General features: G+C 37.0%; 1 protein-coding gene and 1 long non-coding RNA gene across 7 annotated transcripts; one reads left to right on the plus strand and one right to left on the minus strand.

The window, feature by feature from the left end:
* Positions 1-3,914: 3,914 nt before the first annotated feature.
* LOC133206731 (uncharacterized) lies at positions 3,915-8,186 on the plus strand. Its single transcript, XR_009723858.1, has 3 exons — positions 3,915-4,861; positions 5,814-5,861; positions 6,354-8,186. It is a non-coding gene; the product is annotated as an uncharacterized LOC133206731 (long non-coding RNA).
* Positions 8,187-38,066: 29,880 nt separating this feature from the next.
* ST18 (ST18 C2H2C-type zinc finger transcription factor) lies at positions 38,067-208,582 on the minus strand. 6 transcript variants are annotated; one of them, XM_061343075.1, is made up of 22 exons: positions 208,365-208,582; positions 207,926-208,061; positions 104,930-104,984; positions 103,009-103,039; positions 88,470-88,663; positions 83,506-84,303; positions 80,613-80,747; positions 78,783-78,873; positions 77,190-77,294; positions 75,597-75,802; positions 72,220-72,431; positions 63,369-63,614; positions 57,277-57,392; positions 54,243-54,305; positions 53,349-53,417; positions 48,195-48,257; positions 48,026-48,106; positions 46,786-47,007; positions 44,706-44,794; positions 43,820-43,923; positions 41,419-41,562; positions 38,067-40,623 (listed from the first exon to the last, which is right to left on the minus strand). In XM_061343075.1, exons 3-22 carry the CDS (start codon positions 104,982-104,984, stop codon positions 40,483-40,485), a joined length of 3,165 nt encoding a protein of 1,054 aa, XP_061199059.1. In that variant the 5' UTR covers positions 207,926-208,061; positions 208,365-208,582; the 3' UTR covers positions 38,067-40,482. The 6 variants fall into 6 exon arrangements, with proteins under 6 accessions (XP_061199059.1, XP_061199060.1, XP_061199061.1 ...); XM_061343076.1 differs by lacking the exons at positions 207,926-208,061; positions 208,365-208,582 and adding an exon at positions 137,353-137,545; XM_061343077.1 differs by lacking the exons at positions 207,926-208,061; positions 208,365-208,582 and adding an exon at positions 132,438-132,567.
* Between the last annotated feature and the right edge of the window lie 79,776 nt (positions 208,583-288,358).

Consider the following 288,358-nt stretch of genomic DNA (forward strand, 5'->3'; position numbering starts at 1 on the left):
GAACTGCAGTGAATCTATATTTTTTTTTTTAGCACAGTCATCAGAACCAGACATTCGAAATATTTTCTTTTACCCCAACAGATACACATATGAGAAGAAGAATTGCCCAGCTAGTGTTTTATGAAGGTTTTCATTTATTGTAGGAAAGGGGATTAAAAGATGATTGAAAAGATAAGCGAAGAATGAATATAGGCAACCTCTCCTCCGCAGCTCCAGTCCCATCCACCTGGTATTGTCTTTCTTTGAAAACCAGTAAGTAGAGGTGGTCATGAAAAAGTAAAGAAAAATACATCTGAAGTGGTAACTGGAAGTGGACTTCAAGCTGCAAGTAAAGGTACTGTCTCTGACCATTTTATTCCTGTGAAGTTACAAACCACAATAGTTTGTATGATTTGTCCACACCAAAAAGTACAACAGATATATACCTGGTAGATAAATTGATATTTTTTCTTGACCCAAATTTTTATACATGGTATTTATATATGGCTTATAAACCTACTGGCTTTCTAACAGAGAAATAACTTTCCTGTGACCATCCATCTTGCTAATGTTTACACCCAGGACAAGACACAAAGTATTTGCAAGACACAGCAGAAAAATGAAAAAGCCCACAACATTTATAACTTAACAGGATTCCAGCAGGGGAGAAAGAATAGCAGGTACATGAGGCTTTTGGAAAATTCAGATGTTGTCTTTTGTTCCAGTCCAGCTGTATTTAAGTGCTACTGCTACTGAAAGGTGTTGAGATTATTCAGCATAAACTGATCTAGACATTAAAGAAATCTTTGCCTTTGATTAGATTGTTAGTGACAGTGTTGTTGGTTGCAGTGGGCTGATTGTGAAATCAAGTGGACAACAGTAATTCAGAAAGTTCATTTTAACATGACAGAGCTTGCTGGAAGCTCATTATAAATACCAGCTCCATATAAAAAAAGGCAGGAGGGAATTGGCTTCAGTATCCTCAGCTTTTTTTATTCCCGGAGTTGACAGACAAAAAATGAAAATAAAAAATGAATAAATGAAAGTAACTTCTGCTTAGAAAGGGTCAAGCTTGTCTCATTCACACACCATTTTTATTGAAAATGATTAAAAAACTCTGTAATATTCCAGTTACTTGAACTTTTAAGTCGCTTTAACTGAAACCCACTCTATCCATTCAAAAATTAATCTTAACTTAGATCATGACTGTTACTGTGAGTCCTGTGAGTTCCCTGCTCATGTTTTTAACATCTCTCAAAGAAACTCTGTGAAAGCCCTGTTTTGGCAGTTAGCCTGAGATGTACTAATTGGCCAAGAAAAACTATGGGCCATTTTTAAGTGTCTGAATTTACCTCAATTTTTAAAAGTCAGAACAGCTCTTTGGCAGACTAGTTACAGAATCAGAGGATGGTTGGTGCTGGAAGGGACCTCAGGAAGTCATCTAGTCCAGCATCCTTGCTAAAGCAGTTAGTGTAGGTAGCTTGCCCGACACAGCTCATCTTCAGATATGACAACTAGTTTGGGTTTTTTTAGGGGGAAATAGTTCCTTCTGATTCCTCTGAACTGAGGAAAAATTGCATAGCCATATAAGACGAAGACAAGACAGAGACAGTATACCATCTTAGAGCCAATGGAGCCACTGTAAATAGGTTCTCACCACCCTCAAGCTGCCACATATTCTCTACACTTGGCAACTGAATAGTTTTATCTCTTGTTCAAGGCTAGCACAGTAACCTTGGAGTATGCTTTCTTCCTACTGGAAGCATTTGATGTTTTTGTAAATCTGTATATAAGCATCAAGTAAAAAATGTAATGAATGATCCAATGTTCTCAAGGCACTAACTCTGGCTATTTGTGGGGAGGAAGACAGGAGGATCTAGAACTTCCTACTTGAAAAGAGCAGCAGAAGTTGTTGAGAGTTGTGTTTGAAGGTTTTTAATGTTGCCTGTGTCAGGCATAAGAGATTAAAGGCATTTCTTCCAGAGTCATGTGAATGCCATTTGACATGGCAGTCTGAACAAGTCTGAAAAATCAGGATACTAGGACAGCAGAACAGTGACTGATTGCCTCTATGGTAAATCCCTTAGTAACAGCCAATCCTTATCAACCCTGAAAAGACCAGCTCAGGAAAGGCTAGGGGAAACAGAAACTCATGGCAAACATCACACTTCAAATGATTAATTGCTATCTAGATTCTGTTTTGTGGCTTAACATATTCTGGGTTTTGGAAAAGGTAATTTATTATTTGAAAGCTGGTTGCATTCATAGGGCGTTCCACCCCTGGATAATTTCATTGAAAACAGGTATGTGGTTAACCCTGTAGTTTCTCAGATGGTATTGTACTGATTACCTTTCACCTTTTATTGTGTACTCCTTAAAGATCAAATCACCTACAATACATTAAGGAGTAAACTGATTTTCAGTTGCATGCCTTTTTGTTACGCTAGGTGCTTTGTACTAGTGGTATGTTCATTGTGGAGTATGTTTACAACTTCCTTTACTGCTATACTTCCAGAATAGCTAAAGAAAGGGAAGCTGTGGTCTTACAAATAGAAATATTAAGTCAGTTTAGAGATAACTATTCACTGTACAGAGAACTTCATTGAGATAAAATATGTTTAAGTTAATGAAGCCAGACAGCAGTGAAATAATAAACACTTGTTTTAAACAAAACAGTTGCAAATCAAGAGAAACAAGGTGCAAATTTAACCAAATCAATCCTGAAAAAGAACAAAGTACAGTGTGAAACAAAAATATCTATATGTGACATACAAAAAAAAAAAAGAGGGGGAAAATGTCCACAAATAAAAATCAGACTGTATTTTAAAATAGATTAAGCTCAAAAAGGCCAAAAGCGATAGGAAATTAAAAAAGGGAACCATATATGGTACTATATGTGGTGAGTTGTACTTTAGTCACAAAATCTAGTCACAAATGTAGGAAGACTGTTACCAATTTAATATTTTTATTACCGTGCAAGTCCTGTCCCTCATCCTGTCCTATTTTTCTCTTCCTTATCGAGTTTTCCTGACCTGTCTCACTTTGTATTCTGTGGGAGTGGTGACCCTCACTTACAGGACTTTCAGTTCATTATGAGAGGTAGGGAGACTTAAGAAGTGCCAATACCTTGATGTAGGACCCAGCGAGGGGATGTGTTTTGGACAGGGTTAAGCTTTCAGATTATGCAGCATTTTTAGACCAACGCCATACTTGTGTGACACTAAATTACCCAGGACCTCTCTGAAGGTACAATACAGGTACTCAGTCTGTCTCCCAAGGCTGATGTTTCTTCTTTAGCTGCTAAGTGTACTCTGTCTCAGCAGGTGACAGGATGGAGGAGGAAGATGAATCATTTGGATTCTGCTGCTGTGGGCTGACTTATTGCTGACTTATCTCTGACACAGCTGATGCATCCTCCCAGAGATTTAGCTTGCAGCCCCTACTCCAGGACTGCTTCCTAACACAAGGTCTCCGCTGCTTCCACCCCTTGCAAGCATCACCTATGCCAACAGAAAACCCGGTGCACACCAAGCTGATTACTGGTGAAATGATTCAGGACACGTAAATCCCTGAAGACTTTGCTTGTGCAGATCATCACACTGAAAATTATTTTTAGTCTCTTATAGTAGCTTCTGGGCAGACCTGCATGACTAACCACAAAAGCAGAACTGCAAAACTTACTGTTCTACTTGTGTTTCTTCATTGTTTCCCATCTGCTTGGCTCTGTGTAAGCAGCACATGCTGATGAACATATGGCTCAGGCAGGGTGAGACTAGAAGGTGGGAGAAAGCAAAGTGCTTCCTACACTGGAGCTGTTTGAGCCTTGAAAGGACAAACCCCCTTTTTACTCATTACCAACAGTTAGAAAATCTTTTATTTCCTTTCATATCAAATGTTTACTTTTTTTTTTTTGGGGGGGGGGAGGGTTAGGGGGTGTTAAAAAGGAAAATTATACAGGTAGTACAGAGGATAGACCTGGTAGCCTTTTTCACCCTGTGCACAGGCTGGGTGGTTGGCCTAGAAATTCCCCTTTGGTGTCCTAAGTCCTGCACAAGCTGCCCCCAGCACCCCAGCATCCCAACAGTCCCATCTTGCTTGGAAGTTGTGCTCTCCTGCCCTTCCACTCTGCCCACACCACAGGCGAGCTGTCACTGAGCATCATTATGGAGATCCTGACAAAAGTACAAAAAGCACACTGGTATTTGTTCACCCAGATCAGGGTGCCGGAGACATTAACTTCATTACAAGACCACTAGGTGGCAATTTAGCAGCCCTGTTGTGAATGTTTAATGTATTCAATTTCTTTATTGCATTAGACACAAACTTGATGAATGGAAAACTGAAAAATTTATGGAAAATCTGTACTAGGTTTTCCAGACAGATATGCTGAAGTCTTTTTGTTTACTGTACCCCTCCCAGATGTTCATTAAATTCAGTGAGTGCTTCTGAACATTGCAGTGAGCACCTCTGGCTGGGTGGCAGTACAGGGAATTATCGATTGTCATGGAAATATCAGAGTTCTTCTAACTATTTAATGTTGCAGTCTGTATAAAAGTTGTAGCTAATGAGGAGAAGGACCCTGTCCACAGCCATAGCTGTATGATCATGAGATAGCTTTCTGCATATACTGAAGGTGTATTTGTGTGGCAGCAGGAGAGCTACAGTGGCTTTTGTCTCTAACTGCTGAATGTATCTGTGGTGATTTCACATACCCCTCTCCCTGCTAACCAAAGACCAGGAAGATGGCATGAGCCATTTTCCTAGAAGTTAAAAGCTGTTTTCCTTAAAAGCAACTATGATATGGTTGTCTGAGAGAATTAAATTGCTGCAGAAGACATTTCATGTGTGGAAGATTTAAGACTGGCATCTAAACAGAGAAGAGGTGAGCAACTCAAGTATATGTGTATATGACTGTACAGTTATTTTTATTACAGATGGTATGTAATTGATAGGAAAAAAAGCATAAACTATGCAACAAAACATAAAATTTACATTCAAGAGCAATGTTTTGATTGCATAGCCCTTTGTTTTGGGGATAATGTTTATTTTTAGCCCCCATCTTCAGTGTTTAGAGTTTTTATGGATTTAGCTTATCAGTGAAGTGATGCTCAAATGCCTGATCCCAGAGCTTTTGTGAAAAATATTCATAGTATCACCCACGGTTTATGATTCAATAAGGAGACATACAAAGTATTTTTTTCCCTAGTGATCTCAAGTGACACACACTAAAGACAGTGAGCTCTTGATGTGCTGACTTTTGTTCCTGGAAAAGAAGAAAAACAAAAAGAAAAAGAGCAGTAGCATATTATAAAATTTCAGCCTTCAGATGCTAAAAAAAGGAGGAAATATAAGAAAAGAACTTCTTCCATTGGCAGAATGGCAGAAATGGCAGAATGGCAGAAAAAGAACTGCTTCTGTAGCTTCAAATCAGGCTGACTCAGAAGCTAATGTTTTGGTAGAAAAGGTCAAGAAGAAAATGGTTTATGATCCTCAGTGATCTTTATATTAAGTGACTCTTAGGTCTCCAATTACAGAGCTGCTCTTCGATGGAAAAAAATTCAACCACTCTGTTAACAGCAGAAAATATTGCAAGTGAGCACAGCCTACGATTGCAGGGTGTGAGGAGGGGGGACAGAAGGAATAAAATGGATGAAAAGTAATGAAGGTTTTTGTGGAGAGTGCCTCAATCCAGATGAAAAATAGAGCAGAGGATGCTGATAGATAACATAATAAGAGGAACAAAATTTGTCAGTAAGTAACTGCATGGATTATTATTCTCTATTGAGAGATTGACACAACCATAGCATTTCCTTTTTTTCTGTGATCCCTTTTAGTTGTGTCTTTCATCTTTAAAGGAGCCAAGAAGGGGATTCTCACTTAAGGTAAGAATAGTTCAGCATTAAAGGGAGTTTGCTGAAGTGGGGCCAGGATTAAGAAGGTAAGGTAGTGTTTCAAAACAGCTAGATGAAAGGAAAACTTATTTCTTCTTTCATATGTAGCTTGGGAACTGCGTTCCTTTTTATAGTTAATGAATATGAAGGAAACAACTAACAACTAACATTGTTTTAGAGGGTTATTGGGATAAGAGGGTTTGAATAGATCTGAAACAGAGCAAAATCTTAAGCTTATAGACTCATAGAATGGTTTGGGTTGGAAAGGACCTTAAAGAGCATCTAGTTCCACAGGCAGGGAGGAGCACCTTCCACTAGACCAGGTTGCTCAAAGCCACATCCAGCGTGGCCTTCCCAAGTCATGGGGGTTTTTTGACAGCTTGAGACCTGGAAAGTAAGAAGAATATGAAAGTACTAAAGCATATACGTTTAGTTGTTTTAATCTCAACATTGTTCTACAAGGGTTCTTTTCTTTTTCTTCAGCAAATGAGAGCCCCAACCAGCACCTCCCAGTAACAACCAGTTATGAGGGCCTGTGTTTCAGGTGAGTCCTCCAAGGGAGCCCAGGGCTTTCTGTAAAGCTGCTGCCCAACCTCTTTTAAAAAACGGTCTCTTGTTCTCTGTGCTTAGGAGCTGGAGAAGCCCTGCAAATACTTATATTGTTAAAGGTTCACCCCTGCAATGGGAGAAAAAAGTCACTCTGTCTTCCACGGTTTTGTTGTGGAACAGGTTGAGGGAACCCAAACAGAAACTGCAAAGCTCTCTGGCAAAGGTTTTCCTTATTTGACACTGCTTCTTCCTGTTAAGTAGTTGCTAATTACATTTGAAAAGTCTTGTACTTGAACTTTTTCTTAGAAAACCTCAAGTACAAGCATGAAAAGCATTTTTCATGTGCACACTGAGAAGCTTGATGTTCAGTCGATAACCAGTAGCAGTAGGAACCTACTTTCCATAAAAAAAGTCTTAAAAATTCTTTTATCCAAAAAGCATTCGAAAAATGAGCATTTTCTGTACTTTGAGGAAACAAAGTGGGGGTTTGGTTTTGTTTTTTTTTATCAAATAAATTGATTTTGATCCCTGGCAGCTGTTTTTTTCTTTAACAAAAAATCAAATAGTTTCATAACATTATCGTTTTGACAAAGTAACAATATTCCAAACACTCCTTTTTTCCCTGTAAGCCAAAACAAGTTAGTATATATGGACATTTCAAAACATCTGGCTTTAAGCCACTCATTTTTAATTCATTTTTACAGAAATTGCTGTGTTATTTGTTGCCTATATTATTTCTTCTCTTTAGGTCAAAAAGAAATAACCAGCCAATAACCTCTTCCATTCTACATTTGAAACTCATTAAAAAAAAATATCCCTCAAATGCACTGTTATCTAAATAACATACTTAAAACCTGAACTCTGAATAGAAATTAAAGGCTATAGGGTAATTTTTTCCCAATTTTTTTGCGAATTATAACAGTTGTCTTCCTACTTTATAGCTGTCTTTTATCTTCCAGCAGTGACACCCACCATCTGACTTATGATCTCTCTACAGGAAGTCATTGAGTGACACAATAGAGTTAATGAATTGGTCTTTCACCTCCAAAACCCTGATCTAAATGCTAGCCTGAGATAATGAGCATGATGGAGTTCAGTAGTGTCAGCAGAGTATTAACTTCTGTTTAAAGGAAGAATGAGTACTGGCAGGAAAATGGATTTTAAGAGAGATTTGGAGCAATTGCACCTGCATGCATTATGGCAACTCTAGCCTTCCTTCATTAGAGTCATATTCACATTATCTCTTTGCCATTTGAATAGAATTTGGCAGAGGTTTATCTGCAAAGCCTGTGATTTATCAGGGTTCTTTATAGATATTTAAGTTCCATACCACTCTGTCTAAGCACAACACCTTCAGTACCTGGCGGTTTACTGTCAGGATAGTTCTATATAGAGAATCAGGAGCACTTTAACCGGTCAAGGGAAATATTTACTCTCAGACACATACATAATGACAGCATATCTCAGGAAAATACCCTGCTACCATCTAGTAAGCACTGGGTTAACTACAGAAGTCAGCAGGACTGACAGCATGTTCATCTTCCTAGTGCAAAAAGGCCAAATACAGTTTATTTCACTGAGGATCTCTATCCCTGCTGAAAGTGGATTATTGGGGTGCATTGGAAGCCTTTAGCATCTATAGAACTTGCTTCGTCTTTCCTTTTTGGAGAGACTAGTAAGAGGTCAGCAACACCCTTCCAAGCAGTTGATCATTCACAGACATACTACAGACTATCAAATCATCTGGCCAAAGGCGAAAAAAAAAAAGTATTCAAATTTGTTGGTGCATTTACACCATCTTTCCAGCTCTCCCTCTTTGTTGTTTAGGACATATCCCACCTGCACTCTTACCTATCACTGTTATCAGTCTAAAATGGGAAGCATCTCTCACACTTTTCCCAGGTTTTTGACAGGTTTGTATCTGTGCTGGTCCAGTAATGTTGTTAGCTATCTTAAGTCTACTTCAAAAAGTACTATATCTGGTCCATGTGCCAAGAGATCCGTGTGCCCATATCAAGTGCCCTCACCAACTTGCAAGCTTCCACAGGTTCTCCAAAACAACGAGGATGGTCTAGTTGTCTTGTCAGTTAAGAGAGTATTTAATCTGAAAAACAGCAGCCCAAAATGATAGATTGCAGTCAGCTTGTTATTCTCAATCTGCATTTTTGATATCACTTCCAGGCACAGCCCTGGAAAGATCAGCTGACTGCCAGTGGGCAATAGGGAAGGCTGCCACTTTGTTATTGAGGGTTTTTTGGTTGGTTTGGGTTAGGTTTTTTTTTAACTTCACAGCTCTTGATTCACTCCTAACTACCATCCATAAATAAACAGCTTTAACACAGCTTTGTCCTGCTCTTGCCCATTCTCCTTCCCTTCCACTGCTGCCTGCAATTCCCACCAAAAAGCTGGTTTCACATGCACATACCCAAGTTTATCTGAACTTAGTCTACGCCTGTCTCCAATCAAAAGTTAATTTTAAACTTAAGCAGATATTTGTCCCCAGTGTTTACATAGTTGATATCTTTAGAAGACAAATGTTCTCCTGGCTTTTGTTATTCTAGATTAAACAAGCCAAATTCTCTTTGGGTGTGACTGACAGAGAGCAGGCAATGGTGTTTGTGCTTAGTTGGTGCCAGGGGCCAGCTGAACCCATGGCAGACCAGGACCAGAAGCCAGGCAGATACGTGTGTGTGAATACCTGCTCAGTGATGCATTTGCAGCATTTAGTCCTGCCACTCAGGGGCTGTTTACACCAATGATCAGCCCAGGTCTGTAGCCCACTTCTGCACTGATACAGGGATAGGGCTTTCAGTCCTAGATGGCTTTGCTTTGATCAGAATATGGGCAGAAAAAATGCACCTGGATGTGTGAAGCAGGACTTCAATGTCTTCTTGGGCATATTCTCCAATCCTACAGTTTGCCAAGAAGCTTTTCACAAACTTATCTGTTAAACAGATGAACTCTCTTCTGTCCATGGAAGATTGTTGTTAGGTCTTAAGACCATGTCTGAACCTGGTAAAGCTGAGCTGGCTCCTGACAGGATTGAAGGTTTTATTTGTGTGTTTGCCTTGGGCTGAGGCTCAGAGCTGTAGCACTTGGTGTAGTTGACCTGCCCCAGTGGTATGACCCAGGACTTGCTCACAGACTGTATGAACAGAGCGGTCATTGGGCTACTGATGTGTCAAAATGCTGAGCAGGTACCGCTGAAATGCTGAATGTGACACATATCTCAATGTTCTTTGCACCAGGGGTTTGGTATCTTGCTTGGAGCCTACAGACACATGAGCTTGAAGACCTGCAAACCTGTCATGAGCACAGGAAATGCTGCTTTAGGGTGCATATGTATGGTGGCAAAGCAGGAACGTAAGGAAGCTTGGAAAGGAGTTATCTTTTGCTTTTACTGTCTGCCTTTTCACTCCATTTGTTCTGTGCTGCAGCTGAGAAGAAAACTGTTAGATGTATTAGTGTGTACTGTAATGGCACATTTGGTCAGCTCCATTAAGCTTTGGTTTATTTCTGTATCTCAGATGGCAGTCTTTTTTTTTTAAGTTGTACTTTTAAAGGCTCATTATTTTAAGAGTTGGGGATTCTTAGGGGATATGGAGAGTGTGAAGTTTGTCTATTAATTTCTTTCAAAAGTGTATGGCAGGTCAGCCATACATAGCTGCAGCATGCCGAGTCCTCCGCCTCCGGAAAATGCCACCTTCCCCAGTAACTCCTGGACATGGTCAGAAGGAGGATTCTCAATTGAAGGACACAACACACAAAAGGGAAAATGGAAGAGCCAGGAAGGAAACAGCTCTGCAAACATGGGTGGGTAACCCCTGAGGAGAATAATGTCAAAATCACACTCAAAAGAGGAGAAAGTAAGTCAGCCTTTCCTAAGGTATGAGAGAGGGTATAGTGTGCACTCAGAAAACCACCAAGTTATTAGTTTCAAACCAAGACTGGATGTGGAGGCTACAAAACTCAGGACTGGGAAGATCCTCAAGTTCTCTTCTGTCTTCCCTTTCTGAGTTTTCTCAGATTTATGAAGAAGAAAACCTGTACTTTCAAAAGTATATTTTCTTATACATCATACTTTATTTAGAAGTATGTTCTACTTCCTGTTCTGAAAAAAAAAGAAAAGCTTATAAATCTATAAAAGCCCTTTTAGTATTGGTGGTGGTCACTGTGGCATTTGACTGTGCTCCAGGAGGGTGCAGGTTCAGGGTCCCCAGCTTCATCCTGCTCCTTGCTTGCTGTAGTCATTTGGGTGTAGCAGCTGAGTAGACAACCTGAAGGGTAGTTTACTTGTTCATGCCTTCCTCCCAGCTGAGTATTTTGCATTCACAATTGTATTTCAAAATGTAGCTACCCAGGGTGTCTCATATCTGGATATGCTCAGAGCAAACGCAGAGCCACATTTTACATGGTACTGTGGTCAGGTTAATAAACCTTACAAGCTTTCCAGATAGTATGTTGTGCTTGAGCAGGGATTGCCACCTCAAGCATAATGTCATCTTAAATATCGTTATGTAGCTTCTGCTTCTTCAAAGATTTGCATTCAGCCAGCTGAAAACACAGAGTGACCAGGCTCAGTTTCCATCAGCAGAATACCAAATAATGTACCCTAAAAAAATTTGTATTTCTGCCAAAAACATGTACACAGACATGGTAGCTATTTTAGGTTTAGCTTTTAAGCCAGCTAACAAAATCTTAAAATCATCAGCCATGTCTATAAAAATGTTTGACACACCAGAAACACACTGAAATAGCCTCATGTGAATGAGCAGTGTGCTTCAAGTGATAATACTAACAATGTGTCTTGTGTACATAATCTTATTTGCACAAAGGACTAGCAGGGTTCTGCTCTTTGTGACCACATACATGGCAGAAAATTGACCAGATTAATATTCACCTGAAAAGCTAAACTGATGGGTGTTTTAATGACCAGTGTAAACAAAACCTGTGTTTTTAGCTGGCAGTGAGATGGCTCTGAACCTGTAGAACAGGAATAAAATATAGGCCATATTTGTAGGATGCTGAGGATAGGAGTAGGAAAAGGCAAGCAGTACTTACCAAGCATTGCTAGAATGTTTCCTATACCCAAGGTCAGCCACAAAGCCCAGGAAAATGTATTTTTAAACTTAAGTAGTGCAGCGTGTCCATTTCTTAGGGGAAGAAATCTGGCTCAGCAGCTTTTTGTTATGGCAATTAGGCTGTGGCCAGCTAGCACACAGCTCTCTAATCCACCAGCAGTTAATGTAGAGGCTGCAATGCAGGTATAGACTAGCTGTGCTTCCTGCAGTAAGGAAACTAACTTTTGTTACCTGAAATCACTTTTCACTTATGTTCAGTCAAAAGTTTGCCCAGAATTTTTCTTCCTTTCCCTTTTCAGTTTACTGTATCTGAGACACGGAGAAAGGTGGTTTTGTTCTAACCTAATATAGGTGTTGCCATACAGAAACATGCATGTACTTTGGAGTTTCCAGTGTTGTAAGAAGACATTCAGCATCCAGACTCCAAAAAGCCCTAGTAAGTATTTTTAAAAAGAAGGAAACACAGCAGCTTGCTCAATATTAAGTCTCTTTCTATTGCACACAGAGATGGAAAGTCAGAGAAATTATATTTATACAGTATGTTGTTTTTTTTTCTTGAAAATAAATCAATTTTCAGGTTATTAAGACCTAGAGAAAGGTGAATAAAAGATTTTATATATAAAGTTTTATAAACTTTCTACTGGCAGTGCTAATTTCTATGGAGAAGGAAGTTTTCAATTCTTTCTAAATTTGGGAAGACAATAGACCTGAAAGAAATGCTGTTCCTTATTCAGTGATCTGGATTTTGACCTTTACAATCATGCAATTTGCTAATTTAAATTTACATTCAAGTCATTTGGATCTCATCTTGAGGACAGAAAGCAGATCACAAATACAGCGTGGTTTCAAAAACTTCTTTGAAGTGAAATTTTATTTACACAGTTACTACTACTGTTTTTGTTGCTTGAGTTTCCCATATAGATGTATAGAAAATACTTTCTTAACAGCCAGTCCTTCCTAGAACATCTATAAAACTGAATCATACAAAGTAAATATCAAGAGCATAAAGCAAAGCTAAGGAATTTGGTTACTCTTAATAAGATAGCAAATTATGGAAACTGTCTAAACTGTGTCTTTTCCAGTTATCTAGAAAGGAGGGATTATTGTAACCTGAGTAATTCCTGTTACTACATCAGGATTTATTGCTGGTGTTGAGGGAAAAAAAATAAGTTTTAAGAATTTGGAGGAAAAAAATAAGTCTTATTCCTGCAAATTCACCAAAGTTACTGGTAGTATATGGTAGAGCCATGGCAGGCTACAGGATATTTAGTGAAAGAAAATAACTTCATGTGATGTATGTATGTCATGTTGATATTGCTTCCTTGTCTGAAAGTTCATTGCCCAGTGGTACCTCAGCCCAGGAAGAGACAGTACCATTAATTGCAAAATAAATGACACTGGTAAAGTTCCATTTGATGCGACTGTTAAATTCTGACTCTGCTACAAGGAAACTCATATACATACATTTTATCTTAAGTATTAACTTATTCCTCATTTTCTTCACCTGGAAAAACATATTACCCCCACTATCCCATAACCAATTCTGTCACCATATTTTTTTCATTACCAGAAACAGAAAATCAGTCCCTGTCTAAATTTAGAACTTGTCTTCACTGCAGGCTTCTCAATACAAAGGAAATCTTAGCCTCTATGTACATTTACTCAGAAGGAGTAAAAAGATCCAGAAAGATGTTTTTAATTTGAATTTAGGAACAATGTTTGAGTGGCTTCCTCCCTTACATCAGTTGTTAAGCATAAGGGCTACAAACATGGAGACCTTCTGTCAGTTTCCAAACTACAAAGACAGCTTGCTTCTCCACATTACACAGAGAGGAAACAAAGGCATTTATGTGGCGAGGGGAAGAAAACAGCCAGGAAATAGCAAACAAACCCGTACAAAAGAAATAGGGGCACTAGAAAGCCGAACAGGTTTCAGAGAGCCTTCTTTTTCACATGTATAAGCTAAACTGTTTTGTCTTCAGAGGGCTGGGATGGCCTGCCCTGTCCCTGCTACCTGTGGGTGGTGCTTCAGAGGTGAGGTGCTCCCAGGAGGTGAGGAGCAGCTCTAGATGAAGTCAGAGTACCCAGCAGCACTGCTCTGATGCTTCAGAGCAGCAGGGTTGAGTCTGTCCCTTAACTTTTCCCCTTAACTCAGGGAATCGGTACTCACCTGCGTGGGTGCATCATCTTCTCCACTGTGCTGGAAGGTGAACATGGCACATATCCCCAGGCTCTGGGCAGTGCCTCTTGACTGGGGAAGGCCTGTTTAAAGCTTTGCATTGTTATGTTTAGAAATGTTCTTTGACATTGAGAACTTAGAAATGAGAATTTCAGAAGGAAGAAGACTTTCTGCAGGGAGATGAGGTACACATTTGTTTCTCTGCATATTCCCCGCCATCAGACTATCTCAAAGTGCTTGCCTAGAACCTGGCTGTGTCGAGGAGTGAAATGAGGTGACTGAGTGGCTGACCCCAAATGTCTGTCACACACCAGAAGAGATGAGAGAAGGAAGGAAATTAAGAGCAAGTTCAGAAAAGTGGTCTGTTCCAGTACCATTTTATAGGTGTAAATTGTAGAAATGGTTGATTATATAGTCCAGAGGCAAAAAAGGAAAATACCCCATCTGGCATGGACTGTTCCTTCATAGACAGAACTAACAACTAGCAGAATTGTTATGACCAAATACTGAACAGAATACCTGAAAACGAGGTGAATATTTGTATAGATCTATCCACATAGTCTATTTGCTTTTCTTTTTTTTTTTTTTCATTTTAATTCCTTAAGTGGACATATGGACATTTGAGTGTTTCCTGCTAACAGTATATATATGCTGCCTGTGATCATTGCCCTGGAACAGGAAAATTGGAACTTAGAAAGGATTGTGTTAATAAGCCTTTCCTAAATGACACTTTTACAGTCCACCTCTCAAAGGACTACAGTGCCAACTTTGTTGTGAGGCAGATGGTAGTGAAAAAGGTGGATGTGACTCTGATCATTTAGCAGGAAAATTAATTTATGTGGTACTAACCAGCCTCCAAATTGGGTTTATTGGCTCATTAGAATTTCTCCAAAATGCCAAAGCTTTACGTTTTAAAGAAGCTGAAGGTTATTTTCAGGATATTTGAGAGAGCGAGAGAGGGACAGACCTAGGAAAAAAATGACTTAATGACTGAGGATCTGTATTAAAGGTAAGATGACAATTTTTATGCAACTTTGGATGACGGACTTTGCAGATCAGCCAAGGAATGTTGAGGAAATTCTCCTGTCTGGTGGTAAAGTACATCTTTATCCATCCTTGGCTGCTGTAGTACAAGTGTTCTTACCTTATTAGCATTGTACTTCTGACTTTGATACACCCATATTGAATAAAGTAAATTAAATACGCCATGGCCTAGTATCACAGCATGTATATATTTCACAATGCCTTTCTATAAACAAACAAACAAAAATTAATACACTTATAGCTGAAGAACTCTGTGTCTAGTTTAAAGTAAGGGAATTCAGGATTAAAGTTGGACATCAATATGAAGATTGTTCTTTACAGGTCACTGGTTTATGTCATATGAGTAATCCTCATATGGTACTTAAGAAGTTTATTCCTGGCTGTGACGAGCATTACAAAAATCATAAAAGAAAACTAACAGACCTAATTTATAGCCTAAATTTTACTAATTTGTGTTTGTAATAAGTCAATGTTTGTCCCCATTTAGTCTTATTTCCCAGCCCACACTGTGTTAACTTTTTTTCCCTAAGTACTACATTATAGCTTATCCACACAAGATTACGTATTTTATCACTGCTTGCTGCAGTTTATGGTACACTGTTATCCTAAGGATGGTTAGGAGCCCTTTAGTGCCAGCCTGCCTGGGGAAACTATAGTGTTCCTAGATCTGATGCTTTAAACGTCATTGCTTCACTTCCTTCAAAGTAATTATTTGTGCTTGTTAATGATCCAAGCTGAAGAGGAATCTATGTAATGCATTACAATATGCACTCTGATGAGAATCATAAAGATTCCTTAAAATTTACTCCTGAAGTTTTACTAGGCTGCTGTAGTCAACTGTTAACTTTAATATTTTTTGACATTTCATGGAATATACTGCAAGACTAATAAAACACTAGTCTGTGGTTTGGTTTTAGATCACTTTCCTTAGCCTGTGTTTACCTTAGTGTAAGTTATTTTAGTGGTATAAAATGAATTTCCAATAGATTTTTTCAAGAACAAGTGGTATTTGAGTCCTTCTATTTTTATCACTATCATTTTTTCTAACTTCATGAAGCACAGACTTTAAAAATATTAGCAGTTTGTATCCAGGCACACCTGCACAGTACCCACAGTCGTGATGTGGGTAATAATCCCAGATTAGTCTAACTCCTCCACATCCACTGATGGGCTTTTTATAGATCCTTCACTGCAACCATGATTGCTTTTGCATGATGCACATGATTGATTTTGCCACTCAAAACAGAGGCAGTCTCATGGTTACCTTGTTTTCATTTTGTGAGCTAGTATTTATCAGCAGAAAAAGAATCACAGAAAATTCTCAAAAGAGACAAGATCCTGTGAGCCAGAAGTCAGTCGGTGGCTTTTGAAAGTTTGGGGAAGGGCTACTTATATTATCAGACAATTTCAGGATTCTTTAAAAATAATGAGCAAAATTTCTGGTGTGTTTGGAAGTGGGAATGCTTCACACTCACTCAGTAGTGTCTTCTGTCACATTTCAGTCCTGTACTAATACTCATTTTCTCTGGAACAGATTGTCTGTAATTAGTTGAAATAAATACCTGCTATGGAGTCTAGGAAACCCTCCAGAAGGACTTGGCTAGAATGAAGGATTCCCAAATCCCAAATTGAGGCCTAAAATAGCCCTCCCTAATCCTGGGGATATTTATATTTGATAGCTTTAACTCTGTTTGACTTGGAAGTTTTTAAGGCAACTAGAACTCTGCTTCTGGTACCCAGGAATGCTTGTAATTGTGCAATGCAGTGTGTCTTCTGCCCAGAATATTGTTAGGATCCAGAAATTAAGTTTGACTCCACCTTACCCTGGTTCTGCCAACCTGAATGTGTTTCTTTCAGGAAGTCTTGCCTGTGGAATGTCCCCACAAAACCAGCTGTGATCACAGGATGTAGCAAATGGGAGGAAGTGGTAAAAGCTGTGCCAAAGCTTAGAGGCCTAAGTATCTCTGTAGGTGACAGCCACATACCATCTCTACAGGGAACCATCCACTCCCCTGGTGTTACAAGGACAAAGCCTTTTTCCTCCAGGCCTGCTTACAAGTGGCAGATGTAGATCAAAGTGGTTGAGGTGGTTGAGATATATTGGGCTAATAACAAGAATTTCCTTATGGTTGGTTATGCTTTCCTTTCAATTACAGCCTAATTCACTCATAATTTATGCTGAAGACAGTCTACCTGTCACAGTTGCCTGACTTCTTCCAACAATCAATATGGTTGTAAACTTTTAAAGGGCAATTAGAGACAAAAGAATTCTATATGATGCCTGGTGAAATTAAATGGAGCAGGAGAAAAGAAGAGCTGCTTGTCAAAAGTTTTTCAATAATACCATGGGATTGTGGAGTAGCTCTCCTTGAAAAGCTGTAGTAGTCCAGTGATCTGAATAAAATACAGCTGTAGTGAGCAGGGGCTGCATGAGCACATCCTGCAGCATTAATTAATCATGACAATGAGATGAGTGTGAATTATTAGGATTAAAAAACCCGAATGCTCTCCTACATACCCCAAGATGCACCACAAGTGGAAAGTGGAATCACTTGTGATTTATGCCTCCCCACAAAACATTAATCTAAAACTTATGGATAATGAGTATGAACTACCCATTAATCTCTCTTACAGCAGACAGCTACCAAAAAGGTTTAATATTTACGTAAAAATAAATTTTTTAGGGGAGAAAGAAGTATTTCTATAACTTAGGTTGGTGGTCTTCCTTTTGCAACTTACTTTTTTGTTTGATTGCTGATCCTGGTTTTGTATCAAACTAGCATAGTTAGCTGAGAAGTAAGTGCTGCAGCTTTCTTTAAGGTCACAGGTTCCAGACTGAGAAGAACACATGCTGCTATGCACAGCACAGGTTTCTAAGGCAATCCTATTTTATTACAGTTATCTAATTTTTCATCAACCCAGCCTAGCAGTACTTTGAAGGAGAATGGGGAGAGAGGATAAGAGTTGATAACACTTGTTTTTTCCAGATAAAGACTTTGTGGTCCAACTGTCCAGGCTAGATCTATCTAAAAGGTGCTATCAACACAAAACATGTTGCAGGACTAACCAGAAAATGTAATTTTCATCCACAGCAGTTTATGGTATAGTAACTTCATTGGTCTTTCCAGATCAGAATGTTTTCATCTTGCCTTCCTCAAAGACCATGCTTGAAAAAGCAACTTATTTTTCTAAAATAAAAAATCACTTAAAAGCAGATGACAGGTAATTTTCAGTGCAAACGAGACCTCTTCTTCCTTGTGAGGTAAAGGCTGACTTTCAGTGCCAAGTCTCTCCAGATTTTGAGGTGGAACCTTGAGGAATCCAGAAACCAGCACCCAAAACACAGCAAATGCTGCAGGCTTACTGGTCCCTCTAAATCTATGGCAGTTGCCACTGTTCATTGCCTAGAAAAGATAGGTGGGCCTATGATATACTCTGAGATCCCATGGGAAAATTTTGTAGAATAGTATAGAACATTTTGCACTATAGTATAATTGAAATTCTACACACTCCTTCCAAATGTTCCTTTCCTATTCAAATGCTAATCTCCACTTGCAGCACTATATTGTCATTCACTAGGGAAAAAAAAAAAAAAAAAAGAAAATTATTAAATACTTTTAAATGGCTTTGAAAAATCCTATACACCATATTCTGGATGATCTTCATTTTAACACATTATCTGTTAGTTATAAGGACTGTGGCAATTCATAAAGCCCAGACCACACTTTCCAGAGTCATCTAGTAGTCATTGCCACCCCAGGTTTTACGTGACTATTTGAGGCACGTCAAAGACAGACTTTCAGAAAATGGCAACCTTTCCTTTAAGAAGTCAGATCTGTTTAATACGGACTGTTTTAGTTACACCAGAACATTTTCAGTGAGATTCCTGTAACATTTCTACAATAAGCAGTGCAGTGACAAGATGTACTTAGCCATTTCATATTGCATCATTTAAACAAGCAAGGCATCATTTAGTCCAGCAAGGTTTACTATCTGGCTGGAGTAGACCCATGCTGATAAAGCACAGAATTATTATTTTTCCTTATACTTTATAGCATTGCAGACCTGGGAGACCAAACATCCAAGAAAGACATGAAGAATGAGGTGGTTCCTTGCTAATTCTGCAGGGACCCCTGTGTAGATACAGTAGACCAGCTATCTGTAGATTCAGCCTGTGTCTGCTGTCACTGATGGTACTCTAGAGCTAGTAGAATGAGATTTATTAAACTACCTAATTCCCACTGGGTTAAGCCCAGTGTGTGAAGAACCTTTGGGTTGCCTTAGCACTACAGTACAGCATGACACATATTCTGGGAGGATTATTCGCTTAAGGGCAGCACATGATTTGAACTCACTCCTTGTGCAGGTGTCGTGCTTCAACACTACCTGTCAGTCTACCCTGAAGATAAAGTGTTGACTGCTGGGAGAACCACACACCACAGTGTTTCTGCAGAACCCCACGACTGTCCTGAAGAACCGGAGGTAGGCCATGGAATTGTTTTTACAGACATCCTTGGGCACCTCTATGCTTCCTAGTTTTCTGCTGTTCTGCTACTTCAGTACTATACTACCAGTCTGTGATCCCTTGTGCTCTTTCAATACCCCTATTAGCTCTTCCTCTATGCCATTGTAGCTTATGCACTAGTCCAGAATCACAGAGCTGGCAATAGTAGCTCTGAATTTAATTTCACTTCTTTAGCCCCAAGATAGAATATTAACTATGTTTTTTCCATTGTCAGGGATATACACTATCAAAGTCCTTAGAATTGCGTATTTATTTACCTTAGTATATAAGGTTGACTGTTTGCTAACATTAGGAAGTACATGGGAGTCTATTCATTAGTGAGATTTTTTTTTTCATATGTATCCTGGCTTTTTAAATGGGCTAAAATCAACTAAATTCTTGACTGTCAATCACCCATTGTCTTGGTTCATTACACAACCCATTTCTTAAGGCTCACCACAGCAGGAATTGTTTTCAGTTTTGTTCTGCTAATGGAACCCAATTTGGAAAAACTCAATGGAAGTCATTTAAGAAGCCTTAGCTTCAAGTGAAAAATATGAAACAATTTATTTCCCGGTGGGGAAAAATGTGGGTTGGAGAAAGAAAACAGTAGTGAAAGAAAGAAATGCAGATAGATACAGAATCACAACTCAGTCCAGAGTCTGGGAGCCCAAAACACTGCAGGAGTAATCCATGTAATGAACTAACAGTCTGAGAAACCCACAGGGAGTTTCCAAAACAGTTTTCCTTTGGAGAAGATAAAAATAATTTACATAAGAATTATAGTCAAGGGCTTATAACCAACACAAAGATAGCACATTAGGTTCTTAGCCAACTGTTTCTCCACTGTGCCTGAACAAAAGTTGGTAAAGCTCTGCTCCTGCTCTCAGATAATGGACTTTGTTCTGCAGCTCATACAGCAAAGATATCTTTATTTGAAGTCCTAGTGTCACATCCCTAAAAAGTGTTGCTGTCTAGATTTCTTGACACACATGCATATATCCAGGTGACAATAATGCTACAGCGTTGGGGTTTTTTCTGAGTTGAGCATGAAAAATACTTCATTACACTTTTAGAAATGTTTAATTTATCCTTTTCTCTCTTAATAAATTTGCCACAAACAATTCTGTAGGGTTTTTTCATATTCATTTAAAAAAACAATATATTCCTTAGCATATTGCTTACAGCAGAAGCAGGACATTCACTATTTGTGGTTCATTTTCTATAGTTCTGTAACTGGCTTTTGGTTTTATATTCATGTATACTCACTATTGTAGTATCAAAACGCCTTGCACTAACAATTTTTTTCTTTCAAGGATAAATTCTCAGTAAAAAAATCAGGAAAACATCACAGCTCTAAGGATTAGATGCGCCATCCCTAGAGATATTCAAGGCCAGGCTGGATGTGATTCTGAGCAACCTGATCTAGTTGATGATGTCCTTGCTCATTGCAAGAGGGATGGACTAGATGACCTTTTGTCCGGGGTTCAGCCCACCAACTAGATGTCTTCAGGTCACTAGCGACTGCCCTGACTTCCATCCGACCATCCTCCCAACAAAGAATGAGCTTTGATATTGCCTGCAGTGTTATCAGCAGGCACCAATCCAACACTTCACACAGCCTCTCCTGCTCTGAAAGACTGTTACAAGAGATAGAGCCTGACATCATGGACCAGATGAACTCAGTAGCTTATAGTGATTGGTCCATGCACTAAGGAATGATATCTCTCTCTCTTTGTGTGTGTGTGGATGTGTATATAGATATATATGAGACAAGAGTGATGGTATATTGAAAAATGTGAGATCTGAGCATGACATGAATGGTATGGAATAAGGAGTGGATACTGTCCTGGATTCAGCAGTAGCAGTCATTTTTCTCCTTCTCAGTACCTGGTGCAGTGCTGTGGTTTTGACTTTCAGCCTGGGAACAGCGCTGATAACACCAATGTTTTTAATTGCTGCTCAGTAATGTTTACTCTGACCAAGGACTTTCTGAGTCTCATGTTCTGACAAGGAGGAGGGGAAGCTGGGAGGAAGCAGAGACAGGACACCTGACCCAAACTAGCCAAAGAGGTATTCCATACCACAGCATGTCATGCCCACTCCACTATATAAGCTGGGGGCAGTTACCTGGAAGGACTAGATCAGTGCTCGGGTCAGGCTAAGTCAGCGGGTGGTGAGCAGTTATTATTATTATTACTGGTGGCAGCAGCAGTGGTTTGTGTTATACCTTAGTTACTGGACTGTTCTTATCTCAACCCGTGGGAGTTACATTCTTTCGATTCTCCTCCCCATCCTTCCAGGAGATGGGGGAGGAAGTGGGGGGAGTGAGCAAGTGGCTGTGTGGTTCTGGGTTGCCGTCTGGGCTTAAACCACAACACCTTTGAAGATCCCTTCCAACTCAAACTGTTCTATGATTCTGTGATTATAAAACTGTGGTTAAATAGTTGCATTATTACCAATGAAATGATAATATTTAATTCACAAATTTTATGAATTTTGTGAATTACTATGCTTTTTTTAAAAAAATGATGGAAGCACTGAAAATAGCATGTAATGTAACCAAAACTTTAAATCTAAACAGGCAGGTCAGCCAAAGCTGTTGTTGAAAGCAAAGTGAACACTGAAATACTTAAATCCTTCTCTTAAGGTAGTGGTTTGAAACCATGAGGAAAAGAGTTCACAAAAAAAAATAAAACCTCCAAAGAATCTGACCTCGCACTCCTTTAGTGAGGGCCTTCTTGCAGCTCTTCATACTAGGCAAGGGCCTTCAGCATGTCTTTGGACCATGACACCACCACCAAACCCCCAACTGTGATGTTTCTACATTCAGCAAAATCCAGATGGATTCAGAATTCAAGAATATGAGATAATTAACCTTGAAATCTGTTTCTGTCCTCTTACTTTGAAGTCCTGTATTCCCACCTGTCAGAAACTACAGGTAGAAATACTTTTTAAACCACGAGCAAATACTTTCTGTGCTGAATGCAGCCAAGGTCATTCACTTGAGTACCTGCTGTAGCTGTGGAAGTTGCCTAAGGGTTTGAACTGAAGGAGAAAGAGTTTGCAAAACTCAGTTATACTGGTATTAATAGAATACAGCCAGATGGTGCAGTCATCAATAATCTAAAAATATCCCTGGTGCATAGTCAAAAGCAAAGTAGCATGAAAATTAAAGTAAAAAAATTGCACTCACCAATAATGTCCTAAAAACCCTTTAATGACAACTCACCCTATGTTTGCTGAAAGGTCAATGCATAAAGACAGTGAAAGCCTTTTGCAAGGGGTTTTATTTAGAAATGCAGCATTTTGATATGAGAAGTCATTGAAAGAGAATTTTGCCAATACCTGACTGATTTTAATGCCGTGCTCTTCTGCAACAGAGTTAAATTTAATACTTTGTACATGGGCTTTAAAGGGCTCTCAAATTTTATTAGAAAAACGCAGTAGTCCTCCTGTATGCCTGCTCCACTAATGAGTCAAAATTCCTCTGACAAGCATGATTCATCATTTTTGTGTGGATTTCGATCTTGTTTATGTGCCCTTGTGCAGAACAAGCAAGAATTTACCACTCTGATGCTATTCTATTTGTGCAAGTGTTGACAGCTGTCTAAGGTACAGATGTAATAAAAATAATTTTCATCAAAACCAGAATGTATTTATTTATACTTATATATAAAACTAGGAAACTGCCATAACTCATACATATACAATAGTTCAGCCAATGTATACATATATATACACATACATATATTTGTAAGCCATGATCCATTCTGTCATCTGCATAGAAATAGTTCTAGTCCTCAGCTGTTACATATTTGCGTTACTATGAGCCTTGCTAAGACTGTGGTTGAAGCTGAATGAAAGAAGGTAAAATAAGCACCATAGCAAACATTTATTTCAATGTTTATTTAAATAACAATAAGATTTTCAGTAGTTTTACAAACAGGAAGTCCACGTGTAAGACATAGCAGTTAGTTAATGAAAGCTTTACATTTAACAATATTGACTAGAATGAAAAATTACACATTTTTAAAAAACCCTTACCTAGGCATCGTCTGGAGGTTTGATTTCCTCTGGGCCCAGGGGGAGAAATGCCACCAAAAATAAATCAATTTTCTCTTTGCTAATCTCCAAAGAAAAAAGCTGATACAGTACATTTTTATTTTGTACGCATAAGCTATTTTTTACAAACTCAGTCCTTTCATAGTACATGTCAAAAGGCCAGTAGAATGATTTTTGTTGGTGTAATTTTTCCCCACAGGTATTCCCAGCAATGATTTTAGGAGACTTTGTTCTACACAAAGTCAAACAACTACTACATGCCTTCAGAGATTGACATGCACAGGCTCTGTAAAAGAAAGAGCACACGAGATTTCTCAGGGCATGTCAGCTTTTATGAGATTGAGCATCTCTTCAGTAATAAAAGAAGCAAATGGAACAAGACATGGCAGGAGATTATACTTGTCAAGTGGAAGAAATAGTACAACTGCTTGCCACAGAGCAACTTCAGCCCCATGAGCGTCTGTATGGCTCAAAGAGACAACAACTTAGACTAATAGTGCTTCAAGCGGTGTCGTACAGGAATGACTCCATAAATCTTCAGAGCAGGAGAAGATCTGAGAAGCATTTTCTTTGGGTTTTTTTTTTTTGTCTTGGCTCACTTTGCCCTCCTGCTTTGTACCACCAACCTTCTCACAGATTTCCCTTCTCAAAGGTGGCTCTAACCTAGGTTGCTGAGAGCCACTTGGAATGCAGGAGAGAACAGAGCACATTGCTTTGGCAGTAGTGGCTTTCCTAAAGTATTGGGATAAAAGGTCCTTTTAGGGGTAATAGACACTGCAAAAATGGGAAGTGAGGTGGAGTTTGAGATGTAGAGTTTGGGGTGTGTTAGAGATGACAATACATGTAGTATGTTCACATAGGAGACCGTAAGGGGGCCCCAAATTGTTAAAGAAAAAAAGTGCCCCATTTAAAAATGTTAGAGAGCTGCTGAGAAGAGAAGCATTTGGAGGAAATTAGTAGATGTGCAAAGGCTGCTTTTGTTGAAGAGATCAGGAAATTAGCAATACTAAGACAAGGTGCTGTGCTCAGCCTCATATCCCACCACAGGTGCATATTATGGAAATGCAGAAACATTAGGAGCATGTGTAAAAATCAGACTTCAGCTGACTTTTCAGTGGTGTAACGAACACTTGAATCTATCCCAATTTATCAATTTCTTTCAATGATATTCAACAGCTACTTATGGGAATGATACTTCTTTTACTCAAAAATACTAATTCCTTGAACTATTTCAGAGCAGAAGGAGAACCCCTAAATCCCATCATTGAAGACAGAAGACTAGCACCGACTGAAATGTAGGTAAAACATATATTTTTTATAGAACTTTATTATTTTTTTTCACACAGAATAAGACTTGGGGTTTCAGCACTGTTCTTACAGTAAAATGCTTGAACAGTTATAAAATACCTGAGACTTCTTTTTGGCATCACACAAGAAAACAGTTCAAAGATCCAAGATATCCTTTCCAGGATCCGTTAACTGAATTCCCATAACACCCATCTGGAAAACATGCTAGCTTTCTATGTTTAAAAAAAAAAAAATAGAAGGAACATATTATGCTTTTTTATAAACCCAATGAAAACCTATTTATTTTAAAATGATTCATTGGAAAAGCCCAAACACCAATATGGTTTTGGACCTGGTTTATGCTTCATTTTTATTTAGACAGATGGTGATACCCTTATATCTATGAATAATTTTTATTCATGCCCACTTCAGGAATAATTTCACAAAGTTAACAGTGGTACTTGGGAAGGAAATCACTTTGTAGCATCCCCCTTTAAGGGTAAATTTTTCAAAGGCACAAAACTTAGGATCCTACATAATTTTCAGAAGTGATTTAAGCCTCCCTAGCCTAGTTTTCTCACAGCCAGCAAGATTTAGGATTTGAAGGGATTTATTTAGATGGTTTTCAGCGTTGTTTGGCAGAGGAGTATAACACAACTCCTCAGCTGCTTGCAGCTTGGAATTTCAGCACGAACTTGAGTGTCTGTTTGCAGCTTGTGATCCCTATATGGGAATTGTTAAGCTGGTAAGAAAGGGATTTTCAGCTTTTTAAGGCAAACAGCTGAGCAGGGAGCTGCCTAAATTAGACAGTAGTGCAAGGCTGAAGAATGAGGCTTATGTGTCTAAGCAACTGATGTGATGCCAGTTTAGAGGTGGCTCCCCTCGCTCAGGATCCTTGGCTGTGAGCTGTCTGCTGGACGCGGGCACTGCAGCCAAGTCAACTACTTAAGCAGCCTAGTTGTCAAAACCTCTGCCTGTCTTGCAAGCCATTTCTGCTGAGCTTATTCTATTATTCTCATTATCCCTCAGCCATGTCATAGGCTGGATTTGGGCTTTCCTTCCATCTAGAGGTGGCACGTATTTATTTTTCTGCTGTGTTCCTGGGAGACAGCATGCCTCAGGCATGCTGAGGACACTGCTGGATGAGTAAGCCACTAATGAAAGGGTTGGTTTTGTATTCAAGATAAAACCCTTGTGTCAGGGCTTGCAGGACCTCAGTTTGAGGCAGGGCTCAGAGCAGCTCATTACTGTGGTGTTGAAGTTGTGATTAGGCTGATTGGAGTGCATTTGATAGCAGCAGGTGGAGAGGTATTATTACTGATATGCAATGATGTCTTCACTGTGATGTGGTTCTAAAAGTCCCAGTGAAGCCTTTTCAGATGCATAACTTGGTTTTATGATCTGGCTCAAGGGAAATAAATTGTTTTTGAAATTGGGGTTTATTATCATAAACTATTTTTGCTGGGACCCCTAGAGGTGATCAGTACCACATCAGCATAAGTAACTAAATAGGATCACAGAACAGTTAGGGTTGGAAAGGACCTTCAGATCATCTAGTTCCAAGCCCCCCACCATGTGCAGGGATGCCTCACACTGGACTGTGTCACCCAAGGCTCTGTCCAACCAGGCCTTGAACACTGCAGTATCAAAATATTTCTGTGAATCTGAATGTTATATGCTTTAAAAACCATGGGTGCCTATCAGCATCCTCTAATACCTAAAAGCCCTTACAAACTCAGCACATAACACCCCTGAAACAGTTTTGTTAAAATAGCAGGGAGTTTTTGTGAGCATTTGAACTGCAGTTCACTGGCTGAACATTGAATAAACATAAATATATTCCAAACACTCTAAGAAGAATTTCTTCTCTGAGTTAACCGTTACATTGTTAACTATTGAGACATCTGCACTTTCTATTTTAAGCTTCGTTATAATGGAGCACGGCTTTATTATTTCACAGTTTGCTTTGAAGTTCTGCCACCTATTGGTTTATCACAGCAATGATCAGACCGGCTGGATTTCTCCCTGTGAAACCAAAAAGGAAAACGTGTCTTACAACATCAAACCCCTAAGCAGTAAGAAATCTAGTAAGAGATCAGAAGTAATTTAGCCCCTTTGCAATTTCCAGATAATTTTCTCCTGCTATATTAGCACCCAACATGGACAAGGCAATTGCTAAACTTTGAATTTGGAAAATAAACAAATCCTCTTCAAAGACTGAAACACTGAAGCCCTGGAATCTTATTCACAGGATTTCCAGACTACACTAGAAAAGTGTACATGTTTATTGATGCAAAATAGATTTAAATATGCAGCTATGCATGCACTACATTTACTTGTTCCAAGCCAAGTTGCACATAACTTATTTCATAGCTGCAAACAGATCAATCACTCTGCTTTTATTTGCAAATGCATTCTTCTACACCACCAGCATGCTGCACTGTGAGAATATTTTAGAATTCTCTTTTAGCTTATGTTGTCTTGGTACCGCATTACTTTCAAGGTCCTTACTACTCACTCATGTCAAGAGCACCTGGGGAATGACAGCAGAGCAGAGACAGAATCTAAGAGGTACACGAGCAGTGAAGTACAGAAATCTAAGCTGTAAGGATTAAGAAATAACGGTATGGAACTGGAAGCAAAAATTTGGTGAAAAAGTTTATTTCTAGACCTTCTGGTACTGAGATTTTTGAAATTTTATTAGGAAAGTGAAAATTTTTCAAGACATAGCTGAACCTGCTTGCAGCATCAACTTTTTGGGAGGCTTTGTGCAGGAGACGTTTCACGTTTAGATAGTGACATTTGTTACCTCTGTTACCTGATTTCTGCCTGGTGTCCTCCAAGGCAAAATAAAACAAATAATCAGCAGAGGGGATGATCTTTGCAGCTAATGAGGGCTAGCCACCCAGCCCTCTGCTTTCCCTGCTAGTACCAAAGAAGCTCAGGCAAGGAGGGTTGTGCAGAGGAAGCAATGATCAACTCGTCGCAGCTGCAGCATAGGCTGTCTAAAATAAGGCACCATTGTCAACATAGCTTGCCGTGACAACTCAAGCAACTTGTGTTGTGATTATTCATGAAAAAGGGTCTGGGTGGAGAAGACAAAATATTTTAAGAAAAGGTCTTGAAAAATATATCACCAACAAGAATCTTCCAATACGTTAGCAGTTTTTTAAATATTGGGGATATGAGACTGCTTAATTCACAAGCCTTGCTGTCTTCTGTTCATTATTTTGTGTACCCAAAAGAATTCACTAAAGTGCACTCCACACGATGACAGTGTGACAAGGGCCAATTTGTGAATAACTTGTCAACAGCTTGAATGAAACTCTAGAAATCCATAACAGGTGCTCGATAGCTATAATCGAGTGACAGATGGATTAGATACATGAAACCACAACAAACTGACTGAATGGGAGAGGGAGAGAGAATGAGGGTGAAAGTGGGGGAGGTTCATTAACTATAGAAGAGAGCAAAAATACATGAATTATTAAAGAAGCGGCATGAGCCAATTTGTGTGGATGCTTCCTGCTCATCTTCAGCAGGCCCGGGAAGAGGAGCTACAATGCCAGCTACTACACACAGCACCAATGGTCTAATATCTTGACTCTAGGCAGGGATGTACCAGAGCTTGGCACTGGCCTTGATTGCAGAAATCACTGTTATATTTTAATACACACATAAGAGCTGATTCAGCAATGTACTTCAGCGCACGCCTTGCTGTAAGCGTGTCAATAGCGCCATTAAGGTCAGCAGAACAACGGCGTTCAACTCACACTAACATGTTTAAGCATCTTGCCAGATTTTTGTTCTCTGTTGTGGGATTTAAAATGCATGGGGATGAATCCCTGCTAGTGAAAATTCTTACAAGCCCCTTGGAGCCCTGTGAACTGCTGCTGTTAGAGTCTCAAGTGCCGCTCAGGACATGTCCATGTGCATGGGCAATGGTGGACCAATGTTTCCCTGAAGGCTTTAAGCAAGGGGGGTGCCCTCCAGGCCAAACCAGGGCACTGGAGATCTATTCCCTTGCCAGCAAACCCATCCTGCTTTTCCCAGGGGCAAGAGGCTGCTTGCACTCACCCCATGCTTTTACCCATGTGGGGCAGGAACACCATGAATGCCAGCTGTCTTGTGCTTTAAACAGCCAGAGTCATCAATAGATGCCCACTGCCCAAACACATTTGTGCCAGGTTTGTCAGGAAATTATATTTAGGCTCAGCAAGGACCAGTTATCCTTAGTCTGTGCTCAACCTATGTCTTCTATCTAACTGACTGCAGGCAGGATTAATGCTTCCATTACCACTCTTCAGCTCACTCCCTCTCCTTCTCTAGTGGATTTCCCTTTAAATTAATTTTCTCATTTTAAATTAAACCTTCAATTTCTTTATTTTCCTCCCGTGCACATCACATAATGCCACAATCCCAGATTTGCAATAATTCTATCCAAACAATGCTTTTCCACGGCTACCTATTAAGGGAACAAACAAAACCTTGACAGCTGGTTTGCTTTTATAGAGTGACCTATCATTTTTTTTTCCTCACAAGTCTTGCTGTGCCTAGTATCTTCCCTTGGAGAAAAAACTGTGAAATTTTGGAACCTGCTTAGATAATGGATAAAATAGAGTTACTGGATATTTCAGGTGCAAAACTGAAAAAAGGTGGATATTTTCAGGTGCTTGCTTTTGGTAAAAAAAATCCCACACTAGTAACTTGACTCCTATTCTCTTCATCACACATGTCCTGTAAACACATGAACCAAACTACTGCTTCAAAAAGGAATTTGCTATGTAGTCATTACTGTACCAGAACCCACTGTGATAATTTTACAATAAGATACAGGATAGAACTCCCAACATTGTTTAATCTTTTTGTACTTTTGCATAATTCTTATGTTTTATGATATATTCAGCCCTGCCATAGTCTGGGATGCTCTGTTTACCTGCAGTGAGACTGTTCTCTCTGGCTGAATGGGCAGTGATTCCCAAAATATCATGTTAGCACACTCATATTTACGTGTGAACCTTGAAACAACAAGCACAAAGTGTCAGAATTAACCTGAGGAAGGCACTGTTTTATACTTTAATGCCTTTCAGCTCCTAGCCATGAAAAAGAAAGGTGAGCTCATAGATCCAGAATGCAGGGAAGAGACAGTCCTGTATAAGCACACAAGGTTTATGCATTAATTAAATCCCATTTTGGCTTATTTAAGCTCTACTCTATAGGCTTTTGCCTTGGGTGAGAGAAAGATTTCACTGTAGGCTTTTCACACACCCCCCCCTTTTTTTCTCTTTTTTCTTCTTTCTTCCTTTTTTTTTTTTTTTTTTTGGTTTGCCTACAATAGTGTTCATATGAAGGTATGACCAAGTGGCTGAAAGCATAAGGTAAGAGATGAAAAGATAATGAGTTCTGATAAGGATACTCAGCTGTCACCACTAACCTGGTAAATAATGATAATGGCTGATGCCACTGCCTAAGATAAAGCGGGCAGGCACATGTAGTAAGCAATAAAAGCGTATTAAAGCAAACTGCAAATCCATAAAGAATCAATTGTATTTGAGTTTCTGGAAGAGTTTGGGTGCCTCGGGTACTTCTTAACCATTGCTTCTATAGAAGCCGAACAGAGACTGGGAAAAGTGTCCTGCTTAGTAAGTAAATTTCCTAATGTTGTTCAGATCTGACTAAATGTTCCTCTGTGTTGGCTGAGAAACCTATTTTGTGTTTATTAGCCTTGAATCTAGCAGTGTTACCCTGTTCCAAAGTTAAAAAAACCTAAACTGATTGCATGCTCTTATGACTATGCCTGCTTTGTAACGCACACTGTAATTATCAGAGAATTTTGCCTGTCTACTCCACAGCTGCTTGTGGGTAAAACAGCAACTCTACGTGAGTGAGCACACAGATGTTCAGCTATTGAATCACTTCTTTGCAATCCAGACCTAACAATAATTTGGATGTCAGTGATCTTCAAGCATCTGATACAGTGTTGGCTTTCTCATTTTGAGAAATCAAAGCAAACTTTGGCCTTGCAGATTTTAAAGAACTAAAGCAAAAATGTGAACCTCCGTGTCAACTGCGTAGAATGGGAGAGACTGGCAGTTGCACCTTGGAACTTCAATGAGATGTTATTTTGAATTTTTCTGCTTTGCCTAACCTTTTTGAAGAACATCGGTAACACAAAGTAAGCAACGGGACTCTTTCACTGGAATGGGCATTTATTGAACAAGCATTGGACAGTGGTTTTGGGTTTTTTTGTGTCTGGTAAACCAGGTACAAAAGCTCTGTCTGAACTCTGCCAGTCTCTGTGAATGGCTGTGTTACTAGTGATTTACACTTAGGATTTCGTTGAGAGCATCCTAGAGACTACTGCAAATCTTGCTCAAGTCTGCTGCTAACAGCAAACTGAAAGGAACATTATTAATTCCCCCATTTCACAACTGGAAGGTGAAACGGAAGAATGACCTGCTTCTTTGCAGTTACAGATTCATGCACTTGTGTAACCAAATGGCAGATGAATGCCTGCACGCATTTTCACTTCATCAATAGGAGTGAGAATTTGCACATGCGCCATTTGCACCTAGTAAACCTAGGTGTGCTTAGGTTTATTTTATAGGTTTATTTGCACCTAGTAAACCTAGTGAAGTGTAAATGGTGTTTAAACCATGCATATTTGTTTTTCAGACTCATCCTGTTAAGAGACTTCTGCAAGATCTGTAGGTTGTAAGTGTTAGAGCAAGGAACAGCTGCAGAGACTAGGTTTTCCCTGGCATCATGAGAGCAGCTGCTGAAAGAGGTGTTCTATTGATTAGATGCTATAAACAGAAACTAGAGACACCATGAAATGTTTCAGAGTAGAACTTTTGTAAAATCTTCTCACATAGATGATTAACCTCCTGGTAGCCCATATGAACAAGTGAAGGACACTAGAAAGCCATTACTTTAGCTTAAATAACTCTTTCCTTTAGCTGATCTGACCTGAGGACATCAATTTTTCCAGAGTTTCATTTGAATTAGTGCTTTCAGCCTGAGCCAGTGGGGAAAAGGAATAGAAATGCCCTACAAAAGGTTTCCTATATAATTCACCATCTTCCCAGCCAACTCGTGTACGATTTCTATGTCAAAACAAAAGGAGTTGTTTTGACAACAGAGAACAGTTTTTACCCCAAAATATTTCCTATATTGGTTGTATATTCTGGCCAGAAAAGAAAAGAAACAACCAAAACCAACAAAACCATTATAAAACCTTTAATTGAAGGAATCTTTATTACTGTCATGTGTCATTGATGCAAAGTCCTAAGTAAGGATGCAGTCCTAAGTAAGGACTCGGTCCAGGTTCTAAATTTACAAAAGTTGTTTATAAAAGACCATGAAGCCAACCATAAGCATAACCAGACCTCCTTATATTTAAACCTTAAGCTGAAAGTTGACCTTAAGCAAAAATCCATGCATAAATTGTAATTTCTAGGTCAGTTTGAGACCTAGAATAGCAATACTTGGCTGGGTCCTACATTACAGTGTTAGAGCTATACCTACCTGTATTACTGAGGTGCATGCCAAGAGGCGCATGAAGGTATATTAGGAGAGCTGATGCACAAACTTTATGTTAATTTTCAGCTTTTCTGCAGCTTTCTGGGATACCTTATCTTACTGACTGATTTTGATACTACATATACTTCTGAAGTGGACAAGAATTTTAAAGGATGAAAGACCTCAATCAGATTTCAAAGTATTAATATTATAAATGAAAGGAGATAGTATTAAAATTTTGGAGGCTGAACACTTGTGCCCCCAGGCCAGTGCTGTATGTTCAGCAGAAGGCTGTCATACCCTAATTGCTAGTACCCCTTTGTGAATCAACATCTCTGAGAAGCCAATTCTCCATGATGCTTCTTTAATATACATTTTCTCATTTGCCCCACGTATATTTCAGTTTGCCATCTGATAATTGGAATTGTGTGGGTAGCAGCCGGTACCATCTGGCTTGTTAATAAGTAGAGGATAAAAATGTCTAATGCCTTGCTCTACATAAATACAAGAATTACCCTACAAATAAACAGCTCCCTAAAACCTCAACTGATGAGAACAAAAGAAAATAGTGTGGCCTTAGCTCATTAAAAAACGCTGAAGAGAGAATGAGAGAGCAGTGGGAAAGCCTCATCACTTCCCATCTGAAGTTTTAGTGTAACTAAAACATATGGGAAAAATAATGCAAAATTAAACGTGATAATGCACTTTTCACACCAAAACATATTGGGCCACTACACAAATGATGCAATTAAAACTGCTGCCTTCAGGAGCCAAGCCCTAAGCTGAATAAGTACTGTACAATTAAAGTTTTTTTATTTAAAACCAGTGAAAGATTTATCATAATGAACCTCAGAACTGAGATAATATGACTTGGGGGCATCAAAGCTAAGCTATAGAAAGCCACATGTCCTACAACATGGAGTTAGAATTGGAAGACTGACATCAGCAGATTTTAGAGCACAGAAAGGCTTACAAGTTCATTTGCACGTGAATGGCCAAGACCATGCAAAATCTTGCATGTAAACAGTGTGGTATTGTAATCACTACTTTAATTAACAGGAAAGCAGTGCAAAGCTGTCTGCATTGGGGAAATAAACTCTGATCCCGTAGGCTGGATGCGAAAGCCACGCTGTTGTATTTGGAACCTGCTGGAACTTGTACAGCGCCTTATCTGAAAGGCCTCATACGCATTGTGACAATGTCCTCTAATCTGGTAATAAAAAGGGCATCATGAACGGTGGCAGCCAGGCCAGCCAGCAATGGCTGCAGTCACGCTATGCTCCCAAGATGGTGAAAGGAGATTTAAACCTCTCACAGAAGAGAAAAACACAAGGGTTGCCTCAGTCTGGCCTGGATAGGGAGTGGGGAAAAGGGAGGAAGCACAGCTGGGCTGCTGCTACCAGTCTGGGGACAGCAGCACCTAGGAGGTGCTAACAGGCAGAGTAGAAAAGGCACATAGCAAGCGCCTTGGTTCCTCCCTGCCACAAGCCATCCCTGTGGAATCTCAGCCTGTGAAAGCAGACGCACTGGCAGTAGGAGTTCTGCAGTGCTGGGGAGTTCCCCCAATGAGGCTTTGCCTTCCCAGCACCTGCTGTGAAATATTCACCTTCATTCTTCCAACCCATCCCAGGATGAGTCAGAGCTCAGAGGTAGTGTGTGTTTCCCCAGAAAGGTGGGGTTAGTAACACTGCTCATGATGGTACCACAGCAAGCTGGAGAGAGTATTCAGTTTGAAACAAGAAAAAAAACATACTGGAAAAAGAACCAGTTCTGCAACGTGGGGAGCTGATGTAGCACAGCACCCAATAGACTCCTATGGATTTCTGCCCTCTGCCCCTGACCCTATCAGTGCTGTTATAAACATAGGGGCTTTAGTCACTGCTTGCCCACCTGCTTTCTTGCTCAAATATTTATACTCATGCCTAAGACTTGTACGGTTTATACACTTTGACACCACACCAGGCATAAAAGTGCAGTTCTATGGCCAACCTTGCTCTAACTCTTGCTGCTAGCCTGTGTTGTACATCTTGCTAATCAGGAGCTGGCCTTTGCCAAACAGAATATGTAACAGCTGAGCCTCCCTCCTCTTCCCTCTTAAGGGTGAATCATAATTTTGCTCTCATAGCAATCAGCTGATTTTTCACAAAATCTGTAGGAGCTCCATTATCTCAATAAAAGTGCTTCTGTTTTTATAGCCTTTGCTTCTGTTGTTTTGAAATTCAGTTTCTGCATTTTGAAAATTTAGTTTCAGACAGACCAGCAACTCTAACTGGAAGATATCTTCAAGGGAAACAATGTAAGAAGCATAGGAATAAAATGAAGATTGTAATAATGTCTTAGGAGAGGAAAAAAAAAGAGCTAAATCTATATTGTGGGCTCAGCATAAAAACCGAAATAGGAAATATTTGAATGAGTTTGAAATAGGAAATGTGTGGATTTCTACTGAAACTGTGGTGTGCAGAGCAGAACCAGTTCTGAGAGGCAGAGGAACTAAACCAGAGACAGTAGACCTGAATCATCTTAGCTGTTAACATGCAGTGCCTCTAAAATGCAGGGGATGAAGTGAATTGCATCAGGGTTATAATGACCACCATCAAGGCATTTAATATATAGTGTGGTATTGTAGATATCTCTTATCAAACACAGAAATTGATATTTTGAAATTGATAGTGTACTGCCAGTCTTATCTACTATATGCTCTTACACATGCTGTGCTTTTTCTCCCTCACTGTATGTGCATGCATGTACTGCATACTTCTGTGTAAGACATATTGCTCATTTATAATACACTTCTGAGTCTTCAGAGATATAAAAACAGAGCAAGAAGCAAGTGACTTGCCAAGAGTTACCCAAAAGGTCTAGAGGAGGGTTGATTAGGGCCTAGAGGTTGGTTTCCTGGTGTGCTGTTTTGTCTCCTGCCAGGTGGGAAACACAAGACATCCCCTCACAGCCTTTAATACCAAAGCTGTTTGCATGCAATGCCTCTGCCATAAGTCTGTGCAAAGAGCGGAGCTTTTTAGTCTATGGAGATGGCACTGCATTTTTCTTTGTGGGAATTCAACTTATACATGTTTTCCTGGTAGCTTTTTGTGAACTTTTAAAAGCCTTCATTCCTTCCCTAAAATCGTTTTGAGCAGACATCAGGATTTCCTTCCCAAAGGAACTAAGCTCATCCTGCTTCTAAAGGATCAAATAAATTTCATCTCACTAAATATGAAATCAGCATAGAATGCAGCTCCTAATCCAGATTTTGCTTACTGTGTCAGGAGTAAGCAGGGGATGCACATGATATGCTGCATATGACTGTAATTAAAGAAGATTGAAGGCCAGATACTTTAAGCCCCAGCTTCAGCAGAAGTAACAGGGTCTGTTGAGACAGATATCTTCAGTTAAATAAAGACTTACGTTTGGTCCTTTGTTTCTTCTTCTTGTATTATTTTCCTTAATAAATCTTAAACCTTAAAAAACAATTGTGCGTGGAGTAAAAGAGGAGTTTGGTAAGGGTCAGAATTAAGCTTGGGGTAACACCAACGATGTTTTATTCTTCAATGCCTGGGACAGGTAAAAGTACCCACCTGGAGTTTTATGGTGCATAGTACATGCAAATAGGGGCTAACAAGATATATATAACAATTCTATGAAATAATAAATACAAAACTTTGTAGCTAGTCATTTCAATTGGTCAGAGAAGGGAATCTTGCAAAAGACCTGCTTGGCAAAAATAGCTGTGCATTTAGCTTCTAAAAATGAAGCCCCTTCAAGGGATGCGAAGCTGAGCACCAAAATCTGGTGCTGGGCACCAAAAGCTGGTTTGGAAAACTCTTGTGCAGTAACAGTTTTAAGAGCAAATAGAAGCAACCTAAATAGTAATTGTTATCACATAACTGAAAAGTCCAGAGATTTACTTGGACAGTGTCCCTGGGAGCATTCGTTAAGAATGAAATGCAGTTGAAGCAATTTGTACCATGAAGTCAGACAGGAAATCAAACTAATCCTTGATGAAATTATGTGTAAGCTTGGCTGTCTAAGATTTACTAGAGCAAAAGAGACAGAAGAAAACCAAGCCAGAATGAGATATTGAAAAGTACTGAAACTAGGTCACTGTCCTACATTACACAAAAGCTAAATGAAGCTCTATCATCCCACAATATCCCAAGTGAGATGAACAAAGGACTTTGTCTGGTGCAAATCTCCTAGCAGCATCCAAGTTACGCAGCTGCATAAATCATAAAAAACCTTAAAGCATAGCAGAAATGCCAGGACAGGTAGAATGTGTAGAAGTGAAGGAACACAGGAGGAAACAAAGGGGATGGGTTCTGTTGTAACTCTGCATCACTGCCTGATACCAAATTCCCATCAAGAAATCCTGTGACTTATTAAATAAAAGAAAAAAATTAAGTACAATATGAGTAGGATGAAGGGGTGCTGAGTGGAAGAGCCATGACATAATCAGATAGATTCACTAAGCCAGCAGGAGACAAGATGTGTTTAATTAGTAAACAGAAATAAAATTGCAGTAGAAAACAGAATCTGTTTTCTACACTGTAGGCTCAGAAACCTGTCATGACTAGTTACATGGTAGACTTCCTGAGCTTATAGGACAGCAAATATTGACTGTTCTTGCTTCCCTTCCTTCTTCTTGATATTTAAATCTTCAATTCCATGCAAAGTAATTCAGTCAGTGGAATCTATATATTTTTATTGAATTAAGCACTTTCCCCACTTCTATAGACAAATCACAGTTATTAAAAATGGAAACTTCAGAACATGGAAATGGTTTGAAAGTTTATTTCAAGCACAACGGGTTTTGTTATTCCTCTCTCCCCTCCACCCCCTAAATGCTTTATATTAGTTTAGTAATAAATACGGATTGACTGGTTACATTATTCTTTTTTATGGAGAAAGACCATCATTTCAGCATTGAATAAACATTGTCAAAGGAAGTGTTTAATAATGAATGCAGCAACAGTAATTTTAAAGGACCCTGAAAAAATATTATTTTATATTCATTAATAATTATTAAGAAATATTACTTAAGTAACTATTAATCACTTAAGAACTAGTTTGTGCTGTCCTTTGATTAGTGTCCTAAAGCAAAGAAAACTCTGTACCGAGCTTCCCAGGATAGGCTTGTCTCCATCCCAGTCACTTGCTGACTCTATGGCTTCAAAGTCAGAAAGATTTGTGAGTAGTCAGGATTCATGTCATGATACAAATTTTGAGCCTCTTCTCTATTTAAATGCAACGTATGCTAGTTTTTCTAGTGTTCAGAGTCCATTTTAGTTTATCTATGTCTATTCAAATAAATAATTACCACCTACTTTATGGGCTGTAAATTTACCATGTATTCTAAATGAAAATTATGCTTGGTCTATCTGTGGAAGCTGGAACCTGAGGCAAGAAATGCTCCTCAATCCATTAGCATGCATTCTAAATAAAACTGGCCTGTGTTTGCTACAATGGGCAGTGAAAAAAAGAAAGTCCATTAGATACTGGAAATATTGTCTTTCTAAAACCAGCAGATTTTTATTTGCACAACAGCAGAAAATTGCAGTGGAACAGTGGGCGGTTCCAAATTGCTGGAAACTTTACAATGGCTTTTATGTTTAAACATAATTTAGCAGCTGTTAAAGGTCAGCACAAATCTTGTACTTTATCAGTATAAACGAAGTCTATAGCTGCCAAGAAAAGAATGCATTAAATAATGCAGTGATTATAATCTTGATTTTTTTCCCCATTCAGAAGTGAAAAGGACCCCTTAAGCAGTTTCATTTTTTTTCTCCTTATTTAAAATTGATAAAGTAAAACACTAATTAAATTATTTATACCAGAAATTTACTTACAGGGATGACACATTTTGTACACAAAGCAAGAAAAACATCTGACACATTGTATAGTGCCAGGTGCAGTTAAGAAAGTGTAATACAAGTCGGCATCTAGAGGCTAAAAACCCAACAAACTTGCTGCAATGTTTCATTATCAATTTTATTTTCTACCATACACCAAATGTACAGCACAGAACACAATTTTGTTGTTTTGATGTAAGAAATATTAATTGTATGAAGAAACAGTATACAAACTACTCCAAATTAAAAAATGCATACATCATTGCTCTTTACAAAAGGTCTAATTTACAGTATAGCTCATCAATGCATTTAAACACAAAAAAAAAAAAAAGGAAAAACAAAAAGAAAAAAAATCAGTGCACGTTACAAAACACATCAAGTACAAGGGAGGCAAATAAATACATACTTCACAGAACATCCTGAGCAAACAATCAAACACACATAAATTAACCTGAAGCCATAGTAAATCATAATAATAAATACATAAGTCAGTAAGAGATTTTTTTTACTTAAATAAAATATATAACAAATTTGTTAAAATATTTAGTAAATTAAATTTTAGTCTTTGTAATGAGTGAACTCATTTTGTATGCATTTAACAAGTATAACAAATGCTCGCTTTTTGTTTTTTTAGCAAGAACAATAACTTTAATAACAAATTTTTGTTTGGTGTCCTCCTATTTATATTAGACAGCACGTATGGTAGCTTTTGAAAAATCGATTTAAAAATAAACACAGCTTCTAAGAACATACATTTTCCCCTGTCTAAACTAGGATCGGAGAGTTGAATCAACCCTCAAACAAAAAGCAAGCCCCACCTAACGCAGAACAGTGACCACAGTGCATGAGAGTCGAATCACTTTTGAATAGTACTTTTGTGCAGGAACAGTAATAATATAATTGTATATGTCAAGCCTGTGAATGCCATCATATTCAATCTAGATATAAATGCGGCTAATAAAAATAAACACTTTCATTATAGCACGGAAAAATTAAACACACGCTAGATCCATGTATACATTTACACTGAGGCACATATGCACATGAGGTGTGTGTGCATACAAAAAAGGCAGTTTAGCTGGTTGTTTATACCTTTTTCTTAAAAAAAATAAATATAAAAAAAACTTCTGAAACAATGCTTAATTACTTACAATCCCTGAAATAGACATTGCCTCTGTTATAGCAACTGCTTCTTTCTGACAGATTCAGAAGTTCCTCATCCAAGCTAATCAGATACCGAGGCACATGCCAGCACCTCTGTGCAAGTGCTCATGTGTCCACACCTCCATCTGTCTGTATGCTCTGTAGCACTTGGTACCCTACCAAAAGACTGGTAACAAATTTAGAATCAGCCTAGCCTTAGTGAAGAAGGATGGAAGAAACCAGTCACAGTGTTGCTACTTTTCATTCAAAGGGAAAAGCAACCACCGTTGCTCTGGAGTGGTTTTATTCCTCTCCAGACCACTGCCTTCTCAGCTGCCGTTAAGTTCAAACCAGTATTAAATGCCATTTCAGGGGAGATGCGTTCGATTCATTATGAACAAAGCCTTCAGCCTGGGATGTGTTTGCATTTTTCAGATCCAAATCCATAGCAGTACTGGTCACTTGGTTAAAACCTCAACGTTTCGTACTAAAAAAGTACCAGTCCTATCAAATTATCCTTCTTGTTTAGAGATAATTGTCATTTCCCTCCATGAACTAATTCCGAAAAAAAACTGCAGTGGTAAAATAAATCTGAAGTTCTCTTGAAACATTTTAAATAATCATTCGCATAGGCTAAATCACACAGCCAAGTCAAGTGCTTTGCTGATTGCTATATTTCATTATTGCTAACGTATTCTTTAACACACTGTTTTCCAGCATACTGTGCTTTTAAGAGCCCGAGTTCCCCACTAGTGGGCACCATTTATCTTTTCATTCCATGTATCTTCACATCTCACGTTACTGCAAACACATTTCTGATACAAAGCCATTATAAAAAAGCAGGATGTGAGGAAAATAAAACTAGAACCACGGTTCAGTCATTTGTTACTTTCATAGGTTTTTTTTTTTCTTCCTGTACAAACCCAGCAAGTTATATAATTTACAGTATAACTTTCAGTCTATTTAAAATCCCATTGGAAAATAAATTAATAAACACATTTGTAAAAATATGGCAGGCCACAAAAATGCTGTTAAAAGATAAAAAAACCAACTCTTTGATTAGAAATAAATAAAAAATATAAAAAATAGTCGCACACACTTTTTACATTCACTTTACAAAAAACTGAGTGCAAAAGAAGAAAAAAAAAGGAATCGTACTGAAATAAATACAATATACTAACAGAGTGCATTGCTGTTAATACAAATAGTCTGTTGTGTTTTTATTCTTTTATTTTATTTTTTTTTATGTCAGCTGGGAAAAAAATTAGTGCAATGTTGCAATTGTAAATGCAGCATGGCAACCTACACCCCTTAGCAGTACATGAACTCCTAACAGATCCATCTGGAGTTTACTGCTGTTAAGTAATTTCTGTTGCCCAGCAGCTTTCACATCCTACACATGGATGCCCTTCACTGCCTGTTTGATACTTTCCAGCAGAGCTTTGCATTCGGGGGAATAGTCCCGTTCCAGATTGCTGTACATGTCTGTGAGTGTATTTACATATGCTTCAAAATTCTGCTCACTGATTGGCCCCTAAATGAAGACAAAACAGATTTTAATTGTAAGAGAGAAAATTAAGGCCAAGAAAACCCAAAGACCCAACCCCAAAACACGGAAAAGCAGTGATATGGCAACTGGGGAGAAGTCAGGGCAGCTGTCCAGATGAATGGAGGGGTTGTAGAAATTAAGAGAGTTTCATGTGCTGGGGGAACCACACAGTCTCCAAGCAAGAAAAGTGGTTGGAGATATTATTGTCAGTGTAACTTGCTTTTTATTGTGACCTGTTTGGCTCTGAGATTGTGGCTGACATCCCCTTAACTGTCCTCATGTAATCTCCCAGTGGCACTCTTGAAACTGGGCAAGGGTACTGTAACTCTAAAAACCCAAGTGCCTTTGTGGGTTTGGCCTGTGCTTGCAACTAAGACATAGAGGACATGGAGTTTTGAGAAAGTAGAGCTTTGTTGGCTCCAGAAGAATCACTTGTAGAAACAGGTTAAAGTTTTGATCTACAAGCAGAGTAAATAAGGATTCTTTGTGTGAAGTTTTCACTCTTTGTGCAGGATGGACAGACAGAGAGGGATGAGGGAAAAGCCTTGTCCTGCACATATGAAACAGCAGAGATAACAGGGCTGGTTCAGTCCTGGAAGAAACTGTGCTTGCTATCACACAGATTTCATGATCTAGCATCTCTGCAAAGTAAATTAGCCTAAAAGAGCTCTCTTCTAATGCAGCTCCAGTGTTCCTGCTGGTCCCTGGGCTTGCTCATCTGCTTCAAGTGCTGGCAAAACAGTCTCAAAGAAGGTGCGAAGCTGATGGCTGTGGTCTTACCATCTGTGGAAGCTGAATGTCAGCGAGGCTGGAGATGAGAGCTTGGCTAAGGCCAGCTAACTCCTTCAACAGACTCTCGTTGTTCTGCTCTATGAGTTTGTTCTCTTCTTCTATTGTTTTCAAATTGCTCTCCATAGATGTGATCTAAAAGACACAGGCAGGTACAAACAAACAGACTCTTAGCAGCACTGCAGCTGCAGTTTGAACTCCAAAAGGCAGTAGGAAGAGGGGCAACGATGGATCTAAAACTCAGGTATGTTCTTTTTAGGATAATTATAATTTCCCACCGAATATTCAGAGCAAGGAAAAGGTTGTATTTGCTCTGAACTGATGGACTCTGATGCTGGTTCACAAAGAAACCTTGTGGCAACAAGGCACTGGAGAGTGCTGGGCACTGGGAGGAAGGAATTGAGCTCAGGTTGGAAGGTGACTGAGGAGCTGGGATGGAGAGTGTGGCTTTAGGGCTGGTGGAGGGGAGGAGAAAGGTGGCTGATGTTTACATTGCTGTCCTGCATCTGCATCGTCCCTGTTAATCAACTACAATAGAGAAGTCATGGGTATTAGCTGTCATGCTACTTTCCTGCCCTGCTCTTGGAGGGAGGGTAGAGGTGTGAGATGGATGGGATCAACAACAGGACTGCACTGGAAACAGTAGGAGAAAAATAGAGTGCAAAGGAAACTGAGTAGTTGAGTGCACACCAATCATCGCAAAGATGATGTCCAACCAACAGAATGGAACCCAAGGTTTTGGAAAGAGCAGGAAAAAGGGTCCAAAGTAGCAAAATGATATATTTTTAGCATGAGCCCACTGGGAATATATTCAGCCCTGAAGGCTTGTATGTCAAAAGCAGTGCTGAAAAGCAGAAGGCATCAGTGGCTGGGTATGGTTCCCTGCTGCCCATCTCCTTGCCCTGCAGCAGGCAGCGGGGCAGGGCAGAACCACGGACTGCCATCCCTGTGCCCGGCCACAGTTCCACAAGGCACAGAGAGACGGAGTCACGTCCACAGCTGTTATACCCACCCCGTCCTTGTTAGGTTCTCTGCACTGCTTAAATGTCTCTTGCTGTGGACACTTCTCTTCCTTACACACTGTGACACAGCAAAACAGTTCCCAGGGATCCCTTGTCAGCCTGAAATCCACTACAGCCACTCCTTTGGAATGTGCTTGCAGCATCGTGGCCTAACACCTGCCCAGGCTAGGTTATAAGCAATAGAGGAAACCAGGTAGGGATGTGTTGCTTCAGCTGTAGCTCAGTTCAGGCTTTGCTGGTCAGACTGCCTTCACCAGAGAGCAAGTCTGAGGATAAGAAATCTGACTGCATAAATTGTGCAATGTCTGTGCAAACAGCATAGTGATCACCAGAGAGAACTGAAATAAGTGTCCTGATAAACACCACCCTCCACACAGTGCAATTTGGGATAGACATCCCCACAACCTTTGCAGTGTGGAGCCTGATCCAGTATAGGTGCTATACACTTCACCCACATTTAGAGCATACACACAGTGGTTATTGCAAAAATATTAATCAACACGTACATTCCAGTGTGGTACAAATAAAGAGGAGTATGGTTACACTCAGCTTGTTTTAGATCAGTTTAAACTTATATTCAGTTGCCAGATCTCATTTAGGAACTTTATTCTTAAACTCTTATTCCTAAAATACTGACTAAGCTTCAGCTCTTGCTTTTACCTGCTTTGCCCAGGTGAATTCCCAGGTGCATTATAGGAGCCCATGTGGGGATGAGCATATTCAGCTCACTCTGTAGAACCACTATCAGCATCTTAAAGCCAATTTAATCTCTCCAGTATAAAAAAGAATGACAGAGAATGACTCTTTCTCATAGCTCACTTCAAACTCCTCTGCTACACAAATTAACAAAAGGCATCCTTTCTTTACCAGGTGTTACCTGGAGGCAAAATTCAAACTGTTTGAATAACTGACAGTGGGTGAACTGAACTAGGGAGATTTTCTTAGTGACACATAAGAACAAAGTCAACTTCTATTAAGAGTTATAGTGTGCAGGTAAGAGGCAATATCCTCCCTAAAAAGCACAGTCACGGGATTCTGTACAGTTTGGTCAACAAAGAAAAATGGATGTTTTGTTTGGTAAATATGGTTTTTCTGCTTGCCAAAATTAGCTACAAACTACACTGAATTTGTCATTCACCAGATCTTTAAGACAATAGCCAGGAATCTGGTGCTTATTTACAGATAACAAACAAAGAGAAACTTGACAAAAGGGCATATAGGACTTTGGTATTTTTAAGTGCCATGGAAGGACGGAAAACAAGTGTGCAGGAAACTAGCTATGTGTAAGCATGAATTTGCACAGCATGTCATTATTGATTTTGCTTAAGTGTAGCATAAGAAAAGGTAAAACTTTCATGTCAATGTCATACCTGGGTTTGAAGTTTCATCATGTCAGCTTCAATTTTAAGATTGGATTCATTCAGTTCTTTTATTTCCTCATCCAAGTGTCTAATTTCTTCATCACTCTCAATACCTGCAAATCATTGAAAATACCAATATCAGATTTAAAGTCCACATATAAATGGATGTATTAGCAACAAACTGCATTACCTTTTACCAATCAAGAGGAAGATAACAAGCTTTTGATCAAATGATTGATCCTTAAATTATCTTAGAATCATAGAATAGTTAGGGTTGGAAAGGACCTTAAGATCATCAAGTTCCAACCCCCCTGCCATGGGCAGGGACACCTTGCTCTAAACTGTATTGCCCAAGGCCTTGTCCAACCTAGCCTTGAACACTGCCAGGGATGAAGCATTCACAACCTCCCTGGACAACCTATTCCAGTGCCTCACCACCCCTTATAACTTTTTGGTAATTGTTCCTGTACACTTGGGTTAGCAAAATTGCCCAAGTTTTGCACAGATACTAAACCATGTAGTATTGAAGTTAAGGAGAAGAGTCAATTTTTGCTCACAATATTTATACCTTCTTACCTTAGTCATCAGACAGCTAAGTCCTCCTGATCTGTAGCTAATAATTTATTAGTAATAACAATACAGAAAGCATCTCCAAATAAAAAAATGCTCTAATACAAGATGAGAGCATATCTTTAATGCTGAGATATCATGATGTAAATGAGAATTTTTTATAATCTCTTATGCAAAGATTTTATTATTCAAGATTTGTTATTGCGGGAGACAACTGAAAGGACTGAGAATTAATGCCAGAATGGCACAAAGGGGCATAAGTATAAATGGGAGTCAGGGCCCTTCTATCTAAATAAATGTCATCATCTTTTACAAATCTCCTTACCGCCACTTGCTTTAAGCTTGATAGTCATTAATTCTTCCGAAATTTTGCCCTTTTTTATGGTTTGTGCATTCAGAGGACAACCAGACAGGCTGAAACGGATAGGAAAAAAAACATTAGCACCCACTTGAAAATGGCAACAATCCTTTCAGGAAATATTATCATGCACTTGGACAGACCTTTGTACGTAAGGTCATATCAGTATCTCCATTATAGCATAGCTTCGGAGGATGACAAAACTCATAAAGAGCCATTTAACTGTATATTCCAGCTTGAAAATTGGCACAGAAATCTCAGCCTATAAGCAAACAACTCTTAAGTACATTTCAGAATAATCAAAATAGCGGTGCCAGACACTGTTATGTGAAGATGCATTTACAGAATTCTTGAAGTTCTAACACTTACAAATAAAATCTCTTTATTGTTTTTATTAATGGCTCGTGCTCCAGAGGAGAGGGCCAACGTGGGTCCTTTAAAATGGCAAATTTACAATCCTAAAAATATTTGGTTAGTGGGACGATTTCCACAGTGTACAACTATTGCATCATTTTTTTGATATGTAATAATGATCAATACAATAATAATTCTGAATACACCCTATAGGCTGTAATAGCTTTTTTGAATGGTTCTATTATATAGTCAGTTTGCTTTTTAACCACTGTTCACGTTAAAGTACATTTTGCTATTTCAAAGCTTACAATTTCATCAACTGGTAATTATCTGAAGCAATTTTTATAGCCCACTAAAGGGCTAAGATGAATTGCACTGTCTTAATACTATCTTTATAAATAACAAAGCAGAAATACACATATGCTGAAGAACTGGCAGAGAGATTTGTATTCAGATGTAGCCAAGTAAGGAGTGAAGAAAAAATTTGTTCCACAGGAAAAAGGTTAATTTTTGTGTAAAAACTAACCCAAAAAATCCTAGCAGACATGGTGTTTCCACATTCAGAAAAAAAAGAAAATGATCTTTGCAGGTTAAAGTTACCTTCACACTTGTCTGGTTAAAAGTTACATAGGAAAGATGCTAATTCTCCAGTTTTAATATTCTGCTTTAGTATCTCTGTTCAAAGCAGACAACTAACTGGAAGAATGTCTGAAAGCCATGGTTTTCTTATGTTTCAGATCTCCTTGGAAAGGATATCATTTCGTAAAGCTATATTTACTTCCTTATTTTAACTAGCATGATCTTGAGTGTGTTCCAGTATTATGTAGGACAGAAATCATCTGTAGGATGTGTTGCAAGCAGACAGCATACTATTTATGTTATTTGCTTAATTAGCACCAGTTTAGAGTAATGTCCTGATGTAAAGATTTTAACATGAGATTACAAAGTCAGGGTAAAACTGGACTCTGAATTTTTTCATGTCACTTTGTACATTCGTGTATTGGGTAAGTTGCTTCAGAGTGTAAGAAAGCAAGCAAAGGAGGTATAGAATGTAGACTTTATTCCTTCTGCAGACAGAATGCCAAATATTGCCAGCTATTAATTCAGATTCTATAGACAGATTCTTTACGTAAATATTGACTGAATGTGGTCAAATGTTTTTACAATGATATATAAAATCACGGTGTTTATTATTACTTATGTATGGTTATATGTGTGATTCCTGCTTAGGGTAGTTTCTTTGTTAGATTGTTGTAAATTCAAACTTATGCAATCCATGTTTATTTCTTTGTGTGGCTATAGCTACTTAAATACAAAATTTATAAAAACAGCTTTTCTACTGGTAGAAAGGTGAAATTAACACAGCCACTGCCCTTATTAACTGTTTTCTGCTGACATTTCAACAATATTTGCAGTTTCTGTAAAAGATATACAGCTATTTGCTTAGGAAAGAACTCTTAAATTTTAAGCTGTACAGACACTGTGGTAATCTGAAGAAAAGTCCTGGGAACATGGAAGAAGAGGTTAAAAGTTGATTCCAGCTCTCTGAAAGTTATTCTGATCTGTATTATTTCAGCTGTAATGTAAACTATGTTGTTACTCAGCACAATTTATTCAGACTATAACCTCACATGTTGCCAATTCAACAGTGGAACATTAAGGAAAAATGAGAAGAGAAAACACAAAATTATACCTTCTGTGGGTGACAAAAACATTATTAACATGACCCAGTCCGTTGCAGCCTGGCAAAGGACAGTGTGGCAGCTCTTGTTTGTTCAGTTTCCAGGATAGTGAAGACCCATTGACAGGACTCTCCTTCTGTCTCTTGGCAGCCAAAGGACAACCAGAAGCAGTGCGATGAGAAGTGTATTTACCTGATATGTGACCTTGGCCATCACAGCCTATGACTGGGCATCTACAGAAACACAACAAAAAAACCCATTTTCACTGGAGAGAGCAAGCAAAGACAGTCTCAAGAAAGCCTGAGAAAATAATTTCAGGTGCCTGTGCCACTTTGCGATAACGGATTAAGACTTGGTCCTTGGTGGCACACTGTACCCGAGCGTCTAATTCACATCAAGCTAAATTGTGGGGGTTCAGCTAATTTTAAGATTAGGAAATGTCAAATACAGTTGGACAGCCTAAGAAAATAAAACATTCATTTAGATAGTATTTTACCAGGAAAGAAAATTCAATTTCTATCACAGGCAGTAAATCACACTTCTTAAAGTGTATGGAAAGTCAGCATCTCTCCTCTCTATCTAGGTTTCTGCTATGAAACAGAGACAGGTACCTGTACGTGGAAAACTTGTATCAATTCATGCAAACACTTGCAAAAGAAAGGTTTGTGATTTTTTTGTGCTGCTCTGTCAGTATTATGTAGCTTCTCCTGTGTCATTAGCAAGTATTAAAAACAATTAAATCTTCATATCTACATTCTGTCAGCTATAGTTTACTGATTTTAAGGGAATATGTATTCAAGCCATTAATGTAGTGATCTCTATTAGTTTCCAGGTTTCACTTTAAGTGAAATTTTAATTTATACGTAGAGAAAAGACATGAGACTTGCATATATTTGAATTCTCTGGAATATGATTTGAACATGTCACTCTGATTTAATTAACTGACATGTTTCACTACAGGGAGAAATAATTTGTTTTCCTCTGGTTTGCCGATTTTTTTCAACCAAGTGGCATTTTCTTAGCACTGTTTAAAGTAATTGGAACAATGCAAACAGGGATAGCAGGTGCTCTTCACTGTTCAATCTCCAAGGTGATGGACTTCACCAGCTTCACTAGAAGCAGAAATGCTTGGTTCAGCTCCAGCTCTAGGCCCTATTCTCTCATGGCTGGGGTATCTCCTATGATCCCTCAATTCCTGAGCTCTTATGGGCTTTTTTTCCCTCTTTGTTGGAGTGCTGCTTTTGTACTCACTTAAGTTCAGGGTCTTCTTTTTCTTCCTTGGTAGGAGTCACTTTGATACCTCCTTTCCTGGCACGAGGACAACCAGATAAGCTGAAAGAAACACACAGAATGAAAACTACTTTTTTCTGCTGCTGCTTGCCAAGATCCCTGAGCTCTGTAGCCCCGTGTGCTGGATTACCTTCTGTGGGATGCATAGTTCCCTGTCACGTGGCCAGAGCCATCACAGCCAGGTGTCGGGCACCTATAGAATAATACAGAGAGCTTACAAAATTCAGCTTCCAAAACACAGAGCAAATGTGCATATATTTTCCCTTTTTTTGTAGGGCGGAAGAAAGAACAGCAGAGCTTTGCTGCATAATTAAAGCAAGGTTTTGCTGATTTTCCCTTAAATGAGCAGACTCCTTTCATATACTTTTTCTTTTATAACAGAGTTTTAGTAAGAAATATGAAATATATTGCATATCATGTGTAGATTTAATTAGTTTATAACAGTTTGCACCAAACGTTTTTACTTGTATATGATCAACATTAAAAAAAAAGAGAAAAAAGCAGCTTGATATAGATCTATTTGTAAATTTACCGTTAGGTGTTTGTTTGCTATTCTTCTGATGTTTTCAGGTACAGATATAAATAAGCACTTTGCCAGTATTTACAGAAGGGAAAACAGAAAGAAAGAAACAGTTTCTCTTTTGGTCATCAGTAAATGATAGCCAGAATCTGAATTTAGTAATCTGTATATTCTACCACTGTAAGCATATGACAGGACCAGATCTTTCTAGCACTAAATTCAATTGGGTATTCAGCTTGGCAATTGAATTATACTTCAGTCTCATAGTTAAGGGGTTTCTGTGTGTGTGTGTGAAGCAAACAAGCATTTTTAAGTCTGAATGTTTAATACTAAAACATCCATACAATGACAAGAAACAAACCTGCCTTTTACTCTGTTTTTGCCAGTGGTTTGGGAGAGTGGCCTTGCTGCTCGTATATGAAAAATGTGCTCCAAAAGCCTACTGGATTCAGTAGATCTTTCTGCTGACTTTTGTGTGGTTTGGAGCGGGGCCTTACTGGTAGCACCTTCCTTATAAGAAGTTCTTTTTTTTTCCCATTAATTCATTTATTTATTTTATTTAAGGCTATTCTATTTTTTGTGGGGCTTTTTGGTTTTGTCTTATGGTTTGGTTTCAATTTTGTTGGTTGGTTGGTTAGTTTGTTTTTTTTTTTTTTAAGAGAAGAGAAATACCTCAGCACACAAATCAGCACAAAAACCAAAATATCTACCTTCTACCTTTAAAAATCATGCCAGCCATTTCTATGTTTCTGTATTATACAGTGCAAAGTTCTTATTCTAAGCATCCTTAGGGGCGTTCTGAATGCTATGCTTTTTACAGAGTATCAGAATTACAGAAAGTTGTGGCAAATAATCTTGTACTGAACCATTACGGAAACTTGCATTGTTCAGTACTCTTTTAAGGGTCTCAGTTGTTACTGTATCTTTCCTGATGGGTGATTTAATCTAGTCATTGGTAGACTGCCATGGGAAACACCTACAAATAGAATTGTAATAGCACATCTGAGTGTGCAGGTGTACCTCTTCACAGAATATTTAAAACTATTTTTCTGTGAACAATTAATTTGTCAAAAATGTGATTTCTTTTGGACATGACCAAATTTATTCACCTATTCAAGTAGAATTCAGCAAATAATTTCAATTGAAGAAAAAGGAGACTTTTTTTTCCCTAAACATAATGTCAAAACATTTCATGATGACATTTTCTGAACAAAATATTTTGGCAGAATGACATGCCTCACAGTGACAGCAAAGGTAGAGGTGTGGGTTGCAGATTGCCAGATATGCTCAACTGTGTAGAGCTTAATGTTGACCTGTTTAAGTGTGGGACAAAGACTGGGCACAATGTCATGTGGAGCAGGCAGCAAGGGCAGATGTCTGGAGAGTGAGAATGCTCACAAGCAAATCCAGAATATCAGCCAAATACTATGGGTATTAATTTTGGCTACTTGTTTTATCAGATGATCACAGATGGAAGTTGTCTGCATAGACTAGACATGGACTTTAATTCAGTAAGAGCTCTCTGTGGGAGAATCAAAGTGTTACAGACTCCAAAAAGACACAGAACTAAATTTAAATCTCCCCATCTGTATTTATCACTTCTGGCACCACACAGATTTCACAACCAGATCAGGGTCCAAGGTATTCTTGAGGTCATTAAAGGTTTGAGGCTGAGATTTTATCTATACTGATGATATTTCAGGTGGGCTACTGACAAATTAACAAGAAGATTCACTAGCAAGACTGCTAAGCTTGATCACTGGGTTGGGTTTTCTGAATATTGGTTATATCTTTGTATGGACTGTGAAATTCCACAATACAAGATACACCAACAAAGTATTGCCTTATAGTCAGTAATACTGTGAATCTTCATCAGCTTTTAACTAGCTGATGATGAGTTTGGACTAGTGCCCCAGCTTAGGAAGTCATCCCCTCTTATGGATTCCTGTGCAGAGCCAAGAAAATCAGATTCACTTTGGGGGACCAAAGGCCTCAAGAGCTCTAGGTAAAAGGTGTCAACTCTCAAGTGGATGTAGGTTAGAGATTCTTTTACAATTAATTTTTTTTTTTTTTTTTTTCCCCAAGAACAAGTCTCTCAGTTATTTCACATAGAAATTCTAGTAACTGTGCATCGTGTACATGCAATTTTTTCCCCTTCTCTAAGAGGGTTGCTTTGTCTTTAAATAGATGAACTACAGTTGCACATAAAATTGGTACACTATGCTGCAGATCTAGGAGCCTTTCTGGTACTTTTAGTGCCTAGAAAGATCACAGGGATGGTTGTAATTAACTGTAGTTAGCTGTAGTTAAGCCAACTGACCATAGAGGTCAGCTAAGAAAACTACTGAATGAAGTATGTCATGCTGCCTAGGCAGTATGCATCAGTATCTATATGTTGTGTGAAACCTATTGAGAAGAACTGTTAGATCTCTCCTGAAAAATGGACAGTGCAACAAACATGTCTAAGGATAGGACTGATTACTTATTCTTCAAATTTTCTGAACTGCAGGTAAATATCGTAAATATCTTTCTAAAGCATACTTTTAAAATTCTTTAAGGCTCGATAAGCAAGCTCTTTGATGAAATAGGATAATCAACCATAATTATCCCTCACAGCTATAAAATCTGAGTCGCCACCAATTTTGGTGTGGTTTAATTTGACCACTTTAGATTGCTCTGTGCAGTAAGAATCCTCAGATAAAATATTTTTTGAATCTGAGTCAAAGGCTCGATTTCTGAACAGATCTTCCTTATTTCCAAACTGTAGATCACATGGAAGCCTTGTATCTTTGCTGGCTTAGAGTTTCGTAATTAATGCCAAAATCATATCTTGATTCTGGCAAATTAAACGTGAATAACATTTGGAAAAAATACACAGCTTTTTCATATTCCTGCCTAACTACATGGGAGTATTTTTGTGGCCTTATTCTATGAGCATTTATGCCCTCTGCTCACATAGCAATAGTAAAATTAACTATTGATATCATATAGCATACCAGTGCAAGCGCGGTTGCAGTTTTTGGCATAAGATTCCATTTAGGCAATATTTATCAGAAGCAGAGTTTTGTTTAAAATATCACCTGAACTATGTTCACAGGAGCTGAAATAAAGTGGTATGCTCATAGAAAATAATTTTATTTAGCCCTTTTTCTTTTTGCGAATTGTCTATGAACAGATTTTGATTTTTGCTCTTTTTCTAGTTAATTGAAATTAAATGCTAAGTGCGTTATGCAACATATTTCTGTCTGTGAAATGTCCATGAACTTTGACTTTGCCTTTCACAACTCACTTATTATACATGTCGTACAGTGTGCAGTTTGTCATTTAAGTCATATGCTGTTGCTCCTCTTTCCTTATGGCATGACCAAAACTCTAGAAGCTTTAGTGGAAAAATAACCATATTGGTATGCAAATTTCCTTGTTCACACATGAATATGGGGGGGGGGGGCTGCATGAAGAGCAACTATTCAAAATATTTGTGTGAGTGTCTATGTATGGCAGAAAGCCAACAAAAGCAGGGACAAATATATATGACTCAGCAAACGATTTCAAATTTGTCAGCATTTTTGCAAGTCATTTCCTTGCTTTTTGTGCTGCTCCTTTTAAAACAAGCTAAACCTGAGTTTTATACCTTTGAGACTCAGCAATGGAAAAACTGAAGCACTGTGCCAATGTGTCAGTTTACCTACTGGCTTTGGGAACTGCTTTGAACAGCTGCCCGTACAAATGGCCTTTCTTTGCCATTTTGCTGCATCTCCACTAGGTTCAACTCTGCAACTACCATCAATTCAGCATTTTGTTTATAATACAAGTTGACAGACTAGGGAATAAGACTACTAACAGATGATCTGTGGAAGTTAAACACTGAATCAAAGGTAAATGTAGTCACTTCTGCTATAAATACCATCAGAACAGCTTAATAGTGCCATGATCAAAGTTTATTTTCTTCTATCTGGTCTAAGGATGAACCTAAAGGACATAAAGGACAGTCACAGGATTCTCCCCTTTTTACATGTATTCATGAGTTTTTCCAAGCCATCTATTATGTGATCCAATTTACAAGTTGCAGAGGGAAAGCTATGAAAGAACTCTAATTATGCTTTCCTCTTCCCCACATCCTTATTGACAAAGCCAATTCAATAACTAGATGACTGGTTGCCAGTGCCTCTCTTGACTACAGATTTTTGAAATATTCATATGTCCCTATACATCTGTCTATATAGCAGAGCCTGCACAGTCCTTTTGTAAGTGACATTTCATGGTGAGAATTATGCCAGCACAAAATCATATGACTTGATGTCTGCTTCAGTGACATTAAACTCATAGTATATGGTAATGAATGATAAAAAATGATTTTCAGGAGTTGTCTCATTTTTAGACTTATTCTAACTAGATTTATTATAACTAAATAATTCTGAGTTTATTCTAACTGGATCAGACTAAGTTAATTGCCAGATCAGTTTCCCACATTAGGTATTTTCTATTTCTCTCTGATTCAGAAATAATATAGAATGGCAACTCTCCTAGAGTTTACAGTTTTTCCCCAGGTCCTGGTTTATTCATGAAAATGAAGCTTTACATAAATGAAAAAGAGAAATAGAGAAGAGTGAGCTCTTTTTCCCTCAAAAGCTTTCAAACTACTTCAAGTTTTAGACAAAGGTTTGATGGAACTCAGAGCAATTAAAATGAACAACTGCATTAATGTTGGGAACATGTTGATCGAAGATAAATTACAATAACATCTGTGCTATTATCAACACTTACTTAAGCTCCTGCGAGTTAGCAGCCATGAGGGATTTTAATGTCTTGTCAGCTAATGGGCATCCAGAAACGCTGAAAAAAAACCCGATGTAAAATGTTTTACTAAAACAGAACCTTTTTTTGTTTTCCTCAAACAGCAACATCCAGACACTCTATGACTTAAAACGGGAAAAAAGAAATCCTCAAATATTCACTCTTGGCAAAAGAGGAGCTGTCAGTATCAGGCTGTAGTTCTTAAATTACTGGAAAGATACATGGTTAGGGCTAAAGGTTAATAAGCCCTGTAAAATTTTGCATGGGGAAGCACTGGGACACAGACTTCTGCCTTTCTGTTATCTACATGAAAGGCAGGTGGGGCACCTGCTCTATGTGGCTCAGAAAAAGCAGCAACAGCTTCCAACCTGCTCCCAAAGGGAAAGAGAAGAGGTTATTATTTCAACCCCTTGGTTGACAGTTGCCTATTCTGAGGAAAATATTTAACATTCACAGATTATGTTATCAGATCTATCAATTTCAAAGCTTTTCATAGAGATATCTGCAGAAACAAAGCCATTCATAAAGATACCTGAAGAAACTTCATTTAAAATCTCATGTACCAGCATCTGTACAGAGAATTCTTGTACAGATAGGAAAATGCAGACTTTACTAAATGACTATCTGTAGTTCTTAACTGAGAAATGAAGCTACAGCAATAAGCATATGCTGTATCCATCAGTCAATTGAGTCCAGACCTTCAGAAAATATTGCAAAACCAGGAAAACCAGGCACATTTCTGTACGCATTATTTTCTACAAATTACTTTTGAATATTCATTCATGGGTAGTATAAAAATATTCAAAGATTACAGTAGCTAAAAATAGCTCTATTTCCTGTTTTAGGCTTCCTGTTGTTTCTTACCTGCGGTGTGAGGCATAGTTTCCTGTTACATGACCGCTACCATCACATCCTGGAGTTGGACAACTATGCAAAGAACATGCAATTAGAAATTAGAACATATATAAGACACCACATCGCTCACCCTATGTTGCAGTGAATGATGTAATGGTCCTTAGGGCAATTATGTTTATCTATACACATCTCAAGACTGTCATGACATTGCAGAAAACGAGTAAAATTTATGTTACACTTCTAGTTTTCAATTACTACTTGAAGCATAGATGGAAAATAAATTCCTATTTCTACTATACAAGTAAGTCAAAATGTTTGGGGTTTTTTCATCTATGTAACATGAAACCACCATGCTTTGCATAAATGTTTTGGATTACTAATTGGGTTCTTAAAAGGACAGTTTCATTACTGGTACCAACTTTTGACAGCAGTTCATAAACATTAGGGCTGATCTCCCTATAACACAAGCCAGAGAAAAGTAATATCCAAAATAATTCCCTTGAGTTCTGACTAAAATAATGCACCTTCTTTAAAAACACATCCAATATTTATTTGCTGACATAAGTGAGAAATTATGTGTTACGGTTGCAGAATGGACAGAACACGTGTTGTGGTTTCAGCTGGGTTAGAGTTAATTTTTTTCCTAGTGGCTGGTGCAGTGCTGTATTTTGGATGTTAATAGCACATTGATATTAGGAAGGAGTAGAACCAGGACAGCTGACCTGAACTAGTCAAAGGGGTATTCCATAACACAGCATGTCATGCTTGGTCTATAAACTGGTGGAGTTACCTAGAAGGCACTGATCACTGCTCAGGTCAAGCTAGGTATTGGTCAGTGTGATGAGCAATTGTACTGTGCAGCACTTGAGGGCTTTAAGATTTTTGTTTTGTGTTGGTATTTGTGTTGTTTTATCCCTCTCTTTATAAATTTCCTTTTATTTCTATTATTGTTATTATTATTATTATTGTTATTATTATTATTATTGTTTTATTTTATTTCAATTATTTAACTGTTCTTATCCCAACACACTTTTTTTACCTTTTCCAGTTCTCCTCCCCATCCTGAATGGGGTGAGAGGGGAGTGAGTGAGTGGCTGAGTGGTACTTAGTTGCCAGCTGGGTTAAACCATGACGACATCAAGCTCATATAGCTTAATTACAGAATGGGTGCAAAAGTTCTCCAAGATATTTCTTATCTGAACTGAGAAGTGATAAGAGGTGAGTGATAACATATATATTTAGCAGGACAGATAGGCTCACTTATATATGATTATATCACACTTCTTTTTCCAAGAGATGGAAATATGTTTGACTTGGGGAAGATGTTATAGCTTCTGTTTTGACTCAGCCCTTCTTCTGTCATAGCACTGAGCTCATTTATCAAACTTGGATAGAGTTCTCTGCAAGAGGGCAAAGATAGCAAGAAATGCAATTTGTGCATGGAGGGAGAGAGGGAAATTAATTAATTATACCTTTCTACAATATTCTAAAGCACCAACCCTGCAAAGTCACTTTATAAAGAGCTGCGTTTCTTTCACTGGGCACTTGGATAAGAAGGGCAAGCAGAAGCTGTACAAATACTTCTAGCTAGCACTTCATACCAATGAGTAAGGAGTATTGATATCCCAGCCTGGCTATTTTCTCTGAGCTGGCAGAGTGTTAGGAAGTTTTTCAAATCTGTTAAAAAGCCTTAAGAAACAGTCTCATTTTCACAGACCATTTCAATATGAGCAACGCAGCTATGGTCAAGAGAATTAACATGAAAAACTAAAAAGCACACGCTAAGAAATGGTATTCACACAATAGCTCACTGCAGCTAAGCTAACCATGTCAAAAAGTTTTTCTATGTGTTTATGTCATTTTAAGAACTTCCTCATGATGGAGCCAACTGTATTGAATTGTTCTGCACAAGTTCTGAGCTTAATGGGACCATAGAAGTGCAGTATGATCCCTATATTATCTATAGATTTTTCTAAAAAATTAAAATTATTTCTTATTTAATTTTATGCACAGTTACATTTTACATAGCTGTTTCTACTCACTGTTTAAAAAAATACAATAAAACCACTGTAAGTTGACCGTTGCCCTAGTATTATTATTTAGGAGAGCAGAAAAGTGTTTTACGGACATCTCAAAACAGGTCAATATCACAAAGGCATAACTATTACAAAAGAAAAGCCTTAGTCTTCAACAAAAACAGCGATTTTTTGTATGCATTTGATTTAGAAGGGGCAAAACAAACCTGACCTGTGGCAATTTAGATTGTGAACTACAATTACAGATACAACCCGATGAGTAGACAACACGTAGACTGCATGGCATGAGAAGAAAGAATGTCTCTCCACAGCAGCTTGCATAAGGAAGTGTAAATTCTAGAGACAGAGGCAGAGCTAACTGCTTTAGTGCCATAAGATGATGGGATGCTACACATTTATTTATGGGTGAGTCTGCAGTGATATGTTATGGACTGTCACCACTAAGTGATATGGAGTGCACTTGTCTAGAAAGACCTACTGTGGGTTGGGACAAAAAGAATAGTGTCATAAATGATTACTTAGCCGCAGATGACTATTAGAGTGAAAACACCATATTGATATCAAAATGGTACTGACGTGAATCCAAGGGGGTTTTGTGAAGAGTCTAGATGGGAGTTTTAAAAGTGACTAGTGTTAGGAACTGGCTGGGACAATTTTATTGACAAATTCTAAACTGAAACAAGCTGTTGCATGCAGAGAAATTTAATGGAATTTCTTTGCAATTTTAGATAGCAAAGTTTTGGAATTTAAAACAGAGCAAGGTTGCTCTCTAGGAGTGTAAATTTGTTCAACTACTGGATTTTAGGCATGACAGAGTAACTCATCTTTGAAAGAAGCAGATAAAGGACTTAAACATAGATTGCCTTCAGTTTGGAAAACCCTGGGACAGTTGCGTACCCCAATAGCAAATCATCATGCGTGTCTCCCTGTTCAGCTCCTGAAAATCTACTCAAAACCACCACTCAGAACAACAGGCAGAGCAAATCATGGCATTTTTTGTGACTCACGTGATGAGCTCCTTTTTGAGATCTCTTGAATGGAGCTTGGGTTTAGGACTTGGTATGGAGACATCCCCTGGATACTTCTTTTCCTCCATGTTTTCTGGAGAGCTCACTGGATCTTTCTGAAATATTAGATGAGAATGTGACAAAAAGTTTCTTTCTTCAAAGCCTCCCAAATATGCAACAAATAACTTACTGTGACAAGAGAACCTCTTGGAAAATATTAATAAGAAAAAAGTCTTAAGAAATAAAGTTTAGTACCTCATAATTTCAGATTTTCATTGGTAGACTTTTGAAAATGTTGTGCAAGTATTTTTAAAAGCAGATGCTGGATTAAGTCATACATAAGCAAAATTTTGTTTAGATTTATAAAATGGTGATAAAGGCAAAAGAAAAATACAAGGAGAAAAGAAAGTTGTCGTTGAATATATAGAACCAAAACAGACTTTGGCAAGTATGCTCTTGTTTTTTTCTGTGCAAGTACATCACTAAGTTTTGTATACAGTTGAAGTGAGTCCTATTGTACTGTGAATTCGTAAATTGCAAGCGTAAATTAAAACTCCCCTATTTTATGTAAACATATATAAATACAAAGCTTTTCATGTCTGTAGATTGGAATGGCTATTCAAAGAGCAGATACTTGTTGACATAAAAGTGATAAGAACAAACTGATTTGGAATTTTCTTAGTAGCAGACTGCTAAGGGTAATTCTTGATTTCTACTGTTCGTAGGTTAAAATTATCACTGCTACAGTGCTGTCTAATGGTTGGTATGGACCATGAGCATTCAATCCCTCAAGAAGGAGTTTGGAAATTTGGAGTCCTGAAAGGAAATTTATTTTTGCTTTCAAAAAAATCTGCTTTAATTGCTCAGAAATAGCTTGGTTTATACTGTTTTGAGAACTAATTATTATTTTTATGAAATGTAAGTATTTCCTTTCTGGAGGAATGCTTTGTGGATATTGTATCATTCAAGAATTATCCAAAGCCCATAGCATCAATTATCGAATCTTAGTTAATCCCTTCTGGGACTTCATGTTGGTTTTGTGACTCTGTTCCAGTACTTATGTAGGTATCACCCAGAGATTGCTGTCCGTAGGAGCAGAAACTGCTGCCTGTGGTTGAGAGGAGAAGCCCCCAGCTCCTGCTAAACTTACAGGGCTGGTGCCATAGATACTCTAAGCTTGTGCAGCTGACGAACATGCCAGGACAGAGGGTCAGGAATGTCTGCAGAGCTGTTAATGCAGAGCAGAGGGCTGAGGAGAATCTGGACTGAAAATGGAGATTCTGCCTAACGGACTTGTAAGCTCTGCAGGGGTGTTTCTTCTGATAAAGCTTCCATATGGTCCTCAATTCTGGCAGCTCATCTTTGCCTATTTGGAGACTCGATCCTCAATATGACTTCCTTCTGTTTTCTGGTGTTGGCTACCTACTGTCTTCTGAAACTCACACAACACATACATATAGAGACCATGCCATATTATTGTTATATCAATTACTACCGATTTTTGCAACCACATTTGTGGGGTTATTTTGTTTCGGAATAATCTAATCTGCTACAAATATGGAAATAAAAAATACGTATATACATCTTTTCTAAACACACTTTTATAGAGATTATCAATTAATTAATTTAAATGAAAAAGCCCTGATCTATTTCAGGCTTTTAGAATTTTATTTGTAAAGGAAAATCAGATAAGGAATAATACAGAAAATTAAAAACAATGAAAGATGGTGCTAAGATGTTAGTACAGAAATAATAACGAGTTGAAAGTCCTCCAAACATGGAAACTAAAATGCTAAAAACCAAAAGTGAAAAAAAAAATGGGTGTCAGTTTTGCTCAAGATTCAAGATACGTCAAAGGCTTTTTTCCACCATTGAGTTAAATCCTGGTTCCAGTGGCATGAGGGGTTGTTTTTGCCACTGGATCCACAGAATGGGGATTTGAGTTCCTGTTTCTCTGTTCACAAGTTCTGACAAACCTTTTTTCTATACACATAAATTGCAGGGTCCTAGAGAGATCAGCAGCAGTGTAAGTCACTGTATCTAAAGTGCCAAAAGGAAACAAAATAGTAACCCTTTGTTGCCAGCTGAAAGGGATTAGATGTCAAAATAACTTTAAAAAACACAGGTAAAATGGTTTACACCCAACAGAATGGAGGTTGAAGAAGTCTTTCTTCTCTAACAACTACTCTATCAGGCTACATCTGTATCGCTGAGTGGAGGACCAATGCTGTGTCTCTAAAAATTTAGTGCATGTCTTGCCTGGACCCTAACTATGTATCAAAACCAGGCACTCATCAGCCTCTTCCATTTCTTGTCAATGGTACAGCTGAGAGGAACCTGGAGCATAGGGTGGTGAAAAGACTGCTCTGGCTCTCCACTGGGATGCCGAGATGTGTGATGTACCTCAGGATGCACCTGCAGCAAACAAGGGTAGCCATCCCTTTTTGTGCTGCAAGGTATATTAATAGATTAATATGTATGTGCTCATATGAAGGATATCTCTTGATCTTTTGCTAGTGATGGACCAGAAACTTGTGTGTGTATGAGATATTCATCATGTCAGTCTCTGACACTTGCTGCACAGAGAAGACTGATCGAGAATTATGTATATCAATGCATGCAAATATGCTACAGTATTGTAGTTCACAGCTTCATTTAATAATGTTTCACTGAATCACTTAACAAAAATAAGATTGTAAGGTGAAGTTTGCCATGAATATATTTACAGCCACCAGTATAACTGATAGTAAAGGGCTTAGAATTGTAGTATTTTCATTTTCCGTCTTTGAAATAATTCATTTCTTTTCAAATTTTAATTGTAAACTTCCTGAATTGACTTATTAAAATTTGGTTGTTGTTTTTTTTTTAAACCAATAGTTATGCACACATATACATACACAAACAGCTACAATTTCATAGTAACTGGTCTTTCAAAAAAGAAAGAATCTAGTAAGGACCAAAGTAGGAAAACAGTTTATTTCCTAGTTGACATCCCTTAGTATATTTCCTAGGAATGAGTGAGACATATAGAGATTTAAACAGGGGATTTCTTCAGCATTGAGTTAACAGCTTGTGCAGCTCTTGGTATTATTCAAGCAGTATGAAATTGTTAGATGTAAAAAAGCTGCAAAAGGAAGACAGTGCAAAGGGAATGTAGGGAAAGGAATAATTAAACTGTGACTTTCTACAAACTTGAATCAGTATACATGGCCCAAAAGGGGTTGCATCTGTCTGAAAGGACTAGGCTGGACCTAAAGACTAAATTTTTTTTGTCCTCTACTGAATGTAGAGCTTCATGTCTTTCTTGGCTTGCATGCTTCTCTAGGAATTTAACTTTAGAGGGAGAGATAACGCTTTGGAAAAACACCATTATCACTTCCCACCTTTTGGTCTATTAGGTGATGATCATCACAGATAGTCAAGTCCAACCATATGTACTTTTCTTCCTTTCCCATTTGAATGGAATTAAAATGAAATGACATTAAAATTCTGAAGAACTCCAGACTAAAATAAAAATCAGAACCAGCCCAATTGGTCTGAAACTACTATTTTCTGCAAAAAGCATGTGTGTATTCATGCGTGTACACTACAGAAAGAAAGCAAGCAATGAAACTCCATTAATGTACAGATGGAAGTTTATATTGATTTCAGCAAAGACCAGAACATAATGGTAACATGAATAACAGATAATAGCATCTGGCACTTTTAACATTTTTAAGCCCTGAAATCTTTGGAGAAGTGACAGTTGAACTAACTGACAGCTCTAGTTATTTCTCAGCACTTTCCTTTTGGAGAGATTTTGAGCTTTTTCCAAATTCAGATTTTTCTTTTTTCTAAGGGGGCATCTGGACAGGCTATTTTTCTGAGAGAGAGAGAGACAATATTTTCTGGAAATTACCACCAAAATTAAGCAACTGTTGTGCATATGAAGCAGATAACAATGAATTAGAAATAGATATAATCAGTCATTTTCTTTGCATGAGGAAAACTGCCGGTCTTCGGTTTTGAAAAGAGAGCCTCTGACCCTGAGATCACTGGACATGTCAACACTCCCCGGGATAGCAAAAGCTCACAGAAAAGGTTTAGTGTCTGATCATTGATCAGGGATGAACTGCAGAGTGTCAAAGCACTGAGTGTCAAAACAAAGGGCAAGGTTGCCTGAACACAGACATTTATGTCCTGTCAGGTAGCTTGCCGATGCCTGCAGCTCCCTGTGCCAGTAAGGGACAGGGAAACAGCCAGCCACCCATTACAGTCTTCTGAAAGTCAAGCAGGGACTAGAGGGGATGTGGAGGTGCTCCTGACACGGCTCTTTCACTGAGCTGCAGTGGCAGCAGGAAGGAGGAGTAGCAAGACAAGGTCCCCTGCCAAGTCTGTGACACCAATTGATCCCCTGCAGCAAAGCATTCTATCAAAGCTGGATGTACTTGCTCAATATGTGGCATGAATGGGGAAGAGCGTGAACCCTCAGCTTACTGCCTTGTGTTAAACTCACTCCACAGGCCTGATGTAGGGATCATGGTCTCATTGCTGAGGTAAGGAGAGTCATCAGCCCACAGAGGTGACTGCAAAGGGCTCTTCAAGACAACTCAGACTCCAGGAAATGATTCTCCATCGTTCAAGCTGTTTCAGAAGTCACATTATGACAGACGTGTCAGCAGTGCTGCCAGATGTTTTTCTTCACACAACTGAATTATCTTTTATTTCCAGGTATTTTTTTAATTGGTGGCCTGGATCTCCTAACCTCAGTCCTAAATAAATTTACACCTGTCTGTGTTTTCTTGAAGTGCTGGTTTTGAACAAAAGATCATTTTGTAATAAACATAATGTAAAAATGCTATTATTTGATATATAAAACCAAATAAAGTATTTGAAACTGCATAAAATATCCCGTTTGGGACATCCTTTAGTCTGTTTCAGAAAGCTATCACTTATTAATTAATTACTATGATTTTATCTAATTAGCCCTTAAAGGTGCTGGTGGTCCCTTCTTGATTTAAGGAAAATACAAGCAATCCATTTTCTGACAGCCAGGCTCAACAGAAAAAAATAAACCCAAACTCACCAGCAAAGCAGAGGAATAAGAAAGAAAGGCAAAAGGAGACTATGCTGCCTTGTTGCCAAGATAAGATAAACAGACATGAAAGAATGAAACAGAAACAAAACCCAAACCAGCACAACTATCAAGTTCAAAGTAGCAGTCTAGAAGATTAGACATGAAAGTTAGAAATTTGCTAAATAAAAGTATTTGCTGAAATTTTAGTTGCTCTTCTTTGTTCCTGGAACTGCATTTTCAAATTTGGGCTTTTACATTTCCTAGGATAGGTTGAAAAGCGAAGACACTTTACATACTCATCTAGTTTTCTATGTTGTTTATCAGATACAAAACATCTCAACTGGTGGAAATCATGTACTTATCCTCCTGTGTTATTTTTTATAATCAAGAGCCTCAAAAATTCCTAACTATTTTGAATATCTGAATTTGTGCTTTCAGACTGTTTTCTGGACCACTGGACTCACTTAGTGAAATCTAAGACTCACTGGCAGAGATTTCTTGAAATATGTTACATGTAAAATAAAAATTTTTCCACTGAAATAATATTGTAGGCATGGTTCTAAGCATGTGTTTAAATACTTAGATAATAAATTATCTACAATTAGAAAGAGTTGATGTGGAAAAATTACTTTTTGTTTCAGCATGTAAAAAGATATCTTGGTTTGGGTTTTCTTCAGTTTTGGGGTTTTTTTTTTTGTTTTTTTTCTTTTTCCCCTAGGCCATTTGGGTGTATGTGCTACAAAACTGAGCCATCAGGAAAAAAAATTAAAACTCAGTTTCTGTTGATGGATACCTTTGATTTCCTGATCTTAGAGACTAATAGGCATTCACAAGTAGGCTCTGAGAGCAAATTTTTTCAAAGTGAGTAGTGATTTTTTATGTCATATCCAAGATGGATTTAAAGCCAGCTCAATGTTCACAAACTTCTACCTGTGGAAACTGATTCCCTTTAAAATGCACTAGACTGGTCATCCCAAAGACCATCATATGGCCACTCATCCAAGGGAAAAAGTCATCCAGAAACAGATAAAAATACCTCTTTTTCTTCTTCTTTCCTGCCATGGGTCTTGCTGTAGTTGATTGGTGTATCCCAGCCTTCCTGTTCACAAAGAGCCTGGTAGAAGGCTGCATTTACCAGGATGCTGCTTGTTTTGAAAGGAGAAGAGGAAGGAGTGGGAAGCACTGTGCTGGAAGAAGTGAGAGGCATAACTTTGTCTTGGCTTCGGTTCTTTTTCATGCTCAAATCCAGAGTACCATTTTCATCCACTTCTATCTCAGCTCCCTGACATGCAACAGGAAACAGAGACATGTTCAGACACGGACATGGTGAGGCTGCAACATAACCATGTGGTGCTTTTAAAGGATAAATATAAATGTATGCTTTTATTTAAATTTATCTGAATCTAAAACCAGCTTTTCGATTTATTTCAGTTAATGTCCAACTCTTAGGCAGACTTAAGCGTAGCTTCAGTAATGATATCTGTGCATCTCAGCTTAAACATAGCAAGTAGAATTTAAATAAGATGCCTCTTAACCATAACCTATACACCCTAAATCTAGTTTTATTTAAAAAAAGTTTAGCTTTAAATCTTCTTGATCTTTTCACTCTTACAGAGAACTATGACCCCAATTCACAGTTAAAAGCATTAATGCATTGTTTAGGTCACCAACAGCAATACTATTATGTATCCTCCCTTCCCCCCACACCACAGAAACATTACATCTGCAGCATGGGGGAGAGAAGGAGGGGGAAAGAAATATGCCTAAAAGTAGAACAGTAGGAAAAATTTTCACTAGGGTTTTGTACATCACTCAAAATAACATAATGCTTTAATCACTTTTTTCCTAGGCCACTAAGGCACAGGTCTGTACTGAGACCACTAGACTGGGAGCTATAAAATGATCTTTAGGAGGTTCTCCCTGATGGCGACCTTAAGCACAAGCTGCCAAAGCCTTTACTACCTGGGAAGTACATCAAAAAGCAGCCTTTGATTACAAGGGTGTGTGCAGTTAGGGGAGAGACTCAACTGCTCTTTCCAGTTTGGGAGAAGATCTCAGAGGAGCTCCTGCTTAGCTGTACAAGAAGGACAATGGAAAGAAAGCTCATTGTTCTGCCTCACCCTCTCTGACCACAGAAAAAGACTGTAAACTAGTCTTCTTGGAATGATGAAGAGCTCCTGGAAGTGCAACTTACTGATGAAAGCTACCAAAATTTCATGTTGACATACTGTGTATATAAGAATGAACATAAGACTAGTCCTTGCTATTCCCAGTAATTACTGAAGTTGAGTATGGCAAGAGGTGAAAGGTGGCTCTGGAGGAGCACTTGGTAGACTAGTTGCCCTGAATAAGGTAGAAATCATTAGGACTGTAGAGGACTAATGTCATAGATCTGCAATGTAAAATGCTGTAATTAGCATTGCTATGTGTCTTTTTGTTATTGTCATCACTACTGTTTTTTATTTGCAACATAGCAAAGCTCAAATACAACTTGAAAATTTGGGGCTAGGTATGTTAGGTGCTGTTTAACTGGAGGAGACAGTTGTATAAATCCAGATTGGAACTTGCTACCTTGAGTAGTGTAAAAGTAAACCACTAGCATAAGTCATTAACCTAGACTCTCTGTTGGAAATGGAAAAGAGGCATGTATGTCCAGGACACAAATTTTCCCGTCATTATTAAACCTCTTCCTTAGGGAGAGATTAGACACTGGCACAAAAGGTCACTTTCTTTTTTCCCATGAACGGTTGCTGGAGCTTGGAGATTAGTCAACTATTTAATAGCTAAAGATAGGGCAGTGAAAATTCTCCTTGCTTGAAATCTTATAAACAGTTGTGGTGTAACTGGGAATTATTTTTGGGAATCCCTGTGCTGAAAGTGTGACATGGCCACCCTGGTTGGACTAAAAATACAAGCTTCCTTCATGCAGCCTTGTCTTCTACCACTGCCAGTGGTGATTCATTTAAAGGTAAAACGTGCCTGATGAAATCTTTTTAATCAGAAGGGAAATGTTGGTAGAAAATGAAAATTTAGGGCCCAACAATCTCTCCTTACCCAGACAGCTTGACTCCATTTTATATCCATGGGTCTAAGACAGATGCCCACCTAGACTAAAGCACTACCAAGCCATCTGCTTGTCCCCCATTCAGAAACTCAGGCATCTCTTGTTTGCGTCTCCTGCATAGCAAAGTTCACATTTTCAATCATACGGCTTAAAGAAAGAGATGTTTTATTATATTTATGGGAAGTAAACACACTTCTAATATGTTCATACTAAGACGCTTTGGTTATATCTTTCTACCCCTTTTTAGTAAATAGTTTAATCTCCTGTGATAGTTTTAAGCCCTGAATTTGACAGTGCAGCTTATCCTGGATAATAACTTAGTAACCACAACATCTTATGCCATCTGTATAATATCAAATACATTTTTATACCAGCATTAATAAACCTTAGTTACAAAAATCCAAGATATTAACCATATCAGTGCCAAGTACATACTCCAGGATCCGACAATATAGCTCTGCTATGATCGCCCCAGTGTTTTTTGGCTTCATAGTTGATATGTAACTATAGCAATGAAACAGAGCTACAGTAATCAAGTTTAATGGCCAATGTAAAGTAAAATGCTAAATATTGTAGTTGATGACATTTTTCATAATAAAAAAACTTGGGTTAAGTCTGCACAACCAACATTCTCATAAAATTCCAGACCTCTGTGACAGATGGCTTAGGAAAGGAAGCCATGTGACTGGGTTGCAGTAGTTTTATAGTGCAAACCCCATAAATAGTGCAGATTCTCTGTCACTGACAAAATATCAGCTACTCAGAGGGCAATAGAGACAACACAAAGGATGTAAAAGAATGAAGGTCCCCTCCTTGGTGAAACTAGACATCAAAAAATAACAGGAAAAGCTTCGTGTCTGGGAAACAGGTACCAGTAGCCACAACAAGGAGTTCTGGCTCATAAGCAGAACATTGACTAACATGGATATTTAAAGCTTTCTCAGCACTTTACTGAAATTCACATAGAAGTTGGGTTGTCCAACGTGTACGTAATTCTGATCAGGCAAGTCTGGGTTGTGTGTTTGTGAAGTAGCATACAGATGGGGTTTAAGTGAGCTCACAGATGCACACAACAATTAAATATAGTCATGGAAAAAATATCCCCTTTTACCCATTGCAGGATGGATCACAGGTTTACAACATGGCTTTTTATTCAGGGTAGTATAAAAGAGCTATCACTTTGCTGCCTTCATAGCAAACTCCAAATGGCAGAGCAAAATGATAGGATAGTCAGAGATACTGCTTCAGTTTTCATTCCTACTCTCATTCCACCCTCCTTTCAATATGTCTCCTTTGCTTGTTTTACCACGTTTATTTTTACATTATTTTTAAAATGGAACTAAAAAGACAAAAATGGCAAATGGCAAAAAACCCTAGAGCAGTGCTATGACATACTGACAGAAAATGGCACTTACTATGCTTAGCTCAGACTTGTAAAGGCTGTGTTCTCAGTGAAGGCAAGATCTTGTTACTGTTGACTCTACTGCATGTGTGAACAGGCCTATATTTATCCATTTAGCATGACATATTTAAAATATAGCTACCAAAACAATGTAAACTGTTCTGATTCTACCTTAAAAACATAAGTAAAATAAAGATGCCAATATATCTTATTATTTCCTAACTTACGTAAGTTTGAGGTTGTGTAAATCTTGGGAGTCTGATTTTGATGTTATTTACACTTAACGCTGGTGTAAAACAGAAAAAAAATCCACTGAAGCAACAATGAAAAATCAATGAGGGGTGAGAGGATACACACAATAGTTAAATTCAGGTTACTCCTTATCTACTCCCACATCAGTGACTGTGTAATCACCCCCACAAGTTTCACAAGCAGGTGTAAAAAAGGTTCCAGAATTAAAAAGGAGAGAAAAATGGCTGAAGTGTATTTTCTTTATTCCAGTATCTATTCAGTGAAAAGATAAAGTACAAGTAGCACTATACTAAGATTATATGTCTAAAATGAAGACTAATATAAATATGCTCCATCCCTGGCTGTGTTCAAGGCCAGGCTGGACAGAGCCTTGGGTGACATAGTTTAGTGAGAGGTGTCCCTGCCCATGGAAGGGGGGTTGGAACTAGATGATCCTAAGGTCCTTTCCAACCCTAACTATTCTATGATTCTGTGTAAACAAAAAATGGTCTCTAACTTCTTCAAGTTCTTTGTACTTCAACGTAAAACTTTTTCAGCCTCCCTTTTATTTTGTGACATATATATTGGAGAATATTTTTGAGTACATTACTAAGTCTTGTTCTTAGAACTGAACTACATCAACTAGAACAATAAAGGAAGTAGGGTTTTGTGGCAAATTACTCCTGCATTTTTTCATATGCTTTTGGTCTATCTGATCACTCACAACATTTAATACTCTGTAGTATGTCTCCAGTAATGATTACAAGTTAAGTTTTATCTCATATCTGGATCAGAAAGAGTGAATTATTGTGTCTTATTTCAAACCTGTGACCTTACAGAGATTGTACCATTACATATAATGGGGTTTATGCATTCTTTGGTCGGCATCAGCCATGTAACCTAATACTAAGTGAGTGCAAAGAAACATCATCATCAGTGATTCTGCATTTCCATTAGCAGTTCAGTCTAGTTTGGAAAGCTGGAAAGAGCTCTTCAGTTCTGGTATTTGGAGTAATTCTGAAACTAGTATCTTGCTGTGCATATGAATACTATTCTTAATACAACACCATCCAAAAGAGTACAGGTTCTTTTATGCCCAGCCAATAAATATACATGCACCTGAACCTCAGTTCTTCTGACTTATATTTAAGCAATTGAGCTCTTCAGCAGCAAATTAAAATACTAATTTGGGTCCAAAAAAAGAAAATTTATAACTACCCAGCAAAGTCTGAGACAAAAAATGAAGTCACATCTTCATCTCAGAGCAATTCACAAATTAAAAAAGGCTAGCCAAGAGTGTACTCGAGAAGCAGTATGCACAGCAGTATAACAGGATGGTACCTAGTGATACTCTTGGCTGATTTTTCATCCTGTATTTAGGCTTTAAGGTATTTGGAGTAAAGGACTGCCTGAAAAACGTGCTGAGTACTAACTACATTGTTGAAATAATTGACGTGATTATCACCATTATCAATATCCAAGAATGGAGAGATGACACACTTTTGTTGAAAACCAGAATCTGAACTTTAAATAATTTTAGCAAGTGTAATTTTTTTTTTTGTTGTTTTCTTTCAATGCATAGACTGCATATGCCATTTTGTCTAAACAGGTGGGAAAAACACCAAAACAGTCAACAAAATGTTTGGCAAGCACTAATGGTGAGGATACAGATAAACTGTATTGCTTGCAGCTATCTCTGTGAGACATGAATGTGGTGAGGGTTGTAAATAGGGAAGATCCCTGGATGTTACAATGATGTAGGCTCTTGCACTATGCTAGAAATTGCAGGCTAAGCTGTCAAGGGCAATCCTTCTCCTAACTTCAATGCAAGTTGAATCAAGCTACTAAACTGCAATCAGGAGTTAGGGGTACTGGTTGCATGAGAATTAGGGTGATCAGGATTATATTCAGGGGAACAGTTTACTCCAGTACCAGGTGAAGATTGAAAGGCTGATAATGTAAGATTAAAGTGGTTTTAATTATTTTTGAAAGTAGAATCATCAAGGTATCTGATGATGCTAGTATTTTGTATGCAGCTGATAGATAATTCATAGATAAAATTTAGGATCCATTTTAATGCTCATTTCAGAACAAATTTATTCTTTAGATTGCTTAATTTATAAATTCATAATTTTAATCTTGAGAGAGTTGGCAGCTCACCTTTGTAGTTTTGGAAGTTTTGCTTCCCAGTGGTATTATTAATGTGCAATCTATTTTCTCTATCCTTGCTACACTTCCCTTTCTTTTTTTGGCTTAAACTCTCCTTTTTGAACTGATACATAATGTATTTGAAAGTCCATCAAAGTAGTGAAATTTGGAACTGTGCTATAAAACCATACTTTTTCATCTAAGCATTATCTATATTTACAGAGAAGTAGTTAATATTTAAGGTAAAAAAACCAATTCTTACTAAAAAATTGACAGCACTGGAGGTCAAGAAATAAAATTTGAGACAGAAAGATAAAAAACCTACTTACAAAATACACTTGTGCTAAAAAATGTTTTGGTCTTTTCCTCACCTGTTTAAGCAAGGCGACATAAGCATGCCCTGAGCGAATTCAAGAAAATGACACTTTCTTGAAATGTTTGTAGTTCAACTTCTGCTTTTAAAACTTAGAAGAAAAACCTTTACAGCCCTGACAATTGTGTAATTTGCAAAGGATTTCCACCAAGTCCAGGAAACCCTCTGCAGCCCCCTTGTCCTTGCTTTATCACCACACTGCCTTCCACCTGCAAAGTGTCATGGCTTGGATTGCTGGGAGGTTTCCTAATGCTGCTGCTATAAGAGCAAACACCTTTACAAGTCAGGAGTTTTGATCTGCTAAAACATAGATGATGCTAATCAGTCTTTCTTATGCAAAGGAAGAAAAAATTGTGGCAAAGGGCAGGGCTGAGAAGTCTGGTTTTATGGGGCTCTGAACTCAGCCATGCCACAGGTATTTTCAGGCTTGGTGAATGTGTGTGCTATCAGGATCAGAAAGAGGAAATCATTAACTCTGTAGTCGTCTGTTGATGCTGCATTATTTGAGTCCAAGCACTGGTAAAGTATCAAGAGATGTTTTTTATAATCTAAAAATTTGTAAGATATTCTTGCAGTTAAACATTTACCTTTGTGGCCAATACCAACCACATAAAAAAAAAAAAAAATCAGAAACATCAATAGATGGATAACAGCCTGTATAAAAAATAGCCTTATTTTGTCCTTCATATTATAAATCAGAAAGCATATTCATTGACGAGAGCCTGATGATTTATTTCCACAATTTTTTGTTTGAATCCTGTATGATAAAGCTAATAGATAGACAAAACCAAATAAAAAAAGGTTTTGTCTAGTTTTGGCCACTGAATCTGTTTGGGACTTACTTGACTGTGTTCTGGCCAGAAGCTAATTCCGATTCTTCTGTCAGATGTTTTGTAGCACTATGCCCTCCAGCAAGTTTGGCAAAAGTGGAGGCAGGGAGATAGCAAGGTATGCAGGTGATTTTCTTTTAGGCTGGATTCCTGGCTGTGAAAAAGGAGTAAGCTATGTGCCCCAAGTGTCCCTACATATCATTACGATTATGTTCACTTCCATTCAAACCTTCCCCATGATTTGGCAACTGTGAAGCAGGTACAGAGGAGAAAATCTTTGGGTTATGCCTGATCCCTTTACTGCTCTTCTCTGGCAAGAAAGGTCTATTGCTGAGGTCAGCCAAAGGCTGCAGCAGCAATTTAATCCAGCCATTGGCATCCGTTTCCATTTCCCTGCTAGAAGCCTCTGCTGAAGACTGGTGGAAGAAGCTTTTTGCAGCAGATATCAGGCATGGATCGGTCATCTGGGAAAGGTTCTGTGAGTAATCCTTGGGGCAGATTATGTCTGAATTACAGGGAATGCATGTGGGCACACCCTGAAAGTCTACCCCTTGACATTTCTCAACATCAACCTCAAGATCCAAGACTTCACAAGTAGAAATCAAAGGCAGCAAAACAGGGGATAACACTCTGCAAAGGTTCAAGGCTTGGAATACCTAACAAGGTGTTGCTCTGATGGTGAAATTAATGGTTCCACTAAAAAAAATTTGTCAACCTCTTAGCAATGGTGAATGAATGCCTAACTAAACTGTAGACCGACAGCTCAGGAAGCCATCTCTAGCCACACTGAGCTAAAATAGATTAGATAGAGTGACACTGACTTACAGAGAAATAGGTCATTTGTCTTGTGGAGCACACATAATGACTGAGAGTCCCACAGCAAAAGCACACTTGCTACTCTGTGTTTTAACACATACTCCCCTTTTCACTCCCCAGTGGTTTCTTCTCAAGTTTTTGTAATAGCACCTTCTCATCTACACAGAGCTCTAAAAAGTTTCCTTGCAGTGGAGCACATGTGACTTTAATAGTAAAAATAATCAACAGTGCTCCCACAACCACAGTCATCAGAAGAAAATCTTGTCTGTTTTCATCAGCAATATAATACTATGTAATGACACAGAAAATAAGGCTCATAGCTCACACAGTACCATTTGTAAATCATAAAGATCTGTGAGGAAACGCAGAGCAGAAACCAAAACATGAAAGCCACACAAACATCTACGATATTAGGCAGCTTTCCATTATGACAGACTTGCCCAAATTATCTATCTCCAAACGCTGTGGGCCTGATTCTCCTTTCTTGCCAGCAGAAAGGAGAATTTTACCAGTCAGTTGTTATTTCCCTCCCTACACCTTGTTAAACTGACATGAACTCCAAATACAACAGACTCGATAGGTGTAATTCTGTTCCACTGCTAGCAAAATATCACTTTAATTAATAACATGATTTTTATTTTAATTTTTTTTTAACCAGCCTCCAAATTGATTGCTTATGGCAGGTTTCTGAGGGAGGAAAATTCCCTCCTGAAATAGATCTAACTCATTATCTACCACAGACCGTTGATGGATTTCAAATAACCTTCTTTTTTTCCTCCCACAAAACTCCCCCCTTGTATTTAAGGCTCAATTATGAAAAGAGTTAACAACATAATTCCTGCTATTTATTTATTTTTATCAGAACTGGTCACTGCATTACTAATTTTTTCTCTGTCTCTCTTCAAAAGAGCATGCAAACAGAAGCCTCTTTTTTTGGGATTTAATGCAGTCACTAACATGAAAGACAGTTTATTCGCACAGTTCAGTAGCTAGCACACCCTCCAGGTTCTTGGACTACCCTACCTTGGCAGACAGACTCTGTGGTTTGTTGGAGAGGATCTCTGCTGCTTCCCTGCAGCGGGTGGAAAGGTTCAGGATAGCAGCAGCTGCTGCTATGTGGGTGTCTTCACTACATTGACCGTAGCTATAAGAGTTGGCATGGCAAGGGCTCTGTGTGTGGGCGCTAGCACTAGGCAGTCGATTAGAAAATTTCACTGGATTTGAAAAATGCTTTGCTGTTGAAGAGAGATTTGATTAGCAATCACACATATGAGATTTTCCCCATTAAATAGTTTTGTTTCTCAGATTACAATTTCATAGCATTAAAATGTTCAAATACATTTAAGACAATCCACTTCCTATTGGCAGTAAGGGTTTGCTGTAAAAATGGCTTCAGAAACACAATAATTTAATTTCTAACTGACAAATATACATATTTCAAAAAAGAACCCAAAACTTTTACTTAGATTTTACTCATTCTTTACACAGGCACTGAAAGCAATGATGTCCAAGGAAAGACTGAACAAGCCTGAGTGCGTTATCCATCGTGACCTGAAAACACTGGTGGGCAAATGCAATTGTAAATGTATGCTTATAAAGGATTCCTCTTGGAGCTCTATTGTGTAAAAAAACAACAGTGGCTTGTCCAGTCTTAGCTAAAACAACACTGCTTACCCTACTTCAATAAGTCTGTTATTTGAATAGTTTTGCTTATGTAAGTAAGGAGAACAAGACCAGATGAACCAGAGCAATCAGATAAGAACATTACCTGTTAGGAATATGCAGTTCTTATTTTGTGGAAATTTTTAGAAATTTAAGTCTACACTTTAATAAATTAAAAAATATATTGACAGTTAAGATCTAGAATATTAGTGATCTTGGCTCTCTGTCTTACGTTGGCTATTTTTTTTTAGATTTATTAGGCACAAAGAGGTCAGCTGAGAATAAAAAATTAACAGGTGAACAGAGAAGCACTTTCACAAATAGAAGGTGTGTGTGTAGCTCTTTGTTTTCTGCTCCATTGTAAATATTTATTCTAAAACAGGTAGAAAGAACTCTGCTCTCTGGATTTTAGATTTTGAGATGTTGCTAGCTGTTATAGGAAAAGCTCAAGCACCATGGTTTCAGCTTTTAGGAAGCAATAATCACTTCTTTTGTCTGTAGCTCTCACAGTGTCCTACAAAGATAAACTAAGTAAAATCCAATTTCTCGGCCTACACCCAGATAAAACAAGAACATTTCTGCGTGTGGCCATCTGCTCGCTCTGTAAAGATCTGAGCCCCAAAGCTCTGGATCCCTTTGTATGTAGAGCTTTAGATGAGTACATTTTAATGCTGAAGCCTACACAAGACACCGAAGAACTCATCTATCCTCAAACTTGGGATGCTCTAAAAGAAATGTTTGTTTGCGTGCACTGACTGTAACTGAATGCCATATTCAGTTGTTCTAAGGACAAGAGGCATCTCACTAGAGCAATACATAAAAGCCTCCTGATTCAGTTCTCCCTTTCTCCAGTGCTGCTGTAAAACTGTAGCACAAGCAAGGTTTACATTTTTAGCAGTTACCACACCTAACTTCAAGTTATAATTCAAGAGAAAAAAAAAGTGCATGTTCCATTATGCACCCCAAAAGATAAAAAAAAAGTAAAAAAAACCCCACAAACCATAGGCTATGAAACGTGAATGTTTTGTTAACAAATCCAGTTTGTAAGTGCAGAATCCGCACAGGGTTAATGATGGGCTTTTGGCTAGCTACATATTTACACAGTATGCTAAACCAGTCACCACATCATCAGCTTCTTATTGTCAACTTTTGTATATCTGCATAGTTAAAGCACTCACCTGCTCTTTTACTTTCACCTTTTCATTAAAATAATAGGTGCACACTGCAATCTTTGCAAGAACAACAGGCTGCAAACTTCAGCCCTAATATACATTATACATAAATTGCATATGTATGTATTTGCATTTGTATAAAAACATTTCAATCATTTTTTCCTTGAAATAAACCTGTGAAATAGGCATACATCTGTGCAAAGAGACAGCTAATAGAGGATATTCAATTTTATAAACAAAATTGGAAAATCTACCACCCAAGAAACTGGCAATGCACATATTTGCTTTCATTTGAACAAGCCTATTTTCCACACCAGATAAACATCTACTTTGCATTTGCAATTTTAAGATGAGTATTTACGTATACACACAAACACATAGATACCTACAAACATATATATATGTGTGTGTGTGTGTGTGTTTCTTGGACAAAGACACTAATAAATATATAGATATACAAATTTTATAAATATATGAAATATAGTATTATATTGAATTAGAAACCTATTGTATTAATTGTATTAATTATATTGTACTAATTATATTAATTATATATGCATATATACTTTACATAATTTTCTGCTTTTCTGTTCACCTATAAATGTTCTCCTTTGATAAGTGGGATGTAATTTGTTTTTCCTTTTTGCTTCTCTTTCTGAATTTTTTTTTGTCATGAACAAAAGAAAAACCAACTAAAGTGTCTTTTGTCACATTGTTTTGGATCTATTTTCTTCTGAACACAAATACAGTGCAATGAAGCACTTTTTTTCCATTTCCCTTATGGCAACAGAATCCTTTGTTTCTCTGAACTAAAAAGTGTTTTATAATGGTCAGTACAATGACAGAATCTTGCTGAAGTTTCCCATGCAGATAGTGAATAGCATCTGCAACAAGTAATCAGTGTTCACACCGTGGTATCTCATTGGTACAGAGTAGTACCTCAGGAGATTTGTAAGTGATGCAAGCAGAAGAAATTTGGTAAAAATCTGATGCATTGAATACGTCTGCAATACAAATATTATGTGATACAGAAATATGAGATTTCAAAATTAATTCAATCCAGGCCTGGAAGTAATGCAGCCAATGTGCATGGTCATCTAGGAGGAATAATACCTGTATGGATGCATCTAAAACGTATCTGAAATGCCTTTAAAAACCTAAGTTGGATTTCTTTGTACTACAATTCATTATGTGGTGTGCAGACACATTCCATGGGACTTCTCATGGCAGCATCCTATCAATCACATAAAGTTATCACAATTTAGTCAAGGAAGAGGGTATGAGATATGACATAAACCATTCTTTTTTAGTACTTTTTTCCCTTATAATTGCTTTTAAAATTAACATCAAAAAAGTAAACCTTCTAGTGATGATACTTGGCATTCTAGCATTCTATATTTGGCAAACAAGTGATTACATTTAGTATTGTGGCCACAAGTAGTTAAATATGCTACCTACTGAGATTTTTTGAATTCTAGAATTTTGAAAGCAAACCAAACAATGACAACAAAAAACACCATTAACAGTTTGCCCATTTTCCAAGAGATAATGGATTTTCAAGCTTACATTCAAGGAACTGGGGTGTTTTCCGTCCTTGTGCAGCAGGTGCTGTTGTGCGTTTGCCGAAGACTTGTGCATCAAAGCTGGCATAATCAAATGGTACTTTCCCAAATTTCTCCTGTTCTTTCACCAGAGTGGCTCTGGAGGAGGTGACTGGCTGTGAAGTTCTGTAATTGTACTGAGATACCTCAGGCTGCTTTACTAAATTTGTCCTGCAAAGAGGAGGAAAAGAATGGATGAGAAAGACAAAAATATCTTTAATTAAACTTTTCTTGTAAAATAGGATACAGTTGCATCTCAGTATCAGAAAGTGTATTGTTACATGTAAAACTTAACAATAGGTGTATATAAGAAACAAATAACGTACATGTGGTGGCTGACATGGTAGTTAAAGAGTATTTTGACTTTATAAAAGTTCAAAGCTGAGGACTTGAAAAAGTCTAGTACCCTTTAGTAATGATGTAGGCTACTTGCAACAAAGATACTTACGTCTAGATTACTACTGCATCATGGTGCTTCCTTTATTTCTAAAAATTGTCTGTATTTTTACCAGACAAAGGACTTGTGGTTCTATGAATCACTGTTCTCACTTTACTGTGAAGGAGTATGGTATAAATATAACATAAGATGATCCAAAATAATTGCTTCTGTTATTTGGGAGGAACAAATGATAGATGGTGTGTTATTCCATTTAGCTACTGTTCAGTAACTACTTGTCTTTAGTAATGTCCTAAGGACTTTTCATATGTAGAGTTAAGGCACGTGCTGTTGGCAGACACATGGACATAATATTCTGTAATGGCTCTGAAGGAACCATTAGAGCTGATCATGTCAATAATCCACAAATTAAAGTGTCCCTAAATAGACCTGAATATAATAGGTTGTAATGGTTGTGGTGCCAATGATGTGCAAATTATGCATGTCTGTAGGGTCCATATAACTCTCAAACAAAACACAATTGCAATAAAAAATGTTTCATCTTTTTGATGCCATTATAAGAAAAATAAATTAAACTAATTAAACCAATAAACTTAAAGTAAAGAAGCACAAAATATGAATTATTTAATGGTGAGGAAACAGAATGAACAGAGTTCTCAACCCTTTCAGGTAACATTCTACTTATGGGATCACTGGAAGATACCTCCAAAAAAGATCACAAAATAGATAAGTGAGCTGCTAGAAGTTCAGTAAGGTCAAAGTGATCTTTAATCAAGCTTCAGTGGCCACAATACTGTGGTCAAGGAACACTTCTTGAAAATTATTTAAAACATTTCGGCAAGATGAGAAATTTGGTTTGCAAAAGAAAGACATTTGAGAACCATTAAGTAGGCTATGTGTGCTAAAGTAAGATTTGGTACAGCAGATTTGATTGTTTTTCAAAAGATTCATGGTCTTTAATGCCAGCCACATGCACAAGAATCAGCAGAAAACTGCTGGTGAATTATGATATACAGTAAGTTATTTATCTTCACAGAGCTTCATTTTGGAAAACCGAGTTACTTCCTGCAGCTGAAATCTGAAATGGGAAAAAGACTGAGGTCTGATCAACAGAATTTGTGCAGAAATACTTTGGATAGACTAGTTTTTGAGAGTTCCTACCTGTGAGTCTGATCGTGGCACTGCCCAGCTTTTGGAGAATCAAGCTGGCTCTTTTCCTGTGACATTGCCAACTTCTCAGCTGCAGCGATTGGGCAACCAGAAAGGCTGTTTAAAAGCAAGGTGAAGAAAAGAGAAAAGAAGGAAAAAATGCAAACGCATGTTAAAACAAAATCTTAAGTAAAGGAAATGTGTGCTGTGGAACCCACTGACATTGAACTTTTCTGGTGCCCTGTGCGTCAATGGGAGCTGCTGCTACTATAGCCCAGGTTTGTAGGTTTTGCAATCCTTAATTCAAAGGATGAGAAATGTCTATATTTGAGGTGATATATCTGGAAACTAAATCATGTAGGAGTTTTCTACAGTTTGGCTTTGATGTTTTGTGGCTGGCAAGTCACTAGTAAATTTTTTTATAAATGACATTTACTTTGTCAGCTAAACCATGCATATAAGCCTCCTGCTGACTAAAAGGAAAGTGAATTTGGGAAAAAAATAGGGGTATATGAGCAACTGCTACTAAATAACACATTTTGTCATTTCAAGTTGTGCTTGCTTTTTTTTTTTTTCATATTTGCTTTATTAGATTAGTAATGTTTTCTTTTCCTATTCTTGAGTTGCTTATAATACAGCTGGTGTGCTGCAAAGATGACAGGAAACACAGTGAAAAAATATTCCTTATTTATTCTTATATATGAGTTTGTAATCCCTCTGGTAAAGACTAACTTCTTGTATTAAAGAGAGTAACATAATATGATAATCCTTGGTTTTGGTACACTCACAATAACAAATCAATCAATGAGCATCAAAAAAAATCAGTTCAACAAAGAAAGCTGGTTTTGAAATTTTTATGTCTCAAGTTTGATTGCAAGATTGACATTATATTTTTCAAGAAGCACTGATGGAATGTCTTAGATTGCTGGCCTCCAGCAGAAAGCTGTACTGACAAGAGTCATGCCGACAGCAGTGGCTTGCTGAAGACAGAGCGTGCCGGCTCTCTGCCTCACCTGCAGCCCAGCTGTGGTTCCCCAGCTGCCTGTCTGGAAGGCTTTTCTCAATTTTACTTTATCCCTGCAGGAAGCAAGTTAAACAGACAGGAGTGTTCGAAGTGAGAAGATGACATTCCTGAGGGTAATAAATGGAGGTAATTTTTAAAATGATTCTAAAATATTCCACTTAAAATTTTCTGTTTTACTAAAAGGCAATGTGCCTTGTTGGGGAGTTCCTGCAAAGGGCTACCATGTATGTGATGCAGAATGAAGAATTTTTGATTTCCACTCCATTTTCCAGTTGTAGCAATAATAATTTCATTCCTAGCCCTTGTACATGATGCTGTTTCACTGTGAAGACTGTGATGAAATTGTAGCTTGAAATCTCATCTGTGAAAAATACTAGTGGAATCTATCATCCTCAGTGCTGCAGCCATTTTTTATGCAATGAAATTAAACACAATTATTTGGTTATAAATAATACAGGCTTCCCTTGCATTTCATACGCATTCTGCAGTGTAGTTACATGACATCTAATTCCAAGATGTGCCCATCAGTTTACCCCCCAGAACATGTTGTATTTTAAGTGGACAGGAACTTTTCCATCTACCTTCTGTGTGTGTTGCGATTGCTGTTGACATGTCCTCTTCCAGTGCATCCTGGGGTGGGGCACTTTAAAACATTTTCGTGCATGGCAAGAACTAAACAAGAATAAGGGGGGAAAAAAAAATAAAAGTGATAATAACACACATCAATTAAAAATACATATATTGAAAAAATAAACATTTCTTTGGACTCTGATTCTCAATTCTGCCACATTTTGATCACAAAAGAAAAGGAGAAGCAAAGAACTTACAACACAGCACAGCTGGTGCCTCCAGCACATACCAGTTTAACCCTATATTGCTGTAAAGTGGCATTTCACATGCATATCATTGTTTCTGGGGACTTTAAAAGAATAAATGTGTAAGTTAGCAAGGATGTTACATCATGAAGCTCTTTGCCTTCTTATTCATATGCAACTAACACAGACAACTAGAAAAGGAGTGTGACAGAGTAGCGCTGGGCCACACAGTCATGCTACATATAGCTGCAGACCCTCTTGGCTCAGGGAGGATGACCTTTCAGATACAGGAAGGCTTTTTATGCCTCACAAATGAGAAAGATGATCTGAGTATATCCTGATACCTTCTAATCATCTGAGCTGTGCTAAAACCACTTTATACCAATTCGTTATGCTCCCAAGCAGCGGCTTATACTATCATCAGTGGTTACAACTTCTTGCATGTACATTTCTTATGCCCTTTGGTATGGATCATCTTTACTAAGACTGAGATGTATGTCTGTGTTAAACAGAATAATTTCTTGTATGTCTGCCTTCATGACTTCAGTACTGTGTAACCCCTTTGGGTGCACAGTGATTCAAAAAAGCTGACTGTTCAGTTGACTGGTTTGTTTTGCTAGAAACCAAATTATGATGTTTTGGGGTTTTTCATTCATCAGAACACTGATTGGAAGTACAATAATTAACAAAGACCTGTTAATTTTAACTTTTTAGAAAGCTAATGTTGCTAAGTCCTTCCAAATGCAGCAGCCTGTTTAATTCAGCCGGTGTTTCCATAAATACAGTTTACTATCAGATTTAAGAAAAGAGAGAGTTACACTTAGGACCAGGACATTGGTAAAGTGCAAGTATCCTTTTAATTTGCTGTTATGCTTGTCACCACAAAACAACAACAAAATCTGACTAACTAGATTGTTTAAACAAATAGTTTCACATTAGGTTTTGGTTTATTATGCAGCATTTCATTGTATCATATGGCACGATTACACGCACACACAAACCAATGTAATCAGATCAGCACAGTTAGAAATAAACATGGAAACAGTCTAGACTGGACAAAAAAGGGTTAACATGACACAGTCTTACAAAAGGGGTGTGCTGTGGACAGACACTGAAATGTACTGATGGAAGTAACCTTTTTGAGATCAATGGTAAGGGGGACACTGAAAATATCTCTGAATAAGCATGCCCAGGCATATCACTTATTGGCAATGAAAATCAGCAGCTCTAAAACAAGCGGGTGATTTCTGTGGGCATGCCTTAGCAAAAGCACGGGCAAGTAAGATCTTGAAGAGCCATGAGACTACAGTAAGCATGTCTGCTGGCAGAGTGAAGATAGTTAGACTCTAATATTCTTCCCAGGCCATCTGCGGAACCTACTGCTGTTTTAAATGCTCTGCTGCTAAGGAGTGTTTCAGCTTCACAAGTGTGAGGAGTAGAACTGTAACTAAGACCTGGACAGCAAAGAAGGGATGATGTCTTCTCTGCAATATCACCCAGAAAAAGTGGGTTTCTTCTTCAGCATGAGCACATACTACCCACAATATGAGGTCAGATCCAGTTGTTAATTCTGGACTGCAGGGTGATGATACTCACTTTCTAGTGGCACTCTAACTTTATGTGGACAGCCCGAGAGACTGCGGTGGTGAGGGTACAGCCCAGTCACGTGCCCTGTGCCATCACATCCTGGGATGGGACATTTGGTTTCTCTCTTTTCAGGCCTGGGTGAATCTGCAGAGAAATCAGATAAGGTTTTTGTTTGGTTTTAGCCGCTGTCTGCACTCAGCTGAGCGACCCTTTCAGCGTGATACCCTCTATTTTGTACTTCAGATGTAATTTCTACACAGAGTTTTAACAGAGACATATGTGATTTAAACATTGCTTTAGGTTTTCAGTGTCTTTTGAACAATGGCTCCCCCCTCCCAATATGCCATTTATGTGCTAAACTGTAGAGCGTTAGGATTGCAGTGTCATTTATTCCATTCAGAGCCTCAAACAGGACAGAAGCCACAATCCAATAAGCCAGAAAACTTGCAGCATCAGCCAACAGCAAGATCTATAAAGGAATAAATAAAAAAAGCAGAAACAATCTTTTACTCTGTTAATGTCAGACTCTGGGAAGCTGGGACAACCAAATAAAAGCTGAGGTGTGAAACAAATAAACAAACAAAAAGCATTTAAACCAGAAGCCATTCCTTAAATATCGCAGATCTCTAGGCTGTAGGTTCTTTGTTAGGAAACTGAATACATGCCACTTTACATTTGAGAGGCAAGGCAAGCAGCTCCCTCTGGTACACATGGCAATGCTGCTTTGTGGAGCAGCCCACAATGACAGTGAAAACATGGAGCAGCCGATACCCTTTCAAAGGCGAGGTCTCAGCCCAGCCCCACAGCTAGCACTCTGTAATGGCCACGGTGCATTCCCAATTTTTATTTCAAACACCTAAAATTGTGCAAGAAGCACTGGTCAGAAAGCCTTTATTTGGCATCCAATGCAGGATCAAAAGTCTGGGCGAGAAAGGAATGAATTCTGGTCCAGAAATTCTCTTGTGAGATATCTGGAGGAAGTGGCTGCATAAATTGCTGAGGATGGTTTTAGCTCCATCTGTGATTGGCTGCCAACAGCATTCTGCGCTGGGGGAGAAAACAGCTGTAGCCAGCACAGAGAGCGGCCTCCTTCAAGCTCATTTTGTTGGACTGTGAGGTAGGACTTGCTCAGAGACAGGATCACCAGAGACAGCTGAGGGTTAAACTTCCTGGCAAGTTTTTAGGTAAAAAAAGAAAGAAAAAAAATTAGTAGGAAGGAAAGAAAATAGTCTAGGCATCAACAGGAGACTATATGCTTTTCAGAATCACTGCAAATGGAAGTGCTGCAATACTAGATAGGAACTAAAGAGAAACCCTGAAATACTATTTAAATTTCCCACTACTGAGTGGAAAGGTTTATCATTAAAAATATGGAAAAATGTAAACTTAAGCCATGTTTTTCTGATGTAGCACCTAAGAAAGAAAAGCAAGAGCTGAGGGGTTTGATGGTGGATTTTTTAGAAATAAAACCCAGTTTACGGTGTAAAGTGGAATAATTTTGTGCCTGATGCAACTTTGACTAAAAACGTGTTGTTTATACAACATGAACAAAGTTGAGTTTGTTCCTACAAGAGTGTTACCTCTTAATTTGCCTGCAAACTACAGCTAATAATAATATGAGGCAAATCAGGAAGGGCCAGGTTTTGCCATGCTTACCGCCACTGTTCCTTCCTATGTGTGCTGTGAGAAAGTCACATTGACACCGATGTGAAGCTGGTGAGCACAACGGGTCTCAAAATAAGAAAAGGTATCTGTAAAATTCCTGCATATATCATAGACATATGAGCAAATACAGGTTCATGTACTTTAACAAGGAGGTAGATTAATACCATGCATGCACAGGTTTAGACATGCTAATGAAAATACTGCTTGAGACAGAAAAAATAGATGCATGCATATTCCTCCCAAATACCACAGGTAATATTTTACAGTTGCAACTCCTAGAAAAAATAGTCAGTTATACGCTAAATGCTTTGGATAACAAAACTACTATAATATTTGCCATGGCCACAGGGAGTACTCTAAAATAACACTACAAACAAAAATCATTTATTAAAAGCAGAAATTGCAGCAATTCTGGGATGACCTCAATATATTTGGAAGCCCAAAATGAAAAGTCAAAGGACAGATGAATGTAGTCACTTACTACAGCAGAGAGTGTGCTTATAAAATGACATCTCTTGATGTTCTGTAATTATCCTCAATTGAAGAGTTTCATGCAAGACAGCCTGGTTTACATATCAAACCTAAATCTTTTAAATCTCCATTTCTGGAAGCCTGAAAAAGTACCACAAATGGAGCAATGCTCCTACGTCTTTGTAGGATGCCACAAACCATCAGAAACAATGAAGATTTTGTAACTTACTGGTAATTCTGCTGATGGCGAGGGAGGCAGAAGAGCATGGCTTGTGCTTTCCTGACTCAGAAATGCTGGCTGTAGCAAAATGTAATGTTGATATGTGAAGTAGACTGGACTCAGTAAAAAACATGGCTTAGGAATTAGGTGGTATGTATGGAAGAGGCCAATTTTTCACCCTAAACTTTCCTTAATCATCTTTTAATGCCTTCTCTTTTGGCTGCTGAAATTTAGGAGGTATGTATTAGTGCCCTATGGAGGAGAAGGCTGAGGAGGAGGAAAAGGAGGAGAAGGAGTGTCAGTGCCACCTACGCAGACCTTTTAGTACCCATTACTGATCATTTTACATAGTGGTTTGGCAGGAAGCCAAGTACCTATCATTTAACCTGGTTAGCTATAAGGCACTAGCATGAAGGTACATAATTAACAAAATTAGCAGCTAAATTCCAGATTCTTTACTGTTGCTATAAACCCCAGCTCAGAAACCTCTATCAGTCACAGGATAAATGCTTAAGCCAGTAAGAACAGCCAAAAATACTTCCTTACGTTTGTTGCTGTATATCTGTCTCCCACCAATGTCAATAACTTTGGTTTGTCTCCTTTCCCCTGCTAGATGCTCCAGAAGAAACCTATCCAGTTCCTTGTACGTGCTGTGAAACACATGCCCTTGCTCTGCCTGCAGAGCAATTGCTTGTTCTAGCAAACTCAAGTTCCCTTTTGTTTTGTCCAGCTCAACCGACACGTCTGTGGTTTCTGACAGGCACTCGTTGTCGTCTTCTTCACTTTCAGGGAAGGGATTCTGAATTCTCTTCTCGAAAGGATCTGGGTGAGTCTCCTGGGATGCTCTTAGCTCTGTTTCTGAGTTACAAAGTGTTTCACAAAGGCCAAATTCTACCTCTTCCTTCTTAATTTCTGGGACTTCCAGGTTGCTAGGTTGATTACACTCTACAATATACTTCTGAGTTACATGGAGCTTTACACTAGTTTCTTCTGAGAAATTCGAGGAGCTGTCCCACTCATTGTCCATAATTTCAGAGTTACTTTCATTTTCCTCAGATGAACAGTATTTTGGGTCAGAAATGACAGTCTTTTCCTTTCCTTCAGCTGAGTTAATCATGTAACATTCATCAATGTCATCACTTTCTGTTTTTAAGGATTGAATGCCACTATCATTTAGATTTTCTCCCACTCTTTGACTCGGTGCATCTTTTGCTAATTTTTCCATGTTCATCAAAGATTTGGCCATGGAATCTTGATAGCTGGAGTAGTCATCTTTTCTTTGACTAGAACTTTCTTGCTCACTGGAATGAGGGGTTTCCTCAGATGATTTTGGAGCACTTTCTTCTGCATAAGAAAAAGGCAAGAGAAAAATGCATAAGAATAACTGCTTTTTGTATCTTGTTGAAGTGATATGAAGATATTTACTTACCAGTCGTCATTTCTTTACTCAGAGGTAATGTGAAATGACTGAATTCACACCAAGGCTGTGTTTGAAATGACTGCTTGTAGTATCATGAAAAGCCCTTCTAAGATTATGTCTACTTTATATTATAACTTCAAAGCTATATGAGAAAGAAATACATTGCTATTTTTCACTGATGTTGAAGACATATATTACCTTTAAAGTCATGCACATTCATGCACATTTATATATGTATGATGTGCCATATATAGATATATATTATAAATATACACAATCGATATACTGTATGCACATATACATGCACACACACACCCCCATTTTAAAATTCCTCTGATCTATTTTCACTTTTCTTTCATCTAAGATTCCCAAATATTTTCCCATAATATACCCTAATTACTTTCCCAGTCACCCCAAATCCCATGAAAGACCTTGATGGAAAAAAACCTCAGTGCTTCACAAAAGGCAAGCTTCTGGTCACCACTGCAATTGCCCCATTAAGTGATAGATCAGGTCATGCACAGGCAAACAGAAATGGTTGTTATGTACAGACTCATAAAGGACTTGTTAAAGACACCACTGAAGTGCATCCTGTCTTTATCAACATCTTTCTTCAGAAGAAAAACATCAGCCAGCAGGTAATAGAGGCTGCATGTAAGAAAGGTTGTCGGTGTGGAAGACAATACGCCTTTTGTATCTCATTTAATTTTTTATAAACATTTCCTCTGACAAGGACACTCAAAAATACATCTCCATCATCTTCCTTTCTGGTAATTATCTCTCTAAAATCAACACTGGTTTGCCAGGATCAAGTAAATATTGCCATAGTAACTAAAAGCATTTTTGGATGAAGGGAAGAATTTAGTCACAACACTAGCCCCTTCAATAATGCTGATTATAGGGTACATTCTTTTGTTGGGATCTATTCAACATAAACTGAAAAATTTAACATTTTACTTCCTAGAAAGGAGGATGAATAAACAAGCACAGATTATTTCATAAGATGTGCCTGTCCTCTCCTGAATCAGAAGAACTCCAGGTTTAAATAATAAATTAAGCATAGTCTAAAATGCAAATGAAGTTTCTCTCAATAACACAGTGAGCTATTAAGAGAAAGTGTAAAGGGTTATGATAATTTTAAAGTATTATGAACTACAGAAAACAAATAAAAAGCATTTTCAGTGAATATGTCCAATTCATTGAACTATTCTCTCAATCCACTTAACTACCCACATGTGTACAATAATGATTTATAGACATTATACCTAATTATGCATATTTGGGCTGTGTTAGAGTGCCTAACAAAAGCTCTAGAAAGCAACAATTACCTCTGTTGCTTAGCTACATAGTTTAAAATATTCCTATTAAGTGCAGATTATTGTGGAGGGGAAAAGGGGGACAAAAATGCACATGTGCACCACAATGCATTTCACTTTACTGCTGCCAAACTGTTAGCATTTTGGGTCATTTCCAGTTTACATAATTGTTTGGTTCAACTGTTTGTTATATGTTAAAAGAAAATATTGATTAATTCTTATTCTTCTTCAGAAAATTGGACTCATGCAGAGAGAGGTGGCCTTGTGCACTGTGTGCATAAAGTTATGTTTAAATATAATGTCTGTAAACCTTGGTGTAACTTTTTAGCAGCTGGTCTAGTACCACACACATTGCAGTATTCTGAATAAAGAAGTCTGCTGTCTTTTCACGTCTCAGCAAGTAAGAACGATGATTTGGCTCTATAACCAGCTTTAGTCTGATGGGTTTTTATTATTTTCTCTTCTGCCATTTGGAAAATAACAGAATCCCATCAGTGGGTCATTTGAGAAAGTAAGAAGTTCTAATTTTAAAAGAAATCTCCCACCCTTCCAAAGGAAACAAACCAAACAAAAGTTGGTAACAGTAACAGGTCTTTTCAGTTATTTTTGTGAGGCATGAAATGCAATATAAATGCATGATAAGAGAGTTTTACTCCTTTAATAATCAGTGATTTTTAAATGCTGTGTTTACAAATTTGTTATTGAACCAGTCTTAATGGTTCAGCTGTCCCAGCTTTGCTTTTCACTTCTACAGGCTGTAAATTTACTTTAAAAATAATCAAAACTCAGCTTGGTTTACAGTTGCATCAATCTGTGTACTGGATCAGCATTAACTGATCAACAGACAAGAGTCATGAGTTCATAATAAAATGAACAATATTACACTGAGAAATTACAAATAAACTCACCTTCCCAGATCAGCTGTATGCTTTAAATGAAATTTGTTTTGTAGCTGGAAAAAATTACTGCAAAATGGATAAGTTGTATTACCACAAACACAAGCAGGTTGGGAGAAATCTCACTGGTATCAAATAAATCATTTTGAATTCATGTGTTTTTTTCAATTTTGACTGAAAGCCTTTGTGCAAACAAGGTTCCCTGACATTTATATCAATGAATCTGGCCCAACATTTGCCCTTTTTTAAAAACAGAACCAGTTAAATAACTTATGTTCATCCGTAGATGGCACAAGTTCTACCTTTACACCCACTGTAGTACCTTTCCTTCACCAAGTTCTTCAATCTGCGCAGAGGACAGACATGGGATAAAATAAACACATTACTGAGTTCCTGGCTCTGGATGGCCAGGAAGCAGGCTGAGCCAATAAAAGAAAAACTAGCTAAAATCTATATACCTAAAAAAATTAAAAAAACATAACAACCACCCCAACACTCCCCGAACCAAAAAAATAGAAAAAAATTAGTCGCCCAAAAGACAGGAGCATGGGTATCATCTTGTTAATGAATGTTCTGTTTAAAGAAGGAGCTCCCTTCTAGTCTTTCACACTGATGTGGTGCAGACCCCTGGAAAATTTACAAGTGACAACTAAATGAAATCTCTGCAGTATAGAAATGATACACCCACTGATTTCAGTAAAATCATCATTTGATTCTCTAATCTGAAAGAGAGACTTCTCTGTGTTTTATAATGTTCAAATGTATAAAGTTTGTTTTGGCTTGGTTTTAAGGAAATTTTATTTTGAGTGGATGAAGATATAAATTCCTAATCTCAGTTCCTCATAGAATCATTGAACAGCCCAGGGATCTCGAAAGGTCATCTGGCCCAAACTTTTGTGGGAAAGGGAGCCTATATTAAATTATTAAGCAGCCCATCTTCCCAAAATACTTCCTGAGAAGAAGCTGAGGTGAAAATATATTACCTTTAAAATCCCATAGCAACCAGCAACTGAGAGGAATATAAATTCATTCTGTCTTCATATCATGTGTGATTACTAATTTCCCAGTGCCAGATCACATTGCTTTTATCTTGATATTTGCTATCTACTGGTGACACCTGCCATTAAAACAAACTAGAAGATATTCCACTGATACCTTCTCACTTGCCTGATTAATGATTTGTGCAGGACATCTTAAACCAATATGTGACAACCAATTTAGCTTGATATTTTTTTTGTTCATCTCGAACGTATCTGAACATAGAAAGAAAGAGCAATAAATATATGCTGTAGCTATAACTTTCTGTCTCCCCATTCTCTTACATATTTTCCATTTTACATGTTGTAGAAGTTTCTATAAACTATTGGACATGTTTGGCTTAGCAGAGTAGGAATAAGTATAAAAGTGCTGAGTCTAATAATCGTGTTAAACAGAACACACAGCAGTCACCCGCATGAAATTGCTTTGCTAAATGTTAAGTCAACAATGTTTTGCTAAGCGTTTTTTTTTTAGTTTTGTTTGTTTTGTTTTTTTTTCCTTCCTAGGAGCTCATTCCAGTGAAAATCTGCTCTTCATAAGTATGTTTTTCTCAGTGGTGGGCTGAACCTTGTTCTTTCACAGAGCTAGGGGAGAAGCAGATGTTGCTCCATATCTGACCTGCTACAGTAGTTGTCTCTCAGTGTGACCTACACAGTGTTTACTAGATCCCAGGAGGAGTTATTGTGCAAAATAATCTGAAGTACGATGGTTAAGCCTAGACAGAAATGCACCATTCCAGCTCAGTTAGAAGCCAAATACTTTCCACATCCTCTTTGAAAATACTGTCCCTTATCTCCCTTCCTGTGGAATTCAGCTTCAAGCAGAGACATACTGCACGACTACCTGGAGTTAGGCTGTTTTCAAGGACACTGATCTCTTCCTGTAAATCAGTCCTGTCTTCATTTTCTTCTTTGCATTCCAAGCTGGGGCTGTAGTGGCGGGGTTTCATTAACAGGGACTTCCTTTTGTTGACGGGAACGCCTGATATCAGTTCTTCAGCTTTCCTCTTCTTAGCCATGGAGCATTTGTAGGCACTGCAATGATCAGTAGCCAGAGATAGAGAAAAAAAAGAGAAGTGGGGGGTAAATTGTTTAAAAAGTAGTACCTTGCTCTAGTTTAGTTCTAAGTTTAAAAGTTAGGACCTGACAAAATTTTGATTCACTTGCAGATTCAGCAAGTTGTGTTTAGTGGATATTTCATTTTAGCTCATGTACTCGAAATGCAGGGCAAAGGCAAGTGCCTTTGCTTTTCACTGCTGCCAAAATCTGTTTGGGAAAAGCAGAATGAGGAAGAAGACAAAACCAAAAACCATATAACCTAGCATTCTTAATCCTAAATAAGCATAACCTAATCTAAGTGCTGGTCTGCAGTAAAATAAATACACCCAGGAAAGGATGAACAAAACTGTGGCCTGGGTTTATAATCCAGAGAAACAGAAATCCAGTTATACTATAACATCCTGAGCCTTTGGCTCCATTACCTTTACATCAGTATGGATATCAAATCATGCACCTTGAGCTCAACAGCAGAAACCCTGTGTGAAACACTGTCCCTTCAGAACATTTTGCGATATGGGTCCTTCTGTCAATCTCAGTCTCAAGTGCTGATTTCATTTAATGAACACCAACCATAAACACCCAGTTTAAGCTCTTCTCACGTCTCTATATAGACCTGGAAAAAGGCTCCTTTAGAAGCCTATTCATCTGACTTAAAACTAGATCTATGTGATAAGCAGGGTGAGCCATCCCCTGGGAAATGCCTTACCCAGTCTAGATGCCTAACTTTCAGACGACTGCCATGAGGAGACAGTGCAATATTTTAGAGAGGAAGATTTTTAGCAGTTTATATACTTTAAGTTTCAATTTAAGATCCATATGTTGATCTGATATTGATTTTCTTCTACAGATATTTAGCAAAGCCTTTGCTACCATGCAACTGACCTGTATCTCATATAGATGCTACATCATTCGACACCTCACTAAAGAGGATTGAACTTTCAACTCTTTTTTTTTTTTTTAATAACCTTTTTGTGTGACTTGGCATGATCGCATTGTTCTCTCACACACAGTATTCTAAGAAATTTATGTAGTACAAATAACAGTGCTCATATATCTGTCAGAGATGAAAAAACTACATATATGAATCTGTGTAATCCACTCAGTAGTTTCTCGACCTTAGGCACCCCTAGGGTGTATTACAAATCTACATGATACCCTGAGGTGTTGGATTTTGCATTTTGCTCACTGTCTTAGCTGCAAGATTTGCAAAAAATCCATGTATACAGAGAACTCCTATTGGTTACACATATTACAAGCTCAACAGCATAAATTAATCCTTCCAAGGTATCTTATGTGCACTGAATTGGCTCAGGTTCTGATTGTTTTGGATGAAAGCATATGACTAACTTGAGCTTTTTGTTAAAAAAAAAAAACACCCATTTTTGGCTAAGCACCTTTTTGGCTATCCATCATTTCAAACATGAAGGACATGGAAATACGAACATCTGCATTTTAGGGGGAATGTTAAAATTCTACCATATGCATCTTAAATACTGGATATTCTTGATCTTCTCAAAGCTAAAATGCTGTGGGCATTAGAAATGTTGGCTGCTAAACACCTGCTGTAGTTGAATATATTATGACTTCTGTGTTTCTGTTTATGAATAAAGGATAACATGAATATCATATTAAAGGTCAGAATCACAATGGTGTAAGCCTCCTGTTGGAAATGATGCCTATATAACAGATAATCAGGGATGGATGTAGTGTGGACAAATATGAATAATTTATTTCTAAGAAAATACAATCGAAAGATTCTTGATTTGTATTTGTGAAGTGAGAGTTCATACCACTCATGTTGTTTCAGGAAAACTGAATAAATTACAAATGTTTTAAACCTTTCACACACAATTATTTTTGCCAACTAAAACTTTTGCTAGGTTTGCTGTTGATCATTCTCATTTATTTGTAGAGCTTCAAGTTCACCTCCAGTAGCTATTGGTAGTACTGAGACTGTTTAGGACAAGACGAATTTACAGTGTTTAATTCCCCTGTGATGAAGCTACAGCTGTTTCTTACACAAGCATAATTAATAGATTTTTAGAACAGAAGATCCAATTAGATCATCTAGTATGCCCCCCTGTGCAACAGAGGTCACAGAACTTCATCTGGCTCTTCATCTTTAATCCTGCAATTTGTCTGACTATTGTGTATCTTCCAGTCAAGGGAAAATGCAGTAAAACCAGTAAGTTGATTGTGATATTCTTGCTCACTAAGTACAGTCCTTATCTAGTGACGTAATGTTTTAATCCACTACTGTGAGCTAGCATAACAGCTATGAAACATGTCAGTTTTTCACCACAACTGCAGAAAGACAAACTCAGATGTTTTCAGATCATGGTCAAGACCAGTGCAAGGGGTGCTGCTGCCACCCGCCTCCTGCAGATCTGCTCTGGGAAATGATAACACCACTTGACTGTAACCACCACAGTTTATAGCATTAAATCAAAAGCTGCTGCATCAGTGTCAGGACAGAAGGCCCACAAATCTGCTTGGGAGCTCATTGCTCCTGGTAGAAAGTTTCTCTTCTATGAAAGATTGATGCATTAACTTCTCCTTAGCTATATCTTTTTCTGTATGTGAGCAGCAACTCATCCAGATCTCCTCTGTAGTTCCCACCATTTTGAAATAAGCGAATACATGAGATACAACTTAAAGTAAAATTATTCCTGACATCTTATCTTCTGATTACAGAAAAATGACAAAACACAGGTGTTTTTTTACTTAAAAATTGCAAATTGCTCTCCATAGGCTAGGAAGAGATTTCTCAGCTCCAGCAGGATATATTCTTGCTTTTGTTGTAGACCTTTTAGATTGCTGGTTTTGAGTTTTAACTGGATTCTTACGTTTTGCAAGAAACAATTTAAAGATGTACTATGTACCAGTAATTTCCCTTCTTTTCTACCCTACAGTGCTTAAAATTAAAACTGAAAATAAAACCAGAAAAACAACTTTACAAGTCATAGCTTTTTTAAGTACTTACAGATTATTAAATATTTGATAAAGGACACTGAGAATTTAACTGCTAGGAAAAGAATATATTTATGCCTTTTTAACGTTCATAGCATGTCGATTTCACCTTTGCCTTTAAAAGTTTCTATTGCTCTCTTCTGCTTATGTACATTCACACATACTCTCATGTAAGTTAGCACAGATTTGTCAAGCTGCAGTTTGTCAAATGGTAAACCTATAATTTAGCTTCTCTATTACTCATCTCTTAAATTCAACATCTAATAGTTTTGTTGCTATTTATCAATGGCCTGCTTGTTGTCATGGAACACTGATTCAGCTGTCAAGGTTATTGGGTAATCTGAGGCTCATAAAACAGGAGAAGATCTTTTTGTTATGAACCCAAAGCCAATACATATTTTTTTTCCCCAGTTTAACTGTGCTTAAATTTTATGAATAATAAATCATTTTAGTACTATCTATAACAAGCAGATATTTTACAATTTTTTTTTAGTCAATGACTCAGTTACTAAAAACAGACTTGTGTCATTTATCAGAGTGTGAGCCCAGAGGTTAAAATCTAAGACATATAGAGCCTGGTTGCATGTGTTCATCTTGACAAATCTTTTGGACGTATTTCACACTTAAACACTTTTTTTGGGAATTTACTGGGTTCTTTTATCTGAAAGTATATTTTGCAGACAGTGGTAGTATACAGGCAGAACAGTACATTAACTCTCCACCACAGTGCAATGCCTCAGAAGAGAGGCTTCAAGCAGTCCTAACCACATACAACTTTTCCTAATGCTAGAAATTGTCATGCTAGACTTCTTTTGTAATTGGTTCATCTAAGTGACGTGTTTTTCAAGCCTTTAACCTGACTTTTAACCACTTTGTAGCCAGCAAGGATTTGTTGTTGTTAATCTGCTGGCAAGACTTCCAGATCTCTGGGGATTTTTTTCTTCTTCACAGCAGCCTACAGATTGGTAAAGCATGATAACAAAGCTAAGAACGACCATAGTGGGTAAAACCATGGGTACATTCAGCCTGACAAGTGGTGTTTACTAATGCCTGTAATGAATGCCATATAAAATAATAAATCTAGAACACACTTCATCTCACATAGTGTCCTTAGCTTCAGGGGAGAAAATAAATGTTTTTGAATATCAAGCCACTTACATTTATTGTCTAACACTGCTTAAGGAGCCTACTTACTCTTCATGTGAGCTTGTGCAAGAATAATTAGTGGTACATTTTAATTGTTGAGAAAATGTTCTTTACCTGAATTGCCTTTTGACTGTTTGCTTAACTATACTACAGAAGTAAGTGTTAGCCTATTGAATTGCAATTAAAGGAGATAGATATAATCTTCTGGTCTGCAGAACAATTTAACTTCACACTAACAGTTACAAGGAGAAGGTTAGTCTAATTACTACTTAATCATATTACAATTAAAGATGTCAGATGCTTTAGGCCTCAATCAGGTTTTGTTCACAACTTGCAGATGCCCTAGGACACTATGGAAGTCAGATACTACAGGAGGGAAAAGTTGTTATTCTAAAATTCAGGGATACTTACCACTCACAGATGAGTCAGTAGCTTACAAATGTCTGTCATGGCTGGGCTTTCTTCTAAGAATTTTAAGACCATACTGAATCACAGGTACTTAAAAAGAACAGAAATTCTGAATGTCTTCCCATCTTGCTTCTCTTTTATGTCAGCTTGTTCTCTAAGAAACAGATGATCTAGATTCTGTCTAACACTCTAGCGCAATGGTTTCCAAAGGCTTAGGCTTTAGCTGAAAGGATCTGATTACCCAAAATCATAAAAAATTCTGAGCTCCTTATAATTTGATGATGAACAGGAGACATTACTAGCACTGGATAAAGAAAGGAGATGATTCGCTCCTAGGATGGATCGCATGTCAATTGAAATGGCATTGATGTTATTATTTACATCAAGCAAGAACAGGAATGCCAGAGTTTCATAAAAGGAGCAGGAAGAGTCCAAAGAAAGAGTGTTGGTAGTCTGATCACTGCAATGGAAAAACTGAATAAGTGCTGTTAATTCAGCAACTTCAGATGGACAAGAGTGGTTAGGGAGGAAGGCAGAGAGAGACTATAACTCAATCGTTTTTCTTCATCATGTTTGTCTTCAGGTTAAGACACTCAGATTTATGTTCCATTTCCTTAACTAACCCAGTAAGACTGCACAGCCGAGAAAATTGTAATCAAAGTTTGAGCTACAGTTTGCTGACAATCTAAGGCTGAGTTAAACAATGAAAAATAGTTTTCTATTTATTTTACATAATTCTTATAACTCTTAAAATACTTTGAAAATTATGCCTATAAAAACTAATAGTTTTATGTAAAAATATTTTAAAAGGCCATTTGTTAGCAGAACTGTGATGTGAGTTTTAGCAGATGAATTTTGGAGACTAGTCCCTGAAACGACCACTGAGTTTTTATTACTGACAAGAAGCTGCACATGTGTTTGCCCTGATTGCTAGTTTAGAGTCAGAGTTATTGAAATTAATGTTTTCTTGTACTTTATAAAGTAAAACTGATCCTCAGTAACTTTTAGATAATCTATGACATTTGGACTCTATGACTGAGCTTGTTGTATTTCATTAATTCAGCCTAGGTGATGAAAAATAATCTATAAAAATTGCTCCAGCTGGGAATTCCTGAAAAAGCATTTGGGAGACAATTCATTAGGCAAAAGTAATTTACTTCCATCAAAATCTACGCATTAAAATGATAAGAACTTCTACTAATAAACTGTGTTGAAAAAAATTAGTCATCCACCCCCCCCTTGAATGAGTTTTTACTAGAAACTCAGAACTAGCACAACATACTCCAACAATAATCAAATAAACTCTGTTTCTCATTTTTTACCATAGCACACAACACAAAAAATTCATTTACCTCTTTCTAACAAGATCATACACTTGGCTTACAAGTTGTATCTGGGAAAGGGGCAGAAGCTTTTCTTGGGCCCTGTAGCAATCATTCCATGGTTAAAGGGCTTTCTGCAAATAGAAAAGTTTACTACCATACTTCAGCAATGCTCTTTCCCTAAAATGCCAAAGTTGTCAGAAGTTCAGGCCAGGCCTGGACCAAGATGAAAAAAAAATGCACATGAGGTGTATATGGAAAGAAAGTTGAAAGATAAATTCTTACTATGAACACTATATAGAGCAAAATAAGCTCAGTAACTTGGGCGTATTAAAGTGTCTGTCTATATACACGAATGGTGTTGTTAGGAAAAGATGAGCAGAACTGGACAGATAATAATGTGGAGAAAATGCAGTATCATAACTGAAAGCTGGCTGCAGCATGATATAAAAAAAAATATATTTTATTTTAAAAAGACATATAAGAAAAGCAAAGGAGCTGTCATTTGCTTGTTGATGAAAGACTTTTTAGCCCCCATAAGAAGAGGCTGGGGAGAAATGGAGAATGGTGTTGTTATGTACTGAGCTTGGAGATGTTTCAGACAGTAAACTAAATGTTAGAGGCCACCTGACCAAAAAGAACAACCAGACTGTGCAATAATTGAGCAAATGAAAAGAAGCAGCTAAAAAGAGTGGAACATTCCTATGTCAGCAATATCATAGGAAAAGGCATGCATTTATAGTGAAATCTACCCATGTTTCAAGCTCATTGTGATGCCTGAGGCTAAAGGATGATAAAGGCTGCAATAGGCTCATGAAATGGATTTTTTTAAAAACCTATTTTTCTTGTATAACTCTAGTTTAATATTTAGCAGGGTTGTTGCCACAGGAAAGGGAACTCAGAACAGGACAGTACAGATTTAAATTCTCTTCTCTGTTTTTTCTTGTTTTCAGTTTGCAAGCTAGTAGGTTCATAAGGATATTCAGATCATATAAAAAATAACACATAAAGCCTTTAGCTGAAATACTGTATTAATGAAATGGATGACTTCTTCATGTTGCCATTCTATAGCTCATAGATTAAGAACTCTCTATATAGATAGAGTTGTATATTTGGACCCTTTTCTAAGAGATGTTATTTTTAGTAAAAGACAGTTTTAAGGAAACTTAATTTTTATTGTGTGGAGCTCAAGATGTTCTTAAACACAATAATATGAATGAATGTCCAAGATCTGTGCCAAATCCAGCCTACCTAGCCTCTTTTTCATTTACTCACTCAATCTGTCCAGGTTCAGTAGGTCAATAAATTCCAGTGGGACCAAAGCCAAGAATTTGGCTTAGAATGGATTAAGTTTCTAGAGAAATTTACAGATCATCCACACAACCTTTGCATCCAGAAAACATTGCATGTAAGGGTCATCCTGATAATAGCAGTAAATGCTAAATAAAAAGCATATTGGTAGCTACAGTTTGGTTAGAGAAGACATAAAGAAGATAAGCTCTTTTTATTTATTTTTTTTTTACAACAGAGAATGGGACTCTAAGTAATGCATTGTCAGGAGCTAGTACCTCCCTTTAATGTAGCAGGAGGTCCCATGGTTACATACTTTTCCTTTCCTTGCTATCTCCAGGCTGGCCACAGTCTGTTTCAGCTTGCTTTTTCTTGGCTGAATACACCCTTGACATCAGTCAGAGCAATTCAGGCAGCCATAATATTTAACTCATGATTTATATATATGAGACAGAAGTCACCAGTTGGCATTTTCATTTCTGTATGGCCTGTGGTCATCTACAGAGAAAAGATCTGCCATAGAGGAAACAACCATTTGGGGCTATAATGTTCTGATGTATTCTGTCATGCAGCAGAAGGTATTAAAGCATAAGCAACTTTAAATTCCTGTGTAGAGTTGGGAGGATAACATTTATTGTGTGCTGATGAACACAGAAGTTGTGATGGGGAAGATGATGACTCATGTAACATATTAAACAATGTACAAATTTTAGTTCAAGGCAAGAGACATTCTAAGATGCAACAAGCTCTCAAGTAGAAAAGGATTGCAAATAACTATTTACCAATCTAGCAGACAAAATTAAAGTGATGTGGATTTGACATATGTTGTAAAACTGTTACAGAAAAACATAACTGAAGCAAATTAGTTGCTTTTTATATATGTACATTAAGCAAAAACTTTAAGTAGAAAAACTGTAAAATCACAATCAAAGAAAAAAAAACATAACATAGTGAAATGAAAACCTGAGACTCCATGTATTGACTAGAAACGAACACAGTAGATGTTAAAAGAGGCCTATAAAATGCTGGAAACTTATCTAATGCATTTCTTATTGAAGAAAGCTATAAAACTCACCTATAAAACAAATACACATAAAATATCAACTAATGCAAACTAAAATAGAAATCGGAACATAAAATACAATTTTTAAATGTTCAAAATAAATCCACGAGGTAAAGGTAGAGGTGACAGGGCATACCTCTAAAGGTCTCCATATCTACAGGAATCTGGCAAATGATTCATCACAATTAGCAACTGCAAACACAGCTGTCTCAAAAGGATTATGAGATACAGTTCCTATTTCAATCATCTCAGTGGTTACTGAGAATATTGCACTGAATATTTAAGTCAAATAACTGTCAACCTTAGGGTTAACTGCAAAATGTTAAAGTCGTTACTTGTGGCAGCCCAGAACTATACAGTGTTATTTCTCTTCACAGAAATAATGACAATATTTTTAGGACTGGAGGTTCTTATTAACTCTTATAATCTTACTCAAAATATTGACCAGGTTAGGAAAGCTAAGGCCCAGTTAGAATTAAACTTGGCTAGGGATATTAAGGATAACAGGAAGGGATTCTGCAGGTACATAGCAAATAAAAAACAGACTAGGGAGAACGTAGACCCCCTCAGGAAGCTCTCAGGAGAACTAGCTACACAGGATTTGGAGAAGGATGAGGCTCTGAATGACTTCTTCGCCTCTGTCTTCTCTAGCAAAGGCTCTGACCGCAGCACCCAAGTCTTGGAAGGCAGACACAGGGACTGTGAGAATGAAGACCTTGGGCCCACTGTAGGAGAGGAATTGGTTCGAGACCATCTTAAAAATCTGAACATGCACAAGTCCATGGGTCCTGATGAAATCCATCCACGGGTCCTGAAGGAGCTGGGAAATGAAGTTGCTAAGCCACTGGCCATCATATTTGAAAAATCATGGCAGTCAGGTGAAGTTCCTGATGACTGGAAAAAGGGAAATATAACCCCCATTTTCAAGAAGGGGAAAACAGATGACCCAGGGAATTACAGACCAGTCAGTCTCACCTCTGTTCCTGGCAAAATCTTGGAGCAGATTCTCCTAGAAGGCATGCTAAGGCACATGAAAAACAACCAAGGTGCTTGGTGACAGCCAGCATGGCTTCACCAAGGGGGAATCCTGCCTGACCAATTTGATGGCCTTTTATGATGGGGCTACAGAACTGATGGACAGGGGTAGAGCAGTTGATGTCATCTACCTGGATTTGTGTAAAGCGTTTGACACTGTCCCACAAGACATCCTTGTCTCTAAATTGGAGAGACATCAATTTGATGAATGGACCACTCGGTGGATAAAGAACTGGCTGGATGGCCGCACATAAAGAGTTGTGGTCAATGGCTCAGTGTCCAGCTGGAGACCAGTAACAGTGGTGGCAAACTCTATCCCAACCAGCCACCATCGTGGGGAACACTGGGGAGGAAAGCTGGGAATTTATGCTGTCAGCACCTAATCTTCAATTGCAAAAGAAGGCTTTTTGTCAAGCTTAGACATGTCTGCACAGAATCATAATCTCCTAGCATTAGGTATAACTATTGACCATCTTCATTTAGCATTTACTACTATTTGGACTCAGGGACACACTTTTCTCCACAAAGAACATGAAAGACTGCAAGGATCCCACAGTCTCTGCCAGTGGGAGACAGATGAGTCACCAGGAAATGCAAGAGTCCACCTCGGTTTTATTCCAAATGTGATTATTTGGGATTATGACAAACGTGCATTTTGCCAGTGGTTTCTAGAAAATCAGTTTATGACCAACTCCAGTGGAAACAGAAGCCAAGCCCGAATGACAAACCTGAAGATATTTCCAAATGAAGGCTAGGAACAAACAGGTTTCTCAGTCTCTATCTTACTTTTAAGCAATGTTATGGTACCAGAATACTGTGAAGGTGATAGCTAACAAATCAATTGTAATCTCAGTTCTTTGAGGAAAATCTTTTAGCCTTTTTGTATGATTTTGTTTCATGTGCCCATTTTTTCCATCATTTAAGTACTTCTTTCACCTCTTTCTCAGGTCATCTGCCATACTACTGCTTTCTTTTCATACTAATACTTCTTTAAAACCTGCTTATTTTATGAAGCTCAGAAAAAGAGCTGCCAATGAATCATTCCTTTCTAAATGCCGCTATGTATGAATCTTTCCTGAATCTTCTGTCTACTAAACTGTCTACCTTCAGTTCGTTACTGTCTGAAACAAGAGTTCAGACATAATTAGATGCATCTAATTGTAGAATAAGTGATAACTACTTCCGTTAGCAGAATGTAGAATAAGTACTTCAGTTAGCAGAAGTTTTTAATATGCTGTCAATACTCTTCCTTATATTAACATACCTCTCAGATATTTTGGCTAAAGTTAAAGAATACATTTTAATAACATAACCTTCTGAAATACTTCAGCACCATTGACTGCAGGGTTGTTTTTCTGGTTTCTAAATGTCTTAATCAAGGCAGCAGCAAAGGGTGACATGTCCAGTTACTCCTTCTATTAGAGAGACATCCAGAAAACTCTGCTTGATTACTTCTCTCTCGTTTAAAACATTCAAGATACTCACATCTCTATACATTCACACTGAACAGTTCAACTTATTTGAACATCAAAACTGTCTCACAACGTCTGGAACAAGAGTTCCAGATAAAAAGTAAATTTCCTTACTTTTGAAGAAATGGTCCTTCTGAAAAAGCGATCCAACACTACAGAGAGTAAAGGAAGTGTAACTATTCCCACCAAAGAGGAGGACTTTTCTCCATGAGTTGAAACACCAGTACCTTGCGGAGTCTCCATTAATCATTAGTGATATAAACCAGAAAGACCTGGTTCCACATGTACCTAACCCAGAAAAGGTACCCTTTCTGTTCATATATGGACTTAGTCAAATTGATCTATGCTTTTGTACTCCCATGCTTGGATCGATCCAATTTGCTCTTCCATGATCTGACCCAGATGCCACTCTATAACCTACAGATGGTTCATCGTACTGTATCCCATCTGTTAAATGGAACACAGTAATGAGAATACATCACACCAATATTCTTCACTTCCCTTTGGTTTTCATTCTAATCCTGAACACAGCTGAAGGTTCTGGTCCATTCAGTGGTCCATGACTAAATCACCTAAAGGAAGACCTCTTCTCTCTGATTCTGCAGAAGATAGATACAACAGAGTTGTTATGCCCAAAAGGTGTCAGATTCAAACTTGAATGTATGGGACAGAGATCCCCTGTCTTCAGCATTCACTTCTACCACAGTGTTTTGCTATATTTAGGTTATGATAAAAGGTTCATGTCTTCCTGTGGGTAGTTTAGCTACCAGTGAAATAATTATAGCACTAACTCCTAAATGAAAAACTAAACCAGAATTTTCATAAGTAAATAATTAAGACTGAAAGGACAATTCTGTTTTGAAGGACTTATTAAGTTTGGCATATTACACTTCAACAGTACAACAGGTAGAGTAGATATAATTAAAGTGATAAGTCTGAACTAGTAACATAGCAAAATTAATAATAAACATGTATAAAGAAAATTATTCATATGATACTGAAATCTGGTATTTCTTAAATCATATAAGTGCTTAAAATCAGTGCAAGTTTGACACTTAAATAGTTTTATATACGTGGTCAGTATCTAGACATGCTGTCCCTTGAAAACCCAGTGTAGTGCAAGAGAACTTTTAGTTAATTTACTAGACATTAAAAAAATAAAACCCAATTTGTCCCGTAAGTTCATGTTTTTCTGAAAATATACATTTTAAGCAGAAAGGTGAGTCTATTTCTCAGGAAAAGATGGATAATAACAACACCATTAGCCACATTTCTGTGTGAAATCTTCTCTTTCTTTAAATCAATAGATTTTTTGGTATTTAATTCCCTTAAGCAAGAATACAACTCCTGAAATTTAGAAAAGAGATGTTTTCATTCATTATTGAGTCCAACTGGTGAATGCAACTCTTTGTCTTGCTGTTCACTTATTTAATTCTCTACTTTTGTGAAACACAACTTGCAGAATAAGAAAAGGCTAACAATTGTTCTAGAACTAATCAATGTTATGAAACTAATAATAATACAATATGGGCATGCAAGCTTATGTACTGCCTTTCATGTAGAAGTATCCCAAGGCACTTTGTAACAGAAACTCAATAAGGAGTGCAAAAGTGCTTTGTCAGATAGGATAAGCCAGGGGAAAAGGGGAAATTAATTAAGCATGGATTTAAATTTGTCAGCCAACACAGCATTAGAACCTTGGTCAGAAAAGACAGTGGTTCCAATGTCTGTATCCAGGGAATGCAACAGACTATTTCAGTCTTTAATTCTTGAGGAATGTTCAGTAGTTTTTCCACAGTAATATGTATATGAGTGATAGGAACTCAGTTAATAGACTACATTTCCAAAAGGTAGCGACTGCCTCTCTTAATCTAGTTTTTCATAAACAAATATATTCATAACAGTTGATCATCTGACTTGTATGCCAGTAAAGCCACTTGCCTGTGAAGATAGCCAGTATGGAATTTGGTACTGGAAAAATTACAGATACCAAGTTGATGACTGGGCAATGGCTTTTTTGGCTGTTTGGCTCACTGTTTTAAGTACAATGGATGTTTCCTTATGGAGGTAGTCCACGCCTCTGGCAGACAGTAGTCTGTTACACAGCAGTTCTTAAGATACCATGTGTTTCACAGGGAAAAGCAAAAATCACTTCAGAAAAACTATAGTAATTGATAATGCATAAATTACAGCTTCCCTGATGTTGCAGAAACTTGCACATCTTCTATTTTTCAAATATTTTTTTCTTAGGAACACATGGGCCATTCTCAGTTTTGGATGACTGCCTCTTCGGATTAATGCATCCTTCTGGTGTGTAAATTAAGGATTCACAGAGGAAAGAGGAGAAGCACTAATTCTGAGAAAACTGAAGCCATAGAGAAAAATGAGAGTCACAGTAGAACTGAATGGCTGATTCACCATGAATAATTTATCCAAAAAGTTAGCTTCCACTTCTGTTCATGGAATATCTACAAGAAGCTTATAATTTTCTCAATTTTATTATTAAAAAAACCCCTTAAAATACTGTATATCTTCACTGCAGATAACTTCCTGCAAATATTTCGTGTCTTATCTTAAAAGAGAGTGGCATATTGGTCAAATAAATCACATGATGAAGTTTCTGTTCCCTAGATGGATGAACCCACAAGCATGTCCTTCAGATGCCTGCCTGTGTAAGAAAGCAGTTCAGTTGCAAGTGACAAGACCTTAGTGTAGGCAAAGTAAGTAAATTTAAGGAAAACTCTTAGGAGTTTCTGCAAAAATATTTTCCGTGCTTATATAGCAGCTGTAGCCCATTGTAATTTTGATTAATAACTCTAAGAATTTACAGCTACCTGTAAATATTTTTCTTGATGGACATGAAGAATGAACTTGACCTAGAGAAAACTGGAATCTGGTTGTACATGTTCTTTCTTGATTATTTGGTTCTGAATAATATGCCAGTCTTTCCAGAGTTTGTTCTAAGATTCTGGAACAGTTATTAATAGTTGGTGCTCACATTAGTAAGATTAAAGTAGTAATGCTAAAATTTAACTAGATTATTTGTGATCTGAAATATCCTTGTACAGTTTCTGGGTTTGAATGGACTGCCATGCTTTACACAAATTTCAATATGTCTGCTATTTCAATAAAATATGAAGCCTCAGCAAGTTAAGACAGAATGAGCCATTAGTACATTTAGAATTTACATTAACATACAGAGACTATGGGACTTATAAAAGCCATCTAAAAATAAACTCATAAACGTTATTACCTCTTAGAATGCTCAGGTATTGAAATTAATATGATACTTATTACAGGCAAAAGAAGACTGAAGACTGATCAGAAAATACAGTTTTGTTTTGTGTCATGTCACAAGCTGAAAAGAAAGTCAGTATACAGAAATCTTGCCCACTTCACATTACTTTTGATTATGCTTGTATAATTATTGCTAACATTTTGTTTTTTTCTAGGTATACCTAAAAAATGAATCTGCAACAAGTACTCCTTTTCAGATCTATGCTAAATCTTTACATAATACATCATTTGCTGGATTCCCTATTTTATAGCAATACCACTGGTATGAATTTATCAATATAATCAGAATACTGAAAAATAAACAGCTTGAGTTCTTACCTGAGCTCTTGAGCTATAGAGTCCACTTGAACTGTTAATAAAAGCAGGAAAGAATTAATTAGTTTACACTTCCAGACTCGCTCTTTCTGCAACCTCGCACCTGCCTCTATCTGTGATGACAGAGTGGCTATCAAAACACAGGTGATTATTTCATGCTGACCACAGGATTGTAGCTACTAGTGGCAAACATTAACTGAACATCTCAGTTACTTTAGGATGCATAAAACCTAGAGTGTAATGTTCAGTGGAACAATAATTTAGAAAACTAAACCAGAAGGCACCTGGTTTTATTGAAAATAGAAGGGGCAAGCCTTTGATTTTCTGAATTTTAATTAAATCTGGGAATGACAAAGGCTGGTGTTTAGAGATACCTACACACACAAGGATATAGAGCATACTGACAAAGCCAACAGGTGGTTCTAAGGATTACTCACATCTCACAGGTAACATTTATTGTTCCCGATACTTGGAAAATGTTCCTGATGTATTAATTCCTACAATTGTGTGTGCATGCGTTAAATACAAAAATATATCTAAGAATATAAAAAAAATGAAGAAAATCCATAAGTTTAGAAAATGTGTCATTAGATTTTTGAGTGGAAAGGGTATGAATTCCTTTTTAAATACAATTAAATTCTGCTAAGTCAGCCAGAATGTTTTAACTCACAGTCCTGACCAACAGAGAAGTCATGCTCTAATGCTAAGATGTGAATAACTTCCTTATTCAATAACTTTGTTCAAATCCTTTGTTTTGGTACTTCTGAAATATATGAATTTTACATTCATTTCAGAGAACATTACTTAAGGATGCATCAAAACTTTGATATGATAATGCTTCTTTAGAAAGGCTTGTCTGTATTTATATCCCTTTGTCTGCAGGTAGTTTGTGACACTCCCATCTCCTTCCTCTGTCTTTTACCAAGTGAAGTCTAACATTTTTCACCCCTTTGGTCATTTGAAGCAAGAGAACTAAGCCAAATCAGACTTTAATTTTTCATTTCTACCACAACTTGAAGCTGAAGACACAATATTAACAATCCAGAACATATGAGTTGTGATAATGAATTAAATCAGTCTGTTTTATACAATCCTGAGAGTGCACAATTCACACAAAAATCAGTGTGAAGAATGGGTGCTTTGCAACTCTGAAAACAGTCATAACCAAAAATGTTCACAGGGCAGGCAAAACTTTGGCATTTATTTTTAAATATCTCTATTTTTCACTCATTATCAAGAGTCACAAAATGTGTTATGAATTAAAATAAAAAGTTATTTTCCTGGAAGGGTTGTGTTGCTAGTCAATCATGTTTTCCAGATGCTGAGATCATTAAGGGCCTGTTTATCTCTCAGTACTGCATTTCCATCTGTTCCTTAGAAAAAGAGAAGAATAGCTGGGAAATACAACTATGCTATAACTTTGCAAAATGAAACATGAGCACCAGTACTTAGAAAAAGTACAGGGTTCTCCTCTGCTGCATACAGCTGTACCTTTTGATTGAAGTAAATTTACTTCTGGACCATTTATGCAGCTAATTTACAGATAATTGATGGCAATAGATATAAAAACGTTCAGGTGGCTGAGACAAACTTTTATAAATTGTTTTGAAAGCATCTATTCAATATTGTCTGGCTCTACCCTGTATGGAAAATCTTTGTTTGCATAATAAAAAGCATAATCTTTATTTTCTTTCAGAAATAGCTCAAACAAAATAGCATATAATAGATTTTTTTCTGCTTTTCTTTAAAACTAATAACATCGTGCCTTTTAATGCTGGCAGTCTGTGTCCTGCTTTGATTAAAAAAAAAGAAAAAAAGCAGCCCTAAGGAAGCTACACACTCTAGTACTGCACATTAGGGACTGTGCACAGGAACTATCATATTTCATGGTGTGCTGGGCACAGGGTTGTGCTTACTAACTCACCCTTGGTTCCTTTTGAGCGTGTGCGCAGCTTTTTATTTTCCCCATCTGCATCCATCTGTAATATTAACACAAAGTCTTTAATTCATTCCTTTTGCCATTGAGGAAAAAAAAAAAAAAAACAAGCCCCATCTTCAAAGCTTTTTTTCTCCCCCCCCCCCCCCCATTTCCAAAGGCTAGACAGTAATAGAAAAATAATCATGCCTTATTAATCTTGTCAAAGAGATAAAAAGCCATCTGTGAATATCTAGTAAATACCTAGGAGATACCTTTAATGATACAGATTTGTTTAATAAAGTGATGGTTAGGAGTGACTCTGCAAGGTTTAGTGACAAGATCTACAGGTGTTAGCTGAAGTCATAAGGTTAGAAATAGCAATGCTGTCTGAGAGCTGCTTTCAGCATCCACCTCCTGGAGGAAAAAGTCTGAATAAGCCACAGTGCCTAGAAGCATTCTGTGTTATTGTTACAACTGAAGCATATCTTAATAGCTGCATTAGAGCCTGCATTTCTGACAACTTCATCCTCAAAATGTGAAACACTCTTGCTTGAATGTGCATAATTGCACATGTGCAGCTTTGAATTACTTCACCACTTGATCAACTCTTTCTTACAGAAGTTTTGGTCAAAGAGACAGTTGAAGATTTGTATGAGGTTTTGGGAGAATGTAGTGTCCCGGCTTGTATTTCATATGAAAAAAAATCAAAACCAAACAACAAAAAAATCCACCACCACCACCCCTCCTGCAAAAGTCAGCTAACTGATATAAGAAAGACCTTTTAAGATCAGCTGCTCTCATGACACATTTGGCTACATCTAAACCAGCACTGGAAGTATGCACCTTCTGCTCTTGGATCTGGCCCAGACCCATAATTGTAGGGGCAGGTTTTCAACCCATGGATTTTATTACAAACCCCTGAAACTCAAAGGGATTAAGATTTCATGTTCTGATGTGGAGAGCTGCAGTGACATACAACAGATTGTACAATGGTGTAATTTTGAACGTGTCCAGGGAGGCAAAATCCTCTTCTTTCCAGAAGTAACTGTTAATTTTTATGTAAGGAGGACTCTCTCATGAGGAATTTTTGTCTAGAAAAATATCAGGAACTCTGAAGTTCTTCTTCATTCTCTGTTAATATCTTACTTTATATCTTTGCTTTGAATCTCATTTTTCCTGTTTGTAAGAAAGAAGGTGATCATCAGACGTACTGTAAATGAAGCATTTCCCAGATCAATATATAGGAACAAATAGACGTGTATCTGATATGTATAACTGTGTTGAGCAATAGATAAATGTATTCTGTGGATACACGAAGCTGACTATGCCTTGCATATTTCCCTGCAAAAGGTCGCAAAATAAAAAATAATGTCCACAGAAGATTCTGTCATTTAACTTTTCTGAGGATCAGCAGAACTGATTTGCCCTACTGAGGGAAGGGGCGAGAAGCTCTGATTTCCATTTACAGGGTCTGAGGATCTGAGGGTGCTTTATTTTTAGCTTTATGACTCAGACATCTAAGATGTTTTGAAGGTCTTATCTGAAAGAATATTGAAGAATATGACAAAATTGACCTGAGAAAGAAAAAAAAAAAAGTAACAAAGAACATTTCTCTAATTTCCTGTTTTTTTTCTGTTTGTTCTTATATGTGGTTGCACACTGTATACAAGTACTGGAATCAAAATGCCTATTTTCAGGAGAGAAAACAAGCATTTGCAAAGGGTATTCACATACTTGAAGAAACTTAATTCTAGAACACAGGTAAGCAATATCTAAAATGAAAGCATAGATTGATCAAAATGCACCTCAAAGCCAGACAATGATATCTTCTATCTGTTTAAATTTACATCCAATGCTAATTAGTAGCAGAGAAGGAACATAAGTGGCTTGTGTTTATGTAGTGGGGCTGATGGCAGCCTTTACTTGTTACTATCCTTAAAACCTGGAGAATGAGATTTCGCAATGTGACTGCAATGGTAATGGGAAACATGGCTCTGTTCTCTGATGCTGAGTTGTGATTGAAGGCACTGACCTGCCATAGACTTATAATAGGGGAGCAGGTGTGGCAATGATGGACTTTAATTTCCTTTAATAAACCTTTTATGTGCCACACTTTTACTGCCATTCTATGCTCTCCAAGGTCCTGCACATAATAGGTTCATTACTTTTGATTACTATAGTCTATTGAGACAAACAACTCCAGAACACACTATATATTATGTTCAGTTAAACCAATATAGACTATTTATCCACTGTGCATTATTTCACCTGCAACTCTACAGACAAAATTAACAACAGCTCCTGTAAGCTAAAACTATTAAAACCACTGGTACTCCTTTGTCATCATTTCATAATAAATGCCACACCAATCACAGTGCTGTTCTTTTAATTATGAAACAAAAAGTGTCCATTGCTTCTACTGAACAGCAGTTACTTTGGTCTAAATAGCATGGCACATTGTGATGAATATTTAAAAACTGCACAATGAGTGAAAACCAACAATAAAATCAATGCAGGTGATTTTTCTATCAATTTTCTTTTCTTGTAATAATTTGAAACTATGAAAGATGTTTACTCAGCTCCAACCTAAAATTATAGCCTGGTCCATATCCTATATTAAAATAATCATCATGTCTCTCTTGCATAAAAAGCAACTTACAAAAAGTCCAATGCATTAACTTGAAAATTATACAGAAGGAATTGAATAAAACTGTGAAATCTTTTAAGTATGTCAGCCAAAAGACCTGACTTGCTCAAAATTTAAATGTAATATCTTTGGGTTTCCATAGTTCCTTCAGAGACTGTGAAAAGTGAACAAAGTTTCTTATTTCTGATTTGTATCTACATAGTGATTGTTTTATATTAAATTACAACCACAGATGGTCAGCAAGAAGCATTCAAACTTTCACATCACCCATGCAGCAACAAAAGAATTACACTCTGAAGAATTCCATCAAAAGTTTTAGAGGTAATTATTACCAAGGTGTTAACTTCAGAGGCATATCTTATTACTGCTGTGTACTGTAAAGATTGGATGGATTCTGGAAGGTGCTTCATGATTTCAAAGCTGGGCATTGTCAACCATCCCAGTACACACACTATCTTGAGACAAGAAGCCATAAGAGAGAAATAGAATGACCTGCACAAAATCTTCTCACAATGTTTCACTACTGACTCTTTTAGCCATCAGGACTATTGGGATAATATCTAAGTCCTTGCCCAGAAATTCTTACCAGGAGATATAGTCCTTATTTTTTAAGGGCAAGCTTCACAAAAATGACAAGTGAATAGTGGAATTAATTCCACTTTATCTTTGTGCCTTTTACCTACATTCTCTGATTTTGTAGGTTTTAAAACTATCTAAACATTTTCTTTTCAAAAGTAGCTGAAACTAGCTAGTAGACTCAAAAGGAATTAGTGAGAGGTACACAGTCAGAAGCACAGTGGCAGAGGGGTCATTATGAAGTCCCAAATCATTAGGAATCAGGCTAAGAAATAAATGTTTGCCTTAGAATTGCTTCAGTTGTGCCCTGTTTCTGCGATTTGGAAATTTACTGAGGATGTTAGTGTTGAATTGTTTTCTAAAATCATGTTCCAACAAATCTCCCTAAGCTTATGGATGCTTTCTGTCTGACTTCACGAATTTCAATTTGATCCTCTCTCCACCTTTCCTTCAGTGCTGGTTGAGACTTCAGGGTAAGTCAATAATTGGATCCCACAGAATTGACTAAGTCACCAACGGTACCACAAATTCTGCTTGGCTGAAACTGGAGTAATTTGCTGTGTGGCTGCTACAGGGTATTCACGTTTCTCTAGATGAATTTACTGGTGGAATAGCAGCAATGATACTTTCTGAGCAAACTGTTTCAGAGTTTCTGGCTGCAGAAACCAAATGTTACTTCTGTTTGTATCATCCCACTGCAGTCAGCAGACTCGAGAGCAGCACCTGGAAATACTTCCCTGAGTGAAAGAATCAGGATTTGGCTCTGAGTTTGGTTTTTCTGTGCCTGGAGTCTATCTGTGCACATGTGCATGTACTGATATTATAATGGGATCCAAGAATATGACTAGCAGCTGGAAAGAGGGCATATGCAATAAATTATAATAGTAACAATAATAATAATAGCAACTATTTTAGTTTACTTGCACATTTTTAGTTTTGAATTTCAAAACCTAAATTGATACCACTATTTTGGTAAGATAGATAGTTTTAAAGCACATTACTGTGAAATAAACTATGACTTGGGGAAGCCAGTGTTGCTGACATAGGTGAAAGTGAAATGCATCTCCCAGAAAGAGGTAATATAAGATCAGTGCACGTTCTAATTTTTATTGTAATCTTTATACAAGCATGACTTTACTGGAGAGGGTTTCATACAGCTGGAGTGGCAGTCTGTTTCCTTTAGTATAACTAGCTAGAGGAAAAGAATTCACCAGTTTATCTAGCGGTAAGGAGTATAAAAGCTGACATTTTGTTATGATTTTCCAACTAAAATTTACATCTTATTTTCAAAATGAAATTGGCCATCATCTTCTTTCTCTAGGACAAAGTTTAGCTGATTTTGAGAGGTCTTTGTTATTTTTCATTTGTAAACTACTAATGTTTGTATAGCAGCAACAGCTACATCTGACACTAGACTACTGAACTTCAGCATAAAACCTCCACACCTTGATGATTTTTAAGGCACACAAAGCCATCCTCAAGTCTCAAATTGCAAAGCTGAAGTCAGACACTGCTAAACACTTCAAACAAGTTTGTGTTCTACTGTGTCCTAGGGTGACACAACGTTGTGTGTGCCTCTCCCTACAACAATTAATAACCCCAGAGCAAGCTTTTCAGTGCTTTCAGTAATTTTTTTTTCAATAACTCATTTAAGACTCTAACACACAGAAATATGTCATAAAGATTTTTTTAAATAAATCTGAAGGCAAGAACATTTCCTATAGCCTGTCCAGAAGTAAGGAGTGATGTTTGGTTGTCTCTTTTTATATATATGTGATGACTGAATCTTTGTTTCACTCTACAGTGGAGTTTTCTAATATGAAGTATTGGTGGCAGACTGAGAACTATGGTCTGAAAAAAGAAATTCAAAGTACATATAAAGCATCCTCTAGGTAAAGCTTATGTATTCTTATTAGTAACAATTAAAAAAATCCAAAATTCAAGCACAAAATTTTTAGGAGCATTGCTTGTGCCATAGTTGAAGTTTCTTGTCCTTGTTTCTATTAATAACATGTTTATGGACAGAAGGAGAAAAAATATTTGCACATTAGGTGTTCTTAAACACTATTACTAAATATATGCCCTGTTTTGTGATTTTAATTATTCTTAACAAAGAAGTCATCCCGTTTTTATTTTTTAAACTTTTGCTTCAGTTTACACAATGTTATTCCTAATTTCTCTAGGTGAAAGTTCAATAACATGTGAATAATTGGTTCAGATATATTCATTCTCAGGAATTAAAATAGGTAAGTTCATCTACTAAATGTAAACTTTAAAGCATGTTTATAATGTATATATAGAATAAAGAATTTTGCATTTTATGGTGTGATTTAATGGTATGTATATTTTAGAGAAGTAGATTTTTTTAATTGAAGTCACTGCATGAAAATATGTAGAAACAAAATAAACCTTAAATAAGAGACAAGCTTGAGTAGCTTTGTAATGAGGATGATTTATTTTGATTCTCACTTCTGATTTCTGAGTTGTCACTGCTGTTGTATACCTCATCCATGCAACTTTGCACAACTGGCAGTGCTGAATATAAACCAAAGCCATATGTTTATGTCCTTTTGCCAAACTACTACAGCAAATAGTTCTATTATTCCCTTAGGTAACCAACATGTGCCAAGTATTTCTATTAGTCTTCTTTACCAAGGGTTTAGAGGGCAGAGTCACAGCTTTGTGAAATTAAGGGGCAACTGCTAGGTTTTTAAATGTAGAGAAAAATTATATAGCTTGCAGTGCTGAAATGCAGCTCAACCCAGGCCAATGTGCAATAGTACTTTCTGGAGGGCTTATTTTCTGGATTTTTATTTTGTACATACTTCAATGTCTTGTCACTATTTCCAAGGCTAGGTACTAAATATATTTTTTTTAGAAGAGAGAAACTGTCGGTATTCAAAAAGAAGAGAAATACTTTGGCATCTTAAAATCTTTTACAAGTACACCAAAGTTTTTATCCCACCCATCTGATACAGAGTTAAAAAAAACTTAATAAGCATCATTAAAAAGAAAAATCACAAATATACTATCTCTCTCAGATTAAATTTAAGCAGGGCATTATGAAATATATCCTTACTCCTGGAGTCTTACAGATTCAAAGGTAATAGTGTTCCTATCAGTATGTAATGCCAACAGTGTAGTTCTGAAACTTCAAAACTAGAATTTTTAGGTATTTACAAAGATTCATATATTTTTCAATTGTTCATTATTGTTATACCTAACTCTTGAAGACTGCTGTTCTCATAACAGTAAATGGTCTGCGAGAAAAATAGTCCTAGTGTACAAGACACTACACACGAAACCAAATAATATTCTAGTGTTAATATAGATAAATTTTTACTTATTTTTTTGTATCCCAGCTTTGTGTGTTTCTTGGTTGAAAATACGTGCAGATTCCAAAGTACCAAATTAGTCACTCAGCCCAAGATGCCTTGCCTGATTTAACAGGTAATCTTGAAATACTTTCTCTGGGGAAAAAAAAAAAAAAACAACAAACAAACAAACACCATCCCCCTCCCCCCCAAAAAAGAAAAACAAACAAACAAACAAACAAAAAACACCAAAAAAAAAAGAAAGAAAACCAAAAACCAGCTGTACTAAATAAAACATAGATGTAACAGGTGAAACAGGACACTTTAAATTGGATGCACTCTTTTCTTGTGTGGTTTTATAGATGTAGAATAAAGGCATCGATGATGCTTCTAGAAGACAGAAAGAATAGCAATTTTTCTTTTGCCATGGTACTTTCTTTATATTTTAATGCCCTTTACAACAGCTTGAAATAGACCTGCTCAAAGAAATTATTTTCTTCTTACACAGACAAATATCCTGTTTCTACCTGTAGAAATCTTTAGTCAAATGTTTTTACTGCGGAAGTACCCATTTGACTGAGTAAAACAGTTTGGTACATGCTATGAAATAAATGAGAAACATTATGAAATATTTTAGCAATAGCAGGAAACCCCTCAGTTTTCTTTTTTTTCCAGTTTTAAATATCAGAGTTTAAGGTTTGGAAGACTGATAATGTTCTCACAATAATCAAACTGAAGAAAATCCTTGACATTTTTCCATGACCAATTTTTATTACTTTCTGTGAGGAAACTCGGGCTAAAACAGTAACAATGAGGGAAGAAGACCTGTAGAAGTTTTTATCTGAGAAGTTTTATGCTGAGAATCTCACAGTCAGAAGTAACGAATAGCCAAACACTTCAAACACTTAAAGTTGTAGGCACTTGCAACCTGGAAAATTCTGACCATGAGCAGTTATTAAGGAAGGGCTTTATTTTAGCAACACTCCTCACACTAGTGAGCAAAATATAAAAAAATTACTATCACCTACAAATTCAAAGGTACTTAGCAGGTACTTACAAGTTACTGTCACCTGCAAACTCAAAGTATACAGTGTATTTAGTAAAAATTATTTATTCAGTTAATGTATTTGAATTATGCCAAAGTTTGCAGATAAACTTTTGGAACTTGAGAGTGAAACTTTAACTATTTAATGATACCTGATGAAGTTTTGTCAGTAAAATTTGTGGTGTTACATTTCTGAAATTGGAGAAGGCTTATTCTAAACAGATTTTCAGGGAAGCTAGAGTTTACTGAGGGATTAATTTCTGCTTGAGTCCCAACAGATAGAATATGTGTGATTTGTTGCATCCCATTAATAACTTTTAATTAAAATAAGCACATTTTATCAAATAGCAACGCAGACAACAGATGCAAGATCATAAAGAAAGGGGAAAACCTGGAATAAAACAGCCCAATACTGAAAAGATTTTTTTAAAGCCGTTTTCTAGCCAATATGGTGATGGAAAAAGATTTTTATCCTCAAAGGCATCTTTCCCCTTTACTCTATTTCAACATCCATGGGAAAAAACCCAAACAAACCCCATAACAAAACAAAAATAAAAGGAGTCTTAAAACTTTCTACCTACCCCTTCCTCTTTGTTCAAAACACACTAACCTAAAAAAAAAAAAAAAAATCTGAAAATAGCTACAATGGGGAACAAAGCTCTTTCTAAAGCCTAAAAACAGTATTTTTGTGCAAAATCCTATCATGTTATGTATCTATTAGCAATATATTTTTCATTTATTTTCTCAAAGATTGCCAATAAAGCACTAAATCACATAAGGGAGTAGCTGTAAACCCTTTGAGTTCCCTAATGTCAAACTCATTAGCATCCGAATAACCACACAGCAGCACATCATCTGCACAATTGCAATTTTTTGACTACTTTTAATAGCATTTCTCAAAGGGCTCATTTTCAACTTTCTTTAGTGGTTAGTTGGTTCTCTGGGGAAAAGGAGCTTCCTGACGCTCACAGCTTCCACTCAACAACCAGGCCGTTTGCTGTCAGAAGCGTCAGCCCTCTGCCCTAACCCCATCTGTTGTCTCTCTCATCCTAAGGGACTGAGAGTTAAGAGAGCACAGCTGAGATTCACTTGCAAAAGTGCACAAAAGACAGTAAAATATACAAAACTTTTCACATTTAACTTTGCATGATAAAGTAATAAATTGAAAATACTCCTTTTAAGAAAAGGAGGCTGGGCTTGGCTGAGGGAAAGATTTTAAGATTGTGATGTAAAACTACATGCAACAGTGCCATTTATTATTTTACTCCCATCTGCCTTGTATGTGACATCATCGGATATCTTGTAAAGTAGAGAGTGCTACAATAGGACAAAAGTGAGACTTTATAAAACCTGTAAAGCCTGAACGTCTTTGGGTTTAATCACAACAGAAGTTGCTGGTTAGTAAATTTAAGTGTGCTGTTTTTTGTTTCTTTCACATAACAGATTCTGGCTGCCATACAGCTGATTCGTGGATGAGTACCCACATTAGAAGGTATGATGTTCCACAAGAAGTCTAATACAATGTCACGCATCTGTCATGTTATAAACAGAGTGTGTAGGATTATGATGTGTCATGGGATGTGACATACCCCTAATGGAATATAAACCATGCGTCACCTCTGTCCACACTCCAAGAACAAACTTACATTTCAAATCTAATACTTCAGGTAGCAAACAAGGGTTAGTGTTGATTTCACTGCAACATCAAGATCTTATACAATAAGTTACTGTGAAACACTTTCTTTTAGTATATTTTATGAACTATAAAATTAATCCTGGGCCAAATTGCATTGCAATTGCATTTCAAGAAATGCAGATAAAAGTCTGTAATAACAACTCAAAAAATTAGGATCTCAGCCTCAAAAGCCCATAAAGAACATCTATCTATGCTATAGGAGACTTTGATGATAAAATTATTGTTAATGAAAATCTGGTAGAACTAACTTATGTATTTGTCAATCAAGGTTCTCTCATGGGATCACTCCCCTTAAGTCTACAAGTATCGTAATTTGGCCCAATTTAGTCACAGCTCACATTAACTCATTTGTCTGTTTTAGTAAAGGATTCAAAAGGATTTATATATCTGAACAGATTTTTTTTTTATGCTGAATGTGAAGTTTGCCTTCCTGCAAAGAAAACCTTCACCCTTTTCAACCAGCACCTCAGTTCAACTAGAAGAATAAACTTTATAAACCCCAAAACATGGAATAAATAAGTTGCTTGATTTGTCAATATAACTGTTCAGTGAATTCACCTGCAATATTTGTAATTCGTACTTAAGTTTATATCCATTTCCAGTGCAACATAATTTTCTACTGCTGACTCTGAAGTGCCATCCTACTGAGATCTGAGTCATTTCAGGATACCGATGTGAATCACCATTTGGGCCCTGATCCTTAACATTTGATGTGTGTGAGAAATCCCTTCAAGCAACCATTCTTTTTGACCCATCATCTATGGGTAAGAGTCCATTCATTCATGTCAGATTAATAGAGAGTTCCTGAGCATTTAATAATGAATAAAGACATACTGTACATTAACAAATTATCTCACCATAAGTCTGAGGTTGTATTCTCTGTCAGAGTTGCAGTACACAAAGCTGTGTAAAAGACCAAAAAAAACTTTTTCAAGTATAATGGATATCATTTCCAACAGACGAATCTGATTTTTTCCCACTTACCACCTCACTAGTTGGTATATTGCAAATATGAAAACGAACAAGCACAATAGTTTGTGATTTGCTAACTGAGAATGGAAGGAAACCAAATCCAGTGTGGTCACCAATATGAGCCCTGATCATTTTTGTGTGTTTCTACAGAGACAGTGATTTCTCTTTCTCAAGATAAAGTAACACAGGATATTTAGTATTTGCATTTAGTATTATACGTGAAAGCAAAAGATATCATTATAAATGAATGAAGATAATATTGAGCTCTTGAGTGCAGTCAGATCTTTATCCTGAACAGATTGCAGTACGTAAACTTACACATGAAGTTCTGCACAAACCTATGGGTCACCTCACTGAGATCCTTAAGTGCATGTGTGATGTTCAGCACATGAGTAAATAAATGACTTTTATTTGGCCTTCCAGTGCTTCGCTGTAACACGCTCACTGCACTGCTACTACATGGGCAGCCTTGGAAATCTGAAGCAGTCTACTTGGAAACATCATCTTTTATACAATTTGAGCTTCACAAAGGAATTCCCTTAGGGCAAAGTACTCCTTTTTCCTCTTGTTTCGTTAGGTACATAGTACACATGAATCACAATTATTGCTGTTTCAACTTGTATTTTCTTTCCCCAAGTATAATGCTAAACTTTATCTTTCTTACTTACCTATACTATGATATGAAGAGCATGTCATGTTACCAGTGCAGACAGCCTGTTAACACAGGTAGTTGTCCTTCCAGTACCTGTAAAATCACATCTCGTGCACTCATCCTGTCTTTTAAACATGGCAGTAATTCCAATGCCATGTACAAGATCGTATTCCACCTAGCAGAAGGGTTTAACTTTCACCTGGTTTAAGCAACAAACTGTTCCTCAAAGATGCCTGAGGCTTTGCTGTAATTAACATAACTGCATTTAGATGCTATTCATGACCGATAATTCCAACACCTTTGGAAAAAAAAAAAAAAAAAAAAAAAGGTTGCATGCTGTAAACATTATAAACATATTCAAATAAGCTTAACACAATCTGCCATGCTTATTTCTGCCTAGATCATGGACCAGTGAAATGGTTAATGCAAATGGATTTATAATTTGCTTTGGGGGGCCAGTTTCTTCTCCTTATTTATTAGCCCAGCTGATGGGGCAGATTTGATGAGGCACTTCTGGAATAATTGAGTCATCACACAAAGAAGGCTGCTAGCATTCAGAGTGGTTTTATCAGCAGCAAGCAGGCCTGATTACTGACAATTACACTCTGATCCGGTGATGGAGGAGAAAGAGCCAACGAGTGGGAAATGTCCGTGTTTCTATCCAGGAATAATTTCTACATTCATTTTACATGCTAAGTGTTTCCTATCTCTGCATAATAAACTGTAAACAGGAATAGATGGCACAATGTCCCTTAATATTTCCTGGTAATGAAGACACAAATGTACAGTGAGTGCTGATAAATATAGATGAAACATAAGCTATTCTCTGAGTCTGTATTGTTACCTTTAAAATAAATGCATTTTGGTGGTAAAAGCATAATCATAGCTAATGCAAAAAAATGACAGAAGATTGAAGCTGTCCTTGTAACTACACAGAAACTTTGTAAAAGTCCTGTTAATCACCACTGCTCTTGAGGCGCATAAGCTGAAGGTGATATACTGGAATGAACATCATTTTGTTTCTCAATAGTCAACTAAGTAGGAACTCCATTGCTTTGACACGGTACAGGAGAGTAACAGCAGTGACCTCCATTAACGCTTCAGGGATCGAGCACATTTCAATGCTAAACTGAAAAACAAGAAAGCTGGTCCTAGAAGACACCTTCACTATGACAAATTCTCACTCCCCTCTCATCAGCCTTAAGATAGTGTTTATAACGAATAACAGAGCTAGACCATAGTTTTCATGATTTGTGTTTATCAATGTACTTTTGCCTTTAGGACTTTTTTTTTTTTTTTTTTTTTTTTTTTCCCAACCAATATGCTGTAAAGTGTCCGTTATTAAAAAAAAAAAAAAAAAAAAAAAGCTGAAAACAGAAATTTGGAAAAATGTGTTTCTTTAGGGGAAAAAAATGGGATTAAAAAAAGAAAAAATGGAAATAGACATACTGAACTGTTGAAATGCAATTTTGTGTTTGTTGATGGGCAATTATAGATTTCAGTTGGAAAATGTTAATAGCCTAGTCTAGGGAGAGTTTTTCTTTTTTAGAGCTGATCAGGCATGAAACACTGAATAATAAACTTCTGCATGCCTGTTTTTTTCTTTTTCCCCTTTTTAAACTAATTCATAGCTTCAAAAGAACTAAAAGTTATTCTCTGTTCTGCTGCTGTAACTATGGTAACTATGTTTCATTAAAGTAGCCACTTAACTTCAAGGCTTGTGTTACAATGATATGCATTATTTTGAGTAAAACCACACCATAACAACCTTATGATTTCAGAGCAATTTTAAAAGAAAGTTCAAAGAGCACGCATCATTGACTCTGGAACACAGGGTTTGTTTTCTTTTAAAACATGTTTACTGTTTTTCAGCCTGGATGACTTTCCCTGCCTGGAGTCATCTCTGTTGTGAGGTACTTTGGGGGAACACGGCTGCCATTGACTTCATCTATGCTCTGCTTATCAAAGGGGTGCTCAGTAGTTTCAGGATTGAGGCCAGTGGGAGACGCCTGAGCACACAGATCAGTCTAACTAAGAACTATGAAATTGTGTCATTTTAATTACTCTGCTATAACTTTCTTCAACACCAGAAAGACCCTGGTCCAGTTGTGGTGTTGCTACACACCTGCTATTAGCCACCACTACTACAGCCCTTGTACTGTACACTGTTTCGGGCAAGCTAGTTACATGAATCAGTGGGTTTGAAGGGTGATTTTACAGGGGTGTTGTTATAATTTCATTGAACCTCTACAGAAGTGCTGAAGCTGATTAGATTCAAGTAAAAGTGGTTACTTCTCAAATACCTACAAGCTTAATCTAGGTTGCTATATTCTTTCCCTGTGATTTCTGACTGTTCCAGACAAATCTTTTGGGGGAATGATTTAATACCCAGAATCAGGACATTGCAGTTCTTATATTGAACAAAACCTACAGCTAATTAGCTCATTGAACATACTCTGACATGGAGTCAAAAGGAACAATGAACCTAAAAATGCAAACTGTTTTTATAAAAAGAAATATAACTACCATTCTGCTACCCTATGCATTCATCCTCCCCTTTCTGAACAAGGTCTCTTCATTAAGCATGACAGACATGTCCCAAGAAAGGGAAAGTCACACAAAGGGAAGAAGTGTGCCTTCCCTCAACATGCAAATCACATATGTTCATTAACTTCAAGAGTGCCATGTGAAGTACAGTCTGCCACCATCTAAAAGACTTGTAATGACCCTAACTGCTAAAGATATTGGGGCTTGCTTGCACTATGCACTGCCCTTGGAGATCCTGGGAACATGCTGAAGAGCACAGGGAAAAACAAACCAAGAACAAAAATAGCATGTTGAAAATCAAAGTAGTAAAATATATATAAAAAAATAAATTAAAAGTTGTCAGATACCAACACGCATGTGAAAAGTTTAGTGGGACAGACTTCTTATGAAAAGTTTTGCTCAATGAATATTTGGGTCAGCTGTGTGGAGCAATGAAAAGGGGGATCAAAGTTATGTTTAGAGGGCAGCGGCACCAGGGATGGCAGTTTAAAGTCTCTTTTTAGACCCTTGTATGATTACGGAGAAGGATGAAGTTTTTTCTTAAAATAGCACCTGTCTTCTGCTAGAGGCATAAACAGGAGGAACCATGGCTAATAACTGGGGAAAAAAAAAGGAATTTTGGAACTCTCTTCCTGCCTCTGCCACTGAGCTGTTCTGTGACCTTCAGCAAGTCTCTTCACCTTTCAGCTAGAGGAGTATAACGATGTAGAGCGATGTGAAGTGCTTTTGTGCATTTCTAACCATGCTTTAAGGTAGTGAATATTATTTTCATCCTCATGCGTTCATCAATTTAATAGCTTGCTCATCCTTTCACTTCCTCTGAAGCCCAACCTGATACTTCAAGCCTATGCTGTTACTTGAGATTTCCAAGAAAAATATTGTTTCCTTTTTCTCTTCAAGTGTTTTTACTAAAAAAAAACCAAAAAACCAAAAAACCAAACAAAAAACCAAACAACAAACAAACCCCAAAAGACCCTGAACAAATAGAAAGGACAGTTCTGAGAAGAATGGGTAATAGGTAATGCATGATGAATGGCAAAAGAAATTTAAACACATTTCTATTCTATTTGCAATCCAGAGATCACTGTACTCTTGGCATGCCAGATCTTTGTCTTAAAAAACTGTTTCACTTGTTTCCCTATGAAGAGAAATTTTCTCCTAGAAAATAACTTTAACCACTTTGCTTTGAGTGGTTTTGTTTTCAGTGTTAAAAATATCAATAAGGTGTTTGTATGTTTATATATATATACGTATTATATATATATATATAAACTTCTGTTCATGGTGACATGAAGTTCAAATATCATACCTGGTAAGCACCAGATTTTATTTAAAAGAAACTGAAAGAGAAAAGTTTCTTTCAATGGGAGCATATTAGATGTATTGTAAGAAAACGGTCCATTGTACCATTAAACAATACTGAATTAAAAATAACCCTACAGAAAAATATCTTTGTAATATTAATGTATACTGGTAAAACAATACTAATCCATTACTCATCCCATTTCAGCAAATTTGACTTAAGCAAAATGAAAAATATAATCCTATAAAGAGTTGTTATACAAACTTTATCATTTTAAATGCAGTTACTCTTCAGACTCCCTAGTTGAAGCCTGGCTCCATTGAAAACACCCAGAACATTCTCATGGACTTCAATAATACATGCAATTTGCATGTGAAAGCACTCACATACACTTAATATTAATCACACAGGCATACAAAGATACAGTCCTGGCCAGAAGATCTTGCAAAATAAGATGATTAAAAATTATTTTGAATACAACTGTAAATAATAAAGAGCATTTAGAAATTCCAATAGCACATTAATGAAATTTAGCCATTATAGTTGATAGCTATGTCATTCTTGATAAGTAGCCCTGTATCAGGTGTCTGAATATATATGTCATAGACTGGCTTGTTGTTTGGATGTCACATTAAATCATGGGTTCTGCCTCTCCTGTTGGCACCTCAAATGCCAAGACATGTGCGGAAAAAGGGATGGGCTTGGGGGGTGGCTTTCATGCTCAGGGGATAATTCTTTTTTTCATATCCTGTGCTCATCTACCCCAGGAGACAGATTTTTGTTTTCTTTTGAGGAGATCTGCATCATTTTGCATCAGAACTATGTCCTGACACAAGAAGTAGTAGCTGTGAGTTTTAATCTCCCTCACTAAAAGTGCCATTATGGTAACCAATGATGTTTTACCTTAAATCATTTTGACAATGCATTCTTTGCACTGGCCATACACCGCAAGGGTGTCCTTAAAGCATTCAAAGCTGGGACAATATTCATGGTTAAAAAAGGTCCAAAAGCAGCCAAACAGGTGTGTACTTCTCTCAGAAAAGGCCTTTTTTAGATAGAAGAGCTTTTGTACACCAGCTCTATCTTAGTCCTCTTTTAGGGGCCACACCTGAGAGAGAAAGTGAATTATCAATGACATTTTTTTAAAGAATCAGTGGTTTAACACTAATTTCTAATCAGATCCTACAGAAAGGAACAGCTCGCATGGCAGCTGTACTTTTCCCAGGGTTAATTACCTTTCACTGCTCTCTACTAATGAGTCAGCTGTTCCTGTCATCACACAACTACACTGTGTTCATCTGTAGCTCTAGCTGTGGACAAACACAGTAGCTGGAGCCCTGTTTACATATTGGCGAGGTTTGTTGTGCAAAGAATTTGCAAAGCAGTTTTTAAAAAAATACATAAAATTCCTTCCATTCCCATGTCCCTTTTCATGGAAACAACTGTAATTTTCAGATCAACACCATGTTCTGAAATTTACTGAGTTAATAAACAAAAGTAGAAACCTAAGGACACAAAAAATAATGAAAATTCATTGTTTTGTTCTATTGCATAATAGTTTATATAAGGAAGATTAGATCCATGTAGCTATCTGTCTTCTCTTACCTGATTGTTAGTTGAGGATGTTTATTTATTCTTTATAAAATGTTGTCTTAAGGAGTAGAAGAGATAGTTGTGCAAAAATTAATGCATTTAAGGAAAGAGTTTGCATTATTTTCATGGCAAACTCTAATGAGACAATGATCTAAAGCTTTCAGTAACCTGCTAATGTTTTCACATAATTTTAGAAGGTAATTCAATAACAAGTAAATAGAACATAATTTTCTAGCAAGGGTGAACAGGGTATAATGTTTATAGCTGTAAAAGATCAAGACTGATCATAGAATCATAGAATAGCTAGGGTTGGAAAGGACCTTAAGATCGTCAAGTTCCAACCCCCCTGCCATGGGAAGGGACACCTCGCTCTAAACCATATTACCCAAGGCTCTGTCCAACCTGGCCTTGAACACTGCCAGGGATGGAGCATTCACAACCTCCTTGGGCAACCCATTCCGGTGCCTCACCACCCTAACAGGAAGGAATTTCCTTCTTATATCCAATCTAATCATCATATATAATTTTTATATATATCCTCTTAAAGGGCTTTAAAAAACCTAAGGGGTATTTGGAAAGTCTAACTTTTTTAACAGGGAGGGAGTTCGTGCCTTTTATTGTCAAGAAATTAAGAGTGTGTTTTCCTCCAGGGCAGCAGTGAGCACCTACAGTTACTCACTATTGGTTATTCCAGCTTTCCATTGAGAGGCTTCAAAGGCTGTTGTTAAAGACAGTCAATGTGACAGAGCTTGTTTGGGTCAACAATCAGAAAATGCTTGGTTTTCATATAACTGAAGGCAGGACTCTAAGCTAGCACGGTCTTCAAAACATGATTCTATGCTAAAGCTTTCTATATAGATGTTGCCCTGATTTGAGCAGATTTCCTAGGAGTGAGATCTGTAGCTGTTAGTACAGAAAGTAAATTTTCACCATACACCATAGGGACACAACACAGTACATGTTATGTGAGAATGAGCTAAACTACTTGCAGTTGTATCTGCAACAGGCTTGTTCATGAAGATATTTTTTTGAGGCTGAATTCCTTGCTAGCTGTCATATGAGATAGTGGTGACTGAAAAATCTAAGGCAGGAATGCGATCATTGAATATGAAAGAAATATGAAGAAAGAAGAAATATGAAGAAAGAAGAAATATGAAGAAAGAAGAAATATGAAGAAACTTCAGCTTTCCAGGTCCAGATTAACCTTGCAGGACTGGCATCTCAAAATATGATAAATTTGCTTTTGAATATACCAAGGCAAAACCACCATGGGATTTCAAAGAATTACTTGAATAGTCAACTGGAAAAGGAGTAGTATTATTTCCTTTGAACGTCGCTATAGCTAACCACCTTTCTCTTGGGCACCTGAAATTGTGTAAGCTATGTTGACAACCTCAGACATTAAGCAATGAGAAAATGTGAGCTGTGGAATTATAGTCTTTTAAAAGAGATATTTATTGCTTTATTAGAATCAATTCTGTTCAGTGTTGTAATTTTATATGAAAGCGAATTTCCTGAAGATCCATTAACTGGGCTTAACGATTCACAGAAACCTCTGACCACCCAGCTCAGGCCAGCGAAAAGTGTTACGTAATGTCCATTTTGTCTCAGTTTCTCTCTTTTCTCGAGAAGGGAGACTTTAGAGAATAGAAGGAAGACTATTCCTTCTTCCAATACACTATCTCACTCTTAATGTTAAAGGAAGAATTCTCAGGGATAGCATGGGCATTTTCCATCTACTCAACGGTCTTCATGTGTTAGTGGCTTGTCTTTTCCTGAGTTCTCAAGATTATGCCTTCTTCATCCACAGGCAGGAAAACAGGGAACAAGTCACCTCCATTTAGTGAATATAAAAACTTAACCCCTTGGACTGAGTTTCACCCTTTCCTGAGATGCAGTCTGCTTAACTTGAGCCGTCAGTAACAAGGCTTACTGTCTCGCTGCTAGAGATAGACTTCATGCTGTACACTGAAGCAGCTGGGATGCTAGAAGACAGCTTCTCTAGAGAGCCAGTGGGGTTGGTGATAGTCTACTATGCAGATCCCTCTTGGAGATTCAGGAGGGAGAAGGCAAACTAAATGGTATCTTCAAAACAAATTTAGGGTCAAAAATCCTATTTTCCAGACTGTGTCCACCTAAAAAGCTTGATTATTTTTAAAATATCATCAAAAGAACTGTGCAGTTTCTAAATTGAAAGATAAGAATCATCACACAACAAATACCAAAACCCCACAAATATATAGGGAAGCAAGCTACATAATTTGAAATGTGTCTACAATGCTTAACCTGTTGTTTGAGGCTGAAAGCAACTTCCACTTCTTCAATATGACAGTATTATTCCCTGTGATCCCGACCTGGTAGCACAATATTCACATAAATAAAAATAAAAATAAGAGGTATTCCTAATATTGGTGCTATAAATAACTTTGGGTCCAAAATATTCAGGGCCAAAGCTGTTTATTTTCTCAAGCTACTCAAAAAGATTTAGGGATATTTAAGAAGGCACTTTTTAATGGCAGCCAATAAAATGTTGATTGTTGGGAAGAAAATTCTGAGAATATTATATCTGAGCAGGTTAAGATTTTCAGGATAAATGTTAAATCAGTCTAAAGAGTTATGTTTATTGAACTGGTGTCAATTTATACTGTAATGAACTTTTCATGCCCACAATTTTGGGCATGATTTTCGTTGACTTGAAGTCTCATCTGTGAAAGTGCTACTGGAGACAAAAAGTTACTAACCTTTTGCAAAACTTGTTGTTATAAAATTAGATCAAGCTGAACGTAATCTTACAGCAGAGTTTACTGCTGTGGCTATGCTCCCCTCAGGGAAAGAGTATGGAAAAGCAAAGGACTGACAGAGACCTAGCTATGAAGCCCTGCTTCCAAGGCCAGCCTGTGCCTCTCATGGTATAAATTAGGGTAGTATATAGCTACATGATGTTCCACAGGGACCATCCACTACGTAAGGGTTAGCACAGCTTAATGGAGATCCATCCAGCTCTGATTCCTGAAGAAATTCTGAGTTGCTTGCTTAGAAATACAATTTAAGCACTTCATCTCACAATCTGATGAAACTCTGTGAACCTGTCCCTAGAGCTTTAAAAGATGAAGATTTGTTTAAAAAAAACCCACACCTATGTGCTAAAGCTATGGATAAAATAAATAATCCCCCCAAAATCAAAATTTGTGTCATCAAATCTCTTCAAACATGGAAAGCAATAATTGATATCTATAAAAAAGATGCACAGCAACTGAAGTTTTGAATTGAAAGCTTGCTTGTAGTTTTTATGATAGCATGAGGAACACTGAATCGCTGTAATCACTCATGGATATAGTGCAAAACCATCATCTCATTTATTCTTCTATTACGTTGAAGCTTGAGAAACAGTCGTGAAAGCTGAGAGAAAGAAATCACAAAGGCACTACTGCATGAGCCTGCAGAGCTCAAGTAGAGACCAACAGGAGAAACAGAATGTGGAGCTGAGTCTGGAAATGTTTCGATCAGCAGTGTTCAAAAGATCCAGCTGGCTTAATGTAGAAATCTCTACTGCATTTTGAAATTAATAGATATCATTAAATCTTTACAGACAATTTCTTTCTATCTATCTTTCTTATTTTTCAATAATTAGTTTTGAGAAAAGAAATCCTTTTCTGAAAGTACATATAAAGACTTCTAAGAAAAGCAGGGAATTGCCCCCCTTCTCTTTCGTAAATATCACATTTCAGGGGCAAAATTTGGTCCTCTGAACTGCACAGCAATATTCAGTTTTGTTTTCTGCTCTCCGTTAGAAGTTTGTAGACTGTACAGAAAAGACAGGATTCACCTCACTACCTTCACATGCCTGAAACGTAGATACGTATTTCTGAGTAATAACTGCTGGCTTCCCATCATCTCTGGGTAGCCTATAGGAAACCTGTAGGCATTTCTGCTGCTATATAGATGTGTGGGGTGTGATCTTCATACCTCTACTTCAGGGTGAGGTGAATTGCATCCAAGAAATGTCTTTTTGTTTATACTGACTATAAAGAGAATTTGGACGACTGGCTCAGGTCTAGACACCTCTACTGTGCACACTTGATATTTCACCAGAGGGTTTCTAACCAAGGAACCTACAGCAATTGCTGAGCATCATCTTAGAGCTTAAATAACTCGTACAGCTTTGAGCTGTATTTTAAAATAGGGATGAAAAAGCAAAAGAAATAAAGTAGGGAACCATCCTCCAGGAACGAAGACAGTGCCAGCCCTCGTTAGGAAGAACTGGCAAACAAAATGAAGCTGAGGAACAAATAAAAGGGAGCACTAGTGGATGGTGTAAATTAAAGAAAAGGAGAGTTAGCCACAGCTTTCCTATGAAGAGTGTGGCTTCAGAGACACAGGAGAATACAGTGTCAACAGGCAGAGAAAAAAAAAGGTCATGGCAAATATTTCTTTATCTAGATATAGAAGAATTAAAATAATCAAGTTCCAAGCACAACAGAGGAAAACTGAACTCTGGGTGTTGATATGGACTGAAATACCATATTTTCAATATTAGTATTGGACAGTGTTTTATGAAGCAGTAGAAGTTTCTGAAAAATAAATGCATCCCATGGATTAATGTCTAATAATGGGAAGTGTCTCTCAACTTGAACTATTATTTTCTGATGCTGAATACTGTAGTTTTCTTAAGTCTGAGTTTGCTACTGAAGTTTACCTGTGTTTTTTGCTTGGTTTACTATGAGCTATTGTATACTTGAGAAAACCAATATCTCCAGTGACAGTGGCTCTGCATTTAATTCTGCTTGTTTGTTTGTTTGTTTGTTTTAAACAACCAACATGTTTTTTTTAGCCTGCCCTACTTTGGTGTCTTCTGTTCTGTGCCAAATTTTCTACCATAAAATTAAAGAAATTAAAGTCCATATTCCTTCTAGCAACTTTTGCTGGGCCTTGGGAGCCAAAAAGAGCCAGATTTTAAAAAATGAAAATGTAATAGTGCCTACATTGACTGGAACAAATGTGTCCTATTTTTTCAGCATGGAAGGTGAGTGTTTAGGCAAAGAACTATTGACACAATTATTTGCTTGATTTGTGAGTCAAGCAGGGCTTTTTCACACACACTCAGTGAAACCTACTTTTGCAAAAAAATCAGCCTTTATGTCATTTTCTTTATTTAGTGTGTTTACTAAAAGAAGAAAAAAAAAAAAAAAGGTCTTGCGAGTAAAATTCGGTATATCCAAACAAAAGACTGGCAGCTTAAGTAAGTATATGAACAGGGGGAAGGGAGACTTATTTCCTGAGTTTCAACAGATGTCATACTTAATTGGTTGTGAAATAAACCAGAGCTACTCTCGGCCTGTTTCCTTAGTTTCAGCTGTGAAGACACTTTCAAACATGTGCATTTCCCTCCTGCTTGTCATAATGAGGGTGCAGGGTGAGAATCAAACCTCCAAAAGGAGTAAAGCAGCATGCATGTTATATACAGGCCTTCAGATACACTAATTAAACAGAAGTGAGTTACATCTTTTGTTTCTGCAAGATACACATCAATACTATATTCAGCAGGACAGTTCTGTTGAGGGATGATTGTCTTTGCATTCTGCTAATATCAGGAAGTCACTGGACTATCCCATTCTGCCTCATGTTTTTCCACCTTATTCTGTTTTCTTTCTAAAACACCCTTTATCTTAATTCAGAGCTTTGATAATACCTTACAAATTAGTGAAATGAGATAATTTTTGTATTATGACAGAGAAAATATCTCCCAGATTATTTTTCCTCTCCTGTGGACGTTTTCTGCTAGAAGCAGCACAGTAACACCACATGTAACAGAACAACAACGACAAAGATTAAAAAAAGAAAGAATTGTCAAGTATAAAATAGTTTGGCTAAGCATGGTGAAGGACACAAGGAATTGTTCTCATAGGCAAAAAGCCCAAACATTTGGAACTGTGGCTAGCCACCAGTCAATGTTTGGCTAATATAAATAAAGGCACACATTCATAAAGGCAAAGAAAGTTAGCCACTCATGTTATATCTTACTGTATGTAGCCCTCTAAATTAAAATTCTCTTTTGAGCTTCATGGGTGAAAGCTAAATAAGTGGTAGGTGCCTCTCTGTGAAATGCAATACAACTAAGTTCTGAAAAAAAAAAAAAAAAAGAAACAGAATAGTGTTCATTAAAACATTTCAAATAGAAATGTAATGGAAATAGCATGGAAAGAAAAATTAAGGACAAGGTCAAATATGTATAATTCACCTGTGACAACCAAAAAGAACAATATTTGTTCTTCTAGTTTGGACTTGGAACCCAGATCCCAGGAGTGCTAGGAGAGAGCTTTAATCCCTAGAAAAAATTCAAATTCCCAAAGTGCATGATGGAAACCAGTATAATCCTTCCTGAAGTCAGAAATAAAATAGAAAATACTTTCTTTGCTATTAAAACAAGAGCAGTCATCATGATCTTTATTCTTTTAAGGTTTTACAGGTCTGACTTTCGACAGATGACCTCTCTTGTTTGTCCCTACATGTTTTCCAAAATATAAAAGTGAAATAGAGTCCCAAGGGCACTGTACTTGAAAGGTTATGAGAGTTAGAGAATTTTAACCATGCCTGCCAAATCAGCAGATGGCTTGTGATTATAATTATATGCATCAATAAAACGAATAATCTTTACAAAATTTGAATTTCTACTAAAGTAAGGGATTTAGTAAGCAGATGCAACAGAATGCATTTTCTTTAACCCTTTTGGTAGACACTACTGTTTCTCACAAATATGATAGGAAAGCTCTCCATAAAGTAGCTTGACCATATACTTGAGCCTTAAATATGTGTTTCTTCTGAACAAGTATCAATATTATTTAGAGTGATTTATGTGTTCAGTTGCACTTTGTTCACTAAATATCGAATGCTTATATACAGGATGATTCCCATCAGACCCATACTTCAAAATGGTGTTTAATTTTATAAAATGTTAGAGATAGATAGATAGATAGATAGATAGATAGATAGAATGAAAATGTTGTGTACTCAGCCTCTTAATTTTTACTATGATGATCATTCTTCCTGTTTAGGATTTTGTGACTTTCCATATCTTGTATGCAAGCTGAGTTAACCACCTTATTAAGGAAGAAAATGCTTTTCTCCAAAATGCGGGAAATTTATTAAATGTTCTGAGGTTTGGCTGTTGTTTGTTTTTTTTTTTTTTTTAAATCATAAGACGTTGAATTATAGAAAAGAAAATAAATTAAGACAAAAATCACAACCTTGGATTCCTATGACCACTGTCCTTACTTTCAAACTTACTTTTGTAACAAGATTTATATTCTGTGTGTTAGTTTGTGTCAAACTTCTGCCTGAAGTAGGAGAAAATCACACAGGAGAAAAATTAAACAAAACAACCAAAAAGCCCCCTAAGCCCAATCTATTTCTGGTCTGCATCATAAAAATGATCTTTGAAGACAGGATGAAAATATTTTACACACTTCTACTGCAGCGAAGAAGAAAATATGTGAAAGCAGTAATAAGAACATTTTCAGAAAAGTCTCTCTTTGGGATACTGTAGCTGTGTACCTACAGTATTTTAACATTTATTTTGTTCAAACATTCAAATATAGACTCTTATTGGAAGAAGGTATGTGTGTTGGGGTTTTTTAAGTACTGTAATACCTCTGATGTGAAGAGTATTTCAATATTCATTAAAAAGCAGATTTTTGCTTCAGAAATGACAAAGCCGTTGCTCTGTATCATGTAAATCCTTCTTAGCATAAAGATTATTGACCTGATAGTCCATAACGGTGCCTTTGGAGCCATTACAACTATGTTGTGTCAATCCAGCTGCTGTACATGTGCTGCAGGGGGGACGTACACTGAAGGTGTCAAATTTTCCCCTGAGACTTAGAGAGCTGACCTAGTGACTTTTCCTATCACCTGAAGAAACATTGTTAAGAACAAATTGGGATTTCTAGTCCTCACATGAAAACATATTTTGGAAAAGTTCTAAAGCTTTTTTTCTTTTTTTAATCTAGTGCCTCATGAAGCAGAGTTCAAGTACATGCCTTTAAATGAAAAGCTAGCTCCTTTTAACCAAAGTTCCTTAACAAAGGGAAAAGTTAACATATGAAACCAAACCTGAAAAGTGAGCTAGCAAAATGTTACCTGAATTTAATTAAGTAAATCAATAAACCCCTCATCTTGAAAACCGTTACACGCCTGCTTTACTGTATTGAAGTGAGATATTGACCTCACCTCAGTAGAATCACTCATGTATGAATGCTCTTGTCAGTGTTCACCTACCCAAGAAGGTAAGCCTCTTTTTCATCATAAATTTCACTGTTAGGTTATCATCACCTTTTTTGAACCAGAAATCTGTCATTTAGAAAGACAAAAATTGCTAGTATTAATAGAAGTCTTCTATGAACATAAATGAGAGTGATTCTTCTCCAAAGAGGTTTTATGCAAGCACTAAAACAAGTTAAGAGGAAGACAATCTTTTTTTACCAGTAGTTAAACAGTGTCTTTAGTCTGAAGTGATTCAAGATAATTAAAATTCTGCTTATGCAGTTTTTAATAATCCACAACTATGCGAACATAAACTACAAGAACCAACTCAGTCCCAGTTACGTGTATATATACTCAATTAAACAATTGAGTATCAGATAGATTTTGGTCTAGATGCTCCGTATAGATATGGATGTGCTAAAGTATAAAGTTGACTCTGTATGTTATTGATATGTTTTCTTTTGGGGAGACAGAGACCTTTGGGAAGATTGTCTGTGACTGACCCTAGAGATACTTGCTTATCAGGAATATCAGATATTTTGGGGTTACTGTCTTGAAAATCCATAAGCATGCAAAACCTGAATTAGAACCATTCAAATCAACAGTGTAATGCCATAAAGTTCTTCAGATCCACATGCACAACTCACACTGTTGTACCCTGGAACTGTGCACAAAGATACGTGCAAAGGCCCTGGATTGTAAGGTCCCAAAAGTCTATTGAAAAGTGGTTTCTGAAAATCTGGTGTGTTATACAGTTTATCAGGTAGGTCAGATGAGCAGCATTAATTATCAGAAATCAAGCCGTCTTTTCTCTTAAGAGTACCAAAGAAATTACAGACAAGAAAAAATACAATGAAGTTATAAAAAAAACTGAAACTCACTGTGGCTCCACCTGTCAGATTACAGTAGCAGTATGATTTTTTTTATCTCTGCTGCATGTGTTTTACCCCTATAAAATCGCTCTCTTCTTTTAATAGGATAAAGGACTGCTGAACTTAATCATTATTGTAATAAATGCTAAAATACCCTTTATTCTCATTCACATAGACATATAAAACCCATGATGAATGTGATAGGGATATGCTCATTTTTAAAAAGATGTGCTAATGCACCTGAACATAAAATATCCTCAAATTCTTACCTGCTAAAATGACCCAAAAACTTACAATTAATTACAAAGTTCCTAACAAAACTTTGTGTAACTCTATAGCTTACTAAATCTCTGCTGATCTAGCAATTAGGTATGAATTATAGGATTTAGCTAAGAAAGCAAGCTCTTTTTCTGATGCCCGCATATCTTATATTTTCTGAAGTAACAGAAGGAAAATGTGTTGATGAGATACACACATCTTAAAAACATGGGAAATAAAATTAAACACAAAATTTTACTAAAGTTTGTTTACTTCTTCATCAAATTTCCTAAGTTGGAATTATTCTGAAATGCAAAAGCAGATATAACTGTTACTTAATATATACTAAGTTGAAGTGAACTGGGATATTGTATAGACAAACATAGTTTTTTGCTTATGTACATATTTTATATAATTATGTACATGCCGATTTGCATATATGCATAGATACATGCACTTTTGCAAGGAAGCATCAAATGCATATCTTAAAATATTACACTTTTATCTCAGTTCCTATAGGCTGTGATGGTACTTTTATTGCCCATACAGTAAAAAGTATGCCCCTGGGCAAGTGAAATATCACAATGAACTGACTTCTGTGACCTATGCAGAGTTTTCGTTAAGTGCACAGGTTATCCTGACACATATAAGTACACATGCATTGGCCAGAGTTTTCCTGAGCTAAATAACTCTTCCAAAATAAAACAAAACAAAAATAAACACCACAAAACCAACCGTAACGCAGGCTTATATCAACCCCACTTCTTTAACTGTCTGCATTTGATAAAGCATTCTTAAAATATATGGTTTTCAGTGGTTTGCGGGGCAGGGGGGGGAGGAGGAGAGAAGCATTACTGAATTCACACAGGCATCTTGCAATAATATCAGTAATATCATGCCATTTTGAACCGAAGATCCCCTGAGCCTCTAGAGTGCAAAGCAGACAGAAACATTTTAGCAATGCAAACAAGACTTTCTAGCAACTTCCTGTTGCCATTTTTCAGCAAAATAAAGACACCTAAGATACTAAACTGAAACACAGCTAGAAATGATTTTATTGCTGGTTACACAAGAAGGCATCTGCTGTTCTAAGTTATCAGCTGAATATTTTGCTCCTGTGCAAAGAAAATAAGTATTGTCTGTTTAACAGCAATCTTCAACTTTTTAATTTCAGCTCACATAAAAAAAAACACTGAGATAGATAGGAGGTAAAAATCTGCTTTAAAAAAAAACACCCCCAAATTACAGTAACAACTTTATTTATATATGCATAGTTGTAAAAACTGTACTAAGTATTTAAGAGGGTAAGTAGCTGGCTAGTGGATTTAAATGTGTATTCATACACAGAACACATTTTCAGCAGAATTTTACAGAGAAGTAAAAAGAAACTTTCTGTTTGCAAAGTTTGTCAGATGTGGATGTACATCTGAGGCAGTGCGTATTGTGTGGCAGTTCTTACAAAGAATATTTATTCCATTACGCTATAATTGCAATATCTAGATCACAAAACACACTGTTTCACATTACTTTCAGAATTCCACAAACTTTTGCAAGCTGGCAAATCAGACGGAGAGAAAATGAAACAAACAAACAAGAAACAAACCCATCCTTGATTCCAGAGACATTTTTCTCCCCTTCATGAAGTGATGGGGGGGGGGGAATCCCTTCATCGGAATCCCTTCATTATGACCTACTTGTCTAGAAACGGACTTTCAACCCCATGGTTAGGCTAAGATTTGCTCTACTTTCTCCCTAGGGCATAATTGTCAAACTGACTTACCGTGTGCCTTTTAGCCTTTGTTCTGCCTCTCACGCTGACATCAGGGAAGCAGTGATGTAGAATAAAGCAGGGGTGGGCTAGGTTAGTCCACTGTTTGTGTCGTTGTGTGGTGTGCAGGGACACTCTGTGATACTCTAGTGAGCTGCTAAGCTTTTTTTGTAGGCTTTGTGTCATTTACTTAACGACCAATCTCATTAGCTGCCAGGGTACAATGGGCTGATGCATTTTCTATGTACATACTCTACACAGTGACCCTCAAGGTTGCAGAAGGTCTATTTAATCAGTCAAAATGCTGAATATATTTGCAGTAAATCACTAAAAAAATACAGGACCACAGAGGTGTCTCATGAGGGTTTACTCTTTCCTGGGAGTTATTTTCAGGTAATAAAGTGATAGGAGATGAAGGCAAAAACAAGGGCAAAGAAGGGAAAAGGATACTCACTGGGTTTGCACTGGTCACCTTCAATTTAGGGAACCTTGGGGGCCCTGCATATCACTGTTTCTCTGCTTGTTAATTTCTCCATGCAGTTCATGCTTCAGTGTAATCACGTTATCACAATTAAACCCCTTTAAATAAGAAGAGCAGCACTAACAAAATACACCGCCTTTCACACATTGGGGAGGGGATATGTGTGTGTGTGGGTGATATTTATTTATTAACTTCCTTACTACAGGCAACCTCAGGGCTGGTGTCTTTGCATTTCTAACCTCGTCAGTTACAAGGTAAAACCCTTTTAACTCTTACAAAAAATGAAATGCTGAAAAGCCCTATGAATCACGACAGCTGTCCATAAGTAACAGGGAGAGTTCTATTGTCCAACTTGTCCCTGGATAAAATGAATACTTTACAGCAGAGGCTGTTCAGCTTGGCTAAAGAGTATGGGGAGAAGGGGAGGAGGTCACTGGAGATTTCGCACACTAATTTAATCTGGGAAAAGGACAGGCACTGCATCTCACTTGAACAGACTGGCAGCAATCTGGGCTCCCACAGAACTATCTCCTTTTGCCTGTGCTCTATTTATTCCTTATCTCTGTTTACCAACCGCTAGGTCCCTTTCATTCACACCACGAGGCCGTTCTCCTACTATCAGTCAGCAGCTGACACTGTGGAAGAGCCTCAAAGGCAAAAAAAAAGGGATCAAAACTAAACCAAAGCTGTATAAACAATGCAACAGTAGAAGTAAATGCATAAATCCTAATTCTTAACCCAACCCACAGGGTGCGAACAGAACCTTTATAGCAAATCCAACAAACCCACCACAGTGAGCTATGGGCTACAGAGGAAATGGGAAAAGCCAAATATCATTCCTGAAATCATCATCTCAAGCAGAAACATTGAAAAAAGGTACTGGCAGTTATTTACTGGTTTTAGGATAACAGCCTCATCCTGTGTATCCCTCAGCAAACGCTGAGGCACACATTTACCTATGTATAAGGTGAAGAAAAGCCTTTGCAGCTTGACCATCTCATGCTTCAAAAGCCTTAGATGACTTTGCACTCAATGCTTGTGGTTTAGATTAAAAGAAAAAGAGACAAACAAGGAAAAAAATCTGTATCTGGAGGTTGTGATAATTTGGATAACTTTATAGCTAGAACTTAAATGTCAAGTTATCATTGAAGCAGTTGTCCAATTAATTTTTCCTTTAAAACTCTGGATATTTCAATATTGCCCTTTCACAATCCTAAAGTTATGTTTTTCCCTCTTACTCTAAGTTTTTAACACTTATTGTGAAAACAAAATGGGTGAAGATAAGAAAGAAAAGATGAAGCATGTGACTAATAGAAAAGTAAAGGAAAGTAATAAACTCTTCACATTTGACATTCTGGTTTTGGATTATAACAGTGACAGTGAATAAGTTCATTTTCTAATCTTAATAGTACCTTGTTTTATAAACTGACTTAACAGGAAATAAAATAGGAAAGGAATTGCAAATATTCACAGAAAGACAGCAATAATGCTCCAGTGAATCATTCTAGCATTTTAAACCTACATAATCTGTAATTCCCAAAGTAGGGATGCTACTCCCGAGAGGAGTTATGCTTTCAGAGCTGTTCTTAACTTTTTGACACATAAAAATTACACTTAACAGCATATAGTCAATATACTGTCAACTCCCTGATCAAGATCATTATAACAACTCAAAGAAAATGTTCTTCATTATCAAAGATGATGAACTGAACCTAATTTCAGTTTTGATTTCCACCTATATGCATTATGAGCAATGAAGTCTTTACTACTTGGATCCTTTTTTTCCAAATGAATTAATGAATTAAATTTATCCTTTCACCAGCTGCTAGGCAGCAGATGGAACCATTTCTGAAGCCTTGTTGAATTCAATCCATAAAACTCATTTCCTAGGATTAGCAGTCCAAAGTTTCTTTTAATGTTTATATACCGCTTGGGATTTTGAATTTCATGATGTTAAACTTTCAATTTAACTATTTTTTTCATTTCATATCAAACAAATATGATCGTTTGGATTTCTATAGCTTTGTAACCACACATTTCAGGTCACATAAGGACAAGAATTCATTTCAAAAGCAATCAAGTAGTTCAAGATTGGGATCTGGGGGTTTTTTTGTACTTGTCTGCTTTGTTTATATTGCAGCACTACCATAGAAACCATTTGTGTTATACTAAAGTCTCAGTTTAGACTGGAAAAGTTTCATAGTCTGTAACTTTGACAAAAACCTTCACATAAAATTTTAGTTTTAATAAGCATTTTTTGAAAGGTATTGTGCTCTTAGGGTGCATTTGCCCCTCACAGAAACTTAGCATGCTCCTGAAGTAAGTTTTTCAGACACTTTTTTTTTTTTTATAGTTAACTTTTATGGCAGGTTTGTCTAGTTTCGGGGGGGGGGGGGAGGGTGTAACAAATGGTGGCAGTTTCGTGAGCACTTCAGTAAAGAATTTTTTCTATACGGCAACAGGAAATATCAATCAGCTGCAGTACCGTGGACAGCTCCTTTTCTTTCATTTTCGGTTTTATTATCTCTAGTGCACACCTCTGCATCAGTAACCAGGCATCAGGCAACTTGAACTGTTACTTCATTCACAGAGCTCCTTATTTATAGATCTTTGAATGAAGTAAATGACTTTACCCAAAGTTTCTACTATACTTACAAAAGAAAAAGCAAATAAAAAAATATGACCCTCCTGCTTAGCTTTCAGAGACATATTATATTAAAAGCCCGAAGAATAAAACCTCATGATGTCAAAGTCTTCCTGTTAGCCAACAGAGTAAAACTGGGGGGGGGGGCCCCCCCCCAAGTTACTCGTTGTTGTGTATAACAGCGATTTCCGCTAATTTGGCACAAGAAATCTATATTAATCTAATAACGCAGTAAGCCAAGAAGGCCACATAATAATAATTACCATTGAGTAATTGAATATTTAGAAGGAGGAGGAAAAAAAGGAAGACTGGTAATCTTAGCCTGCAGGCATGAAAGTACTATAATACGCAGATAATATTTACAAGTAAAAATAAAATGCTCCAAACTGGTAAGTTAAGAGAAAAAGCCTATATTTAGAAATTCCTCATTCCAAATCTGGATTATCTGTTAGTCACCTTATAGCAGAAACATAATATTGTCTCAGAGAAACCTTTCATCACGGACGCTTTTACAAAGAATTACGAAACTGCCAAACCAAAGAAGACACATCTACGCAATTAACCTAACTAATTTAATTGACAGATAATAAATGGTTATTCTGAATCCTAAAAAGATCCTTAACTGACAAAGTTCACCCAATACAATTTAAAGATAAAATCTGGGATATGTGCTTTTATAATCTACTAAATGAAAAAATCACAGCACCTTGCAGAAGATTGTCTTGCTATTTACATATGAAGAAAGACAAACAACTGAACTAAGTTCTTTGTTAAAGACAAAAGAAAGTCAGAGAGAGAGGGAGAGAGCTATTACTGATCAGTATTAAACAGACTTTCTCTAGCATTAAATGCTATTTCATAAAAATCATCCTCCTGCAAAATGTTGTCCCAGAAGGTCCATTTCATTCATCAACCTTGCCTGATATTACTGTCATTTAACTTTCTAAAGATTTTCCTGACACAGACATTCATTCTAAACTATACTATTCGCTTTTTTAATCAGAAGCTCTCAATTCACTCTCTGAATACCAAATAATTTAAAGGACTGAAATGTCACGCTTTGAAAGACCCCTTTTCACTTAGAACGATGCTATTAAATATGTTGATCAACAGTCTTCATTTTAAAAACATCACATATTATTTTAAAGCAATTCAAAAACATAATGAGAAAGCTCTTTGGTGTGCAATACATAACTGCAAGTGAACCTGCATCTATCAAACAGTTCCTACAAATACACCGGTCCCACTCTCTCCCTCTCCCATCTCATGTTTTTCCCCCTCTCTGTTTTTTTCAGTGGTAGTATTTAAGTTCAGTAACTTTTCAAAATGAGAGGAAAAGTGTCCTTGTGATCATTTCCTCAAATCAAATAGCTACAGCTGCAAATTTGCACAATTGTAAAATGTATATGAACAAAGGCTTTACTGAGGCAGTATAAATGCAATTACACCATGACATTTTATTCAGAAAGCTTTCTCAAAGCAGTTACAAGTAGCTATTTTTTAATTGAGGCCCAAAATAGCATTTAAGATAATGACCAAGCATACATTGTGGAAGAAACAGAATTAGTGTCATTTAAACAAAAAGAAAAGTTTGCAGAGAACATTCTAAACATGGATTAAAACCCCTCAAAGTTCTTAATACAAATCTCTCAAGCTTTAAACATTAATATATGGACAGGATTTTTTTTTTACTTTTGTAAAAATAAGAGCACAAACGATAGAAAAGACAGAAAGTTACTAATAGCACAAGCTGCTTAAACATAAATGGGTTTAGAATAGTGTGAAAAAGTTGTTAAACTTACTTTATTTTTGTTTCCAAAACTTATATGTTTCTCCTCCCTTGTGTGCTGAACTGTGCACTAAAGCTGTGTCTTTGAAAGGTAGTTCCCATGATATGACATCCAGTGCCTTTGACTGCCTAGAGATAAGCACCTGCGTTTGTGTCCCCTCTTTACGTCACACCTCCCTATTCAAACCTTCTCAATATGATTCACATTTGCACATCAACAGCCTCATGCGCATACACAGATTTTTTTCGGCTCTGGGCCCAAAACTTTCACTTTAATTTTCATCACATGATTGCTGTGGCATATGTCCTTCCAAACCTCCCATATATCAGTCATCATGCAAATGAGATGGAATATCACTCCTCTGCAGCAGATGGCCAGGGATGATAACAATGGCTCAACAGAGGAGATTCAATGTCCCTGACTTTATCGCCACGGCAACAACAACCTAAAATATATGTAATGGAAGTGGTGCTTATTAATTTTGCAGGCTCGAGTGTTCTGATTTTGTGAGTGAATGGGCTGAGTTAAAAAGGGGGCTGTGTCCTCCTGCCTCTAGAAGACTATCTATAAAAGCCAGGGACCTGGAAATTATTTTCAGTGACTAAGAAGGCAACAGCCTAGCAATTATTTGAGTAATTAGGTGTAATTCCTCCCTGTAGGCCTTGTACCCTCCTGTGCTTGTTTCACAGAAGCTCGTGAATTAGACAGGCGCAGATACTGAAAAGAAAAGTGCCTCAAGATATAGCAGGAGAGCTTGCAGGAACTAAGCTTCAGTGATATGACACTTGGCCTCCACCAGGCTTGGTAAACACAAGCCCCAAGCCATAAGTAAATAGAGGCCCCACTCTACAAACACAGACCAATTAAAATTACAAAGGCAGCCACACTTCTGGGTGGGGCTGGGGGAAGCTTTATTCTGCCATAGTCTCACTGTGAGTTGCACACATAATGGTCTCTTAGTTCAGAGCACCAAGTACTGTATTTTCACTGCTGTCACTATCAAACCCAAGCACAAGGTTTTCTTCAGGCTGTGAATCTCTCCCTAGGGATTTATCATGTGCCTTTAAGGAAGTGTTTCAAAGTGAATTTTCTGTATGTCCTCACACAGATTAACAGGAAGGTGTGGTGATCACCATTTTACCTCTGAGCAAACAGAATACCCACAGCCTCTCTTCACCCTGTCCATGCCACAACCTCTATATCCTTTCATGTTTTGAGCATGTCAGTGACCATTTAATTCCTCATAAACAAAGTTCAGCTGTGAACTGGATGTTTACCTGTGAAAATATACATACATAAACTGTCTTTTGTTCTTTTCCCCGGAGGAGACCTTAGGAAAAGCAAGATTCCTTTGTCTCCCTCTGCAGCACAGGGAAGGATGGCTAAGTAAAACTGGCAAATTATTGTCAAAAGTTATCAATTTTTACAAAGATAAAACTTTCATCTAAAAAAGCAGGCACGTTTCTGCTGTGCATCAATATTAAAACTTCCAGAACTATTACTTATTTACTATATGCCTGTACAGCACTCAGCACTCTCACCTTCTGACCTAGTGACAGGTGTTACCAGAATATGAATGTTCAGTGCTGAATGGTCTTTCCCTTTCCACTGTGAAAATAAAATCTGAATATGAAAATAATGTATGGCTGGTTTAAGCCAGTTAAATCCAGAGGTGTTTCTTTTCCATCTTCAGTATTGCCAACTACTTATTAGCTACTAACAGAAGTATTTAAAATACATACAGGCGTAAAGTAGAGCTTATTGTGTGGAGTTTGCAATTAGATTTTCCAAAAAAGAATGTTACTAATAAGCTTTATTTTCCTGTTTTGGAAATCTCAGCTAAAATGAAAACCTGGACCTTTTCATTTATTTTTTTTCTTTTATTGTTGTTGTGTTTGTCAGTGTGTGCATGTGTGTGTAATAGGATTCTAATATTGTGTATGTCCATTTTCTCTACTTCTGTACAGATCATAACCTGTCCTGCTAATCTGGGAATAGCTCATGAATGTGGCTGTTGGTGAGCTCAAGAGGTAAGTGTGGTCCAAGCCTATGCAAAGCTCTGAAGCTCTTTGTAGTGGATCTGTAGTTGGACAGAAAGCTAATACACAGAGTGCTATAGGAATGATGTTCTCCTGACAGCTTGTGTTATTTATGGGACTGGCCACTGTCTTCTGAACCAGATGGAGCTTTTTTCCTAGGTTGTTTATGTGTGTGTGTGTGTGTGTGGTGTGTGTGTGATCTGCTGTGCATGGCCCTAATTGATCACAGAGTGAGATTGGCATTTAGGTCACTGTCTTCATATTTTCCAGTGTTAAGTATAGTCCTGGGTTGTGAACTGTCTCATTTAACTTAAAGGTACAGCTCTTTTAGCAAAGCTAATCAGATCCTCTCACATCATGAGAAGACCATGGGATGGGATGAGTAAAATGCGTAGATAAAGTTTATCTTTTCCTCTCTGATTTTTATCTCTATGGTTGTGGTGCTATGCACATTAAAAACTGCTTGCTGAAAATAGGATTCAGAAGGTATTTTTACATTCTACTGGAACACATAAGTAGGAAAAAAATCTTTGTCATTAAATCAGTCTTAAGTAAGTTCATATTTATTACAACTTTTTTTTTTTTTTTTCATTTTTTACAACCTGGTAAGTAATGACACACTGGCAAAGACTGGATTGTTTGCATTGAGAATCTATTTAAAAAACAAAATATGTACTTAGTATGCAAGCTCTCAAAAGTTAGAAAACCTAAGCTGCAACTGCTATCCTATTTTGACCCTCTAAAAAATAGGACATTAGAGTTTACAAGAAAATTATAAAGAAAGTGTTAAATTACTCCTCAGACTGCTCTGTTTGGAAAAAAAATATATATATGTATTAGGAGGGTGATGACTTGTTGCAGAAACACAAAAGAAATAAATGTGCATTGCAATACGTAGCAGCTACCATTAAAGCTTGTAGTGGTAAGAAATTGCACAGGTTTAATATGAATGCTTAGGTCCAAGTATTTATAGTCTTTTATTGATAAATAAAATGCTCTTCACAGAGTATAAACAAAATTTTAAATTCATGGTTGTAATACACCAGATAAGCCACAGAAAAGGCTGACAGAGAAAGTTTTCTTGTAGACTGTACAGCTTTATTTGGCTGCTGTTCTGGTTTAGAGGAAACTTTAAAAATGTCACAAAACTATAAATTAGTGCTTTGAAAATGGTATCAAATAGTAATAAAGTTTGCAATGTTTTCACCTGAATTTACCTTATCTTCACAGTCAGGAAGAAGAAGCTGCTACACGAAAAAAAAAAAAAAGTTTTCATTCCTTTGCAGAAATAGATGTATTTCCTGTATTCCTGCATCTTGCCAAATGATATTCTAAATCTATTTTAAAAAGACAAAATTTGTTTGTGATGCTACCTCCTAAATAAAAATAGAGATGCCTAAGAGATCTCATTAGATGAAAAATAAACAGTTAATTATAAAGAAACTTCAACATAGCAGATCTATTTCTACCTCTATGAACAGCTATTACTTCAGCAGAATCCTAACTGAACAATCTGGAAATCCAGAAGTATCAAAGGAATCAAAGAGATTACAGGAGACTTATTGGATAACAAGCAATATGGGAGACGAAGTTTGATTCTTTACAAAGAGGTAAGGGAATGAAATATTCTCTGCTAGTGCCAGTAAATTGATTGCACATGTCGGCATCATCAAATACCAAGTGCAGAGTCATTATAGACAAAAGCATTGCTGAAGTTGCCAAACCCATGTAGCACCTGGTTGAATAAAAATAATAAATCAGCCTGGAGTGAGTTATGTTAGCAAGCTTGTGCTGAGGAAAACTGCCAGATACATACATAGCAGAAAAACTACAAACCATTAAGCATTCAACTTTGAAATGACATTTCTAAAACATACTAAGCATGTTTGTACAACATACTACTTCAAAAGTATCAATTTAGAGGGATAAACAGGATGAAGAAGAGCAGATACATGACCTAATATTAATAAAGGAATGATTATCCAAATAAAATTATATATATTGGCTTATGGGAATATGAAGGTTTTCAGCATGTTGTCTAGGAAATACTTTATTCACTGAAATAACAGAAAGATTTCTCCCTCTAGCCACATTCTTCTTACCCTAGAGAAAGCCAGCAAATTTTGGAGTAATTCTTATCTGCCAATAGGTTCTACCTCAGAAAGCTGGAAACAGACATTTCAGGTGAGTTTTCTCAAAGCCTTCTAGTGCAGGAATGCTCCCAAGTCTCTTGGCCTTCCTACAAAAGTACTCAAGGGACTATGGACACTCCTCCATTTAAAGGCTGTTAAAAAGTCATCTATAAAGGGTGTTGTTGGGATTACACTTCACTGAAAGGGATATCAGAATATTGTTGTTTTGAGTTACATTTTTATGAAATTCAGGCTGATCTAAAACTGAGAAATGAAAATATTTTTCTCTTCACAGTCTTATTTATTTTAATATATAGCCTTAATAAGTAACTGAAAGTGGTTATTGAATAAGCACTGAAAGTTAGGTGTAGGTGATGTCAAATATGGATTAAGCCTTTAAAAAAAAATCCCATAATAAGGCTAACTGTTAAGACTAACAAATCTTCCCAGATCTTGTGGCTAATTAAAAAAAGCCCTCAAAAACATCTTTCTCCTAATCATTGTATTATTAAAGGCATAAATAAAAGACAGTAGTCATTTTGCTGTATCATGGATATTACCAGATTTTCATTTGCAATTTAGATAGCTGATCAGCCAGAAAATTCTTTTGAGTCACCATGTCAGATCATGTAATACTCTAGTAGTTTTCAAGTTATTACACACCTTGACTCAAAAATCAAAGTTACTGTTTCAGTGAACCTTACTTTAAAGAACTTTTAACTTCTCTAAAGTTATTTACCTGGTTGCTGCCAGTGTTATGAATTTGTGTCTGTACATGCCATTCCTATCTTTCATGCACCATCATGTATGTTGTTAGAGGTACGGGTGACACTTCTCATACCTCCAGCATAAGCCTCTGAAAACTTCAGCATGAGTTTTTGTATCATCAGACTAAATCTTGTTTGGGAAAATCATTCTTTCCAACAGAAATCCTTGGAAATCTTAACACTATTCTCATTTATCTCACTGTCCATGTAGTCCTGAGAAGTACAAAACTCAGCATGGTTGTATAAATACACTGAGCTGTTACAACTGTGTCTTTCCCTCAGTTCCCTTCGTATCTTTCCTTACATACAGCCTTTTCACTAAAGCTCACCTATGAGACTCCAAGTATGAGCATTCCAGGTTCTCTTCAGGAAACATCCCTTTGATTTGAGCTTGTCTGCAGGCAAGCTCCTGCCTTTGTTTCTGTTGCTCAAATACCACTGTTTTCCAGTTAAATCAGCCTGAGAAATCAACAGGTAAACACTCATCTGCTGAACACCTGCCTTACAGCCAAAATTCTTGTCCTCAGATCTCCCTAGGCTTCCAGTTGTGGCTCTTGAGAGTTTTGTGGGTTTTTTTTTACTCTAATAGAAAAGTCTTAGAAAAGTGTGTAGGCAACCTCTTCTGCTACTCTCTCAATAGCACACACAAAACTCCAACAGCTACTGACAGCAACATCTTACATGATCCCTGACAGCTGCTTCCTTCAAGGAAATCCTGCACAACATTTTCTGTTCTCTGCTTGTATGCAGCACACACTTACTATCCAAAGAAAAGCCTAATAATATTTTAGAAACAGTGATCTTAGTGTTCTTGGGTTTTCATAGTTCTAAAAAGAAAAGCAAAATTCAAATGGGTCTGAACATTAATTACCATGATGAAACCAGCCAGTTAAAAAAAATAATTTTTTAAAATATCTTGTATGGATATAAAGAGAAAAAATACTGACATCTTTTTCTTTCTTTTACTCTCAAGTATTTTGTCACAGGATTAATACTTTTTCTTCTGCACCTAGTTTTTTAGAATTCACTTTAGAGAGATATTGTACTTTAAAAAGTTCTAATTTGTTCAGAAGAACCATCTTCCTAGTACAGATTTTTCTGTTAAATTTTAAAAACTTGTCAAGATTCATTGTTTGTTAAAATCTACAAACTTATAGTGTAATTTTTAATGATATTGCAATAGTCTTGCTAAACTTGAATAACTTTATTATAGTATATTCAAAAGGTCAAATTATATCATAAGACACACAATGATCTCACACAGACATCTTAAATATTACATGAAAACTACCCAAAGTTAGATTAATCTGTGTATGCAATGCTCTTTGCATATGATCACAAATGGATCACAATGCATCTTGTCAGCATTTAAAAATACCGCATTAATACACTAAATAGTTACAATAATTAATATTATAACACAGTGTACAGCATACTTTGGACTGTCCAAACCCTTATAAATGGGTATATGTGATATAAGCTCTGGTTTCAAGTATCTCTACATAAATGTGTATTTTACGTGAACACAAATATATGCAACTTTTTGCACATAACATAATTAAGGCTTAAGGGAAGAAAAACCTTTTATTTTCCAACACTGAAGAGATCATTTGAATAGACTAGAAATAGCCCTATAAACCTTTTCTAAACATGGGTAAGTGTAGGAGAGACATAAGGTGGTTTTTTCCCCCCTTTTTTTTCTCCATGAATCAATGAGATCTGCAAGAATGCAGGTCATGAAGAATTTTAAATGTTTAGATCCAAAATGGGATAACAACTGTCTGAGAAAAGAGGGAAGTATGTTTCCATGGACTATGCTTGCTTTCTTTTCTTGCACAGTTTGTTGAGCAGCCTACATGGCCAGAGGCTATTCTGGAACTAATCCTAGGAAATGAGCCAAGCATGATAAATAAGGCTGAATGTTGGGAGTGGCTAGTGTTCACCACAGTGTCATTAGGCAATCTCTAGACTGAAGGCAGTAGCCCTCACTAATTATGTATATGTTTTCTTCTAGCCTTTCTAAAAGCAATATTTTAGTTTAATACTCAGTCATTCCCCCGTACTGAAAATTTCAACAAAGAATATTTTGGAGACTTCCAGAAGCTAGCACTTCCTCAAAAAGTCCAGGTAGATCAACATGTGCTTTATACTTCACTTTGAGGTAGATGTTAAACTATCAGATGTGAGTTGTTTTTGAAAATGTTGATCAGATCATCTGATCCTACATCCATAACAGTCATCAGCAAAATATTCTTACTGTCATTAATAATAGAAAAAAATAGACCTATCCCTACCAATAGAGAAAAGGCAATGGGACTGTTTTGAGAAATTATTTGTAAATAATTTCAACTAATAAGGGAAGCTATGGCAGCAAAAAAAAAAAAAAAAAATTGCATCAGGTTGATTTTTAGTAGTGACTTGAACTTTGTAACAGTTAAGCAATTTTTCCTCAATTTCACACAAATAAAGTAAAAATAAAACCTAATCCTCCCACCTCACCAAATAAACAAAAAATCCTCATCTGTTCTTTTCTTTTGGAGAAAATATGGCAATTTGTATTCCAATTTTTCAAGCCAAAGTTACAGGGGGCTAAAACAGGGATTTATAATGGAAGCTGATTGCAACCCTAACTATAGAGGGGCTACTGCCTTTCCATAATAAAGAGCTTCACATTTCCAAGGAGGGGAGGAGAATACTGCTCTGCATGACTTCTTGTAATTTTGCTTTTTTAAATTAAGGTTGTGTCTTGGGAACTTTCTTAGTTCTTTTGAGCATGAAGTTTGGTATTTCACTTCATGCGGTTTTAATTTTGATATAGCAGACGGATATTTTGCAGCTGATACATTTTAGAAATGAGGAAAAATATGAAGCTTTGCACGTTGTCAAAGCTGTGATCCCAGTTTAGTTTGGTTTTTCCTTTTTCTTTTTGTATGGACCACATGAAAAGGCCATGAAGGTTAAAGGAGCAATTTCCACATATTTGGATTTAGTTTGCTTGCTTTGTATTGTCTCCTTGCTTAATGGTAGAATGATTTTTGGCTGTTTAAATTTCAGTCTGGAATGAGTGCTGGCTGTTTTTCCCTTTTCTGGACATAAAATGGGGGAGACCACAGAGACTGTCTCAGGAATGTAAACTGTGATCATAATAACCAGAGCCCAGGTATGAGATTATTAGCCTCAGTTTCTATTGTACAAAGGTTTAACTAGCATTAAATGTTTTTTAGTTGGCTGGTTGCTTAATCACCATTAAAAGCTGCTGAAAAATGACCAACAGCAACTAAGTGAATGAGATTATATAAGCATATATTCAGATTAGTTTTAAATAATTTAAAGTCAGATTTTTTTGGGGGGTTTCTTCTGTGTCTTCAAGAGAGTGCAAAAGAGATAAGATTTGATAAAATGGACATTCATTGAGCAAAGATTTAAGTGCATATATGTGGAGACATATGGCTTGGTCTCCAAAACTTTGATGTAGATTAAACTCCATTTTTATCTATTGCTCCATTGCTACTGATAGCTGCAAAAACCTATCAAGCTAGGATTTATGTTAGGTCTATTATTAGTGAACTTAACACTTTTAAATGCTTTCATTATACTGATAGGTCAGAGCATCCTTCCAAATTTAAGAACTTTGCATTATGGCGTTAAGAGCCTAGGATACTTACAAGCACACCTACTGAGTATAAAGGCTTTCAACATTTTCGGGACAGTAGACAAAAACTTCACTTGTACAGAGGAGGCATATTTTTTCTTATTGATTTAAAACTCTTTGGGGCAGAACTATAATGTAGCAGTGAATATTGCTAAAAGACTAATGCATTTTAATTATTTTCTGCAGTATTAAAATCTTAAGCAAGGGACTATAGAGGAAATTTGTTTAAAAATGTGATTATCACACACATACATACTAATTGAAACTATGGACTAAAGAGATGTATCTGAAGATAAAATTTATATTTTACTTCTAAAAATATCTCCTGACATTACTTCCTAAACCTATAATACCTGTAGTTTTTACCATGTATTCATGAGTATTGCCTTTCTTGCTGAGTTTATCCTTTCCAAATATTACTGAAAAAAAAAATGTTGTTCAAAAGTATTGTTCAGAAAACAGAAGTGACATTTCACACTGAAAAAGGGTGCTGTTACATCACTAGCAAAGAAAACTGGAATCATGCTTTCTTGCACACCCAGAAAGAATGTTTTCTTTCTGGTTTAGGCATTCAAAATGAAAGAAAAAAAAAGGTCTCAGGTCTTGAAGAAGCAATAAAACATTTTTTTCCTGTTCAAATCAAATGTCTGAAAGAATGTTTGCTAGTCATAAAATATTAAACCACACAAGGACCCCATTATACTTTGTTTTATAAATCAGTTCTATATGCAGAATGTTTCAACACTTTTTATAATTATCTAAAGCATAATTTTATGTAACAAATGTGAAAATGATGTCTGATGATGTATGTACCACATTGACTTCCCATTTCCATATAAAACCAGTGTGACCTACATTATGAGGGTAAAAATTCAGGTCCCTTAACTAAAAAATAAATATGGTTTTCTCTTAAAAAAATACACAAAATAGGTAATTGAAGAAATATCCATCCAGATGATATTATGTAAATGTGAAGGTAGCATATCTTGTGGGTTGTCCAAAAATAGCAAATTTAGTATAAGATTCATTCTAGTTGAAAATCTACAATTTTGTAGTTCAACCTTGCATTAAAAAAATAAGTGCAAATGCAGTTCTTTGAATCCAGATTTATTACTCATTTATTTAAATGGTGGTAAGCTTTAGAGACTTATATCACTACAATTTGCATTTATCTGTACTTATCTAGTTTCTGCAAGAGTTGGCTAAAGTAGGATTTAAGCTCTGTAGACCTCTAACTCCGTAGAGTCCACTGATATTAAAGTAAAATTGAGTAAGGCCAGAAAAAACTACCAGACTGTGAATGGATCAACTGATACATTTAATTCTGCATACTAGGTGCCGTTGCCTTAAAACCAAAATAAAATCAGAAATGCAGCAGTAATGGAGTAAAAATGAAGCATTTGATTGTTTTCTTAATTAACTTACTAGAGATACTACTAATTTTATGAGGTTTTAAAGCATCCATTTGCATTAATTTCCATGCTGCTGTATTCAGAAAGTCAGTTAAGGACAGAAGTTCTGGTGGGGTAAACACTGTCAAACACAGAACAAGAACCAAAAAGCCAGTAAGTTTCAGTATAAAGTCATCTTCAAATAAACCCATGATCATAGTTAAGTCCATTAAAGCCACAAAATGCACATTTAGGCTTTTAATGTCTTATCGCTTAATTACTTAGTTATGTTGAAATTATTCTGTTCTTTGTCTTGGAGGCTTAAACTTTCTATAAATAAACTGTACATTCAGGAGTTCAAACACACCTCAGTTACACAATCCACTAGACCTTCTGTCACTAAGAAAGGCCTGTCACTGGGACTTTAACACATTTCAGTGTGGTTGACAGCATTCCTAGGAAAAAAGTTTCATTCATTGTCAAGTATTGACAAGGAACGTCACACCACTACCTCTTAACAACTAGTTTGAGTGTTATAACCAGGCCAAAATTTTGTTCCTAAAGAATAATAAGGACAAAGTAGTCCTCTTCTATTAAAAGAACAAGATAATTAGGATTTAAGGGACAGTACCAACATCTGAAAAATTGGCATTTTTTTTTCAAAAGTCAGCTGATAACCACTGCTTGCTGAAGAGAACAGGTTTAATATGCTATCTGTGAAACTAAGGATTTAGCAGTTATTCACATTTAAGTTCCCGGCATAGGGCTAGCTGACCTTACACACTATTTAAATGGCAATGCTAAGACCTAGTGCAGAACTGTTACCTAACAAGCTCAGAATTTATTTTCTTTCATTAGCTTTAGACCTTAAACATAATATGACATTCTTTTCTGTGGCTTAAAAGTATATAAGCATCTGTTAGCAGAAGCTCTCTATTTCACATAACAAGAGAATTCTGTTTGTAATGTGTCACCAGCTGCTCAGTCAAAATGGGTTCTATTAGAACTAATTTAATTTTACATAAGTTGATCTATTTGCATTCTGAGTCTCCAGTTAAACGACTAGGTACTGTTTTGTAGACTGATCCCGCTTCAAGCTTCAGTGTGTGGACAATGCTTAATCAGTGTGTACATCAGGATATAAACATAATCAGCAAGTGCACTAATTAAGCCAGGAAAATTTTGCAACGTGTATACACTGTATGGATTAACAAGGCAATTCATTAGAAATCTTAATTATGGAATATTATATTTTCCGTACATTTTATTTTATGATGCTTCAGATGTGTTTTCTCTAAATACAGAAGCCATCTACACTTCTCAAAGTAGACAGTGAAATCCTTTTAACTCAGGCACATCTGTGTAGCCTCTAGTCTGGAAGCCTCTACGGAAAACATGCTTTGTTATCTCCAGCCAGATAACCTGATATGCTCTCTTAAACAAGAGGTTGCTAATCAAATGTTAAAATGCAGATGACTGAAAAATAAATACAAAATAAAATATATAAATAAAAATGTAATTTGATTACTTGGAGCCTGTCATCATCCTTAAAATGAGGGGTTTTCTTGCGTTTATTTCTGAAAAGTCAACAAATAAACACCTAGGGTGTGAGACACAGCACTCAGGTTTTAATGAAAAAAGCTTCTATTGAACTCAGCATGCTTCAAGCTTTTAGTATAAACTAGATGGAAAACTCCAGCCTGAAGTAGAGATGTCAATTAATTCTGAACGTGGATGGTGGTAAATATATGGGCTCTTCTTCTCTGGCAAACTATCTTGCTTAGTTGACTCCCTGCCTAACAGAAGATCACATTCTACTGTACAGCTTCATGTAAACTTCTTGCTGAAGGGGTTCTGCATGTTAAATAAAGGAGGCTGGTTTCATTGGAAGAACAAAGAATCAACCAAGCAGTTTCTGTCAGCATAAGTGGACTTTACACAAAACACTTTATTTGTCAGACAGATGTATTATCATGTAATTGGCTTTTTTCTGAAGTTCTGTACCTATGGAAGAGGACTCAAAGTCTGCATGTGTTTCCTCTGTGTAGCTGAGAAATACATTATTTCAGAACTGTGCATTAGTAAACTTGTTGTATTACTTCTAAGCCTTGCACATGCAGCTTTCATTTAACAGAGAAAACTACCATGATTTTAAATAATGGTGAAGTGGTTCCTGCAACGCCTTCTGAAGAGAGACTGGCACCATTTCCAACAGTAAAGGGACATTTAACTATGCTAACAAAATAAGAAATACTTCACAGGATAAAAAGCTTATGTAAATCTGCTCATCCCTCATGCACTCCACATCCAGATAGTCCAAGAACATCCCTTGGAGCACTTGTAGATTTGACTCATTCCAATATGTGAACAGGGGGAAAAAGGAAGACCTGAAAGTCCCCTACCACATTCTTTGTAAACTTTTGGTTACCATACATCGGAAGGAGGTTTCTGCATAGGCAGAAAAACATGGACCGTTTCCTCTCAAATTGACATGAGGTATCCTTTTTGCAATTCTGTTAACTTGTTCTTTGTTCCATTTCCATCCCTATCTGAAAAACTCTTGTTGGAGGTGCACATATATTTTCAGCTCAGATGCAATCCGCATAAACCATCAGTAGATTCGCTGTTAGGAAATAGTCTAGCCATCACAAGAATGGGTGAAATGATGTTGTGAATCTCTGATGCTACCATAAACAAGACAAGTTCTTGGAAAATAGGTGGGGCCAAAGTCCAGTGTTAATCTAGTTTGGGTCCAATGTAAAGGATGAAGTTGGAATAGTAGCAATGGGCACTCTTACATGTTTTCCTTTACCATGGTACAGAACAAATTCTGTTCTGGTTTATACTGTGCTTTGGATGCAAAACATTAATTTGAACTGCCAGGGCTGTCTGCCCCTTGATATCTGTTAGATTAAGTGGAATAAGTCAGTTGAAATTGAGCATTACATTAAGATGAGTAAAGTTTATGGGCTTTAAATGTAAACTTAAAAAATGTTGTCAAACCAGAGTTACACTCTGGTTTGTTGATAGCAGAAATGCCAAGTAGTGCCCATATTAGGATGGTCCCTTGGCATCTGCATGAGTCATAAACGTGTCTTTTGGCCACTGCTTCATTTATTGCTCATTATATTTGCTGTGGGCTGGTAAAGGCAGATATAAATAGAAAAATGCTTACGTAATATGACGGACAGATTTGTTTAAACATTTTCAATAGCCTAGCCAAAATCAGACAAAGTAGTTACTATTGGCATCTGCAAATTCCCATCCCATAAAGGATTATTCATGTATATTTAGGCCATGATTACCATTTTATTTGTGGCAACGGGCATGACCAAAAAAAATTAAATAAATAAACAGAGAAAACCAGGGGCTAATATATTCAGTGAAAGCACTTAGTAGATATATGAAATATTCATGTAAGGGACACAGGGCTTAACAGCACAATAAAAAATGAATTCTCAAAACATAGGCCAGATCACTTAAATGAGATGGAAAAGGATATGTGACAGCACCAAACCCTTGTCCAGAGCTGTGGCCTAAAGGCAATGAAATAAGTGAATTGACGATCTGGGCAAAGCTTTTGTTGTTGAGAGCAATAATTCACATATTCTTTGTATGAACATGACAAGAGAAAATTACTTTTGCATCCAGTTCTTCATTCTGTACTAAATAGGCCTATGATACAGCTCAAGTTTCTTAAAAGGACACTGGTCATCATCATAGTCCAACAGTATAGAAAATGAAAGATTGAGGTTCTGAAAGTTCCCTAATCCTGCAGCAATACTTCTTTTCACATCACAGATTGTACTTATTGCTTTCTTGAGACCATTAAATTATGATATTGCCTGGCTTTTAAATAGAGTTAAAAAATAAACTGAGAAGCCATTTTATAAAGTTCACTTGAAGTATAAATTAATTTGCATTAGTTTATCAGTTACAAAGTATACTTGCCTTTGAGCAATGACTTTGTCACATCATCAAGTCATGGAAAATTCAATCTGTCATAGGCTGAAGGGCCAAACTATAATAACTTCATTACAGCATCATAAAGGGAGATACAAGAAATTATATTGACGGTAAATTATTTCTCTCGAATCTCTACAATTAGAGGACTTTTCTAGTAATATAGATTTAGAAGAACAAAATCTTATGTCTTTGCCAATTTAAAAAAGTGTAGAGGTCGTACTAAGCAAGTGTAGGCAAAAACTGTTATTCTATTTCACTGTATGCTATAAAGTATGAGATTATCACAGACTTGTGTCAGGGACCCCTTTTCTATTCAACAGTATCTTAGGTCTGAGCTACCAACAATGGTGATAAACAGCAGTTACTTGTATCAAAAGAATAGGAATTGCCAAACTATCAAATTTTACAAGAGTTTTAAGAAATGGTTGCTAACATAAGCCTTCATAGAGCCCAAAGATTTTGTTCAAAACTGTGGTATTGCTAACTAGATTTCTGTATGTCCTGGGTTCAGCAGTAGAAGTCATTTTTCTCCTTCTTAGTAGTTGGTGCACTGCTGTGGTTTTGACTTTCAGCCTGGGAACAACGTTAATAACACTGATGTTTTTAGTTGCTGCTCAGTAATGTTTAGTCTGACCTAGGACTTTCTGAGTCTCATGCTCTGCTAGGAAGGAGGTGAAGCCGGAAGGAAGCAGAGACAGGACACCTGACCCAAACTAACCAAAGAGGTATTCCATACCACAGAACATCATGCCCACTGTGTAAACTGGGGGCAGTTACCCAGGAGGGCTGGATCACTGCTCTGGTCAGGCTGGGTATCAGTGGGTGGTGAGCAGTTGGATTTTTTTCCCTTGTTATTTCCCTTATCATTATTATTATTGGTGGTAGCAAGCAGTGGTTTGTGTTATACCTTAGTTACTGGACTGCTCTTATCTCAACCGTGGGAGTTACATTCGTTTGATTCTCCTCCCCATCTCTCCCGGAGCTAGGAGGAGGGAGGGGGGTGAGTGAGCAAGTAAGCTGCAAGGCTGACTGGGCTTAAACCATCACAGTTCTTTTTGGAGCCCAACGTGGGGCCAAAACCAGTGTATAATAATCATATATATATATGAAATTGCTATACAATAAGTATTATCCTGAACCAAGTAGCTAGGGGATAGTTCTATTGTAGTAAAATAACACAAATATGCAGAAATAGCTATCAGTGAAATTGTGAGTGGAAAAAATGTGAAACTTGTTCAAATCAGGCACACCTTGCCTAGGTCTGTGCGTGAACTTAATATAAATAGTTAATCAACGAATTTTACAAATCCACCAGCTTAACTATCTCACTCACTAAAACATTCTGTAACTACCATATTTGTACATATGAACAAATATTTGGAGTGAGATGCAGGATTTCCAGATTCCAGGTGCTGACATTTAAAGATATGGTCCTAAGTGTCATATACTACCCTTGATTGGTGCTCACAAATCAAAATGACTTCAGATAGAATTCTACACACAGATTGAGGGTAAAATGTGGCTGTAATAAAATGAACATTAATTGGAGAACAACAGTGTTGTTCTCACCAGACGGTAATGATAGATTCACTATAAATCTTTTCCATCCGTCAAGTGCACCGCAACTTTCTTGTGCCTATACTAATATTATTTCATATTTACAGCAGTGGGTTTTGAACACCATGTCAGACTGAAAACAAAATATACCAAATAAAAATAGAGGTGGGAAAATCCAGGAAACTGACTTGAAAAAACAAAACAGAGACTAACTTGCATAGGAAGCTGCTTTTAGGCTAAACAAAAAAATCCAACTAGCTACATCAACATCACTAAGATACAAATGTTGAGTGCCTATTTATTGAAATGATTGCCTACAGCTCTTTATATTGGAAAAAAAGAGTATATGTTAAACCACTGGCAGAATCATGGGTCAGAGGAAACGGTCAGACCTCCAAACCAACAGTGGACAAGTGAGGGCTGCAGTAGCTCACCCACCGGCCTCCTCAGTCTGAGCTTATCATAGTGTTGAACTGAAGATGAAACACGGTGTGAATGTACAAAAGATTTTACTTTTACCAAAGCACATTCATGGCATAGGTAAATGTACTGAGGCAAATAATGAAAAACAGTATTTTAATATCCATTGCTTCATTTTCTGATAATAACTGAATTTAACTTAATAATATTATTTGATCATTTAAAGAGCTGGTTGAATGATGAAAATAATTACTCATGAGGATTTTAGTATCAATTGATGGAAAAATGTGAATAGATCACATAATTAAACATTATTTGACTATCTATACAACTAATTGAAAAATGGAAACATTTATTCACCAATAATAGATTCATCTGTCTACAGAAGAAAGGAAACAAACAATTTGTAAATCAGACCTGCATTAAAAGGATCTGATGAATATCTGTAATATTGTCCAAAATTTTTGCTATTGTTTCAAAGAATATGAAAGCTTACTGGAATAATATTGTCATTAACAATGACAGAACCTCAAAAGGGAAATAATTTGGCTAGGACACACTCATATCATTAATCCACTGTATATTTAACTTGATGAATGGGATGACATTTCAAAGCACAGAAGAAAGAATCCCATATTTTAGGTAGAGGATCAAGAACTAGATGACTTGGTTTTTACTTGTAATCTTATAACCAATTATTTTCATAGTGTTTTCACCTCCCTACCTAGAAATTACCTATTTTTGAGCTAATTACATTCACCTTAGGAAAAACTATGAGCTTTATTCATAGTCTGGTGAATAACTGAGTACCCTTGAACTACTTTTGAGTTAGCGCAACTATAGTAACATGGATATAATTAGAATCATAGAATCAATACTTAGGGTTGGAAAGGACCTTAAGATCCTATAGATCCAATCCCCCTGCCATAGGCTGGGACATCTCACACTAAACCATGCCACCCAAGGCTCTGTCCAACCTGGTTTGAACACCCCCAGGGATGGAGCATTCACAACTTCCCTGGGCAGCCCATTCCAGTGCCTCACCACCCTTACAGTAAGGAACTTCCTTCTTATATCCAATCTAAACTTCCCCTCTTTAAGTTTTATCCCATTACCCTCTGTCCTATCACTACAGTCCCTAATGATGAGTCCCTCTCCACATCCTTGTAGGCCCCCTTCAGATAGTGGAAGGCTGCTATGAGGTCTACATGCAGCCTTCTCCAGGATGAACAGCCCCAACTTTCTCAGCCTATCTTCATATGGGAGGTGCTCTGGTCCCCTGATCATCCTTGTGGTCCTCCTCTTGACTTGCTCTAACAGTTCCATGTCCTTTTCATGTTTTGGACACCAGAACTGCACACAGTACTCCAGATGAGGTCTCATGAGAGCAGAGTAGAGGGGCAGGATCACTTCCTTCGACCTGGTGGTCACACTCCTTTTGATGCAGCCCAGGATGCGGTTGGCTTTCTGGGCTGCAAGCGCACACTGAAGCCAGCTCATGTTCATTTTCTCATCGACCAGACCCCCAAGTCCTTCTCCGCAGGGCTGCTCTGAATCATAGAATCATAGAACAGTTACGGTTAGAAAGGACCTTAAGATCATCAAGTTCCAACCCCTCTGCCATGGGCAGGGACACCTCGCTCTAAACCATATTACCCAAGGCCTCATCCAACCTGGACTTGAACACTGCCAGGGATGAAGCATTCACAACCTCCCTGGACAACCCATTCCAGTGCCTCACCACCCTTACAGGAAAGAATTTCTTCCTTATATGCAATCTTAACTTCCCCTGTTTAAGTTTTAACCCATTACCCCTTGTCCTGTCACTACAATCCCTAATGAAGAGTCCATCCCCAGCATCCCTATAGGCCCCCTTCAGATACTGGAAGGCTGCTATGAGGTCTCCATGCGCCTTCTCTTCTCCAGGCTGAACAGCCCCAACTTTCTCAGCCTGTCTTCATATGGGAGGTGCTCCAGTCCCCTTGTCATTCTCGTGGCCCTCCTCTGGACTTGTTCCAAGAGATCCATGTCATTTTTATGTTGAGGACACCAGAACTGTACACAATACTCCAGGTAAGGTCTCACGAGAACAGAATAAAGGGGCAGGTTCACCTCCTTCGACCTGCTGGTCACGCTCCTTTTGATGCAGCCCAGGATATGGTTGGCTTTCTGGGCTGCAAGCACACACTGAAGCCGGCTCATGTTCATTTTCTCATCAACCAGCACCCCCAAGTCCTTCTCCACAGGGCTGCTCTGAATCTCTTCTCTGCCCAGCATGTAGCTGTGCCTGAGATTGCTCCGACCCAGGTGTAGGACCTTGCACTTGGCATGGTTACACTTCATGAGGTTGGCATCAGCCCACCTCACAAGCCTGTCAAGGTCCCTCTGGATGGCATTCCTTCCCTCTAGCGTATCAACTGAACCACACAGCTTGGTGTCATCGGCAAACTTGCTGTGGGTGCACTCAATCCCACTGTCCATGTCAGCGACAGAGATGTTGAACAAGACCGGTTCCAACACCGATCCCTGAGGGACACCACTCATTACTGGTCTCCAGCTGGACATTGAGCCATTGACCACAACTCTTTGTGCACAGCCATCCAGTTCGTTATCTACCGAGTGGTCCATCTAACTGATGTCTCTGCAATTTAGAGACAAGGATGTCTTGTGGGACAGTGTCGAACACTTTGCACAAATCCAGGTAGATGACATCAACTGCTCTACCCCTGTCCATCAGTTCTGTAGCCCCATCATAGAAGGCCACCAAATTGGTCAGGCAGGATTGCCCCTTAGTGAAGCCATGCTGGCTGTCATCAAGCACCTTGTTGTTTTTCATGTGCCTTAGCATGCCTTCCAGGAGAATCTGCTCCAAGATTTTGCCAGGCACAGAGGTGAGACTGACTGGTCTGTAGTTCCCTGGGTCATCCATTTTCCCCTTCTTTAAAATGGGGGTTATATTTCCCTTTTTCCAGTCATCAGGAACTTCACCTGATGCCATGATTTTTCAAATACTATGCACAGTGGCTTAGCAACTTCATTTGTCAGCTCCTTCGAGACCCTCAAATGGATTTCTTCAGGTCCCATGTATTTGTGCTTGTTCAGATTTTTAAGATGGTCTTGAACCAGTTCCTCTCCTACAGTGGGCCTAGGGTCTTCATTCTCACAGTCCCTGCATCTGCCTTCCAAGACTTGGGTGCTGTGGTCAGAACCATTGCCAGGGAAGACCGAAGCAAAGAAGTCATTCAGAACCTCAGCCTTCTCTAAATCCAGAGCAGCCAGTTCTCCTGATATCTTCTGGAGGGGGCCTATGTTGTCCCTAGTCTGTCTTTTATTAGCTACACACCTATAGAATCCCTTCCTGTTATCCTTAACATCCCTAGCTAAGTTTAATTCTAACTGGGCCTTAGCTTTCCTAACCTGGTACCTAGCTTCCCAGACAACGTCCCTTTATTCTTCCCAGGCTGTCTGTCCTTGCTTCCACCTTTTTATAAGCCTCTTCCTTCAAATATTCCTCCACAGATCCTGAGGCTCAGAGGAATAGAACACTAGAAAGAAACAATATTCCTACGAGGTATCTCACTTCAGCTCCCCAAGGGTCCCTGTGAGAAGAGCTTTCACCAGTGAGTGAAATCAGTGACTAAATGTATACACCTTTAGCTATTGTTGATGCTACTTGACACTTTACAAAAAATAATCAGCCTGAAGCACATGAAACCAAAGCGGTTGGAAGGACAAATGTAAAGCCATGAAAACCATCCTCAGCTGGTGTTTTATGCACACTTCAGGTTCACTTAGCCAATGCAGGAACCAAGGTGATGAAGCAGTAGAGAATAAATCCCTTCCTTCTGGAATGTCAGCTTATTGAAAATTCCATGCTCCCAATGTCCTTTCTTATGAGTACACACCAGTCTTTGGAAGACGCAGTATGCTTTCATTATTAATGTTATCTGTAGAGGCTTGGAAAGTGGTGAACAACTTTACTACTTAAATAAAAAAAGGCTTTCCAGGGCACAGTACTGGGTCATTTTTGTAAAGGATTCCTGCCTGATTCTCTTCAGCAACCTCAGTTCTACTGTTCATGCTCTTGGCTCCTAAGAAAAAAACAGACTTAAAATGGTGCAAGCTATTACTCAGCAGAATGAGGCTACCGGAACTACAGCAGGGAACCAGAATGAAAAAAAAGAACAATATTGTTGTAAAATAATAAAAATAAGAGAAATTATTTCTCAGGTCTTGAGAAAAAGTCCAATTTTATTTTCATAAGGTCAGATGTCTCTTTATTTTAATCTGAAGAGAAAACTAAAACTACACAAACAAGATTGTAAGTATAGCTCTTTTCCAAAAGCAAAGGCTAACACAACCAAAAACTCAAACGCTAATTTCTGATTATTCTGAATTCAGTTGCAGCTGTGTTATTTTTTATTAAGGCACAATACCAAATGTCAACAAGAAAAATCAGCTTGAATTTAATGTTTTAACCATTTTTGTTCTGACAGAAATGGAATCTTCCCCCACACCTTTCCCGTTCAGATGGAATTCATGCAAAACTGGCCACTTTAGTGGAGTATTTTGACTTTGACAGAACAGAACATTCTCTGAGCAGCAATATTGGTCAGCCCTTAACTATATAGCTGCATATAAATAAATGACTTGAACTAGCTTGCAAAGCCAAAACCTGAATTTTAATATAGCCCTGTACTTTTTTTCTGTACCTTCCTCTTCAGAGTACAGTATAATAAAGTACAGGTGATGAATATTTATCCAATCCTGATTACACTTGGGTTGCATTAGTGTACTTTAGATTAAAGCTCTGTTGTTTCTACTGCTGATTCTCATGCATGGTAATTTTTTACTTTCTAGATCTTTTGATTTGCACATAAAACTGTACTTATTATAATGTCTGCCTTATTAACCCTCTTTTCTGTTCTACATTCTGTTCATGATGGTATTGTATTTATGTGGTGGGTTATTATATTTAAAAACTTCCTTATTTACTGTAAATGCAGAAATTACTATTATTAGCCATGCATTCAGTACAAAACTTAGCTATTTAGACTGAAAGTAGGCTCTATATTCTGCTCAAAATATTCCACTACAAAGAACCTGGACACATTTATTTTTATTTTTCAGTTAAGAGAGATGAAGCTGTTGCTATTGTGCAGTAAAAAATGGTGGTGCCTCCACAAACAGTCCAGGATCCTACAAGATACTGGCAACTAGAAACCTGACAGTGCACCTTTAGATGCCAAAAATGCAGCTTCCGGAAGGAATGACCTAGCTGTCATCCATACCCTCCAAGATATTGTTTCCTTAACTGGTTCTCTAAGAGTCCATCTGACTTGTGGGCTTGGTTTATAAGATATCCGTGAGAGGGAAATTACCAGGTTACTTACAGGTGGGAATGAGTAAGTGAGAGCCATGAATTACACAGTTAGGTAGCTGCTGGATCAGGTAAGAACTCATGAGCTGCTGTTACAGGGAAGGACAAGAGTAAGCTCTTTTAAGTCCCATTGTAGCATGTTTGCTTACGATTGTCTCTTGACAGTATGAGCATCATAAACCCTCTATGTTTTCTCCCACCTTTGGGTTGTTTGATTGTTGTTGGTTGGTTGTTTTTTTTTCACACACTAGATAGAGGAACAAGCATCTCTGCTACAGATTGTAACCTATTGATCTGAACACAACTTTGCCATTCACACATCTAAACCCAGAAAAAGAGGAGACTCATCCATATCTACCAGTTCAGCACTCAAGGAAACATTTCTCCTAGCCCCAAACAGCAACTAGTGCAATGGCAAGAAAGTAAGCATGAAGCTCACTGCAAACCGGATAAGAACAGAGCAGAGTAAGAATGTTGTCGCCACCTAAGTACACCATAGATAAACTATTTTCCATCCTTTTCAAACAAGCTGCCAAGAAGGTTGTGGCGTTTTGTTGTATCACCAAAATCCTAGGGGTTAAAAAAAAAAAAAAAACAACAGAAGAAGCAATGGAGAAAAAAAAAAAAAAAGATGAAGTAGTTTTGGTAGACTGCCATTGTAAGTACACATTTTCTTATAGTTGTGCATCTGCCAGCATAAGTTCCTTCAAACCAAAACTACAGGATCAATGAAAGAATGTAACAATGTTAAAAATTGGTCTCTGAAAATGTAAATGTTTGAGAAGTGAAATGGTGTATGAAATAGGAAGAAAGGATTGAAAGGAGAAGCTAGATAGGTCTTATTCAATATTCATTATTTAGAATTCTATATTAATAGTACTTATTTGTCTTTTTCTGAGAACATCTGATTATGTCAGTCAGTGTGCACAAACAAAAATACATGCAAATTTCTTGATCTAAGGAGCTAAGAGATAGTTAAAGCAGAAGAAAGAAAAAAAATGTGCAAAGAAAGCTATGCAGTAGGTTAAAGGCATACAGCAACAGTAGTACAGACACCTAAATAAAACATAGGTAGAACCTATGCAAGCTGTTTTGACCTAGGTATTTGCAGAAGGCAATCACTTTCTCAGTTACATTTCTTGATTTGACAGACTAGAGAAAAAGAGAGCAAATACCCCCATACCAAGGGATGTATTTCTGAAGAGTGGGTTTCAGCATTCCCTCAAGAGGATTACCACCTCACTGCAGCAGAGCAACTTCAGAGCACAAGTCCACTTGGATACTCATATTGTCTTAAAACAACAGAAATTGCAAAGGGACACAAGAGCAGCTTTTAAAAAACCTGGGAGACCTTAAACATCTTCAGAGACCAACCCAAGTAGCCAATTATCACCTCACAAGAGAATTTGTTTCATAAGAAAAAATACAGAGTAACCAGCTTGATGATGTCATTTAGCTACAAAGAACTTAAGAAACTCATCACAAATGAAATATTAATGAGGCATCCTAGAGAACTCAAACAGTGTGCACTACCAGAAATTAAATTGTTAAATATTTTGGCTAACTGCCATTTCAGTGATCATTAGTCTGAAATATTTGGCTAGTAAATTCAGTATCTTTAATTTTAATCAGATTTGAGTGTTTGCAAATGATGCAGCTGTTGCTATAAAGATAATTAAATAACCAAATAGCCAACAGCTTTAATTTTGGTTTGGGTGTTGTTTTGGGGTTTGGTTTGTTTGTTGTTTTGGGGGTTTTTTTTGAGATTTGAAGATTAGAGTTATCTGCAAACTCCTCAGGTCCCACTGCTCTTGGTATTGCAAAATGAACAATTCCATAATCTATGTGAAATATGTTTGTTGTCTTAGTCCAGTTCCAAAGTATGACAGACCCCACAGATCTCACCATCATAACAGGCATCTTTGTTTTCAATCTCAGCAGAAAACAAAAAAAAAAACCACAGAGATGTAATTATGCACCTCTGCTCCTTACAATTGACCCCACTATGTGAAAAGCAAGCTGATGGCTTGGATCAGGAAGAAGGAATTCACAGTTCTCACTATCTGTTCTGACTTGTTTTGTTTGTTAGCAGTGGACAGCACATCTGACTTTCAAGGTGTCGTCATCCCTCTACACCAAACTGGGGAACTGCAAAAACTTATTTTTCTTATTTTGATTATGGTGAATGTACTGAGTCACATACTGCAAAGCAATATATATTTGAAGGAAATCAACTGACTCCAGTAGGGTTAACTCAGATTTGTCTTAGCATAATAATTCTGACCTCTGGGTCTACAGGTTCTATCGTTGGCGCTGATCTTGGCGCTGATCTTTGGTTTGGGAGTCAAATTTATGCTTAGTCTTTAATATCAGAAGCAGCAAAATGTTTATCAGAAAATAATGCAAAATATCTCTCCTCAACTTTGTAGCATGTTGCTTTTATTATACTTAAATATAATATCTTGAAATAAGAGTCCATAATGGACTGTAACTTACAGGTACTACCTTGAGGGATATTCTTTCAGGGAGACCCCCAGGAAGCATCAAATCCTATGGAAAGCATGAGATGCCTATGCAATCGTGGGTACTGCTTCTGCTTTCCAAGTATAGCTGACTTGTTTGCACATGTATGACTTCAATAGGTATTCAGGATCAGCCCACAGTATGGTAACCCCAAAAAGGTCAAATTCTCAAAAATTCTTTAGTGCGTCTGTAAAGCAACACAAAGTACAGTGTGATATATTCCAGGGAATATAGAAATAACCTGACTCAGTGATGAAATTTTGATTCAAGCAAAACAGAAGGATTTTATGCACCTTCAAAGAATCTCTCATACAGAGTCTCTCACTGACACTGACATGAAAGTCAAACACATGTCCTAGATGTCACCAGGGTAGACACTTTTTTTGTGTGCTTGTGTGTTGCATTTGTATGCTAATCACATAAGAAACAAAAATAGGCTTAGATTGGAAATCAAAGATTGGTTGTATACAGGTAATAGAGTGCTCGAATGCTTTATTTGAAGATAGAAGGCTCTTGAACCAGGCTTTATTATTGGACTAAGACTATCTATCCTTTTTGACACTTTTTAAATTAAGTTCTTCCTCTAATTTATGTTTTTGTCAGCTTTCCTCCTTTACCTGGCTTGAAACGGATTTTTTTTCTCTCAAAGTAATAAACTACTTCGGAGAGGAGAGAAAAAAAAATTTAATGACCCTAGGAATTCAGATTAACAAAATTGATCATTTGTGTACAGCTGCAGAATTATGAAATCTTTTGAAGTACAGAGAGTCTGTAGCATTTCACCAGCAATACACTGCTTCTGCACATTACTACAAATTTCTAGTTAGCACTCCCTACATTCTCAATTCTTGGCATCCTTAAGCAGGACCCATATCCTTTTGGTGCAAAATTAGGTCAAACTTAAACCAAAGGGATAATGTTGAGGTCAAAACCATGAATGTACTCTTTTTTTACATGCTGTGATGGATAAACCCCAGCAGCCCTCATACCAAAGCAGCAAACAAAAGCCTCCGTGAGCCTGGATTTGCACTACCAGTCATGTTCAACACTTTACTCACTGTTCATTCTGCCTCCTTATTACTGCTAATCCAACCTGCTTTTGAGCATGCTTTGCATCTCGTCTGACTTCAGGAGATACAGGGAGCTAGCTCAGACAAACAGAGCAGGGTAGCAGCTGCAGCCTGATCAGTGGTGGCAGCCAGATAATCTACTGTGATGTCTTGTTGGAGAAAATCTGGGACAATGTAATTTCCCCAGTTTGACATGAAACCCTTGTCAGAGTAACATGAGGCTATACGTAGTACACCCAGCCTTCGGATGCTTTAAGCAATATTTGTTTCTCTATTACAAGAATTAAGATTGTACATACTTGCCCATAAGGCAACTTTAAATTTTCAATAGCTTATGCATTAAATATATGAATACAGATTGAAAATATGAGCTATCTATTCAAGAGGAAAATGATAGCAGGTCACATTTTTTCCCCTATTTTCTTTCTCTCTTTCCCTGTCTCCAATGTGATCTTAATTCTTCCTATCACTGGGTCATGCTGCAGGCATTTTTTGAGGCTCCTTTAAAAGTAAATAAAGGCAAAAGGATTCTTTAAAAAGGAGTTACTGATGTGAGAAGTGATCTTGCTTTCCTCCATTAAATAGGGTCACATTCACAAAATTGTGCAAACATCCACTTCTCGTACTTATAGTTCAAAATAACATCTTATGTTAGCATATCTTACATGATTGCTGATTTACAATGAGAAAAAGAATTACAGACATTAAGACTTCTGAGTTCTTACAAAACAAAGATTCATTAAGGCAATTTTGCTCAGAGAAACATCCAATAATAACTTTAATGGAAATGCTGTTTCCAACCATGTTCCTCTGTGGACATTCTCTTTCCACACTAGTACGTATTTTCTATATAGAAAATAAGCATACCCAACAGAATTTAAAACAGTAATGAGAAAGGATCCTAACTTGCCTTCAGAACCTCAGTGTGTTTTTTTAACTTTAAATAAAGTTTCTATGCTGGCTGAAAATCACATACCCTCCCTAGATTTTTCAGACATCCCTTCAAACACTGATAGCTGTACACCGGTTTTGTATTCCTTTTCATCAGTTCTGGTCTTCAGAATATAGGTAAATGTAAAACAATTCTTCATTTATATTCTTCATAAAAAATATAAATGTCCTGTATGATTTATGATCATAAATTATATTTACATCCCAGATTATTCCTAAAAGTTTCTTTGTGAGTAAATACCTTAAAATAGTTCCAGTTCTGGTATTCTTTTACTTTCTAATATTGGAACAACACTATCTGACTCTGGTATGGAGTAAAAGCAACCTTGTGTCACATGTGTCCAAATTTTCTTCCTGTAAAAACAGGATGACATCCTTGTCTCTAAATTAGAGAGACATCAGTTTGATAGGGGGAACAGTGGACTGGCTGGATGGCCCCACGCAAAGAGTTGTAGTCAATGGCTGAATGTCCAGCTGGAGACCAGTAACGAGTGGTGTCCCTCAGGGGTCGGTATTGGAACCGGTCTTGTTCAACATCTTTGTCAGTGACATGGACAGTGGGATTGAGTGCGCCCTCAGCAAGTTTGCCAGTGACACCAAGCTGTGTGGTTCAGTTGATACGCTGGAGGGAAGGAATGCCATCCAGAGGGACCTTGACATGCTTGTGAGGTGGGCTGATGCCAACCTTATGAAGTTTAACCATGACAAGTGCAAGGTCCTACACCTGGGTCAGAGCAATCCCAGGCACAGCTACATGCTGGGCAGAGAAGAGATTCAGAGCAGGCCTGAATCTTGTGTGCAGTTCTGGTGTCCTCAACATCAAAAGGACATGGAACTGTTGGAACAAATCCAGAGAAGGGTCACGAGGATGATCAAGGGACCAGAGCACCTCCCATATGAAGATAGGCTGAGAAAGTTGGGTCTGTTTAGCCTGGAGAAGGCTGCATGGAGACCTCATAGCAGCCTTCCAGTATCTGAAGGGGGCCTACAGGGATGCTGGAGAGGGGCTCTTCATTAGGGACTGTAGTGACAGGACAAGGAGTAATGGGTTCAAAGTTAAACAAGGGAAGTTTAAACTGGATATAAGGAAGAAATTCTTTCCTGCTAGGGTGGTGAGGCACTGGAATGGGTTGCCCAGGGAGGTTGTGAATGCTCCATCTCTGGAGGTGTTCAAAGCCAGGTTGAACAGAGCCTTGGGTGACATGGTTTACTGTGGGGTGTCCCTACCCATGGCAGGGGGGTTGGAACTAGATGATCTTAAAGTCCTTTCCAATCTTAACTATTCTATGATTCTATGCTGTGGATGGATGTTAAAGCTGAAGCCCACTGTAATTTCAGTTTGAACCTGACAGTTCATAAGCACTGCTGGGTCTGGTTATATGGTAGTAGCCTAAATTCACCATTTTTATTTCTCTGTCTGTACTCCCATAAAAACAGAGGCCTAAGTATTTAGAGAATGACCCTTAAATGTCAGACACACAAATAAAGTAACTGGTGTAAACAGCTTAATTTAGAAAAAAAGAAGTGCTGAAGGCATGCAATGCCCATAACAACTAATGGAAAGTCAATGAATAAAAATTAAATGTAGTTTAGGTACTTTGATTTAAAGCTTAAATAATTAACGTTAGCTTCTGAAAGTTGTGTGAGCTAAAAGAGAATATGCTCAGGTTCTTTTTATCTGTAGAGCAAGTAAACATTGATTGAAGAAGCTGCTTAAGTTTTTCCAGCCTACATGTTTCAACTCTGCTTTACTAGCATATTACTCGGGTCTTTCCTGGTCTGGATTTGATGACTGAGAGTTCTCAATACATTCATGTTGTCATTTTAGGGGAAACAAGGACAGGGAAACAAATAAATGTTATGTAACTGTATTTGCAGTGGTGAACAAAGATCAGAAAGCATTGTACATTTACAGCAGTCATCACAATGAGAAGAGAAAGAAGAAAGAAAAAGGAGCAAATATAACTTTGCTATTACATAGTTATGAGTAACATAGCTACTTAAAAAAAAAATCACTTTTAACCAAATTTAGCACTAAAACGCTGAAGTATGGAGTTAAGGCAAGGGGGAGCTCTGACTTAAAACCTGATTTCTGCTGCAGAAATGGCTATCTTTGAGAAGTAAAGATTGGAACCCAGTATGGCTAAATCAGTTGTAACAGCAATTTAAATAACAAAGTCTTTACAAAGAAAGGACCACAAAACATATTTATGCATTATAGCTGCTGCTCTCAATATCCCTATGAGTGCTGACTTCTGAATGAAATCAGAGTCTGGTGCTACTGAAGCAATTGAATTAATACTTCTGGGGCTGAACAGATCTGTCAGGAAGAGAGACAATGCCATTGAGTGTCACTGTCTTTTCCACTTCATTATCAATTCTCTGTCAGCATACAGTGCCCTTGCTTCACTGCTTGGTGCATACCGGTGTCATGTGCCATGTTTAACACCTGGGCTCATGATAACTGAAGAAATGCAGCTAGACAGTCCTTGTCACTGCATTAGCTGTACCAGAAATATAATTATTTTTTTTTCCCTAGAAAAAAGGGGGGGGGAGGGGTAAAATGGTTTCTTAGTGGATTTAGTGGTGAACTACACTTATGATCAATTTGCCTAATTATCATTGACCTCTAATATGGCTGATGATAAATTCTACTATGAAAAGCGTGTTATACTGTATTATGTTGAATTTCCCTCCTATACCATCTCCTGTGCAGGCAAGGAAGCTTTCAGTTGAATTTTTGAGGCAGATTATGTGTCACACTCACATAAACAAATACACAGTACAAAGGCACAATTACTCAGCAGAAAATATGAACTTTTATGATTGTAGGAAAAGTTACATCAAGCGTCATGCATACAGAATGCCCAGTGAGGCCAAGAGAAATTACACATCTGATCATAAACAACAAAGTGTGTGCCCTAGCATTGTAACTGCAAGGAAGCCTTGCTGCGTCACTTGGGATGTTAGTTACTATCACGCATGTGCTCTTGGAATAGGTAATAGCATATTTTTGGAATAATCTCACATGTAGTTAGTATATGATACTAGAGTAGATGATATTTAAAAAGTGTTAAAAAATTGCCAAAGCTAGAGAGGCAATAACCATGATACATCACTAAATACCACACATCTTCAGATAATTACCAGTCAGGCTCATTCAGGTTTGTGTTGCCAGGCAAAGTGCATTGAAAACTAAAAGTTCACTTTGCTCAGATCATGTGCAGGTCGTCACAGAGGACATCCTCCCTCAGCACATGAAAGAGTTGTGCCTATGTCATGGAGCTCTTGATTTTCATTCTATTCAATATGTTTTCTCAGTTCCATGACTATGCTTCATGTTCATGGTATTATGATGCCTGGAATATAGAGAAGCTAAGGTCTCATTTTTCTTTTATATAGTATAATGGGAATAGTGATGGCAAAGTAATTATGCTTCTGGGTTGCTGTGTAGGTATCATTAGTATTAGTAACAAAGATACAATGTGTAAAGCCACTGAGGTATTTAATGCCATCTCTGTCAGTGACAGCTAAACAGCAATACAGTTGCAGTCAGTTTGTTCACACACCCAATTATTACAATGTAGTGTGTGTCACAGTACGTTAGAGTAGTTCAGGATTTTCATTAGGGTTTCTCTTCTCAGTATGTTGCAAGGTGATCTTAATCATTTGCTTAGGTCTCAAAGCAGACACATGAAATCTCAATTCAAATGTAAATTTAATTTGTGTGTGAGTGTTTGCCATAATAAATATGTGGGGAAAAAAAAAAGGTACACATGACTCACTTTTCTGCATTAACTATTAGGCATTTTTAAGAACTTTTCTCCAGTAGATCTTCCAATGCGAAATTATTTAGGGCAAATTTGTATGTGAGGAACAGTACCGGGGAGAATGTATGACTCAAAGGAATCACAGTTCCCTGTCTAGCCATGCATATATGGGGAGAAAAAAGGCTGGCAACTTGAAAAGGCCTGTTGCCATATAATTCCAATCAACTGCCATATGGAAGGAGAATGAAGTCACAGACCTATGCCCTCACAGGTAAACTTCTCTAGGTGGAACAAGGTGTGAGGCCAGCGGGAAAACATATGGTGCAGAGTACACTATTTGCTCTTCCTCCTGTGTTCAAGACACTGTCTGGCATCTGCAATGTAAATCAGGAAGTTAGAAGAGATTTGGATTTTACCAACCTACCTTTACCTCTGGATGGTTAGACAAAACCTAGCACAATGAGCCTGGAAAGGTTTGAAGGAGACTCCTTGCAGAGTCCACATGCACATCTTTTATCACCACTTAGAAACAGAACTTGTGGAATTTTCTATTTTAATTTGTGCATTTTGTAAATTCTTAAATCAGGATTTATGAATAATGTAGAATAATAGAGGTGGCGGAGTGGTTACTTTGATTAGTTTCACCTTAATTTGTTCTAAAGTAAATTCACTCATTTATTAAAAAAAGCAAAATATGCATTGATTAATGACAGGCATACTTACAAAAAACCTGAAAGATTAGTGAAATCACTTAAATGGCTTGAAGGCTTTTGAATGATTTTGGACAAAAAATCCTTTAACTTGAGAACATGGTTTTAACTAAACTTAATGGATTAGTTTTATGCTTCCCAGTCTTTTCAATAAAGTTTCATTCAAGTTATTGTCCCTTTTTAGAGGTGATATTTGTCATTATGCTGGTTCAGAAGGAGCAAATGTGACTACATACATGTCTTTATCAGGCACCTGTAGGTAGCTGCTTCTTTAGTGAGGCACAAATTAACTTCAGTGAACTGGTTTATATACACCAGAAGTGTAAGATCACCTGCAGCTTGTTGTTAGATCAGTTTTAAAATGTTTGTTGTAAAATGTGGTACAATGATTTTCAAACAGGCAGGAACTGCTTTAGATGCAATTTTAAAAGTAAATGTCTCTCAATAGCTGGAAGGTACAAACCAGCCATTTAATGAACACACTGGGAGGAACATTATTCTTTACCACTATTCACTGACTCATGTTCAGTAACTGATTCTATATTCAGAACTCCAATTGGCGGTAGGGGGATTTAATTAAAAAAATAGGCAAGCTTAAAGAAGACGTGTAAGTTTGACAATGAGGGCTTATTACTCATATATATTGATAAAATGGTTACTATGTGTCTTCTTGGATCTATGATAAGACTAAAAATGGAGAGTTATGATGATGTTCCATTTACAACAAATGCAAAAGGGTTTGTTTGACATGTTGTAAGGAATTAGATAATACATGAATCTGTGTGATTACAATTACTGAAGGATCTCTAAAAAAGTTTTTTTGCAGATGGCATTAATTTAAAAAGCACTAAAATGTTAACCTGTGCATTAACAATCAGTATAGTACCAGAAATTAACCCATAATAAAATATGTGTTAGAAATCTTTTAAGGACTCGCATTCTAAGAGATTTTACAAGGAATTATTAGACAGGACTAAACACAATTGTTTGCAGCATCATTTGTTCTAAAAGTTTAACATAATCCTAAATATATGTGACTGATTGTATGTGACTATAGTATTGGTCCACCTATATATCATATCCTGCTATATATATGACCTATAGCTATTACACTTAAAAGGGCTCAAAGGATTCTTCAATTTTGTTTGGAAACTGTAAAACATTTCATTAAGGAAAATCTTTTTGAACACTGCTAAAGTACCTAACTAGGCTCTGAAGAATGAGACATGATTAACTCCAAGCCACTGTATTAACTTACACAGCAAAAAGTCACATTAAATCTCCATGAACTCCTATAGCTGTCTCCTCCTAGATCACTTGCATGGGACATATATCATACAAGAGTTCCCGACCAGGTTTTATAGGAACCTTAGTCCTGGTTCTAGAAAAATGTTTCATTATACTCTTATTTCCATAAAGGCTAATCCTACAGTCCTTATGTAAACTACATTTGTGTGGGAAAGGGCGAGAGAAACACAAGATAGTAATTATTTGACCTAAGATTCTATTGCAAAAAGTTTTATAAAGAGTTGAATGCAAAGAAGAGTTGTATACAGAGTGGAATGAGTTGGCATCTGTAGCCAGGAAACAGTTGTAGGTAATAGTTAAAACGAGAAATGAAGGCTGAGGTAAAATAGATGCTATCATTATAATTACTTTTGATTAAAATCTGCCAAGAAGAGTTTACCATTAAAACAAACACAAAAAGTAGGAATCTAAATTAAGATTTTGTTGGTATTTGCATGAAAATAAAAAAAAATGGTGTGAAAGATACTACACAAAATCCTCACTGAATCAGTAAAACATAACATGAAAAGAGACCTCAGCATGTGCTTGCATTAGCTTCCAACAGCCAAAGCACGTATTTTCCCCCCAAGTTAAAAAGGGTGAAAAAATGATTGACTGGAGGTAGAATATGTGCATTATCTTTGTTTAACAGGTTAGAATATTCTCCTGGCTGGAAGCTCCCCAGCATATGTGAGGGGTGAATCAGGACATGTAATTCTCAGCAGTTTCACAACTTAGTGGCATGCTGCCAGAAGAGCCAGCAGGTCACTGATTGTTATTGGGGAATCCCCTGACAGTTCCAACCCCCAGGAAAAGAGAGGGAAGGCTGGGCAGCCAGCCAGAGCTTCACTCCTGCAAAAACCCCAAATGCCACTCTCTGACTAGTTATGCAGGAACCATTCAAACCTTGGATACTGCTGGCACCCATGGTATTCATGATAAATCACTGAGAGAAAGGGCATAGAGTTTACTTAAAGGTTTAAACTGTGAACTGGTGCTAAAACATGTACCTTTCCTTGACTCAGAGCTATACACTAACAAAAATGCTGCGTCAAAGCAGAATAATAATACCTTCCAGTGCACACCTTCTGCAGCATGAGTATATACTGTTATATGTTACCTGAACCCCCAAAGCAAATTATTAAATAAGCTGAGTACATTTCTACGACAGTAGGACAAGTGATATAGTCAGTGGTTGTCACCCTGATCACTTCAGTGCTATGTGATGCACTCAGTGGACATCTGAAACGCATTCCTCTGATGCAGGTCGATGTATAGGTTACTGTACATTTTGATATGCCGTCCAAACGAATGAGCAATTTATTCAAAGCGGTTGCCACTACTAGGTTGTGCTTCTATCCTCACAGCACTGAAGAGGTTAACAGCAGTTTTTCATGGAAACCACTTGTGCACTATAGAAATACAGTGCCATGTGTCTCCACATAAGCAGCAGCAAGGAAGAAAATCAATAATTATTTTAAAACACGACTGAGCAAAAGGAGCACTTCCTGGTTTGCACAACTCCTTGTTTGCTCAGTGACTGCAAAGGAACAAAGAATTCCGTCTAGCTGGGTTCTTTAGTCTAATTTCTTTGTCTTGCCATTTTAACATATTCACTTTTCCAAACATGTTCAGGTGTCCAGAGACACTGAGTTCTCCATGCAGGATTCAGAATAAAATTCTAAAAATGTCCATATAGTGAAATTTCAATATACGTCTCCAAGATCACAGATGGGAATTATAAGAAGAAAGTAATCTGGCTATCTGGCTGTGAGATCAGCATTTGGGATATTTTTAGTCTTTTTTAGGACATCACTGCCTGGAGATGTGGTCCATAAAGTACTTCTTAGCAATGAATGAAAGCAGAAAATTAAATTCATATTATAAGACTCAATTGCTTGTTGAAGTCACTAAGGGCTTCTTTACAGTTCTGCAGCATCTTGGTCTCATCATGAAGTGTCTAATACTGTTGTGTAAACCAGCCAGCTGATGGGGATCTTTCTTTGGACTTCTAAAATATCAAGTGATGACTGATCTGGAAACACTGAACTATGGTCAGCTATTATATCTTCAGGGAAATTTAGAAATACAAAAAAACCCAGCTACTGAAAACTGAAAAGTTATGGGTTGCTATTGCGTATTGCCATGGAAACATACTAATTAACAAGTTTTTGCAGTTAAAAATCAATACTCAGCCTAAAAGCATGTGTTTCAGATCAACACTTCTTTCCATTCAATCTCTGTTGAATGTGAGTAAAGATTGCATTTGAAGTAGTGCAACTATATTCACTTATAAGGCTAGTGATGGGCAACCAGAGGTAACAGGACAGCAGTATCTTCCTCACCTGCAGCCAGCTGCAGACAATGGAGCATATTTAGACCTTTGGCTATTCAGAATCGTAGAAGCATAGAATTATTTAGCCTGGAAAAGACCTGTAAGATCATTGAGTCCAACGACTAAATTAACACTGCCAAGTCTTCCACCACTAAACCATGTTTCTGAGTGCCACATCTACACATCTTTTAAATGCCTTCAATGGTAGTGGCTCAGCCACTTCACTGGGCAGCCTGTTCTAATGCTTGACAGTCCTTTAGGGGAAAAATTTTTCCTAATACCCAATCTAAACCTTAACTGCTGCAATTCGAGGCTATTTCCTTTTGTTCTATCACTTGTAACTTGCGAGAAGAGACTGATACTCATCTCATTCGAAACTCCTTTCAGGTAGTTGCAGAAAGCTATAAGGTCTCCTCTCAGCCTCCTTTTCTGCAGACAAAACAAACCCAGTTTCCTCAGCCACCCCTGCTAGGAATTCTGCTCTAGAGTCAGCTTTGTTTTTCTTCTTCGAACACTCTTCAACAGCTCAATGCCTTCCTTGTAGCAAAGTGCCTGATACACAGTCCCCAAGCCTGTAGTGTTGCATGGGGTTGTTGAGACCCAAGTGCAGGACCCAGCACTTTACCTTGTTGAATATTATACCACGGGCCACAGCCCATAGATCCAGCCTGTCCAGATCACTCTGTAGAATCTTCCTGTCTTCAAACAGATCAACACTCCAGGCCAGCTTAGTGCCATCTGCATACTTATTGAGGATACACTCAACCCCCTCATCCAGGTCATTGATAAAGGTATTAAACAGAACTGGCCCCAGTACTGAGCTTTGAGGAACAGCACTTGTGACCAGCTGCTAAATGGATTTAATTGTATTCACCTCCAATCTTTGGGCTCATCTGTCTAGCCAGTTTTTCACCCAGTGAACAGTACATTTGTCCAAGCCATGAGTAGCTGGTTTCTCTAGGAGAATATGGTGAGAAATGGTGTCAAAGTTTTTACAAAAATCTAGGTAGACAACATCCACAGCCTTTCCCTCATCCACTAAACTGGTCACCTTGTCACAGAGGAAGATCGGGTTAGTAGAGTAGGACTTGCTTTTCATAAACTCACACTGACTGGGCCTGATCACCAGTTTGTCCTGTATGTGTAGCATTATGGCACTGAAGATGATCTGCTCCATAACCTTTCTTGGCACCAAGGTCAGATTCACAGGCCTGTAGTGATGTATTTTTCAGGGTAATCAGAAGACTTGAATAAACAAGCCTTGCATTTAAGCTTTGTATAAACTGGAGTTTAGCTATTAGGTCAACATCTAAACAAATCCCCAATCTCTCATTTTATTGCAGTTTTATGTAGCATGAAAAGAATGGTCAGTGACTGTTCTCTTCTAAAGATGGATGGAAAAAATTCTTCAGAACTTTACACTGAGGATCTATGAAATGCTTATTATATGCATTACCGTAGATGGCAAACAGTGTCTTTGATTTAATTATCAGAATCTGCAGGTCTACTTTTTCCTTACCTAAAATGTAACTGCAATATGGCTATTCCCCTTGCTGATTTAGAAATGTTGCACCAGAGAAAAATCACAACAAGCACATTTTGCAACATCAGTGTCAGAACTAAGCAGCAAGCCAGAAAAAAGAAGCAGAGAACACAAGCCCTACTGCATTTCTCTTATACCTAATTTTCAAGTCTCTCCCATTAAGCAGTTAGCCCCCCTCCTTCTTTTCCCTTCCCAAGCCCTATGCATTGAAGTACCATAACTGCTGCTGACATCACCTTGGCAGCTGATTTCAGGCTTGAGCACACACAGCGAAGAAGAAGTCGGACCACGATTCCAGGTACAGCTGTGGATGGCGAATCAGTCCCTCTCTATAAGAGCATTTGGTCGACTCACGTGATCCACCAAATGCCAATGAAATCAGACAATAAACAACTTGGCCTTCTGCAGATTTTCTGAGAATCATCTGAATTCTCTGATAAAGTGACAAAATCAGCTTTCTCTGACATGCAAAGTGAGGGACAAACTAAACTCCTTGGTGGAAATATGAGGGAGAAACCTAGAAAAGCAATCTATAATGGGATGAACAGAAAATGATCCCCCAGAAAAAAAAAAAAATAAAAATGCTGCAATTTAAAATATCCTACATACAGCATCATGTAGCTAGTCCTAGTTACAATGGTGTGCAAGCACCAAAAAAAAACCATGTAGCCCACTTATGCAATTAAGGCTTGGCAATTTGATGAAAATATCATGGAACAGAATTGATGTGAATTTGAGCACCCTGCCAGCTCATTGGGATGGAATTGGCAGTCAGGGGAAGAGACGGGTGGTGTGATCTGCACGCATGAGCCTGCAAAGGCAAACTCTGGGCTCCAGGGCAATTGCCAGGAGTTAGTTATCCTGCAGGAAAACAGGGATTTTAACAATAGTTAAGCTCTCAAGGGAGGCAGGTTTTTCCAGGCTTCAAATAATTAAAGGGAACATAGTGGGGGAGAGATGCATTCCCAACCTCTAATGCTCGCGATGTCCTCATAGAATTAGACATATTGTTGTCACTCAGGTAGTTGTAAATTAAGCAATTCTTCTCCTAGAAGAAACTGCATTTAGTTGCAAAGCTTTATGCACTTCACAGTAACCGGTACAGCTACAGTGGTTAAAAGTTTCTTCATATTATCTCAATAATAAATGAAAAAAAATCATCACACAACTTAGGAGATGCGTGATTTTCTTCAGTTATTTCAAATTTATGCTGGATGCTAAAGGAACAGCTAAAGGGATTAAATCAGTTGCATGTCTAAACATTTACAGAAATTACTTCAAACACAGAAAGAGAAAAAAAAATTACTATGCAAGAGACCAGTATGATTTATGAAATGTTACTTTGGTTTTTAAAGTTATTACATTGTTTTTCAGAAAGAATAACAAAATCTCCCAAATTACAGAATAATTATTATAATTATAATAATATTTTCTAACAAATCTTTTCTCCACTAGGGAGAACTTTTCTTCACAGAAAAGCAACAACTGACCATTCCTGTAACAGATTTGGCACAGCATGCAAAGACAATGAAAAGTTAATTATATGCTGATGTAATAAATGTTCAGGCATCCTGAAAAATAGTCTTGTACTACATTTCATTTCAAAAAGGGGTCTATTTTATAAGGACATTTTTTACTAGGATACATTACTTACTGTCAGATAGCAAGCACATACTGTCAGGCCTCACATTGTACATATTACTGTATGATAGCAGAATGATCACAATTCTGCAAAAGCTTATAAATTGTGCCAATAACTGGACTTGCTAGTCAAACCCAATTAACTTCTAACACCAGTTTGCCTAGTAAAGCATCCACATAGTCAGATCTCATTTGTGCTTTAAAACTGAATCATCATACATTTTATGAAAAGATTATTTTCTCAGTGTTCCATTAGAAATAATAAAAAAAAAAAATAGATGGAAGACTAGAAATTCTAAAGTTACAATTAAAATTAAGCTGCATTCTTAGGGTTTGCAACATTTGAATGTGCTGTAAGTACAAGGCATTTTGAAGCATCAAGCAGTCCTCAGCTTCCTGCTGTGTCCCATATAGAGTCTCCATCACTATCATCAGTCATGCATAAAATAATTGTTTTTCTGCTCTTACAATAGGACCAAGAAAACCCTGCATTCTGGTTGAAATGAAAATGAAGTCAACATGAGTAATCACATCATGATGGGTCAGCTGTTGTGTACTGAGCATCCTTAAAAGCAGCTCAATAATGGTACCTTTAACTAAATATTTATATACATAATAACATAGGTAAAAATGTCAAAATAAATAAAACAAACAATACCATTTTTAAAGACTTTTTGACTTAATTATCCAGAAAAATCAATGAAAAGAAAATCTTCTTAACAGTGTCTGTAAAAAATGGTATCAAGCTATTTACAAAGAAGAAAAAACCCCGAATTTACATACCTAAGATAGCATGAATAAATAAAATAACAATTCTTATTACAGTTTCTATGAACTAGTGAATTTTGTTGTAACAAAACCAAAGAAAACTGAACACAGGGTATTATTTTGATTTTTTTTTTCCCCAAAGTATATTTGAAATAAAAGCCTTTTACTTGAGCAATCCATTGTTGCTTACAAACTATTACCAGAATATTAGAAGCATTTCTGTAAAATTTTTAATTGGCAGTCTGCTTTAAATCTGACTAGTATCTTAATAAAACACTGTAAGTCAGTGAATTAAAATATATTCCAGTTACTGAAAAATAAACAGAAAATGGATTAGAAATAAAATTATTTCCCCCCTCTCTTCATGACGTAGCAACAGATCAGTGATGCACAATATTAATGTTATAATTTTTAAGTCTTTGTAAAATGGTACATTTAGATCTCACTTTTGAAGTGAAGATCAGGAAAGATTTAATTACATTAGAGAAATCTGCTATTGGCTTAGTGTGTATTTGACTCAAGTTGGCTCTTCAATTTGGTTTACCACAACTTCTTGACAGGAATATTTGGGCTTGATCCTTGAAATGCTTAAGTATGTGCATCGCTTAACACACCTGAACTGTCCCCTTAAATTCAAGTAATTTTAAGCATGTAAGTAAGTGTTTGGAGGATAAGAGATGAACATTTTTTTAAAAGCACCTCATCAGTGTGAAGAAACAAGCGAACATCGTACTGTGATATATAAATACAATGATAGAGAGTCAGTGTACAAATAGGACTGTCATGTTAGATTCATGAAGTCATCCTTCCACTCTACTTGGTTCTGGCTGTATCACATGGATATTTTGGCAGAGAGATGTGGATCAACTGGGAATAGTCCAGAGGAAAGCAACAGCAATGAATTAGGTTTAGAAAACATGATTTAGAAATAAAGATTGAAGAAACTAAGTTTGATTATCTGGGCAAGTGAGAAATCTCAGAGAACCGAGGTTATTTGGTGGAGCTTTATAGGCTTTATGTGAGATAAAACCCTCAGAACTTCACTACATGTCATTGGTGTGCAGGTTCACAGCTACAAGGATACATGCCATATCATCAAAATCCTTCTCTATATATTCTACATGTGTGAAGTTCCCCCCAGAATCCCACTTACATGCTCAGTAGAGGAGAATAAAAATGCCAAAGCAGTTTTAGATTTTGATTTTGATTTTGACTTGTCAAAATTCTATAATCTGTTCATTTCTCTTTTTGTGATAGAATTAATTTAAATCCCCAAATAACATTCAGAACTACACTTAGATTTGTTGCTACAAATAGCTGTTCTTCAGATAGAGTGGAAAAAAAAAGCCAACAAGTCAGTTATTTTCCTTTTCTGGATTGCATTTCTCTTTTGTAAGAAAAGAAATGCCTTTGCAGTAACTAATTTCATCACAATACTAAACTGTGGTGACTCACTTTCACCATATTATCTATGGATTACTGGAGTTTAATATTCTTACTTACAGAGATTAGGAAGAGATTAAAAATGAACAGAATGGGGATGCTTATTCCTAATTATCTTTATTATGACAGAGAATCATTGTTTTAAGTTGCAAGGTTATAGCTCATGAAATGCTTGTGTATAAAATATTGATATTACAAGAATACTGTATTTTGACTGGTAGCATGGTGCATGCCGTCTGTACGAAACATAAGATCTGGCAAAACAAAAATATTTTTCTAAGAGATCTACAAAGTGACACTTTTTTATTATTTAAGCAGTCCTAAAGATGGAGTAAATACATATTTCCTTGTAACTGCATTCCAAGAGTGAATGCCGCAGTAGCAACTGTAATCAGGAAAAATCTGTAATCTGTACTATTTATCATGTAATTAAAATAATAAAAAGCTGGTAAATAAGAGGGAACTGACTGTCTGAAAAGAGCTTCAAGTAGGCAGATATCCAGCACATGCTTCTACAATGGAAATCATAAAGCTATGCATTTAATTTTCTTCAATTCTAAAAGCAAAAACTCCTTAAACAGTAAATGTATACGGAAACATCCCAAGAGATACAATTTCTTATTTTTCTTTTTACAGTTCCTGCAACGTGCTTGGATGCTACTTGGGTTTTATTTGATCCTCTATAAATCACTGTGCTACTAGTATAATACTATCTTTCTTCTGTTGTGTTCCTCCTTTAGCTCAGTACATATTGCAGGCCATCCTATTATCCTACAGCACAGCACAGTTTGACTTTAATGCTTTTGTGGTGAGAAGGTGTTCACATTTAATCTAGCTTGGTTAAATGCTCAGAACTTCAAAGCAGAGTTACCCTTCCCCAGGCAACTACCAGAGAGTGGTCAGTCTGCAGAAGGTAACACAGAGCACTTCAGATGCCTTGCATGATGTAATATGAAGACTATCTTTGAAATTGCCCACCTAGTAAATCAAAATTCTCTTTGATACCTAATAATGTTATGGTATTATTTTCAAGCAGAAAAATAATGAAACTAAAAAAATATTTAGAGAGGAAAGAGACAGACAGAATAGGAAAACATTTCAGGAAACCTGAAGCTGGTATCTGATTCATGACAATGATTTGAAACTATGTCTTTTACAAGCCAGGTACTAAATACGCTTAATTTTTTTTTAATAAGAAGCTTTCTAAAGAGGTTCTTATTAAGATAATAAATATTTAACAATTTATACTATGTTTATAATTCTAGTTTGGTGGTGGTGTGTGGAATAGGGGCACAGTTTCTGAAAAGGGCAGACAGGGTATTTCTACATTAATTTATGCAGACAAATTTCTAGCTTAGGAGTTTCATTGTTACCATCACACTCTATATAGAGCTAGAATGAAAATATCTTCCCTCATACATTAGCAAACAGTCAAAGGAGCTCTCAGCTGTTTATACTTTTTCACACAGATATATTGTAATTCCCTGCTAAAGGCATGCTTGAAACACAGAACTACCCAGGTTCCTGTCCCCAGTAAAAATCAGCCACAGCGGAACCCTAGACCTCCATGGGGAACTCCCTAATTTGGGGCATGTTAGCTACTTGAGGTAGAATCCTGCATCTCCACTTTCATCAGAAATTTCACTCCTGACAAAAGTATTGGCTGGATTTTTCTCCCAGCAGAAACTTTGATTATAATGATATATTAATAATATATCCCTGTTTTCCAGTTGATGTATTCTTGAGAAGTCCTGATGGTCTCTAGCTGTGGTCCTGCTCATGCTCAGTGACCTTTGTGGTAAGAGATTGTGGCTCATATGAACACTCAGTGTAGTTATTTGCCATTGATGCCGCAGAGTAGTCAGTGACAGAATTCCTTCTGTTTTAAATACTACATAGTCAGCCTTCAAGAAAGTAATTATTAGGGATGTCATATTGAGCTGTGGGTGTATTCAACAAATATGCATTTCAAACAGTTTCTTCTTGAAGTTCCAAAACTCCTTGAAAAAGTTTCTATTAATATCTTATTATTAACTTCTTTTCTTCCACTTAAATCCAAATGGTTTATTTGAGCTCAGTGGCTGAAAACCTAACTGTAGAGGACCCTATATATCAAGGAAACATTCAGTGTTTCCTTAAGACTATTTCACAAATTGTGAAGCAAATTACAATGTAAATGCAAACAACATATGCTATAAGCAAACAGGAAACTGCCAGGATTATAGTAATTCATGAAAATAACAAGCTATTGATCTATTGAATCTAATCAAAGAGGCTAACAATTGACTAAACATTTGGTATTTCATTTTAATCTTTTTATGAACAGAGCTGTCATTGAAACTTATTTACATGTACCCCATTTCAATACATACTCTATAGTTAAATAAGAATGAACATTTCTAAGGAGAAAATAGAAAAAAATATATGTTTGCATTCTTACTTCAGTGGAATAAAGTAGAAATATGATCAGGGAAACTCAGGTCTTTGTGGGTGTGTTGTCATGATCGTAAATGACTTACCTCTACAGACTGTACCACCATGGATATTTTCTTTCGGATTGTTTTTTATTTTATTTTTTTTTAGTGGACAAAGGGTGGGAAAAAAAGAGGCGGGTGCCAAAGAATTATACCCAAAATATGAACTGCAAAAAGCACCCCTGATTCTCAAGCAGTATGCTAAGGAAGTGTTTGTCTACACAAGCATGTGATAGTTTAGATGGAAGATCCAGTTTTGCTGATCTGTACAAGACTGTTTAATTATGAATTTCAAAGGTTAAGGCAATGAGAAGGCACAAATTATTTTCAGTGGGAGTAAAACATGGTGGTTGTTTTTTGAATAAGTAGTTATGTGGCTAATTGTACATCTACCCATGTGCTTCTGAAAGTTATCATAAGAATCTCAAACTGTTTTCAATGAATTGAACCCCTCCATACAGCAGTGGCCTAGGGATACATGCTAGATGTGGATATATATTACATGAAGTAAATCAGGCTTTTTTTAAACTTCCAAAGAAAGCTTCAGGGAAGTCTAGTTTTACTATCAGATTTTACAAAGCACTGTGCCTTAAACTAGCCCCAGATGCACAGTTCAGGTTCATGCATCTCATCTCTCCTTCCTATTTTATATGAGGTAATAATATCTTTTATTCACAAAGCTGGGAAAGATGTCCTTGAATGTACCAACCATAGCCATTTATATCATTAAGACTTGATTATAAAATTCTCCCCCAAGATCTGATAGACAGAGACCAATCCAGCTTTATAAGTTTCATTAGCTCTGGAAAAAGTATCTCCATTGTATCTCCATCTTAGCAGCCAAAATAACTCATTTAGAGTCTCTAGACTAGGGCACTGTTTATTAGCCATAATGCAAAAAGCAGATTTGATCTATCAACTTCTGTTAGACTAAAACAGAGAACAGGACTGAACTGAATATAGTTATTTTTTGCATTATAGTAGAGACTAGAGGCATCATCTGTGGGTGGCAGAGTCTGGGAGAAGCCTATTTAATGAGGCACTATGCATATCATACTAAGACAATCCCTGTCTAAAAGCTTGTTGTGTAACAAATCAATCAACATCGCATCATAGTCTGATGGAGCTCTGTACACATTTCCTATAAAGAAGTCCTTCTGGGTGCCTCTTTATCCACATATGCGGAGAGGAAGGTGCTATACTTACACCTATAGCAAGAGATAATGTGGTGATGAGACAGACAGATGGGGGAGCACTGTGCACTGGGGAGATTTATGACAAGTGTAACATAAAGTAATTAATCACTTGAACATACATTTCTGTGGCAAAAAAATGTTAATAGCAAATTTTCAGTGGTACAGGCCAGCTTTTCCAACCTGTTTAAATACTTATCATTTAAAATTAGCAATCTGGTTGCATTCATAAAGGTCATGAAAATATTTATAGTTCAGGCCTCTTCACATTAACTGCAAGGCGACTTGGCAGTGCTGTCAGGAATGCTTTCATACCAATAAGGGACTCTTAGGTGCTACTACTAGAGAAGTATGATTGTGTTAATGAAGTATCTGCAGGAGGGAGAAAACTGCCATTTCATATAGATGATACTATAATGTTTCAGCTTAAGCCAGTGAAATCATTTCCTCATTTATTACAATAGCTGTAATTATAATAGCTGTATCATCATTAATAGCTGTATAATGGCTGTGCAGTTATTAATACTGAGGTAAAAAATCAATTTAAATTGTCAGAACTTTTTGTTATTATCCAGCAGTTATTATGACACCTTTTACCTACAACTTTAATTTGCCCCCTAAGAATACAGAAGAGTTAGACTTGAGGATACAGAATGGAAGATAATAAAATCACTGAAGTAAATTTGTTTTTTCAGGAAATTTAAGAATCACTTCAGGAAGTTGTTTTCAGCCCTCTTGTACTGCAAACTCACATCAGTTCAGCAAACCTGCCCATATAGACGTTACAAAAAGCAGAGAGGCCTGCTGTGATTGTCCTAATGGCCACACCTAGATATTTGCTTGTTCTGCTATTCTCCCTTTCCTTTTGCAGCTTTCTCCTTTAGTGGAGCTGTTAAGAGTCTTTTATTCTGCTAAGTGGAATCTATCAAGTAACATACAGCCTGATTTTCATAATAAATCAGTAAACTACTCTACCTGATGATTCTTGCTTCTTGCAGAGCAGGAGCACAACATTGTGGAGCTGTGCTGAACAATCAACCTACCTCCTGAAGCAAAATGGCTTCACTGTCTCTTATGAAAGGACCAGATCCTCAGTTTTCTCATCTGTCACACAAATATGAATTCATCAACCCTGTGCACAAAATGCTGTTATCCAGTGTTACTGGAAGAGACCATGTCCAGTCACACTGTGAAAGGTCTGTATTTTTGTCTACTGACAGGATGCATTCAGTTGCACATGAAAGAATATGGCTCCAGCCATGAGGGGACACAACAGCACCATTACATACCAGGAAATCATCTTCGAGTGTAAAGCATGTAGCTGGGCCACACGAGGAACATACCATGTGTAGGGGTAGGCATGAAGAATTTTGGAAAAAGGAGTCCAGGAGTAAAGAGTCATAAAAATTTATTTAGACAATTCATTCTCTGCCCCTATCTGAAGAGATCCAAGGAAAGAGAATCATGATAAATAATCTATGAGTCAAATGACTTTTTTTTTTTCTGCATCCAGTATATGACAGACATTCTCCCAGGAAAAGGATCAAACACCTTTATACAAATAATCCTTTAGAAATCAGAACTGTATCAAAGGACTTGAATAGCTCCTAAAGTTAAAGCTCCTAAAGTTAAGTCTCATATTTAGATTTCCACTTTCACACTATGATCCTGATCTAAATTGACAAATATGATTTTTTTATGAATCAGAAGTCAAGATCACTACATTTATATTCATTTTTATTCTAAGACTGTGAAGTGAGTACATCTTGGAATAAAAGCTATCTTAACCACATCTCAAGGACAGTACAACCTCTGTATGTATTATGGTACAATCTTTAAGTTGCATCAAAGCAGGGACATGTGCCATGTAGCTGGGACTGGCACCATGAATTATGGGACCTGAATCAAAGGCAAGGGTTATCACTGGGCAGAGATACCTCACACAAGAAGTAAAAAGAAGGAAACAGTAGAGTAGGTCACAGCGTAGCTTTGCATGGGATAAAGAAATTTGCCACGTTGGGGGTGCTATGCCAGCAACTTTAATTTTTTTTTTTTAAAGCACTATGGTTGCCTTGTCTTTTGGCTTTTGACATACAAGATTCACAGGCCCATAATGCCATGCATTAGTCAATTAGTTAATGTTTCTAAAACAGTTTGAAAATGTAAAGCACTGTGGTGAGCACTACATATGAGAAATTTATACGAGGATACATTTAACTGTGGGAGTGGGAAATAAACTTTTCAGATACAGAAATAGGGGAGAGATAAATATTTTGTATAATTAAATGAGACTATATTCTGCTCCCTGTAAATATATGAGATATGTATGCAGCTACAGCGTCAGTTTATATAGGCAGAAAACTGTTTGTTTGATCATTAGAAAGAATGCTATATATCTGTGGTTATGTGTAAAAGATGCACAAGTTTATGCAGTATAGAAGCAGAAAATTGTTATTAGACTATAGCCCCTAAGCTATACATATGGTATATGGACACCATATGACGTTACCTGGCATTTTATTATTTAGTGCTATGAGCTAGTACTTACAATTTATTATGTGGTTGAGACGGGGGTAAAGAAGAGCAAAAAGAGAAGAAAGGGAAATTTTATACAGGTTTGTGTTTCCTGACTGCAATATTCTTTAAGTTACAAAGGTGTTTTAGGGACATCTAAAAAGTATCACCTGAGCCAAGTTGCTCTGAGATGCAGCATTTAAGATGTAGGCACCTCTGTGCTAGTGACTTGCACAGGAACTTGCCATGTGCAGGGATCTAAGGGCTTCTGTGTATCACAGTGCACTGATGTTCCTCAGTTAGATACAGAAATTGTAAATGAGGAGGTGGCCAGGAGGTACATGAGGCAACATAAGTGTGCTTTCAGAACGCATCAGTCACACAAATATAAGGGAGATCATATTCTGCCCATATTGCGTACTAGACAGTTTCAGCAGCTCCATGCAGGATAGCAGCTTGTGATGGAGTTTAAAAAAGAATTAAGGGACCCACTAAGCATTTATTGGTGTTCATAGAATCATAGAATAGTTAGGATTTTAAAGGACCTCAAGATCATCAAGCTCCAACCCCCCTGCCATGGGCAGGGACACCTCATACTAAACCGTGTCTCCCAAGGCTTTGTCCAACTTGGACTTGAACACCACCAGGGATGGAGCATTCACAACCTCCCTGGGCAACACATTCCAGTGCCTCACCACCGTCACAGTAAAGAACTTCCTCCTTATATGCGATCTAAACTTCTCCTGTTAACCCGTTACCCCTTGTTCTGTCACTACAGTCCCTAATGAGGAGTCCTCCCCAGAATCCTTATAGGCCCAGAGGTACCTGGTGTTAACATGCGTTTTTCCAGCCAACCACCTCTGTGTTCTGTATTTATCAAGCACTGATGAGACCAGATAAGATTTTTGTGTGTGTGTTACCACTGAAGATAAAAAGTGTAATTGTTAGGTAATTGGTAAAGAATCTGCAGCAGTTGCGGTAGAAAGGTTGCACACCTTTGTGTCAACAATGCATAGTCAGGTTACCCAATTTCATGTTCTGCCTGAAGGTCCACAAAGAAAACCAAAGAGGGATGCTTGCATCCACAGAAAGTAGGTTTAGTACAGTCTTCTAAGTGGGACTTTGACCACACTCAGAATTCAACTTCTCAGAAAACTTGTAATTTCCTTTTAAGTCCACACTGCAAGGAGCAACAGAAATCCATTTATGAGAAAATAAAAGAAAAAGAAGAGGCAAAGCCAAAACAATTTTAAGGTATTATTTGTCATTAAGATTAAATTATTTGGACTTTATTTTTGTGAAGTAATATGTTGCAATTTGGAAAAAAGTATTGTGTAGGTACAGATAAGAGTCTTGATTTACATAATTTAGTTGTCATGTATCTGTACATCCCTTGATATGCTTCAATTTCATGAGATAATCAGCTTCTGATGGAAAAGTTTTATTCTATTTTCCCTGCCAGATCAACTCAACAGAACATTTTTATACCAGTAAAATATGAAAGTATATTACAGAGAGTTGTATTTGTAATTAGTATGTATAACATTAGGTTCCTTAACTGTTTGTTTTGATCCTGAGGGCTCTTCAGTGTCAAAATGAATGCACAAACTATGTTGACTTATGCTACACCTCCTTGTGTACCATTAGTTGTACCTCATTTCCATCTTCTCACACTGTTAAAGACTGATGCTTATTGCAGATAGTATTCTAAGTCCTCACTTCCTCTAAAAGCTGAAGATGGGCCTGATCTTTGACAAGAAGTACCTCAGGTCTCATCTATACTTTCAGTTCACTTTTTGCTAATGAGAGAAAAATCAGACTCTGCAGCAGCCAGTGGCTAGGTTTCCATTTCCTTCAGTGGGGCCAGGAGTTTTCTCTTTTAACTTCTGGAATTATTACTTTCTCCGAAAGCATTGAAGCCTTCCTGTGGGCCTTGGTAGAACTTGATTTTTACATCTGGTAGAGGGAAGGACCTGTTCATCTAATGGAAATAAGGGTGGGCATATTCCAGGAGCTAGAGATACCCCTTCATACACAGGCTACTACAGAATCACCACCCTTCTGGAAAACAGTTTTAGTCATTCTCACATATATATAATATATATATATATTCAGATGTAATAAAATTATTTTGTAATTTTAAGATCCTCTCTTGGTAGGTTATTCTTTCTGTGTTTCTTCATGACAGTAATGAACAGCTTATTTCCTCATGCTTTTTAAGAACAGGCTGTTGCTTGCTATCCTTTCCTACAAGTGCTATTTGCTCAATGTCTCAGCCACTTAACAAGCATTTTTAGTCTTCCTTCAAGCTAAGAAGAAATAAATTAATGAAACTGATAATACTGATGAACAGGGGGGTGGAAATTATATTCTTTACAGAAGAGCATAAGCACAAATCCTCTAAACAGTTAATATATTTTGTCATTACTTAGTGCAAAAATTTGACTCAGTTTTGCAAGGGACTATCAATTGATGGGTTTACAGTGTTTAAATAGAAAATAATTCTGAAAATGAATGGTGGAAGTTTTTTTCTTAGCATTTTTATAACAAAGAAATAAAATATAATGGACACCTACTGCTACATTGAGTCACTTTTTCCTTTTGAAAAATTTTGAAACAGATGACTATGATTATGTTCACCAACAGCCACAAATGTTACAGGAGGGGAAAGAAGGGGAGGCAAGACTTCAGTTTTCCTCTGTATCACTAGAGCTGCTTTATTCCCAGTCCAGCAAAGTTGTTTTGGAGTTACCTTCTTCAAGTGAAACCATGTCTACCTTTCTTTTCTTGCTATGAACTACTACATGTAGTCAGTCTGTGTATCTGTGAGAAGAAAGACGTTAGCCTTCCAACTGTGATATATCGTGTTTTATCCTGTGCTTTTAGTGCACTAGTCCATTACATCTGTTACAGTTCATCCACGATTGGAGATTGTAATATATCTGTTAGTTATCTTTGGGCAGATATCCATTGTAAATATGCTGCCAGATTCCACAAAGATATTCTGTAAACATATCTGGAAAAAATAAAAGACCTATTTCTGCAGTCAATCACACTCTCTGTCTTAAACAAGGTTACCTGAGCTCAGTTTTATTCTTAACATCCATAGAAGGTATTAGGATGCAAAACACTGTCCTAAACATTATTGATGTACCTTTCTGATGTGATGTTGACCCAGACTATAAACAAATCACTTTACAGTAACAAACATTTCAGCATGTATCAGTGCAGTACGGGAAAGAGGGTTAGTGTAACAAGAATAGCAATAATAGGGTATCACAGACTAGTGATGCTAAAGAGTGTAATGCACAAGAATGATCTCACCAGTGTGAATTATGAGAATCTGTGTCACTCATGACATGGGTTTAAGTGACAAACTGTAGCAGATGTTCTTTAGTACAGCATTATAGGTAGTGATAGAGAAATTGATATAAAAAAAAAGAAGAAAAAGAAAACAACAAAAGACTGTGGCCAAGAAGTGGTGTGATAAGTAATATTTTTGGATCTTTACTATCAGACAGGAAACAATGCACAAACAATGTACTACTAACAAAGGCCCTCGAGGATGGTAATCCCCTGCTACATAAAATCAACTCATTTATCTCCTATCCAGATCCTTACTCACTTTAGCGTTCCCTATTAATCCCCATTTTTTTCAGTGCAACAAATAATTTCTCGTGCTTCTCTGAAGTTCAGACAAATGAGACCAACTACTATTTCTTTTCCACTCAAAATTAATTTTATTACTTGAAATAGAGAAGAAATTTATCTGTCACAATCTACGAGCCGTTTGTTTTATGCTGTTTACTTTGATGTCTTCTATAAATCAGTATGTTCTAAGGTTTTGCCTGATTGACTCACACTGGAAAGTCCATATTAGCCTAAATTACCTATTTTCTTTCTTGTCTCAATTGTAGCTACTATTCATACGACTTTGCAATTTAATGATGCCATTCAGATTTGTTGTATTCCAATATTTTGAGAAGGATGTCACAATCTTCTCTCCCTATCTCCTGTACACACATTAAGTTCAGTGAGCTTTATTTTAGCAAGCCTGCCTTTGCTTTTGTACTCAGCATTGGTCCCATTAAACACTGATACAGATATCACTTTTGAATCTGTTCTAGGTAAAAGTCAATTTTAAGTACATGGCAACCCTTTTACTTCTTTGTCCTTCATTAAGAAATGAGTAAGTTTATTTCTAAAGCAAAACTCAGGTTGATTTTAAGTCTTACTTTATCCCACTGCTCTCTATGCACCAGAGCATGGCATTCTTTGTTTTCTCTTTCCCCCATTCCTTATAGGTTTTCAGCTTAAAGTTAATGTTCTTTTAAAATTCATTATTCAGAACAGAATTTGGAAGCATTCCCAAGTTTTCTCCTTGAATTGATGTGTAAATTCTAGGGAATTTTTGTACCTTTGACTGGGAAAGCTTTAGCTTCTAAGAGATGTAAGTTCCTGAGCTCCTGATTCCAGTTGATTTATCTTAATTTATGTAAGTTTTCCTTTTGTAATTGAAAACACATGCAAAGTAAGGCTAAGATAAAATTGCAACAACGGTTCCAAATTCCTGAATACTTATTTTGAACGTTTATGTTTTTCTATTTAATATTTAGCATAAAAAAAAGAAGATATTCTGTGTAACTTTATGGTTTTATGAGAAATTAGAAGTATTGATTTTTTTTACTATATCTTTCTGTCAGAAATCCTTGATGGCATTATCTTGGTGTCCCAGCTAATTCATAGTGAACACAGGTTGTGTATGTGTTTTTCTTTTTGAATCAGAGTTAGGTATAGATGTCATAGAAATCTAAATCTTTCATTTGCAGCTTGATCTAATAAAAAACAATTACAGCACCATTAGCATGGAGGAATCTCCCACGCAGCTTGGTGAGCACCCTGGGGGGGCATGTTTTAAGCGTGGTGCACAGTAAATTAGCCACTAAGCACCCATAAATGCTAATGAGAGCTCCATGGTTAATTTCCTGAGCACTGTGCTGGAAAGGTACCTGTAGGTACTGGTTTTAAGTCTGGCTACTTCCCATTTAGACTAAGAAAATGTAAACCATCTAACTCAACCGTTAAAGCTGTCCTTACAGTGTAACTTTACACAAATCAAGTTAGTCAATCTGCAAAATAAAAGAAGATTAATGTGGATTAATAAAAAACATTTTTCAAAGACATAATAAATTTAATATTTGCATACAACAGGCAAACCAAGTATGCAAAAGGAAGCAAAAAAAATATGTATTTTAAGACTGTGATTAAAGTTTTAGAGTTTTTCTCTCCTGCCCTGAAAAATATAGTCATATGACACAATTGGACAAATTTCTAACACTCAGCATGAAGTTATTTTAACTGAGTCTGTCAGTTCAGTTGAAGTTGTATATGCATCATCGAATCATAGAATAGTTAGGGTTGGAAAGGACTTTAAGATCATCAAGTTCCAACCCCCCTGCCGTGGGCAGGGACTCATTTCAGAGGTGTAAGTTACCTAACTGAAGTTTTAATATATTTTAAACTGTGTTTTGAATGGTTATAGTTTAAGAAATAATGACAAAATTTAAGCAGAAGGTGCAGCTGTTACAGTCCTAAGTGACGTATTTCCAATTCGTGCTACAACAGCCATCTCCTATTACACCAGCATTAGCTAAGTTGTCCATAAGAGGAGACAATGCTATTAAGCAACAGGATCAAATCTCAAGGAAATGTTTTGTAATTTCATTAAAGTGGAATACAATTTTTCTTCACATACATTGGTCAGGACATGTAGGACACCAGTCCCAGAAACCCTTACAATTTAAATAGCTTTAACTTAATTAAAAATGAAACACATTTTAAAATATCTTGCTTAGCTATAGATAAACACTCACTGTGTTTATATTTGTATGAAGGTCAGGTGGATGTAGTAACTTTGACAACCCACATTCATCTCTCTGTAATTAAACTATGGCTCCTTAGTCCTTAGCACTGACTGTACCAGGATAGAAACAGAGAAAGAAGATACATGTGTTCTTCTAATTGCAGAGGTAACCATCTGCCAGAGAATAAGTGCGGCTATGAAATCTTAAGCAATTTTCCATTGATTTTATTATTTATTTCTTATAACATAACATTAATCGGTAAATAGAACCACTGTGCAGGTGGAGTACAAATTGAAAGTCTCTAAAAAAAACCTTACAATATAACCTCAACATAAATAGCTCAGTGGAAGTCTTACTTGAAACTTTAATATAGCTTCACTAGTGGGCTTCAGTTGTTACGTACATCATTTTGTGTTCACAGAAACTGACAGCTTTGCAGCCTGCATAAAGTCTAGAGTGAAAATACCCAATAGCCAGATTCACTCAGATGTATTGGACAATCAAGTCACCAACTGATACGTTTCAAAACCATTATATTTAATCATGTATTAATACATTTAATATTGTACAACATCTCTATTATGTACTAAATAAAGTTTCAGTAAGTTCAATGGTATGTTGATGGGCTGATTTTGGCTGGGATAGAGTTATTCACAAATGTGATGGGAAGTGGTGAACTAACTCCTTGTTTTGCTTTGCTTGACTGTGCAGCTTTTGCTTTATCTGTTAAACTGTCTCCATCTCAACCCACAAGCTTTTTCACTTTTATTCTTCTGATTGTCTCCCCTATCACACTGGGGTGGAATGAGTGGAATGAGTGAGCAAGCAGCGGTCTGGTGGTTATTTACTGTCTGGGGTTAAACGATGACAGTTGGATGTAGAATTACTATAACATTGGGTCCCTAAGAGTAATTTATATTACCCTTTAACATGTATTTGGAGGTGCCTGACTTCTGAAAATCTAGTGTACAAATCCTGCAGTGAGTATGAGCTCTGGATATTCAGTCTTGTCTCCAAAAGACTTTTTAAAAGGCTTATTGGCTAGCAGCTGTTCACAGAATGAACCATTGTGGGTTTATGCACATAAAGAATCCTTACCCTTCACATTAAAGTTACTGCTTTTAAGCTCAGCCATGCTATTTAATTTCTCTAATGCACTAAGTTCAGGAAGCATACAAAACTAGATATCTCTCTCTGTCTCATGGTAGAAGAAACATACAAAAAAATTTTCAGTTTACAATTCTCCATACCAGTCCAACCCCCCTCCAAGTCACATCTCTGCTTAAACTACTTGCAAAATTAGTCTGAGACACCTTTATCTGTATTGCAATGTAATTGCTTACCTTGGTTCTCTTCACTTTTTAGGTGCTCCCTCTGTCATATTCTTTCCCATACCTGTTTTCCAGTAAGTCAAGAACAAATTAACCAATTTTCCTTCCCTTAAGTATGCACAGACCAGCTGTAGAACCTCAGTTTAACTTGTGCTTAATTGATTTGAGAAATTAGGGATTCAAGGGATTGATCCAAGCTATCTTTACCTTTAAAATACTCAAACAAGTGTTCATCAGATTTTCATTTTCAGATCAAAGTGATACAGTACATGAAGCATTTCAGCTACAGTAAGGCAAAGGTGCCCTCTGGGAAAAATAAAAAGGCTAGATTTTCCATGTTAATGCTTATCCATCCTCTAGATTAAGTTGAAAAGGAAAAATTCAGGATGTTAGTCACACTTCAGGTTTCTCACACCAGGTTAGATTTTTCCATGCCTGCATGGATTGAATGTCAATTGTATACCCAATCTGCAAATAAAGCTGATTCTCTAAATACACAGTTCAAGTATAGGTGATTAAATGGAATTCTATAAGAATAAACACCAAGGAAAGTCGATATACCTTGTCTGAAACCCTGTTTCTTATGACTAGCCAGACATGTAACAGTAAAACATATCTGTTTTAATAAACATACAGCAAATAGATACGGAAATACAAGCTTGTGAAAAAAAAGTATATTTGGGAGCAAGAAGTAAAATGTAGATTATTCTTCCTACAACAATCTATTTCCAGGATGCTCACTCAGAGAATACTGAATAGTTTATTTTGTTCAGAAGAGTAAAAGGCAATATAAAGACGTAGCAATTCTTCCGCAGGAAGCATAAACTCAGTGAAGGCTAGATTATTTCTTAGCAGTACATGCTATACATTTGATAGCAAAAGGGGGGGGGGGGGGGGGGGGGGAAAGCTGGCACTTAAAACTGGCAATGTTGCTATCCATTTAAAACCCTGTATCAGATTACCAATACCATGTGATGTCTTATATAAAGCTGGATAACATTCATGATCAGTTTGTATCCAGTACAAAGCTTCTCATAAATAAATAGGGCTAGAGGCATGTTTTGATGGCAGAGGGCATCGTACTGCTCTGTTCTTATTGAAAGATGGCCCTGGTTTAGCAAAGATATGTTTTGTTGGCAAAAAGTCTGCTATCATCTGGTTAAGTGGAAGGATGTTCAGACATGAAGCTGAAGCAAACATTTCAGCTTAATCTTGAAGGCAAGTGATTTACTTTGTAGCATTTCAAGGCTATTTATTTTACAGTACAGCAGCTTGTTTGCCTGGAATCAGTGTGACTCACAAAATCTTGTTAAGATGGAATATTAGGAGGAGGAAAGAGAAAAATAAAAGAAGAAGAAGAAACAGAGTTAGAAGGAGTTAGAAATATAAGTAGAAGAAGAAATAAAGATTTAAACAAGAAGAATGTTAGAGAATAAGAATATATCAAGTAAACATAAATTACACTTTATCATCCATTTGAACCCTTTAATGGAGCCCTTACTTACTCTGGCCAGCAGTTTCTCCAGCAAATACCTTCACAGGCATCAGTGGGACAATTTCTGAGAGTTACTGCCTTTTTATGTCAGTAAGAAGTGGACTATATAGTCTTTCAGATTATAATAAACAAATGACTACAGAGTAGTCAGAAGGAAGAAAATATATATACTACAAGCTCAAGTGTCAGGGTATAAAAAAGTTGGAGTTGTTTTAACCACTGGGAACCTAACATTAATCAGTTTTTTAATGTATTTGCATTTATTTCACACACACACATTCAAATCTTATTTTTCATGCTATTTCACCCATTATTTTTTATAATGAATTGATTAAATAAAGGAAACTCTAAGTCTTAGACCTGACTTTCCCTCCTCTTCCCCCAAAATACACCTCTTTTTTTTTCCCACTAATGAATGGGAAATTACAGTGCAGTTACCATTTTAAATGGAAGAAACTATTAATCTGGGAAGATAACATATCTATTAGTTAATGCTGCAGGTTTTATAATCAATGCTTTAAGCTGTTCTTTCCCACAACAACCTGATCATCTATCTTTTTCTATGTTACACAATCAATGCTAAGTCTTTATCTACAAGTTTAAATAATTTTGTGAAGACACCTTCACTGAATTATCTAGATCCTCATGAAATCTGTCAGTAATGTTACAAAGAATCTAACTTTGATATCAGCCTCAGCTAAGGAAACATTAGGTAGTCATTTATTCTCAAAATTAGATTTCTGGTAATACATATGTACAGAAATGATAACCTTAAAATTTGTCTCATCTGAAAAATGTTTCATTTCAAATTTTTATATTAATATTACATTTTGCAAGACACTTTCAATATGTATTATACACCTCCTTTGTCTCTCACTTTTTTTTGGCTTAGCTTGTCTTATGTCATGGTTTTGCCATGTAACCAGCTTGCTGTTGTAGCACAGTGAATCAATGATAGAGTACATGACAGCTGAGGATCTGTTTTTCCATTTTCAACAACCACTGATGGTGACACTATCCTTAAAAAGGGTTTCTTTGATGTACAAGTTAAAGATGGCTCTGTCACTGCAAGTCAATGGCCAGCAGCCATCGTTTCTTTATCATTTGTATGTAGGTGTGACATCCTCCATCTGTCTCTGTTGCTAGTTCCTGAGCAATCACAGGATTTAGGGAAAACAAGTAGGTAGATGGAAGAAAGACATAAGACCTGTACAAAGGATGGATGGATTACTCTCTCACCCTCACTGATTGCAGTATTAACTGGTGGAATGGAAATACAACTAACAGACAGAAGAAAAGGATTCAAAGCAGTGAGGGGGGACAAATGAAATAATCCCACACAGAGCCAAATTGATCTCAGTCATACAGAAGTTGTGCTGTGAGGTTCACATGTGAGGCTGTCAACCACTTGAAAGACTACTATTCCTAAAACTGCAGACTACCACAAGAACAGATTTTAAAATCAGTTGTCGGACTGCTTCTTGGGTTTGGCTAAAGAAACTAATCAAGCTCTGTCTATACTAGTCCTTATACAGAAGAACTGATTCCAACTAATTCACAGTCTCCCCTTTCACATCATTAAATGCTTTAACTCTCCCCATCAGTAAAGGAAGGAAGTGAACACAGGAAGATTGCATGAGCACAGGGGCTTTTGTAGGCAGGACCCAGTTATATCTAACAAAATGAGAAACAGAACCAATGAAAACTGGAGGTCTTTAAGCAAAAAGACCTTTAATAGAAAAAAAAGGATATTATGGGAATCTTAAAAATAGCTTTCTACGAATACACTAATTTTTTAACATTTGTTATTGCAGTATTTGCAGTTTTCTGGCATTTGTTTTTCATATTTTTTAAAATAATTTTAATATTTTTTTGAATTTTAATATATTGTAGTTTGGATATATTAGTCTACAAGAAAAAGAAAACAAAAATAAACAAATGATTTTGTTTCTAAAATATTAAAAAAAAGGTACAAATGTTCTTAAACGTCTTTTCCAACCTAGTTGATTCTTTGATTCTAAATGACATCATCTTACATTGTTTATTAATAAATGTAATGTATATTTTCCTTTCAGTTTGAACTAGGAGCTTTTATTTAGAATTTAAGTATGCTTCCTGCATGCACAAACTGTCATTAACTTTTAGGGGAAAGCATCAGCACCATTTTTATATTTGTAAAACCTCATATGAGGAACAAAATGTAACCCTTTGTGCTCTAATCTACCTACCACATTTGACGAATTTATCTGCATCCTTTCGCATTCAACATTGAAGAACGTCTTTGATTTTGTACGAAGCACATGTGAAGACTGTTTCAATTGAAATACAAATGAGACTAAGTTGGTCTTAACATCTAGGTATAAAGCATAAGAACTGCATTAACAATAAAAAAAATGCAAAAACAGAACAATGCAATGGCAGTAAAAAACATGTACAGACATATTAAGAAAGAAAATTAATGGAGAAGCAAAAAGTTGCAGATCTTTAGTCAGTCATTGCTCAGAAACTCTCTAGGAGATGCCAGGAATGGCTCATCTGCATCATCCTTTGCCTTTGGGACCTTCAGAAGTCCCAGGTAATTTAGAAGCAACAAAGGGTGTTTCAGCAGACAAAAGGAACAGCTGTTTTGCCTAATGGATGCTACAATGAATGACATCACTAGAATTCCCCAACAGGTTAGAGGTGGTGTGATAGGTCTTTTTAAAGATAAAACATGCCTAGAGACATCAGAAGTTAGTGGCTCAATCCATTGTTTGGACCTTGACAAGTCAGGGATAGGGAAAGCCATGATGAAAATCATGTCTAGAACAGAATGAATGAAAATCTCCAAGGCACTGTCCTATTTCCTTGTGAATGCAGATGTTCATAAAGGTAGATGGAAAACTGATCCACAGCGTTGTGGATGCCAGTGGTGAACAAGTGTTTTGAGGGGCTGTCTGTGGGACCAAAAATGTGGATTTCTTGGAAGAGGAAAAAAAAAACCAAAACCAAAACCCCAAAACTGGTGGATCAGAAGACCATTCCTGTATGTCAGACAAATCAGAAAAATGCTGCAGCTATGAAGACACTACAGCAATAGGTAAAAATAGTAGGTGGAAGGCCTGAGACAAGGAGTTCCACCATACCAGAGGCCTAACAGGCAAGAATGGCTTCAGTGATGGAAAATGATGGAGGATTCTAGTTAGGCTATGCATCTACACGTAATAATATTTGAACAGAGGTGTCACAAATCATCAGTAAGCACATGCAGAAACAGAGGTTTACATACATAAAGCAACTATTCCTGAGCTAATGTTTACAGATGACCACAGTCTCCTGTCTCATGTCTCCAGGGACATGCAGTTGGTTATTGACCAGTTTAGATGTTCTACAAAGCTCATTGGACTTACAGTTCCTCTAACAGAATTGTGAATTCAGTCAAAACCAGATGAAGGTGACTCTCCAGTGAGCACAGATAGATGCAATTTAGAAAAATCCCCTTGGTTTTTTGCATTGTAGATGCAAAGGTAGATTATGGTAGTATGGTATATTGGCTTGGCTAGTGATCAAGTGACGTGTAGGGAAGGGATATGATGATGATCCACAAGGGAGTGTTATGCCATCACACAGCACTTGTCTCTAGTGTGCCTCACAGTTGGGAGATTTAGGCTGCATATCCCTGATAGGCATAACCTTGCTATTATATGCTTCCATCAGCTCAGTCCCGAGGCTCAGCCATGATTAACTGAATAATTCCACTTGCAGGACATGATACCTAGCTACACAGTTGTGGGGCACTGTACATTACTGGCACTGAATGTACAGCTGAACGGTCAGGCAGCTTGTCTATATAATGAAACAAACCCTCAGGTCATTATTTGCAGAAGACTCCAATCAGAAACTCAGACGTTACAATAATGTTAAAGTTAATCTTATATACCAAACAGACCTTTGTGGCAGAAGATTACTTCACTGTGGAGGCAAACTTAGATAATATCTCTATTGTTGTACTGAGCTGTAGCTATGAACTCTATAAAGCAAAAGAAAGTCAAGCAAATAAATAATTAGCACTCAATAATATCCTGTCTTCTCCGTGGTATAACTCTGGGCCAACCTCTGCTCTAACCTTAAAATTATGAAATGTCTTTTACAAACCAGAGACACTGAAGCTTTTATGGTAGTTTTGAGAAGACACTTCGTTATCACACTGACTGGCAGCATGAAAAAGCAACTTAGAAAACTGTTTTTTCATGGAGTAGGTGAGCAATAATCTATCAGGAACAAATTGTGATACTGTCACAGCAAATGCAAGAAAAAAAAAATTCAGAACCGTCACAGAGTTAATTCAAATTGAAGGGTATTAAACGGGATTTGCCCACAACTAGCTTGCACATTTTCTACACTGCTTTCTTAAAAATATTCCCTCAAGATGTGCAAATATGAAGCTAAATTGATGAAACTCACATATCACAAAAAGAAAAAAAAATGCATGGTGTGTGAAAGATGATTGCCAAACATACTGCCATGAGATTTTCACATCTCAGTCATATTGTATAAACATTGAATTCAGGGTTGAAAATATCCATATTCCTTTATAAAACTGCCCATATGGAGTTTCGGCATCGCAATTTTGGTACCTGATCTTTGAAAGTGCTAAGTATTCAACAGCATTAAAGTGGAATGGAAAACGAAGGTATTCAAACCATACATGAGCATTTGCATAACATGCTTTCTTCTCAAGCCCAGGTTCACTCAGTTACATATTTCAAATGGATATTTTATAGTTGAAGTTTTTACTGCAAAGCAGAAATGCTAAATTTAAAATTGTTGACAGGAAAAGAAAGGATTTTTACCTTTTCTACTTCTTAGTCATGAATATGACATCAAAATATCTGCTTTTTACTGTACAGTTTTATTTCAACAAAGAAACCTTTTCTAGATATGAAAATGATGTTGATAATTGCTTTTTTAATTTATGAAATATAAATTCTACCTCCCAGGTCTTCATTCTCATCTTACAGAAATCTGGTTGGAAAGTATACCTATCCCAGAAAATATTCCTGGTAGAATCCAGGTGTATGGTACAGTACATTCTACCTTTTCTCTTGGTCATGATAATGTGAGCACAATGCATAGTCTTGCCATATACCATGAGAAGTTATATAGGTGATCATTCTTTCTACAGAGGGTTTAACAAGGGCATGATCACTTTCTATGGAAGTATTTTAAAATCCTTTTTAACTGTTAGGAATGTACAATGTTGGTGGTTACAAAAAGGTGGTTTTGATTCTCAAATGTCTCTTTGAAACTTGCCACTAATTTGATGTGACTACAGCTGAACTGTGAGGTTCATTTCATGCATTTCTGTAAGAGGCACAAAAAATTAAGACAGGCAACCTCATGATTTTGTGAGATAAATGAAGAATACTAAATTGTTCTATGCTATCATAATATCTCAATTGTTCACAAACCTTCAAAAAAATCTTAAAAAATTGCAAGTGCCTAACTGTTGCATTTGTTTTGCTGTTCTACTGATACAGAAGGCAACAATCCTTGTGCAACAGTACCCTGCCCTTTTTCTCACACCCGCCACACAGTGCCCATGATGAAGTCAGCAGGAATAGATGTGCCACACAGCTCCAGGCTACCAACCTCGGGCCAGCAGGCTCCTCCAGTTGGGGCTGCATTTATTGCACCCTGTTTTACAGAGGCCATCGTTTTCCTGAGAAGAACTTCCTTTTCCAGCAGAATTGGACCTCAGGCAGCACGAGATGCAACATTTTTTGGAGGAAACGGTTCTCTTTTTTATCGAGCACCTCAATACTAGCAAACAAAGCTAGCAAGCTTGTTCCAAAATGAAGCTTGCAGGCTGAGAGGAAAGGCAGAGAATTTACAATATGGAATTGATCCATTTAAAGAGCTCTAGTTGGCAAATGTGTTAGAGAAAAAAAAATAAAAAAAAAGAAAATAGGAGAGACTGCAACAGATAATCTGGCATGAATCAGGAACAATATTTTGTAGGAGGGCCCAGCACAAAGCAAGGTCCATTAGGCTCAAAGGACACTGCAACAGAACAATGGAAGCAGACAGGAAGTCTGCACTAATAAATATGCCCATTGGGCCAGTGCCACTGCCTAGCATGGCATAGATACATACAGAAGGATTATACACTAAATGGTGCAAACACAGTCCAGTCCATCTGTCATAAACATTAAGTCCAAAGGCCACAGGTGCAGATGGCACTAAAAAGTAAAAATTACACCCAAACAGAGACCACTTCATGTAATATGGAGAAGCAAAAAAAAAAACAAAAACAACAAACCCTAGCAAAACAAAACAAAAAAAATCCAGTGATTTGTTTCCAATCAATAAACGTTCTCAGAATGTCCTTGGCAATCTCTGTTTCTTCCTTTCCCTCTGTCACTGTACATGCATAACATACATTTTATTTCACGAAAGTACTTTGAGGTTTCAGGACCATTTTTTATTCAGCTAACTAAAACTACTTGATATTTCAGAAAAAAACGTAGATAATTAAAAGTAATATTGAGTTTTTCATTCTAGTCTGTTAAGAATAAAATAAGTTTTTCCTTCGGAAATGGAATCTGTTAGACTCCAGGTATATTTTTATTTGAGGAACGCCCCCATAATAAAAAAAGCTTAATAAAGAGTTGTAATAAAAACCTGCTTCTCTTGCAGTCCAGGTAAGCAGAAAGAAAAGTTGCATCCTGTTGAGCTCCAAAAATAAGCAAAGCATTTCTGCTCTTTACTTGTACCGGACACTGATTTCTCACACTGAACAATATTTAATATGTTCACTATATCTCTGTTGATTATGCACATAACAGTGGCTACATACCACAGAAAACATCTTATAGAAGAGTTTAATGTGCCATAGTTTTTCACAATCACCACATGCAAGTAACCAAATATCCAGGGCTAAATGGGAGAAGGTCAGCAAAAAAGGACTCAAAGTCCATCCAAATGAAACAAGTCACTAGATAAAACCCTGGTATTCCAAGATCCTATCTTTAGTTACTAAATCAACTGTATCTCAAACCTGTGGAAATCAGAATTTCGAGTTTGTCCTTTTTCAGGCATTCTTTGATGCAGTTGTAGAACTTGTACAAGCACTTCTCAGGTTTCCAGCTGATTAAATAAGGGTTGTTAATTCTTCAGCAGCATTTATAAAAGAGGCTTAAAATGAATCAAATGCAATATATCTTTGATGGAGTGTTGGATAGTGTTAGATCTCTGGTTCAACAACAAAACAAAAGCTATCCAAAAATATCATCATATTCCAAATGTATAATTCCATTGAAATTCTTGGCATCTCTAGTGTTGTTTCAGAAACAGAAGTGGTTTTATTTATACAAAAATCTCTAGAACTTTTTTTATTTTCACTACAAGAACAAGCATTATCTTTTCATCTTTAGTCAGCATTGTCGACTGTGCCTCATTCATTTTGCTCATGAAATCTGACCTCCAGAGATCACTGAATAAACCTGATGCCTTTGTGATAGTGTTAGTCAAAAGGTTATATAAACAGGTGAATAGGATGTGCTGCATTTTCCCTTTCTTCTGGACAGATTTTTAGTAACTGGCTGCCTTGTCATCTGAATCAGGGAGAGTCATGAATGACTGAACACATCAAGAAGAACATGCATTCACTTTTATTCATTTCCAGGTTACATTTTGCCTTAGATGCAACACTGGCTTGTAAACACATAGTCATGGAAATCACATATGTAGAGTCCTGAAATACGGCTGTCCCACTGCATTGTTACTTTTTTAAATTCTATGTTTAAAACTTACAGGTCATATAAATGCTTTTCTATTTTTCTGGAAACAAAGACGCTACACAGTTACACCAGTTACTACCAAATTTGTTGGTGTACTACCTAGTATTTCTGATACTGTACACCAATAGCATTAACTAAGGATGATACTATAAGTGTTAGGGCTCAGGAAAGCAGTGAGTCTGCTGCCTGGGCCCTACCTGGAGTCAAAACTAACTGAACAGGACATGCTAAGACTACCCTTTCAAACGTGAACAGAAAATGAGAAACTGCTGAGAGATGAAAAAACAAGAAGCTAACGATCTTTAAAGATAGCACAGTGAAGAATGGCTGGATTTCTCAGGCAGATAGCGAAGGGCACCACTGAGGACCCTCTGGTGAGTCCAGTCATACAAGGCCAACACTGGTGAGGCAACCATAGCAGAAAGTTTATGCAAGGCCACAAGTACATCAGCAATGTTACAAGAAATACTGAACTGTCAAAGACATATAGCAAGGCTGGGACCCTTGAGGGGGAGAGAAATCAGGCAGGCTGGTTTTTTGGGGAGGAGTCTGAAGTAAGAAAGAGTTAACCAGGTAGGTGAAATGGAATATCAAATAGTAGAAAAGCAAAAAATAAGAAGTAGAACAAATGGTTACACAAGTCCTATGAGCAGTGCTGCGGTAGTCCTGCATTTGATCAGCCCAGCTTGAGTCAGTACAACAAACCAAACTTATAAGCATACAATATATATATCAAACTTGCTTCTGCAATCAGAAGGAAGCAAGTGGGGAGAGGTGCTTTCCCTGGCCTAATGTGAGAACGTGTGGATAGGACAGATTGAATATTTGTACCACTTTGTTGGTGTCTATTTCAGGGCTGATCACATTGGTATCTTCCCAGACATTTCCTAATAAATTATGGAATATAAACCTACACAGTACAAGATTAATCACAATATATTCCACGTTCCCAAGTAGAGTATTTTTTGCCAATGACCTAAGGTAGCTCACAAACCCTTTCCTTTTAGCCCTCCGTCCTCACTGTAAGTCATGTTGAATTGGCATAAGGAAAATCTTTGAATCACTCGTTTTATTCCACTATTTTCACTACCAAACAAAAAATGCATCAGATTTCTTGCAACTGCCTTGACACATCTCTTTCTTCCTAAACAAAAACATTAACATCAAATTTCAGGGAAAAAGACCAAAACCATAGTATAGGCACCATCAAATCAAACCAAGGCATGGTTCAGAATCCATGGGCCACTGGTTCCCTGCCAATAGCCTTCATTATCCTGGCCAAACACCTCTACTCAGTAAATTTGCAGCATCCCAGAAGTGATGACAAAGACTGCTCTGCAGGAAGAACCCTCCCAGCAAGCACAGGAGGTTCAGAGACCTGGATAAACCAGCAGATCGTACCTAGAATGCCAATTTTGTATGTTTTCTATTTTTACTCATATGAAAATAATACTTTTCCCTTGCAGCATTACATCTACTGTCTAACTGCAAGGGAATTTCTTGCAACATCTGAAGATTCATTAGAGCTCCTGAACAACCCAAACACTCCTCATGCATGGGAATGGGTGAGCTTCTTTAGGAGGCAGGAGGCCTTATTCACTCACAGGAAAATGTTATTTCAGAAGATGCAACACTATTATTTTCTCAGGATTGCTCTACCTAACCTTGATTATTTTCCCTCTGAGCATCTCTTCTCCAGATTAAACAAGCCCTGCTTACTTGGGGTCTCATCACAATGCATTTGCTCCTGCTTCAACCCTCTTGGTAGCTCTCCACTGAATGCGCTTCAGTTGATCAACATCTGTCGTGCATGGGGGAACCCAAAACTGTATTTAATGTTTTAGATGTGGCCTAGTTAGTATCAAATAAAGGGAAATAAAAAAATCCCTTCAATCTTCTAGCTATTCTGCTGTTTATACATTCAAGTGCTTTGTCAGCCTTCAGTATACTATGTTTAACCTGTTATGTACCAAAAAGACTCATGAAGTTACTAAACAGGATGGGTTTCCAGATAGTGCTCTGAAGAAATCAGACATCAAGGTGAGTACGACCCATTAGCCACCACCTTTAAGTCCAATTATTTGTCCAGTTTCCTACGCATCTATTAGTCCATCCATCTACTCCATAACAACCCTAGGTGAATATGAGGAAGTTGTGAGAGATTGTGCTGAAAACCTCATTAAAGTCAGAGCAGATGACATCCCCTACTCCACTTAACCAAGAATCCAGTCAATTCAGTCATCTCATCATACAGCACAGTAGGGTTAGTCAAGAATAAAAATCTATGCTACTCCAAATCAAATTTTTTTGCAAGTGAACTTAGTGTAAGTGTAGCAAGTATAAGCATTCGCATTCTCTGTGGTCATCTTTATTACCAACATTAAGCTACCAGAAAATCTTTACTCATACATTTTCTCTGAAGTAGTATAAATCTGCAAGCAAAATGGAATATTTTTGACACATGCGATCATGTGATTAACACTTGTATAGGAGCACTACTAATAAAATTATTACTGTGAAAAATAGATAAAATATTTCTGTGAATCAAGTTCATGGGAAATAACATGTGTTTCTGCTTCATGCTGTTTAAAGCAGCAGTTAGTATTTTCTAAGACTTTTATCCATATTCCATCTCATTTCAATTAAATATTTTCTTAAGTTTAACATCTTCATTTCTGGAAAAAATTAATGTCAATATGACTTTGTTGAGTTTATACAAGATATTAATGAGCTCCCAAGTAGCATTTTCCTGCAGAAATTTCATAATGCTCTGTATATATGTATATACAGATATAAAATATGCATGTATTGCTAAAACTACAACATATATAAACATAGGTAAAAGGTTTCCAGAAAGGCACATTTCTTTTTCCAGGCCAACACAAAACCCCCAAAGAATAATCAAATATATTTAAAGTGTTGGGAAAACCTATTTAATACAACTGAAATTGATGTTTGCCCTTAAAGGATAAAAAGAAAAAGTAAGACTATGTCCAAAACCTTTTCTGTTCTGCAAAACCTATGCTTAATAGCCCCTTGCAGTATGTTGAACACAAATCCATACTACAAAAAATCTTTTGATGTATTACAATTTACTCATAAAAAGGTTGTTCTGTAGAGAAGAGACAAGCATAAGATTCTCTTTTAGAAGAGACTTGTTAAAAAACTAAAGCTTTTCAGAAATTACTTGGCTTCTAAACATAGTCATGGACATGTACTACAAAACTGAATTAACATTTATTTGATTTACAGTTCAGGACATTCTGTGAATACTGACCTCTTAGAAACACAGAGGTATAAGAAAAATTATTGAGAAATTTTCTATGAAAAAAAAAAAAGTGATTTTTAGACCTTCTAAAGAGACTTAAATCCACCTGCACCTTAGGTTTAATGTAAACCTATTGTAAAGGCTACAGGTCTCCAGCCTCAAGCTACCCCATACAAACAGATGTTTAATATTACTGGGAGATACAAGACACTCAAGACTTGGGTTCAGCATCCTATTGATTTCAGTGGGATATAAAAAATAGCAAGAAGAGATTTCTTAAGTTTATTCTTGACATATAAGAAAGTGAGGAAATGAAAAAGAAAAGCCTAGTATTGACTTGAGGTGAACAGTGAAAAAGACAGGTAACAAATTCCCAGTAGAATTCCAGGCTAAATGGAAAATAGGCAAACCCACCTATACCATCCAGTCTAATACAGTCATGGAAAAAAACACCATTTTTGATCCCCTAAGCACCTTAGAAACAAAGTTGCCTCCATAGATACACTTCACTGAAATGGTAGAACCACTAAAAATGAAACAGTTATATTGGTGTTTTCTTATTATATGGAGTATATTTCCCAGGAATATACCAATTCCTGAGGTTGTACTTTTATTCCTGAAATGGGTGAAATTTTTTTTCCCTGTAAAATGTTTGAAATTACAATTTATTTGCACATATTTATCATTCTAATTTATTTTAGGTTATTTTGCAGTCTGCAACTTGATAATGTAATTAAAGGTAAGGAACCATAATTTATTCAATTGCTGGTGCAAATGCCATAGATCCCAGATTTATAGCAAGAGATATTCACTAGTGCCGCTATCTTGATTACAGATCACCACTGTCTGAATTAATACTATACCCACCTGGACACAAGCCCACAGTTTTTTGAAATATGATTGAACAGGACATAAAGCTTCATAGTCAAATGACAGATACCTCTATATCAAGTAATGCCAAAATGCTGGAAGTCACCCCTGTACACACATACACTAAGAATGAAGAAATTTATCCCTGACTTAAACAAACATAAAACCTATCTATATAGTGGTAGGATAATTTAACTATGTGTAGCTACTTTGCAAGAACAGTTTTTAAAAACCAGCAAAAAAAAGAAAAAAAAAATAAAGACATCAGGAAAGGACAAAATGGGAATAAAATGTTAGTGTACCTGTAAGAATGTATGACAGTATTACCACGGTCAAGCAAATATCAAACATCAACCTACCAAGAGACTGAGGACTTCAGTGTTAAGATAGACCTCCCGTTCCTTAATCATTAAAAGCTCTGCTGTAATCTTCCATCTTTGGTCTGGATACAGATAAGAATAGCAACCTTCTATCATAACACTATACTTGAGTGAACTACAAATTTCCAGAAACATTATTTTGATCTCTGAATTTTGGGGGTTTATATCCCATATGTTGCAGGGAAAAAGCACACCAGATGTTCATGAAATTTAACATGTAAACAAACAATTGAAGAAATGGAAATACTTGGACTTCTGGAATTCAACACTGACTGACTAAAACCACTGAGTATTAGAAACACCTTAACTTCAATCTTTGCAATACTTTTTGAGAAAACCATTTGAGAAGGACTCCTCCTTCCCAACAACAAAATTAATAAAGATTATCAGTTACTGTAAATTAACATTTTCATTATGGCTCAGCAAAATACAACTTCTCAACCTTTTTACTCAATATAAAATGAGAAAGATGAGAAAAAGTCAATTGGAAAATACTGTGTGCTAAAAGACCATAGGCATCAGAGGTTTACCTGGGGAAAGATGGTGGATTTGACTTTTATCTCAAAGCACAGTCAAAGCCATGAGCAAAATCAGTAGTAGATGTTGTTTCTCCACTTCTCTTTAAAAGGAGAACTGACCTGGATCAGTTCTGAACTGAATTGAATGATGGAATTGATCTTTGATAAGAATCTTTAAATTCAAATCTTTGAGAAGAAATTTGGGCTCAGATTGGAACTTGTCATTTAACATGCCATCACTCTTAAGTCACACTGTTAGGTTGGACCTTGTATTGTGAAATAAATGAAATTATTTGCAAGTTTCCTTTGTCTAAAGGAAAAATAAAAATGTTGAAAGAAGCCTGTAGAGTTCCTGGTCTCCCCAGTGATTCAAACATCAAGACTTCCACTGACTTTACCAAAACCAGGATTTTACACTACACATGTAAAAAGGCATCTTCCACAAGAAAATTCAGCTATGCTAGTTTGGAAGACCTGTGTGATGTTACAGTGGCAGAAGTGTGGGAAAAAAATGTCATGGGTCAGATACAAAACAGAGGTTTATGATATCTCCATCTCATTCCCACCTCAGTTTATACTGCTGATAGTTTTCAGTTATCAGGGAATCCCTCCCTTGCAGTAAGCCTCCCTTAAAGCTCTCTAAATTGTGGTCACACTTATGCCATCTGACTAACGGCATGCAAGACAAGTGCCATTACAAAAGATTGAAGAGTCTCTGTCTAGTTCTTGACACTTCTAAGTGCATGTTAAAGCAAATAAAAAGAAAGCATAGTTTTCAGAGATGCTGGGTGCTTTTCAGTGCCTCTATAAGCAGTTTAAAGAAGCTAATGAAAGATAAGCAGAACAAGTGAAGAGGATTTGAAGAAAATATTCTCTATTTACACCGTTCTCTTCTTTCTGAAGGTATAGGGAAGTTTCTCCTTAAACTCATGGACAGCAGATGTTAAGTTTGTATTGGAATCAGAGTAGAACATGCCACCTTTATCTGGTGATAATTTTTTGTAATTCTTTAACATTCAACAATTACGATTTAATAGCAAGGTAGTTTTCAAAGTTTTTAGTCAAAGTGCAACGTAACAGATTGGGGAAAGGCAGGTTGCTCTTTCTAGATCTACAGAAAGCAGCTTGAACAGAAACTTTTGAGAAATGAGTTTTTGCAGCTGATATATGTTGAAGGATCTTTCCATGCACAGACTGTACATGGTGATTCTCTTCCTTGCTTTAAATCACAAAAGGAAACCACGAGCAAACCACAGCTTTGAAAAGTGAAACAAAAGATTATTCAACTTTATATACAGAGTCTGTCTGCCTCTCTGCCTCTCTGTTTATATGTGTATATACACAAAGAAGATTTATAAAACAACACTTGATGATAATTATCCAGATTTGTTACTTGAAATGAGAAAAATTCTTTTGTTACTTTAACTTCAAGTGAGTGAAAAATTATTACCTAAAATTTTTCCTCTTTCTCCTAATTTTTTTGCTGTATAATAATCAGCTAGATGCACTTGTCACTGCATGTAATACATATTACACATTAGGCATAATAATGACTCCACAAATAAGGTTTCCAGCATCTCTGTGCAAGCTGTAACATACTACAAAGTACACGATGTTGTGTAAATTGCTCTGTTTAAGTGGTTTCCCATTATCATATTATCCCAAGTATTTTTAATTTATTTTTTGAAAAGGACAGGAATATTGACTGTAATAACCCACTGTAAGCCTTTACCATTATTACCAAGATTTTAAAGGAGAAGTTAAAGATCAAAAGTAGGGAGCATAAAGACACAAAGCCTTGGCACTCTGCTTCCATTTCAGCACTCTGTGCTGACCTCTACTGGTTTCTCCATCGCAACGCCATAAATATTAAACAGCCTTCTTTTATCGAACTTCTGCACTCTCTTGTTCAAATTCAGGGATAAAGTAAACTGTATCCTACCCTGCTAACCTCTGCCTGACTGAAGGTCAAAAAGCAATCAAGCTTCCAGTTATTGATGGCAGTTTACCTGTAGTGGGCGAGACACTGAAAAATCGTCAGTTTAAAAAGCCCTAACAGTACGTATACAACTGTAGAAAGATAAAAAATCAGAAAACTCTGTCTTGACATTTTGGGTGATTTTTTATGACTGAGTAATTTATCACACTTGATTTGTTCAACTGCTGTCTCATGTCTGCATCATTAGCTATTTGGTATATAAAAGCTGGTTTTGTACAATAGTCACCATCTGACCCACAATGAGTACCAGAATCATTGCTGCAACAGTTACCAAAGTTTTGAATATGAGTTCATCATCGTCAGTCACCCCCTTTTGACAGACTTCTGTTTCAGAGAACACGTTTGTCTCTAAAAGCTTCTTCAGACAAAATACCTGCTTTAATTAAAACAGAGATTGCACCTTATCTGCCACAGGCCAGTAGCAAATAAAGTACAGTAGCAAGTTTGACATTATAAAAGCATCACTTTAAATTCTTTGTTGAGCCAAAGCCCTCACTCTGTCTTACTGGTGATGGGAGCAGTGAGTTGCTCACAGCATCTTTTATACTACTAAATGAAGTTCAAACCATCCACTTTTTAACTGATCACCAGAAAAAACAAATCTCTAGTTCTTTAGGTGCCTCGCAGTAAAAAGCAACTCCAATTAGTCATCAGTAAATGAGCAAACTTTTCCATTCTCATTTACCAAAGAACACTTTCATTGTCAGCAACACTCAAAACTTTCCAGTTTTAAAAGCCTAGTTTTAGATTTCTTTGTTATGCAAGTCTTTAGGTATGAATAACAGTTTAACATATCGTGACAACCTCATTTCCTCTGACTGCTTTATCTGTGACTCCAAATAAATCATTAGGGTTTTTTTTTTTGTAAGTCACCTGTACTGGCTGGAAAAAAAAAATAGCTGTTGACCACAAAAACAATGAAGCTTTGTTGTTCTATTGATATGCATAGTAAAACAGTTCAGATATTGTTAATTCAATTTCAGAACAGCAAGATGCTTATTATTCATGAAGCTATTTCGTGTAATAATGCGTTTTTCCTTCATGTTTCATGAAAACCTCTTTAGATCTTGAATATAAACAAATCACTCTGATATTCAGCATGAATCGACAGTATTTTTATATTGTATAATAAATATATGAACAAAATCCTTTTTTTTCCTTTTTTTAATTTTATTTTAAGCATCTTCCCAGACTTCTTGATTTCTAGGATTTCGCGGATTTCTCACCCTTCTTTTACCGCTGCTGAATCTTGCAGCACTACATCCTAAGGCTGTCAGTGTTTAAAATCACGAGCAAGACACCGAAGAGCCCCTGGGGAGCCGCTAGCAAGCAGGGCTTTCCCTCCGGTCACGCAGGAGCTTCCCCAGCGGTGGCCAGCAGAGGGAGAGGGGGCGCCCGCCCAGCCTTGCACCCCCTGGTACCACAGCCCCTGTTGCTCTACCTCCAAGCAAAACCACAAGCAGCAGCCTCAGCTCTAAAGTCTGCTATGAAAACCTGCACATGATCTTCCACAGAAACACCCTGATACCGGTTTGTTTCCTTTTCCTTCTTACCTTCACCTCCTGATGGAGCACGGGCGTCCAGAAGGTCGCTGTCGCCTGGTCTTGCTGGGATTGCCACAGCTCCAGTTCTTGCACTGCTGCTTCTAGGACTTGGGTGAACAGCCGGATCTGATCTGCTTATTCTGTTCTGTGTTAGAAAGAAAGCATTCTGTGTTGTCAGTAGAACTGGGCCTTTGCTCTACACGTTAGTGTGAGTACATAATCTTTCCGAGATTTGCAAATCAGTGTTTTTTTCCATATGTGGGAAATCGAAAATTTTATGAAGACTTCCTATAACTCACGAAGGAGTGAAAGACATAGATTTTCACTGAACAAGGTGTTGACTAGATCACTGTGAAACCATCTTCTTTCCAAGAAGTATTTTAAAGCAGTACTTTGCTCAGCTCTGTGCATAATATTCCACAATAGCCCAAATAACTTTTTTCCTTACCTCTGGTATCCCAGTGAGATCACATTCTGTTAAAAACATCCTGTCAAGCTTGGTACAAAAGGGCTCCAAAGAATCAGAATGCAGAAGCTATGCAACTTGCTGACTAACTTTGCTCTGTGTTATTTACCAACCACACAAAGAAAATGCTGTCTATTCAAAACACAGTTCAAAACTCTCTTCACAGAAAGTGAGTGAACAAACAGTCCCATGTCCGATGCTGTAGTCACATCTCCCATGAGGCCCGGTGATAGCTCTGGGGCATGGGACGGAGTGACACCACCAGCAGTCACTACAAGGCACTTTTGTAAACAAGTTGTATGTGTGAGCAGAGGAGGAGGAGGTGGCGGTTACTTTTCCTCTGTCTTAACTTTAAGCTGTATTTGCTTTATCATCTCTAAGCTTTACTTCGCTCTCGTCTACTGAGTGCATTTGCTACAGTCTTTGCATGGTATTTTCTCACTATAACTTTCATCTTATTCCAGAAGGGATCTGAAAGGAACATCTGGAATTAGCATAGCATCTAGATTTGGAACCCTGGAGCCAGGTTAAGCAGCAGAAACTAGTTCAGAATGTGGAAGACCCATCACAGAAAAAAACCAAAGAAACTCAGTAACTTACCCTAACTCGCACCCAGCAAAACTTTACCCACCTGTAGCAAGTCTGGGTTTCTTTGTTCATTAAAAAATAGGCCTCAATTATAAAAGCCATACCCGAGTTTCAAGTCTTCAGTATTCCCATAATGCAAAGTGGGAATTCTGGCCCAACTTTATTACTTTTGCCTAATTATACAACTGAATTCTTAGTCATTTGGGGGTGCTCTAAACATCAGAGGAACTTTGGGTTTTGCATTTCAGTTCATTAATTTCAAGTATTCCTAAAATCATAACACCCTCTTCACCTATTCTCATTGTTTTAATCCCCCCTGTTCTTTGAAAATGCATAATCTCAAAGCCACACTTTGACAAAGAAGCAGAAATGTCTTTTCCAGCTCCCTATAGGAAGATAAATTCCATATAGACTCAGTGCTTTTACTACTGACCACTGGTCTCCACTCACACCAAGCAGCTCCAGTGCTTCCCTTTATACTTACAATAAATCACAGACAGCAGCTATTTCCAGATGTAGAAAGAGGAAAATTGTTAGGGATTGCTTTGTAACTCCATTCTCTATCTTTCAGACCAGCTTTGGAATCCTTTTTCTGCCACCCAATCCAAACCATCCTTTCTTCTTATGGCAGCCCTTCCTGTCCTTGCTCTTTTCTTTTTGCTTTTGCTTTTTTTTTTTTGTTTGTTTAAACTTTTACAACTCCCTAGTAAATATTTTTCTTGTGCTTTCAAAGGTCTAAAAGACAGGTGTTATGAAACACCTGCCATGTATGTTTGTGAGAGGGCAACATGAGACGTGGTGCCACTATGTTGTAAAATAAACAGTAGACTGCTTTTCCTTTTGCGTGCTCTGACTCTGCAGTGTGAATGTGTATTCTGATCTCATCCCAAGTGAAATACCTTTATAACCTTTTACAGGTTTGTGATAAAGATCCTTCCAAATCTTTGGTCTAGGAATAAGGGTCATTCCAGGTATGACAGGGACTGTAATGATAAGACAAGGGGTAATAGGTTTAAACTTAAAAAAAAAGGAAGTTCATGTTAGATATAAGGAAGAAGTTCTTTATTGTGAGGGTGGTGAGGCACTGGAACAGGCTGTCCAAAGAACTGGTAAATGCCCCACCCCTGGCAGTGTTCAAGGCCAGGATGGACAGAGCCTGTGGCCACATGGTCTATTCCGAGGTGTCTCTGCCCGCGGAAGGGGTGTTGGAACTAGATGATCTGATCCTTTCTAATCCTAACCATTCTATGATTCTATGACATAAAGAACACTCAACTGCTTATATACTTTAACAACTGAATGATTCATGACCAATAATTGGATGACAAAAATAGATTTCAAAAATGTATTTTTTTCTAAAACTACACAAAACTTTAAGATAACTAGTTGCATCTTTTAGCAACACTTGAAAAGAACGCCTTTAAAATATGAATGGTGAATAAACTGGCAAGTAGAAATGCCTAAGTAACTCTCAGGATTTTTAAACAAAAGTGGCTGTTTATTAGTACACAGCAGACATCCAGTCTTAGGTCAGAGTCTTCAGCTGTGTCTTTTTCAAAAGCAGTTGCTCCTGTTTTTTAATGTAGACTTTAAAAAACACTAGACTCAATAGGAAGTTTTCAACTGATCTTTGTATATTTAGTTTATTTTTATTCCAAGTTTACATTTAAGTTTTTCTCATTTCATTAAAATTAGTACTGTGTTAGAAACAGTATATATATTTTCTCTCCCAATAACCTCACTGTTCCGCTTGATTATCTCAGCAACACATAATCACCTATTAAAATACTGCAGTATACAGTAGGTTGATTATTTTCACAGTATCACTATGAAGTGAGAAAGTTTATAATCCCTGTTTAATGGACTGGGAAGACCTCAGTTAAGTCTTCCTCTTAGGCTTTTTCTGAGCTCTGGTATCTGGTTTTGAGTAGGTCAGAGTAAGCACACAGGCTGTAAGTAAGAGCGCAGTGCACTGAGATAAGAGTAAGGGGAAATCAAGGCTGTTTATTACTGTTTGAAAGGTAGACCTTGCTTTTATAGGGAAATCTACCAAACTATGTGAATTAAAGGAGTCTGGCATTGAAATCGGAGTTCAGATCATACTCTTTTTGCATACTATTATGAGAGACTACCCTTTGTTATTGTTAAAATAGGCAAAAAAGGGAAAACGTCACTATGTTGTAGAGAACACAGTGCTATAGTTTCGTGTTCACTTTTTCTGTGCTGTGGGTACATTTCTGTTCCAGTGTCTTTGGTGAACCTGAGATTGCATGAATTAGAAGCTCTTTCTGTCATCTGCAACCTGACATCCCATGTCCCACGCAGAGAATGGCACTCATCGAAGGGCACCCATTAGGCACTTCCCTTCCTCTGGAGCCTGATTGGAGATGGACAACACTCCACTCATTTTATGAGATCTGGACCGTCAGTGTCTCCATTCATATTGTTTTATTTATGAGTCTCAGAACTGAGATGGCAAAGTCAAGCTCAGATTCTCAGAAGTTCCTCTTATCTACCTCCTGTAATCTATTAATTCTTTAACAATACCAACAGCAGTCTATATGGGTACTTTTCAAAAATTACCATATACTTCAGTCTCATGGAGAAAGAACATAAAGTTTAAGTTTTCATGTTGATTTGCCCAATGTAGGTCACATGGGAGCTAAAACGAGAACCTAATAATGCTTTTAATGGCAAAGAATCCTCTCTCTTCCCAACAGCTCCACCAGGGAAACGAGAGGGAAGTAAGATTGATACTAATTATGCACACTGAGGAGCCCTAGCTGCAGTCACCAGCCTGCTGCAGAATTCTCAGGGGATGACAGGCAGAGTTAGCAAACAAAAATGGAAAGGGATAGAAAGAAAGAAAGAAAGAAAACAGCAAAATGCTTTTTCTGGCTATCCATAAAATATGCCCAGGACTTAAAAAAAAAATCTAAATGTATAAAAAATATCTAGGCAGGCCATCCAAAAAAAAACCACAATTAGTTCAGTGTCTAATAAATGCAGGAACAAGACTGGATAAGAACCAGTCACATGAGCACATCAGGTGGTTTAAAACAAATGAAATAAAAGAAGATTTTAGAAATCCCATGTTTCCCCCTTTTCCATGTAATTACCATGAGTTACAATTTGGAGTGGTGGTATAGAGAGGGCTGGGGGGAGTGAGGTGAATTTGAAACAGATAAAAGCTGGGTAAAGCACTCCAGTACCCAGGCTCATGCAAAAGTACTTAACCAAACACAAATGCTGCTGATGCTTTTGTTCTGGTCTTTCACTAAAGCATATTCTGGTCTTCTGATGTGCCTCCTATAGGTTGCCTCTGCCAGGCAACTGTGCATGTGCTCGCAGTCCCAACTGCTAGCAACACATTTATTTATTTATTTTCAACCCAAATAAACTCTTAATGGCTTAGTATAAAACATTTGGATATTTTTTTTTTTTTTGGATGCACACTAAATAATAAAAAAGCCAGAAGCACAATTCACCATAAGGGAATGAAAGGGATGATTGTTCAAAGCCCTATTAAAAGCTTTGTGGCTTTATTTATATATTTTTTAACAACACAATTTCAAAGCCTTTTAAAGAAGACTCCTCCTCCCCAGTTGCCTGCCAAGATAGTACTTAGCTTAGGGAGGGAGTGGCTGCTCTTTAAAAGATGATGGTATCTATTAGAGAGCAAGGGAAAGAGATATATATAAAAAGGCTTTCCCAAAAACAGTTGTCCAGAAGGGCCAATGAAAAGAAACAAAAGGTAGTAGATGGTGATTAAATGGAAGGAAGATGGAAACATTAAAACAGAGAATGCTGAGGGAGAGAAGAGATTTTTAAAGCAAAACCAGTTCTGTTAAGGTCCTTTCAGTTACACTGTTATACTAACCATGCACCATATTTAGGCATCTGTCAAGTAGTAATTGTGAAGCACTTCACAAATATTAACTCTGACAGTCCTCTTCCATGAGGTAGGTGAAGGACAGAGACCCACTCACATGCAGGCAGAGACCACATTGTACAGCTGGTTTCTACAAAGACCCTGACAGCACATCATGTTACAAAGCATGGAAAGGTTATTCTTCTCCTTAGTGTGCTGTGTTATTTCATTGCAGGTATTAAGTGACTTGTCTACATGGAAAATATGTCAAGTGTGCTTGAAATTTCCAGAGATAAATCTGAGGTCTGCGTTCACTCTCCCTTCTATTGCAGTCTAGGTCTCACTCTTAGGAAAACTCCACAATCCTTCTACTGTTTGGACCCAGTTCCTTCAAAATGCTGTAGGCAATCACCATTACAGATATGATCACAAATCCCAGATAACTTGTACAAAGCTGCTTAAAACTGCCAAAGAATGTTGGGCATTTGCAGTAAGAAGCCAGCACAGTTGCCACTGATGGTAGGGCCATGGTGATCTCTGCTCCTAGAGAATGATCTGCAGTTTGCTCTGGCTGTATTTTAACACAGCTCATGGCACCAATCCTTAAATTAGGAATGATATATCTCTCTTTTGAGCATGAGATATCTCCTGTGCAGTTAAGGAGGGAGTGTGAAGAGCTCTGCCTTTCCTGGTGGCTACAATCAACTACATCAGCTTGCACCACTGGGCTCTGAGGCAGCCTACATCATGAAAGCAATGAAGGACCTTTGATACTTCCCATCTGTTGAGCGCAAAACACTAGTGTAAGAGGATGTTGCGGCTTAGCTACAACAAAAATCTTCCTGAGAATAACTCTATGAGAATCACCTCTATTTCAGAATTGAAATTTCATCCTGTGAACTAAAGATAACTTTCATTTTCATTTATGTTTCCAATGTGAAACACCTGCTTCAGCGGAAATCTCCAGATAAACTCTACAGAAAACGTTTCTAGGATTCTTAGTTTCTCAAACTGAGACACTAACTTTAGTATAAATGCTCTAGATTAAAGCGCAGATAGGTTCCTTCTGAGATCATCCTTTTAGGTTCCTCCTGAGGTTATCCTTTTCCCTAACAAGGTAATTCTTGCCTTGGTCTGATTTTTTTAGATCTCAGGTGTTGGGTTTGAGTATGTGAGATGGAAAAGACTTTGAAAAGTGGTGTACAATGTCTCTTTCTCCACGACACAGCTCTGAAGTTGCTAGCACACTAACTTACAGTTCTGAGATCATACCAGGGCAAACTTCAAACCTAGCACCTTATTTAAGTGTTACACAATTTACTGGGCCTGTCCATAGAAAAAAAGGATCTGTTACCTTATTTATCCTCTGGACGTAAACAGAGCAAACTTTCCTAAAGGAATCTATGAAAAGGCCTGAAATAATCCAAGGCTACATGTCAAATTAACAGACTTCTAATAAACTATCTTTCTTGTATCATATTTTTTTGTGGTGAAACAGTCACTAAAACGTGATATATGCTGTAAGGCCAAGCAATTCTATGTAAAATCCATTAAAAATACTGTAAAGAAAAGAAAACTAAACTGTGTACCACAAGAAGTCCATAAAGACTTTAGGTACCTAAAGGAAATTTGCCTTTATGCAGCATGGCCAGGACACTTCAATTTCTCTTCACCATCCTGAAAAGACTATAGGATCCTTGCCACTTGAAGCAGTTGTGAAACTGTTTCTTGCTGGCTGGAAGGAGAGAATCGTAGCTGTGGATCTCTCACACAAGTCCCTCTCCTGCTTGAAAGGGACACCGACGCTTGCTTTTGAGACTTAGAAAGACTACAGCTGAACTGACAACAGTAATGACTGCAGTCACAGGCAGCAACCTCCTAGAGGAGTTCGAATGTGCTATCTTTTTTTGTTGTAAAAATCCACTTTCTTCAGTGGTGCTTCATCATTCTTTAAAATACAAGGCTGTGTGTGACACACAGTACAATAGTTTTCCCCTTAATTTCCAATAGATTACTTAAATCCATTAAATGTCTCCAATGAATTCTGTGAGTAGAGAATGTTCATGGTGAAGGTATTCATTTCATGAATCCTCATTTAAAAAAAACAGTTTGCTTGATCTAATCATAATCTAATTAAAACACAATAGGGAAACTGCATTCTGAACTGCCATTAGCAGCAGAGACAGCATCTTGCTATAGGTAATCAGAGAGTCCCAGAGGATGAAAGGGCTAACACCTGACTCACTAGATGTAGTCTCATGAGTTTTACAAAGTGCTGAGATGTAAGGATGATGCTGGGTTGTTGGGGTTTTCATGTAAAGAGAGAGCTTTCATGTTTAAGAAGAGCTTGAGCTGCCACCCAGTGGACGTAGGTACCAATTTTGCACTGATCTACCTTCACAGTCACGGCTGCAGCTGGCTCTGTAGTTCTCAAAGCAATAGCAGAAAAAGGGACACCTTAATGTTGCTATTCCTTCTTGCAGACCAATTATTCTGGACCATCGTATTCCATCTAGAAGTTCAAACATCGCTTCTTTAAATACTAACCTAGGATCTTACAGTCAGACTAAATTTCATCTTGCATATACACCAGTAAAAATTTCTAAATTAGAATCAGGATAGAATTAGTCAATATTCAACTGATGGTTGAATAAACTTCCTAAGCATATAATGTCGGTAGACCTGCTACATTATTGTTTCAGACATAATGTATCTTTTCTTCTAACTTATCTTTAGCAGTTTTATTGCTTTTTATAGCCAAATATATGGCTTTTACACAGATGGTATCACTAGCAATGTAGTTTTACAGGCAAAAAATGCACTGCCTTCTGAAAATATACAGCAAGAACAGAGGACATAACTATAAAACATCTAGATGAGTGTTGAAATGCTACCAGGACAGATGAGGAAGAAATGTTAATCCACATGTATTGACAAACAAAAATTAGGCACAGTTCAACATCCAGACTGGTTAAGACTTCCTGACTGGTTTTCCTTTTAGGCGTCTTTTACTGCATTTCAAATAGCATTTCAAACAGTGTTTCCAACATCCTTTTTGCATACAAGAACTTAACAGGAACAACAAAAAAAGCAACTAGTATTTTACCAAGCTGTGAATCATGACAAACAGGTAATATTCAAAAGTTTTTCACACAAAGCATATTAAAACTGCTTACTTCAATTTAGAGTCTGTTGTATTATAACCAAAATTGGAAAAAAAAAACAGAAATAATTCATCATAATAATGCTTATAATAGCTGATTATTCAGACTTAGAAAACTGAGATAATAATAATGCTCAAAAAAATGAGATTTCTGATCCTAAAACAGCTAAACTGCTGAAAGCATAACTCACACCTAGACCACGGCCTCATGTTATTTTAGATATTATCCTGTCTTTCTCACCTGCAGTGCCCAATCTTGGAAATCCCAATTTCAGATGAGGCATGTCAGATTTTACAGAATACTGGTAACTTGGGTTTGGGTTTTTTTTCCCTTCTTTTTTATCTGACAAGGGTACAAATACTTTATGTCTGACTGCAATTAAGATATTTTTTCTTGGAGGCATTACTCTTGTTTCCAAATCTGCACTTTATTTCACTTACAGCAAGTGATGCTTAGATTTCTGAAATACCCTTAACTGCCAGACTAGGAAGTCTGTACTTGCTCATTAGCAGCTTCTTCTGCTAAAAGCTGTTGTACTTATGACAATTATTCACCAGATAAGATGACATTTGCCTACTTTATAACTTTCTGATTAAGGCATTCATGTGGGACACAGAAACTTCAAACTCTTTTTTTCTATTGTAATAAGACAGAGTGTTTTGAAGCCCATCTCTCATTCTTTCAGGCGATGCCACTTATCTCATGTAGTTAAAAATCCCACACCAACCATAAAGCCTGAAAAGGTTACAAGAAGCATCACTTCTCGGTCAGGTTACAGAATATGAAGACATATCTTCTCTCCAGCTATAACAGACCAGGTGAGCCCTTAGGACTGCAGCTAGAGAAATAGAGATAGAAAACTCTCTAGCTCAAAGTCAAAAGACATCTTCCCTTGTTTGCTGTGTTATTTCCAAAGTATGGAATAAAACAGCACCTCAAAGACTTCCTTTGCAATTTTGAAACGGGAGACTAAAACTGTGACTGCAATGGCCACTCTGGATGTGTGGTTATTCTGACCCAATCACTGACCAACAAGCACAGATGTTATTCAGGGGTCTAAGAATCTGATGCTTCTGAATTCTGCATGCTGATCAGTCTCATGCTTGAAGGACAGGTCGAAGCCTTCACTTCCTTCTGAACTATTCTTCCTGGTTGCACAACAGCTCCAATGGACTTGGCAATTGCAAACATTTTACTACCTTTGGGCAGTCTTTATATTCAGCTACATAGCAGCAATTTCTCAAGACCTGGTTTGTTTTTCCAGAGGCAGGTTATACTTAAAGAAGACCGCTTTGAACAGAGACATCTATATTGTTTTTTGTCTTTGCTACGCTTTGTGCTCATCTCCACCCTCTTAAGAAATGTGATACTTAATAACTGTCAGTGCTGTCTGCCTGGGGAACAAGTGCATTTAGGTAACTGTGTTCAAGAATGTGGTCTACCAGGCTTCTGATAGGATGTATCCCTTATCAGTCACTTTCGTAAGGCAATGATTGAAAACATTTAGCATTCTCTATAGCATGGATTTTAGCAGCAGGAACAACTAGAGGTTACTTTCGTAGATAGATTTTTACACCTCTGGATCTTCATTAGAAGTTTCCACTATATACCAATACACTGAGATAGGGTCCTCAGTTTTCTTGAAGTCTCCTTAATCTCTGAGATGATGTCTGCGATCCCTGGGAAAATTATACTCCTCCACTTGCATAGGCAAGCACTTTGGACTACTCAGTGTGTAAAAAGTGATAGAGAATCAGGCCAGAACTGATGGGTGTTTATGAGTCGATAGACCATTGAGTCTTCAGGACTTCAAAACCAGAAACTAAAGTTAAAACAAAACAAAATATCTAAAACTAATATTAAAAACTAATTTAAAAACTATTTAAAACCAGATTTTGAAGGGTTTTTCTTACCTATCTGAGATGGATTTATTTTTTGAATTTTAGCGTATCTCTGCTATAGGTGCAGAGTAGAGACACCTGACTTGGTATGTGATACAACAACCTTGGAAACAGAAGTCCTGGAAGGAACGTTGCAGGGCCATAAAAGCAAGCTGTATGCAAACCAGCCTGGTCCAGAATCAGGATGGCGGGGTTTGTCAAGCATGACACAGAGCTCATAAACCTTTCTCTGACAAGACTGAGGTCTTCATAGTAATTGGATCTTAAAATCTGGGAATGATCACAGTGCAAGAAAACACAAAATTCAAAGTTACCCTTGATAATACTAAATTTCTCTTTGAGGGACAGTACAGTACAAACCCATGGAATTTAGTTCTAGCCAGAATTTTACCTTGAACCTTTCAGTAAACCTCTGTGAGAACCCTTAACAGTTCAATTAAAATATCACATAAGATGAGCATAAGAATATTAATAGCAAAGGTCAAAATCAGCAAGGCCTCCACCAATGGTTCGCTTGTGGTTGATAGCTTCAGGTCAAAATATTTCAATGCCACAAGAGGGAGACACAGGCATATAATTTATTCATTTAAAAAAAAAAAAAAAAAAAAAAAAAAAAGCTTTAAAATCCTGTAAATGAGATTTCCCAGGAAATTTGTCTAGCCCTTTTGCTCTCATGAACACAGAACCAGTTCTGGAGCTGAAGAGGCTGAAACAGAGGAGTTTCTACTCCACACCAGCAAATTATAGAAAACAATTAAAATTCAGGGACATTATACTTTCACTGAGGTACAAGGAAGGAAATATACCAGAAAATTCTAAGTAACATTTGAAGAAATAATACAAAAGCTTGAACTTTTAATCTTTCTTATGAGAAAAGTTTGTCCTAGGAATTTAGATGTGGAGAAGTTAGTTCCCATTAGATTTATCTTGCTATTGTGCAAACTAGATTAGTTAGGGGATCAGTGTTTTATTTTAGCCATAAAGTATTTAAAACTGCCATGATAAAAATGAATACTACTCTAACTAAGAGAAAAGAAGTTCAGCTAGGTGGATAATGTTCTTTCTTATTAACATAGATATCAAATTTCATAATTAGTAATTTGTACAGACACTTCTGGCAATGGGACAATGCACAGTCTTGAAGAATAGAGAATACCCACTCGGTGTATGGACAGCTCTAAATTTGCTTTGGCTCAAGCCAATGCCTTGAAATTAATTTCTCTACAACTTTTGTAGCTGGGGTGCTCTGAGCTGCCAGTCAAATGAAATTTGGTATAATTTGTTCTCCAGCACTGCAGCATAGTTCAGTTTTGTTAAATACTTCACAAAACAGTTTAGAGGACGCACTACATATCCTGAAGTATTTGCAAACTAGTATTGATACTGATAGGAACCAAGGTAAAGGAAGCACAGGGGATACTGGACAGCTGTGTTGACAGCAACACATGAATTCAAACAATTAATTCAGCTGTTGTACTCGACAAGGGTGAACTAGAGAATGTATTTGTTCTGGCAGCTGTTGAAACTGATATTTGTTTAATTTTTAACAATCTATACTGATTAAAGAACAAGATAGGAAAGAAAGAAGAATGCAACAAGGAAAGCAGAAAAGGTAGAAAACAAAGCAAGTACTGCTAATGTGAGTTATTCAGAAACTAAGGCAACCCCTTCCCTGCAGTCATCGCACTGAGCTTAATAATCTTAAAATTATTTTATATTCCTCTGTTCTTCAAGTGAATGGTACTCTCTATAAACATTAGTAGACAGCTAACACTAGATAATGTTCAACAATTTTATGTTTGAACACATAACGAAAGCCGTTTGTCTTGTATATGATTGCAATACAGAAACTCCACTTCATTTTATAGGTCAAATGCAATAAACCTGTGTTTCTTTTAAAAAGGATATAAAAAGGACACTCTGGAGTTACTCAGCTTGTTCTCAAAGGTCCTTAACATAATAAGTTGCTCTGCCTTGCAAAAGCATATATTAACAGTGAAATAAATTATACTCTTGGAAGAGATTCCTACAGACTTTTGAGATATTTCCACATCAGGATTTGCAGCATTATTGCAATACATTTCAAAGAGACCAATAATTATTGAAAGCTGAAAATAAATTGCTCAGAGGGCTGAATGAAAAGATGCTTTTTCTTGACAGAAACACATTAATAGGAAGGGAAGAAAGAAGACAAGTAACATGCGGCTCCATCAGGACCAACTTTTGCTTAATGGTTGTTTTGAAACCACTGAAACACTTCATTTTGAAGCCAGTGATAGTAAAACAGTGTAGAGAAAACTGATTTGATTATTTTTTTTTCAGAATCTTAATTTTTACAAAGACTTTTTCTTTATAAACTTAAAATACTGATGTGATGAGAAAAACAATTTTAGGCAAGCTCTACAATGCTTTTGCAAGTATATACTTACTATGTTATTGTGTTATACTTACTATGTTATTGTGTTAAACAGAGAACCTGACAAATAAGGTAAAGCCCTGCAATGTAAACAATAAGATTATGCTTACGAATGTTCTGTAAGAAGTTTCACCTTCTAAACACTACAGTAGAAACTTGCAGTGTTTAGAGTACTGTTAACCATATAGTAGAAACATGACTCTGGTGTATAGTTAAATGTGAAGTATAAAGGAACCAAACTTCTTACCAGAATAAAAAAGAGAGGATAGATGGATTAGAGCTAAAAGCCCCAGGTTCTTTAGAACCTAAACTTGAGTGTGAGTTTTATAAATGTACCCTACCTCTAAAAAGAAAAAAAAGAAATTATCACAGGGCATTATAATCTGAGAGTAGCCATGAATTTAAATGTGGTTTAGAGACCTACATCTAGATATTACAGACAAATTATATCTGTCATCTCTAATGAATGTTAATTAATTATTTTTTTTTCATGTTTTACCACTGAGGAGCGTTCCCACTTACTGCAAATCTTAAACACAACTTCTCTAAGACGTGACAGAAAGCAGTGAAGAAGTGTGAACAGATAAAAAGCAGCATTTGTCTGGAAAGAGAAGTCTCAGAAGAGAGACATCATCCACTATGCCTGACATCAATCCCCTACTGATCCTAGAAATCCCCTTATTTACTAAAACACAAATTTTCTCTGACTGTTTTCCACAGTGTGTTTCTCTTGGTTTCCATGGCGTATTTCCAGACCTATGGATCACCCTTAAATATATCTATGATACATTTCATCAGAGTCACTTCATATTTCCACCTTCTTTCCAACCTACATCAGGTTTACTTCTCATCTAGCAAAACCTCTGAGTGAAAATAGACAAATGTAGACATACTTCAAGCTACAATAAGATGATGACCCATAAGGTTTCCTTCCCATTCTGTCAGTATAAGTGCAAGTGAATAATGAGCTATTGTCAAAAAGCTCAGCTGAACACAATAAATTAATTAGAAAAGTACAAGCATATTGAATGCTGAAAAAAGCACTACAAAAGCACAGTTTTGAAGGGTGTGCTTGCAGGTGTACTATAGCTTTTATAAAGCTAGTTATTGACCAACTGTACCTGTATTTCAGACTCAGTATTCCAGGCTTCTGCTGTAATTGCCATTTTGTTCCTTTCTCTTCCATTGAGCTCGAAGAAAGTTTCCCAGGGCCTCTTCAGAAAGCATCTCTTCAAAATCTGGATCTGAGAGAACAAAATCAAAATGAATCATTTATAATGCTCACTTTCATCCCAGACAGATGAATTAAATAAACTAATTTTTCCCAAGTTGTGTCAGTTTTAGCCATTATAGGAGTTGGTAAGGGATCTCCCTGTCTTTATCTCAACTTAAAAGCCTTTTCATTTTCCCCCTACCACTAGTGCTGCTGAGGAGAGGGGCTGAGAGAGCAGCTGGGTGGTCATCTGACAGCTAGCCAAGGTCAACTCACCACAAGCATTGTCTCACTTAAGAAAAATGTTGTAGTCAAATCATAGAACATCTACAGTAGGATTCCATGTGTCCATGAATATATCTCCCTTTCTGTCAGTATATAAATGTGATACCCCAGAAAATACAGTATAACAAATAATAGTAGATTCCCAGGCTGTGCTGTTATGCAAAATGAAATTCTGTGCAGCCTCAGCTGATGGGCTGACAGTATGGGGTGCAGTAGCAGAGGGACCCACAGCTCAGGATGCATGTACGAAACCATGGTTGATCATCTCACCAGTGCACAGACAAGGAGACTGTAGGAATCTTCACAGGGCAGGAGCAAACCCACCTCTATCGGGGTAGGCAAGCAGGGAAGGCAAACAGGGAAACCCACGCTTCCAGTGAGAGTGGGCGTGCGAGTAACCGTTCATATAAGGTGTGTATATGAGGAGGTGGAAGAAACACGTGTGTAAGATTAAAGATTTTTTGAAACACTTTTTAAATGAATATGTAGAACTTTGTAAGCATTTATTAGCATTTTATAAATATCAAGTGAGGCATACCTGCTCAACTGCTGGCATTGATTTGGAATCAGTTTGTCTATTTCCAGTTAAGTAGAAAGCTAATATGTCACTGATTTATCAGAAAATACTTAATTTCCAATTTGATTTAAACCGCAAGTTGATAATTTCCCTATAACTTCACATATGAAGAGAAGCTGAACAGAATTGCTGGACAACCTCCATATATAAAATGATTCACATGTGATTCAACTGCTCCATGTGCATATCTAAACTGATTTAGTTCAAAGAGATCAGTGTTAAGGGACCTGGCAGTGTGGTATGGATGATGCCAGGCTGAGTCAAAAGACTAGAAAAGGAAATGCTGCGGCACTTTTCTGTTTCTGTGGCAGGGTAAAATGTTAGACCTTGAGCAGCCTTGCCTAGAAATTTCAGGCTCCTTGGCTGCCTTCTATCTTGGCTCACTGTGGCACAGTCTTGTCTTGTGACCTGAAGACAGCAGTTGCATTCCTTGCAAAGATCAAACATAACTCCAAGCTTGAACTTAACTGCGGAACTCTCTCTGTTTTAACATCTTACCAGAGGGCTGACAGTTCTGAACATTCACTCAGAGGAGCACAGCAAGACTCTCAACCCTTTGCCTTCATAGTTCCAAAAATAATTAAAAAAAAAAAAATGGAATAAAGAACTAAACTAAAACCCCAAGACAGAACAGGGTTGGGGGCATGGGGTGGTGTGGTGTGGTGCGGTGTGTTTTTCTGAAGAAAATTATTGTGTTCTAATAAAAGCCTATTAATATATATTAATAAATCTATTCTCACAATTTCAAAATTGATTGGTGGATCTACCACGTGTCTGTTTCAAGCCCTGCTAATGCAGAAGCTCTGAGTCAGTGTAATTTTGAGCTAACAGGCTGTGACAGTGACTAGAGCCTTACTAATAACTCCCAGTAAACAAACTACTGCCAGTGAGAGTAATAGAGCCAGCCTTTGATGAAAGGGGATAGGGCTGAACCTAAGAATAATAGCCGAGACAGGGAATTAGCATCTTTTTAATCATGACCCCAATTACAACTCAAGAGAAATGATATCCTTTAATACAACACCTGGTGCCAAATGTGGCCACTTTAAATTTCACCCTTAAAGGACCTGGCAATGATTTTTGGGATTCACGACAGTTATTATTAATTTCTTTTCTTATGATGGACTTCTCTAAAGCTGAGACACTACAGAAAACTTTTACATGAATATTGGCAGGTAACACAAGCACTTCTGCTAGTGAGAATGCATGAAGAAATACAGAAAACACACTGGAATGTGTTGGTTCATACAATCATGTTCAGCGCTTTCATAAATATGTAAGATATTTTCTTTGACATTTATACAGAGACATATACAAATACAAGCGACCACACAACATGAGGTCCTCATGTACTAGTGGATAGCTTTCTTATATTTTCCCACATTTGTGAAGTTTGGTTTTCCTGTGAAAATTACATATAAAGATAAAAATATGCAGATACTGAAAGGGCTTAGACAAAGGTGAACTTTGCCAGATTTCAGATATTTATGCCCTGCCGAGATATGCTAGAGAGATTTACATGTGATTCTGCTTCACTCCTTCCTGTCCTGGTCACCTCTTTTAGTTGTTATGAAGGAAGAATGACAAGTCTGAAAGTCTGATTGGAAATATAAAGGTATTCATTTTATTTTATAAAATCTTTCACTGTTTCTTTGCCTCTGCTGACTGCTCAGAGAACTGTCAGGGGAAAATAAAGCACTCAGGATGCTCAGGAAAAGAACAGCAAGGAAAGTGGCAAACTATTCTCTTTTAAGGGCATATTTTTGATACTGAAGCATGAATTTAAGTCTGTGTAAAACATAAACAGCCACGTCTTGACATTTATTTCTCCCTCTCAGCATTTGACTCCTTTTCCAAATGAAAGAAGACTACCTCTGAAAAGTTTATTCAGAGGAGACTGTCAGAAGTTTTGGTATATGAGGCACAAAGTTGCACTCAAGGAGCTTGCTTCTACCTGGAATCTCAACTTCATTTGGGCCCCCAGAAAGGAAAGTGATCACATACAGAGAGGTTTTTGGTTTGTTTTGTTTTTTAAGTAGGACGAAGGCCTATGAGAACACCTACCTCTGCATGAAGAGATCAAATACCATATAACAAACACTGTGAAGCAAGGTTAAAAAGAAGTTATGTGTTTCCTTTTGAGCACTTAGGAACCAGTCCTAAAAGACAGTAACACAGTGAAAGTCAGTTAATATAAAAATATGTGCAGAAAATGAAAGAGTTGCTACAGTCACAGTGAGATATCAGAACATAAATCTGAATTTCAGAGGACTAAGGTAGTTTAAAGGAACTAAACTCTGTAGGGTAGGGAGAATGTAGTTAAGAAAAGCTGATGTTAGGACTGGGAGATATTTGCAATGCTTGTTCTTAGAGTGACGACAGGTGGCAAATCAGAAGAGAAAGAGGCAATATCTGTAATTAAATACAGCAGCAACAGATACTGTAGATACAAATACATGCGTGAGTAGAAAAGCAAAGCCCAGCCTTAGAAGGCAGGTGGTGCCTTAGAAGGCATTGTGGTGACCTTGAGCTGAGGCAGCTGCTACTTTCCTGGAATACAAATTTGAATGGTTCACATTTCTGACCTGGCTGGCAAATTAGAATACCTCATCCTGCTGCTGCCTGATGTCAGGGAAACTGAATTTCCTGACTCCTCCTTTCAAACACCCACTAAGAAAGATGGAACTTACCATCACCACTTAGCTGCACAGAATTACTTATCTGCAGGTATAAGTAACATTTCTGAGATCCTGCACCATATGATGAGAAAGATTTTCCAAGACAAAAAGTTAATAGGTGCAGATGGCAGAGCATAGTAAAGTTTCCATTTCCATAGAGCTGGTAGTGAACGTGGTTTCATCTCTGATTATAATGCAAAAAGGAGAGTCAGTAACTCAGAATGGATTTTAAAAAAAGAGAGTGCTAGTTTGTTTTGCAAAACAGTGATGCCATGCAAAACCCAGATAAGATCTCTGACCTCATTTTATTTGGACCTGAAACTCTGGGCTGTCTTGTACAACTAAACTGTCCTCTGCACAAAATGGGAGAAAACTAAATGTCAGCCATGCCTGCCTCTTTATGTTCCTCAGTAGTTACTTGGTCCAAGAATTGCCAGGACTGGCATTTCAAACCATTCATAAAATTACCACATGTTTTTTAAGCACATTCTTGTGAAAGAAAAAAAATTTTTAAAAGTCATTTTTGAGGCAAACGTCTAAGTAATTCCTAAGAAAACTCACCATCTGCATGTTTTCTACATGCAATAATGAGAATGAGCTCCTCAATAAGTCAAATCATGTACCTGTTACCATATATTAAAAAAAAAAAAATATGTTTTTGCAAATTCCACTGAAAGCTGATTAAAATTCTAGGACAGCACAATCTACAAATACTCTTTATCATGAAGGATTTGGCAATGTCACAGTTTTCTCCGAGAGGTGTTCTGGACACTTTTCTGAAGATATCCAAAAATAAAACTTACACCCTGAGTGTGAGGAAAAGATTTTAAATTTCTCAAACTATTTGAAAGAAATGAATCCGGGGGGGGGGGGGCAACCCTCTCTCCTCAGGTATTCATAAATTTTCATGCGGGACTGCAGCATAGTGACAAAAGCAACATCACAAAAGACGAATCACTTGTATCACTTTTGAAAATGCTTTTCTATTTCAGTTCACTCTGTCTGAACCACCACCTCAATTCCAAGAGAAAGGTTTCTGCTTTTACCCATCAAACTTAAAAGTTAAAACAAGTACAGCTTTCCTTCATTGATATCCAAGGGGGAAGTTACCAATCCAGCAGTCTTGGTCATGTGTTCATGTTTTATTATCTATGGAAAAAACAGATCGCATTCATTCTGAAAATTTAACATATTTGTATCTCCAAAACACAGTTACAATTGCCTACAAAAACCAAAGACAGTGTTAAAGTTTCTGTCATGAAATTATAAAATCACCAGGCTATGTTTTACATTAACTTTTCCCCTTCTTTCTTTAGCATTTTCCCCTGGCTTCCATTCTTCTTTTAAACACCTGTAACACCACCATTTCACCCTAAATTTATTTCCTTTAAAAAGAAAAAGAAAAGTCTTACTTGTTAGGAGTTAGAAAAACAGCTCCAAGGGCACAGTGATACTATGCAGAAGGGAAGTTAAAAATGACAAACTTTTAAGAACTCTGATCTTAAAACCTGACCCTTACACAAACACACACACAAAAGTTTCCACAAACTTTGAACTCATGTGACCAACTTTATCCTCAGCAGCAGCTTCTCCTTTTCTCATGTACTCATATTCAAAACTTCCACTCCAATGTACAAAGATTTACGTACCACATGCAAGCTATTTTGCATTTACTTCCTCTTCGTGATCTTTATTGTTTACTTCTAGCCCTCCAGCCCTGAAAATACTTACATATGTCAATGTAGTACACTATTTCCCTAAGAGTTTTCTCCCAAATAATTGTACCTTTTGGGGTATTACATCTTCAAAAGTAGAAGTAATGCTACTAAATTTTTATTACTTAAAATTTGATTTTCCATTGGACTTGATGATCTTGGAACCTTTTCCAACATAAATGATCCTTTGATTTTATAAAAATATTCCAGGAAAAATAGAATATAAAATCCATGGCACTTTTTTGGGATAATATTCTTGTAAACTGCCTTAGAAGTGGACTTTGAAATCTGAAAGTGAAATGTAAATATCTACTTCATATTCTCTTACAATCAACATTGAATATGTTTCAAAACAATAATTTTGCAGTTCAGGTAATACATAATTTTATAGCTGATTTATGTAAGACATAATTTTTTTCCCTCAGAAAACCTTCATTTTATCTTCTTGAAGAACTCCCACCCACTAGATTTTACTTGTCAGACCTATCTAGGTTATTATATACTCTTCAGAGAAATGTGGGGCAGAAAAGATTAATGAACTGTGAATTTCAAATGCTATTATGCATATGGTGCATAATATGAAAAATACGAATTTTTCTGTCATGGAGCTATGGTCTGATTTCACCTGTCTGGTTTTTGTGTCCACTTCTTCTTATAACAGCACAAATTCACACATACACTTTAATGATATATTCTGCTTTGGGGAACTCTTCTTGTATCCAAACTGGTCTACACCAGAATTTAAAAAACAGCACAGCACATCATATGTTTATAGAGTAACATAACTAGATGGGAAAAAATATATACAGTCATACATCCTTATTCATATATCAGTAACTAGAATTGCCTCCATCAAATTTTCTTATTAAGCCATGGCTAAAAGTAGTCATAGGCTGATACAGCATTACATTTCACAGTTTAGTCCCCCTAGAATTTCTGCAATATCTACAAATACTCAGAATGATTTGGAAGTGACTTCTCTCTTATAGTTCGATATAAAACCTATACAAGCAGGAATTCTACATTTACAGTGCTGGAATAGGCTCTATGTGAAGAGTCTCCCTTTGCAGTAAACTTCACTTCTCTGTTGAAAGAATACAGGAACAAGTTTCAGCACTTTGTGTGTCTTAGGCACCCTGCTTACACAAATAATACAAGTTGTCACAGAAGAATTCAAATAACGTTTGTTTTCCTGAGAGTGTTGTATATAAAGAACCTGAATATGAAGAGTAATGTCTGAAATTCTGTACTACTTCCTCCTCACTCCAGCACTATGGCTATGTTTAGTGTCTTATTAGTCATACTGAACACAGACTTTGAATAATTTTACACATAAAGAGAGTGACACAAATAAAATCGCTATTTTTTTAACGTGAGGAGTGTTGGAACAAATTTCAAAGATAGTAAATGTAAAAGGTTTGTAACTTCTCTTGTCCCCCACCCTCAAAGGTTTTCATTTATAGTGTTTCCCTACAGATAAAATAAGTGAAGTAATCTTTAATCTCCAAATATAGACATTCTGATGAATTGTCAGGACCAAACAACCACCCACCAAGGCTTCTGAATACATTTTTTCATTGAAATGCGAGCAATAACACATGACAAAAAAAGTCTTCTAGCTCCTCCTGCTTTGGTAAAAACTCTAGGGTGCCAGCAATTTCTTGGAATTTTTTGGTGATCTCAGGCAAATATTTTTCTGTTTACTTACCTTAACACTAAAAAGTTGTCACACGTTAAGGGTCAGGTTAGGGGATTTTCACAATCTTCTTAACAAAACCATAGATTACCCCATAAGCACAACTTAGCATAACTATGTATTATCATACCACAATCACAATGTTCATTACCATGAAAATGTAACAAATGTTTCAGCTACTGAGAAATATCAAAGGCTAGAAAAGATTTTTGATCTGAAGTCTTCTAATTTCCTCCTGAGAGTTAAATATTAAAAGGGATTTAAAGTCTACAGTAACGGAGGGAGGAGGGGTGCAGTACATTTCCATCAAATGCACACTTCGGAAGGCGACTGAGAGGAGAAAATTGGTCAAAGAAACTTCCTGGTCTTCAGCACTGAGGATCTTTAAATGAAAGATGAACCTATAAGATAATGAAAGGAACATTTTGGAAGTCAGGACACCAAAACCAGAGTGGGCCAGTGCATAAGGAATTTACTGAGATCCATGTTCTTGGGATGTAGGAAAACAAACTTCTAATATAATAAAATTTATAGCAATCAGGAATTAGGAAATACACCTTTATATAATAGTGGAAACATCCATTTGCTTCCTACAATATTTGCATGAAGCGTTGTGCATTGATGGTGATTATGTCTTCAGTGGTTGCTTTCACAGACATCATTCAAAAGTCATAAAAGTCCTGGTGTAGTGCTGGCTATCACCAAATGATCACTGACAGAACTTTCCATGGAAATCACTGTGAGGGGAAAAAGTCAGTGTTCTGAGTAGTGCTACTGGGAATGACTGACAGAATAAGACATATTCACATTATTGGCAGAAGGGAACTAGTCAGAGAAACTTACTCTAACCTTCACCAACCAAAATTCCCAGCTGTCTTCAGATTTATACTGTACGTATTATTTAAACCCTTTGGCACATGCAATAGTGATTGTCCTGAAGTAATAAATAGGAACAAGGGTAACAGGCATCACTGCATAATGAGCACGGTATAGTAATAACCACATAATGAGGGTGTTAGAAATCACTGAAAAAGAGAGAGTGGAACTTCAAATGAAGATCTGCATTAAACTGAAATTCCTTAAAGGGCACTTAAAAGTAACAGTAATAGCAACTACAGAAATAGATGAACAGAAAACAACAAGCAATCATAAGTGAATAAAACAGAAGAGTGAGAAAGAAGAGGAGAAACAAGTATTGTAGTAAAGTAAAAACACGTTAATGCAGTAGTGAAAGGTAAAAATGAGTAAACAAGAATAAACATAAATCAGCTGTGGATTTTGCTTTTAGAAAGGACATGGGAGAAAGCAAGAACTACCAGTATACTGGAGATTAACATCTAAAGACCAGGTGTCTATAAACAATACACATCTCTTGAAATGCAATTGAACAGAACTTCTTTTGTAAAGTAGGAAGGCTGTACGCACACTGATGTTTTTTAAAAACAAATAATTACTAGTAATACTACGCAACTCAGGTGCATATGTATGTAGAGATGAATTAAGGTTTGGATTTAAGAGCTAATTCATTGAGCAACATAAATCACACATATCCAGATTTCATCAAAATCACTCCAAAACTTGCTTAGGAAAAGCCTGTATTTTAAAACTGTGACATAATCAAACAGGCTTGCCTCCTTTATTATTTCTCTTCTCCTCTGATAATCCCACAGATTTTTAGTTGTGGTGAACAAGAACATGTCTGTGAAAGTAACTGACACTTTCCGCAATGTCTAAGCTTCTGTGGGATCTGGAAAGAGAAGGAAGTGAAATGTTATTCTGGGAGGAAGTGGCTCTTTGTCAGCAGCAGATTGGATTCTTACCCTCGCTACCTGTGCTAAGCAGTGCAAACCAAACTCTCAAAATAGTGAATCGGATTCCCCAGCCTGTTACAGCTGGAACTCCAGAACTGCTTCTCAAAAATACCAAAAGGAGTAATTTTTTTAAGTGAGGAATGAAATATGATCATTCTTCCCAGTCTCTTAAAAAAAAAAAAAAAAAAAAGATCTGCAGCAAGCTACATAAATTTACAAAAGGCACCCTAGGAATTTAGGACAAGCAGCATAATATTAAACAGTTATTAAAAAGTTATTAAAAGTCTTTCAGATTTTGCCCAGGAATTAAGGTGTCTGAGATCAGAACAAGGAACTGTCAGGTAATTACCTTGAAGAGAGAAGAAAGTAGCAGGAGTACCTTGGTATAACATCTCCTTATCATTAATCATATATAAATTCTTCCCTCAGTTAAAGAACATTATTTCACTTTTGGGGGAGTTGGCAATGTTCCCCAAATGGAGCAATGGATTAATGGAAAGGTCAAATAAATGACAAGATTTTCTGAATCTTAACTTCATTTACCTAGCCCTCCAAAATACTAATTAAATAAATTAATTAGACATTAAAAATTCAATTTAGTCCATTAAAAATCATAAAAATTCAGTTTATTAGAGGAGATAAAATATTCTATTTCTTGTGGCTAGAATTAACATACAACCCTCTTCAAAATCTCTACTCTTTTGTGATCTACAAGGAGGAAGGAAGGATTCATCCTTTTGCTTACCTATCTGGCAATAGCACTGTAGCAGACTTTTTCTGTTTCCAGACTTCCTCAAATATGTAAATGGGAGAAGGATCTGTATACCTCCTCCCTTTCTAAGTATGAACTTTGAGTTAATATTCTCAAATATTACCTCCACTTTTGAGCAGGTTTGAACCCCTGCTTAAAAGCTAGGGGCTCAAAACACCAGTGCTTCTATGACCGTGAGAAACCACAAAGTAGATAGAAAAATGAGGACATTAAATATATGGTTGGCTATCCCTTCTTCCTCACAGGTACATAATCTTCAGTTAGATATACAGTTTCAGATATTATCAAATAGCAAAGGAAAAGATACCCTTCCTGTTACTTTTCCCCACTGCACTGTTTAAGAAGGCAACATTTTAAATACAGAACAGATTTGGCACAGTTTTCCTGAAATATTTCTCAAGATGCTTAAATTATAGTGGTTAGAAAAAAAAATTTGATAAACAGAATAGACTCCAAGTGAATAGAGTTCTTTTCTTACTGAACTCAGATAGAATCTAAATACTATATATTCATCAGTAATACAAAAGAGACATAGAAAATATAAAAGTTTTAGTTAGAAATTTAATTAGAAAAATATGTAATTTAAAAACATTAAATGATAATAAAGAGAAAAGAAATGGGTTTCTATGTTCTTGATTTTAAAGCAGAATGAGGCCTAGGGCTCCTTGACAGATACGCATAACAACTTTTACTATTAGAATTAATGAATTATGCATTTCCCGCTGTCAGTAAAGAAATCAGAATCATAAACCTTTACATACTGAAACTGACTTTTTATATCTCTCTTAAGGACATCACAAGCCTCTCTTAATAGGAAAAAACTATTGTAGCAGCCTTTTACATGGGACTAATCATGTCATTTACCAGCATTTCTGTTGTACATTTAAATTTTCACTAGCTCTCAAATGGACTAGTCCATGGGACACTTATTTGCACCTCTCAATACAACATGATGAAGATCTGTCTTTTGTTCCCGGAACTCTTTACATCATAAATAGTACTAATAATATTTCACTCATTCCATGCTTTGTAGGGTGGGATTTGGAGTTTCTGAATTTTTCAAGATGACTGTTAGTGCTGACAAAGTGTGCCTGGCACAGTTCCAGATCATTTCTTCCTCCATCTAAACTTCATTTTCTGTAATGCTTCTTCCTACTTGTTTCTGTCACTATCACTCAGATACACAGAATAAAGAGTGACATTAGATTAGGCAGGTGTTACCACAATGATACAGGGTGCATACATTTAATGTATACATGAAATGTTTAAGACTAAAACTTAATGAAACTAAGTGATACTGAGGAAATTCGACCTTTATTTTCAGAAAGGACTGATACCTGTTGAGAAAATATACAATACTGACAAATTAATTATATGAATGAATATTTATAACCTCTCTCTACTGAGTTGGGTGCTTCTGATATTGTCAAACTCTTTACCTCTCTAGCAAGGGGTGGTGATAGTTTCACTTGTGTCTGGTCATTCATCTTTGAATGCCCCTAGCATATTCAGTTATATTTACTATATTTAGACACTGGAGTAACTAGATAGTCACCAGAAGTGCCATTATATAGGTGTTGTAAGTTCATTTTTTCAAAATATTATTGCTAAAAGCCTCTGACAAAATCCTGCAGTGCTAGTGGACCAGCATAAGCTCCTTGGGGCAGCTATGAGAAACAGCACAGTAGCTCACTCCCAGAATCAGCTTTCCTAGTTAGAGCCAAATACCAGTAGTGATGGCATGTCAGCTAAGATTGCAAAAGGAACTGCTGCTGTCTGGAGTAACATTTGGATCATACGTGTTCAAGAACTGGTGTACACAGCTTGAAAAAGCAAGCTTCAGTAAAAACATGATTCTCTTCACCTAATCGCATTCTTCTGCTACCATCTGTAACTCACAGGATGTAAGTTATTTCGAGATATCAGGTTATTCATTAGATAATTGCATTCTGCAAATACCTGGCAATTGTTAGCCATCTTGAGTAAATCACTTGCAACTACCTTTAGTGGCTCCTACAACTTTTTCCATACACAGAGACACGTAAGTTCCAAACTGGCAATGTAGAAAGAAGAGACTGAACAATCTTCCACACTGTGGATAGGATCCCCATAGAAACAAATCATTAAATTTTAAAAAAGCGCTTTCTTTTAAGCCCAAATTAGCTCTAGATATTTACATTCTGGACAAAACAGAACATATAACAGGGCTATAACTAAACAGTTCCACAAGCTTTTAATTCCCAGTGTTTCATTTATGTTCCAGTACTCTATAACTGCCTAATAATGACTACGTTATATCCTTTAATAGCTTAGCTCATTCACATGACAACTGCCCACTTTTTCCCAAAGGTTACTTAAACACCAAAGAAGAAAGAAGCTATCTGCAGCTTCTTCCTGAAGGCTGTGGTTCCAATACTGTAACAAAATCTCCAGATTAAAAAAAATCTTATAAGTGAAAACCATGATATTTAAAAGTGAATTCAAATCTGCTTTTACCCAGCTACTGCCTTTTTGCTGTATATACATCATTAACTTGCATTTTCCCTTTAAGAATATAATGAAAATATACAGATTCACTCTTCATTTCAACACAAGCTCAGGAGTTCCATAAAATTTTGACATCAATTTAATAAGCCTCTCTTTCATTCTCAAAGCTGTCATGTCAGCATACATGGGAGGAAGAGAGATGAACAACCTGAGTTTTAGGGTAATATTAAAAGCTATAAAAGTTTTCAAGTGTTACAGTTGGTGATAAAAACTCTTCCAGGTAGTCTGTTTTATAGACGTCTGCAGGGCCTTCTGTAAGATTACTGTCCCTCTCCCTTCTGTGAGCCACAGTACAGACTTGTCACCATGTTTGTCACTTCTGTGCACCTTTCCAGATAGGTGCTTGCTCCTTATGGCTTTGTACAGGTGGGTTCTCTATGGAGAACACACCACAGTAAGACAAAAGCTCAGTTCGGAAGAATCTGCAGATGTTGGAAGATGTGTCCATCACATGCATGTAATTATTTACAAGTAAAGAAAAGAAGACAGATCAAAATAATTTTTTATCTCCTAAATCATGGTCCAATCTCTTTAAATATTAGAAAGTTTTAAACAAAAAAAAAGCTGCAAAAGCTTCTAAATACTGAATCATTTATAGGCAGCCTGTTAATTCCATCTTGGCTGTCTTGGTTTTCAGCTTTAGGCACCAGTGTCCATCCACAGCACTTAGTCATCAAAGCCCTGGAACCAGAGAACAAGTGCATGAACTTGAACACAATGAGAAATAATTCTACACCAAATGTCAGTCAGCATCAGATTTAAAAAAAAAATAAATTAAAAAGCTAAGTTTTGCAACCTAGTGTACTTTTATAATTTCTTTTGAGATATGTCAAAAGTATGCATCCTGAAGTGTTTAAATAGATATGGAAGTTTCCATTTAAGAGGTTTTAGATACTCCAGCTGGAAAGGATTTTGTTGCTTATTTGATGGTTTCCTGGTTTGTTGAATTTTAGTTTTTTTAGTGAGGCCAATTATTCTTTTTTAAAATCATGATTGTATGCATGTGACCTATCTGCTTTCACAGTAATAAATGAAAATATTGCAGGGAATCCAAGCACCACAGAAAGCACAATGAACACATTCTTCATAGAGAGATTATTAGTAATACCAAGAAAGGAGAAACTAAGACATTAAACATAAGCAGCCTTGTCCGAATATTACAGTCAGCAATATTTCCATGAACTGCTAGCAGACCTCCAATGGACTCTGATAATTCATATTTTCCTTGTTAGGAAATTAGTTAGGATATTAGCAATATACTGTTGGTGGAGGCTATGCATCACCACACAAGAAATATCTTCATACAAAGTATTTAAGTGAGACATATATATATAACCTTGGTAGATCAAAACTGTTCTAAGCAGATTCCCTTCCAAATCAATGTAGAAGTATTTCCATTGATGTCAGAGATGGTTTGGGTGAAAGTAAATCACAAGAACTGAATTCAATATTCATTATTTCTAAGGAAAAGTCCAATATTCATTTAAAATTTCAAACAGATCATTTTATTTTTAAATTGGATTATGGTAATTATGTCATTTTTGTAATGAATTTTTTTGAATATTTTTGTACTTAAGCACTAATAATTCAACTACTGTTAAAGTGATAGGATTTTTGAGAACACAATGTTTCACTTCCTTTATTTTTTAAATGAAAATGGGATACCAACCTCATGAAGTTTAACCATGACAAGTGCAAGGTCCTACAGCTGCGTCAGAGCAATCCCAGGCACAGATACAGGTTGGGCAGAGAAGAGATTGAGAGCAGCCCCGTGGAGAAGGACTTGGGGGTGTTGGTCGATGAGAAAATGAACATGAGCCAGCTTCAGTGTGCACTCGCAGCCCAGAAAGCCAACCGTATCCTGGGCTGCATCAAAAGGAGTGGGACCAGCAGGTCGAAGGAGGTGATACTGCCCCTCTGCTCTGCTCTTGTGAGACCTCGCTTGGAGTACTGTGTGCAGTTCTGGTGTCCTCAACATAAAAATAACATGGAACTGTTGGAACAAGTCCAGAGGAGGGCCATGAGGATGATCAGGGAACTGGAGCACCTCCCATACGAAGATAGGCTGAGAAAGTTTGGGCTGTTCAGCCTGGAGAAGAGAAGGCTGCGTGGAGACCTCATAGCAGCCTTCCAAGTATCTGAAGGGGGCCTACAGGGATGCTGAGGAGGGACTCTTCATTAGGGAGTGTAGTGACAGGACAACGGGTAATGGGTTAAAACTTAAACAGGGGAAGTTTAGATTGGATATAAGGAAGAAGTTCTCTACTGTAAGGGTGGTGAGGCACTGGAGTGGGCTGCCCAACAAAGTTGTGAATGCTCCATCCCTGACAGTGTTCAAGGGCTGGTTGAACAGAGACTTGGGTGGCGTGGTTTAGTGTGAGGTGTCCCTGCCCATAGTGGGGGGGTTGGAACTAGATGATCTTAAGGTCCTTTCCAACCCTAACTATTCTATGATTTTATGAAAGAAAACCATAACAAGAATTGTAAAACATTCCTTTGTTAGTTTTGTTATCTTTGATTTTCAACATTATACCCAGTGTGGACCAGTAAGTTATACTATAAAGGAAGTACTAGATTTTAGTGTAATACTTAAACTGGCAGTAAAAATTCAGCTTTAGGTTTTCTTTTGCTGTGAATATATAACAGAAAATAATGTTTCCATTAAATAGATTATTCTCTCATTAGGGTCAGTCAAAATACACCTGAGCAACAAGTTCCCCATCAGGATTCTCTGAGGATGCACACAAGGAAGGGCACATACCATAGTTTTCACATCAGCTCAAGTTTGGTTTGGGTTTTGGTTTTTTTTTAGAAAACTCCTTTTGCACATGTCCAATTTACTGGTTTGACTTGAAATAGTGCTTAGTTATAATTTTCTTCTAAATTCAGCTTATCTGAAAGCTGCCTCAGATGCACTCTTTTCAGTTAAAATCTTAGCCCTAAAAGTAGTAAATCAAGGATTAGTAAGGTTTTACAGCTGAGTTCATACCTTGCTGAAAGTGTAATAGGAAGATTTAATGTCTAGTTCCACAGATCATTTCACTCTGCATACACAGGTTTCCTTTCCATGAAAATGCTCTGGATTTTGCCTCTACGCAAAACCTGAGATGTAAGCGTTTCACTGGTTTTACATATCCAGCTACCATTTAAGAGCCACAAACAAAGGTTGTCAACATCTTGCAACTGTCTACCATGAACTTTTTTCATAGCTTCTGTAAACTCAGTGAGGATGAAGTTCTGATGTTAAACATGAGATCCTTATTTTATTAACGGAAAATGTTCATTATGTTTTAAACTGATGTCAGTCCATTTTTCTTGAAAGTCATTGATGGATAGTGTAGACAGATACTATATTGTCCTACAACTTCCTTATATGTTTATACATGACAAAGTATACCTGAAAAAGACATGGAAAGGGTTTAGTGAAAGCTGGTTTTTTGCTATTACTATTTTGCATGCTAAAAATAGAGAAAAGCCAATTGTAAACCACCACAGAAAATACTCATAAAGAATATGGCTTGATTAAATGGAAAATAACAATTTCTTCCTAACTTCACATCATATCTAATCACAACAGGGTAGGAAACATCAAGCTATAAGCTGGCTGCTTCTATCCTGTATATTTTTAATGTACATACAAATTCATTATGTATATATTGATATATAAGGTCCAGTGAAAGACACTTTCTTCAGTGAGAACACCAAATAGCCACTTAATAAAAAAGAGAAGAAAAAGCAAGTTTACTAACCAGGAAAGTTACAAGATTCTAACTATAGCAGAAAACCTATGCCTTCTATGTAAGCTGCAGGAAGTAGCAAAAATGCTGCCTAGAAGGCTTGAAAGGGAAGACTGAGTATAAAATCCAAGATATTCTCCACGAGGAAGGAGGATTGCAGAGACTGACACCCTGAGCATTACTGGACCAAGAGGAAAAGAGATGTATTAGGGGGAGGTGGAACTCTTCACTTGGTACAAGCAAAACACAGATTTTCTTCTATTTATCCACCTGCACTGCTTTGCAAAGTTAGACATTTATAAATGTGTTCTCTCTTTTAGTTGTTGGGATCAAGTTCGTGTATATGTATTTAGACTTGACTTGGGTAAAGAACCATTTTTCAAGTTAGAAAGCAAAGAGTGTCCTTCACCCAAGGCTGTGGTGAATCTTTCAACCAGGCCTGTGGCACAAGCACTCACCCCAGTGTGCTCTCCACTGCACCTAACAGCGTTCCCTGTGTGAGCCAGGCAAAGGCCAGGCAATGGGCAAACACAAGGGTCAAGGAAGGGAAGAGTGTCTTCCAGTGGCTTTTACTGGCACTGAAATCTCCTACACATTAAACAAAATGACCTGGGGTGTCACAAGGATTCCAAGTTGTATCCTAGTGTATCTTCAGTTACTGGACTTGATTAGCAATATAAATTGTAATTTATGCTTGATTTATTCCATTGTAGTATAGATTTTAATTCTCTGGAGAGAATAAGTTTCTCCGCTACTTCAGACCAGAAGTACATGGTGTATAGCTTAGACTCACAACTTTTAGACAACTAAGTTTAGCAGAATTCCCATCTCCTAAAAGTCATAGTTAAGGCACTAAGGAAGAAAAGAGTTTGAGTATTTCTATCATCCATCTTTTGAAATCTCATTTTAAGGATTAATCCTGCAACCATGAAGTCGAGAAATTGTTATCTGAGATTTCCCTGCTACTGTGGAAAACTCATTTTAAAACAAAAGACGTAAAATGGGAAGGCACAGTTAAGTCGTTGATAAGCATAACAAAACATAGGCAGAACATTAGACTCCCCTACATCTTTTTCCCCCACTTATGAATTAAGGCATTTTCCATTTCTGAATTCACTAATTTAAAGCCTACATGTGGTCCTGAGATTCTGCCCTGTTGCAATAGGTCTGAAGTTTACCTTGCATGTGCAATGCCTTTTTCACTTTATAATGGAAACAAAATACTGAGGAACACATAGCAAAACTTCGTTGGCCAAGATATAAATTTATTGTGTTGACACAATACAGACAGTGTTATCTCAAGTTGCACCATGGGAGGTTTAGGTTGGATATTGGGAAAAATTTATTCACTGAAAAGGTTGTCAAGCCTTGGAACAGGGAAGTGGCTGAGTCCCCATCCCTTGAGGTATTTAAAAGACACATAAATGTGGCACTTAAGTACATGCTTTAGTGGTGGGCTTGGCAGTGCTAGGTTAATGGTCAGACTCAACGATTTTAAAGGTGCTTTCCAACCTATAAGATCCTATGATTCTATGATTTAATCCTCATTTGTCAAACACTGTAAGTGAAAGTATTTCACTTTACTGAAATGTACTTTAAATTTAAATATTTAAAGTGTGCTAAGGATACATTTGGAGAATGAAAAAGGATGCTTCCATATTTTTAATAGAAGATTCTAGAAAGTGTTGATAAAATGCTGCTCTATTTTATTCAGAGCAGGCACATATTAATCATTGGTAATTTATAGTCTGCATGACTAATATAATCGGTCACAAGAAAGTAATGTTCTCTTATTCAGCATTCATTTGCAAAATTATTTATAATTATCAAGTAATTTAATCAGAAATAACTTTCCTATAGAAAACAAAATCTCTGAGCCTACAAAACAGATCTCTTTATATCATCATCTGAACATCATTTACTAAGGATTTTTCATCATTATTTATGATACAAATGGGCTATTAAACTGTTACAGCCCACATGTTTAATTTCATGTCACTTTGGAAGTATAATGTAAATAAATTTTAATACATAATATTACTTCAACTCTGTGGAAGCCCAGCACAGGATCTGAAATCTGAAAGGAAAATTTGCACTTGCAGAAATGACAACCAAAAACTACTGGGTTCAGCAATCAGAAAACACTACTTCTTTGTTTCTGTCATCGTCTTAAGAGAGTTCAGTTTCTGAGTTCATAAGGATTTAGGAGCCAGTAGCTGGCCTGAGAAATATGGCTTATGGTGTAGGCATTGTCAATTTTAACTGCTAGAATGACCCATTAATAAAAATTTCTTAGGGTGAGATTTAAAAAATAATTCAGTCAAAAGGCTGAACTTCAGTAATAGAATACAAAATACTTCAAACATTTACAGTAAGTTTTATTGCAATTCCCTATCTAAAAGGCTTGTGTTACAATTTCCTTATTTTAAACATAAGACTCAGATATGAAGTTATTTTGAAGCTTTGACATTATGCATGAAACTTTAATTTTTTCTCCTTATAAATTATATGTATAATAGTGAATAGTAAAAGCACAGAACCTTACTAAAGAAGAACATATTCTTCTTGAAACCTTTGCACAGTAGGAGGTTTTAAAATATTAATATTTAAATATTAAACTTCTTTTAGAAGCTCAGTAAAAATTTGGCAGTGTCTGAGCTAAACAATCATACAACTTATGAAAACTTCCACTTTGAGCTTCTTTTCACTCCAGAGTTCAGTTTATCTTTTTTTGCCAAACATAGATGAAAAGAAACAAACAAAAAAATTGCTTTAAATTAGAGCAGTTTCACTGTTCAAAGGGAAAAGATAATTGTGGAGCAATAGAGCAACTACACTTTCAGAACCAGTCTACATTTCCACATTAAAAAAAAAAATAAATACTTGGTAGCAGAATAGTTTCTAAGCTGCACATTTTTCCATCAAGGAATGATGTCTCCACAGATTAATTTCACTATAACTTGTTGCAAAGAAGCAATTCATAAACATGATTAGTCTCACAGGTCTTTTCTTTTGGTTTGGAGGTTTTACTTCCCCCCTCCAGATCTCTGCAAAATAGTCCTTATAAAAGTAGAGTAAACTGCAGCAAGAGAAATTCTGAATCATGACCAAAAGTCAAACACAGACAAGCATATTGCCTAACATATTCAATCAGATCTAACTCCCTGTATTGGGTACAAATCCTTTACTGTACAATACTGTACAAAATTAAAAGTACAGTGCTACACGTTTACTGAGAAAACAAAAAGCCAAACTATGAAACTTTCTGCTCTTACAACCCAGGGAACTGAGTAGTGAAAGAGGTGAAAAACAGGATATAAAATCCCCCAAGAGATAACTAGGTATCTCCTCTTTCCTATCAAGTTCAAACTGAGAAGTCAAAAGGTGTGTATGTGTGTATGGTGAGCGCTTGCCTTCAGTAACAAGGTCTACAGCCTCCCTCTAGGGTTGGGTGCCAGTAGGAACAAGCTGCTAGCAAAGCATCTGGGGTTGCCACTGAAAATGGTAAACTGAGCTGAGTAGTTTGTCTAACTATTTTAATCCTTAATATTAACTTGCAAACTAATTTTCAGGGTCTGGAGACCATCTGAAATTTCTTCTGTTTCTGACCAACACTGCTTTTTTTTTTGTGGCTGGGCTTCTAAAAAAAACAGATTTAGATACATTGCTTATTTCAAACTAAAAAGCCTGGGGCAGAAAGTGTGAGATAGTATATGATGCTATGAAGACTAATGTGAACTTGAATTTTGGAAACTTTCTCCATAAAGCTTCAACCAAGAGTCATAGACTGGTCTCTAAGGGTCATCACAGCAGTGTTATCCTGCCCGTGTATTCTGCTCTCGTGAGACCTCATTTGGAGTACTGTGTACAGTTCTGGTGTCCTCAACATAAAAAGGACATGGATCTGTTGGAACAAGTCCAGAGGAGGGCCACGAGAATGATCAGGGGACTGGAGCACCTCCCATATGAAGATCGGCTGAGAAAGTTTGGGCTGTTCAGCCTGGAGAAGAGAAGGCTGCGTGGAGACCTCATAGCAGCCTTCCACTATCTGAAGGGGGCATATAGGGATGCTGGGGATGGAGTCTTTATTAGGGACTGTAGTGACAGGACAAGGAGTAATGGGTTAAAACTTAAACAGGGGAAGTTTAGGTTGGATATAAGGAGGAAATTCTTTCCTGTTAGGGTGGTGAGGCACTAGAATAGGTTGCCCAGGGAGGTTGTGAATGCTCCATCCCTGACGGTGTTCAAGGCCAGGTTGGACGAGGCTTTGGGTGATATGGTTCAGAGCGAGGTGTCCCTGCCCATGGCAGGGGGGTTTGGAACTTGATGATCTTAAGGTCCTTTCCAACCCTAACTGTTCTATGATTCTATGATTCTATATAGGACAATAAGAATTTTAATGGGAATTGCAGACCTCACATGAGGTTACAGCACATCTGTCTCCAGGTTCCCTGCTCCTATTAGAATTCAGTGGCCAGAGGAAACTTTCACCAAATAAATCCAAACCAAGTGATGCCACTAGAGGGAGAGCCGACCGTATTTATTAACAGCATCAAACCACAGGCAGTTCCAGTATCATTGGCTGGATGATGAAGTAGGGGTGAAAACCAAATCCCTTCAACGCCAGACAAAGACTATCCCAACTAAAAATAAAAATGCTACAAGCATATGTGTAGGCAAGATTATGTTAAGCATTTAGAAAAAAGATGGAGACAAAAGTGGAGGGTCTTTAAAGTGCCTCACTATGGTTTTATCCTGTATGTTTTTTCCAGTAACTGACATTAAGATGAGCATTCTTCATATTTCCAGTATTGTTTTTTGAAACTGCAATGAATCTCATTAGGTCAAGTGATCATTAGATGAAGCAATTATTCTCTAATTTGCTGTTTTCCTATACTTACAAGTGTTTTTATCTCTGCTCTGGCAGTGTGTTGACTGCCTGATTAGAGAAAAAGATCCTTTACAGGAAAATTTCTCTTCCTTTTCCTTCTAGTATATGCCTGAAGAATATCTCTTACTATTATTTTGCTGGTCAAAACCTGATGGTAAAAGCCAAGTATTCCCTCTCTGACAGTTAAAACTATAACAATCAGCATCTGATTGTTGATCTTAAGGAACAGTTGGAACTTGAGTGTCATGGGAAGCAAGAATTTGGGTTTGGAACAACTGAGTGAAGGATAAAGCTCCTAACGAGACTGGTGGAAATTCATCAGGACAGGGGAAAAAAAAAAACATATTTCACAATTCCTAATGAAGAAAGAATGATTAAACAGCCACTTATTCTCCTTAAGGTCACTAAGAAAGTAATGGCACCAAGATTTCCAGGAAGCTGTCCAACAAATCAGGAAAGAGTGATGAGAACTTGTGGATCCTTTGATACTTAGAATTAAAATCATACTTTCTACCTAGCAACTGAAACCTGCACACTTAAAATTGTATTGAATCGTTACAGACAAAAAAACACATACAAAACCCCCAGGTTAAACCAAACAAAAAAAGCCATGCACCAATGTCAGATTGATGCTGAAGCCCCAAACTGCTAAAGCTCAAGAAAACAGCATTTACTTCTGCTGTTCTGAATGTCAGAAACCTGAGCTGTCTAGAATCTTTTATGAGAAAAAGCACGTGAACTGCCTTCCTCATTTACACATTTTTCATGCTTTTAATTTTCCTTTTTAAAAACTATATTAAGAACAATATGTCAGCTCATCATTCATTCTCTGTAAGCCACTTCTAACATTAAGCATTATATTTTAATATAATATTCTGAAAATCTTTCCCAGAAGAATAATGATTTAGTATTTAAGCATATTTTCTTTGATTTTTACATTTACAAAAATCATTATTGTGGAATTCCTCTTTTTATACAGCCTGAAATCCATCTTAAAATCACAAAAAGTGTTTTTTCTTTTAAATTTGATCCTCCAAGATTGCTAACATTTAGGAATTTTGGAATGTAAATAATAATCTCTTTTTCATTTTGGCTATACAAGATGGCCAAAATCTCTGGAAAAGAGCTCAGGAGATTTTTGGTTCAGCCAAAGCCAAATCAGAATCTTGTCTGATTTAGCCTTAAACTGACAGAAATTTTAACATAAATCTGATTCAAAGCAAAATGCTGTATTTGTATCTCTTTCCTATTAAAACCCCCAAACTAGTCATAACAATTCACTATCCATGTTACTGTTGTTTCAGGGGATTTTGGTCGTGCCTTCTGTATCCTTACTCCACAAAAGTGAGAGTTGATAGTATTTATATGCCTTTGAAATTTCATGTTTTATTTATGTTATTTGTGTATTATACTTCTGGGCTACTGCGATATCAGCCCTTGGGAAAATTAAACCCTTTTTCTGAAACAGCTCCAAAATAGGTTTGGAAAGCACTACCCCAGTCCATGTCTACTGAAATATCATCCTTATTACTTTTTTTTCTATTATTAGTAGGATCAGCGATGGATTTGGCTGCATCTGGACCAAGGATTTCACTTTCCAATTTAAAGAATGGTAAACAAGGGAATGATAGACAGCTAGGCAGGAGAACAAGGTAACACATTTTTGCCATTTTTGGCATTAGTTTAACTATTGCCAATATGGTTAACAGAAGGGGTCAGACAACTGTCAGCAAGGAACAGATGGACTCAACAGCAGCAGAACATTTTAAACAGTTTAGAACATTATTACAAAAGTCAAAGGGTCTACAGAGTAGCATTGGGGAGCAGGGGAAAGACATGGAGAAGGAACTAACTGGTGCTTTAAAATTGGTCAGCAGCGTTACCTGGTACACATGATGTAAGAGCTGCTGCATTAGAGGAAAAACTGATGCATGCCTGGCAGGAGTTACTGCCAAAATCAACTTCTGCACGGACATTTATGGCCCACTTAGATTCCAGCAAAAACTTTTGTCATTCATTAAAGCAGAGCTTCACACCAGCGAGCACACCAAAGGTGAAAGTTCCATCCAGGTACCCAAAATGCAGGTGAGTGGCTGATTGTTACATTTGTTAAAAGAGGTCCTACACAGTGTAAGTAGTGTATGTTGATGCTTACACCATTTCATTCCCTTGTGATTAAAATCCTTGCAAGAAAGAATCTCTTACAAATGTAATCAAATTCACCTACTGCTTTTTAGTTCATTAGGGTGTCATTTTAGACACAAGGGAAGACACTGAAAAAGACTGTAAAGGAAGACTTGATATCCAATCTATTTAGAAAAAAAAAGGTAAAAAATGGCAAATACATTGTCTTATTGATTCAGCTTTAAACACCATTTTCCTGTACAGCATTTTTCTTTCAGTATAAAACTTTTTTGTTGTTTGGGTTTTTTAATACTAAATAAGACATGGTAAGAAAATAACGTGATTTTATGCAAGAGAAATAGAAATAGAATCTCCTTCTTTTATGTGTGTAAATATTGAATTAATTACATCAACAACTTTTCGAATTTCATTTATATGGAAATGATAAAACAGTGCTGAAACCAAAAGCAGAAATGAACTGTTAAATTATCTAGCTGCATTTGGAGTATGTACAGGGCTGGAGAAGCAATTTCAGTTAAAACAAATTCACTGCTTCCTTAGAAGTGTCTTTAATAGATTCTGAACACATTTGAGATAGAGACTATGACAAGATTTTCAGAGCCAAAATACTTAATGGAAGAAACACCTTTACCTTAATTTAAAACACAAGAAAGTTTTTGCCTTTGTTATATTGGTTTTGTGATTTTGGTGGGCTTTTTTTCTTTTTTAATTCCCCCAGTCCAAAATGTTGGAATTTTCTTCAAAACAAACAAAAAGAACAAACTCTTCATGTTTTAGACTAAGGCAAACCTTTCCACCTCAGCTTGTACCTTTCTGATAAGGACCCCTACAGAACACAAGAAGTCAGAGTTCAGCTTCTGTTAGATGGCAGCAAACTAATCTGCATGAAAGCACTGTTCAACATATAGGCCAGCTGAGAGCTTTCAGCCACCGCTACTGACTCTGTACCAAACTTTAAGTATTAAACTTTTACTGAAACCTCTGAAAAAATTCCTAAGACTACACTGTGGAATAGCCCTCACAGAAGGAATTAATGGATAATCTTAAATGGCACTTCAGATTTTGGATTCTCATCCAAGAGATGAGAAACCTGAGTTTAAACTAAGCTCTTTCATCCTTTGGACCAGGGATCTGAATCATGACCTTCCACCCCCACTCAAGGAGGTATCTAGCTATAAGAAAAACCACCAAGCAAGCTAAAATTGCTTTCAGCCAACAAGATAAAAATCTTGCATTTCAGACCTTTGCCAGTAATTTTTTAAATATTTTTAAAGTGATCAGTTACCCAATTAATATCTCTGCTATTTTAGAGGTGTTTTGTCTGACTAAGTGCACAGGATGTTAAAGAATTACTTTCAGGCTGACAAATACTTGGATATATATGAAACCAGAAGCTGGAAAGGCAGAAAATTAAAATCTTAGGAATTTACATATGCCAGTGAAATGTACTTCAGTCATTGTTCTTAAATCCTGGTCATTACATAGTAAACTACAAATTATGAGTCACGTACTCTATTTTCTTGTGACTTGGAAGAATGCCATTCACCCATTTAAGTCAATCTCTTCCCAGTATATACTTTGGCTGTCTGGACAGAAGGAGGTCATGTTGTAATTAATGTTTTGTTTAGTGTTCTGCACAGGACAGTTTTTGAGTAGTCTGAAATACTGAGAAATGTAAACTAAGTTCTTAAGAATATTAATTGGGAGAAGCTTGAGGATGCCTGCATAATCCAAAAGCATGTTAAACCATACATCTACCTTTGTTGAAACGACTAAGAAAGGTCCCTTTAAGATTGCCTGACTGACTTCCTGACTGACTTCCTGGTTACTGCCTATGACCACATTGCTCATTATGTCCTATTTTTACAAATTTCTCAGTAGAAGATTGTTTGGAACCTCACTTCTGTGATAACTGTGTAGTGTTATCTAGTTTTCAGGATAAAGTAATTTTTGATGAGTTATCACACACTTCCTGCTGTTCTTATTGTATGTTATCTTATATAGCTCTCCTTCCACTAATGTATTTATAGACAGTGTTAACAAAAAGTGAAATTTTATAAGCATCTGGTCAGACAAGAGCCTTCAGATATCTTCCCTGTTTCATCCTAATAGTCCTTCGCTACAGTCACTCCAAGCTGAGTTGCTGGGGGTTTTTTGAGTATCAGTGGCTATAATATTGCAACGGATTTCAGAGGAACTCCTATCTGCCTTTCCTGCAACAATGCTGTATGTGCTTACCTCTACTGAGGTAAATTGAAATCAAATTTACCATCTCCTGGCACTATGACATGACTCATGCTCACAAGATAACTGAATCATTGCTTCATGTCCTTCTCTCCAGCTGTTGAAAGCCAAAAAGCACCTACTTTACATCTGCTTTTAGTGACTTTTTAGCTTATATATTACATTTTATATTAATCACTTCTACTCCAATTCTATTACTTGAGGCTTCAAGATCATCTAAATATTACTTCATCTTTTACATCTCAGACGTCTTTTATATGGATAGCACCTCCTAGCCCTGCATCCTCAGAAAATTTCACTGGCACACTTATTAAATATTAAATATATTTAATAAACAATAAATGCTCCCCTTGACATATAAAGGTCAATTTTCAAGTTAATTCTTTTCATTAGAAAGGTGCAACTATCACTTAAAGTATTTCCTCTAGTTCCTTTTCAAGAGTATATAATTAGAAATATGTAAAAGGTGTAATATAAATTATTTCAGCAGGGGCTTTTTATTCATTATCCCTTTCCAACCAAATTCATTCTGCCCTGTGCTGTATGTAATGGCCACTATATAATTAGCACATTGCTATCTCCTCTGTGAGATATATCTTCACTAACTGTGAAGTTCATTTATCAACATCATTTGAATAGCGTAAGTCTTTTAAAGATAGAATACTTCTGGTCAAAGAATAAGAGAGGAAAGAGTGGTCAGGACAGGAAGAAAGATTTACCTTGCTTTTCACTGGGTAAACTTTTGTTCCTTCTTATTCAGTTACTACATTCATTTGACTTCCGTGTAGTCATTTAAATGGTAAACAGCCCATTCAAACCTTTATTGTTCATTACCATACTCCACAACAGTAAATAGGAAGGATATGTTTTTAAAGTCAGGAATTATTCATTATACTGTTTCTACATTTACTTTTATTTTTCAAATGATCGTGTTGAAAAGTATTAGTAGTCAGTACATTAGTACTTAGTCATTACACTACTCAATCTACAAAATCTCAGACTAAAAAGGGAATACATAGAATCACAGAATAGTTTGGGTTGGAAAGGACCTTAAGATCATCTAGTTCCAATCCTCCTGCCATGAAAGGGCCTCCAGGGACACCGGAGAGGGACTCTTCTTCAGAGAGTGTAGCGATAGGACAAGGGAGAATGATAAGCCCTTCCAATGAGATTTCAATGGCCTTTTCTAGAGATGTCACAAACTGTCTGGTTAGGTAGCTCTAGGTAGATACGTTAGAGTTAATGGCTATGTTACCTGAGTCAAGTCTGGCTAAAACCCTTGACACACTGAGTAATAGCTTCTAACAATCATTCTTCAACTCACAGTTTAGAAAAAAATGTGATAATGTCCTTGAAAATTATCCATAACTTGCTAACAAATACTGAAGGGTAGTGAAGGGGTAAGGAGTTCTTCAGAATTATTCTGGAGTTGGTGGAAAATAAGTTTAGTATTAATATATTGTTGAAAATATTGTGGGATTTTGTAAAATAAATATTACAATGATTACCGCAATGGATCCAAAATTAGAGTAACAGCAGTTCAGCAATATTTTTTTTTTCCTACAGAACATCAGAATTTATCTCCAGGTTTTCACAGCTCTGCTCCAGCCTGTTGACAAATAGATTAGCCATTCTTGCACTGTTGACAATGGTGATGTAGTTGTTAGTTTCACGTAAAGATGGAATTATTCAGTGAAAGATTTTTCTAGTAGAAAAGTGGAGGAGATAATTACATTGATTCGTATTTACTCAACCTCTTTTGATATTTCTTTGGAAAGAAAAAGACACTTTTTTCTTCATATGCCTTTTAAGTATCTTAACACAGAAAGCACATTTCACCCTTTACCTCCTTTCACATTTAATTACTATGTTCTACGTTCTAAACCTTAAGAAAGTAGCAAAGTCCCAAGACACAATAGAGCACAACAAAACTTGCTAAGTTTGTTAGAATGGTCTAAAAATATATTTCTTGTGTAGCCAAGCATCTAAACGTTCAACGATAAAGTTATTTTTCCTTCATTTGACACTAACTTTTACTTGCCATTTACCCAAGTTTTCAGCAAAACCACTATGTATAGAACCCAAGGTACTGGCAACTATCTCTTATAATCTCATGCCATTGGTTCTGCATTCATTTCCATTCCTGTCTTCATCATCTCACTTATAAACTACTATGTGCAACTTGTAAAAATCTTACCCAAAGCATCTAGGTTTAGTGCATCATAGCTCTCACTGTTTGGAACATTGGCTTTTCTGAAATGCAGTCAGATTTGGAGTGTTTACATAGATGGATGCTCAAAGCCATTGTGCTGGCTGTCACAGGGTGGTTTGATCCTTTTCACAAGTCCATTCAGACCTGCTATTTAACTAGCACAAAATGTTTCCTTTAGTACTTCTAGAACATGAGTGTTTGACAACTCCACTTGCTGTTTTCTCCTTCTCTTCACAAACACTAAAGAAAGGGTAATTTCACCCAGTATTTATATTCTAACTGTAGAAATGTTTTCTTGCAGCCAAGGTGTAAAATTATTAGAAATTAGTTTACAGTCTATAAATGCATGAAGAACACAAAACCTCAACACAGGGCAAAAAATAAAACTCAATGAAAAACTTTACAATCTTTTTAAAGGTAAAATAAATAAATTTTGTTCTGATAAGTAACTGTGCAGCAGCAAAGTAAGCATATTTTACTTAAAAGAGCAGTAAGTTATAGAAACACTCAAAGATGTACTCATTGCATGGAGTGAGAGGTTTGAGAGTTGCAATAAACTTTCTTGGATTTGGTACATTAATGATCCACTCTTGCTAACCATAGAGTATATTGAAAATAGATGATAGAACTGAATTTCTAGTTGGGTGATCTGGTGCAACTCCTTTCCCTTCCACTGAGTCTGCAACTTGTGGAGAGCTACGATTTCGGGCTTGAGGGTACATTTGTTCACATATTCTTTTAGTAATTTACAGATTAAATTAAGTTGGTAACTCATTGCTCAGCAAGAGATTACAATCGATCTCAGAATATTCTTGCTCAAGGGTGGCCTTCTGCTTGAACATCTTAAGATGAAGCTGCCTGAAAAGACAGTGCCTTTTCTGGAAGGTTAGTACTGCAGTACATTCCAGGTATAAAGAAATTGCCTTTTTTATCATAGTATAACATCTTGTGGTCTGCTGGTAGTACTACGAAAGGACCCGCTGTTCTTAACTATTACCCCCATTGAATAAAATAGTAGATGGAATGTCTGTTTCTTTCAAAGCTGAGTGGGTCTTATACACAGCTGTCACCTATGGATAAAAAGCACTGCAGAGGATAAGCTTGTGAGAAAAGAGATACATAGGCAAAGCGTATTTAATGAACAGGCCCTAAGCCCTGTGATGGCAACCTACAGGGCTCAGGGCAGCAGGGTGCCTTTAGTTGCTCAGCAAAGGCAGGCTTCCAAGACTGGCTCATTCCCACCTTCAGCCTACTTTTCTTCTTAACCCATTTTCTGACAAACAGCCAGAAAAAGGATAAGGATCCCTTGACATGTTGCCTGACAGCAGGTGGTAGGTCTTTCTTTCCAAACCTCTGAGGAATGAAGAATGGGAAACGTCACAAAATTCTGATGAGCTTGGGGGTTTGGTTGATTGTTTCTCCCTCCTTTCCCCTTCCTCTTGCTAAAAACAGAGAGTATTCAGGGTTATTTTAAAGTATAGAGCATGACTAGAAAGCTTGCTTACAAGACACATGAGCTTGCCTAGTTGTATCACTGGCCTGCATGACTACCTCCTGATTAACAGTAATGGAAAAAAATCTGCCTGATCATTAAGCTTCTGACTACATTTGAATATATCCCTGTATACACTTCCTTTAAGTCTTTCCTGACTGACATATTCAAGGAAAATCTGGTGCTTTATTTCAAATAATAAAACAGTACTAAGTTATGAGCCAGCAGAAAACATGAACTCTATGAAATCTATATAGCCTTTTTCTCCCAGGAAATGATCAAATAGTGTCAGAAAAAAACTGTTTATTTGTTCTCAGATTCTTATGTTGCTTTTTCATTTACAGGGTCTCAAAATCTATTGCCTTTCTTTCAAGCCACCTGTTAGCTCTTCAGACGCAAGAATATGCCATACACCATTCCAAACTGCAAGACATTGTGAAATGTGAATGTGGACAAGGAAACAGAAAGAAGGCTGTACTTCACAAAGTTAAAAAAAATCAATCACTATCATTATTTAAATGACATTGTAAAAAAACCCCATGTATCATGAACAGATACATTCCACTGAAATTGTGAAACATCACCATTTGTGAGGGTGGATGACTGAGATACTGTCTTCAAACTTTTTCCTCCATAGTTGAACTTACCTTTACATTTCTGACTGAGATGGAAAAGGCTGAAATACTCTGAGAACTTGGCAGGAGTTTTCTATTTTAATTTTATGGGTTTGAGAGAGGTGGAAGTTTTGGCTGGGTATATAACTTCTGGATCCCTAGTCTAAATGAAGGGAAATTCCAAAGCTTTCTCTTCTCCATCAGTTTAATATTTTTCTTCTAGTGAAAAGATTCATCAGCTTAGGAATGGCTTTCAAGTTAAAGCCTCAGCACATACAGAAAAAACGCTTGAAAAAAAAAAATAAGATTAGGGAGAGAATTACGCTCAATATTAAGATCTCACTGATAATGACTACATCTCCACAGTACTGGAAGCCCAAAGAGCTATGATGCTTTGGAAAACCAAATTCAGCTGTGAATCTCAAGCTGAATCCCGCGTTAGACTGGACACAGGGATAAAGACGTGTAACTTGTTAGGTAGCTGTTAGTGCTGTACCAGATTTGCCAACACACAGGTCAAAGACAACCAAAAAATCACCAGACTAATAAAGTACAGCTTCAGTTAGGTATAATTTAAAAAAATGCTCTTTATTTTTTATTTTTTCCCAAGGACATGCACTCAGTATGTGCAATTGCACTCAGTTAAATTTGACCAACATTGCATATTAAGCCTGGCACAAACAAGGATGAACAAAAGGGGAGCTAGAAATAATGACGTAAAACAGTGAATCTAGCTTTCAGTGGAATCAACCAGCTCCACAGGGTCAAAAGCTGAGCTTTGGAGACCAGGGGGAAAACTAGCCTTTTTTAAATATCTGCAAAACTAGGATGTTATAAAATCCCTTTAACCCCCTGCCTTAGCCAAGCTTTCTAGTTCTTAAGTGATTGCTTAAGGAAGAAAAGCAAAAGAAAAATTCATGTCCTATGTCTCATACATATTTATTACTAGCAGGCAGCTGAAAGTTAAATGATTGCCTCTATGTAAAAAGCAATGATAACTTAGTAATTAGTAAAATTATAAAGACCAGAAATATTAAACAAGAAGTGATCAGTAATTATTAAAAAAAAAGTAATAATCGCTTTGCAGTTTTATCTCCAGACTTTTTCCCTTTCTTCCTTTTCTGTGATTTTTATTTGTTCTGCTAATCACTAATCCCTTCTGCCCCTCTTCCAAACTGCTGGCTGTAGGTTGCACTGACCATTGGATTTCATCAGAACAGTTTACTAACTGTAAGGTCTGAAGAACATTCATAGAATCATAGACTCAGAATGGTTTGGCTTGGAAAGAACCTTAATGATCACTTAGTTCCAACCCCTGTTGCTACAGACAGGGACACCTTCCTCTAGACCAGGTTGCTCAAAGCCCCATCCAGACTGGCCTTGAACACTTCCAGAGATGGGGCAGCCACAGCTCCTCTGGGTAACCTGTTCCAGTCTCTCACCACCCTCACAGTGAAGTTTCTTCCTTAAACCCCGTCTAAATCTACCCTCTTTCAGTTTAAAGTCATTACATCCTAGCGGTCTGCTATATGTTTCCTGTGCCCTATGTGGATCTGAACATGAATTATAATTTCAGAAACAGATTTCCCAATGAATCCAAAAGGGGTTTTTGTACCATCCTGAGGCAAGATAATACATGTTTGGGAGAGAGGATATTGATAGTTGAGCAGTATGCAGTCTGTAGCTGAATTGTTTGGAAAAGTACCAGCAGGTTATGAATACAGAGAAAAGGATGAGTTAGGACATAATATGGAGAGAGAAATAGAGATGACTGGTAATTGTTTCTCAATCCAAAGTATATCTTCTGGATAAAAATTCATGGTCTGTTACCAGCTGTTACAAGCATTTCTCACTTTCTCATCAAGAAAGTGAAACAGGCAAGTACGTTTCCAATCATTATCTTCCCAAAGCACCAGGATGAAACTGCACACAACATTATAAAACCACAGTTGCCACAAACAGTTATACTTTGCAGTACCCAGGTGTTATCTACTGCATACTTGTACAGGGTATGTTAACTTCTGATAAACCGAAGTCTTGGAATTCTTTGGAGTTCTATAAAAGTTTACGGGTGGGGACATGTTTCATATAGACATCTTTAAATCCCAACCATTAAATAAGTAAGACCCAATAGAATATTGTTCTATTAATATATATTACTAAGCAAAGCATAATTTTCAAAAACTACAGAGAAAGTGATTGCTATAATTATTTGGACAATGACTGTTTCTGTCTACTTTTAAGCAGCAAATCCTAAGTACTGCGGTAACTCAGGAGTAACATCAATCATTTTTCACCAAAAAAAAGAAGTAAAATTGTGTAGACAGAAGTATCCAGAAATGACAGAATGAACTTCACGATTTTTCCCAGATTAGTTTAATCATTCCCATATGTTACAAACCATGCTTTTTTCCTTTTTTTTTTTTTTTGCCTTGGTTATCAAAATTGCGCAAGTATTGTTTTAGGCCTAAATACGGAAGCAATAGCTCTCACACAAATGTTTTACACCTGGTTGTGAACAAACCATTTAATCTTAATTGTTTGTTACAAAATGAGATCTTGACTACATTAGGAAGAATGCTTGAGCCATTATGAGAGATGCAAACAAACTAGACAGATAGAGTCCAGAGAAGAGTAATAAAAATTATAAGAGCTGAAGAAATCACCTATTTCAACCTAAAGGCTTGTTTAGTTTAGAAGAATAAAGACTGAATCGGGCCATGATCACAGTCCACAAATATGTATAATGCCCTCTCAATAGAGGACAGTTATCAACTGCTGTCTATGTTCACCGGGACAGTGCAAGAGATAATTTACAAAATTTACAGCAAAGGAGATTAAAATTTGATATTAAGAACTCTTAGATTAGATCTAAATTAGATCTAATGGAGTTAGGTCTCCAACTAGATCTAGCTAAATCACAGGGTTCTTGGTGCGACATTTCAAAAGGCTTCTCAAGAGTAAATTGAAGTTTTGGACTAAATCAGGATAATAAAAGCAGTACTACAAAAATTCATAGCATTAAGTTGAACAAGAATCAATCAAGTAGCATTAAAATACGGTACGCGTTATCTTAGAACTTTCTCACAGTTCCTTTAAAATTCCATTAAGCAATTAAAACCAGTTTTAATGGCTCAGAAAACTTAAAGAGGTTTTGAAGGGTCTGGAGAAATTTTTTAATGCTTGCTATTCTTTAATCTGATGGGATTTCTCCATATGTGAAATATTTTGTGACTTATTCACAGAAATATATTCCTAAATAGAGATTTGTTTTTCTAACCTGAGAGAGATCTGCAAGTATTTCTTACTGCTCAGAGAGCAAGCTATTTCACATCTTTCACTTTTTTAGTTTTATTCAAGGAATTGAACTAGAAATCTTTATTTTATTGAAGGGTCATGTCTGTCACATGAAAAAAGGAACGTATTTGTCCTGAGTTCAGCTGTAGCAGTTCAGTATTTAACTAAACGTTAAAGTCAATTTGAACCCTGAATGACATGTGGTGTTTTCCCAAAGACTGGAACATGGTTATAAAGGAAAGCCAATGAAGCCAGTAACTAATGTCAGCAGCAGCAGGAAACTGGAATAGCAGCTACCACCCAGAAAGTCAATTCTTTTTAGAAGTAATATTCAGGGAAAAAAACCCTAAATTAGAAACAGAGAGAAGCTGTCTCTTCAGTTATGCTCTCCATTAAGTAAGTCCACATTTTAGATCCTTAAAGGTGGCAAATGCCAGAGAAGCTTCAGTCAGCATCTAAAAAGAAGTGCTTTGGCAGTCTAATCAGCAATGTGTAGGTAGCTACTGATACATTTTGCATGATTTTGGGATAAATATCTTCATAAAATACTGGGGAGGAAGTGCCAATTTGATTAAAAACTAGATGTGCCAAACTATCACTGTTTTGGAAGACACTTCACAACTAACAGCACAGGATGTTTTAATCATTATTATATCATCATATATAATCACATTGATGTTTTGAGAATCAACAGCAGCTGACTAAAAGGCAAATCACAGGTTTTGGGATAGCCTCTGTTGCAAGGGTCCTCCTAGTTTAGTCTGCAGCATATTTAATGCAGACATATAGGTAAATGATAGATTAGCAAACCTTTTCAGATATGAAGGCCAGGTTGGACAAAAGCTTGGGTGACATGGTTTACTCCCAGGTGTCCCTGCCCATGGCAGGGGATTGGAACTAGATGATCTTAAGGCCCTTTCCAACCCTAACTATTCTGTGATTCTATAACTCTATGATCCTATGATATTTTATTTGGTTTTAATTTTTTATCACTCTCTCCTTTTAATGATTTTTTCTAGGTGATCTAATTTTAGATGGCAAACTACATCCAAACCTTTTGAAGTCACTGAGCCAGTGGCTTCAGTGAAATCTAATTTTTTCCCTTGAGCATTATGGAATACACATTTCCTGCCTTTTGGAACCTTACACTACTTAGAAATGTTGTAATATCTTTGTGGACAAACACAGAAGGAAAACATTTTAAAACTGCTTTTATCAAGGTATAGATTGAAATACATGAAACAGAAATTTGGTTAAGCAGCAGATTCTCTCTGTAAATGCTGTGCTACCATACTAGAAGCCACTTATGGAAAATAAAAATCAAGGTTATATTTTCTCTTCCTTCTCTGTTTAGAAAGGCTTTGGGAGAAACACACTACAGTATGCTCTGAAAGAAAACACTAAAAGTAGTCAGTAGCCTATTTCCCAACATTGAACAGGAAGAGACAATTTTAAAATAGAATAATTTGCATTCTTTGCCAATTCAGCCAATAATTCTTACCATTCACAAATAGCTTGTCTTCTTGTATACCTATTTTTGGAAATGACACAAAAAGAAACCAAAACACTTAACCAGTGATTTTTAGTCTGCTGTTTCACTCCCACAGCCAGTGGTTCCAAAACCTTTTATGCCTTCTAAAATGAGACTACTGGCTTGGTGAATGAGGGGAAGCAGTGGCTACTGCTTATTTCAACTTTAACTTTTTTTTGGGTGGCAAACTGTCCATGAAGATGAACACAGTGAAGCTAATGTCTGCAGATATAATCATACAAACATCCTTGCTCATTTCTTAATAAACAAAGGATAGACTACTATAATTTCATACTTAAGCTCTCCCTACAGAAGTTTCTATGCAGATAGATATAGCTAGTTTGCAAGATTTTCCTAGTTTTCTCTTTTCCAGTATTGTTTGTAATAAATTAGTGTAACAACAACAATAACAATAATTAGAAAAAAAACCTCTCCCAGTTACCTCCTGGGCATGACGTGCTGTGGTATGGAATACCTCTTTGGTCAGTTTGGGTCAGGTTCCTGTCTCTGCTTCCTCCCGGCTTCCCCTTCCCCTTGGCAGAGGATGGGACTCACAAAGTCCTTGGTCAGAGTAAACATGACAGCAACTAAAAACATTGGTGTTATCAGCACTGTTCCCAGGCCAAAAGTCAAAACCACAGCACTGCATCAGCTACTAAGAAGGAGAAAAATGACTGCTACTGCTGAATCCAGGAGAAAAACAAAGCAACACAATAAAACAATCCCCCCAAAAGTAAAAAAAACTGATGGAGGAGACACAAATAAATAAATACAAATGATCTACCAGTGAGCATCAGCACTATCCTTTGACAGGATTCAGCTTCATCTTTTGTGATGCAAGTTTGTTAATCAATTCTGTGGATTTTTCATAAGAACGTGAAGTGATGGGGAAACGAGTGCAAATCAACAGCAAGTTTCATCCCAACACCAGGCAATTCTAAGGAAATAGAGCAGTAAAGAGAGTACACAGACAGCTCATATAACTAAACTGATTAATATGGACTCTCAAAAACTTTTAAAATAAAGTTTAGAGTTTGGAATAGACTTTAAATTTCATGACAGGAACATATCAAGCATCTAAGAATTTGACTGACATTCATTTTGAGGACAAAAATAAGTAGCAACCCACCCAAATTATTTTTCCTTTTTTTTTGGTGACTGAGACAGTGAAACAAAAAAAAAAAAAAGAAAAGAAAACAGAAATGAGAACAATATTTCAGAAGTAAATTCAACAGGATAAAAAGTCAAGTTGTACTAATGAAAGAGTCCTAGGTCTGTCATTAGTTAGATTCAAAGTACCAGTTAAAAGTAGTTTCAGTGAACTCAGGAAACTGCAGAGGGTCTGGCGGATTTACCATGTCATTTTTTCTCTGCACAACATTTTTTATGATCTTAAAAAAGAAAGATTAACTGGTAGCTGGACCTGAAATTGAGCAGCTTGTTAGCATAAAAACATCCAAGATACTAAAATTGTTTTTATTTTGAGGCAAGGGTGAGACAGAGAGGCCGAGAAAAGGAGAGAGAATGAGAGAGATCAGGTGGAGGAACAAAAACAGTGGGGCATGAGATTGGATTAGGAGGTTACCAGATTAGCATCTGTGATGAGTAGAATGAAGGCAAGACAAAGGAAAAAGCAAAGTTACTTAGCATTTTAGCAATTTGCTCTTGGAAGAAGATATTTAAGTCTTCTGCAAAGAGAAAAACACATTCATTCTTCAAATCTTCCTCTATGCCATGAAAGATCAAAGCTTATTGAAGATAAATAGGGGGGTTGGCTTGGAATTTGGCAACACACTTAAGAACAGTCAAAACAGGGTCACCCAATTTGAGTTTTCCACAAGGTTAAGAAAAACAAGGAGAGGAAATAGTTATGAGAGCTGAATTTGCAATTACTTTGGCTAGGTGACTTGTAATGAAGAGGGATCAAGACAAACAAGATCAGCAATTGCATTCATTAGCTACAAGAGAAAATGACTGTGCTAAGTATTCATGGAAGAAAGTGGAGAGCAGGAGGAGGTCAGTGCAAAAATAAGAACTCAGAGAGTGTTGAGCTAGAAGTGGCAGGAGCTCAATGAATGGTTATGAAGAGATTTCATAGGGAGCTGAAAGAGTCTGAGAGGAAGAACTGAGTTACTGATAGATGAGAGCTAAAAGTGCTAGGTGAGAAAAATTTTAGCAAAGGTAGCTTCAGTAAGCAGGAGAAATAATTCTCAACTACAAGAGATTTAATTGTGGAAACAGGCAGGTCAGAGATCTTATGGGTCATGTACTTGGAAGCTAAAAGTTACTAAGCAATGAACCTGGAAGATGAGGAAGGAAAAAAAAAAAGTAATCATAACAAGTAACAAAACCCAAAGATTTTTGCAGTCTGTGCTTTTGCTAATGTTTAGAATAGTTCCTGAGTTGCTGTTACATAGTTTCAAAAAATCTAAAGAACAAGCAAACTAGACAAGGTCACAGTGATAAATTAAGATGTTAGAAGATACAATGCCATAATTTAACTGAAACTAGTAGTTCAAAAGTTAAGCAGTAGATAGTCCAGTCCCTTCCAGACACTGTGATCTGTGATCACAAACCTCCTTTCCTTAGAAAATCAGGAAGCCAACACATGTGCCCTATTCTTTATGAACCAAAAGAGCAAGTTGGTCATATACATCCAACAGTACTTAATCAAATCACAAAAGATGAGCAGCATATACTCCTCAAAGGAGTACAGAAGTATTTTGAAGTGCTAGAGAATACTATCATTAGTTACAATAAATAATATATTTTGCATTTTAATGTAGCTTTTCTTATTACTTTCTTAGTTTATCTTATAAATACCTTATGTCCCTACAACTACTGAAAAACGTTTTTTGGTGGTCTTAGACACTTTTCCAAAGTACAAAAGCTTTTACCTGAATATCTCATGAAATCAATTCCCTACAAGTCTGTCTAAAAGGCTGTATCTCAGTGCTCCAGTGGCTTTTTTAGGCCATGCTATCCACTGAAAGTAGTATTGCTGGGTCATGTTATCATACCCATACAGTTATGGATATTTATTTTATGGTTTCCTTTAAACTAGAAGCACAAGTTTCCTCTACAGATCCAGCCTTTATGCCTTGAAACTTAATCCTTGCTGTAACTCATTTAGGGAGGTATTCACAGAGACAATCTGCGATTTAATAGACTTTTTTTGTTCGGTTTCTCTCTGGTGAATGGAGAAAGAGGTCATTCAGAACATTGCTCAAAAGAGATACTAAACCATAGGAGTTCAAGAGTTGTTTGACTAGCGGAGGTGCTAGCCAAATATGTTCTGAAAAGAGGATGTAAGGTTTGGACTTTCACTGCTGGCTTACTCTATTTGAGTACTATAAACTTTTGGAACAGTTCACAAGGTTAGTTTGACCTACAGTTCCTAAGCATCCAAAGAAAACAACAACCACACACTATTCTACCCCACATGCTGAAATTGAATGGAGAAACTAAAGCAGAAATGTGAAGCCAACTGTATGTTTTATTCAATTTTTTATTCCACAGAAGCAGTTACAATGTGTGAGATTTTAGTTTGTTTTGAATGCAATGCTTAATTAATGTAGTTTAGTTCCTTATAAATTGTTTATGGGCTTTGTGCATGTGCACATTTTCTGACTACTCTTAATAATTTACACTTGGTTGGAGAGCACCTAATTTCTCAACTCACAGTTCTCATCTTCATGGCCTCTTGATGGTTATGTATCACATCACATCTGTCAAAATCTCCAATCTGAGGAGGGAACTTATATGTGGAAAAAATGAACAGCTTATCAATATTTATCTTCGCTTATGTATTAATACAAATACAAAGAAAAGCCACTTTTAAAAATTTTTACAAAATCCTGTTTACATCAGTTTTCCCAGGCAGTCTATTGTAAGGCAGCATGAATGGAAGAAACATGAATTCTGACCTGTGGCATACACAAATCTGTGGTCCCAGATGACCATGCATCCAAGGGTGTTAGAGGAGCTGCTGGTGCTCTTGTATCTTTATCATCTTTGAGAAGTCAGAGTAATCGGGAGTAATTTCTCAGTCCTGATGATTGAGAGATGCAGACGTCACATCTGTCCTGAAGGAGGGCAAGAAGAAAGACCTGGTTTGCTATAAGACCCACCTGTTTTCAGCCTTGTGAGTTCCTTGGGAAGCCATTTCTAAGTTTCGTGATATTCAATTACATTTAAAAGCTTTAGAGAATATGATGAAAAACCTGGAAGCATATTCTGAATTTTAACCAGAATTTTAAGAACTGAACATTACTTCTGTGCTTTAGAAGAGAAACTATTGTACCAAAACAGTAAAAGGGAAGATAAAAAATTAGGTCCATTACCACAAAAAAAAAAAAAAGATTTCCTGGAAGAATGATGGATAAGACTTAAAGAAATAATGAAAATAAAAGGAAATAATTAAAATGAGATTACTAACATTAAAGTAAATAACTGGAATATCTCCATAGATTTTCCAATAGGATGCTAAAAATAAATATTATACTGCTTTTTTAGTAATTATTCAAATGATTTTTTTTTTTTGGTTTTTTTTTTGACCCTATGACAAATCAAGATTATGTATAATGTTATACTATATAAAGATGGGCTTTTCCTCATAAGAAAGAAAAAAATACAGTTGAATTCAATAAATGTATTATCTAGTTTACTTTGTAATTTAGTTAAAGTTATGTGTTACTTTTGATAAACTTTGAAATGGAAGAACATTCAAAGTTTAGCTGAAATTCAGTTTTAAACCTGCCATGCTTATTTATCTAAAGATTAAAAAAGGAATTTACAACTCTGACTAGCTAGGTATTCATGTATTTTCTATGCATGCATGCAAATGTGAGCTTTTGAAATACATGTGCTTTGAAAACTAAAATAATTGTAAAAATGTTTTCTTGTAAGCTTTTACACTAGATGCAAGTTAAATTTTCTGTCCCTTAGCCAGTGAATATCACTTACCTCTTCCTTAGCAGGAGGTGTTGCTCCTACACATTATCTGCCAAACCATTGGCACATTCCCAGTCACAGGGAGACCCAAATTCTGCTAGTTAATTTTTCTGGAGTTGGCACTTATGCATATTTGCCTGTAAAAATATGATTGCTTCCTTCCTTCATTTGTTTATTTCCTGACTTTAATGGGTTTGGTTAAAACATTAATGTAAGTGCCAGAGAAGTTATTGCTTGAAACGAAAAGTATGACCCAGAGATTCAAAACATCAAGAGGGCTTGTGTTTTTATATAATTGGAAAAGAATTCTTCCTTATCTTTAAATGCATATATTCCTATCCATATAATTTACAAAATAATATATATTTTTATAAAGTGTAAGGCACTGATGAAGTTATTGTATAAAAGCCACCCGTACCAACTAAATGAAAACTTTGTCTCACAGAAAACATATGAACAAAGTTTACCTTCTTTTAGTACTGCAAATTCATAGTTATAACACGGCAATGCATTGCAAAGTTCCTGAAGACTATTACCAATAGGATCAGATGCAGGCATGGGTAAAGTAGGCAGTTGTCTGGGCAGCAAGGTATTTACTTCTGCTGGTGGTACCAAGAGGGTGATACCTGGAAAGGTTCTGCAGTCTAGCTCCTGATGATGCAGTGCAGAGAGGGAGAAAGGACCCAGTCCTACCAGTCAGCTAATATGAGTGTGGTTCTGCCTCTTTCCCAGCAAGGTTAGTCCCAGTCTAAGTTGTTTGCCTCCCTAGCTCTGTAGCTGCAACCTGGAAGAGTGTGTGAAGACATCTGAAGAAGGTGAGTAAAAATCAGGGGCAAGAGAGAAAAAGGAAGATCACAGTTCGTGGAGATGGAAAGGTTTGCAGGCTTGAGCAAGAAAGTGGTGAAAGCATGAGCCCTACACAGGCAGAGGAATTGGTAGGGCAGAGGAGATACCATCCCTATCTTTAGTTCCTCTGAAACCCTGTCCTCAGTGAAACATACCACGGCTCTTTCCATCACACAAAACCCAATCTGCTTCTTTTACTAATGTGAAACCCTTTTCACCTAGCTTTCACTCGAAAACTCACTGACCTTTTTCAGATTCTCTGTCTTTATCACTTTATCAGCCTCTTCACCAAATCAAATATTCCATTTCAGTACTACAGTGAGATGGGATTTCCCTAAGAGACACAGAAGCAAACATGAAATATAGGTGGTCCCTTAATACTCAGGAACTATGTTGACAGTGAATAAAAACATAAATGCCTTCTCATCTCCACAGAACAGACTCCTCCATCTGCCGTCTCCCCCAACCTCTGAATACTGGGACATGTTGCTGCAAGTTCTTCTACTGCTTAATTGACATACATGTAGAGTAAGTGTTAGACTGAGATATAGTCTCCTTAGGGAAAAGTTATTCAAATGTGCAAAAATGTTGATGCATTTTCTGCCTGGGATTTTTAGTAGTTTGTATGAGATCTATGGATTACTACTCTTTCTCAATTTCATTTCCTTTTTTGCTCTGTACTCATTTCAGCTTTTAAACACATTTCCTATTACAGCTAATGTTTGCAAGGAATTTAGAAAAACACATATGCGTCCATGGTATGAGGCTATCAACCTCCCAGACCTGCTCTCTGCCCTGCAGGGGAATTTTAATGACGTTTATAAGCTTCACAAATCATTGAAAGAGATTCCAATGTGGGGAACAAGAGTAGGGAGGAGAATATGGAAAGTTAAAAATGGATGTGTAGTAAGACTGGAAGTGGGCTTAATAATGAAAGCCATCTCATACCACTCAGTTGAGGAAAAGATCAGGAGAAGGACTGGTGACTTGGAGACATGAAAAATGGGAGGGAAACAACAGATCACCTGAACTGATAGGAAGGCCTGATCCACAAGAGCAAAATGAATATCACATATTTGCAGAAGATGAGGGGCAAGTGGAAGGTGTCACAGTTCAAATCCTTCCTGCTATAGATAAGGGAGATGGGCATATCTCCATTATAGAATATTTGTTTGGCATGAGATTAGATTTTGAAAGAAATACTTCTTTTCCTTAGGGAATTCTTCTGTTTCTTAGGGGAGCGGTATTTGGGCAAAAGAAGCTGAGCCCCTGAGAGTGACTGCAAGCCACAGTAATATGCTGACGTCTCCATGAGAAACTAGAGATGGATTAACCAAGCTGCTTAAGTCAGTATATTTCTTTCTTTCTACAAAATGCCAGTGTTTACTCCTGAACTTTTCCATGCGTGAATGCCAACAGTAACATTTTCACTGCTCTTTCATGGCTGGCTCCTGTATAGTTGGTTTCCAGCCTCTGGCAGGTCTACAGGCCACAGATCTTTGCAGAGCTGCCCGAAGAAAACAACCTGTTATCTATTAAACACAGAGTCATCATCAGGTAAAGTTGATAACTGTTCTCTCTCATTCTTCTCCAAGATGTGGTAGACAAGGTCTCAAGCTATACTTTGGTCTCAGGACCTCCATATGAGCCACTTTTAACAGCATATATATGTGGTTCTCTTGCAGATACCCAGGAACATTTGGGCTTGATCACTCACATTGTTCAATGCAGACTTGCATTGTATTTCAGAAGGTTGCAACTCACCTGTCATATCAGCCTTCACAAGTGCTTCAGCATAGATACCTTTTGCCAGGAGAACATCTTTTGTCTAGGTCTCAGGTTATATACATATAAAAATTTTTATCTGACAGCTCAAATCAAGAGGAGTAATATTTCTCTTAAAATGATACCATTTACAACATGCCAAAATCTTTAAATTACTGTTCTTCCTCAAATTGTTATTTCTTTACAAATTTCATAGTGTTCTGATGTTAACATAATTTGAATAAGGGATGCAAGAATAAATCTTTCCATTTTTTACACTAGTAATGAGGGAGGTAAATTCTGTGTCTGACATGGGCAATCTCATAGAAGTATGACATAATCCTGTTTTTTCGTTTGGGTTACAAGATCCAGGCCTGTGTTTGGTACTGGAATTCACTTTTTTCCTGATCTATGGGAATCTTTTTACGTGTGTTTTTCATTATTCATGAAATAACCTGTTATATATGTGCTTTTTTACAGGATCAAGGTTTTAGATCACACTCCTTGCAGTGCCTGGTTCTTTTTTGACTTTTGCTTCACTTCCATAAGTGCTAACTCTTAAGGAGTACATGCATGAAAAGAAACTGACTTCCTCATAGGTCATGACCTTTCATGCATAATATAAATTCACATATTATGATTATAGTATAGTTATAGTCATTCAGAAGTACTGCAGAGAGCTATCTGACATTATTGTATATAGAGTGAGGGCAAAAGGAGTGAGCTACAAAGAGAACCAACTGTTTTTATTAATGCACAATTTCATAACTAATCATTTTGCTGAAGCATAACATACATCTTGGGAACTGATGTATTTGTGTTAGACATTTCTAAATCTAACTAAGCATAAACACTTGACTTCAAAGCATTCCTGTGAGGGAATGATCATATTTTAAGAACATGCTCAAAAAGACTTGCCTTTTTGTTTGAAATACTTATACCTGAGGGAAGAAGTGTATTATGAGGTATAATCCTAAATATTAGTATATATGAACATATCATGCTTTGGCTGGCTAAAAAAAATATGAGATTAAGTAAACATAGTCTAGTTATGAAAATTTCATGAACTGAAATTTATTATTAAGCAGAACTAGAAGTCTTGTTTTGGAAGCAAAAATAAAATACCTCAAAGTTTCAGCTTTTGAATTCTCACTAAATATTTAAGTTGACAACAGCAGCTTCAAGATCAAGTTGCACACACTGAGATGTACCTTGGGTTTGCTTTGGAATTTACTACATTTCAATGGTCTGTAGGAGCTCAGGCAAAAATTCATTAAGGCAAACTGACTTACAAACTTCTTTTTTTAAGGTGCTGAAGATGACCACAGAGATGTATTTGAAAGAAGTGATAAAAGAAAGGACGAAAATGATTTTATGAATGTGTGGTAGAGCGTGATGAACAGGACAGGAGGATAAAGCACTGCAGTAAGAATTAGCGGCACTGGAAAGTAGATATGTCTCTGCTACTTACCAGAGCAAATCAAGATGCAAAGGACCGTAGTTTGAATATGCCACCATTTAAGTACAGTTTCTAAGTATATTTCTAAATCAAATTCACACTTAAAAGACCTGCTCCCATTAACTCTATGGAAATCTGACCAAGTGGAAAATGCAGAATGAACTCATGAGCTGTTCAGTTACAGAATCTCTAATCTTTGATGTTATCCTTCAGTTAACTCTTGAAACTCACCTTTTTGCTAATATTTTGTTGTCAAAATACTGGGAATTGTACAGGACTGCTCCAAAAGAATATGTGTTAACTGGTGCTGGTCTACTATATGTGAGTACTTACTTGGTTAAGAGTCTTGATACAATCAAGCCAGATTGATTTGGATTCTTACTCTATTTAAGAATTTGTATGTCTCTTATCATAATAGCATCAGCGATCTTTGTTACCAAGATAGATACAAACTGACTTAGGAAACTTAAGCCTTTTCATTGTTTCATCAAGCCTTGAAATTACAGTACTGCATTTTTGTACGTATCTGCTAATGTTAGCTTACCATGTCTGTTTGCAAGACACAAAGTACAGTAACAAAAAAAGAAAACACTGTTGAGAGACTGAGAAAAACATCAAAGGAACTGCTCTCTGTCTTTTTTTTTTCTGTTAATCTACATACAAAGGCTTAACTATCCTGAGATTATGAAATCCAAAAAGCAGAATTCTATGCAGTATTTTAGAGTAAATTGTATGAGCAAGTTAAAACAGGACTTCCAAAGTTACTGCTTAAATATAAGTAAAGGATCTTGTTCTCCTGTTCCAAGTCCATGACAAATCATCATCCATACTTTTACTATAAAAAAATCCAGAAAATCAATTAAAGGTATTATAATCTTTTGGGCTTCTGGTGTATAAGGTTTAAATGTCACCAGTAAACAGAAAAATTCTCTCTAAACCAACTATAATTTTATTGGAATTAATTAAAACATGGCATTTATAAAACAGAGAACAACTGAAGCCACAAGGTGACAGTAATCTCTGCTGAAGAAACTGTTTCTTCAGATGTACGTTCTGCTGAATTTACACTGTTCTTGGCAAGCACATTTGCACCCTGGGAACTGAGAATAAAGATCTGTTTATTCTTAATTCTAACCTTTAGTCACTCTTTTGTTGCCCTAATTCTTGCTGTTCACTACAGTAGGTCAAAAATTTTGATTCTTGTAAATTTTAACACAAAAAAACAAATCCACTTATTACGGCTATTCCCATCTTTATGAGCTTTATGAGCTTTACGAGCTTTACTGATTCTGCCTTTCAGTTACTTACAGATGGTTCTATACTGTAAGCCAGCAGCTACCAAATACCGCTTTTTCATCATATTTTACTGGGAAGTGCTGAAACATCTCCAGGATTTCCCAAAAAATATTCCCAGTAACACTGACTCTCTTCTAACGCCTACAGGTGTTAAAATGCATGCACAAATTTAATACTGTTTTAATGGCTTATTCATATAAATATCTCAAAAGATAATTGCCATAATTGGCACAAACAAATAATCCAGTATATTCCATAGCAGTTTGTTAATGATTTCTCATTTCAGTGATTACTTTGTTTGGAGAATCAAACCTTACTGGTCTTCAGTGATGGGTGCGAAGAGTCAGGCTTTTGATTTCTGCCACTTTCTAATAGTGGTTAGCTTCTCATTCTCTATTAAGAAGACCAACTGTATTTGAAAATTAGATTTAATTCAGCTAAGTTATGAAGGTGCAATGTAGAAAACAGGTCTGCCAAGTGACCATCGTCTTACCCCTTGCGACATTTCTTCCTTTCAGTTAGACCATAAGCTTCACAGAGTGAGAATCTCTAATGGACAAATACACACCTTTCCATCAGTGGATTTTGCTTCTTGAATGATTCAGAGAACAGTCCTTGCTTCATGAACTAAGTTAAGAACAACATAATTTAATTTTTTAAAATAGAGAGAAAAGTCATGGTATGTTCTTCAGAAAGTAACTGCAGCCCCTCTAACATCTACAAAACCAGGGAAGTGGACTAACTACTTCTGCATATGCTCCCAAGGAAATTAGCCATTAGCCATCAGGATTTGGGGTGGTCCCTTTAGGCCATCTTTATCTGTCTGTTTTATCTATTATACAATCAAGCTAATAAAAATATCTGGTCAGCAAGCAGAAGCAGGCATTGTGGAGGGGCAGCAAGTGCCACTTAGCCATAGTGACTTAATTCAGTCTCTCCCCAAGAATGTATCAGAATTCTCAAAATAAATTTCTACAAAAATATTGTGCAGTTGAAGGGTCAATAGTTAGTGAATTAGCACTTAGTTCCCTTTAGTGACATAGGAATAGTGGCATAGGAATGAGCTCATTAACAACAATATTTATTCCTGGAATGGGGTATAGAGACAGCTACTCTCCTGCTGCTGTTTTTCTTCCCTCCTACAGTAATTTCCCTATCCCATACATTCAACTTCCTTGGACTGTGGTGTTATCTGGCAGTAGTTGCACCTTTAGCAGCTGTTGCTGGATGTGCCACACACAGATCCAGCCAGTACACTTTAGACTCATGCCCTCTCTGAGGTCTAATTGTGGTGTTTGAATAATGCACATTCCCCAGATGCTTGTTGCCTCTCTCCTTTTCCCTCATCTAACCCTCCTCTGCTATATACAATGTACTGCTGAAAGGCATTCTGTGAGCTCTTTGAAATTTCTTCAGACAAAATCATGGAGGTTGATTTTGTTATTTTCCACATTAAATTGAGCTGACCTTGGTGATTTTGTCATCACTCCTTAAAAGCTCTTCAAAGAAATGGGTGTACAATTTAATCTACTTCACCTAGCACATAGCTTAAAAAATGAATACCTTTAAGACTACAGGTTCTGCCTAAATTATTTCAACTATTTTATCTGCTTTTTAAATTACTAACTGGAAATTACACAAAATATTATATATATGGCCAAATAAATTGCAGAATGGAAAACACAATCTAAATTGTTCCTCATCATTGGAAAAAAACTATTAACTTCCAATTTCAGCACTTTTCCTATTAGATCTTCCAGATTTTTGTCTTTATTTCCTTTTAAGATCAGTTATGAGAGAGCTTATATTCTGATGATGGCAAAGTATGATTATCCACAATTTTTGAATTTAAGAACCCCCTGAACTCATTTTTTCAAATGAAAACTATTTCAGCAGTTGATTTAAAATTAAAACCTTTTATTTTTCTTGCTGCTACATTTCAGTTTTCTATAAATTGTTCTAACTAGTTAGAAGATAAGGTTTAGGAGAGTTATTCCCAATAAAAACTCATACAATTACAAAGCTTTATGGTGACGTTTCCTAAGATGTCTTTTGTAGTCTCAATATGTCATTTTCTCTCATATCAAGCACCTTTTTAAAACCAAATTCTTACATCCTTTGCCTTGAAAAATGAAACTGTTTTAATAACAATTTCAGAAATATAAAAGAAACAAAAGGAGAAATTCTGCAGTAACTTGTCCTCTATTTGTGTGATCCATTTTGGCTCTTCCCTCCTTGCTGGCACATACCTACCACTAACTATGCAAGGAAGAAAAAGCTTTTAAGGTTTGTCTCCTTGGCTTTGGGTGTGGATGAGGAAAATGACTTGTTGAAAAGGGTAATTTTAAACTCTCAGAACAAGTCACATGGAGGTAGTTGACTGCAATATGTTTCAGGCATGCATGCTAATCAGCTTGCCTTGGGAGATTGCTTGATGTTGTACTACCAAGAGGAAGAAATGAATAACTGAGTAAGATTTGAACTCTTGAAAATGATGAATAAAACTCAGTGGAGCTCAAATAAGTATCTAGGAGGAAGCTCTATATTTAAAAAATCAGTGACTTTAAAATAAAATATATACATCTATTATATAAATCTATAAAAATTAGATGTAACTTCAATGAAAAATTAGGTTAGTTGGAGAGGAAAAATGTTTCATATTTGTGAGCTACACTAAAAATAATGTGTGTATTTAGAAAATTCATTGAGACATGAATCTTAAAAGCTTTTAAGCACTTTTAAAATAAAAAATATCCAATTGAGAATGCAATTTTGATGGAATTAAAAATATTAGGGACACAGTTAGGTTTGACTGGGAATCCAAAATACTTGCCAAGTAGGTCTGATTAGCCTAATTATCTAAACCAAAGCCAGAGAAATAAATGAAGGGAAACACGTGCACTAATAGTCAACTGAAAGCAGGCATATAGGTAGCAAACTTAAAATACAGGAAAACTCTAAAAAATGCAATATACCTTAGCACACTGGAAGAATCTTTAAATACTGGTAATTCCTGCATGGTTTCAAGAAAATATAACAATAAAATCATTATTTTGGAGGTGTTATTCACAAGGCAGGAAAAAGAAGTCTTTTATTTTTTTAATTGATTTTTAAATCGTATAGTTCAATATTAGATACACAAGTTTAAAAATACCCTCTTCTTCCTGAAGGGTAACAGTCCGAGATATGTGCTGTCTGTCCCTCAGGAGTAATCAATGCACCCTAATTATGTTTGTTCTGCCACTGTTGGAATGACACCGCATGTTGTCAGTTTATATCCTTGTCTCTAAATTGGAGAGACATCAATTTTACCGGTGGACCACTTGGTGGATAAAGAACTGGCTGGATGGCTGCACACAAAGAGTTGTGGTCAAGGCTCAGTGTCCAGCTGGAGACCAGTAACGAGTGGTATTCCTCAGGGATCGGTGTTGGGACCGGTCTTGTTCAACATCTTTGTCACTGACATAGACAGTGGGATTGAGTGCTCCCTCAGCAAGTTTGCCGAGGACACCAAGCTGTGTGGTTCAGTTGATACGCTGGAGGAAAGGAATGCCATCCAGAGGGACCTTGACATACTTGTGAGGTGGGCTGATGACAACTTTATGAAGTTTAACCATGACAAGTGCAAAGCCCTACACCTGGGTCAGAACAATCCCAGGCACAGCTACAGGTTTAGCTGGGCAGAGAAGAGATTCAGAGCAGCACTGCGGAGAAGGACTTGGGTGTACTGGGCAATGAGAAAATGAACATGAGCCGGCTTCAGCATGCACTTGCAGCCCAGTCCAGTTTGTTTGCCTGAGGAAACAAAAAATCAAAGGTTTATTATGAATGAATCAAAAAAAGCTTACTCTTCTACCCCTAGGAAAATACAATTACACATTTCCTCTATATATGAATTTTGCAGTCAAGCTACACTTGACCCTTTGACAAAAAATTTTCTCAGAATGAAGCATGTCCTCCTAGAGGTTAGTAATCCTATCTTTCCTGTATAATAATTCTTCTGCCAAACTGTATTCTCATTTAAAAAGTGTCCAAAAAATACATGCAGCTTCACACTTTGAGTAAGTAGTTAAAGGATATTTTTCCTACAGTATAGTATATATTGTGGGTTTTTTCCATCATTAAAAATCCATTTATTAACTGTTTATTCTCTCTAAACTTGAACATCCAGCTAATTTTTTACTTTATATATTCAGAGTTTCATTGCACTAAGAGTACTGTGCTAGTTCCACCTGTATGTGCATTCATTTTCCCTGAACTACACCCTCAGCACCACAGTCTCTCTTCGTAAGAGCGATGCTCCAGATCCCTGGTCATTCTTGTGGCCCTGATTTTATAGAAGTCATTTGTAAGTTGCAGCACTGAAACTCGAACCCTTCATCAAGAAGACACAGCTTCTAAGTAAAGAAACATGAAGTGTCTGTTCTGCAAGTGACTGGATTGCCCCTGTTGCTACTTGTGTTACTGAGGGCTGCAGATAAGGAGCTTGAACCAGGTAGTTTCTATTTTGCCTCTGGCATGAATTAAACTTGCCAGACAGACTTCATTCAGCTCTTGCCTTACATCAAGAAGTCTAGAATGTACCTTTTGGGGGTTCCAGGAATTCATATGTTTTTCAAAAATCTGTTTTATTGGAATGAGCTGGCTGGAAATCCTCGATGCTTCAAGAGCAGATATCCACCACACACAAAGGAAAAGAACTAATTTTCTTTTAACCAGGACTCTTCAAGTTCTTGAAGATTCCTGCTTTAACCACACACTTTATTCACAATACATTTTATAAACACAGTATGGCGGTTTTGCAGAGTCATGGATGCTTAGCATAAATAGATGACTTTATCATGCCTGAAATTCTATAAATGCATCTCATAAAAGGACTTGCATGAATTTATGCCAGTGAAAAAAGAATCTTTAGTCAAGTTGCATAATGTGAAGCTATACCATTTTTGTTTTAATAACACTTCTTCTTTCAGGTGTGAGTGTGAAAATGGGGGCAGATAAATTCTTTTGTCTGGGATACTTCTACATCACTTTGCAACAGTACCTTAGGTCTGTGATCAAATGGCACCTGACAGCTTTTTTCATCTGAAACTATGATTCTTTTCTTCTTTGTCAATGCTAAAGAAAAAGGATTATTTATTTTCCTCCAAGTATGTTCAATGCTCACGGTTCTGTTTAGGTCCAATCAGTGTTTCAAAGCTGCACTTGAAACTTGTGTGTTAGCCATATTACCATGTAAAGGACAGTTTCTTGATGATGGAAAGCAGATTAAAAGAGTGACAGCTCTTAAGACTTCAGTGGTGCTGCAGGGTATTAACCTCCATAGGAGAGTTTGAACATGTCAGAAGTGTCAGGTACTTTATATTCACGGACAATTTCACAAAAGACTTGATGGTGTTGTCCTTGCTTTATGAAAGGCAATAGGAATGGCATGATTGCCAGTTGAAAGACTTTATAGAACTAGGCCTGTCATATTGGCTGCTAGAGAGCTATTTGTATTGAAGTGTTTTAAGGCAAACATTCTTGTTTAATAAAGACCACATTGAGCTTTTAGTCAGGCCCTGCAATGTTCTCAAAATACTGAAAATTTGCATGAAAGCCTTGGGGTAAAATGCTAAGCTGGTATAGGTTAAAACATCTATTGCAGGATTTAACCCTGTTTGATTAACTAGAGTTGGCATAATGGAAAGAAATAGATTTACCAGTCAGCTATATAAACCTATTGCAGGGAAATAACTGCTGAACTTCTCTTTTCTTACTACTTTTCCTAAAAGCATATGTAGTATACTATTTCATTAAAATGAAAAGAATGCTGTATATTAACAGAAAATTACAGGTGGGCTTCTAGCATCTTTTTCTTCTCATTTTAAACAAGAGTTTGTGTGTAACTCTTGAATATCATATGAAGAAATATGCAGATTATTAAAAGCTGTAAATTTTGGGCTTATTCATTATCTCTAAGTGAAGCTGTCCCACTCTACGTGAAACACACCACACCAGCAACTCTCAGTGTTGCATCACTGAGTGAGTTTGGTTTTTCTGTGTGGAATTAGCCCACCCCTAAATGGAACAGTTTCAAGCAAAAGAGCTGAGACCCTGTCCATATACAACTTTGCCCTCTAAGAAGAGTATGAATTTGGCAATGAGGAGTATGAATCATCCCAAGAAACTGAGTGATTTTAGAATGAGCTTTAGAGTGATCAGAACTGACCTAAGAGGTTATATTTTTCTCCCCTCCTGCATTTTATTTGGGGGTAAGCATTATGTGCTTATCTAACAGAATGACTCTCTTCTCCACAGGATCTGGAGAAACACAAATCTACCACACACATTTGCCTAAGACTTCTGAGAGTTCCTCTGCCAGCCCTCAAAACTCACAGACAAGCCTGCTCCATTTTAACATGGCCCTGGGCACACTTCTTGCCTCAGCAGAGCTGTGTTAATATCTAGATGGCTTCTAGACTGCAGTTGGTAAACATGACCAGTTGCAGTATGGACAGCACAAGATCACTTGCCTGTGTGTTTTCTTGAGACCTACCTCTGTTTGCAAGTCCCTCAGCTATTTAGGTTAATAGAGTTCACCAGTTCTGCCAAGATTCCAGCAGTGCTGTTCATGCCTGGCAATAGATGGGCAGTCATCCCTGGGAAGTATCTGCTGAAAAACTCTAGTACCTAGAGAAATTTAGTCTTCCCAATGCAAAGGATGGGTTTGGGTGCCAGGTAAGTGCTTAGACCAAGAGCATATTTGCCTCTTCTGTGCACCTACTCCATAGTTTTGTTAAGCAGCTGAATAACCTTAGATTAAAGGCACATTAGTGCATTATAACCTTGAATAGGATTTAGACTAAGCATTCTGTTTATAAACAGTGTACAAACTAGTGCAATCTGATCACCATAATTAGGATATTAATGACACCATTTTAAAGAAAATACCAAATTGTTAGCATTATTGCTTCCTTTTTTCTTCATACATGGAAGTGCATGAATATTTTCCTGTCCCTGACTATCTGCATGAAAACACACTTTAATGAGGAAATTTTAGATCACTTTAACTTCAGCTTTGCCAGTGCTTGGGTTTAAGTATCTGTCACGATCTCAACTAAAGCATTAATATTTATTTTGTTTTAATAATCCTTAACTATAGATGTTAACAATTATTGTATTATTTGTAGTGGAAGTAATACAAACACATTATTCTGTAACTTTATCTGCTACCAGCCTTCTAACTAACCGGTGTCCTTCCATTAACATATACCCATATATTTTAATAAACCTTAGTTGTCACTGACATCCCTGCTACTCTACTCATATTTCTCTCATACTAGTGGTCAAGTGTCTGCAGTACAGATTGTTTTATTCTAGCCAAATAAGATTAATACAATATAAACATCCTTGGATACAAGTAGAGTTCCAACATTTTATCAAGCTGGCCAAAATCTATTCATATACTTGGTCCCAAGGGTTTGACTACTGGAGTTTAAAAAACTCAAATGATGAGTTGATCTGCAATCTAAGGTAAAATATGACAATGTTTTTGCAGGAGATCAGTAGCAGTCAGATACAACTGAAAATAAAGTGCTACTAAGATTCAGGAAAATAACCCTCCATGAGGCGTCTTGGAGAATGAAACAGATTATTGAGCAATGAGCATTTTAACAGATTCCTACTGAATTACAGAAAGCATTGCTCCCCTACTGGTTCTTATGTTCCTATGCTATTATAAGCTTTAAAGCATACAGTTTGAAAGATACAAACATAGACATATTTTAAGTGTTTGCTCTACTGTTGAGCACTGTAGAGATGACGACTGTGAGCCTAGAACTAAAGCAGCAATTACAACTCTGGGCAAAGCACAGGCAAAATTACTGAACAGAAACCAAAGTGCTACAAGGACTGACACAAGATCCTAGAGCAGCCAACAGCAGTTTCTCCTTCCTGACATTACTAGCCCAATTCCTTCTGCGGGTTTGCATTCTGGGCAGGGAAGAAAGATGGCCAGAAATTTTTGGGAGAGTCCTATAATCCTTTCAGCCTGCCCTTAGGAGGGTTGCACGTGCAACCACTCCTTAGGTCAATTTTCTGTTGCAGATTGGGAAAAAGGACTGGAGGGGACTGGGGAAAGAACTGGGAAGACGACTTAGGCCAGGGATGAGAACAGGGCATCTATCTCCAGGCCACTGTGAAAACAGATGAGGAATGAGTCCAGTGTGTGCAAAAGCTTAACTTTATCCATCTTCTACGTTTCTTATGTAATCAAACTGAGCTCTGCAATAGCACGTGCAATCTTGAATGTCTCATCAACCAAAATAGAGACATTACTTGCCAACTGTATTTTTTCATTCTCCCTCAGCTCAACTCCGCACCATCTGTCTTTAAATCATAAATATACTAATAACACTTATCCTCTCAAGTTCTAATCACCTAGGCTCATTGATGTGTTTGTTATCCTGATTATTTTTTGACATTGCATGTCACCCACTCATCAGCTGCCGTTGTTGGACTATCACACAGAAGATAAAGACATTTAAATGAAATTAATGCAAAATTCATTGGGCTCCTTCTAAACTCACATACAGAGCTTTTTGTATATAACACAGTCTATTGATACTCTACTATTCTGAATAACACTTAAATCATAGACCCATACCGAGATCAAGTCCATTGCACAGACCAGGTGAAGCAAACAGAGAGAGGTTTTGCAAGATTTTGTTGGTGATAAGAGCTTCTGAGAGTAGAATCTAATTCAGAAGCAATGACTTTTCAAACATGGTACCCATTTTTTTTATAACAGGACTGTGTCTTACAATATATTTTCCTAAGTATTTATTCAATCAAGATTAAAATATTCAAGCAGTAAGTCTTTCACTGTGTTTCTTGGGAAATTATTCAACAGGAATCTCTACAAAATGAAAAACTGAATTACCTCAGTTCACGATTTTCCTTTAGTTTTTATGGTTTTCCTCATTCCCCAATTTAGAACAAAAGATGCTTATACAAATGTTAAAAATTTAAGGAGCAGTTGTATCACTCAATTGTTTTTACATTATGTTGCTTTTGAAACACTTCACTGTATCTCCAAGTCAGCTTCTGAAGAGAGAAGCAAAGGAGGAAAAATAAGAAGCTGAAGAATGCCAAACAGAGAAAAACCTCTTGGCCTTTTTATAGCTTTCTGTCAATACTTTCAGGGCCAGATTTAGCACAGGACTCTTCCCTAGAAAGTCAGCTTCTGACATAGTAATATTTCCTGTGCAGATACTTGTATAGTGTTATACAAATCTGCATAAAACAGGAGAAACAAAGTAGATATCCTGAAGTATAAAGGATACAGAACAAGCACAGAAGCTGGGAAGTTGTAAAAATATTGAAATAAAAGGCCAGAAAAAAGGTTGACCTTAGCAGAATGTACCCAAATATTGGTATTCACTCCCTATGAAAAAGCACACGTTGCATCTGCCTTATTCACAGTCAAACAAGCATCTTTTTCAGCATATGCAGTTACTTACCATGCCCCTGAAAGTGTAAGCAAAAAGCTAAAAGAGTAAACTCAGTGTAATTCTCTCCCTACTTTTCAAGAAATATTCTTTTCACCTAGTAAGGTTGCAATTTCAGCTGTCTTCCCCAGTCCCTAAGCTTGCTTTTCGTGGCAAACATAGTTTATTTTGCAAAGAGCCCTACCAAAGCTGCTGGCATATATCCAACTCTTCTCCATAGTTGGTATCTTCAAATCGTTTTATAAATTTTCATAAGCAAAATCCCATATCAGCTGCATACAAAAAAGCCTATTTAGAAGATCCTGTTATACAAACTGGTGATACAAAATTAAAGAAAACAAATGAAGAAAATCTCTGGTAGGTAAACATCCATAGAAGAGATGGAAAATGAAAGATAGACCATTGCCCCATATGTGTGACGGTTTGCCCAGATTTACTGTATTTGTTTTGAATCATATTTTATGCCCTTTGAATGTTTTAGAAAGAGTACTTTTTTCCCTGAAAGAAAATTTAAAAGCTTGGGTTTATTATATTTAAAAATGTTACTGTTATTTTATATTTATCTTATTAATTTATTCCCTGCTCAAGTGTTTATTGTGGTAGAATTATTCCCCTGAGAAATACATAAAGCCTAATGCACTTAGGTAGATTTCAAACTTGTATCCCTGCCAAAGTAGTTATAATAATATTAATTCAAACACTAGTTTCCACATCTGAATTTGAAGAGAAGACAACAAGCGACTTGTGATTCAAATGTCTTAAGATACACACACGATATTTTGCATCAAAGTCTACATTGTTTTCCTCTGTACAAAATTTGAACTTGTGTTTCAATATATTATTTTCTTGTGCTTCAGCTTCATTCTGAAAGTTATAGAATCAGATTCAAAAACATTTATACTCAAAATTAAAAAACAGCTACAGCAAGAACAAAAAACAACAACTTTCAAACATCCCTTCAGTACTGAACTTTTAATTGCTGCTTGACATGCCTAAACTTCTTTTCAGTTTCAGTTTTTCCTGTTCTCAACAGCTAATTAGGGCCAGGCTGATACCTAACCTGGCCAGCGCAGACCTTCAGATGGCTTTCAAGAAAAGTCTCACTTGACACAGTCCTACATAAGTCCTGGGAAAGTGCCCACTCAACACAAAAATTCTTCCTTCATATTTCAAATTTGATATCTGAAATTCAGGTCTAAACTTTTAGAAATTTGACAGAGATAACGATCCTTCCACCAAATAAATTATAATCCTCTTAAAAAACTTCACAGAAGACAAGCAGCTTTACAAACAAAGCTGGATTTATCAGCTCTGCAAATCTCGCTCCATCACATAAAATGGTTAAGACAATATCATGAAAGTTTTTCTTTTCATCAGATGCATGTTGACTAGTCTATGCTGATTGCTCCTGAGATTTACCATATATTCAACAGCATTGAAACCAGATTCTGTGTCAATTCTAAAATATAATGTAAACTGAAAGGTAAAAGTTATGTGATGCTTTCTTCTGCCTAGTAATAAAACAAAGCTCAGGTGCTAGGAGCTCAAATAAAGCTCAGGTACCTGCAGTAGCAAACCAACTTTTCTACATAGGAATAAGGATTTCTAGATCAGTCTAGAGATAAGAAAATAATTTTCAAGTAAAAAAAAATTTAATATATATATGTATATACACACACATATAAAAGGCGGGGGAAAAAGGGGTTGCCTCATAAAAAATGTAGTATGTGTCCAAACCCAAGCATGTAAAAAACCCAAAGCAGGGATGTGTTGTCATGGGCAGTGTTTAACAATGACATCTGTGTTCTTTCTTGTTCCCTCTCCTCCCTTGTGCAGTGTGTCATGGGGGTTGGTTCAGGTGCAGTGTTTCCAGCTCCAACCTGGGAGCTGCAATTCAAATGTTTCATTTCTCTATAAGAACAGGCTTTGATCTTCATTTCCTGGAAAGCATCATGTTTTTCTTCCTCACTGACCTACAGAATTTCATCATAGAAAGTCATATGAGCAAAGTTTAAATAAATATGTTGAGTTTAGCCCTGAACTATTTAACTTACTTGTTTTAAAAACGTGTTTTTACAATAGGGTTTCTAAACTCCTATATTTTCAAAATACATATTTTTCAAAATGTTAGCTGAGTAAAAATTCAAGTAGTATGAGTCAACTGTGGTAAATTTCCTGACGCCTCTCAAGTCATTGAGACACACAATTACTTCATAAATTTATTTCATAACTTTAAGCAGAGAATGTAATAAGCCAGTCTCCTCACACTTTATAGCAAATCGAGACAATCTGAGCTCTACAACAACACTCAGTGGAACTTATTTGCTCCCTTTATTACTAAGAGAATCTAAGTTACATATCAATGGTTAGGAAGTAGAAAACTTCCCCACACACTTCCCACAAAGGAAGGGCACTGTCTGCAACTGCAACTCAAACCCACAAGCCTTTTACTGGAAGATTTTGCCACCAGCCTATTCCTTTCCATTACAAAGCACAAGGTGGTAAGAAAGAGATGCAATTTTATCAAGCTCCAGTAGACAAAAATGCTTTATCTTACATATATCCCTCCCCCCCCCCAAAAAAAAAAAATCTGTATTACTGCTTCACTTTTTCTTACTAGATTTGAATCCATACCTATTGCTCACAAGGCTCTTTCAGCATGGGTAGCTTTCTCTCTGTTTGAAGTTATTTCGTTGCACAATAAACTGAGTATAGTGAGGTGCGTATGAAAATGTAAAAATCACATAAACCCCAGCTGGAAGGAACTTCTTTAGGTCTAGTCCAGTCTCTCAGAGCTGGGTTATTGACAGTACTAAATGAGGTCTGTAAACACAGAAGTCAGACCTAGACCATAGAGATGTGTATATATATGCATATACATTTGTGTGTATATGTGAAAATGTACTGATGGATAAGTATGCAGAAAACAAGCAGAGGAGGAAGTAAGATATGAGGGGTGCCAAGGCGAACCTTGTGGGATGCATTCAGCCTTAAACATATGAGCAAATCCCAGGAGTAAACTCAACAACCCCAGCAATGCTGATAATTAGAGAATGCATTTCAATCTATAGAATTTGAAGTAATTCTTTTGAGGATAGACATAGACAAAAGAAGGAATGCCCGAATTAGTTTTCCACCCTTGCTAACAGATTCTGGGTAAAGCAGCCAGTGACAAAAATAACTAAGTGTTGTCAGACTTTAAAGCTTTCTCAAGGTGGGCAACAAGTTAGGTGACACTACTGAAAGTTTAACCTAAACAGTCTAGAGACTTTGGAAACATAATTTTCCTGTCATATAAATCATCATGAATTATTCAACCAGTAACACATAAGAGAAAAAGCATTCAAATTGAATGAGCTTTTTATTTCTGTAGCCCAGAGCACAGAAAAAATTTATTCTTTCAAAGATTGCTAAAAGAACTATAGTAGAAATACAAAAAACAAATGCTACCACTTGTTTTTCACAAAAGTACAAAAGGTTTTCCAGAAAATCAGTGACAAAAGAATTCACTTCCTTTTGAACACCCACAGCATGGACTACACTGGCAATGATTTCTACGTACACTGACAGGTTAAAAAAATTTTTGAACCATGTTCAGGTACCTTTCTGATACTGAACAATAGCTCTCCTACACAGATATATGATTCAGCTCTCCTATACTTCATTGAAGATACCTGGAGAAAAAGTCTCACTGTGTTAAATTCTGTCTACTGTGTAAGTTAATTTCCTAAACTTCCTTACCATTTTCAAAGTAAACACTAATCTTTCCACCTCTGCTATGATACACCAGGAAAGTACTCTGAGCTGACCAGATAAATCCAGACTACTTTAAAATACAAGTGGTGCCTGACAACAGACTTTTATTTGGAAATAGCAGCTAGAATATTTAGCATTGATCACACAGAAGAACCAAATACATGCTATAAAAATAGGAGGAAGTAGCTAAACAAAAACAGGACTTCAATTTATGTAGTATATAGTCTTTCTAGCAGCTCTTCTAGCAGCTTTCTAGCATTTAATTGATCTATTCTGAGGAAGTAAGCTATTTACAGTACATGAATTACCAGTAGCAAAAAGCCAGTTGTACTCAAGCAGTTCTGCTTGACAATAGCACACAAGAAGATGCAACTGCAACAGAAAAACACAAGTTCTGTGGAGGTTACCAGAACAAGTTATGGAACTATTCAGATATTACATGCATTGCTGTTGTTTAATGATATGCTCAAACCCACACTATGCTATAATTTTCAGACTATCTACCTGTTCTTGCAGTTTTCTGAAATATCAAAATATCCTTCATAAGGCAATGCAGTCAATACTAATGATCTAGACCACTGGATTAATCTGTTTTCAAATTATATCTGTGCTACAGAATAAAACATTTTCTGCAGTGACAATCTATATAATTATCCATAAGATCAAAGGGTAAAGATATATGTTAGCATTGCAAAATAGGTCTAGCATAGCAAACATTGTGGACAAGTGCTGCTGAGTGCCAGATGGCATAAACATAACACTAATGTGATATTCTTCTGCACATAACCGTAGCTTCACATTCTTTGAAGGCACACACCACTGATGTGAATTAGTGCAAATCTGCCCCCTGCAGTCACAAGACTCCTGTGAACATGGCCTTTATGTCTGTCCTCATGTTTTATATCAGCTGATCCTTGTCATGATTCAGATATACAAAGGATAGATAGCACAGATCTCTGGCATTCAGGGACACAGATCTGGCCAAATGGGAAGCAGGCCATGAAGGACACAGAGAGAAGGTTACTTTTATCACAAGCCAAGACTGTTCTAGACATTAGCAGACCTTTATGTAGAAGTTCAGCATGTAAGAAGATGCATAACCTATTCCATGACAGCCAAAGTAAATAGTATTAGCAGGACTCCCTTTTTTCTACTTTTATATTAGACATCAGAGATATTTGCCCATGTGATGGTGACATATATAAATACAGTGCATAAAATGCCAAATGGTATTCATTGGAAATACTTTGATATTTCCTCTCCTGTAGTGACCAGGTAGGTAATAGTAGAGAAGACAGGTAGAGAAAAAAAAAAAAAAAAAAAAAAAAAAAAAAGAAAACTCTTAAAATACCAGAAAATTTACAAAACTCTTGGGTTCATTTCTAATCATAGCCCGGTTTTCATCCTCAGGCAATTTAATGTCACAGTACAGCAACAGTTCCTTGGTGTTTTGTAGCTTGGGTCACTGCAGAGAGACATTGTCTTTTCTGTTTCTCTCTCCATTGCAACTGTACAGGGCTCACATAGCTGTTTGTAGTCAGCCACAAAAGACACACAGCAAGTATAGCATTAGAATAATGGTGGGAAAGCATGGAAGTGTTTTAAATCTTTTTAAATTAAAAGAGAAACATTTCAGAATAAGTTACACAGAACAGTTGTTTCTTCTACCTTATCTCCTGTCCCATACACAGACACAAAAATGGAAAACCAAAACTTTATGATGTGATATAACAGGGATATTTGGCTTGTTCAATTCTGTTCTGTAGCTAGAACAAATTTGTCAAGAAAAAAACTTAATTTTAATAGTTTAGGTAACAGGAGAGAAGTGTCAATCAAACTAGTTTATTTCTTATCCTGCAACAACAAAGTAGTTTTCGATAGAAGTGCTTTTGCATCTCATATTTCAGATACATCAAGGTTATTTGTATTCTATAAGTACAGCATCAATAAAACTGCATTTTCCTGTGGAAAAAGGCAGGCCTATCGTGTTTTTCAGGACTACTTAATTATAGAGTATAGCTGTTGCCAGTCACCTCCTGAAGTCCTCTTTAGAAAGAAACAGGCAGAGTGAAAAGCATAGGGTTTAAGGCCAGCAAGGACCATTGGACTAACCAACTTACATGTTGTAGGCCAAGATGTCTTAATATATTTAGCTACTTACTATGCCTAATAATTTATGAATTAACCATCTTTTAGAAAAGCTTCCATCTTTAATTCTTTCCTGATATTTCCAGAGAATCCAACATACCTTTTGAAAAGATCATTAGTGATTTAGGGCCATTCCAAATCTGAATCTGCATAACACCAGCTTCCAGCTTTTCGGTCTTTATTGTGCCTCTCCATACAAATTTATGAAGTCCCTTTGTGCCTTTCCCTTGGGAAAGTAATTAAACACGGAAATCCATTCATTACTTGGTAGCCTTTAAAAATCAACTAGGCAGACTAAGCCCTTTAATTCTGTCATTCTAACATATACTTTCCAGCTCCCAGACATTTGTATTCCTTCCCTGCATTCTCTCCACTTATGAAAGAAATCTACATACCTTGGAGCTGGGCAGATAGGCCACAAATATGGGGCTATAAAAATAAGATAAACACTGTGATACAACATATTGCAAAGGTAGTTCCTCTTTTGTCTCTCAGAATCAGGCTTCTTACCACATCTAATAAGAATCTAGAACTCTTCCCAGGGTGTGCAGGACATAATTCTTCACTCTGTATTTATGGTCTGTATTCCTTATTTAAAGTCTTGTAGCTTTAGTTTTGCTATCATTAAAGCAGGCCAGTCTTCTGAATCAGACTGGTCATCAAATAATCCATATGATGATTACTACATTTTTATGATTACTTAATATGACTGTTACCAGCAATAACTTTATACTCCCAAATCATAAATCAAAAAGATTTAATAGGCTTTAAAAGCATTAATTGCTACAGAGTTCTTTTTCAACAATTCTCACAATTAATAGCAAGTTGTCATTGACAGTTCCTTTAAGATCAGTCTGCTAGCCATTTGTAATCTGTCTAAATGTGCCTTCGGGTTCTACACAAACAAAATACAGAATATAGAGAGCATAGAAGACAAAATATAAGTGAGATCATGGAAAAGATAAAGTTTATTAATATTAGTAAGGAGCACGTACTGCCGTCAAGAACAGCTGCTTTGAATTCACTCAATCTAGCATATAAAACTTGTATGGGTAAATGTGTCTAGAATTGGAGAAGAAAAATCACAAAACATTAATAGTCTTTACTTCATATTGTGCCCCTAATATCGGCAGTTAGTATCTCATAGACTGTGAGCCAATGAAGTGAATAGACATGCTCTCCTCCCACTTCAAATTTTGTTTTTCCAGACAGGCAGCCTAATCAAACAAACTGCACTTCTCTCTTTATTCACATGCCCGTTTGCACGGGGAGTTGGTAAAAAGGTGGAGAGCACATATTTTTTAGCAAAGACTACAGCCAGAGAAACACAGTGAATCCCGATACCAGAACACAGTTTCCAAGGTGTGGTAGGATTGGAGTAGCTTGGTTAAAAGCTGTGATGTTACTGATTTTGTTGCGCCTAGTCAAGTCTCATGATTTTCTCCCCATCTTTGTGTCCCTTCTTTCATAGGATTAGATGCCAGAAGGTAAAATAAATTTACATTTTTCAATGACGAAGAGTGTTAAATCTTGTAGAGTAAGTTAACTCTCAAGGTCACCTCCAACTCTGCGTGTTACCATTGCATCTTCTTTAGTCAACAAGTGACAGAAATTCTAATTAGGAATGACAGATTTAGCATACAGACAGCTTCTTCTAGTGGAAGTTTTGACTAGATCTCATCTTCCTTGAGATCTTTTGCAAATATCATGTTGCAAGTTATTATTAGACCTTAAGTTGATTTAAAAATAAAAATTCCTCATGACAAAAATATTATCCTACATGTGCCTCCTCTGGCTCAAAGCTACCAATCATCATGGTGGACTAGACATAAGTTATGAGATTTCCATGGAGGAAAGAATACTGGACCAGTGAGAGAATGTTATAACCCAGCTGTAGCAATAATTCCAAGTAGCTTTCAAGCAGTGAAGTCTTAGTAAACTTAAACACTTGTGTAAGCCAGATTTATTGAACCAGCTTCACATATTGTGGTTCTGGTTTAGGGCTTTCTATTCTGGGCAGAGCACCAACTGGAAAGATGCCTTGGAATATGCACTCCCTAGTCCACCGGAGAGTCTACTGAAAACATCACATACCTTTTCCTCTCCTCTTCCCTGTCCCTCTTCCCTCATCCCCATGTCTGCCCTCCCTTTCCTCCCCCAGTTATCAATGTTAAATCATAACATAGTTCACTATTTTGTTTGGAAAAATTAGAAATATTGAAAACAAAAAGGACTGTGTTTTATTCACTAAAAAAGGATTAATGTTTCTGAGCTTACACCTGAAGCAGCAGGTTTTTGGCAGGTCCCAGGTGGGCTTGCCTTGAATATCTGGAAATAGTCCTATTTATTTCCCCTTTTTTTTATTTTTATTTTTGTTTAGTTGGGAAAGAAATTAATATGCTCTGAATTTTGTATCTGTATTCTTTCATGATAAGTTTTGTCATTCATTCACGCCATCTTGGACTCACCCTTTTTTTTTTTTTTTTTTTTGTTTAATTTTATTTGCCCTACATTTCTCCCTCCAGAACTCTAGGATAGCTTCTGTTTAGACTCTACATTTTAGTCATACCCAGGAGCTTTTGTCATTTCCATGATCACTAGTTCTGTTAAGAATATAGGTTTCTTTCCTCATCCCTGACTTATTCAGAGAAGTTTTTCTGTTGGCATCTGCTTTTCATTTCTGTTTACAAATTTAAAGGCATATAATTTAATTTTGGGAGTTCTAAGCATTGTCCTCTGCTTTCAAACATAAACCAGTCTGGAATTCATCTCTATTCTTTCCAATAATAATTTACACATATATGAAAACAAAGTTCACTTCTCTGTCAAAGCACATTAGTCTTCACCATATTGTGAGGTCTCCAGGATATCTTGAGTACAGGGAGATTCTAGCTCAGTTCTAGCCTAATAAACTAGAAGCCATGCTTGAAATACACTGTTTTGTCTCATGATAATAAGAGTTCCTTGCTTCTTCTCCAGAAGTCAGTAAAGTGCTGAAAAGATAAAGAGTGTGACTCAATCAGTGATTCTTGTTATTACTCAAAATGGATGATAATGAACATTGAAAAGAAAATGTTTTCAGATTATTACTATTAGTAATGCCTTCAAGTCTTAATGAAAAATGACTAGAAAAATCTTTCATTCCAAAACCTTCTTTGAGCAAAGCAGTGACACTGACTCTGCCACTCTCAAGAATTTGCATGGGGCTTAAGAAAGTGCTATCTATGCTGGCCCAAGGTATCAGACAGTGAAGAATAAGCTATTTCCCTCAGAAGCCTGGCACTCAGTTTGGTGTCCCTTTAGCCACGAGCCTGTGGATTAATTGCAAGAATTCAAGCAATAGCATGTTTACACTTATTTCATTTGGGAGAATACAATGTAATTCCAAAACCTGACAAAATCCAGTCTCACCAAGAACAGTTCAGCCCCATTTGAACTTAAAAATGTATTCCTATTATTCAGGTGGCAATTAAATACAAGTTTATGGTTTACATGCTGTGCCAGTCTGCTACATAGCCTGGGTCTGTATGTAATTTGGCATGTTCAAACCATCATCAAATGGCTCAGATCTACTGTTCAGAACTAGTGTTTTTATTCTTTGTGCCTGGTCATCACTTAAAAAGATACCATATGCCTGCTTAATGTTCTCTGGCAGCCACACAATTCATGTAAGAGAGATATAAGTTAATCTCAGGATCTGAAGAGATGAAGGAACTCTTCAAGAGTATGCAAAATTTAAGACCCTTTTCACCCCATCTTGCAAACCTCAGTCTCTGATGTCAGTACTTTCATTTATTGCCTTTCTTTGTGATATAGGAATGGGAGACATCTCCTAAGACACAGAATTTTGCTACTATAAAAGGTATCTTACAATCTTTTCATCCATACACATATTAAGTCCCATTATAAAAACCTTAAAACCTGCCACTAGAAGGCTGTTTCAGACAACAAAAGTATGCTCAAAGTGCTTTCATGACACCACTGTAACATAAATATATTGTGTCCAATGAAAGATAAAGAGATCATTAAATAGAAAGCAGTATTGGCTGCTGGTTGGAAAGCAATATCTAATAAAACCTTAAAATGAACTTACTAAGTAAGAGATTATTACATCAGTACATTGATAAAAAGATAAAGGTAAAAGCTATGGATTTAATAGACGAACAGAGTAAGATACAAGGTACAAATACATAAACCAGTAGGTTGTTTGGTAAATGTTTATATATGTAGCAGATGGGAGGAAGGATGAAGACACTTTGATTTGAAAATATTCTTAAGTATACATTACTCTCAAGACTGAGTCAGCTTATACAACCTTATTTGCTCAGTGGGGATTTTACTTTGAAGTGCAGAGAAATTCTCTCCCCAGGAAAGCTCTCTTATATACTTCTGAAAGTATTTCCTTTTGGTATTTGGAAACAAGGTATTTAGCTGTACTTAGCCAAGCTACTAGGGAAAAGCAGACAATTAGCAGATAAAAGAAAAAAATTATCCCTGAAATAAGCTCTAATTTTTTTAAATTAAAGTGCTATAAAAGGATATTGTTAATTTTGCCACCAAAACACACTTTAGATGGAAATTATAAAAATATAGGAATGGCAACCACTTTTGCTTTACTATGACTGTCAAGTAATGCTGATGGATACAGAGAGATGAATGTGTCTATCTCTGTATATTAGACATACAGAAGCTCTGAGAAAGGGTTAACTTCCAGAAATTTTTTGCAGCTTTGTGTTTGTGATGATTGTATAAATCCGACAGTCACAAAATGGCAGTCAGCCCAGCCTTATGAGGTGCAGTAAAAGTTTTACCACTCCATTTGCGTGCTTGAATCTTTGTTTCTTTTACATCGTGATTTTCAATAAAATATTTCAATCCTCTAATAAAAATAAAAAAAAAAGAAATAAATTAAACTTCAATATTTGCTATTAGGCACTGGCATGGCAGAAAGTTCCAACGGACACATGTATCAGCTTGTTTATGAGTCTCCAGGGCTAGCTCTTGAGAACTTGCAGCTTTAAATATTTAAATCCATAGGAACGCAAACTCTTAATTATGCAAACAGCAGTTGACAATTTCAATGAAGAAAATTAGGCAGGAAAAAGGACTGTAGTAGAAATGCAGTAAAGTGTAATGAATAGGTACATTCTTCTGCTGGACAGATTATTCTCTTTACAGTATGCTTTGCAATGGACAGATGTGAGAGCTTACCGTGATATGGCAGTGATATGGCAGAATTATTGCTGGGGGGTATTTCAGTTTTATCCTTACCCCAATATGTCATTTAAGTCAGTTCAGATATTCTTTATTTTGTAAGTGCCAAGCTGACCGCTTTAGTGACTTAAATTACTGTATCTTTGTATAATAGCGTATGACAGATTGTTTCAAAATCATTCACTTATGGACTGAAATAATTTAAGCCAAGTGAAAACATAGATTTTTCAGAAAAATGTACCTATTCTATACTTTGTCTGAATTTCTGCATTGCAACCTTCAGCATAAAAATCTAGGCATCACAAAGCAAAGATTCTCCACCTTCTTTTGTACCTTTTAAATAAGAAGGGGCTACAAAGATATTTTTTTTTTTTTCAATCCTCTGTAATAGAATCATAGAGTAGTTAGGGTTGGAAAGGACCTTAAGATCATCAAGTTCCAACTCCCCTGCCATAGGCAGAGACACCTCACACTAAACCATGCCACACAAGGCTCTGTCCAACCTGGCCTGGAACACTGCCAGGGACGGAGCAGTCGCAACTTCCCTCAGCAACCAATTCCAGTGCCTCACCACCCTTACAGTAAAGAACTTCTTCCTTATATTCAGTCTAAACTTCCCCTGTTTAAGTTTTAACCCATTATCCCTTGTCCTGTCACTACAGTCCCTAATGAAGAGTCCATCCCCAGCATCCTTATAGGCCCACTAAAAAAACTGGAAGGCTGATATGAGGTCCACACAGCCTTCTCTTCTCCAGGCTGAAGAGACCCCAACTTTCTCAGCCTATCTTCATATAGGATGTGCTCCAGTCCCCTGATCATCCTCGTGGCCCTCCTCTGGACTTGTTCCAACAGTTCCATGTCCTTTTTATGTTGAGGACACCAGAACTGCACACAATGCTCCAAGTGAGGTCTCACGAGAGCAGAACAGAGAGGCAGGATCACCTTCTTGGTCACGCTCCTTTTGATGCAGCACAGGATATGGTTGGCTCTCATTACCATCTGCTGAGATTCTCAGTCTGAGCCCTTCCCTTTCTAAAACTGGCAGAACAGCTACAGCTTTATGGGTATTTTCATCTCCAAAAGGAAAGATAGGAGGAAAAAAGACTGAAGAAAACTGAATTGCATGCTGCTCCCTGCATAGTATAGTGTCCTCTGCTTGGTTCCTAGCATGGTCAGGGAAAGACCACCTGTGGCTCTACTTCTATCCAAACCAGTGTTTCTAAATGATGCAAGTTTCCTGTCTCTTTACAGCTCAGAATAGTATGACTGTCTAAACTGCGACGCTGTAGCTCTCAGGAATCCAGCTGCTCAGTGCCTGTGTCTCTTTTAGTAGCTTGTTTCTCATCCTGTTCTCTGCAGCCATCCCCCCTGCACATGCTATACATGAATGTCATGCCATTTTCAGCAGCAGCTTTGATCTTCCCATAGGAACTTCTGTGCAAGCTATTTTCTCCAAACTAGTACTCACATTAAACTCCACCAGTTCCTGATTTCCATAGGTCCTAAAGGATCAGAGAGACAACTGCTAACTTTAGTCTAGCACCATCTCACTCCAGATATGTCCAGGTATTAGACATATTACCAAAAAAGTGCAATTTCTACCACTTCTACAACATTCCCAGGGAACTGAACCTACAGTAAGAAACACTGAG

Source organism: Neopsephotus bourkii, unplaced genomic scaffold (assembly GCF_033783945.1).
Source record: "Neopsephotus bourkii isolate Nb327-2 ecotype Australia unplaced genomic scaffold, CSIRO-AGI_Nbou_v1 NB_1820, whole genome shotgun sequence".
In the NCBI taxonomy this organism is placed as follows: Eukaryota; Metazoa; Chordata; class Aves; order Psittaciformes; family Psittacidae; genus Neopsephotus; species Neopsephotus bourkii.

Bases quoted from the DNA above. Each gene is read 5' to 3' on its own strand.
- ST18 (XM_061343072.1), bottom strand. The intron at 77,295-78,782 runs GTAGATGGAAAA...GCTTTTAAACAG, and splicing joins AATCGCAACACACACAGAAG to CCTTTCTGGTTGCCCAATCG. The intron at 54,306-57,276 runs GTGAGTCACAAA...TTCTTTGCATAG, and splicing joins CTCAAAAAGGAGCTCATCAC to TTGTCCAACTCCAGGATGTG.